Source organism: Petromyzon marinus, chromosome 38 (assembly GCF_048934315.1).
Source record: "Petromyzon marinus isolate PM22_M1 ecotype Great Lakes invasive population chromosome 38, UKy_Petmar_22M1.pri1.0, whole genome shotgun sequence".
NCBI classification, from domain to species: Eukaryota; Metazoa; Chordata; class Hyperoartia; order Petromyzontiformes; family Petromyzontidae; genus Petromyzon; species Petromyzon marinus.
In genome coordinates, this window is record NC_133704.1 from 9,900,403 (window position 1) to 10,127,577 (window position 227,175).

The following is a 227,175-nucleotide window of genomic DNA, read 5'->3' on the forward strand; positions in this document are numbered from 1 at the left end:
TGTTTTATATTTTTATTATTTTATTGTTTCCCTTCTACGTGACTTTACCGAAAGAACCAAGAATGTGTCCATGATGTTGATAGTTTAATTTTTATATTTTCAATTCACACGTGTTTTTTTTCCAGTTGACAATAACAACGGCAGGTAGCAATGTTTTAATTAGAAAACTCAAACTGTCAATAACAACAATTGCAAGCCATTGTCTCTTACATTTCTACAGCATATGTTACCATACAATGCGTGTACATTTTATTTAAGCAGTGTGTACATATTTTTGAGGCGTTCTGAAACAGGTATTAATATTCAATTCCAAATTACGTCCGCCTTTTAATCTCCATCCCTGTCACAGCTGAATTTGTAAGCAGGAAATATTTTTAATTATTTTCTGGCAGTTCTATTGCTGCATTAAACAAAATAAACAGGACACAAAAGCTATCACACTCCCATAAAAAATGCCGAATACAGACAAAAATAACGTCATGTATTTATTACCGAGCGTTCAAAAGGTAATTGCCAAATAATTTGTACCTTAAGGATGCAATGCTAAACTATCTCCCCATTTGGTGGCTCCAACACTCAAGAATCCTGTGACTCAGGCCCAGGATCAGCTTAGGGGACTGAAGTCCCCCAAGGAGAAACCAAATAGGCGTTCATTTCTATTCCACTGGGAACAAAGTCGCCTCGTACTCACAGACTCATTGGATGAACTCTAGGGATCGTCGTAGGTGTACACATCTGATGCAGTTATTTATTAATTATTAAATGATGTGCATGAATGTATCATATCAGTATTGTTACCGGTGTAAGTTTCTGTAAAGTCCAGTCTGTTGCTTGGTGTAGGTTATGGTCAAAATAAGTACTGCATGGCACTTTTTATAAAACCCTATTAATAAAGGATGTATTGCGTGACCCATTACACAGCTATTTTTTGTGTTATTCCAATACAGTTACTTAAATTATTTATAAAACTATGAAAATCAAAAACATAAACAATGTTAAGGTGTATTCTTAGTTTTTTCGGTAAAGTCACGTTGAAGAGAAACAACAAAATAACAAAATATATATAAAACAATAAAAAATTCTCACGACGTTTCGACCATAACTCAAACGGTCATCATCAGGTGTGTCGGTTTGCATAAATTTATTTTTGAAAACGGCATATTTATTTATATATATAAAAATAACGTTTGCGTCACGCGCAACGATGGCAGTTTGCCAGGACTAGTCCATCTATTTTTTGAAAAGAGGAGGGGGGAGACGAAATTTGTTTTTATGTATGCTGTCTGAAAGGCACTGTAAGCGTGAACAATCAATCAAGAACTGAAATGATTTATCAAATCTTTCCAATGATTGCTAAGATAGAATCCATCTTCTCGGTTGAAATTGATCCAGGTCCGTTTCAACACATTACATAAAATCCGTGATCTGGTTCCGTCTGTAAAAGATGTGATTCCGGACATACAATACCCTGGTGTCTACAAACTAAGTTGCCTCTGTGGTAGTAGTTACATTGGAGAAACCAAACGCCATATCTCGGACCGCATTCGTGAACATAAAGCAGACCTTAAACACGGTAGGACCAACACCTCGGCCGTAGCAGATCATTGTTCTAATTCAGTAGGCTCACATGCCATTGACTTTTCCAAGACGGAGGTTCTTTGTAAGCCATCTGGCTTCCATGAGAGATTCGTTCATGAGGCTATCCACATATACAAACACAGAGACAATTTCAACCGAGAAGATGGATTCTATCTTAGCAATCATTGGAAAGATTTGATAAATCATTTCAGTTCTTGATTGATTGTTCACGCTTACAGTGCCTTTCAGACAGCATACATAAAAACAAATTTCGTCTCCCCCCTCCTCTTTTCAAAAAATAGATGGACTAGTCCTGGCAAACTGCCATCGTTGCGCGTGACGCAAACGTTATTTTTATATATATAAATAAATATGCCGTTTTCAAAAATAAATTTATGCAAACCGACACACCTGATGATGACCGTTTGAGTTATGGTCAAAACGTCGTGAGAATTTTTTATTGTTTTATATATATTTTGTTATTTTGTTGTTTCTCTTCAACGTGACTTTACCGAAAAAACTAAGAATATGAATTACTGCAGTCACGAAAGCTTTAAATCAAAATTTAATGTTAAGGTGATTTAAAGCTTTCGTGACTGCAGTAATTCATATTCTTAGTTTTTTCGGTAAAGTCACGTTGAAGAGAAACAACAAAATAACAAACGTGACTTTACCGAAAAAACTAAGAATATAATGTTAAGGTGATTAATAATAATTAGCTAAATGGAATGCATATTGTAAATGGTGGTTGTGACAACTATTGCGCAGGATTTATTAAAAGCATGCGTAAACTTTAAAAATAAAGTTTGTAACAAAATACCACAGTTCATATAAATAACCACATTTATTTGTAAAGTTTACTGTTTGTGGTGGCTCAGAAGTCGTTAATTGTTACAGGCCTCTTCGTATTACAGTATATGGGATTACCGGTACCAAACATCGTTCAGTTCACCCTGTCATTTTGAGCTTACTAAACAAGTACTGAGCAAGGCCCTCTTTCTCAGCTGGCTCCATGTCCAGCAGGGCTGAGTGGCTGTTCAGTATCTTCCTATTCACCTCTTCCAGAACCTCCTTGCCCATGAAGGTCTCCACCCTCTGTCTCCACGCCAACAGCTTATGCCGGTCCTTGAGAACGTCGTGCCCTGCTCCCATGGGCTGCCGGAATAAAAATGGAATTAAATCGTTTTCGCTTGTGCAATAAACATTTCGTCAGCTTCATTTAAAACAACAAGCACCATAGCGCCAAAACTGTCGTCATTCCTTTCCATCCCACTTCCATGGCAAGGCCCAGAATTCCAAGGCTTTGGAATAGCAGATTTGTACAATGGCGATGACCTAAGTTACGCACGAAGATTTATGCAAAATGTAATTATGCATTTTTCCCCACGTTATTTTCGTGTGAACTTCAATTTGGCCGAGATGTCTTACGAGTGTTATTCAAGTGCACAATCATTCATATGAATGACACTGGCCAGGAGAGGGTGGCGGATGTTTTAACAACATAATTGGATAATGATTTAAACGCAGCTTTTTAAAGTGCCTTGCTTCAAATTATATGCTTTCCTAACAGAACATGGGAATGTGTAGTGAGCCTAAGCCAATAATCTGGATGTACCATTAATCTGAAACAATTAAATACATTTTCCTAAGTCTACGTACTCCATCAAATGTTGGTGCATTTAGTGGTAACACGCCGCTCCTTATTTACTTTAATCAGAGGCTGGGCCCTCAGGAGTAGTCCAATACACCAACAAAACATACAGCTCCAAGAATGAGCTTTGTCATGATGCACAATCATTGTTTATATACAAATTATATGCAAAATGCAAGTCATCAACAATGAAAATCAGGTGAAAGCGTACCTGTCTGTGAAATAATGCTTCAAATAAACAAGTAAAACAAAAAATAATCGTGTACATAAGATTATGACATTTTCTTTTAAACAATGTAGGGTTAAGTACTACAGCTCCAGAATCAAGTCTCTCCAGTTTCAAGGGTGCTCCTAAACTCACTTGTGTTTTATTGTGCGGATCACTCAATGGGATTATCATACTCGATTACAAAAATAGTTTTGCTGGCTGGCGGGGTGGAGGGAGGGACTGATGGAAAGTCACGTCCAAAGAACATGGAATTCCTTAACCGCTGGAAATTCGTTTATCCGATAATGTGGATACTTTTAAGTCTCGTCTAAAAACACATTTTCTAAGTTAGTTTATTCTATTTAGCTCCTTCTCTCTCGGCCTTCTTTAAACTTATTCCTACAAGGCGCCTTGAGACATTAGTGGAAGGCGCTTTACAAATAAAATGTGCATTATTATTAACATGCGGTTTGCTGTATAATCCGATAAAAGATAAATGGAGAAAATAATTATCATCTGTATGCAGGGTGCACAAGCAGCAAGAGGACCCACGAGGCTGTGTGTGCGAGCAGTACCTGCATGAGGTCACTGTAGGCGAAGAGGTCTGCGATAGAGATTTGATCTCCGCAAAGGAAGGCGTCATCTTGCAGGTAGTACGCCTCCAGGTGCTCCAGACACAGTTCCAGGCCCTTCATGATATCGGCAATTTTCTGCTCTTGGACCGGCTGCCCTGTCAGGCCAGGCAGCACGCCCTGGTACCCAGAACATAATAATGATTATTATTATTTCAACTTGCAATGTACCACACGGTGTTTTGTCACACTTGAAGCAAGAGAATGACTCAGAGGTCGCGAGGAACCACAGACAAGTGGGAAAGGCAGCCAGCTGATGAACCGGCGACAAATTCCCCTACCCCCCACAAACTTTACGATCCTACATATATTCAGGTGTTAACAGGCAATTAATGAGCTTTTACATGTGGGGGAAAAACCGAAGCACCCAGAGAAAACCCACGCGTGCTAGGGGGCAACCCGCACTGGATCAGAACGATGACGTACGGTCAAACAACCTCCATGACCGATGACGGGGTAGGGAGGCCTTCATCTCACAGTGGATTGACAAAAGGGCTTAACATTATTACTATTAAGCGCTAATGTGGTTCAGGAATCGGTGCATTCGCCAGTGAGTATCTTTGCACACACCAGTGGTCAGATTCCTATAAATGCCCGGTATTTGAATTGTCTGATATTACTAATTTAACAACAAAGCATGCTATCAGCCATTGCCTTTGTGACGTAATTAATTGCACGTCGATGTCTTACGATTTTGGACTTTGTTTTTTTTATTTCGCTACAGTTTATTGTCGATATTCCTAAAATGTTTACAGGTAGCCAAACTGGAATAAAAGCCGCTTAGCCAGGTCGGATTAATGTGGCTTCATGGGGATCACTTTCGTAAGTGTGCGTGGAGGGGTAGTGTCGTGGTCAGCCCACTGTGTTACGAAACCTGACAACCCGAGCGCCATTCCCGCTCACAGCTAACATTCATGACGAAGATGCGAACTGGTCCGGTGCCTCCCATACGCCGACTCGGCCTAAAATGAGTACCTGGTGCAGTATGCATACATCAGCCTTGGGGAGACAAAGGTGGCCTGGCGTGGTACTGGCATCACCATCACCCCCTTGTGCACCATGTCAGCCTTACGAGGTGTTCACCAACAGCGCTTGCCCCCAACAGTGTGTCAACTCGTAGGGGGATCTTTGTCGTACAAGTGCGTGTGCCCTGCACCTCAAGAACGAGCAGCATGGAGCAAGGCGGCCGGATGGAGGTGTGCTGCCAAGCCAGGTACTCGTCCACGCGGGCGCGGCGCTGCAGATCGGCCGGGTACCAGTGGTCGGCCAAGCCGTACCGGCAAGCCAGGTACTTGCTGATGGCCACGCTGTCAGAGCAAAACGTTCGAAGGCGGAAAGATGAGAGAGAGAGAGACTCCTAAAGAGTCATACCGCATTTTTGTAGAGGTTTGTGTTGTACTTATGGCAGGGGTGGGAAATCTACGGCCCGCCGAACGCTTATGACTCACGACCATACGGCCAGAGGCAACACGAGGCCTACCACGTCTAGACAGCACCCAAACAATAATTATCCATCACTGCAAGCATATTAGCTGCACCGATCGGGTACTAGAACGCATCGTTTTTTTTTTAGTTTAACACGTAGGCTTTCGCGACCCAACTATAGCACGCTCTCAGTCGCTCCTGTCACTGCAAGAGCCTTCCGAGTTGTGCGTCTTCATGTTGGGGCCTCGCCAAAAGGCATTTGAAAGTCACATTTGGCCCTCGGTAAAAAAAAAGGTTCCAAAACCCGAATATGTTCGGGGAGGATTATTGCCTTGAAAATCTGGCAACCTGGCAGTATTGTTTTAAGGGCCAGACTGCTGATCTGCTGATGTTGGTATCAGGCCAGACATGTTAAACTGCTCCAGGGGTTTCCCAGCTCAAGCAAATGTTGCTGAATAACATAGAACGAGAGGTGGACTCATTATTGTTTATTATCACATGACATTAGTTGTGCTCTACTGAAGATTGGACATCACAAGCTTTGATTTGAAGCTTTCGTGACTGCAGGAATCCATACTCTTTGGTTCTTTCGGTAAAGTCACGTAGATAGAAAATTAATAGATCACGACGTTGCGATCGCAACACAAGCAACCGTCATCAGGTGAGACAAACACTCCTGCTGTTCTCCTGCTGTGTTTGTTTCACCTGAGACCTTTCCTATTTAAAAAAAAAACGTAGAAACTCACTCACAGCCAAGCGCCTAATTCCAAGGCACTTTACAGCAATTATGTGGGCGTATATAAGATGATAGTGGTTGTGGGGTTAGTAAAAGTGGTGGTGTAGTTTTGGTGATAAGAGAAGAGGCAGGGAAACTTAGGGAGAGGTTAGAGCAAGGCCGTATTATGCAATTGGCACCGTAGGCACTGTGCCTTGGGCCTACGAAAAAAAAGTGACCATATTTATTTGTTTGTATGATAAATGTTTTTATATCTTCTTGAATACATCGATTTATATACAGCAAGAAAAGGCACAGTGTATATACAAAGAGGCAGAGGGTCATGTCAATGTCAATATTTTTTTCTTCTTTTACAAAAGGTGACATTAATTTCCACTGGAGATGAAGTTTTGCGAGATTTTTTTTTTATCTGCAGCGCACAACGCCCTCCCATAGAACGAGGGCACAAACTAAATAATGAGCGTATCAGCAGTTAACGGCATCAGTCCAGCGGCTGGACGAAGTACCGCGTGAGAAACAAGCGAGCGACAGCGGCGGAGGTAGTGACATGGGGGCAGCAGCAACAGCAGCAGCAGCACCAACTAACGAGAGTTATCACCGAAGGCCTACAAGACGCAAGTGCACTAGGGCCTACAAGAACCTTAATCCGGCCCTGGGTTCAAGTCAGGTTTGAAATAGAAGCCGTATGAGTTGGTAGGTGGAAACAACTCCACAAACCTCTCAGTGAGACGAAAGCCATTGTCCACAATCACAGGCACAAGCTTCAGAGGGGTCACCTTGCCGAACTCCTCCGTCTGGTTCTCCCCTGAAAAGCAACAGCATACGTTAAACGAGTCATAGGGAAGAGCAACATCAGTTTAACACGCAGTAGGCTTTCACGACCAAGATTATCGACGAGAGGTTTTTTGGGTTAGATCACGTGAATGTGTCGTTAAACCTGCCACCACCCGACCCAGCAAATTCGTAAAGTTTGTCACGAAAACAAAACATCCCAATTCCTTACGAGTTCAGCACACCGGTGCGTTGGAGAGTAAACTCACAACATCTACAATTCCAGTACAATTAACTCTGGCTGTCGCCTGATGATGCTGGTTGTAATTGCTTAGTTGTACGAGGTTTAAGAAGACTCAGAACATATAAATGCGTACGTATATTGTATGTACGTATGTTGAATTCTTTCCAAGCATACGTAGCCAACCGTGCTGATCAGAGGTGCTGGGGAAGGACAAGAAACTTAAGACAAAAAGCAGTTTGTACGGTCTGTATTTGAAATTGGCAATGTGTTTACTGCACAGCAGAGAGTAATTGTTGTGAGATGCTCCAATAGAATAAACCGTGGTTTATGAGCAAGGCAGGATGCAGTCCAAAATCAGATCTAGGCTAAACTCATCCATTTATTTTAAAATCTTTGCTTTTAGACGATCGTAAGATCACTACCCCTTTTGCAAATGCCTCTCAATTCCAGAATGTGTCCTAGATTGTATCCAAAGGATACTTTCAAGAACGTGTTGTTAAATTCCTTACAGTGAAACCAAAACTCATTTTACAAATACAAAATAATGAAAATGTAAACACTGTAGGTTTGACTATAATAAAACCATACATAATTTGGCAATAGAATAACCCATTTACTTGTCTTTGATATAACTGACGTAACATGTTTGTGGAATTGCCCCCAGTGTTACAAGGCCTTAACGTATGTTAACACCATAGTACAATTTGGTTTATTTAGCATCCGAATGCACTGACACCTCTTGACGCTCACAGGGACACAGCTGATGCCATCAGAGCCGACCCTCGGGCACGGTGAATCGGGGCGACCGCCCCGGGACCCACGCTTTTGGGGGGCCCCCATGCTTTAAAGGGGGGGGGGGGGCGGCCTCACGCTTCAACGTCACGGTGTCAGATGTAATATTTCCGGTTTAATTTAAAGACATTGGAAGGCCCACACAGTGCGATTTAACCCGGGGGGGCCACGCACCCCCGCCCCCCCCCCCCCCCACGGCACGTGCCACCCAGGATCACGACGCACCTTTCTCCAGGCGTTTGGCATGGGCTGTGAACTCGATTCCACACTTCTTGAGCAGGAGGAGCACAGGACGGCATGGGGCAGCAGACAGGTCGAAGTACACCTCCAGTCCCATGGCTGCACAAAGGCCACAAAACTCACGCACCTGCCAGCAATAAAAAAATGAGAAAGGCGTCGGTGGAATTTGTATTAATAATTAACATGTCACTTCAGGGGTGCCAAATGGCTTTATTGATTGATGTTAATGAAACGGTGTGTCCCAAACAGCTGAATACAACGCAATATTAATACACCGTGCAGTGCTAATTATCGATACGCGCGGTTCAAGGAATGGTCACGTGTCCGTCAGCGAGCGTGGCAGGTTTTAGAACTGCATTGATTGTTCCAAGTGAATTGAGTCTATCTAACCAATGTTATCTCATGGACGAGTCCATCTATGGTCGGAAAAGAGGAGGGGGGAGACGAAAATAATGGATGCGGTCTGAAAGCCACCGTAAGCGTGAACAATCAATTCAGACCCAAAATGGTTTATCAAATCTTTCCAATGGATTCTGGCTTAGAAATCATCTGAATAACTGCCAAATAGCTCTCCGTGGTGCTAACGTTTAAAAAAAACCGCCACTTTTTCAAATTTTCTTGCTGTGGTTTTCACACCTGATGATGATTGCTTGTGTTGCAGTCGAAACGTCGTGATAATTTTATTGTTTTATATTTTTATTATTTTATTGTCTCCCTTCTACGTGACTTTACCGAAAGAACCAAGAATATAAGGATCATGACGGTTTGTCGGGAAGGCGGAGGGCAACACCGAGCACAACCTCACGGGTAAAATTCCGTCACACAGAGGCACAAAGCAGTCTGGGTATTTCAAGGATGGTGGCGAAAAGGGTGGCACGAACTGTGAGACGGCCGCATTGTGTCACGCAGTTTCTGGCGAATGAAAATGTTACAACAGTTCATCTTTACAGGTGGTTAGCCGTCCAGCACAGTGGCGCGTGTCTCCCACCCAGATGTGAGCTTGAGTGGTGTTCATAAATACATCAGCGGCGGCTCGTGACATTTCCATTGGGTGGGGCTGTTGCGAGTGACCTCTGAACATACGGTATGCTAATTAAAAAAAATATCGTCATGTTATTGGCCTTCCCGTGAAAGTAATAGAACCGCCTATACCAACGGTAGGCATTCATAAACGATACGAAACAAAAAACAAAGCACTCAAATTCTATTCCCATGACCCCTTTGGCGCTGCTAAAAGCCTAAAGAACAATGAGAGATCAGCTGACACGACTCAACAAATTAGCCAAGGCAACCAAGACAGCATAACGTGCAGTAACAGCCACACAACGTCGTACACCCACATACAGAAAAAAATGTGGACATGTATTCACATAGCCAGGCCTTTCTAGCTAACCGGCTCTGGCTAAATGTCTTTACGGATGCTTTTCCACCGGTCGCCCGAAGGCTGGTTGATGTCGATTTTCGGTTGATCAGGACCCAGTCTGCTCGACATTCAACTCCTCCCGCGTAGTCGCCCTTTCAAATGGAACATTTGGGAGTGACTCCCGCGATGTTAAGTTGCTAATTCTTAGTTCGCTGCACCTTGCTGTTGTTTCCTCCTAGCTCGGGGGTGGGGAACGTCCGGCCCGCGGGCCGTATGAGGCCCGAGAAATCATTTGGGTCTCTGGCCCTGCCAAGGCAACCGCAGGCGGGACTCGAAATTCAATAAATCTCGGAGAGCAAAACCTGGAAAAGCAAGTTGCGAGTAGCAGCAACATCGTCAATACCAGCTAACATGATCACCACGCCTCGCCAAAGAGATGCAGTTACAGCCCATCACATTAGGGGCGAGTTAATTAAATGTTTGACCCAATATAACGGGCAAATTTTTAAGTTGACCATTTTGTATGGCCCGGGAATGATGATGTTATATAAATATCCAAATGGCCCTTGGCAGGAAAAAAAAAGTGTTCTCCACCCCTGTCCTAGAGCGTGTAGGCTGTGCGAGCTGCTGTATCTTCACAGTGCGAGGTGCTGTATCTTCACAGTGCGAGCTGCTGTATCTTCACAGTGCGAGCTGCTGTATCTTCACAGTGCGAGCTGCTGTATCTTCATAGTGCGAGCTGCTGTATCTTCACAGTGCGAGCTGCTGTATCTTCACAGTGCGAGCTGCTATATCTTCATAGTGAGAGCTGCTGTATCTTCATAGTGCGAGCTGCTGTATCTTCACAGTGCGAGCTGCTGTATCTTTATAGTGCGAGCTGCTGTATCTTCACAGTGAGAGCTGCTGTATCTTCACAGTGAGAGCTGCTGTATCTTCATAGTGAGAGGCGCTGTATCTTCACAGTGCGAGCTGCTGTATCTTCACAGTGCGAGCTGCTGTATCTTCACACCTTGTACGACAGTCAACAAGTTTCGTACAATGCATACATTGTGATTCATACATTTGTTTAACAAAAAAAATATCTAACTAATGTGCTAGTTAAACATCAATACCCGTTTCGCCTTGATTCAGTCGACCATCTCCAGAAAGGGTGACATGGACAATCTATTTCGATTCTCCGTCTTCCTTTAAGTGCAATTTGTGCCATTAAATGTGCTGTGCTGTGGCTTGTGTAACACGAATTTGTACGGGCATTTCATCCTGCTTTGAATTCAATGCTCATACACTGCAACGAGCAGCAGATTAGAAAAAAAAGCAAGCACGTTGGCATAGTGATGAACACAATGATCCGTTTTGTTCATGCTTGTTGTGGCCAGCCAGTGAATGATGGGGTGGTGGGGGCCTTTACCAACCAAAGCTTGGTTATCGTCAACCCCCTGAGGAATTATCATCATCGTCATGGCTGTACCAGATACTCATGTAAATGTTGAGTTACTTAACCTCCCGGGAGGCGTATTCCCATGGATGTGTACGTGGCACAGTGAATCACTCCGGCCACAATTGTCCACGAAATGTATTCACATTTGCGCACAGAGACAACTTCGTTTTAGCCAGACAATTTACCATTATAACTTGCCATGCAACAATGCATAGGGATTTAAAGCTTTCGTGACTACAGGGATTCATATTCTTGGTTCTTTCGGTAAAGTCACGTAGAAGGGAAACAATAAAATTATATAAAATATAAAACGTCGTGAGAATTTTATTGTTTTATATTTTTTTTATTTTATTGTTTCCCTTCTACGTGACTTTACCGAAAGAACCAAGAATAGAAAAATACATAGGGAGTTCACCAATTAAAATACATTCTTACACTCACGATACATTCGTCGAACAGTGCGTATAAGAACTGGTTATTCAAGATATAGGCAAATTATATCGAATGTACATTGAGGCTAACGTAACAAATGAGGCATTATAAACGATAGAGGCACAACATATGAGAAAGACAATACAGCATAGAACGAGAAACACAGTACTCTATACGAGACAAACCGTACAAACGTGGCGAATAATTGATACTCGCATGAAACCACAGCCATGGATAGCGACAATTCATCGAATCACTCGGAGATGAATCGTTACTTTCCTTGTAACAACCCAGCACGAGTTGGTAAAAGGAGACTTCTGTTGGTACAAGATGACTACCGAATCCCACATGCCAAATGCTCAGTGCAAGCTCAATTGCCCTCGGAATGGCTTTGACTAGGCAACAAGAGAATCCATTGAAATCCAATGGCGGGAGAGAGAGAGCCAAGGGCAAACCAATGGCTCATTCTCATTATCAACTGTGAAAGTGGGCCAGGCGCAGTGCTTCCCATGCCTTGCAAGTAAAATAGATTCTCCCAGGCCAGCGAAAGGCAGGGAGGGTTGGCTCTAAACCGACCGCGACTGCCACATGAACACTCTCACCCAGACCGACCCCCAGAAATGCGGAAAGGATTACCGAAGCAAGCCACGTTATATTTCTAAACAGCACGAATATCTAAAGGGTTTTATATACCGACAGGTGGGATATGCTGCTCAGGTGTCACCGTTCGATTCATTGCCAACCAGTGCGTGAAAAGACATGGGGACAATAAGCGCTTCCCAATAAATATATTTCAGCCCGCCAACGCCTGCATGCCCAGGAAACCCCCAAATAAGCTGTACTAGCCCCGAGATCGGCATACAATGTTGGCCCCTTAGCCTATGAACATTCTCAAATAGTGTTTTCCACTTGTTTAAGCAGCAAACTTTGGACCAGTTTAAACTTTTCGAGTCTCATCAGTGCGTGTGCCTTTGTGTGCATAGTGTACCTGCGTGAATACAGATGGGTTTTTTTTTCCCGAGTACCCCGGCACGCATTCATCATGTCGTGTGGATGCGCTAATGCCGCAACAGCGTGTTGGGTGATCGCAAAGCCATGGGCTGCACAGATATCTTATATTTTGTTTGCTTTTCAATATTCCAGTTTGCTGAAACAAACAATTTGAATATTTGCCCATGTGACAACTTGATTTGATTGGCTTTGCGGGGTGGTGGTGGAGAGTTATGGATGAAAAAAAATGACAAAATACCGACACAATCTCATCCAAAAACAACTAATTATTATTCGTAATATTGGTGGCGACAGCAGCCTCTACACAGAATTAAACGCTCCCATTGTTTTACCTGCCACGTCTGAAGATCAAACTGGCGACCTCTGGATTGCAAGTCCATTGCGCTAACAATTACACAGTGGCTGCATCCCATCAGATGAATACTCCATACAAATCGTGTGTATAAAACAGGTTAATAGCCCGACGTTTAAGTGAGTGGAAAACCTTTGTTTATAACTTCGCGTGATTTTGAATGGGAAAATGCATTTCCTATTATAATAATGACAACAATTTGCTAAATTTAAGTATCGGTTCGGCAACAGCTGTACAGAGGCCGAGTTAGAATTCTGCAGCATCATATAATTTACTCTTTGGTTCTTTCGGTAAAGTCACGTAGGTATAAAATAAAATCAATCACGACGTTTTGGGCGCAACACAGGTGGGAAAGCATGATCTGCAGATCATCTACCTACGTGACTTTACCGAAAGAACCAAAGAGTATGGATTCCTGCAGTCACGAAAGCTTCAAATCAAGCTCATATATTGTTTTAGTAACCACCGACTAAATCTAATAATTCCCAAAATGCATCATAACAACGTACCTTTCGTGCAATGTAGTGAGCAGTGGCCTATTTTAATCTCCAGAGGGGTGTAATTTGAGATTTAGTTATTTACCATATACCGTCACCACCCATCATTTTTGCTGTCAACACATTTTAATGGCAATGTAAATATAATTTCGTTTGCATCCGTAACCACTAATGGCAACAGACTAAATAAAAAAATGGCACAGCGTTATACTGAACATTACATTTTACTTTTTTATTTACACAAGGGACATGTTTAAAAACAACCAAACTAGCACATTATTAAGGAATGTGTTTCGTTTCTTTTAAGGGCTACGTTGTTGCACAAAGGGTGTGTTTTTTTCAATGGCTGAAATATGCCAAGCTTATTCGGGTTGTCTTGCCAAAAAACATTGACTATTAAAACAACAAAAAACTCAGCATCCCACATATTTTGAGCTTTTCTAGCATATTATATGATAGGTCCACACATTGAATACTATACTCTTTGGTTCTATTCGGTAAAGTCACGTAAAAGTATAAATCAACAAAAAAATTCACGACGTTTCGGCCACAACACAAGTGGCCTTCATCAGGTGAAGGGACCAGACTGTCTCACTCCAGCGCTGTCCTCGAGATAGTCTGGTCCCTTCACCTGATGAAAGCCACTTGTGTTGTGGCCGAAACGTCGTGAATTTTTTTGTTTTATACTTTTACGTGACTTTACCGAATAGAACCAAAGAGTATGGATCCTTGCAGTCACGAAAGCTTCAAATCTAGAACATTAAATACTGTATAGAGTATATGTACCACGCATACAAATTCACATTTGTAAACCCACACGAACAAACAAGCAAAACGGATTTCCAGGTACACGTGCACACACACAGAGAGGCACTCGTATTTTATACACAGACGCTCATTAAAGAATAATGCTCTCTTTCCATAATCAACTTAAGTAATGTGGACCACAGTGAAATGTTGTAGAAACGTACAAACAATAAAGCCCGTTTACTTGAACATTTATTACAATCCCACCAAATGGGGTCAGCTAAAATAACCCCCCACCCCGAACCACACTGCTTCCTGGGTGATCTTTGCAAATGACCCTTGAATTCGAGTTGTAGATTTTCACTTCTCGTCGTACACATTTTTTCCGAAGGTGTTTATCACAAATGTGCATCTTTCACGGACGCAAAGTGGCAACAGTACCGTGCTGCACATTTGCCTACGACCGAACCGCACACCGTCTTCGACAATCGCTATGTAACACGATCTTTGTCCCTGGGTGGTAAGTGTTTTTTTTCATTGCTTATGCCTGAAAAGTACAGAAAATGGCTATTATTTCCCACGAACTTTGCATTTTGTGACGAAGGACTGTATGTGAAGGAATGCCACAAATGCACACGTTTTCTCGTTGAAAATAGGTACATTTCAAATTAACAGTGTCCTGCTCACAAAACCAAAGTTTGTGGGGAATAATTGCCATTTGCTGTATCTTTTGAGGCATAAGCAATTATGAAATAGCACTACCCAGGAATACATTTGTCTTTTGTTACACAGTGATGTCACACCGTAGTAAACCCTATTCGTTTTAAATGGGTTTGCCGCAGTGGTTTGCTAATGCTTCGCACGATGCGCTTACAATCCAAAGAAGATGATTCGATCTCCAGGTGTGGCAGCCGATACGAGCCAACTTGTGTCTTGTCTTCATCCAACCCCCCCCTGTTACTCCGTCCACCCAAGCGGTACCGCACAGGAGTATAAATGGGTCACGGCACACCAGTTCTGGGTCGATCGGGCCCTTCCCAAGACGTCTGGTGGTCCAGCATGGAAGAGTAGGCCAAATCCCATTTTAGCCGGAGCGCTCGAGAGAGAGAGCTCCCTCTGGTGAGAAGACACTTCCCGCCAGCAGTGTCTTCAAGTAGGCACTTTGGAAGGGCTTGTTTCCTTTAAATACCTCTCACATTCTCTTGGTGCTGTTCGCCTTTTGGCGTTGTCCTCTGGTCTAACACTGAGACGAGGCTCTCAAGAAAGCTGTCCCCGGTGTGGACCAATCAGTTTCAAAGACAACGCATCATCATATACCACGAGAGCATGGCTTGCGTTTTGTTTGCATGTTAAACCACGAGTACGTGTGGTTAATGCAGTAAGGACATGATTCCTTGAAAAAGGTTTCAGTTTGGTGTTTGAACATTTTAACACCTCCTGTTGAATTGCCAGCGAGGTGTAAAAAAAACCCTATTCTTTAATCCCCTGTACGGATTTGCTGCCATCGTACGCCAGAGCGGAATGAAGTTAAGTACCCGTAAGCGGGTGGTGGAGGGATGGGCGACTTGAGTCGACAACTTTTCGAGTCAAACCACGCAGTCAGTCACAATCCGGATTAAGCTGAGATACGATTTTTTTGTGTGTATGGTGTGTGTGGTGTGTGTGTGGTGTATGGTGTGTGTGTGTGGTGTATGGTGTGTGTGTGGTGTATGGTGTGTGTGTGTGGTGTGTGTGTGATGTGTGTGGTGTATGGTGTGTTTGTGTGTGATGTATGGTGTGTGTGTGCGGTGTATGGTGTGTGGTGTATGGTGTGTGTATGGTGTGTGTGTGTACGTGTGTGTGTGTGTGGTGTGTGATGTGTGTGTGTGCGGTGTATGGTGTGTGTGGTGTATGATGTGTGTGGCGTGTATGGTGTGTGTGGTGTGTGTGGTGTGTATGGTGTGTGTGATGTGTATGGTGTGTGTTTGAGTGTGTGTACGTGTGTGTGTGTGGTGTGTGAGCAAATCAACGCCGAGCGGTTAAACCCAACCATACAGAGGCAATTCATCGTTCAAACTCACGACTCTCTTGTCTGGCAGGAAGGAAGGTGACACCGAAGACACCGCCAGCAGCAACAGCAAACACGTGGTGTTGTAGGAATGAGCGTGGTTTTGTTGCGCCTGTGCGTTAAATACACCACAGCCAACAACCCCGAACACGCGTGTGGCTGCGTGGGTGGCTGTGTGCGTGTGGGTGGCTGTTGCTGCCCGGCTGGAGCTTTAAAGTTCGCCGTGGCATCCCCAACCCCACAAGGTTTGGGCGGTTCCTCCGGGACAGCCAATATCATCATCATCGTCATCATCACCATCACCACCCTCTTGTCAAGAAGAATGTGCGCACAGCAGTAGCAAGCAGCAGCAGCAGCAACAATAATCCACACGGATCATGAAAAACGCCTCGCTCCGTCATCCTCAACCCAGCGTCACACGCAACAACTCACTCATAGTAGAGGGTTTTTTGGGGGGGGTTAGATTGCGTAAATATTTTTTTACAGATTTTTTTTATATTTACGGGATCTAACCCCCCCCCCCCCCAAAAAAAAACCCTCTATTATGGATGATATTGTTCGGGAAAGCCTTACGTGTTAAACTGACAAATCACTCGTTTGTTTGCCTTTGAACGGCGTCACCCAAATTGTTCAATGTTGTGCGCGCGTGTGCGGATGTAACTCTCCAGCACACCGATGTGTGTGTGTGTTGCTGAAGTAGTAATGACTGTGATTGGCACGTTTTGTTTACGTGACAAAACAACATTGCTCGTCTGGCCGTGTGGTTTTGTTGGGGTGGGTTAACGACACAATTTAGATTTACGCCATCTAAGCCGCCAAAACATCTTCATGAATCACTCAATCACTCATCCCTTCCCTTTCCCCCCCCCCCCCGACCTTCTGTCTGTTGTCCTTACACCCCCCTCCTCCTCCCGCCACGTCCTTCCGCGGTTGGCCACGTACGGTGCGAAAGAAGTTCAACATACATGTACACACACATGTGCAGCGTGAGCAACCTCCCCTCCTCCCACCGACTAAGTTAAATAAAATAACACGTGTACGTGTACACGTGTGGGTGAGATCGCGTAAATATAAATGTGTCGTTAAACCCACCACCACCCGACACAGCCAATTCATTCGTTACTAGTGCAGCACACCGGTGTGTTTGGAGAGCAAATCCACAACATTTACGACAAACATTGCTTTGCTTTCTTCTTCATCTTCTTCTGCACTGCCCTCTGTTGAAAACGTAGCACCGCCGCAGCCTATAGCAACTGTTTTTTGAATTACACGGTCACCCGATCGAGCGCTCGAATATTCCCCGAGGCTATAAATATCCCTTGGTCAGCTTCTGAGATGTGACGAGATCGGGGGGGGGTGGGGCAGTCCGGGTGATTTTGTCGGCTCACGCTGTCATCCACACCACCGTACAATAATAATTGGCAATCGTAAGTTGACTCACTGCATCAATGCCCACGCCGTGTTCAGTGGCATTTGGCCATACAAGCAGCGATGTTGGCAGCACGTGCCCCTGCCCCCCCGTGTCTCTCTCCAGCGCTGATGTTTTTACAAAGCGCACACACCGAGTCCGGCAGGTCCGGGAGGCACGTAACTTTTATTGTCTTGCAACAAAAGGAAGGAAGGCAGACAGATAGACACACACACCTGTGAAGTAGCGTCTCGGGTGCCACGTGAGCATTCATGCGAACACCATCGTCAGGGGTCAAAAGGTTTGCAGTTTCACACCGCCACGGATAACGATATAGGTAAAAAAAAATATCCACTACCGAGAATGACTCTACGGGGGGAGGAGGAGGAGGAGGAAGCGACTCCGCCACCTACCCCTCCTTCTCAAAAGGGAAATAGTGAGAAACGAAATGCGTGGTTTGTGAGCAATCACGAGAAACAGGTTTTAAGCTGACTGCTGTGAAGCGTTGCTCAATAGCAAAAGTACTCACCGAACACGGTCTGGATGACGCACGCCCATCTATGAGATGTTATCTGCCTCGCCAGGTATACAGGAGGTTCATGGGTTCAATCGCCACCCGGACGCCTGTCGTATACTTGGAGTTTGCGTGTCTCTCTCCCCCTGGTCGCGTGGCTTTGTGTCCGAGTCCTTCGGATTTCCCTCCAAATTGAGAATGAACATCACGCGTCTAGAGTATTTGGCTGCTGCTAAACATTACCACGTGATAAGCCACTTCGTTGAGCTACCATTAGTGGCCAGGTCGCTTCTGACAAAAGAGCGACTGTATATAGCTCAGTGGGTCCTTGCTTCGTAAAATAAAATAAAAATATAGTTTAGTTTATGGTTTAGTTCGATGTGATCGTTTACAATTTCAACTCCTGATTATGAATTATTATTCCGCTCTGTCCTGTCTCTACACATACTGCACTATACACTACACTACTATACACTACACTACTATACGCAACTATACACTACACTATACACTACACACACAACACTATACACTACGCTACTATACACTACACTACTATACACTACGCTACTATACACTACACACACAACACTACACACACAACACTATACACTACACTACTATACACTACACTACTATACACTACAATACACGACACATACTACACTATACATTACTATACGCTACACTACTATAAACTACACTACTATACACTACAATACACGACACATACTACACTATACATTACTATACGCTACACTACTATAAACTACACTACTATAAACTACACTACTATACACTACACTACTATACACTACACATACTACACTATACACTACAATACACGACACACAACACTATACACTACACTACTACACACTACACATACTACACTATACACTACACTACTATACACTATACTACTATACACTACTATAAACTACACAAACGACACTATACACTACACTACTATACGCTACACATACAATATACACTACTATACGCTACACTATTATACATTACACTACTATACACTACATATACTACATTATACACTACACATACTGCACTATACACTACACTTCTATACACTACACTACTATACACTACACTACTATACACTACATAACGATACACTACACTACTATACACTACACTACTATGCACTACACTATACACTACACTTCTCTACACTACACTACTATACACTACACTACTATACGCTATACTACACAGTACACTACTATACACTACACTACTATACACTGTACACTACACATACTACACTATACACTACACATACTACACTACACTACTATACACCACACATACTACACTACACTATACACTACACACACGACACACTACATTATACACTACACATACTACACTACACTATACACTACACATACTACACTACACTATACACTACACACACGACACATTACTATACACTGCATTATACACTACACATACTACACTACACTATACACTACACATACTACACTACACTCTACACTACACACACGACACATTACTATACACTGCATTATACACTACACATACTACACTACACTATACACTACACATACTACACTATACACTACACACACGACACATTACTATACACTACACTATACACTACACATACTACACTACACTATACACTACACATTGGGCTCTTTGGAGGCCGTCGTTAAGGGATTGGTCGTTAACAGGCATGCTCGGTGAGAGGGGGTCTACTGTACAATAACATGTAACAACTTGAATTATAATTACCAATTATAAAAATTAGCAAATGTCACAGTCTAATGATTCTACTTTCAGCTGTGTTTGTACTTGCTGTAATGTAAAACAAAATCTGATTGAAACGCTGCTCCCCAAAAATGCATGTTGGTTCCCCTTTAAACAAAACAAAAAAAAACCCTGTTATATAAGAGAACTTATTGAGTGTGAAGACGCTTTTGTTTTTATTAATTATATCATTTAATCGTGAGCTAACCTTTTGTGCTAACGCGAAATGTAACATTCAACGTAAGTGCTCGTTGTCACGTGTGCTTGAGGGCACGGGCGAATGTGAAATTGTAGGGTGTTGCTCTCTGCGCTTTCCGTGTGCTTATAATATTGGGCTACAGCCAACACAAATAGTACCCCCGTCGAATGTGAAAAGACTTGTTTGGGGAAAGTGCTGTTAGGGGCCGTCCATAAATGACGTCACGCGATTTTGGACGATTTTGACCCCCACCCCCCCCCTCGTCACAAAAAGTCAGACCCCCCCCTCAAATATGACGTCACAAAGCTCTGCTCTCCCCCCCCCAAAACCATATTTCCATTTTGAAAATAAAACATGCTTCAAATCGCTTTAAACTATTGTCATTGTAGTGCGTATTTAATGTGGCGCTGCACTCTGATGTTGTAGGAGAAAACATTTATTCAAAAAGTCTATTTAATTAAGTAGAACGTGTTGTCTATATTCATTTAAAGCGTGCTGCATTTTGATGTGACGTCACATTTCTCAAACAACCCCCCTCGTCACACATCGTCACAAAGGTCTGACCCACCCCCCACAGGTGCGTGACGTCATTTATGGACGGCCCCTATAGCCGTAAATACACACACGAGGGATTTGTGTGGTCGGCATCCATGCCTGACCACCTTTTTGTCTCTCCAGTGCTGATGGTCTTACACACCGCGCCAAGTTCTCACATGTCACTCGTCACTGATGTCAGCCGTGGCCAGGAATCCAACTCAGATGGCCTAGTTCACAGTTGCAGTGTACTAACCATAACCACTATATTACTATTCCCCAACACACAACAAACGCACGTAATTCGCCAAAAGCTTTCTCGGAAGGTCATGGGACACCCAAAGGTGTTATGGGATAACTGTCCGAGATGACTGGCAGATGCACCGCCACGTGCACTGAATTGTGTCTGTCAGTAAGCTAGTGCTTTGTGTTGCTTCTCACTGTCAGCATCCACCCGTTCACGTCTTGGTGTTGCGAGGGAGCAATTACCACCGACCTCTCAGAAGCTACTCTCCTTCTGCTTTGAGGCCGAACTTAACAGCACCAGTAGCAACTCAGATCCAAGTGCTTCTGAACCACAACAGCCCATCCCTTCGCTCCGCTCGCAATTTACCACTTATTTCTGGGGATGCTGGTCATGTGGCCAGGTCGTTCTCATAATGTGCAGCAATTACCACATCATCAGCTTGCAGTTTAACACGTCTGCTTTCGCCACCAATATTATCCATAATAAAAGTTGTTTTTTTTTGGGGGGGGGGGAGGGGGTGGGGTTTGATTGCGAAAATAAAAATGTGTCGTTAACCCCGCCAGTAAGGTGTATCACGTAAACAACACGTGCCAATCAGTGTGTTGTTGGAAAGAGTGAAGCCACAACATTTACAATTCGCCGGTTGCAGCTGCGGTTGTACCCAGCAGCTCCCGATTCAGTGTGGAAAGTCCCTCCACTGATGGCTCCACACCGTCTCGTCGTCTACAACGCTTGAGAATGAGTGAGGTTTTTTTTTGTTTTACATTGTTGCTCTGATGTTCAGAGGGCTCTTTGGGTTGAGAGCTCTGCGTATGGTGCTGAAATGATGATTGGCGTTTGCGATTCGCTGAATGAATAGCGCGACTTGCTACTTACAGTGCGAAAGACGTTCACTATAATGGACATAACATCATCAACAATTCACTTGCACCACCTTCCCATCAGAATCATTAAGAGGAAGAATGGCGATCAGATCACTCACCCTCAGGATCAGGGCTACAGAGTTGCTGAGCATATTTGTGTATGGCCTTAACAGACTGTCGGGGCAAGTGCTGTTAGCGAGTAGCACCTATGAAGGCCGGCACGGCACACGAGGGGGTGGGTGGCCAGCACCACGCCCGGCCGCCTTTGTTTCCCCAGTGACGATGTTTACTACATACCGCACCAGGTACTCATTTGAGTCTGAGTCTACCTAGGGGAGGCCTAGAACCGGTTCACATAATCGTCACTGATGTTGGTCGTGAGCCGGAATCGAACTCGGGTGTCCGGGTTCGTAGCGCAGCGCGCTAACCGCTACGCCACCGCTTCCCACGTCTATGACACACGTACACATACAGACATATACGCCCCACTAATCCTGAGTAATCCTCGTCACGGTCTGCAAATTTCATTGCGTAACTGGCAAGATCCCGTTCCAGTTTTTAACGACTTTAAATATTTGTACAATGGAAGGGGACCGTCACCCCACCTTATGTATGTGTAGAGGCGTTAACTACGCACTGTTCGGTAACCTGCATTGCCACTAGGTATCAAAGGGGCAGTGCAGCGTTACCTCTGTGCGAATAACGGTTGGGGTCAGACGACGTGAAGTGGATCGTAGCCACGGTTTGGTAAGAACCAATCAGACAGTTCCACGTGAGAATGTGGGATTGGTTAGACCTGGCCACAAACGGGTATAAGAAGGGTGAGCGCGCAGAGCGCGGGGAGTTCTCTCCCTACACGAAGACAGAAGCCCGGGCTGAAGACAGACAGGACCCTGGACCCAGCCTTCCAGCCCTTCTGAGGGCTAAGGCTCGGCATACACAGTGGTCAGGACCCACCAGGCCAGCGGTGGGTCAGATAGCCTCCCCTAGGTCCCAGCCGGAGGACTCTAGGATAGCGGTAGACGTGCGATTCCCGCCAAGCTAGGAGGCTGTACCTCCTTAGGTATCAAGGAGGCTAGCGGTAGACGTGCAAGTCTCGTCAAGCTAGGAGGCTAGCGGTAGACGTGCAAGTCCCGCCAAGCTAGGAGGCTAGCGGTAGACGTGCGAGTCCCGCCAAGCTAGGAGGCTGTACCTCCTTAGGTATCAAGGAGGTTAGCGGTAGACGTGCAAGTCTCGTCAAGCTAGGAGATCAGCGGTAGACGTGCAAGTCTTGTCAAGCTAGGAGGCTAGCGGTAGACGTGCAAGTCCCGCCAAGCTAGGAGGCTGTACCTCCCTAGGGTATCGGGTGAGGGGACCGTATACCGCTCTGTGTGTGTTAAGGATTGTATGAGGAAAGAATAACAATAAACAGAGTTCATATTCTTAGCTCTTTCGGTAAAGTCACGTTGAAGGGAAACAATAAAATATATAAACAATATTGTTTTAATAAAATATATTAAAAAACAATATTGTTTTATATATTCTATTATTTTGTTTCCCTTCAACGTGACTTTACCGAAAGAGCTAAGAATATGAATTACTGCAGTCACGAAAGCTTTAAATAAAAAAAATTAACAGTGTGCCTCCTAAAAAGTTTACTCATCTTTACAACACTACATATGTATAATTTACCACGCTGAGTCACAGCCACCCACAGAGATGAATGCCACATCCTTTTAGTTTGATTGTTGACTTTTCCCCCCACACTTGTTGATCTATCAGTGGTTTGGTACAAATGTGAAAGAGAAATGAAAGAAGACTCAATACTAAACCTGTTAACCCCTTATCAGTGCCCCTACCTTATTACAGACCAATTCAGATCTTATTGGTCACCCCGTGCCCCTTATAAATCTTAACGTTCATCCGACAAAGTCGCATCACAAGGAGAGAAGCACAAACAGATAAACAAAATAAATTGCCCGTATTGAAACGGCTGTACGCCTAATGGACCTGAAATCTCAATTTCCCTGCAGGAGAATACGGGGTGAAACCGTATGGGTTGACAGGTATGCTATATTAGCGTAGTGTACAGTAGTGTAGTGTTTAGTAGTGTAGTGTTTAGTAGTGTAGCGTTGAGCAAACCTGTCAACCCCCTTATCAGTGCCTACCTTGTTAGAGACCAATTCAGACTGTATTGGCCACCCCGTGTCCTTATAAATCTCAACGTTCATTCAACGAAGTTCCATCACAGAGGCGAAGCACAAACAAATAGACAATTATTTTTGTTGCCCGTATTGAAACGGCTGAACGCCGTATGGACCTGAAATCTCAAAATCCCTGCACGAGAATACGGGGTAAACCCGAATGGGTTGACAGGGACGCAATTCAACCACGTGCGTGGCGAACTGCTTCCGTTACGTCAAAAGGAAATTGTGTTCCCAACACAGCAGAATTCATGTCAGAATCAAAGCTAATCCTGAAAAGGTCTTCTTCGTACTGGGGCTTTGCCATCCTGGTCACTGAATGCCAAAAGATCAGACGGCGTGACAAGTTCATCTGAAATTATTGAGATGGGTACAAATCCAGCCGGCATGAAAGATTGCGTGAATATAAAAGCGTCGTTAAACCAGCCGCCACCCGACACAGCCAAATTAGTATTGGTGTGTCACATAGACAAAACATGCCAATGAGTTACGAGTTCAGCGCACCGGTGTGTTGGAGAGTAAACCCACGACATTTACTCGAATTGTCACTAATTGGCACATAGTGTGCTAATTAGTGACTAATTTGCATGTTTTGTTGACGTGACAAAGCTCACTCATTGGCTGTGTCGGATGGTGGCGGGTTTAACGACACATTTATATTTACGCGATCTAACCCCAATAAAAAACCCTATATTATGGATAATATTGGTCGCGAATGCTTACTACGTGTTAAACTGATATAAGAGCGTTGTTTTTACACCTCTTGAGACAGTTTAATTTTGCCTGCTTGGTCCCATCGTTCAAAATATTCACAGATACCGAATAACTCTTGCCTATTTTTACGATGACGGCTAACTAGGTGATCCTGCACAACTGGAAAATTCATGAGCCCCCTTCACAGCAATTCTAGTCCAACAAGTTACTCAACACGTCATCTATGTGACACTCAAGTTACTCATATCATTGATACAATATTGTGTGTATGCATGTTGAACTTCTTTCGCAACGTACGTATAGCCAACCGTAAGGTAATCAGAGGTGTGGAATCTTGCTAATTGGCAACTGATAAGGCCCTGGGTCCCTCTTCACACAATGCATTTCCTTTGGAGTATTTGATCAAGTGTGTTTCTGACATAACGTACAAAGGCAACGCTCATTGTATATTCATCACAGCTCTTAAACCTCATACTGTACTGCTCACACCTTCACGTGCTTTGCAATCCACATTGAGGATTTGTATTTTGTGAACAACACAAAATACAAATGTTGTGTTGTTCACAAAATACGCCAGTATTACGCCAGTAAATGCAACGCCACGCCACATTTTTCTGTCGATTGATGAACTTTCATCTGGATAAGGACCATGCCAGTTTAACTACGATGGTAACAAATGTTCCTTTATATATAGTCTTCAGGAAATGTGGTTATTTCATACAACTGATTCTGTAATGCAAGATTGTTTTTTTTTAATCCTTAAAATAAGTGTAAGCCATTTGAGAAGCACAATGTCTGTGTTTAAGAGATTTACATTATTTATCTGAAACAATATCCTGGGTTCCTCTGGTCTAAATAAATATTCAGATTATGCCTGGGAATGGCCATGCAGTAATGAGCTTCGCACTTTTCCCAACATTACAAGTAAGCAATTGTTAATTACTTACAATCGTTATCAATCTGCAACATGATAACAAATGTGATGTTAACAGCTTTAAAAAGTCATCGAGTCTCCCACTTGTTCGCCGTCGTTGTCAACGCGTCCCCTGGAATCTTCTCCAGGTGATCTCCAGAGCTCGGAGGGCAGCAGCACATGTCACGTGGTATTGTTGCAAATTCTCGGAAGCGTTAACATTGTTTTTGAAGCACCCTGTATATGCATGCATGATTGAACTTCTTTCGTCCCGTACGTAGCCAACCTCGCCAAGAGGAGGTGCAGGAGTGCTGCTCGCAATCACATAGGTTGTTGTCATATATATATTTTTTAAGGGAGGTGGTTCTTCCACTGCGCTTTCGATTCCTGCGGTGGTGAAGGACAGATTTCAACATCGGGGGGGAGGGATGCACGTGTTAGAATCACATTGCACACAGGAAGCCATCACACCACCACCACCACCACCACGAGTCGTGAGCCCTAGTGGAAGCCACAAGATTTCAGCACCAACGGGAGGAACGCTCGAGCAAAACGTGGACCCGTTTAGTTTTCTCGTGGTTAGTTCACCGCAAAGATGTGGAGAGGTGACACGTTGTTTCACGTTCGCTTCGTGTAGCTTGGCGCTGTGCACGGCAGGTGCTCTCCAAAATTGTAAAACTTGATGGAAATGTAGGCAAGTCCGTTCGGGGGGAGGGGGGGAGGGGGGGTTAAATCAATAAATCAACGAGCTATGTGATTGTTGAGCATTTGGTGTGAAAAGCGTTTGTGACAATAAATAAGTAATATTTTTTTTTTAAACTTTTTTTTTTAAAACACGCTTTAATGAAATGTACCCCACTAGTAATGTAAGAACTCCACGACTCCAGGAAGTGGCCCCGAAGCTTGCCACAAGGTTTAAACAATAAGTGAATATGCAAAAGAACAAAAATGTTAGGGGTTAATTGGGAGCCACAAGACACCTGGGCCACCGTGTCTGTACATGATGGGGTTTTATTATTTTTTTACCATTGAGAAAGAGTGGAAATGAATGAGGCTTTTGTCCCTACGGCCCCAGTTGATCCAAGGTCAAAAGTTAGTGGCTTAATGTTGCCTTAAAAGACAACTTCCCGGTACCACGCAAGGCCCTACGAGCAGAAAAAAACGGAGTTGGTCTCATGTCTGCTGTAGCCGTGACTCTTAAAACTTATTGTGGGCGTGACCATTCAACATATTAGCAGAGTTGTGTTACTGGGATTTAAAATAAGTAAAAAAAATAAGCCAACGGTCTCAATACTCACTTGGCAAGGTAAGGTAATTTACCCATATTACCGGGTAAAAGGGTAAAGGTAAAGGTGTCGATATGCCAAGGGGTAAGGTAAAGGGTAGGGTAAAGGTAGCTCGGAAGAATTACCCGGTAGGGTAAAGGTAGCGCGAAGTATTAACCCGGTAAATACAGTGCCTTGTTTACCGCTAAAAGCTCCGTGGCGCAGTCCGTGGCCTCTATTTAATAAGTAATATTTTTTTTAACTTTTTTTTAAACACGCTTTTATCAAATGTACCGTACAAGTAATATCAAAACTCCAGGAAGTGACACCGAAGCTTGCCACAACGTAATGGACCGTGGCCAATTATAGCCAACGTCAGTTGAGCGTGGACAATTAGGCCCAAGCCGAAACATAACCTATAAAAAAATAATGTTTAAACTATTTTATTTTTCATGATAGAATATAGTATTGTCATCAGTATGACTTCAGTATACCAAGTTCGCAGTCGAAACCACATTGGGAAGTGGGTTAAAATTGAGTTACAAGATTTGAGGATACAACGACGATGACAACAGAGAGTGAGTTAAATAAAAGCGTGTAATAATAACATAATGACGACGCTGCTGCTGCCTCCCTGCAAGTATTTATTACTGATTCGACAATATTATTCGAGACCGACGCTTTTGTGTGCAAAAAATATTTAATTTGTAGCTTAGTTTATCCTCACCAATCAACACAGCAGCGGTAGCAGATTCGAGACCGACGCTTTTGTGTGCAAAAAATATTTAATTTGTAGCTTAGTTTATCCTCACCAATCAACACAGCAGCGGTAGCAGCAGTAACAACACAAGAACCTGATGAAGGTGAAATAAAAGAGCAACTAAATGATTGCATCGTGCATGATTTTAAAGTATCACGGTTGGATAAAATAGGAACAAAGTGCGTACACACAAAAACGGAAGTTTAAAAGGCACTTTTCTTTCTGTGTTTCACAGATTACATTCCTTTCACAATAACCCAAAGTGTGTACCAAATGCTTTTCCCAAGAATTTGAATGTTATCTATTCAATATTTTTTTTAACAGGAACAGATAATTCCACGTGACTTGATAGCACAACGGATAGGGTACTGTACAGGGTGGTCCAGATGTCTTGTGACCCCTCCATTTAACTCTCTACAACTTAATATATTTTTTTTATTAAGCTTTAAACTATGAGTGAATATGCAAAAGCACAAACATGTTAGGGATTAATTGGGCGCCACAAGACACCTGGGCCACCGTGTCTGTACATGATGGGGTTTTATATTTTTTTACCATTGAGAAAGAGTGGGAATGAATTAGGCTTTTGTCCCTACGGCCCCAGTTGATCCAAGGTCAAAAGTTGGTGGTTTAATGTTGCCTTAAAAGACAACTTCCCGGTACCACGCAAGGCCCTACGAGCAGAAAAAAACAGAGTTGGTCTCATGTCTGCTGTAGCCGTGACTCTTAAACTTCTTGTGGGCGTGACCATTCAACATCTTAGCAGAGTTGTGTTACTGGGATTTAAAATAAGTTTAAAAAAATAAGCCAAAGTGTCTCAATACTCACTCGAGTATTTGTCGGTGCCCAACTCCACCGATGAACTTAAATCGGTGGTGGAAATTTCATATTTATATGGCAGAAGCTAAATCTGATGGACAACCAGTGTTGACTTGCCATAAAGGGATACTTCCACACTGGGATAGAGGAAAAAGCTTCTCTCACTTTCTGAATGCTGTCTGTGCACTTTGGCTGCCACCCCCCACCCCGACACAGCGAAGATGTTAAATGTCACCGGGCGTCGTTTCATATCTACTGACGCAGAGCACGCCGCGGGCACTGGGGTTTCTCGCATTATTTTGGGTTAAATCGCGTAAATATATAAATGTCGTAATTACAACTGATGAAGCTACTGGCGAAACGTCGTACTCGGATTGTAAATGTTGTGGCTTGGCTCTCCAACGCACCGGTGTGCTGTACTAGCGACGAATTGGCCACGTTCTGTTTACGTGACAACCCCTTACTAGTTGGCTGTGTCGGGTGGTGGTGGGTTTTAACGACACGTTTATATATTTACGCGATCTAACCTAAAAAAAAAACTCTCTTATGGATGATATTGGTCGCGAAAGCCTCCTGCGTGTTAAACTGGTATACGCTGCATAACCTCCTGGGCCCTCTTACCTCGGTCTCGAAATGAGCCGGTCGGTCCAAAGTCTCCTGGGCCTCAGGGCATGGGACAGCTTCCAAACGGGGATCAAGGGCCTTGTCCGGACAGGGACGGCGTGATGAGTCTACGCAGAGCCACGCCAGTCTAGGGATATACGTCTCTCCCGGTTTTGTCCGCTCTCAGGGAAATAACGCTTCAAAAATGCCGCAGATGTCCCCAGTTTATTCGCTCCGTCCAATTTACTCGAGGATAAAACTACATTCCCATATCAATGGGACCCTTTTTGCCGGCATCGGAAAGGATGAAAGAGGGATAGGACCGGAAGCAAGGGAGGGATTGCTTCACAATTCTGGCAAATCGCCCGATGATGCTGGATGTAATTACCAACGAAACGTTGTAATACTCAAATTGTAAATGTTGTGGATTTACTCTGCAACACGCCGGTAGGCTGAAGTAGTAACTAATTGGCGTTTTGTTTACGTGACAAATCCTTCACTAACTGGCTGTGTCGGGTGGTGGAGGGTTACGACACATTAATACTTTTGCGATCTAACCCAAAAACCCTTATTATGAAGGATAGGGGTTTTCCCTTCCCGGCAATAATACCAGTGTGAAGATACTCTTTGGTCATTTCGATAAAGTCACGTAGGTAGAAATAAAATCAAATAAATCACGACGTTTCGAACGCAACACAAGCCTCCGCCCGCCTCAAGACGGATGCTTGTGCTGCGTTCGAAACGTCGTGATTTATTTTATATTTACCTACCACGTGACTTTACCAAAAAACCAAAGAGTATGGATTCCTGCAGTCACGAAAGCTTCAAATCAAGATTGAGTGTGAAGACGTTCAAGCACCCAGTAGGCAGACTTTATGCCTCGCTGTATATGCCTATCTTTGGTGTTTTAACATCTAAACAAACCAATACTCAAAGACTCTTCTTTCTTATACGCTTTCATTTAACTCACTCCGTCTGTTGTCGTATTCTCAAAAAAAATCAATTTTAACCCACTTCCCAATGTGGTATCGACTGCAAACTTGGTATACTTATGTCATACTGATGACAATACTAAAAATAAAAAAACATTTCTAAACATTATTTTTTTATACGTTTGGGTCTAATTGTCCACGGTCCCCTTACGTCGTGGCAAGCTTCGGGGCAACTTCCTGGAGTCGTGGAGTTCTTCCATTACTAGTACATTCCATTCAAGCGTGTTTTTAAAAAAAAAGTTTAAAAAAAAAAATATTACTTATCTGTCATCGTTTCACCCTCAACCGATGGCACCAGTTTTGCCGGGCGGCGACTTGGCAACTGGCTTCCGTCGTCGGCCTGGTAGGTTTATGAATTTGAGGACAAGGAGAAACGCAGCGACCCAAATTGTGGGTTTCATTTCACCGCATCAACTTTTCCACGAAAACGCTCAGGGATCCTGACCCAGGGCCTTGCAAAGTTTGGCTCTCGACACTTGTCAAGGGGGCATCATTTGACACCTCGAGGTGCCCCTTCGAACACAGACAATGTTTTACATCGCCAGGGCAACGGGGTTCACGGGATGGGACGAACGAGTTCGCTACAGTTAATATTTACAGCGAGATAAAAGTCAAGCAAAGGAAGAACACGCGCGGTGCTTACTTCTTTGGGTGTTTTTCAACATGAGAAGGGGGGGGAGCGGTGTTTTTTGTTTGCGTGTTCACCACGAGTATCTGCGGTTAATTCAGATATGATTCCTTGCAACAACAAAAAAGGTTTCAATTTGGTGCTTTACGATCTTAACACCTGTTTTATTGCCAGAAAGGGTAAATAAAACTTATTCTTATATATATGGGAGGGGTGTATTTACCTAAAACGAGAATTATTAACCAGGGCTGCACAACAAAACATTCGTTCGTTTTCTGCACTGGCGGAGCCAGTGGGGGGTGGGGTGGCACGTGCCCCACCCCCCAATGATCCGATCGAAATTCCTAATTTCGATCGGATCATTGGGGTGTATTAGTAATAAATCGGCATTTTACGACTCCCACTGTCACCGTGTAGCATATTATTACGTGCCAGGGACTCTATGAGATGATAGCACAATAGTCTGAGTCCATTATTGGCAATAAGTAACGGCAAAGCGGTTTTAAGTGACTCAGAATTGTGCGCAGTTGCGTATACAGAGTCCACGACTTCCCTGAAGGCATCAACACCTTCAGCGAGCGCGATGCCGATCACACAACGCGGTTCCAATTCGACCCTCGATCGATGGCTGGAAGAGACAACTCCTTACTCACTAACAACTCCTTACTTACTAACAACTCCTTACTCACTAACAACTAACAACTCCTTGCTTACTAACAACTCCTTACTCACTAACAACTCCTTACTCACTAACAACTCCTTACTCACTAACAACTCCTTACTCACTAACAACTCCTTACTTACAACTCCTTACTCACTAACAACTCCTTACTTACTAACAACTCCTTACTCGCTAACAACTCCTTACTCACTAACAACTCCTTACTCACTAACAACTCCTTACTAACAATCCCTTACTCACTAACAACTCCTTACTTACTAACAACTCCTTACTAACTCCTCTCTTCCTAACAACTCCTTACTAACTAACAACTCATTACTTACTAACAACTCTCTTACTAACTCCTTATTTACTAACAACTCCTTACTTACTAGCAACTCCTTACTAACAAGTCCTTACTTACCACCTCCTTACTTACTCACAACTCCTTACTCACTAACAACTCCTTACTAACAACTCCTTGCCTACTAACCCCTTACTAACAACTCCTTACTTACTAACAACTCCTTACTAACAACTCCTTACTTTCTAACAACTCCTTGCTTACTATCTCCTTACTAACAACTCCTTACTTACTAACAACTCCTTACTTACTAACAACTCCTTACTAACAACTCCTTACTAACCACTCCTTACTTACTAACAACTCCTTACTTACTAACAACTCCTTACTAACAACTTCTTACTAACAACTCCTTACTTACTAACAACTCTCTTACTAACAACTCCTTACTAACAACTCCTTACTAACAACTCCTTACTTACTAATAACTCCTTACTAACAACTCCTTACTTACTAACAACTCGTCTATCATTTTTCATTGCTGGAGGGGTTGCCCCCCCCCCACCCCTACCTGAAATCCTGGCTCTGCCATTGGTTGTTTGGCTATCCACAACCTCATGCTACGGTCTAGTGATGAAAGGTCACGTGCTGTTCATTGTTGGCTGTCATTATACAGACCGCTGTACTCAAATGTGTAAGTATAAATTCATATATTATCATATAAACTAAAAAAACGCATTATTTGGGGGGAAATAATGTCATCGCGTTTGCAGATGAAGCAGTGAACGTAACTGTGGAATCCACAGTGTTAAGCAGTGGGGCGTCAATATTTCAGAACAATTTGGATCCAATTGGAGTCAAACAACAAAAAAACCATCAGTGGTCTTCTGTGCGCGGAACACGTGCAGAAAATCTCACCTCGTTACAGTTCAGCAAGTGATTTAAACCATTCAAAACGTTTCGGCTGAAGTGAGCCTCATCATTTTGTTACCGGCTGTCGCCTGATGAAGCTAGTTGTAATTAAGAGCGAAGCGTCGTACTCGGATTGTAAATGTTGTGGCTTGGCTGTCCAGCACACCGGTGTGATGTACTCGTCACGAATTGGCATGTTCTGTTTACGTGACAACCCTTACTAATTGGCTGTGTCATGTGGTGGCGGGTTTAATGACACATTTATATATTAAGCGAGCTAACCCCCCCCCCCCAAAAAAAAAACCCACCTGTGTTATGGGTATATGTGTGTTTACAAAAGGCCAAACAGAATTCACCAGCCCATTTGACAGCTGCCTGTTCCCACCGCATGCTTGAGGATTATACTCTTTGGTTCTATTCGGTAAAGTCACGTAAGTCAAAAATAAAATAACAAAAATCACGACGTTTCGGCCACAACACAAGTGGCCTTCATCAGGCGAAGGGACCGTGCTGTCATGAGGACAGCGTTGGAGTGAAAACAGCCAAGCCCAGGTCGCGTCCTTTAAGCTGTGTGGGAGGAAGCAAAACGCTTGACAAAGGAATTAGCATAAAAATTAGCACGATGTACGTAGGAGGTGCATGGGCCAAGATGGACCAGGAGCGGGTGGGGACCTTGACGGACCAGCAGCGGGGGGGAGTAGAGTGAGTGAGTGATTTTTGTTATTTTATTTTTTACCTACGTGACTTTACCGAATAGAACCAAAGAGTATGGATCCTTGCAGTCACGGAAGCTTCAAATCTAGAATTGCTTTGAGGATTGTCACGTGTGCTCTTACTTATTTAATAAAAGACTAAAAGTGTCTGTGACGTATGTTTGATTACCGAGTCTTCGAGCGAGCTTGCCCGGCATTACAATCATCTGGATTCATACAGCGACAGTGAACAATGGATCTCGAGAGTGCCACGGGCAATCGTTTGGGCAATGAGTGAGACAACTTTTCTCCCAGGCAACCGTGGAGAGTACAGCCTTAGATGTTTCTCGATGTGTCGCTCTAACAGCAACAACAACAACCAATTACACATATTAAAGGACGCACAGTACACTAATAATACATCGCAAATGTACAATTGAGAAATATATGCAATGACCACAATTTAGATCATAAAGAGTTGGGTTGTTGTTGTTTAAAGTGCTGGTGTTTGTTGTGGTGTAGTTATGGCGACAGTTCGGAGAACAGTGGGGAGTGGTTAAGGAGGGGTAGGGGTGATGATGAGGGGTGATGATGAGGGGTGATGATGAGGTTTAGGGTGATGATGAGGTTTAGGGTGATGATGAGGGGTAGGGTGATGATGAGGGGTAGGGGTGATGATGAGGGGTAGGGTGATGATGAGGGGTAGGGTGATGATGAGGGGTAGGGTGATGAGGGGTAGGGTGATGATGAGGCGTAGGGATGATGAGGGGTAGGGTGATGATGAGGGGTAGGGTGATGATGAGGGGTAGGGTGATGACGAGGTTTAGGGTGATGATGAGGGGTAGGGTGATGATGAGGGGTAGGGTGATGATGAGGGGTAGGGTGATGATGAGAGGTAGGGGTGATGATGAGAGGTAGGGTGATGATGAGAGGTAGGGGTGATGATGAGGGGTAGGGTGATGATGAGAGGTAGGGGTGATGATGAGGGGTGGGTGATGATGAGAGGTAGGGGTGATGATGAGGGGTGGGTGATGATGAGAGGTAGGGTGATATGAGTCTTTCTTTTACATGCACTAACACACCATAGCCACCAATACCAAAACACCACTCCCTTTCCCCCCAACCATATTTACTTTTATAATAGAAAGGGGAAAACATTAATTTGGAACGGTGGCAGCAGTCAATCATTAATGTGCGGTATTGCTTGTTCACCTCCCTTGTAGGTTAGTTCACTACGATCCAATATCACAAAGAGCCATGTGTGTGTATGTGGCGTGTGTGTGTGTGTGCAAAGAGCGCATGTTAAAAAAAAATCGCCCTTTCAAGTGCATTATTCGGAGCGGGCGATTCAATGGGGTTTGACATATCAAAGTCAAAATATCAAAGCTGGTAACGCCGTGGGGCCATCCTGAAGGAGCTGTTGGCAGGGCCAGGATTACAGGGTGTCGCGTGACGTCACAATGGAGCAGCGGCTGCCGATATATTTCACGAGGGACCCACGTGGTTATCGACTCAGCTTCGGCCGTCTGAGAAAGTTTGCATTTAACATGTTTCGGTACAAGCAAAAAAAATTATTCAAACAGGCACACATCATAATACACGGTTCTGTGCGAATCAGCTGCTGGCTATTGGGGCCGACTCAAGCTGTGTTGTCATGGGAGTTTTTTTATTCTTTAAATGCTTCGCAAACGCACACAAACTGGTTCTGGAAAAAGCCCACATCTCTGCATCACGTTTTTTTTAAGCCGTGACCGGGAATCAATTTACAGGTCATCAGATTCAAAGCGCAGCAGTCCGCTAACCACAGTGCCATCGTTCCACCCCATTATACTCACGCAGATCCATGACATAAAATACTCGGATATTTCATTACAAAGAGTTGCATGGGCCGTGACTAAAACACAAGGATCTCATCTGATATACTTACAGCCCTTTTAACACACTGTATCATCAATAATAAATATATTTTTGGGGGTTATATCGCGTAAATCTAAATGTATCGTTAAACCCGCCACCACCCGACACAACAAATCAGTAAGGTCTGTCACTTAAACAGACCGTGCCACTTCGTTACTAGTTCAGCACACTGACGTGTTGGAGAGCAAATCCACAACATTTACAATCTGAGTACGACGTTTCGCCAGTATTTATAACCAGCTTCATCAGGTGACAGCCAGGTTTGTGGAAAATTCCTCCTGTTTCGTTACTTAAATAGAGGGGTAGATGTGATCACGTCACTTGTGAGCCCTTCACGTGCGAAGGGGGGGATGAATGAATGTAAATTACAATGGGTATGCATTGCCGGTCGGGTTATTCATATGGTAATCAACCTACATTATAATGCATAAATATTGTTCTTGTAACTCCTGTACGTTTGCGTGCAATAAAATAGCAGTACCCTGTTATTGTCTGCGTACAGGCAATCCCTATTGAAGTATGTTGACCTGTATAAGCATGCGTTTAAACAATGTATTATTTGACGATTCATTCACTCACGTCGTAAGTGACTATGAACCCGGCTCACTGGAAGTTAGACATATTAACAGGACATTGCAAAAATGTTTGCAGCACTTCAAAATAACTGCAGCGATATGGAGGGAGTATGCTGCAGGCCACGTTATCCGCAGCACACAACAATAATCCTGAGTTATATTCTTTACAACGCTCGTTATTATTTTGTTTTATTTATTGTACGGTGTTGCGTCAAACTGGGCCCATATCTCGAGAGGGTCCTTGCCTTGATACATCTCGCAGTTCACCAGCATTGGTTCGAGTGAGCTTAAGTGCTGATGAGACACTGAATGTCCAAGCCGGCATCCAGTTCGCTTGTGTATGAACCAGTGCTGCTGAAATTGTGCACTTCCAGAAGGTATTTTTGATCGATGGGATGTGTAAAACATACTTTTTTTCTATATTTGAATGTGGATGTACAGATATGTGAAGGTGTATTGTCTGCTTATTTATATTGTTACTTCAATTTTCCACAACCAACATTTTTTTTATCTCAATATAATGGCAAGCGTGCATCTCTCCATGCTTCTTTGCACTTTTAACATTTTTGTCACTATATTTCTGATTCATAGCATGTAACAAATAATTATATCCAAAAACTCCTGTCGGTACATTGTCTTCCTTTTCATTAACAAGTTTATGTCTTGTTAAGAACTATATTCACATGTGTGTGTGTTTCTTTTTGAATACATATCTTGAAAAATGATTTATACCTGGCTAAAAAAAAATATTATCGCGACATTAAACGCAGCCAATGACCAAATACCTCTAAAAGTGTGCCCGATCTCAGAAGCTGAATAAGTTTGAGCCTTGGTCGCGCTTGGATGGACAACCATCGCACAAGTGTACTCATGAGGCATCGGGGCTACACGGGATTAGGAGAGGGCAGTTGCACTGTTGTACTGTACTTCTGCGCTTCCGCATCTTTGCTCCCCTCCATCAACCCGCACCGACACGTGTTGAGGAGCGCTGAACATTCAAAACAATCCCCATGATCCACGTGCACTCGGTGCATGAACATGTAAACATTGAGCAGCTTTGCATGTGCACACATACAGTACCGTACAACCCTTGCGTGCAGCGAGGGCGGTGTCTCCTCTGCCCTTAATCCCGTGTCAGAACATTTCGACAAAAAACATTCTAACTCCTATTTAAAAAAAAAGGCTGCAGCGTAATCCCATAATTGCACGGTGTGAGTGCCGAGGCAAATACATCATAGAGGTCGCGCGTCTGTGCGTGTCAAGGTGGAGAACAACTCATGTTTGGGATGAACAAGTGTCAAAACTGCTCCACCTGTGGAACAAGAATGGTGGGTGTCTGAGCCCTGGGCTCACGCCATGCTTGGCAAACTCACGTTGTCAAGTCGCTCACTCGTGAATGACAACTTCGTTATTGTGATAACCGTTAAAGATTACGGTAATTGGCGATGCAAGTTTTACTGGTGTGCAGATCAAGACTCACAATAATGGCACTCCATTGCAAGCTCTGAGAAAATGGTGAACATTCAACATTTCTATTTCAGAGGCCAGTCGAATACAATACATGTAGAGGAATTCGCGCATTTCACAAGCACTGTACAAGCATATTAATGGAAATTGCACAAATGGACAACCAAATCAAGTATATTATGCGAAAAGACCGGTCTCTGAAATGTAAAACATGCCGAATGTTTACCATTGCTTAAGGGCCAATGGAAATGTGTCTACCTTTCAGAAACTTTACACTACTGTCATGTTCTTTGGTTCTATTCGGTAAAGTCACGTAGGTAAAAAATACAATAACAAAAATCACGACGTTTCGGGCACAACACAAGTGGCCTTCATCATGTTCTCGTATTTTTGTTTTTGCAGCTTTCTAGCCCGCCCCTCCAGGACATCTGTGCAAAAAGAGCTATATAGCTCATCGGATTCCTCCAGTATAATAAAGATTCTGATTCTGAGTGGGATTATTGTCAGCCTTGATCTATACAGCCCCTGGGGGAGCGAGATGCCCTTTCCGGGGGTGCGAGACATGGCCACATTTTTTTTCGAAGGTGTAAAATCATAAAAAATAAAAATCAAGCACGGCCACGTAAGTTACAACTTCCTTTGTTTCACCAAACTCTGTGCGTTTAATTAGCACTCGAAGAAAATATGTGTTAACGACTGAGAGAACCAAATGGGTGGCAAGGCTGCGGTAAAAGGTTATAAGAACCAAGGCCGTAGCCATGGAGTCAACATTGGGGGGGGGGCAAATCTTCCAGGGGGTCTGGGGGTCCCCCCCCAGAAAAAAATTTTGAAAACCAATTTCCTGCCTAAAGTATTTAAAAAAATCACTAACACATGGGATGGACGTTTTTGTTTGTTACAATAATGTCTAATGGTGTATTGTATTTACATTGCTCTGTTTTTACTGTTTTTTACCTTTTCTTGTTTCATTGTATGCAATGGCAGAGATTAGGGATTAATAAAGTACTACCATAACCACAATCATATAAACATAGATCTATTTTATATATTTGATAGTGATATATTGGGGGGGGGGGGGGGGACATTTTGAGTATATTTGAATATTGGGGGGGGGGATGTGTCCCCGACTTACGATGGTCCGACTTACGATATTTAGAGCTGACAAAATTGTAAAATATTTTTAATTTCGCGCGGCAGGCAAACGCAGCAGCGTACGAGGTACGATACTGTAACTTTATCATCGCCATCCTCCTCTTCCAACAACTAAGTTAATGTAGCCATCAGCAACCTAACATCGTTCAAGTATGCAGACGACGGACAGAATCTTGGTGAGTACAGTAGAATATGATACGTTACGATACGTTAAATGCGTGTATGATACATAGCTTTAGCGATTTCATTTTAGGGTTACCACGATACGATACATACGTTCAATGCATGTTAAAATATTTTTATAGCAGATAGGATTGTTTCCTGAAACAACTTTACATGAAATTGCAGTTCATATAGGTAGGCTAAGAATTTACCTTGTTTTTTTACTTTACATTTTATTGCGCAATACAGTATTGTAATTAATAAATACATACAGTATATAGTTTATGCAGTACGGTACTGTAAATTGCTCTGTTTTGCTAAATTATCACCATTCTTTAAGACTCGACTTACGATGGGGTCGTCGTAACGTATTAGTTCCATAGTTCATTTATTTGGTATAGCCCTGTGAGCCATTCGGCTCTTGAATCGGGTGCAACCGCAACAAACAAAAAACATGAACAAGAAAACATCTTAAAGTGACTATGTGTGACTGTGCAAACAAAAAATCCAGGGGAAAAAAAACATAAAAATATTCCTGAAATAGCACCGTACACCAACGCTGTGTGCAAAAATCCCAGTGGGATGCAAGTCAAACAACAACAACCACCAGACAACTAAGATTAAGGCCATCAGTCTACCGGTATCAAAAACCAGCGGCCCAACGGGGACCCGACGGGGAAATCTCTCGCAACAAGCTGAGCGGTTAAATTTCGATTTAACGTCGTGAGAATTTCATTGTGTTATCTTATTATTTTATTCTCATTCTACGTGACTTTACCGAAAGAACCAAAGAGTAAGCAGATTGGTGTCAATCGCCCGTACACTGCCCCCTGGTGCGGCGAGCCGGGCACCGCACGTGGTTGCCACGTGCGAGCAACTCGCCACGTGCGGCGGCGATGACGTCGCTCGCGCATTGCTCGCCGGTGACGCCACTTCCGGATCAAGATGTCTGCGCCCAGCTGTGCACGTGCCGCTTGACTCGGTCCGCGAATCATTTTTTTTCCCCTCTCTCACAACGAGCCCGAGTAATAATTGCGCACAATTAAGTCCACGTACACAACACACATATACTGCACAATACGCACGCAGATACAAAGAGCGCCGGTGTATCCATAAGTAATTATACGCCCACACACGAGGCACAAGTCGCATCACAGCACTGTACACGCGCACGCGAAGTTGCGCGTGAACAGACCGCGAGCGATGAACAGAGAGCGGCGCCAGCGTGGAGGGCGGCGTGGCGGACGGGGTGGCGGTCCCCGGCGGCCGCTGAGGCGCGACGCGGACAGCGAGGACGAGGCCGCGGAGTCGAACTCCTACGACACGCAGCTGGTACCGGCCGAGAGCGTACCCGGCAAGGTAAGGGCCACCCCCCCCTCAGGCCTCCCCTGGGCCTCGCCTCGCCGCGCTCCCCCTGGGCCTAGGGCCTCGCCGCACTTCCTCCGTGGGCCTCGTCGCGCTCCCCCTGGGCCTTGTCGCGCTCTGTGCTCCCCCCTGGGCCTCGCCTGGTCCTCGCCGCGCTCGTAAACTGGCGGCCGGGTGTAGGCGAGCTGGGAGTAGCAAAACGTGGCCCCACGAGTAACGGACGATTTCTTTGGTCACTTGTTGGTGTCGGGGTGATATTTCAGAGGGTCGCCCAACTTGCGAGTCTTCGTGCTTGAAACGGTCTCAGACGGTATATACTCTACCGGTATCAAGAGCCCTTGTGTTTGTGTCCATCTCATGAGATCAGGGACCATCACGCTTGATTCCATCAGGCTGTGCTGATCTTCGCGCTCGCCGTGCCTCTCCGTGTTGTGCTGCTTTCAGCTTGTAGCGTTCGAAAGTTCGTGCATTGCTTGTGTTCATTTCAGGCGCCTCGTGAGCTCTGTTATACGGTCGCAGAGGACCCATCAGCTTGGGTTCTGCCGTCAGACTCCACGCACGTGCTGCACGCCCCAGAGTGGCCATCGGCTTCATGCAGCTCTTTCAGCGCACCATATGTAGCAGCCAATTTGCACTTGCGCTCGTTCTGCGATGAAACGGTAGAATACACTCTTTAAATATAAATATTGTTTTTGGTAAACCAGGCGAATACTCAAGTACCAAGATCGTCTTGCTCGGCTCCTATGTTCTAATTAATAATTACGAATCAACTCCCCCCCCACTCACCGCTCGCGTTCTGTACGGGGCTGTTGTTGTTCCATGAAAAACAGATCAAAAACAGATCAACTGACAGGTTCCCTCTGATGCATTACGCTTCTGAATGCTCACTCTAAATCACAATTTGTCAATGAGCAATGTTGTCTGATACAAAAAAAAACCCAAAACGCACAGGCTTAACTTGCTGCTTAATGCGTTTTGCATTTCTGTTCTTTAGGGGAGCGTAAAGCATTTGAGTTTCCCCAGCGAAGATGCCTCTGATACGGAGCTCAACACGCGCGAGCTTGTCAAGCAGCAGAACTGCAAGAAGAAGAAGTCTGGAGGCTTCCAGTCCATGGGTGAGTGAATAACAAATAGCCACCGTTTAGGAGGTTTCCGAGACCAATTTCATCCACAATACAGGTTTTTTTTGGGTTAGATCGCGTAAATATATTCATGTTGTCGTTAAACCCGCCACCACCCCGACACAGCCAATTAGCAAGGTTTGTCACATAAACAGAACGTGGCCAATTCGTTACTAGTACAGCAACACCGCTGTGTTGCAGATCCAAGCCACAACATTTACAATCCGAGTACGACATTTCGCCAGTAATTGCAACTCGCTTCATCAGGCGACAGACAGATTTGTGGAGAAGTATATATTTATGGTTATTTTAATGTATTTTAAATGCCATAACTACCGTGACATTTTGAGAACGGTTTACTTTTGCTGTATGTCAGAGTTGGTTCGTTGAGTTTCTTGCAATTCTATTAAACAGTGATATAAGTGTGATAGCGGTGTGCACCTCCAATTAGCACGGTTGGCTACGTACGGTTCGAGAGGAGCAGGAGATTGCAGATCCTCAGTGTATTTTCAAATCTTAACTGTGCAAAGCTATGCATGCATTCTATACAACTGTACCAGTTTCCCCCAATGTAATAAACACTCGTTGATGGAATTTGGGATGAATGGTGTTGATGAATGGTTCGTCATTATTTTGTTTGTGTTCTAAACCAATTGGAGAATTTTACTAAATTATTTTCCCCTTTTGCAGGACTCAGCTACCCAGTGTTCAAAGGGGTCATGGGAAAAGGCTACAAAGTCCCTACACCGATCCAAAGAAAAGTGAGTCGCACCTCCAGGTTGAAGTTGGAATGTCTGTGCAGTTAATTCCATATCAGAATATTTATGCTGGAGGAATCTAATGAGCTATAAAGCACTCTTTCACAGACGTTCAGTCTAATGATTGTTTACAGTCAGGTCCCCTTTATGATTATGTAAATATTTTAACAGCCTTTCATATAGGACTTAATAATTGATTTATATTTTATTGCACTGAGGTGTCCCATACAAAACACCACTTGTTGACCATTAATTGGCTTTTGTATTCTGTAGCAAATACACAATGCGTGTTCTGTATTACATCTGAAGCACCACAAATAACACGATTCCTGTATCTCATCGGGGTTTCATCCCGCTTAAGAATGTTATCGTAACCCAAAAAAAAATAACTCATCTTCTACATCAGTAACACTGTCTTGTGACAGGGATATAATTATGCAGAATTGCAGCACGAGAGGGAAAGGTCCTTTGTAGCTATAGAAAGAGAGAAACATTGTCTGACGTACCATTGGATGGTCACATTGGTGATATTTTACAACCTTATTCTGCTCTGAAAAGGTCTATTGAAATGTTAGCCTATTATATATTTTTCAGTTACAAGTGCAATTTTAACAAAGAACAGTGTTCCTTAGATTGTTTTTATCGAGTACACCACTGACTAATCCCATATTTTATGATTTGGCCTGACAGGAAAATTGGTGCTTAAAAAGCTCGAGGTGTCCCCCCGGTCTCTCAATCATGTGTGTGCATGCGGCCTTAAAGTGCATAGCGCCTGGCACAAGCGCCATGGTGACGTCGTCGCCACTTCGTGGAGAATGGCGATTATTGTTTCATAAGCATAAACAGCGGTGGTGCTATTTCTCCCCGCGCAGTGTATCCCCGTGATCTTGGAGGGCCGCGATGTGGTGGCTGTGGCGGTTGTTGTTGTTGTTGCGGGAAGCGTAAACAGCTGTGGGTGCCGTTCCTCCCCGCGCAGTGTATCCCCGTGATCTTGGAGGGCCGCGATGTGGTGGCCATGGCGCGCACGGGCAGCGGAAAGACGGCCGCGTTCCTCGTGCCCATGTTCGAGCGCCTGCACGCGCGCAGCGCCCAGGCGGGCGCTCGCGCCCTCGTGCTCTCGCCCACGCGCGAGCTCGCCCTGCAGACGAGCAAGTTCACCAAGGAGGTGCGCGTCACACCGGGGGCCGCGCGGCGGTCGCTTTGTTTCCTTTGCGCTAATGCACGCTCTGGCAACTCTGCGAATGCGCCACGAGAGCGCCGTTGCCTCACGTGCTCAGTCTTTACGATAATTTTAAAAAACAGTTGTGGCAGGATCACATGAAATGGTACCCGTAAGCATGCAGCGCTTTTTATCTTTAAGGCGGTACGTAGTTACAGTCAATCCGCAGTCACATGCCTGGAACGTCTGGCTTATTTAGGACGGGGTAATTGAGCACTTGACCAGCATGGTAACATCAACGCCAGCGACCCACGAGGTGCAAGGAGGCCCTCGTGCTGCAGTGGATTATTATTATTACGTAAAAAATGTCGTATATGACCTACATTACACTCTGCTTTTTTGTAGTCACTTGTATACAGTGGACTCTTGATTATTCGCGTGCGGTTTTTTCCGATTTGCGAATTAACCGCACACCTGATATTTTGACATAAATTAATAACTCATGGATTTTTCCCTTGAGCCCAAATTCATAATCTAAAAAAATTTACGCGTTGTTATTATTGGAAATTTTATTACAAGTCATGTGCTTAAACCGAACAAATATGTGTGCTCGGGATATTCAACTACAGTCCAGTAGTTGCATATCTTTATAACAGTGGCCAGAGTTTGATTGATGGTGATTGGCGTGGCTCTGCTGCTGTCCACTTAGTGGGCTGAGTCTTCTGCAGGGGAGCAGGAAAGTGTTGTCACTGAGCATGCGCATCGACTGGTCGATTCTTTCCTAAAAATTCTGGTTTTGTTCATTAGCCAAACTCACTTTTCATAACTTCAACATAATTTATCCCTATATTCGTGGTTTTTGGCATAGGGGTCCACGAAACATGGATATTTTTGAATTATCCACGATAATGGAGAGTCTACTGTGGTTTAGTTCAACGTTCCCATAAATAATATTTCTGTTTGTGGAGCCGACGATCGCCGTGAATGCCGTCCGCGTGTCCCACGCCCTCGCGCTCCTCGCCACCTCGAAAAGCCTAAGTTGAACCGGGGAAGGGTGTGGTGGCATTTCTGCTTCGCTTTTGCGTTTCCACAGCTGGGGAAGCACACCGGGCTGAAGACCGCCCTCATCCTCGGAGGAGACAGGTCAGCGTATGGCACGGGCACGCATGCCCAACACTCGTAGCACCCACCGGCAAAAATGCCTCCTGTAGCGGGATTTACTGCCATGGTCCTCACCCGTCCTGTTAGTCCATGGGCCAGAGCAGAAATTGGTACCAACTCGGGTATCCTTAGTTTTACCGATGTATTTTTTTATTTCAAGTGGTTATCACTTAATTCACTGTTATTAGCTACGTAAGGATTGTGCAACAACTAAAGTTAAGCCACCTCAGGTGGTGCTGACAAGTGAAATATCTGGTGTTGGTTCATGGACTATGTGGAAAAAAACAGGCTCTTGTCTCATGAATGTGGAATTTCCTCCACTGCCATGAAAGGAGATGATTCCATGCTTATTGGAAAAGGGGAGTCACTTTCACATTTTCATTAAGTTTTACTTTGCCTTGATGTCATTGATTACAAATTTACGTCAGTTATTTCCCGTAATAAATAGCCAACCTGCCTTGCTGTGACGGATGTGTTTTCAACTCGGCGTGTTTGGCCCGAGATTATATCACTTTTATTGTTGTTTAATGACAATGCTCCAAATTAAATGATGGCAGTGCCACGCAGTGACCTCCTGCGAGTGTTTTTTGTTGCTCTGACTTTTTTTTTATTTCAGCGGTCTTGATTACTTAAGTTGCAAATTTATATCAGCACACGTTTTATTTATTTCAATGACGTACGTGTGTCCTTTCAGGATGGAAGACCAGTTTGCTGCCCTGCATGAGAACCCCGACATGTGAGCCAAGCTTTACGTGACGCGTTGTTGGCAATTTGTCGGTCCCGTACGCATTTTTGTTCAAAATAATTTAATCCGAGCTGCTCCAAAGCCTTCGGAGTCACCTGGTTGCCTGTTGTCGAGAGTTTATCAAAGCAGTAAATAGGTAAAGCCGTGATTTATTTTCTAAGTTGTAGAATGGTACTGGCAGTCACAGGGGGACTAATTGCACACAATGCCAATCTGACGTAACTCATTTACACGATTTAACGCATGTATCGTTTACAGTACTTACCCGCTCTCCTGATGACATTAATGGAATACTTAGATTAATACGGGGGGCTACGTACGGTGCAAAAGAAGTTCACCATACATACCAATCAGTAAATCATTGGTGACAAATTGCTCTGTAACAATGCTGAACCCAAGACGATACATCTTGCCATAATGTATGGCTGTGGATGAACAAATGTGAAAGTTTAGATTGGGCTATGAATACATTTTGTGGAGGACTGGAGAGAGAGCTACTAAGGTACTAACATAAGTAAAATCCAGTTATCGTTTGAAATTGAAGAAAGTTCCCTTCCTCCCTTGTCTCCTCGCCGCACCTGGGCAGCATCATCGGGACGCCCGGCCGTCTCATGCACGTGGTGGTGGAGATGAACCTGAAGCTGCAGGCGATGGAGTACGTCGTGTTCGACGAGGCCGACAGGTGAGAGACGCGCAGCTTTGATTGCCACGGAGGGGCGGGGCGGGGCTGCCAGGGGCGCGTTACCGGACGCCCGCCGGGATCCAAGTGACCTCGCCAGGCCAGGCGGACGGCGATTTCAAACCCGGTCCCGCTCGGCAATTAACCCTTTCCCATTCCGATGGCGTGCGTACGTGTAAAATTCACGGGACCACGGGGGGGGGAGAGAGAGAGATGCAAACTCCAAACACACAGCAGGCGTCGGGGTCTGGATTGGAAATCGCGACCTCCCGCAAAACCAGGCGAGGTCGTCAACATCTCCCGGCCACCGTGGCGGGATAACGTGCGAGACGCCCGCGGGCGTGCCCCTGACCACCCTCGCGTGCGTGCCACGCCCGCCCGCCCGCAGGCTGTTCGAGATGGGCTTCGCCGAGCAGCTGACGGAGATCATCCGCCGGCTCCCCGACTCGCGCCAGACCCTGCTCTTCTCCGCCACGCTGCCCAAGCAGCTCGTGGAGTTCGCCCGTGCAGGTGAGCGCGCGCGGTTGCAAGGTTAAGGGGGGCGGGGGGGGGGTCGCCACGTAACTCCCGTTTCAACCAAATTCGTAGTCGTCCACCATCGTTATTTTTTACGCTCCGCTTTCGTCTCCGTTGGATGCCAGTCGTGCTTTCCCCTTTTAGTTCCACGATTTGTTCGCTTGAGATATTTTACGACGAGCTGTCGCTGCGACGACTGGTCTAACCGCTGCTGTTGTCCCCCCGGCTCCAGGCTTGAGTGACCCAGTGCTGATTCGTCTGGACGTCGACTCCAAGCTGAGTGACCAGCTCAAGGTGGGTCAGTGCCACGAGAGGGCGGCCGTGTCTCACAACTCGATCGCTCCTGAGCTTGCGGATGTGTATCACGAGGTGTCTCTTGGGCAGCCGCAGGCATTGGGTGAATGTTTGTGTGTGTGTGTGTGTGCACCTGTGCATGATAAGTTGGGGAGCAGTCGGCGACCCGAGTTCCGATTCCTGCTCACGGCCAACACCGATGACAATTATCTAAACCGGTCCTGGGCCTCCCCTAGGTCGACTCGGCCTCAAATGAGTACATGGTGCTATGTGTAAATATCGATATTATGGAGACAAAGGCAGCCGGGCGTGGTGCTGGCCACCCACCCCCTCGTGTGCTGTTCCGGGCTTCATAGGTGCTCGCTTAACAGCACTTGCCCGAAAAGTCTGTTAAGGCTACACGGGGCATCTTTGTCTGTGTGATACGTGTGGGAACGGCGGCTTTTGTCTCACGGCAAACGCCGCAGCAGCAGCGTAGCTCTGTGGCCATGGGGGTCTCTCGGTCGTCGACTCGCCCTTTAATGAGCACGCGGCGCGATGCGTGGCCAAGCCTGGCGCTGGGCACACACCGCTCCTTCATGCGTCACGTCAACTTTAATAGGTCGGCGGGTTGGTGCAGTGGGTACACTTGCGCCTCGGTAAGAAAGCCCTGGGTTGGATTCCTAACTCTGGTGCCTTTCTGTGTGGAGTTTGTACATTACCCACCGCCCCCCCGCTAGTTTTGCATGAGTTTGCTTCCGGTTGCGTGGTTTCCTCCCATAGCCAAAAACAACCTCGTAAAGTGAAGCTGGTATTGGCCAAACATCACAATACCGAAAGGCACCCTGAAAATGACTTTATTGGGATTGCACGCATCGCAACATCGACCCCACTGCTGTGAAAACTTGGGCAGGACCCGCCTGAAAAAGAGTTGAGTCTTTCGGTGAAGCTTTCCTGGGTAAACAAATAAACTCGGGATAGCAACAGGCGCTCAACTCACGGCACCTTCCCCAATAGTCGTGCGAGGCCGTGCGGGGGATCGTCGTATGAACATAGCGCGTGCGTGCGTGCGTGCGTGTACCAGCTGGCGTTCATGTGCTCGCGCGCGGACGACAAGCCATGCGTGCTGCTGCACCTCCTGCGCACCGTGGTCAAGCCGCACGAGCAGACGGTCGTGTTCGTCGCCACCAAGCACCACGTGGAGTACCTGCGAGAGGTATCGCTATCGTCGACGCGCACACAAAGACGCGCGCGCGCGCACGAGTAACAATCATCAACATAGACGCGTATTCGCAGATGCTAAGATAAAGATCGCCCGTGTAGCCTGAACGGATTTGTTTTGACTGCCGTGCTGTTAACGGGCACCTATGAAGGCCGGCAGGGCACACGAGCGAGTGGGAGGCCAGCACCACACCCCGGCCGCCTTTGTCTACTGAGTGGCGATGTTTGCTCATCGCACCGGGTACTCGTTTGGGGGCCGAGTCGACCCCGGGGAGGCTCTAGGGGAGGTCTGCTGCGGTGTGGAAACATCACCACTTGGCAAAACAAAGGTGACCAATCACCTTGCCCCAACAGTCTGTTGAAGGCTATACGTGGGATCTTTGTCTTGTGCCTCCGGTTTTTTCCCTCCACATTTAGAAACGTGCGTTAAAGAGTATTTGGCTGCTATGAATGTCCACGTGCTGATAAGCCACTTCGTTAAGCTGTCATTTGTGGCCAGGTCGCTTCTGAAAAAGAACTATGGCTCATAATAAGTGCGGCCTGGAAGCGTATTATTAAATAATACACATTACATTTTGATTTAAAGAATTACTAATCTACAACTCATTACTAATCATAACCAATGACTGATTACTAATTGATTATATAATTACATTACCCCCCCTCCGCCTCTAATCACTGCACCTGATGAGTTAAGTGATGACGTCACCCTGCTGCTCTATATAAAACCGGGAGCAAGCGAGGGCTTTACCATTCTGGCGAATTGCCCGATGATGCTGGAAGTATTTACCAGCGAAACGTCGTACTCAAACTGTAAATGTGGATTAACTCTTCAACACACCGGTGGGCTGAAGTAGTGAATTATTTGTCTTTTGTCAACGTGACACTTTTTTTGCTGATTGGCCGTGTCGGGTGGTGGAGGGTTACGACACATTTATAAATAAACGCGATCTAACCCCAAAAAAACCTTTATTATGAATAATATTGGTCGCGAAAGCCTACGTGTTAAACTAACTATGGCTCAGTGCGCCTTACCTGGTCAAGTTAAAATAATTTTGGTGACATGGTGTGGCTCTCGTGCGTTTGTGCCCGTATCCACTTGTGTGCGCGCTCGCCGTGCGCGTGCCCAGCTGGTGAGCCAGGCGGGCATGAGCTGCGCGTACATCTACAGCGCCCTCGACCAAACGGAGCGCAAGATCAACGTGGGCAAGTTCGTGCACAAGAAGACCATGCTGCTGATCGTGACGGACGTCGCCGCCCGTGGCATCGACATCCCCATGCTGGACAACGTCATCAACTACAACTTCCCGGGGAAGCCCAAACTCTTCATTCATCGCGTCGGTGAGTGGTGGGGCGGGGATTCGTGTTGCAAATTTTGATGAGGCGGCTAGTTGTAATTACCGGCGAAATGTCGTACTTGGATTGTAAATGTGGATTTGCACTCCCAACGCACCGGTGTTTGCTGTACTAGTAACGAATTGGCCACGTTCTGTTTACGTGACAAACCCCACTGATTGGCTGTGTCGGGTGGTGGCGGCGGCTTTTAACGACAAACTCATTTACGCGACCTAGCCCAAAGAAACCCATATCATGGATGATATTGGTCGCGGAAGCCTTACGTGGTGTTAAACCGAGGATCTTTGTGCCCTGCGATTCAGGCCGCGTGGCGCGCGCCGGTCGCTCTGGCACGGCGTACTCCCTGGTGGCACCGGACGAGATGCCCTTCGTTATCGACCTCCACCTCTTCCTCGGGCGACCCCTGCGCTTCCCCGCCACTGCGGCCGCCGCCGCCGCCGCCGCCGCCAACGAAGCGGGTAAGAGGCCCTCCCGTGCGTCGGCTGCGTTCACGAGGACGCGGAACCTCAAACCCCCCCCGCCGCTCGTCATCATCGTCGGCAGCCTTCGCTGGGCTTGCCAATGAAAGCCATGATGCCGCCGCCTGCCATAAACGGGGGACGTGGTGTTAACAGCGCGCTTGAGTTGCGTGGATTCTTCTCCGTTTTTGTTCCCCCTCCGCATTCAGAATCAACAGTCACGCGTTTCAAGAGTATTCGGCTGCTGTAAGTTTCCCCGTGATAATGATGATGTTGATGACAAGCCACTTCGTTGAGCTGTCATTTGTGATAGCCAGGTCGCTACTGAAAAATAACTATATATATCAGTGGGCCTTACCTGGTAAATTATGAATAGTTTATAGTTATAGTGCGTGTGTGTGTGTGTGTGTTTTTATATGTACTGCGTATACACGTTGGGGTGGAGCGGGTGACGCACTATGTTACGAACCCACCACACCCGAGTTCGAGTCCCTACAATGGTGGGCGTCGGTGGCGAGTGATATCTCAACTGGTCCTGGCTCTACCATGAGTGGACTCGGCCCTGAATGAGCATTTGTTGTTCTATGTAAACATCAGCAATGGAGATGCAAAGGTGGCTGGGCACAGTGCTTGCCCCCCTTGGGCACTGTGCCGGTCTCCCAAGTTGTTTGCTCAGAGCCCTTGCTCCGAAAGCTCCACGGGGATTGCCTGTGTATTCTGTGCGCGTGTCTCTGAATGGTGTCTTTCTGTGTGCGTCGTCAGGGTAATGATTTGCATGTGTAGTGCTCTTGCTGACATGCCTCGGCAACTCCCAAGTGCCTTGCTGCATCGCATCTCATCCCAACCATTTCCCGCACCTCCGATTAGCACGGTTGGCTAAAAAGAAGTTCAAGATGCATGCATACATACAACCATTGCAGCGCCCTGCTGCAGTCTAGCCAAGGGGGACACCCCCCCCCAGCGGCAGCTAGCCCGATGCGGCGCATGGTGTACGCAGAACCGGCCTGCAAACGGGCACAAGTCTGCCAGTGGGGGGGTGATATTGCTTTGCTGTTTTCCCATTTATATTTGCGAGTAACTTACAAAAATTGTTAAATTTGAAGCGTAAGGCCGACGCGCATGGCCTACTCTCTCTCGAATATTTTCTCGAGATCTTTAGACATCCGCTTCGAATCATTCGCCCACGCGTCCGCGGTCATTTACGCGGGCAGCATTAACCGGGCCGGCCCGCCGGGGTTCACGAACCGCCCCCCCTCCGTAGCTCTCGCCCGCGGGCCGCCGCTCGGCCGCGTCGCCAACCGCTGGTCCCAGCGCGCGTCATGACCCCCCCTCCCACCCTCCCCCCCTCCCACCCTCCCACCCTCCCACCCTCCCACCCTCCCACCCTCCCGCCGTGCACGCCAACGCAGGAGGAGCGGCGGCGGCCGACACGGACGGGCTGCTCGGCCGCGTGCCGCAGTGCGTGCTGGACGACGAGGAGACGCTGCTGCGGGCCCAGCACGACTCCTCGCTGGAGCTGAGCTCGCTGCAGCACGTCGCCGAGAACGCGTTCCAGCACTACGCCCGAACGCGGCCGGCGCCCTCCTCCGAGTCCATCAAACGAGCCCGGGCCCTCAAGATGGCGTCCTTGCCCGTCCACCCGCTCTACTGTGAGCCCCCGACGCCTTTCATTCGCTCCCGTGTCATCCTTTTACTGCTACTACCACCCACGGCCTTTGGGCTCGCTTAACGTCCTTGATGTTTCCGTGGTTGTCATTAATTGTTTATGTATACATAGATTAATTCCAGGTTTCGTCCATTTTGGACGAATCTACGCGAGTCACATGACCCATTGCTAAATGGAACTTAGATTGCAGGACCTCTCTCACTATCTTTGAAGTATTCTTCCAGACGAGCATTATTTTCTTTGTTTTTGAGAGGTACAGTAACACACAATTTTATCCGCCAAATCTGTCTCGGTGGTGCAGCTGTAGAGGGCACGACGGCTTTGAATCGGAAGGTTGCAAGCTACAATCCCAGTGAGGAATCAACTCGATTCTTCATCTGTCCGTGATCAATAAAAACGAGTGGCACTTTGTAGAGAAGTCGCCACTGCTGGCTCTGCGATGTTAACAAGGAATGGCAGACACCCACGCTCAACCGAGTGGGAAATCGCTTGTTGAGTACCCATAGCTGGGGCTTGTTCAACTCAAAACAAAGTCCCCGGCAGTGTTGTTTGTCAGAATTGGGCAGTAACAGCGAGTGTGTGGACTCCACTTGTTCAGTCTCTATGGGATAGAGTGTTTCCCCCTTGCACGTGTGGGTTTTTTCCATGCGGTTTCCTCCCACAGGTGAGCACTCATTAATGTAGCTACACCACCTTAATATATAGAGGAACGCAGAGCTTGGGCTCGGCGCGCGACTGCCTTCCCGCTTGTCAGGATCAGAATATTTATACTGGAGGAATCCGACAAAGCTACGAAGCTCTTTTTCACATTTTTCCAGTATTCAATCGGAATGTTCAAAGGCAATCAAGAGCGCCATATCCACTCGCACCATCTCCTCGTGTGTCATTTGCCAGAGGCTTCTTCGTAGTCTATGGCTCTAGGCAGTGCAATTCGCTAGAAGGCCACCCCCCCCCCCATCCTATCGGGGCTGAACGGAGGTCGTGTGCCTTTGCGTTTATGGTTCGTGTTGTTGCGTGTCCTGGCGAGTTGCCGCTTGCACAATGAGACATTCCTAACGATCGGGAACGCCGCCGCCGCCGCTCTGTTTTCCCAGCCGAGATCCTGGAGCAGAATGAGCACGAGAGGCTGAAAATCGTCGATGAAATCAAGAACTACAAGTCCAAGGCCGTGAGTCTCACTTGACGATTGGCGTGCGTTGTTGATTCCGTGTGATTCGCACGGAGACGCTCAACGCGCTTGTTACGCGACGCATGACGTAGGGGGTGCTTGTAGGGTGATTGCCTTTTCAAACGTCGATTAATAAGTCTTTTTGTTATTGTTAAGTGTAATGCGTTGCATTGCTTAATCCATTGAAATTTATTATAAAAAAATATTCTTTGGGTCTTTCGGTATAGTCACGTAGATAGGTTGAAAGAAAATAACAAAAAAACTACGACGTTTCGATGGCAACACAAGAGTTCGTCTTCCTGATGACGGCCGCTTGTGTTGCGATCGAAACGTCGTAGTTTTTTTTGTCATTTTCTTTGAACCCATCTATGCGACTTTACCGAAAGACCCAAAGAATAAGAATTCGTGCAGTCACGAAAGCTTTAAGTCATGATTGATTATTAAGCTCAAGATATGAGCATTGCCTTGTGTAAACGTTCATTTTTTTATTTGAATACTTTGTCATTTATATATTATGTTTGTGATTCCTACCACCACGAGAGGCCGCTGTACCACAACAGACGTGTTCACAAGTCTAAATCACAACACCAAATTGTGACGATAATTCGATTCGTGCTTCGAGCGAATATTTACAGGGAATGCCAACGGAGGCCTATCACGGTTAAAAGCCTGTCGCAGCTTAAGAGTCACCAAATCTGGTTAACGAATCGCACATCCACCGTCGATTCCTTGAGATCATTCGCCCCGCTGTGCTTTCGGCGTCCCGCAGACCATATTCGAGATCAACGCCACGAAGAAGACGGTGGCGAGCGAAATCATGAGGGCCAAGCGGGCCAAGCACGGCCGAGCCATCGGCTACCACCGCCAGGCCCTGCAGGAGAAGGTGGCGGCGGCGGCGTCCGCGCACGAGGGCGGCCCGGAACCGCAGCGCCGCGTCGCTGCCGCCAACGAGGAGGAGACGGAAGAGGCGCTTGACGTACGGAATGAATAACAGCGTGTTGTGTTTTAACCGCGTATCAGCGGGGATCCGTACTTGCTTGTGACTATTCTCTTCCGCCTTGCCCATCCTTGCTGCTGATACTTCCCTTACCCAGACCCCCCCCCCCTCCCCACCCAGCTACGGACAGGCCTACCACAACCACTATCACTACCCCTCTCACTGTCACTACCCCTATCACTACCCCTATCACTACCCCTGCTAATCCTTGCCTCCGCCCCCCCCCCCCGGCTAAGAAGAGAACTACTCCAACCCCTCCTTAAACTCTCCCGCCTGTTCTCCCATCCCCGTAGCTACACCAGCACTGTGAATAACCCCCCACTCTTTATCTCAACCGCGATCGTCCTACGTACCATTTTACAATTCATAGTTCATAGTTCCATTTATTTGGTATGGCCCTGTGAGCCATTCGGCTCTTGAATCTGGTGCAACCGCAACAAACAAAAAACAAAAACGTGAACAAGAAAAGATCTTAATGTGACTGTGCAAACAGAAAATCCAGGGAAAAAATATTCCTGAAATAGCACCGTACACCAACGCTGTGTGCAAAAATCCCCGTGGGATGCAAGTCAAACAACAACAACAACAACCACAAGAAAACTTAGATTAAGGACATCAGTCTAACTCCGTACTACAATAAACAAAAACATGGCCAAACCAAAAAAACTTTTTGAAAATCACCAAAATAAAAGCCATAAATGCAATGTAACAGTGATCATAGGGACTGTGACCGAATTTTTAACAACTACATGAATAACAAGTAACACCAAACCCTAGAGCCATATTTTAGGCCACTGAATAGCAGTGGAAATTGCTGCAAAGCACCTTGGAATCGGTCGCTAACATCAAAGATGAGGTGTCACTTGGCATGGTGCGGCCACGTATGGTGCTTGCACAGGAAGTTCAACATACGTAGATGAATCTATCCACGACTTGACCACTCCCCGGATTTCTTCCCTGTCTGCTCTGTAAGGGCAATACCTCAATCATTTCTAAAGTTTAAACAAATCAAGGGGGCGGGGGGGTGGTGGGGGCGCGGTCTCCCTGCTCAAACGAATAACTTGGCAGCATTTCGATTTGAAGCTTTCGTGACTGCAGGGATTCATATTCTTGGTTCTTTCGCTAAAGTCACCACATAGAGAGGGGAAATAATAAAATAAATAAAACAATAAAATTATCTCGACGTTTCGATTGCAACACAAGCAATCATCGTCAGGTGTGAAAACCAAAGCAAAGAATTTTATTGTTTTATTTTATTACTATTATTTCCCTTCTACGTGACTTTACCCAAAAGAACCAAGAATATGAACTGGGCAGCACTCGCCTATTTCCGACAGCCACGAGGCGGCCGTGACATTGGCGCATGTCCGTGGTTAGAAGGGGGGGGGGGGGGGGGCGGGTCACTTTGTAGCACGGCCGTTGTTGACTTCCCACGACCGTGTGGTTAAGTTGTTTTATTGTCGCCGGAAACGACTGCGGGGCCGCATTGACCCCTGGGCGGCGGTTTTAACTTGTCGATTTTCCCACCGCGTGTTTTTTTAACCCGATGCCCCCCCCGCCCGCCGTGACCGCCGCGCAGGCGGTGTTCTCCGAGGTCGTGGGACGGAAGCGGAAACGTCCCCAATCGGACGGCGATCCCGACAAGGGGAAGCGCAAAAAAGTGGACACTGCCAAGGACGAAGAATTCTACATCCCGTACCAGTCGAAAGACGCCAACTCTGAGAGGGGGTGCGGCGTGCAGAACACGCACACACACACACACGGAGTGATGCGTCGCAGCATGCAGGAGAGGGTTGTGGATTTATGCCGACCGTCGCCCGTTGAAACCTGCTGTAATCGCCAGCGAAACGTCGTGCTCGATTTGAGAATGTTGTGCGTTTACTCTCCGACGCGCCCTCCAATTAGCACGGTTGGGGGTGGGGGGGGGGTGAATCTTTGTCTTTGTTTTTTATACTGTGCACGCTGTCCTGTTTGTACACAAGTGTGTTGCGTTTTGTGCCGTTGTGCGCGGTGCACGTGTAGTTGTGCGCGGTGCACGTGTAGTTGTGTGCGGTGCACGCTGTGTACCCTCCACCGAGTGTAACCATTGTGGTACGGGTATGGCAAGAGTGTGATGGCGGTGCACTCGTAGGTAGGTGATTGTACGCGGTGCGTGCTGTGCCGCGTGCACGTGTTGTGGTAGGCATGCGTAACCAGTGCTGTGCGCGCGTGTGACGGGAGTGTGCAGGTTGAGCATGAATGGGAACACGGCGTTTGAACAGCAGGCGTCCGGGGCTGTGCTGGATCTCATGGGCGACGACACGCGGGACCTGGACAAGAACAAGCAGCTCATGCGATGGTCCGTGTGCACGTGTGACACAGCTTGTGCATTTGAGCACAAGCTGGTAGTATCGCGGTTAGCGCTACGCTGCGCTACGAACCCGGCGGTCCGAGTTCAATTCCCGCTCGCCGTCAACGCCCGTGTGACGATTATTTGAACTGGTCCTGGGGACTACCCTAGGTCGACTCGGCCTCAAATGTGTACCTGGTGCAATCTGTAAGCATCACCACTGGGGAGACAAAGGCGGCTGGGCGTGGTGCTGGCCACCCACCCCCTCGTGTGCCGTGCCGGCCTTCATAGGTGCTTGCTAACAGATCTTGCCCCAAGAGTCTGTTAAGGCTATACGGGGGATCTTTGTCTTGTCTGTGTATCTGAGCAGACTGTGTCCCCTGTTCACCTGATTGAGTGACTTCTGTACTTGGCTGCCTCCTGCAGCGCTCAAATTTGGGATTCTGTTGGGGCTGCGTGATGGCCACTAGGGGGCATTGCAGCAAAATCAATTGTCGTGCCATGCCCCTGTCTTTGCTCTCCACCGACACAAACCGGCACTGTCCAGCGCGGTGAACTATGCCTCAGATAACCCACACAGTGTGGCGAGGCCCTCATTCAGCAGTAGATTGACAAAGGCTGAACGTTTTGAAAATTATTATCATCAATTATGGTTTGCGCACGTGGTCATGTCCGTTAGGACCGCCAAGGCTGCTGTCGTTAACGTAATGTGCTCCAGCGATGCATCTGTACACATGTCTTTCCCGGAAAGGCGATTCCGTCCGATGTTTCATTGTGAGCAATTCTCTTTTTAAACTCTCTCTCTGTCTCGCGTGTGTGTGCGTGTCGCGCAGGGACAGAAAGAGGAAGCGCTTTGTGCGCGACTCCGGCAACAAGGAAGGCAAAAAGAAAATTAAAACGGAGAGCGGGCAGTACATCTCCGCCTCGTACAAGACCAACTTGTATCCTGTTATCTGTGCTGGAAATTGAAGAGATGTGGCTCAGGGCTCGGAGCGCTCAGATCCGGAAACCGCTGACACCTATCCTGGGTTAGAACCCGGGTTCCAGCCACCTTGTGGTTAGAGAGTTGATGGTTTTGGCTCAGTCACCAAAGGCTGCACAAATAAAGCATCAGGTTATGGTTTTTAACTTAATTTGGCTACATTCCAGGTCAGATTTTACTTACTCCTTTGACCGCCTTACACCAAAGTTTTTGAGAAATTCGCCTCCCCTTAGTCTTGTTTAAATAAAAAAAAGGTCGCTTGCAGGAATCTCAGAAGTAGTTCTCAGATATCAGTTTCTGTGGGTTCTCTACACGTGGAGCACGGTCGGAATAGAATTTGGAAAAATACAAAAAAGCGAAAAAACATCGGGGACTTTTTTTTGGTTCACTCTGTACACGTCGTCAAGTCGCGACAGAACTTGACGTGTCACGCAGATTTGTCTTGTCGAGACATCTTGCACTCCGAAATTAAGGAAGTGCAATCTAATGTTGGGTAAGAGGCCTAGCTTAAGTGCCTCCCTCTTTGTAGTTCTGTGGCATCAACTTTCTGGCGATATTTATGTAAAGATTTAATTGTGAAGGACCCCTTGAGGGGAGTGGGACATTTTAGTATGCAAGGGAGTCCCAAGTTCACCTACGTGAGCTCACTCTCCGCTTACCGAAAGCGTGTCGGGAAAGTGTGACTTCACCCCACGACGCGAGTCTGAGGCAAAAAATTTAAATCAAAATGTAAACGTTCGTTTCTGACGGTACTCCGCCCTCGTAGCCACAGGAGAACGCCTGCCCCTAGGAATAGCGACGTCCATGCCCGTGTTGTGAGAGCCTTGACCCCGCAAGCAGCTACGCGGAGTGGCGCAAGAAGAACCGGATCGACGATCGCGTCTCGGAGGACGAGGACGAGGAGGAGGGCGGCGGCGGTGGGAGGAGGGGACGCGGCGGCGCGTGGAGAGGTGTGGCACTGGCGTGTAGGATCCGGCTTTCCTCATTCTCTTGACCCTCTTCCTTATGCCCACCTCCCCCCACGCCCTTTGAACTTTGTCATCGCACGTCTGCTGAAAGTGTTTCGCGCGCAGCCCTTCTGTGTCCGTCCAGCCGAGAAGGTGACCGCTGAGGAGAGATGTGTGCAGGAGCCACGTGGATTTGTGGCATCGCAGGACTGATGGGTAGACATGGCATGGGGATAGACATGGCATGGGGAGGATCATGATGGTGACGGAATTTTTTATATTTAAAGCTTAGTTGCCTCGACCTTACAGCGTACGGAATGTACCACTGGACGGTGGCATTTATGTTTACGCAGTGTTTTGTTTGAACGACTCTCACTGACCCCCGATTTGGAACTTCACCAGTGATTGTTCTGAAAATGCTCTTGGCCCCCCTGTCAATGGAATCCGAAATTTCCACCAAGAGCTCGGAAACGTATCAGGGAAATGAGTATTTCCCAACGCTCTCTCAGCGCGTGGGGAGAGAAACCTGGGTTTCGGCTTGTCCGTACAAACGCGCGTTGCCACACGTGTGCCCTCCCCCCCCGCCCCCGCCCCATTCTCTCTCCACGCAGGCGTAAGGGGTAAGAGGAGGGACGGCCGAGGCGGGCCCCCCGGCAGAGGGGGCCACCCGGGGGCCTCTCGCCGCGGCGGCGGCGGCGGAGCCGGCAAGCAGCAGCGCGTGCGCTCGGAGCTGCGGAACCCCGACCAGATCCTGAAGGCGCGGCGCAAGAAGGAGAAGATGGACTTCCTGCAGAGCGGTGGCCTGAAGAAGTTGAAGGCCAGCCGAAGAGGCCAAGGGGGTGGATTCGGAGGCCATGGTGGGGGGAGAGGGGGCGGCCGTGGGGGCGGCCGTGGGGGCGGCCGTGGGGGCGGCCGTGGGGGAGGCCGTGGGGGCGGCCGTGGGGGAGGCCGTGGGGGCGGCCGTGGGGGAGGCCGTGGGGGGGGCCGGAGGGGAGGGCCGGGGGGAAAGCGATGAATCCCGACGAATGAAAGGGTGGCACGTGAATTGATGCGGAGTTATAAAAAAATCTTAACTCCGAATGACTGAGTGGACCACGTCTTGTTATTCACAGTACCAACTTCAGCCACAGCTAAAAGCATTGATGAGGAAACTTGCTCCGACCCCTGACCTCCGGAGAGCACCGTCAGAGCACTCGCCGGTTCGGAGGCATGCTGCAGCCCTTAAGCCACACTTCTGTTACCCGTGTCGTGCAGACGGCTTGCAGGACAGGTGGGAAAATTGTGCGACAGCGTTTACATGCAATGCCAGGTGAGGATGGTAACATATCGGCCACAGTGGCGCATCTTGGCCTCGGTAGCTGCGTATTTTGGTTTTGGGAGGCACGCTACCAGTCTACGATGGCTGCCGAGCTAATACTAACAAAGCCAGCATTTGGAACTTGCACAAAGAGGGATTTTTTTGCAGGCTTTGGCAGAGCACCATCTTTTTCCCCACCCACCACCACTGCCCCAACACTGCAAAAGTCTCTGCACGTACACAAGAATAATAATAATTACAGCTTGCACAGCTTAACGCAGGGGTCGGCAACTTGCGACTTCGCAGCCGCGTGCGGCTCTTTCAGGACTGTTGCTTCGTGCCGTTGTTTCTACATCGAGGACCACCGTCTCGTATTCACCACGTGCATTGCGGATCCTGAAATATAGATTTTTTTTTTCTTTTACCGAATTCGGGAAAACAATGTCTTGAGTTATTTTGTTTTCCGACCTCTGGTGTTAGCGCCTTAAATAGGCGTTACGGGAGAAAGAGGTTCAATTGGGGTAGACTGCCCAGGAAATTGACGCAGGTCAGAGGATTTCAGAAGGGCAAAGACTTCGAGCAGGGGAATCTTCCTACTGAGCAACAGTGGGGAAAATAACCCTGTTGGATTTTTTTTTGTTTTGGAGTAAGAGAAGACGTGTTCGTGTTTCTGTGCTAATGACGCGAGGCTTGGGAGAGCTCTGAAGGGGGTGGAGTGGGCCAGAGAAAGAGCGTCTGTGCACAGCCTGGACCCCCACCCCCAAGGGAGGGGCTGTACCCATCTGTAATGGGGTTGTGGGTCTGCCAAGGCCTACATCGTCTTTTTGTGGGGTTGCATTGACTGGAAGTGCAAAATGGCACAAGAGGGGAGACCCTTTTGATGCAAGTCAGCTGCATGTGTGAAACTTCGTTCGAATCCGTATATATGCGCATACATTTCACCTTGATTCCTCAAGGTGTGATTTTTCCAATAGTTGGAGCGTTTAAAGAATATTGTAAAATATTGTGCAGCTTTCCCACCCCTTTTATGTATTTCTAAATAAGAACAATGCGTTTGAATTCTTAAGAATGTAATAAATTTACACTCGCATCACGACGCTGTGGTTGTTACATTTGTGTTACGCGTTGAACATTTCTATGGCAGGATTTATCAAACTCTTAACCCTGATATATTTTGTAAAGCATTGCCCGGTAGACCTCCCCACCACCGTTTCCCCCCCCCCCCCCCCCCCATTCAGTGTTAATCTCCATCTTACTCGAGGCCAGTTCTCGCCCTCTGCGACACAATGTGTGAACATGAAAAATAAGTTTACGTTTTACCATTTCTGGCAATTCAAAAGGTGTTAAGATATTCTAACACCAAATGGATACCTTTTGCAAGGAATCAAGTACTGCATTAACCGCACACAGTACTTGCGGTGAACATGAAAACAAACATTGCTCTTATTCTTGGTTCTTTCGGTAAAGTCACGTATCAGGGAAACAATAAAATAATACAAATATAAAATTACAATTCTCACGTTTCGACTGCAACACAAGCAATCCTCACCTGATGATAATTGCTTGTGTTGCAGTCGAAACGTCGTGAGAATTTTATTGTTTTATATTTGTATTATTTTATTGTTTCCCTTCTATGTGACTTTACCGAAAGAACCAAGAATATGAATCCCTGCAGTCACGAATGCCTTAAATCAAAATTTTTACATTGCTCTAATAATATATTTATCCATTGTCTTTGAAACTGATTGGCCTACACCAGAGCATGTTTGTCTGCATGTTCACCACAAGGACTGTGTTTAATGCAGACTTTATTCTTTGAAAAAATGTATCTATTTGGTGTTTACACATCTCAAGGGTAAAATCTATTCTTATTTTTCATACTTTGAAACTGGCAAAAAGGTCCCCATGAATGTGTGAAGACAGCCTCGGGCCATCCGAGGTTATTTTCTGTTTCATTTAAAAATGTTTCTCGTCAAACTTTTTTATTTTACCAAGTAAGGCCCACTGAACTACAACACTGTAATTGTGTTGAGTTGTCTCCATGCCGTTTGTTGCATGGGTCTCATTTTTGGAGTCGCGTCGGCCAGTTTTGACGTTGCGCTGCAACACTAAAAATTTTATGTATTCCAACGAAGCAATACAATTTTACCGGGTCAGGCCTACTGAGCTATATAGCTCTTTTTTTTCAGAAGCGACCTGGCCACAAATGATAGCTCAACCTCGTAGTGGCTTGTGTGGACATTTCTTGCCGCCGAATACGCTAAACGACAGTGCTACGCTCCGTCCTTTGTTTGCTGGTAGCAGAAGTGACGGAGCACGTACAGTAAGAGGTGAAATCTTGCAAATTCTTGCTCATGCCAACTGCTGGTGAAAGGGCTTCCATGAGAGGGAGCTGCAGAGGGCATTTTTTTTTTGGAGCGGCGGTTCTTATCCCGGCGTGCGAGACGTCACATTTTTTAGAAGGTAAATCATCGAAAACACAAACGCGGCCAAGTTAAGTGCAACTACTTTGTTTAATCAAACCAATGTATTTATTAACGTACATTTTTTATGATTTAGAACCAAAGGGTTGCAAGGGTCCAGTAAAGGTTAAGATTCAATTTATTTTATAGATATTATTCATAAAGGTGTTTGGGTTAGATCGCGTTATTTATAAATGTGTCGTAACCCTCCACCACCCGACACGGCCAATCGGCAAAAAAGTGTCACGTTTACAAAAGACAAATAGTTCACTACTTTAGCCCACCGGTGTGAGAGAATCCACAACATTTACAGTTTTTGAGTACGACGTTTCGCTGATAATTACATCCAGCATCATCGGGCAATTCACCAGAATGGTGAAGCCCTCTCCACTTGCTCCCGGTCTTAAATAGAGCAGCAGCAGGGTGACGTCATCATTTAACTCATTCAGGTGCAGTGATTTGAGGCGGGGAGGGTATTGTAATTATATAATATATTGGTAATCAGTCAATGGTTATGATTAGTAATGAGTTGTAGATTAGTAATTAGTTGTAATGTGTGTTATTGTGATTATATGCTACTTTAGTAATCCGTTAATTAGTATGTGTTTCCCCTATAAGGAATTGTAATATGTATTATTTAATAATACGCTTCCAAGCCGCACAGCTTGTAGCTGTCAGAGCGATTAAAGTTATTTCTATTTCTCTCAATTTCAATGGATTCTCTTAATTAGTCTTTTGCCAGTAATCATTAGTTTTGCGCAACACTTCAACGTTACACCCACGTGACTTCACCGAAAGAACCAAAGAGTAAGAACCGCTTGCTTTAGATGGTCTTTGGTCCACCCTTATAACATGCTGGCCATGCGTCGTGGGAGTCGTGGGGGGTACCCACACTTTACCCAACCCACAAGTGATCTGTGGTGTACCCACTTATACTGCTGCCAAGTGTAGAGGCAGGGGAATGCACGACCTTGTTTCAACTGTCGTTCCGAGAGGTTCTATTGGACCGGTGACCTCTCGACTTGCAAAACCACTGTGTGCTGACCATGACTATACATGGCAGTGCCCTCTGTATAATTGATTTAGAAGCTTTATAGGAAATGTGTTGAAACACTAAACCAAATTCAAACGTAATGTTCACATCCAGAGGTCAAAGTGTTGCCCATTACTGTGCCTCACAAGTGTGTGTGCAGCAGACATCGGCTTGATGGACCTGTTTGTTTCGTTTTGCGCTTGATTTTTTTTACTCTGCTGCCGTGAAATGACTCTTGGTGTATCAGTTGACGACACCACTGCGAGCGTGGGAGGACACAGACACTTTGGGAAGCGGGAGCGCGACTCGAATAACCGAGCACAATCGACCACTGTCCACTGTCACAACGGGTGCTGGGCAGAGCGCAGAGGACCGTGGGAGCAGTCCACATTTGGATTCAATCTCCACTTTATTTCCAACACCATGGCATCACAACTGGCCACGCAAACAGCTCAATGGCTAGTCACGTCTCCACGGTTTGCGAGTGCAAGTTTATTATTCCAAAGAGGAACATTTGGCCGCCTTGTATCGGCCAAGACGATACGATTCGCGGAAAAAGCGTACCATCTGAAACTTTATTAAGTTGCATCGTTTTAGTGCTGCCATGTGAAATGATAAAAATAAAAACTCATGGGCGCTTAACTAAAGTGTGTTTCTCTCGCTCCGGGCATAGACAAGTTCAAAAAAAAAAAGTTGGTGAGATTGAACCCTGCACCTACATTCATATTTTATTGTTAATCTTAAGAGTTCTTATTCACCGTAAGTTGATAATTTCTTCTTATTATAACCATCTGAAGAGGATATTGCACGTAGAAATATATCGTATTTGTTATCAATGGTGGTGCATTTGTTGCTACAGAATTGTGAGAAGGGAATTTACCAGTGATTTAAGTGCACACACGTTGCCGTCATTTGTGAACTTTAACATTTGGTGCATCGCCGACATTACTTCACTTCACGTTACAAGCCGTGCAAATGAACGAACACCGCTAAATGTAAACAATTCGAGACTAATCATTAATTATTAACCATCAAAATGTTACCTCGGGATGAATTGTACAAAGCGAAACCGTATATTGTACCCCGACACTGACTTATCCAATGTCGTCAACTGCTCAAACAACGTGAATCCCACAAGAGTTCAGATTGTAAAAAGAGATACACGAAAATTATTTACAGCCTTCATGCTTGAAGGATGTGCACTTGGTCATAAAAAAAATGTTGGGAAAAGTATTGTGTTGTGACACCAAGGACTGTACCGATATTATCTTTCAGGTACACAAAGTCAACTTTATTCCTGTTTGTAAAGTGAGTGAGCAATGGTGGAGATCTGGAATTTATTACATTTACATGGACGTGGCATGGAAATACAGTACTGTAATTGTGCCAACATTTGGTGGACTTTTACCCTGCAAGTGATACTGATTGGCAGATCGAGTTGTGTGTAGGTTATCATTCATCAAGATATACAATTGAGCAAATCTTCACGTCGAGCAATAAAACAAGTAACAGGGCTACTAACATGAACATTTACTAACCTCCTTGACTTTAAATCAAACATTTGTCGAAGCTGACACGCGGTAGCACAGTATGAATCATCTACATTTTAAATTAACATTGTTTTATTCATTTAAACAAAAATCAGGATACTTTATTTCAGAAATGTACGTATATATATATTTTTTTAATTTGTACACAAAATATAGGATTGAAATACAGGTCACCTAAAGCATTAGAATAATGGTAACTATGGGTTCACACTTGACATGCAATGAGAAAGCACTGGGCCAGCATAGCGTCCTTCCAGTTACGGGAGGTCTTTCAATCATTATTTGCCGAGTCCAATATACTGGCCTGAAACCTCAGAACATTATCTGAATCTGGCTTGGGTTCAAGCCAGGTCGGGGGTGAGGTTAATAATTTTCATAAGCTGGCCTTTACCAAAAAATCAAACCCCCCCCCCTCCCGTCTTGCCTTAACCAAAATTTATTCTTCTCACAATATGAATTGCGATAAACTGCTCCCCCCCCCCCCATCAATTCCTTAAACTCACCCGAATCGATTCTACTCCAGGCTGTAGGACACGCTCCCATCGCACAATTCATCATCTGCCAATGTGTAAGTCTTCATTCAAATTCAAACTCCCGTTACCAACTCTGTTTAATCTTAATTGGCGCCTTACTCGTATCAACTGCACAGTGATGCTATGATTGTAAATGGTGTTAATTGCCTACACTGCATCATCTACATGAACCTCGACTCGTTTATTGTACCGACGTCAGTGGCTTGACCCCGGCACACAGCAGCTCAGTTCCACAGAGGAAGACAGGGTATCAAAGTCTTTGGATCGAACAAAATTATTGAAGGCCCCCAAGGCAAATTGTCCCTTTAAGACCCCAACGCTTGTTGCATTGTCTGGGCATGAGACATATGCCCTCTAAAACATCCCTTTACGTTTAAGGAGTCGCGTAGAAGCCAAGAAGAAAACTGGTCACCGTGTGGGTCACGTGCAACAGCAGTGTGTGCGAGATGGGAACATTTGGCATTGGAGAGTAACATTTTATAAGTGCGGGGTACTCAAATAGGGGCGCACGGCTGCATCGGTGCATACCAATTCGTCTAGCGTTTAAGACGCGGGCACTGAACTGCGTGCTTAAGCATCGACGTGTTTTTTTTCTATTTGTATACGCTGTAAGTAAATGTCATTCTCACGTGACCCTCTCCAGGCACTAGAGGCCGATGCATCATATTCCCAAAAAATAATTATCAAATAAAATTGCGAGACGTCAATATATCGCAGGGGGGGGGGGGGATCATTACACCCATATTTACAGTAGCTCATTAACTATCCATGTCTATTAAACCGAATAAAGACACCATTCGCAGCTCCATGACTACAGAATGGCACAATCTTGCAAAGAGTTGGGGTTGCTCACCATAAGCAGTAGAGCAGTGTTTTTTTTATTTTTATAAGTTTTTAAATATTTCACCTGTGTATTTTGCCTGAAGATATGGAACATTTTGAGGGAATGAGCCCAACCTTGCAAAAAATACACAGAGCTGTTCTGGCCTTCAGTGTGGTGGTTATCAATGACGCGCCTCTCCTCAACCACACACAACAACCCGGAATATAAAAAGATCAGTAACAACCTTCATGGGAAAATTGAGAAGGGTTTCTTGGAAGTGATTTACAATTTTTTTTGTGATTTACAATTTTTGGAGGCGATATTAACTGAAGAGTTTTTGTTTTTCGTGTGCATCTATCTTGTAGTTGACTTGCCATTGGCAGCTTGTGCTTTTGGGCCGGTGTGTTTTGTCCCGAAATCCTTGTGATGATACATACGTTAAGTATTCAAGAAAGTAGCACATTAGATTTCAAAATACATTCTATCTGTCATCATTATGGCACAAAAAAAACGATTCTAAAATATAATTAGATTCATATTACTGGACAGGAAATTATACCTGCAGAGACCTTCCAAGATGGATAGTTTAATATTGAACACGTATATACCCACAAGTAGAAAATAAGCTGGTGGTGGCTCATTAGGCCCAACATTTGACAAGTTCCATTAATCAGTGGAGCTTGAACATTCTAGTGTGTTAATAAGCCTCCCCATTGCATACACCAGCCCTCCGTACCAGAATAAAACATATAACCCTTGGTAATCCTTTGCAAAAAAGTGCTTAGAGTCCAGGTTACACGTGGTCGACGTTTGACACAAGACAAATGCCTACATGCTATGTGCGCTCGCTCTCCCTGCAAGGGTAAGAATGCAGCCACATTTAAAAGCGGTGATACCTGCTTTACTACGCAGACTGCCCAGGAACATTTTGTGTGTGTGTGCACGATTGTTTCCAGAGAGCAAAAATCCAAAACAAAACCTATCACAGAGGGCAAGAGCTGTACTCGTGTGTGAGGCACACGTCCGGAGCATACCATGTAGCGCATGGGCTGTGTGGGACAGGGGGAACCGGCTGACATACAAGTCAATGGTCGCTCACTGCAAGGGTGAGAATGGTTGCGGGATCATGATCCGAGACTCCATCTGCTGGATGAGGGGCACTGTAAACAAAGGCAAGACAATCTTTTAATATACAGAGTCAGAATATTTATACTAGAGGAATACCAATGAGCTACAATTTTTCACATATCCAGTAGGAGCGTGGGTTAAGAACGTTACAGCAACAAACAATACAACATATATATAAAATACAAGTCTGTGTTTAGTTGTGATAAAAATTTCTGTTGGTGGTTAACTCAGCCCTTTTGCCTCAACAACGGTTGTTGTAAGGATCAACTCAATCTTGGCGTAAAATTCGCACGAATGTCTCAAGAGCGTCGTCCCCCCCATCTCGTGAGCAGGGAGACACCGATCCTGGGACAGGAATTAAAAGCATAATCTGAATATTTCTACTGGAGGAACTCGATGAGCTATAAAGCTCTTTTGCACAGAGAGGTAATAATCCAAGTCCAGCTCCAGTCATGTCCACATAGTCAATTGTCAGAAATGTCTAAAAAAAAAAAGAAATATATATAGCGTTATCCACATAGGTAATTGTTAGAAATGTATAAAGTATTATCGTGTTAAGAGAGATATATATATGAAGTGTTATAGTATAAAATATATTAACATACATCATGGTTAAAATGTCTGTGCAGACATATAACACATGTAACGGATGCAGTATCATCGTGGTCCACAATTCTTCGGAACGATTACTTATCAAAAACACCATTTTAATCTTCCGCCGTTAGCAATGGGAATTTCTCACAAATTCAGATGTGACGTTAGTAGATCTAGCATATGCATATTGTGAATGGGAAAAAAAACAATCTCAGGAAGCCATCAGGAAGCCTCACCCGTGTAGTAAACGTTCTCGTCCCAGCCCCGCTTTCGCCACGCCGAGTTGCGAGTGTCGTCGCGGTTCTGAAGATCCTTGTAGGCTGCCGAAAACACACGGCATCCACGTCGCTCGACCGCCGTCCGTGACGCAAGTTTGTAAATTGGAGGAAGTTTAACACGTAGGCTTTTTTTCATAACCATCGACTGATTACCAATCGATTATATAATTACAATACTCCCCCCCCCCCTCCGCCTCAAATCACTGCACCTGAAATGAGTTAAATGATGACGTCACCCTGCTGCTGCTCTATTTAAGACCGGGAGCAAGTGGAGAGGGCGTTACCATTCTGGCGAATTTGCCCGATGATGCTGGATGTAATTACCAGCGAAACGTCGTATTCAAAAACTGTAAATGTTGTGGATTCACTCTTCAACACACCGGTGGGCTAAAGTAGTGAACTAATTGTCTTTTGTCAACGTGACACTTTTTTTTGCTGATTGGCCGTGTTCGGGTGGTGGAGGGTTACGACACATTTATAAATAACGCGATCTAACCCAAAAAACCTTTATTATGAAATTGTAGGAAAACGCAACGGAAAAATGACCGCAATTGATTTACTGCACACAAAGGTGTGCAGTGTCTGTACAAAAGCTCGCAGCTTCATCCAGACCACCAGCTCAAAGGAACTGAATGCGTGGACGTGCTGTCATTTCGACGAGCAACTCAATGAGTTGAAAAATTTTGCTGCCCAATAGGCAGCAGTGAAACTAACTGTAGACCAGTTGCATCCTCAATAGGACTCATCAGTACAGTCATTCATATTTGCTGCTACCATATGCCCCTGGAAGTTATGTCTTTGTTCGTTGTCATTTAGAGATTTCAATTATTGTTGCCTTGAGGCAAGGGCGAATGAGGTCCCTGTGGTGTAGAGATAAGTCTCCTCCGTATCATATATATGGTACTCTCAGAGGCCCTAATGGCTTTGATTACTGTACTTTACTGATGAGTCCCAGTGAGGAGGAATGGTGTAACAGTTCTGTTTTGCTGAGCATGGCTGTTGGAGCCTTTGGAATTTAACTAAAATAACAAGAATCCTAAACATGGTCTGGAGTGACTTTGGAAACTTTAAGCAACAAACAGTTCCTAAATGCACTGATTGTGAAGGTATTTTTACATCAACATGTTTTCCTAACAATACTTAACGTGAGTGGTTAGTGGATTACTCGAGAGAACAACAATCTACAAATGAGAACAAACCGGACACGATACAAGCGAGACAGAGAAAACGAAACAGAATCAATTCTAGATTTGAAGCTTTCGTGACTGCAAGGATTCATACTCTTTGGTTTTATTCGGTAAAGTCACGTAGCTAAAAAAATAAACAAAATAAATGAAAACTAAATGAAATCACGACGTTTCGGGCGCAACATAAGCGTCCTTCTTCAGGTGAGGACAACGTAGCGAAAGCACAAACACACTTAAGCGTCTTCAGGTGGGGGATAACGTAGCGAAAGCACAACACACACTTAAGCGTCTTCAGGTGAGGACAACGTAGCGAAAGCACAACACACACTTAAGCTAATGTGCTAATGTATTTTTGATTCTATTTGCGAGCTTGCACAGCTTTACATTTAATGCTAATTCCTTTGTCAAGGCTTCTTTTCTGTTTACCCACTCACAGCTTAAAGGAGGCGACCTGCGCTTGACTTTTTTCACTCCAACGCTGGTCCTCCGGACAGGTTGGTCCCTTCACCTGATGAAGGCCACTTGTGTTGTGGTCGAAACGTGATTTTTGTTATTTTATTTTTTACCTACGTGACTTTACCCAATAGAACCAAAGAGTATGGATCCTTGCAGTCACGAAAGCTTTAAATCTAGAACACACTTAAGCGTTTGTGCTTTCGCTACGTTGTCCCCACCTGAAGAAGGATGCTTGTGTTGCACCCGAAACGTCGTGATATAATGTAGTTTTCATTTATTGTTTATTTTTTTTACCTACGTGACTTTACCGAATAAAACCAAAGAGTATGAAACGGAATCATATTCTTCAATGGAACCGCCGCCTTGACTTGTGGCAATTCATCAAATTACTGGCAGGCTGAATAGTTTTACCAAGGGAGTGATGACAAGCTCGCGTGACATGACACTGCAACACGGCAAAAGTGAGGTGGACGCTATTTACCGTGGACAAAATAAAACGGATAACAGAAGAAAAATAGGTAAGGAAGATGTATAGTCTATACAACTAGAAATGTATTTAAATACCTAAAGAATCACAATGTTCAAACTGATGCAACCACTTTGAGTAATTAAATAAATGGTATACGTTAAACGCATTGCATTGAAAGTGGGGGGGGGGGGGGGGGGCAAGGTAAAAAAAATCAAGCAAGTAGAAGGCAAGTTACGTGAAACCACAAAATACATAAAGGGCAGAGATATGAAAAGAGGGAGGGCAAGGAAGTCGAACAAAAGAAATCCACAGAACTCTCGAGACAACTCCCAGGCCCCCTCCCCCCACACGAGCCCCCACCCCCACGGCCCGCCCCCCCCCGCGGGCAGATCATCTACTCGCGCTTTCCATCAGCGCAACGTGCAAAATACTGACGTCTAAAACACGCCCGTGGACAAAGTTAAACGTCAAGGTACCTCCGCCACCCGCATTTCAAATGTATCGATGCAATAATTTAGTACGTAGATATCGATCGCTGTACGGTTGGTTGATCGTCGATTATCCGGCAGCTTCCAACATTTATCCGGCGGTCCTGGGCCGATCTGACGAAACCGGCAAAACCGCTCCAAATGCTGTAACCAGGTCCGGCGATCGACACCATGTGCGTGACAAATAAAGGGTATCTACGCTTTATTTCAGTGTGAAATATTATGGACAGTACATTACACAATGAACCAACTGCACGTATATATATCATCCTACGCCGAGTCTTCGAGATTAGAGTGGTAAGCACGGCACATTAAATACCGTCACTATTTAAAGTAGGATATTTATTTTTGTCTATTTCTATGTTTATTTATGCAAATTTCATATAGTCAACTAATTCAAAATATTCTTGGTTCTTTCGGTAAAGTCACGTAGAAGGGAAATAATAAAATAATACAAATAAAACAATCAAATTCTCACTTTGTGAATAATACAAATAAATAATACAAATATAGTTTTAGTTTTATTATTTTATTTCCCTTCTACGTGACTTTACCGAAAGGACCAAGACTATGAATCCCTGCAGTCACGAAAGCATTAAATCGAAATTTAATTCAAAATACATGAACATATATAACAGCACCGAAAAACAAAGTCATACAAGAACGTGCAAAAATATGCCGTTTTAAATAACCATGTAGTGATTACCCCGGCGTTTTTGAAAATCCAGCACGCTCCCCCCACCACGCTTTCCGGATATTCGATGACCTACTGAACTTTTCCCCCCCCCGTAGATCACAATCGACAATGTGCTACCCCCGGTGACCGCGTTGTGAGAGTGCACGTTTACCCCAGAGGTGGTGCACCATGTAGAGGTCACCGATCTGGGAGAAGAACCCCCCCACAGCCTCATTGTTCTCCTGCCGGAAGCGGATGGCTCGTGCCCTGCACGCCAGCAGACCACAGAGCCAACCAAGAGTTTTGGTTTGAAAGATTGGGCCCACCCCCCCCGGGCCCACCCCAGGTGCTCGCGAGATTATAAATAACGATTATTAACAAGTTTGTCACGCGCACAGTATTAACTCACTCTCGAAGGGGGGGGAGAGCGAGCGACTCGGAGGGGTAAGGCGCCACAGGCACATACTGGACATCTGTGAAAAAAGAGCTTCCTAACTCATCAGATTCCACCGGTCTAAATAAAGATGATGCTGAGAAGTGAGAAGGCAGCCGCGCGCTGGGCCCAAGCTCTGCGGTCCTCTATATATTAAGGTGTCATAGGTATTGCTTACATGTGGGAGGAAACCGGAGCACCCGGAGAAACCCCACACGTGCAAGGGGGAAACACTGTATCCCATACAGGCTGAACGGGTGGAGTCCACATTTTTTATGTACTGCCTTCTGACATCTCGACCTCTACATGGGAAGGGAGGTTCACGACATTTGTGCGATCCACCAACCCTCGCTGCCTTCCACAGTGCTGGATTACAGGCGTGCGTCGCCACCACTACCCGCAGATGCCTGCAGTGCCCGCAGATGCCCGCAGATACTCTGACGAGCGCGACGAGGCTAAGACTGTTAAGGCAGTTGCACTGGGAAAGACAGTGCCCAATTCTGGGGGAGGCAGTAGCTACAAACACTTAAGATTGTCGAAGAACATGCAGTTTTAAAGGCAATGGTGTCTCTGCAAGGCGACTCACCAGTTGTTTCCCCATTCGATCATCGTGCCTGGCTGTCAGAATAAAAAAAAAACAATGAAATGATTATACGGAGAAATGTAATTCATTTATTTATTATCACAATTGTTAGGGCATGGGACATAGATCGAAACAGAAATGTGTTTAAGAAATCATTTGAACATTAATCAAACTAAAAGCTTAAATTATCATACAGTAGTAACACGTTTATATTCTGTTAAGACTACACTGCAAGATATTTCAGAATTAACATCCTAAGAGAGCTACAACAACACAATTTTATATTTCATGATGATACGTGGCTGATTTAAATTTGCCATTTGTCACTTTCTGGGCAAAGTATTTTTTGTTGTCCGTCCCCGCACATCCAATGAGCACGGTTGGCTACACACAGTGAGAAATAAGTTCAACATACGTACATATATACGTATTTATTTTTACGAACTCAGCTAAACTCCCATGGAAGGTGTTTCTAAATGTGAATAACGACACGACAATTCCCGTGGGTGCACTGTTAAAGGTGATTAATGTGGTCACGCTTACGCAAGGGGGCTTCTCATCTTAAAAAGGATGAATCTATTCTACTTTCCCATGCTCATGAGACGTGCAAGGAGTGGTGGAAATCCATAATACGGGTTTTTTTGGGTTAGAGCGCGTAAAGATAAATGTGTCGTTAAACCCGCCACAGCCAATTAGTAAGGTTCGTCACGTAAACATAACATACCAATTCGTTACTAGTGTAGAGGTGCTAACTACTCACTGTTCAGTAACCTGCATTGCCACTAGGTATCAAAGGGGCAGTGCAGCGTTACCTCTGTGTGAATAACGATTGGGGTCAGACGAGGTGAAGTGGATCGTAGCCACAGTTTGGCAAGAACCAATCAGACAGTTCCACGTGAGAATGTGGGATTGGTTAGACCTGGCCACAAACGGGTATAAGAAGGGTGAGCGCGCAGAGGGCGGGGAGTTCTCTCCCTGCACGAAGACCAAAGCCCGGGCTGAAGATAGACAGGACCCTGGACCAGCCTTCCAGCCCTTCTGAGGGCTAAGGCTCGGCGTATCCAGTGGTCAAGACCCACCGGGCCAGCGGTGGGTCAGATAGCCTCCCCTAGGTCCAAGCCGGAGGACTCTAAGATAGCGGTAGACTCGAGAGTAAGTCCCGCCAAGATAGGAGGCTGTACCTCCTTAGGTTAGCAAGAGACCTGTGTGTAGGTCACGCTAAGTCCGGAGGCTGTACCTTCTTAGGGTATCGGGTGAGGGGACCGTATACCCCTCTGTGTGTTAAGGACTGTGTAAGAGAAGAATTACAATAAACAGTGTGCCTCATAAGGAGTTTATTCGTCATTATAAACACTACACTAGTACAGCACACCAGTCTGTTGGAGAGCAAAGCGGTGGAAATAATAACTACACTTTATCAGTCCTATGCGGCAGATCAGTCTGCGTCACGTATCGTCTCCATTGTGGTAGTTTCATAATTGCCACCTTCATCATGAACACTGTCTTATAACGAAAACAAGACAATATATGGCAAATTTTGATTTAAATCTTTCGTGACTGCAGGGATTCATATTCTTGGTTCTTTCGGTAAAGTCACGTAGAAGGGAAACAATAAAATAATAAAAATATAAAACAATAAAATTCTCACTTTGTGAATACTGCAACACAAGCAATCATCATCAGATGTGAAAACCACATTTTCTTGTGGTTTTCAAATTTTCTTGCTGCGGTTTTCACACCTGATGATGATTGCTTGTGTTGCAGTCGAAACGTCGTGAGAATTTTATTGTTTTATATTTGTATTATGTTATTGTTTCCCTTCTACGTGACTTTACCGAAAGAACCAAGAATATAATATATGGCAAGGTAACCTTTTGGGAAACGGCCTTCCTCCAGACATTGCCCAACATCCAAGCCTATTATTAAATTAATAATAATTAATTCAGCCCGTTGTCAATCCACTGCTGAATTAAGGCCTCCCTGTGCCGTATCAGTCACGGGGGTCATTTGACCACACTTTGTAAGAGTAATTGGCTGATATAGATTTCCACGCGATAAGCCACTGTGTTGAGCTATCACTTGTGGCCAGGTCGCTTCTGCGAATGAGCTACACAGCTCAGTGGGCCTTACCAGGCAAAATAAAGAAATTGTTTAGTTTTATACTTCACTGCATTTCTCAGCGCAGGCTAATGAAGTCTGAAGCCTATAATGATGCTGTCATATACATATATATGTTGCTACAAATGGATGCGTTTGTTGGGTGTGGGTGGGTGGGTGGGGAAGAGGCAGACAAGGGGGCAGCAAAATGGAGGAGGCACCTTGAGTCTGTAGCTCCGCAGCTCGTAAATATTGGGCCCGGGCCTGGGGAGGGGCTCATTCCAGAAGCTAAACTCCATCAAGAGTTGGTTTTTACGTGCGTGGAGCATTTTACTCCGTTCCCTCCTGAACTCCAGGTACTCCTGTGAGTGTCAAAGCACAACAGTGAAATATGAAACCATCAACTACACTAAACCACGTTCGAATACCAAAATAACGTGCAGTGCGTGCAAATTACATTATAAAGCATGTGCACATTGCTGAATTTAATGTCACAAATTGATTAGGCGGATGTGCATTTAGATGCGATTGGTTATTTCGCAAAATAAGTAGAATTCTCAGCCCAAACGTCCATCATCTCGGGGTGTGTTAAAAGTAAACAACATGCATGCCTTGTTCTGCCTCAGTTTATTCATAACATCCATCAGAGTTGGATAGCCACCGATGTATCGCCATAGGTGCACTACACACAACACAAAAGCAGCGTGAGGACAACACATCACTTGGTCATGCTGCGTTGGCAGTCGTGCACAGGCACAAATTGCAAAAAAAAACACACGATGCACACACGTCATTGACACTGCTTCACAAGAAAAAAAAAGATATAATAGGCGACGTTTCAGACAATGGCCCTTCTTCATAGCACATAGATGTTGTATGAAAACAGACCATTACACAAAACCTCACCTATTTTTTTCCTGAGCCTTAGCTAATTTTGGAATATACTTAAAACGGTGTTTGTTGGTTCAAAGAGCGTATTCCATGTGATGAATGGGCATTTGTGACCGGAATGGACTCGAAAGACGGCACGATAGGAAATGTTCAGACTTACTTTACTACAGGAAATCTACCGCTCAAAGATTTTGGATAGTTAGGTCCTCTGAAACATTTGTGATGACAATGCATGCTGTATATCTCACAGGATGTTAGCTAGCAGCTTTTGAGACTTTGTATGTAGGTTCCCCAGTGACACGGACAATCGGGCAAAACAACGTACCAACATGTTGCAAAAACGACTACTGCTGCATCGAGCACTTTCAGATGCACTTCTGCAGCCGTCTGGAACGCTCTTTCTTCCGATATTAGGAAGCCACTGGAGCTACGCACTTTTAAATCTAGATTAGTTTCGTTTTGTTGTCCTTCCCCACGCACCTCCGATTAGCGCGAATGACTACATACAGTGCGAAATAAAAACACACACATACAAGCTTTTGTACCTTTATGAGTCCATACATGCATGGTGCTGTGCTATTCTTGCTCTGCCAGTGCTGCATATTCCCTATATCAATAAGTGGCCTGCACTTGTTCCGCATGCTCAAGTGGCCAAGCACACCCTATATATAGGGTCACTGTTTTGATTTCTCAAGAGTGGCCATGTTGGGACCACACCCACCCACCCCCCCCCCCCAATGAATAGTTGTGACCCTTCATGGAGTTCTGGTGCGTCCATCAAGGGGGTGCTTGTCTGAATGATGTCAGGAAAGTACGCGTCACCATGCACATGCACCCAACAAAAACAGTGACATCCAGTTCATAACGCTGATGCCCATGTAAACACACACGTCCGCATACAGACTCTCCAACCCTTCTCAAAGCTCGTCAAAGGAATTCCCCTCTGACTCCCCATATCTACCACTGGAGTTAAACAATAGCTCATTCCTTTGGTTATTTATCGACAAGTGTATTGAAGACAGGGTACAAACCTTGTGCACTGAACTGTACACATGACCAGTTTAGCACGTACGCTTTCGCGACCAAAATTATTTATAAAAGGTTTTTGGGTTACATCGTGTTATTTATAAATGTGTCGTAACCCTCCACCACCCGACACGGCCAAACAGTAAAAAAAAGTGTCACGTTTACAAAGGACAAATAGTTCACTACTTTAGCCCACCGGTGTGTTGAAGAGTGAATCAACATCATTAAAATTTTGAGTACTCGTTTCGCTGGTAATTACATCCAGCATCATCGGGCAATTTGCCAGAATGGTGAGGCGCTCTCCTCTTGCTCCCGGTCTTAAATAGAGCAGGATCAGCTACAGGCGTAGTGCGGCCTGGAAGTGTATTATTAAATAAAATATATAATATAATTACATTTCCTTATAAGGGAAACAAATACCAATGAATAACAATTGAATGATTACCAATCTATTATATAATTACAATACCCTCCCCGCCTCAAATCACTGCACCTGAATGGGTTAAATGATGACGTCACCCTGCTGCTGCTGCTGCTCTATTTAAGACCGGGAGCAAGTGGAGAGGGCTTCACCATTCTGGCGAATTGCCCGATGATGCTGGATGTAATTACCAGCGAAACGTCGTACTCAAAAACTGTAAATGTCGTGGATTCACTCTTCAACACACCGGTGGGCTAAAGTAGTGAAATCTTTTGTCAACGTGACATTTTTTTGCTGATTGGTCGTGTCGGGTGGTGGAGGGTTACAACACATTTATAAATAACGCGATCTAACCCAAAGACGTTTATTATGAACCATACTGGTATATTTGCACGTTTCATTCATGATACATGCTATGGTGCGTGTGGCATATCCATGCTGTGCACATGCACATCATGCGTACATACCGGCCTGATCCTGCTCTCCGTACCACGTGTTCCAAGAGCCCACCAGCTCGCATGGGTAGCTCTCATCGTTGTGCAATTTCATCAGTGCCTCCGCTCTGCAGTGCGAAAACGCTATCCATGAGATCCACAATGCACGCTGGCAAAATACCAAAACAAACAGCTTGACTTTAAAAAAAGAATGTGGCTTTAATTGAAACCAAATGAAAACGCATCCAACACAGGCCATATTTCAGCGTCACGTTACCAGAAGGCTTGTCAGCATTTGTAGATTAACACAACATGGAGGAAAGATGCACTATGAAAAACGGAAGATAGGAAAGCGATTTTACAAACTTTTGCTCGTCATTTTAATTTCACTGTGAAACGTTGCAGGTACAATTATATGGGTAACGATGATGAAGATAACACATTTGCTTATGACAAATATCCCTTGTGAACAGGTTTGAGTGCTTTGGGAAAACTTAGCTTGATAATGAGAGCAACATGCTGATGTGCCTCAAGAGAAACAAGGGCAATCATTGTGGCCAGCCGATGACATTCAACCTAGAGATATATCTAACAGATAAGAGCTCTTTGGGATTGTTTTTTTTGCTTTGTATTATGCGAAGTAAAGCAATGATGCTCTCTGAAGATGAGTGATGCTCCATTTTATTTTTTGTTAGGAGACGTGGGCAGGCAATAATCAACAAGTGGTTGTCATTAACTGTGAAAACAATTGCAGGCTTAAGGAAAATTAAAACAAATATAAAAGAATGTTATGGATGATCTAAGTTTCACCTTTCAAAAATGTTGAGGCCAAACTCATTTTGGAGTTGTCAATGCTACATTATATATAATTTAAAAAACGTTATACATTTCAACAAAATCTAAATCTTCATTGTACGATACACAACTTACGAGATTTTGTTGTAGTCCTCTAGATTTTCTGGCTTCACGTTGTGAACTGTCAAATGATAAAGATTGATAAAAGTTAACTGTACCGATTTGGTCAGCGCTTACAGTTATAACTTTCCCACATTTTCAAGGCATGGTTTTGTTATCCGACCGGTCTCTTTTCATAACACACGGCCAAGGCAACAAAGGAGTGGTTGCAGAAGAAGCACATTAAGGTCCTGGAGTGGCCTAGCCAGTCTCCAGACCTTAATCCCATAGAAAATCTGTGGAGGGAGCTGAAGGCTCGAGTTGCCAAACATCATCCTCGAAACCTTAAACACTTGGAGAAGATCTGCAAAGAGGAGTGGGACAAAATCCCTCCTGAGATGTGTGCAAACCTGGTGGCCAACTACAAGAAACGTCTGACTTCTGTGATTGCCAACAAGGGTTTTGCCACCAAGTACTAAGTCATGTTTTGCAGAGGGGTCAAATACTTATTTCCCTCATTAAAATGCAAATCAATTTATAACATTTTTGACATGTCTTCTTTGGTTCTTTCGGTAAAGTCACGTAGAATGAGAATAAAATAATAAATTGATAAAATAAAATAACACAATAATATTCTCACGACGTTTCGGCCACAACACAAGCGGCCTTCATCAGGTGAAGGGAGCGAGACTGTCTGGTAGGACAGCGCTGGAGTGCTGTCCTACGCTGTCCTACCAGACAGTCTCGCTCCCTTCACCTGATGAAGGCCGCTTGTGTTGTGGCCGAAACGTCGTGAGAATATTATTGTGTTATTTTATTTTATCAATTTATTATTTTATTCTCATTCTACGTGACTTTACCGAAAGAACCAAAGAAGATGAATCATTGCAGTCACGAAAGCTTTAAATCGAAATTTTTGACATGTGTTTTTTCTGGATTTTTTTGTTGTTATTCTGTCTCTCACTGTTCAAATAAACCTACCATTAAAATTATAGACTGATCATTTCTTTGTCAGTGGGCAAACGTACAAAATCAGCCGGGGATCAAATACTTTTTTCCCTCACTGTAAAAGGCAAAGTTGTGAATATGTGTGTCTGTTCAAAATGTTTAGCGTACTTCCCAACATGCAACAAAGTGGAAATTTGCCATGTGGATACTTTCCAGACTATACACCATGCAAAAATTATGAAAATACACTTTTGTGTTTTTTGGGGGGGAGGGGAGCTCAATAATGCATTTTTTTTGCACGGCAAGTGAGCTGTGACGTCAAATCTGTCTCGTGACCCACGCATGTGGAAGCGTAACGCATTGTAGTGTAGTGGCTAGCGCGCTGCGTGGTGGATCCAAGTACCGGGCGAAGCCGGGTAGTACAGCTAGTATTTTCATATGCATGACAATACCTAACAATTTGAATAGAGTGTGTAAATACAACCACATCTCAAGACACTGTAAGCAACAGAATGGCAAGGACATCATGTAATATGTGCAGTACATATGTATGATAGAGAAGAGATATTATAAGAGTATTTTCATTAAGTTTTATGTAGTGCGTAATGTACTGACTATATTATTTAACACTGAAATTAAGCGTAGCTACCTTTTTTTGTCATGCACATGGTGCCGATCACCATAATAATCAACAGCCTTTTGAGCGGTTTCGCCGGTTCGGCCCAGGACCGTTGGAAATTGTTGGAAGCAGCCGGATAATCGATGAGCAACTATATACATGACCATAACAGTGCGTCTGCCCTCGCAAGCATATAACATATGCACCGTACTGCGGTATTCCGAATGCGCTTTGGAAGCGGGGTCCAATGTTTATTTGCATACACATCAATATGTGCAGAGAGGCTCTTATTTATACAAAGCCTGAACACAACACTTACTTTTACAAAGGTACGAAAATACCTCGACAAAATATATAATCGTTATTTACATATGGAAGTAAAAATTACTAAAGCAGGTTAAGTCTTGTTGATATTGGCGCGAAAGTCGATGTCAAAAATACCATGAAGCATTTTTAAATCGTGTTGCGGTTGTGTAAGATTACACTATCAAGCCCATTTATCTCGAGCTATAACAACAGCATGGAAGCCACCTATGCCCTAGCCAGTAAATTGGCAACTACCATGCTTGAAACTTGACAAGAATGGCATGCTCAAACGCATTACCGTCACAACGAAAATATTGGACCAATTTCCCTTAGAATCAGCTTGGCTCGGCGCATATTAAGCAGATCGCCATCCACTTGCATACAGTTGATCATGGATTATCCGGCACCGCGCAATTATCCATCCGGCTGCTTCCAATATTATCCGCCAGTCCCGAGCCGATCCGGCAAAACCGGCAATCGGCACCGTGTGTGTGACAAAAAAAGTAGTTACCCTTGAATTCAGTGTCAAATATTATCGACAATACATTACACACTGCATACAACTTAAACAATGAAAATACTGCATGTATATACATCACCCCATGCAGAGTCTTCGAGATTGGAGTGGTAAGTACGGCACAGTAAATACCGTGACTTTTAAAGTAGGATATTTATTTTTGTCTATTTCTACGTTTATTTATGCCAATATCATATATAGTAAACACATTTAAAAACACAAAAAGAACATACAACACCTAAAAAGAATGTGCAAAAATAAGCTATTTAAAAAAATTATGTAGTGATTGTCTGGCACTTATAAAAAAAATACCCGGCGCCCCCTCCACCTGAAGCCGCAGGATTATTATCGATGATCGACAAATACCCGGCGCCCCCTCCCCCTGAAGCCGCAGGATTATTATCGATGATCGACTCTATGTCAACATGGCAGCTTGCGTTGTGCACAAACGTAGTCCTTAAGGCCAATTTAAAGCAATGCGAGTAGGGAAAACCGTGGATCTCCAGGCTCTCACAAAGAACAGGATTTGCGGTAATGAGGATTACAGATCGAAGGTATTTTTACTGTAATTGGAACAAAATAACTATCTTACAATCTATGTTTAACACAATGCTCATAAATTATGAAAAGGAGAGATGCAGTGTACGAATTGTAACCATACATTGTTTTACACTGACATTAAAGTGTCAAATTATTCCATTATATGTAATACAAATGCTAACGTTCACTATACATAGAACATACTTGGAATAATCTGTTATCGTGGCATACACCAATATCCTCGGAATGATGTTGTGTTTATGAATTCTGGGTGATGATGACCAATGAAAGGCTGATATGATATCACTTCATGGCAATGCAGTGGATGGGAGACTGCTGAAGCCTGCAACTGGGATCCACCACAAACACAGAACCTAACACTGAAACGAGCAATGATCGATGCTAACAAGAACGGCCTATTAGACCTACCCCCATCAATGCCTGCTGCTACCTCTACAAAAATGATGAACAGCATCCATGAGCACCAAACTGCCTCAATGCAATGCTCACCTTACACGGATGACCATGATGATAATAATGATGATGGAGTAGAGGAGCAAGATGCAATGTCAGTACGTGGGAACGTGGTGAGTGAACAAGTTGACTCACGCTGCAGCTTGTAGAGGCTGCTCGTCTCCTTTTTGGAGAGCAGGTTAGAGTGTGCATCTGTGCGTGGGTCCACCTTCTGCACGAACATCTTCTTGAGCCACCCTCGCTCCTTCTCCCGGCATGCAGCCGACACGGACACGCATCTGTAAGCGGAGATCGACACACACCTTCTGTCAATGTGACCCCGGAGCACGCCGCAGAATAAGATATCCAGATCAATATGCAGACAACACGATTAAGCAAAGTATAGACACATTTAAGGGAGCTGGAGTGACAAATTTATGAAGGTGCAACAGACTTAGGTTGCATATAGAGACACTAGGGGTTGTTTGGGGGCGCCTATGGCACCCCCTCACAACCATTTACGGCCTTCGGCCAGCAAAGTCACACAAAAATTACACACGAACGATGCATTCACGCACCCACCCGATGCTCCGTTTTGAAGTTTTAAATTGAAACATCTTTGAATTGTATTATGTTTTGAATTAGATCATTTAATTTCCCCATTAATAGCTTATATAATTTAACATCTGGAAGACTTCATTGAAAAGGACATTTCGTGTGAATTTTCTCTCGTCGTCAAGTAGATGGCCTTGCTGGGGGTTCGGTTCGATGCGGACTTTCACCTGGTTGGGATTGCGGGATTGAGATAAGGCGACACGGAGCTGCTGGCCGTGCGAGAAGACCGCCGTCTGCAGACCGATTCCAACGTAACCGAACGTCTGTCCCTGAGCCTCCGTCGTTCATGCAGGGGGCGCGTAGCTTTGCAACGCCCCCTGCATGAAAACGACGGAAAGTGCAGCGTTCATCACATATATAGATGTGCGCTTGTATAAGAGTATTTAACAGGCCCTCCAATTGTGATTTGTAATGCTCAGATGTGTAGTTTGTCAGCTATTCTAGAATTTGTAATAAACAGAAGCCGTGAAGCTAAATTCACCAGTGTAGCTGTCTTATGGGTTCAACATTTCAAAGTTTCAATTAAGAAATGAACTTTAGAAATATGGTCACCGTTTCCACAACATTGTAAGATAAGGATGGCACACGGACGTGGTTAATTTTAAAATAACCAGTTGGCTATTAAAAGGTTTTTAAAGCCTATTTTGGGGTTAATTCAGGCTATCATTCCTGCAGAGGAGATAAAATCAGGAACCCCTATTTGTAAAAGCAATACCGGTGCAAACTACCTGAGGCTGTCCCCTGCCAAAAATATATGGAGTTTTCACAACTCACTCAGGGACAACCATTGCTCACTTGACCAGGTGTACACTTTGCTTTTGCGTGTACTGTAACACTAAGTGTGCTATCTATAATCGTTTTTGATTCATGTTAACAGATGCTAGAAAATCCACCGCGGCAAATGCCATGTCAATCGTTGACCATTTATCAATCCAGTAATAGCGTGGGACCGGGCGGTCATCAAAGGTGAGGCAGAATGTCATGCGGCTCGTACGAGAACGCGTGATGATTGGATGAAAGGGGTTACACACCCCCGGCGTAACCTTCTACCCTATCCGGGTTCAAACACACGTGTTTACACGGCAAAAGAGGCTTTACGACGTGCTGAGTAAGGACTGTCCTTGTTTTCCAGAACCTTTGCCCCGGTCACACTGGACTTTGTTCCAAAAAACAACATGCTTTTGAAACAGTGGACCACGACGCACTTTTGGCTCAATGAACATTACGTATGCAAGTTTAAATAACTTTCCCCACTTTGTCGGCCCACTGCTGGATGAGGGCAAAACAACTTGTTGTGCATGGTGGCCATCAAACCCCAAGCGCTTTCTGAAACCTCAATCCTGCCTGGATTCCAAAATCTGACCAAATCGAGGTGCGTCCCATACAATTTGGTGATTGACAAATTTATTGTACAGAATTTACACTCACCTAAGCATTAGCCCGGTGTTAACTCGTCACTACAAGCACTGTGTTTCTGGCCACACTATAAATTAAATAGCATCATCGCCTCTGTAAGCCTATAATTTGACAGCCCTATGTGCAAAAAATAACATTTCAGCTTATTGCATACGAATGATTACCGCTTGTTATTTTTGTGTAGTCTGTAGGGTTTCCTCACGCGCACATCACTCATCAATAGCATTGGCCAAACCAAATAAATTGAGGACCAACTTTAAGTTAATTTCATTTAAGCAAAAGTAATAACTCAAGAGACTAGAATACTGTTGTCCCATTTGCAATAGTGACATGGGTGACCAAAATAATAAAAGAAAAACAAATCAAATGGAGTGCAACAATTAAGGAAATATATTTTAAAACATATGACACTGTTTAAACAAGTCTCAAAGAATAAAAAAAATAAAAACTTCGCTGTGTTTGTCCCCATCTGATGACGGACGCTTGTGTTGTGCCCGAAACGTGATTTAATTTAGTTGTTTTCATTTTTATTTTATTACCTACGTGACTTTACCGAATAAAGCCAAAGAGTATGGATTCTTGCAGTCACGAAAACTTCAAATCTAGAAGTCTTAAAGACTCAGTGAGGCTTTGCTGGGGCACGCACGTTACATCGTATGTGACGTAAATGCGGGTTGTTTACGGTATGCATCTGTGTGTTTAAAGTAGATCATTAAGCAATGAAATGCCGTGGTGTTAAGTACCGCCATCACGATTGCAATGAATGTGTTACCAATCACTGTCAATACACATTTGCACGAGATCTCGAGTAAACAATCACACGCGTGCAATATCAAGTGAGTCCCTACAGGGGGGGGGGGAGGTTACTGTTGAGGGATCGTCGCGGGAGGCCTAGCCACAGGCTCCCGCAACAAAACTAGGCAAACGCCTGGCAGAGCCCAGAGCTCCGAAGGCAAGACGCTTAACGGTGCTAAAAGCGCAAACGTTATAAAGATACGTCTCGTGCAGGGGACAAGGCGGATGAGAGGATTTACCTCGCAGTCGCAAGCGAACACGAGCGCCTCCCGAGACAACCGCGAGCGAGTTCCCTGGCGAGTAGCGTGCACGGCATGGTGAAGCTCCCTCACTCACTCACGCACTCGCAAGTCAGAGCGGCAGGCGGTGCTGCCAGCGACCGCACGGCGAAACCTCGCGGGGTGGGGGCGGGGTTTAGACGGGCGGACCCTAATTAACATAAATAATTTTTCAATGTTTGGACGTGTCTAATTAACATAATGTGATTTCAATGTTTGGACGCGTTTAGTTAACACAATGCGTGAAAAAAAAATTTGGACGTGTTAAATTGACGTTGTTTATTATTCGATGTTTCTCTTTGGTTCTTTCGGTAAAGTCACGTAGAAAGAAAGTAAATAAAATAATTTAAGTTAAAATCTGACTTTACCGAAAGAACCAAAGAGTATATTCTTAGTTTTTTCGGTAAAGTCACGTTGAAGAGAAACAACAAAATAACAAAATATATATAAAACAATAAAAAATTATCACGACGTTTCGACCATAACTCAAACGGTCATCATCAGGTGTGTCGGTTTGCATCGGTTTGCATAACACACCTGATGATGACCGTTTGAGTTATGGTCGAAACGTCGTGAGAATTTTTTATTGTTTTATATATATTTTGTTATTTTGTTGTTTCTCTTCAACGTGACTTTACCGAAAAAACTAAGAATATGAATTACTGCAGTCACGAAAGCTTTAAATCAAAACCAAAGAGTAATTTCTGCAGTCACGAAAGCTTCAAATCACATTCGATGTTTGGCCGTGCTTGATTAACATAATTCATTATTCGATGTTCGGCCGTGGTTGATTAACATAATTTATTATTTGAAGTTTGGCCGTGGTCGATTAACATAATTTATTATTTGAAGGTTCCCCGTTATTGATTAACATAATTTATTATTTGTTGTTTGCCCGTGTTCGATTAACATAATTTATTCGATGTTTCGTGAAAACGTTTAAAGCAGGCGCGGTTCATCCTCGTCCACCAGGGGAGTTAGGGCACCGCTCCACAAAGCAGCTGGAGATGAGAAATGTCATAATGCTGGGTTGCAGTCTGCAAATATAGCAGGGTCACGGTCTACACGCTCTAGACTTTTGGCAGTGTCAAAGGGACTCGTGCTGTTCAAGGTGCATGATCAGCCGTGCGTTGATAAGTCAAATCGGGTTTGCGTGAACATTTTTTTGAGAAAAGGACTAATAGTCACGTTGGCAGATAATTCGGTATTGCGGGTTCAAGGGCAAGTTCCTCTCTTTAAAGTGTGGGGGGACAAAGATGTGATGTGACTTTTTGGTTGTTTTAGGTTTATCATTGGAAATGGTTTTTGGCGTCGATTTATTGTTCCGCACTACGTGCTGGTTTCGCCATTGGGCGTTACTTTTCCATTGCTGAAATATGGAAAAAAAAAAACATTGCTGGTTGCTCCTATAAATCTTGACCAGGTTCGGCTTGAGATAGCGGGTGGAGAAAGCAAAGATTCCTTGTTGGAATTGCTCGGGCGTTTCCCTGATGTATTTTCTGAGCGGACAGGGAAGACAGTAACCCTGTGTCACACCATTTAATTGATGAACGAGACCCCTATAAGGTCCTGCCCATATTCTATGAAAGAGATCATTCATAAGGGGAAATATCAAAGATGATAATGGAAGGGTTCATTGAGCCCAGTCGTTCCCCATGGGCTTCTGTCGTTCTGGCACCGAAAAAAAGATGGGTCTTGGCGCTTTTGTGTGGATAATAGGAAAGTAAATGCAGTCACTGCCAGATTCCTCTCCGTTGCCCCAAATTCCAGATTTGTTGACGTCTGTGGGAGGGGCTATATGGTTCTCGACACTGGATTTGCGTCAAGGTTTTTGGCAAATCCCTTTGGATTCAAAGAGCCAGACTCGCTCTGCTTTTATTACTCGAAGGCTTGTATCAATTTAAGGGCATGCCTTTTGGATTACAAAATGCCCCTACGACGTTTCAAAGACTGAATGAGGTACTTCGGAGTCTGATTGGAACATATTGCTATGTGTACATAGACGATATCATAATATTTTCAAAGTCTTTTGGCCAACATTTGGAACACCTGCATTTAGTTTTTGCCAGGTTGCAGCAATATGAGTTAACTTGTAAGTTAGAAAAACGCTCCTTTGGGACGAAAGAAGCGGAATACCTGGGCTATATCTTGACCCCGCAAGGAATCCATACGGATCCTGCGAAGGTTCAGGGGGTGCAAGATTTTCCCAGACCTACGAATAAAAAAAAGTGCAGAGATTCGAAGGGCTGTGCCAGTGGTATTCACGTTTTGTGCCGCACTTGACTCATACAGTGAGGGAAAAAAAAAATTTGATCCCCTGCTGATTTTGTACGTTTGCCCACTGACAAAAAAAATGATCATCATTAGACCTCCTTTGCCAGTACCAAAATGTTATAATAGGGTTTTTCCCCTTTTTCTGGCAACAAAACTGAAACCTTTTTACAAGGATTCATGTCTGCATTAACCACAATACCTGTAGTCAAAATGCAAGACAAATACTATGATAATATATGCATTGTCCTTGAAACTGATTGGTCCACACCAAGGGACGGCTTTCTTTTGAACCTCGACCCAATTGGTGATCGACCAGATGACGCCAAAAGGCGTACGGCTCAAAGACAATGCACTATCAAAGTAATGAGAGCTCGGGGTGAGCATCTACATCATTAGACCTCCTTTGCCAGTACCAAAATGTAATAATAGGGTTTTTCCCCTTTATTCTGGCAACAAAACTGAAACCTTCTTACAAGGATTCATGTCTGCATTAACCACAATACCTGCAGTCAATATGCAAACAAAAAACATACTATGATGATAGATGCATTATTGGAAACCTCATTTGCCAGTAACAAAATATGATAATTGTTTTTTTATCCTTTTATCTGGCAACAAAACTGACACCTTTTTTACAAGGAGTCATGTTTGCATTGACCACAATACCTGCGGTCGGAACGCAAACAAAAAAAACACAACTCTGATAATGTATGCACTGTCCTTGAAATTGATTGGTCCACACCTGAGACAGCTTTCCTTAGAGCCTCGTCTCACATGGTGTTGGACCAGATGACGCCAAAAGGCGCATTTTGGTGTTGGACCAGATGACGCCAAAAATAATCTGGTCCAACACCAAAATGCGCCTTTTGGCGTCATCTGGTCCAACACCATGTGAGACGAGGCTCTAAGGAAAGCTGTCTCAGGTGTGGACCAATCAATTTCAAGGACAGTAAATACATTATCAGAGTTGTGTTTTTTTTGTTTGCGTTCCGACCGCAGGTATTGTGGTCAATGCAAACATGACTCCTTGTAAAAAAGGTGTCAGTTTTGTTGCCAGATAAAAGGGTAAAAAAACACAAGTATAATATATGCATTGTCCTTGAAACTGATTGGTCCACACCAAGGGACGGCATTCTTTTGAGCCTCGACCCAATTGGTGCTCGACCAGAAACCAGAAACCCTGACATTTTTCCGATGTGCCAAATAACCTCTCGAGTTGTTCAAACAGTTTTGGAAAAGGAAATCCTTTGGCGGTGGGGAACTCCTACCTTCCTCCATACAGATAATGGGCCACAATTCACCAGGGCTCGTCGGTTCAAATGGTGTGGGGACCATGGCGTTCCACATGTTAGGACGCAACCGTACCGTCCGCAAGCAACTTGTACGGAAAGAATAAATTGCGATATAAGTGGCTTTGTGAAGATTTATTGCAATGAGCATCGAAAGAGCTGGGGGAAATGTATCCCTAAAACTTGCATGGTCCCTGCGGACAGCCATTCAGGAAACCACTAGTTATTCGGTGTACCAAATTGTTCTAGGCCAGAACCCAAGCTCCCCCTCCTGGAGGTAGCTTCCCGGGGAAAGTGTCTTAAAGACATCCCTGGGGAACTTGGGAAGCATCAGGCCATTTGGGAAAAGGTTAAATGACGAGGAAACATGCGACTGAACAACAAAAAGCTAGATACGATGACAAACACAGTTTCCTATAAAGTGGGACGGCTCCGGGGACAGGAAAAGTGGGTAGACATCTCTTTTCTTCGCATGATAATGGTTGTTTGTGTTGCACTCGAAACGTCGTATTCTATTATTATTTGGTTTAATTTTCTACGTGACTACCGAAAATAACCAAAGATTAATTCCTGCAGTCACGAAAGCTTCAAATCTAGTTTACTACTTCATTCTCAAAATAGTTATTGATATAGGTTCACAAATACTAATTACCACAATACTGTAGCTAAAACACCAGAATTTGACAATCGGCGATTAAAAGTACGAGCAGCAACGAAAGCAACAGCGCGTGCTTGTCGCACGTGCAGACGAAACCACGTGATTCGAAGCGTCATTGTAATTGTGTTACAATTACAGCTCTGACCGGAGCGCATTAGAAAGTTAAAGTAAATTTAGCGCAGAGTTTTAGCCTTGTAGGTATATTGATACAGTACATGTAAGCTGGGCTTACGAAAAATGTTTTTGTTGTTATAACTAACCTCAGGGATATTTTTAATATATATTTTTTATCAATTTCTGCTGAAACGCTGCACAAAAATTGTATAGACAGTCATTTTGGTGTCACCAGGTGCGGTCCGCATAATTTAAATAACAGTGATGCTAGCTAGGGTTGCGGGTATAAACCCGAAATGATTCTCCACGATCCGCCACCGCGTTAAAGGTATATATATAAAAAACATCCACAACATCGTGGACCTTCCTATCATTAATTTGCGCGAACGTCAACTTTTTGAATGCCGTCAAACTTTTTGAACACCGTCAAACTTTTTGAATGACTGAATGCCGATTTAAAGCTTTCGTGACTGCAGGGATTCATATTCTTGGTTCTTTCGGTAAAGTCACCACGTAGAAGGGAAACAATAAAATAATAAAAAAATATAAAACAATAAAATTCTCACGACGTTTCGACCGCAACACAAGAAGCAATCATCATCAGGTGTGAAAACCACAGCAAGAAAATTAGAAAATAAAAAAAACGCCACTCTTTTTCAAATGTTCTTGCTGTGGTTTTCACACCTGATGATGATTGCTTGTGTTGCGGTCGAAACGTCGTGATAATTTTATTGTTTTATATTTTTATTATTTTATTGTTTCCCTTCTACGTGGTGACTTTACCGAAAGAACCAAGAATGACTGAATGCCGTCAACTGACTGACTGGGGCGTGGTCACGTGACGCCCGGGGGGGGGGGGTGAGGGGGGGGTGGCCGCCGCGTTGGACTTTGAAGCTTTCTCCTTCACCGCCCCTCGGAGAGGCAAAGACATCTACAATCAACGTTTGTTGGTCGATGTCTTTCATTTATCGCACTCGCTACGTCTCCACACACACACTCCCCCTCCTCTCTCTCTCCCAAGTCGTCGTCGGTGTTGTTGTTGAAAGTTGCGGCTACAGCGGCGGCAGCGGCCTCGGCCTCTCCCCTTCTCTGAAGGAACAACAACAACAACAACCCCGGGCCCGGTGAGTTCGGTCGTCTTGACCGCGGCAAGCGGTCGTCTTGACCGCGGCAAGCGCCTCTCCTCCTCCCTCCCCTCCCCACGTCGTCGTCGTCGTCTGCCGAATCGACAAATCGTCGCGAAGTCCCCCGAAACGGCGCCCACGGAAATGTAACGCGGCGCGTGCCCCAGCGACGTTTTTAATGCACGGAGTGGAACGTTAAGGCGATACGTATTGTAACGTGACCCTGTCCACACGGTAACGTATTGTAACGTGACCCTGTCCACACGGTAACGTATTGTAACGTGACCCTGTCCACACGGTACCTATTGTAACGTAACCCTGTCCACACGGTAACGTATTGTAACGTGACCCTGTCCACACGGTAACGTATTGTAACGTAACCCTGTCCACACGGTACATATTGTAACGTAACCCTGTCCACACGGTAACGTATTGTAACGTGACCCTGTCCACACGGTACGTATTGTAACGTAACCCTGTCCACACGGTAACGTATTGTAACGTGACCCTGTCCACACGGTAACGTATTGTAACGCAACCCTGTCCACACGGTAACGTATTGTAACGTAACCCTGTCCACACGGTACGTATTGTAACGTGACCCTGTCCACACGGTACGTATTGTAACGTGACCCTGTCCACACGGTAACGTATTGTAACGTAACCCTGTCCACATGGTAACGTATTGTAACGTAACCCTGTCCACACGGTACATATTGTAACGTAACCCTGTCCACACGGTACATATTGTGCAGGGAATGTAACGTAACCCTGTCCACATGGTACGTATTGTAACGTAACCCTGTCCACACGGTACATATTGTAACGTAACCCTGGCTACACGGTACATATTGCACGGAATGTAACGTAACCCTGTCCACACAGTACATATTGCACGGAATGTAACGTAACCCTGTCCACACGGTAACGTATTGCACGGAATGTAACGTGACCCTGGCTACACTATACTGCACTGAATGTAACGTAACAAGGTCTACGCGATACTGCAGGAAATGAGTGTAACACATTTTACACAGTACTGTATGTTCACTCGTTTGCTTACGCTTATTTCATGTTGCTAAGAGTTGTGCTTTTTGCTTTGAATGGTTTTGTTTAATCCAGTTAATGTTAACACAGACTTCAGGGCCGTCCATAAATGACGTCACGCGATTTTGGAGGATTTTTTACCCCCCCCCTCGTCACACGGCGTCACAAAAAGTCAGACCCCCCCCCCCCCTCAAATATAAAAAATAAAACACGCTTCAAATCGCTTTAAACTATTGTCATTGTAGTGCGTATTTTATGTGGCGCTGCACTCTGATGTTGTAGGATAAAATATTTAATTAGAACGTACTCTTTGTTTTTTTTTCGGTAAAGTCACGTAGGTAAAATTAAATGAATGAAAACAACTAAATTAAATCACGACGTTTCGGAGGCAACACAAGCTTCCGTCTTCAGGTGGAACGGTCACAGGTATTTATTTTGCTGTGACCGTTCCACCTGAAGACGGAAGATGGTGTTGCCTCCGAAACGTCGTGATTTAATTTAGTTGTTTTCATTTATTTTGTTTTACCTAGGTGACTTTACCGAAAAAACCAAAGAGTATGAATCCTTGCAGTCACGAAAGCTTCAAATCTAGAATTAAGTAGAACGTGTTTATATTTATTTAAAGTTGCGCATTTTGATGTGACGTCACATTTCTCAAACACCCCCCCGTCACACATCGTCACAAATGTCTGACCTCCCCCGCCCCCCAAGTGCGTGACGTCATTTATGGACGGCCCCTTAGACGTGTCCTGATTAAGTACTGTACCTAGCTGAGAGTTACTGTACATACAGAATGTCACAGTCACATACTTAACACAGATACACACTTGACACATACCTGAAACAAATACACGTTTGACACACACCTAACACAGACGACAAATATATCACATTTACATTCCAGATGCATACCTGATAACACACCTGGCAGCGACACACCAGATACATTTACATGCCTGACAGGAGACACACTTTGTACACATATAAACCTCCATCATGGGACCTCCTTTGCCAGTACCAAAATATGATAATAGGTTTTCCCCTTTTTTCTGGCAACAAAACAGCTGTGTCAAGATGTTAAAACACCAAACTGGAACCTTTTACAAGGAATCATGTCTGCATCGTAACCACAAATACTTGTGGTCAGAATGCAAACAAAAATCGTACTCTGATAATATATGCATTTGCCTTTGAAACTGATTGGTCCACACCAGAGACAGCTTACTTTTGAGCCTCGTCCTCTGGTGTTAGACCTCTGGTGTTTGTTTTGTGCCTCGTTTTCTGGTCTAACACCAGAGGACGAGGCTCAAAAGAAAGCTGTCTCTGGTGTGGAGCAATCAATTTCAAAGACAATGCATATATTATCAAAGTACGATTTTCGTTTGCATTCTGACCACAAGTATTGTGGTTAATGCAGACATGATGCCTTGTAAAAGGTTTCAGTTTGGTGTTTTAACATCTTAACACAGCTGTTTTGTTGCCAGAAAAAAGGAGAAAACCTATTCTCACATAAACCTGTTAAACACATATCTAACACGGATACAAACTTTACACATGTATGTACACATGGTTTGGGCACACAACTAAAACAGTTGCATACGTGCCACTCTTAACAACCTTAAAGTTGACAGCCTGGCATAAGCACTTCAGCGATGTTCACCACCACCTAGTGGTGATTTGGTGGCTATTGCTGTTGCTGGGGATAAGCAAATGTTGTGAAATTCTTCGGGCTATGATTGCAATGATTCGCACTGGTCTCCTGAACATACACACCAGACCAGTTTCAGCCCTTCTCTTATGCGTTGGTATGTCTCCCAATCAGCTTGCAAAGGATGGAATCGGTGCCACCCGTCAGCCGCGTGGCCATCTTTGGCGGCACACATGGAGACGAGATGTCCGGGGTGTGCTTGGTGCGCCACTGGCTGTCAGACGCTGGCGAGGTAGCTGCGGAGATATCGCGTCCGTCATTCAGCAGCACGCCTGTCATGGGCAACCCCCGTGCCGTGCAGCACTGCACGCGCTACATTGACACCGACCTCAACCGTTGTTTCACGCATGAACAGCTCGCGTAAGTGAGAGTGCCCGTCATCCTATCGTGTGCCTTGTTTTAGCCTGGTTATGTCTTTCCCGGGGGAATCCTTGTAAGTGTCAGAACACCTAGATACAAAGGATCTGCAATTGCAGCAGGAAGTATGTTTCCCACTTCATGTTTGGAATCCAGACATTTTTTTTAATCTATGAAGTATTGACTAGAATAAAGTGGTGGGCTTGCAGAAATTCCTCAATTAAAATGTATTGTTATGCTCATACATGCATGGAATTGTTTGTAAAAAAACCTGATGATGTATGTCTTATGAAAATTGACACAAGGTGAGTTCATATTTTCTGTGTGGAAAAGTCAGTGGGATTGGGCAAGACGGTTCACCAGCAGGGGTTGATGGCCAATGGTCGAGAGTGGTAATGGTGGAGTGCCAGTCACCACCATGGAGATGGAAAAATAAGATCAGCTCATAGGATTGTGGTATCACTGGGCTATGAGGATGGAACCTGGCTTATGTCTAATAATGAAACCGCCACAATTATTGGCTAATGATCACTTGATAAAATGTATTATCAAAGTGAATATCAACTTTTAATCTGGTCAAATTAATTTCAGCTAGTTGAAACTATTAACATGACGCCTTTTTTGTATTTTGTGTTTTGATTCACAAAGGATGGAAGTAAAGGAGGACACCCCATATGAGACTCTACGTGCACAAGAAATAAATCGCCTGTTTGGGCCCAAGGGCTCGGATAAAGCCTTTGACTTTATAATAGACATGCACAACACCACGTCGAACATGGGCAACTGCCTGATTGTGTCTAACTCCGCCGACATCGTGGTCTTGCACATGGCTCGATACATGCAGGTGATGCATCAAATATGAGCTGTGTTGTTTGATCCAAAAGATCATGCAAGATTCAATATTTGTATATATGAGAAATCTACCATTTACAATAAACAAATGTAATATACCTCCTTGGTCATGGAAAAATGTCAATCAACTTTGAATTATTCTTGTCCACCGTAACTTTTAAACAATCAAGAAACCAGTTGTAAAGTAACTTGCCTATGCGTTCTCACTTATGATAAGGTCCTGCCGATAAGTCAAGGCATTTTTCGAATCGTGATAATTTGAAAGAGGCTCTGATCACATGCAAACTCAACATTAAAAATTGTGGCTTGTGAAAAGCGTAATTAATTTTAGGTTCCCACACCACTTTGCACTGCAATTGAGATGCAGACGGACAGTGGTTGGTCCAACTCTGGCCAGTTACCTGAGGATATTGGTGAAATATCTTTGGTTCTAATTTAAATGATATCCTAAAGATTAACAATCACAGTATGGCTTAATCGTCGCTGGAAGATCACCAATTTTCTTCAAGGCACTGATCCGAAATGTGTTTAATTTCTACCTTTATATTTACCTCTGACCTCCCACAGGACATCTGTAAGAGTGCAATCAGCCCAGTGTTCTTGAATGAGATGGCAGGTGTGGAGAGGTGTTATGCATCTAGTGTATCCAAACATGGCATAGGTAAGGATGTCTATTTAAAGACTACACAAGGCTTGTTTAGGCTACCCAACTGGTTTCACGTAAACAGGTTTTGTGTGCACAGTTTTAATGTTAAATTTACTGCATTTGACAAATACATTTGGAATTATACACTCAAAGATGTTAGGTTAGACCTCGTTGGTGAAACTGGTTGTGGACGTATAAACAAGCTTAAGTATTTGAGTTATCAAGTGCTGTACTGAGATTTGTGGCTTAAATCATTTGTTTGATTTTTTCTAAATCCCACCTGCCATTGCCCAATATCTGTTTAAAAAAAAAATACTGGTTTATCGTATTACTGTTGACTGGCTTATATTTTGATTATTTTTCACCTATCCACAATAAGTTGCCTTTTTTCAACTCTTTTATGTCTGCCTTTTTCATGTAATCGATTTGCTGGTAAGCACGCTCACTACTTTGTGGCTTTTTTACAACACCAATCTTCTGTTATTTATTGTAAACTACAGTCTACAGGCTTATGATCACAAATCCAACCGACACACCAGTACGTAAAGGAACATGCAACCCGAAACACAATTACTGTTGTAGTTACGCATCTGTGCTGTGTGTCCCAGGATATCTTGAGACAACTTTGAAGCTTTGTTCAATGAGATTTAAATTAAACTTTGCACACACCTGCAATAGTGGTATGCCTAATGTAAGCTGCAAACACATGTTGGGCAACCAATGACATATGCATAGGTATATGTTTACTATATTAAACCTATAGAATGTTAGGTTGCTTATTTAACTCACAACATATAGTTGGTTAAGCAATTGAAGGCAGTGTTGCCAGACGTATCAATTGTAAGGCTCATTTACAAGTAAAGATGTTCGGATGTCCATCTTTGAGAGGGTGCTGACCGTACATTGCGAGGCACTGCATTCCGTTGCTTTTTAATGCTTTTTATTTTACTTTTTTGTTTCTCCATTTGATCTTCAGAGCAAGTGCCAACCCATGCCATGCCCTGTGCTTCTCACAGAGCACCCTGTGCTGCAGTATGCCACAGGGAGATCTGTAGCCAAGCATAGCCTTGGTAAGCAAACCTGACGATCTTCTTCCACAATGGGCCTTTTTTATTTTTAGGTCACGTACAATGCACCAAAGTCTGCTTTCTAAAGGATGGTACTATGGGCACAATTGAGAAACTATTGAGTGTCATTTTTTTATTTACTTATTCACCCAAAATCATGACGTGCATGGTAGTGAAGAAGTTGAAGTCTGCTCACATTTGAAAAAAAAAATGCCAATCCACCTCTGAAACTTCGTCTTAATCGTTTCTTGCACTGAAGCGCTGCTATCAGGGGTTCGATGTTTTCTGGAGCACGCTGACCATGGCTTAAAATGTGATTGAGATGGACAGCTCGTTTGAATTTGCAAATTTTAAAAACAAGACGCAAATGCAATGAAAAACAAAACATTTTGAAATAGGACATGCGCATATTGCAAAGTAAATGCATATATTTGTAGTGTGTACGAAAAAACAGATGCTAATTTTAACTATTAGTGTACACTATTAAGTATGTGTAATGTATTGTAACTTGCAACGATCATCTCAAGGCTCTTCGTCACCTACGTCCACCCATTACCATCGATATTGCCAACACCCTCGCCTGGAGTATAGTCGGGTCTCGCATCGACTACTGTAATGCCATTCTCTCCAAGTCATCATCCAGCAGCATCCTCAAATTGCAACGATTAGAGAACAACCTTGCTCCTGTCGTCCTTGGTGTTCATCATCTATGGCTCGACTCAGCCACCGCTGTCCATACTCTTCATTGGCTCCCTTTCGCCAGCAGGACAAATGACAAAATCGCCTGCCTTTGTCATCGTGCCTTCACCACCAGTTCCCCACCATACCTCGCCTCGCTACTCTCACCTTGCACTGAAGCTCAGTTTTAGAACCCTAGGCAGCGTCACTCAATCAGCTTCGAACACCAAGGTCTCGAACTGTTACAGGCTCACGTCGGTTCTCTGCTATCACCCCCTCGGTGTGGAACTCTATCCCTTTGCAAATATGCAACATTAAATGCACTCTGACTTTCAAGAAACATCTAAAGGCCTGTCTGTTTGGTCAGGCTTTGGAGCAGCCCTGAGTTTGGCTTCACGCCTCTGAGCTGTTGACTTGTGTGCAAAATCTGGACCGTTACAAATGTTATTATTATTACACTCTTATTGTACATTGTTCGGCAGATTTTACCAAATGTTACGAGTTGTGCTGAGTGTTTGGCTTGGTTTTCCATAGCTACCAGTTCATATCTAAGGAGATGTGAAGTATTAAAGCCCCAAAGCGGTATAAGAGAAATCAAAAAGTTACAGTAGCCCAACATTGGGTGTGCAGGGGACATGCGCAGCAATCTCATTTATCCCCCAAGCCTTTAAAAACCGGTAATGCAACATGTGAAAAATGGCAACTCTAATCCACCATTAATTATTGAGGAACTATTACACAACCCTCTACAGGGTGTTCCAAATAATGTTGAAGCTCCTGAATAAGCCGAACTAAATTTCAGAAAGGGATGATGCTCAGTGTGACATGTACCTAACAGATGACGTTTTACTGTGTCATGGAATGATCACGTGTAGCCAGGCAAACCTGAACCATGAGGCAGCGCCTAACGAAAGATGGCGCAAGCTCGCTTGACCTGAGAACAACGCTTACAGCCTTGCCTCGACACGTGTGAGGAGAGAATTAGAGTTTTTTTAATATATACCATCACGACTTCCAAACACAATTTTCCATTAATTATCTTCTGTTTTATACTTTTATGATGCTTGTTTTTAGGACTAGAGCTTGGGCCTCAACCACAAGGTGTTGCACGGGCAGACGTTCTCATCCGCATGAGGAAGCTGGTCACAACGGCCCTTGACTTCCTGCATCTTTTCAACACAGGTTGGAAAATTCTGCATTTTTTTTCTTCTTCCCACACACGGGACACAAATAAAATAACTTAATCCATTTTATGTAGGAAAGCTCTCATGGACTCACGTAGAGTGTCAATAACATCATGCACTCGTATATCAGTTGTGATGACGTGACGCACGGCAGACAAAGCGTATACGTACTGCTCGTATTGCAAGACCTCGCTCGTTTATCAAATGAATATTTATTTGAAACTTTTGCTCGTCTTGCAAAAACACTCGCAGACCAAGTTGCTCGCAATCCAAGGTTTTACTGTATGTACATTACGTATTAACAGCCTACATTGCTTCAACGTTGTGAGGTGGCTTCTTGTTGGCAATGCGTGACACGTAGGACATGAGTTTCCGGCTGGCAGCTTGGAGGTGTGCCGTGTCACTGAGCGCATTGATTACCCTCGGGACTCGCATGGGAATTTGACCGCTGTCATCCACCCTGATCTACAGGTCTCCACTGCCTGCACCCTGCATTGTCCATCATCAAAAAGGGTTTTTGCACTGTTCGTTAATTCGCCTCTAACTTAAAAAAATAATTGCAAACATTTTACACCTTTATATCTATGCTTTTTTTTACCCTTGCAACCTGTATTTTTGTACGTCTATTTGCAGTAGTTCCATCTTTATTTGGCCATCAATCCCATATCTCTTTTTTTAAATGTCTCAAAATAGAAATCCAGGAGTGTCTTATCAACACTTTATCGATTAGTATCTTAATTCATAACCGAGTTATGTTTTTACATGTTGGTATTTATTAAATACAAATTTTAATAAAAAATTATCATTTGCCTCAGCACTGCCGTTATCTTTAACCTCAATACACATACTACCGCCCCAATTAGAGACGAGTGGAGATGTAATTGCATTGGTGCATTTTCTCCTTCATCACCCTCGCAGGATCGTGACTGGGAGCCACTGCATCCAGGAAAGCCTGTATTCCTCACTCTGGATGGAGCAACCGTTCCGTACAAGGGCCCTAGCGTCACTATCCCTGCCTTTATCAATGAGGCAGCCTACTATGAGAAAGGCCTGGCCTTCTGGGCAACCCAGCGTGAAATGCTACACTTCCCAGCTCTTCGCGTGCATGGGCAAGCCAGCCAGGCTCACATTTAATTGTTGTGCCTTAAGTTTCTCTGCACTGCTAACAATCAAATTGCATAACACGTACTTATAGATCTATTTTAAAAAGTAAAAATAATTTTGTACTAGCATTCGAATATGTCGACAATATAAATTGCCTAAGGTGTATCAATAACTTAGAAAATCTTGCACCGTATTTACAAAATGTTTTCTACTGTGAAGTTGAAGATGAAAGCTCTGGTACTTGGCCTAGATTAGGCATTACATGCTGATGTTGCCTTTATTTTTCGAAATGTGTAAATGCCCCACAATACCAATTGGAAAATAAGGATTCTTGAGCTTTTTGGGGCTTGAAATGGAACGGTTTCTTGGATTTATGCAGTAAAAATTATTTACCAAATATGAATGAAAGCTAATCGGTGGACTTGGACTGACCAAGATGATAGTACTAACCAAGTGCCTCACATCTTTGGTTTTATCTTCAGGTAATAACTAGTCGGGGTAAAAAAATATATATATATTTGCACTGCATTGGATGTGCTTAGGGATTGTTCATTATGTATGTATGTTGAACTTCTTATGTAGCCAACTGTGCTAATCAGAGGTCCGGGGAAGGACAACAAACTAAACAAAAATCAGTGCTAAAGAAATGAGTTTTCAATAAAGACTTAAAATTGCTTACTCCAGCGGCTTAATAATAGGAAGAGCGTTCCAGACGGCTGCAGAAGCGCATCTGAAAGTGCTCGATGCAGTAGTCGTCTTTGCTTGATGGCTCGCCAAAATCAGCTGCGAGGTTGATCGGAGTTCGTGTGCTTTATGCTCCTTGGTGAGACCAGCAAGATATTGTGGTTCATTTGTGGCAAGCACTTTGTGTGTATGAGTGAGACCTTATAAATGTATTCGTTTGGCAACCGGAAGGCAATACAACTCGGCGAGCACTGGACAGACATGGTCGGAGCTTGCAGTACCCGTCAGAGAATTTTGTACATGCAGTGAGTAGCAATATTTGAGTCTTGTCGATACTATGGTAAACACCACCGTATTACCTATGTCATGACTCAATAGAGGTTGAATTTGTCGTAGAGCCCTGATATGAAAATTGCAGGACTTGACGACATTCTGCACGCCGTGAGCAAAGGACATATTCTGTTCGAGTATGGTGCCCGAGGCTCTTTAGATGAGTATAAAACTGTATCCTGAAGTCCATAACCGCCACACCTGATCCACAAATTTTTTTTGGCCCGAGTCCCAACCAGCAGAACCTCCGATTTTTCTGGATTAAGCAGCATTTTGTCTCATGCAAACTACAGGTGTACTGCTCACATGCAATCTACGAGGTTACCGAGGCTCTCCAAATCTAACTTTAACTGCACTACGGTGTACAATTGTGTATCATCAGCATATTGACGGAATTTGATGTTACGTGACGTATGTTGAAAAAAGGAAGGACCCGAGGATGGACCCCTGTGGTTCGCAGACTAAGCACGGCATAGGCGATGACTGTTCGTCGCCCAGCTTGAACTGCGATCGACCTTTTAGGTATGACTCATTCCATCCCAGTGCCGTACCCGATACACCGAAACTTGACCTTAGCCACCGGAAGAGTATCTCGTGGTCAATGGTGTCGAAGGTAGCTGAGAGATCGAAGCCAATCAACGCTGATCTTGTAGAGGTCATCGGTGATCTTTAGTAGAGTTGTCTCAGTGCTGTGGAACTTCCAGTACACCGACTGCAATAGTTTGAATCTGCCCGTTGCAGCGACATGGGGAAGTAACCACTTCGGACACAGGCACTCTATGACCTGTTGAAATCGTACTCAGGTTTGAGATTGGGCAATAGTTTGCAGGATTACTGGCACAAGCCAGTTTTTTTCAGGAGTGGTTTTACCTGCGCCATTTTGAACCGGTCTGGGAAACAGCCCTTACTGAACGAAAGATTTGCCAAGTGGACAATCGGCGGTACAAGCACTTCCAAGCATGATTTGAGAAGCGACGTGTGGATGTTGCCGAGCGACGATGTCTTATTTGGCAGCCGTGCGATAAACATCGATGACCTCTACCACCGAAGTTGGAGCCAGGGTCTCGAGTCTTGTGTTGCCTTCAAGTTATAAATTGCCGTCTTTGATCACTTTTATTGGCGAAGAACATTGCAAGTACTGTGCAGAGACATGGTTGCCTCGTTAATGGGTGATTGGAGTGCAGCAGACCCTTGACCTTGACGCTCCAGAGCACGGGAGTCAGAAGCCAACTCATTGATGCAAGATAATTAGTCGGTTGGCAGATCTGCAGGCCGCCCTGTAAGCGGTTTGGGTAGTCTTGAAACTAGTTTTCGCCCAAAGACGCTTCAGCCTCCACGTCTGCTTAGCTAGTTTTACTGCACGCTTTCCCCATTCTCTTTGTGCTTGTTCGAATGGGCACGAGTTCATCAAGAAGAGTAGTTCTGCAAATGAATTGACCGTCGATGCAGCATGTAGACACGTCGATAATGACCGGATCTTGTGACGGAATGCATTGTGTTCTAGTCGTTTCTAGTCTCTATTATATCATTGTGAATAGCGGGTGAATAATCGCTAATGCCACTTTGCACGTCACAAGACTGGTCTGCGATACGCACATCTTCTATAACAGCATCAGTCACAGTTATGGCATCGGCAGATGTGATTTAGTATATTTCCTGTGCGCTGCTGACGTCTTGGGTTAAACTGTGACTGTCAATAATCTCGGCGAACGCACTATTGATTTTTTTTTACCACAAGAACTGACCACATCTACAGCAAAACCCTTTGCGAGGTATGTCAACAATTGACGAATTTTGGTCAGGTATGGGTCGGCATTTCCACAGCAGATCATAGCACAGTGGGTGCGGAACTCGAGTTGTTTCAACCGGAAAGTCCACCGATCAGCACTCCCTTCTGCACGTTGGATGCTGGGCCAAGTCTACTGATGAGTCCCACCACAATATTGGTGACGTTTGGATGAGATAGAGTTGATATGTCGATCCAGGCCAAGGGAAGTTCCAGGTATGACCCCTCATTCGCCAGGGAAGAGTGGAGGCATTGCTTGACCACACCACGAGGGCAGGGCCCGGCCACAAACAGCTGTGCAGCAGATGCTGCAACATCTGCTATCGCAAGGTGTTGTTGCCGCTGTCGCTATTGTCCTTTCTGCTAGTGTTGCAGTTGCTGCTGCAGTTCTTGATGCTATTCTCGTTGCTGCTCTTGTTGCTTCTGTTATAATAAAGATGCAATTGATAACGCGCGCAAATCTGCGGACGTAACGGCCGCAAATCAGCGGCGCCGAGCCAAGCTCAGTCGCTCGCAAGCGTGGTTGTAGATGTGAGCTTTTAAGTGTCTCTTGAAGGAGACGATTAAGGTGATGCTTCGAAATGTGCAGATCACTTGCCTTCCAGACTGGGGCAGCCACCGAGAAGCGGCGCATAGACGTCACCATCCTGGATCTTGATATCAAGAGGAGGTCTTGAGTCGCACTGCAAAGGCATCTGCCGTGTGCTGCGCTGCAAGTCAATAATGAAGAGAGGTACGGGGGGGGGCAGGCAGATGTGAAGGCGCGGTGGCAGAGGCAGGCGATCCTGTATGTGACCCTGCTGACAATAGGTAGCCAGTGGAGGGCACGGAGAGAGAGGCAAGTGAGTCGCGACGGAGATGTGTGTCTTGGAAGTTTTTTTTTAGAATAGTGTCGTCCACATGAGGTGGTGCTTGACACCGAAGCTTGCGATGAGGTGGCCAAATGGGGAAGTGTAGGCCGTGAACAGCATTGGACCGACTACGGAGCCCTGGGGGTCGCCGCACGACGCTTTTGTATCAGCAGACGTGGACGAGCCCACCCTGGCTGAGGATTGCCGATCAGAAAGGTACGACAGTGTTCACTTGAGTGCTGAGCCACATACACTGAAGTCGGATTTCAGGAGGGAAGTAAGGAGCGAGTGGTTGACGGTGTCCAAGGCTGATGAAATGTCCAGACTTACAATAGCAACGATGGAGCCTGAGTCAATAATCATTCAAATGTCATCGAGCACTCTTTTGAGTGCTGTTTCTGCGGAGTAGTTTTGACGGTAAGCTGACTGGAAGGAGCAGTAGTTTGAGACGTGCTAGAAATGTGGCAAGATAGGGAAATTAGGTCCAGAAGAGAAAGTGGCATGCAAAGTGTTTGTAGATATTCGGCAAAAGGGATTCCGCCGGGGTAGGACGTGTGCAGGATGGAAGGAGGGCCGGATACCGAGACATGCATTGGAGTGGTCTCCACAATCCTAGCGACCAAGAGGAAGACTTAACACCAGACGGGTACTGTTTGGGCAGATCTTGGAGGTCGGTTGTCTACTGTGCAGCGGCTACGAGATCTGACGAGGTGTGGTGCCATCGGTGGCTTCGGGCATGGTAAAACATTGATCATGTTTTACATTGACATGTTTGAATATCCTTATGAAAGTGCTGAAGGCTGTGCAACAGTTGTTCACTTTGTAATACTGGAACCATAAATCATGTATACCCTATGCACAATGCAAAATCAAATGCCTTAAGACAATGTTTATACAATTTTCTAAACTGCAGGATGTTTAATAGGGATGTTTCACTTTATATTACAGTTAAACATGTTGTTTGCATGTTACTATGTTTGAGAAATATTTGAGATTTTAGAATATACAGTATACTGTAATGATCTACCGTACATGCTTGTAACAATTCACTCCATCCCCCTCTCCCACCTCTATTCTGCAATCTCACGATTATGATTCGGTGTAATGATTTTTTATTTTGCAAATGGGAATAAATGCAATGATTTTAGTCAACATTGAACTGTAGTGTCACGGTTTGCACAACAACTTTGAATTTGAATACCATCATCACTGTGAAGTAGAAAAGTCTTTTCCACAATGTAATTCCTTCACAAGCCATGCGAGCGAGGCGTAACTAAAATATGCGGTGCTCAGGCGGGCAAAGTCCCACAATATGGGACTGGCCTGGCACCTGTGAAGTGCTGTGCTAAAGTTGTGTGCTTCTACGTAAGGCAGAAATGCTCCCGTGTTTAGTTAGCAATAATCTCAGATCAGTCAACATTCACTTCACAAATCCGAATTTTCATTTATTTCTGCCAGTTGCTTGTGTTTGCATATACTGTACTGTACTTATAAAGTCCCCCAGTCAAATAAGATAATCTAAGTTTGTATAAAACTTCGAACAATAACATTTACTCATGCACTCTATTCTTTGAGTTCAATATTTTGCCAAGATAGAAATTTGTTAATCGAAATGTGTTCGTACAAAATCACATTTTCTACAAAAATTCGGAGTATATTGTTCATAGACTTTATTTCCAAAGGATTGGGAGAGGCATTACGGTAAGCCTGCACGAAATGGAATATCAAATGATCGTTTCAGATAAGCAGGTTCACCGGTTCAAGCACCCATTGCTGCTTGCCACTAAAATTGGCCTGTGTACCCTAATTAAAAACTTGCTCTGGTCATGGAAAAAAGGACGTCTGCAAAATCTATACACTAACCTTTTTGGTACATGTTTTAATCTGTGGCATATTTGTACCAATGTGAATATAACCCTGAATTAAAAACTCTGACAACGTTTATGAAAATGGGAAACTTCTCAACTCCACATCGTGTTTTTATTGCAATATTTTACCTGGATAATTCCTTGGGATGGAACATCGCATTTGCAAGGGTGTACAGGGGTTGGTAAAGGAGAGACATAACTGGTTCTAATGTCAGTATAACACGTAAATACAGAAACGAATATCTCGTACTAAAGATGTATTACCGAAGCTATCAACAGAAGGTGTGTACCGGTTTCATTGTACTTGTCGAAAATACTATGTTGGGCAGACAGGACGAATGATCAGCACGAGACTAAAAGAACACCAAATAAATATTAAATTCTCCAAAATACAAATGTCGACAGTGGCAGAACATGCGTGCCAACAAGGACACTCAATTGGATTTGATAATTTTGAAGTTCTGTGCAAAACTAGTTACTACTGGCCAAGACTAATTTCGAGAATCTATCGAAATTGAGAGAAATAAAAAATAATGTAACCGTTCAAATAGCTACAAGCTTAGTGCTGCTTGGAAGCGAATCATCAGATGATCCTTAGGGCGGTACCCCGGGGTACCAAATAATACAAATTGAGCGAGGCATCTGGGACACTTTTTTCCAGGGGTGTTACTTAACTCCGCGACTGGGGTACCAATCAATCCGAAATCAGTGCCACACTCCGCGATGTCGAAACGCAGTGAGGACGATTGCGCCGAAACCCCCGAACGCTCGTACGCACCGTAGCGGTGCATCGTGTACAGCTCGTCGAGATGAGTCGATTGCCGCATCGCCGACCATCAACAGACTAAAAATTACTCCATCACGGACATTATGCGAGAGCCGGGGTACCGCAATGAGGTTCAAATAATACATTATTTAAATGCATGCCTATACAGGTCACCATACATAACGTGTACGCAGACAATAACAGGTAGTCCTATTTTATTGCATGCAAACGACAGGATGTACAAAAGCAGTGTGCATACATAATGTACCCTTCCCGGCATTGTCATTTATATTCATTCATTAATCACCCCCCCCCCCCCCTTCGCACAAGAAGGGCTCACAAGTGACGTCATCACATCTACCACTATTTAAGGAACGAAACAGGAGGATTTCTCCACAAATCTGGCTGTCGCCTGATGAAGCTAATTGTCATTACTGGCGAAACGTCGTACTCTGTAAATGTTGTGGATTTGCTCTCCAACACGTCGGTGTGCTGTACTAGTAACGAACTGGCACGTTCTGTTTACGTGACAACCCTAATTGGCTGTCGGGTGGTGGTGGGTTTAATGACACATATTTACACGTTCTAACCCAAAAAAACCCATTTAATGTGGCTGTTTGGAATGCTACATGTCACTGTAGTTAGCTTTAGCCAATAATTTAACTCGGGTTGCTGGATACCTCGTGCAGTGTGCTAACCACTATGTCACTGTTCATTTGCTGTAATTGGCTGTTTGAAATGTCAGTTCTCTTTTACAAAAGGTGCAGATTTTTCAGATTTGCAGTTTTCTGCTTTTGATATGCAAGTGGGATAAAGTGCATTTCTCATTCCAATTCTTAGACGTAAATCTGAACAATGTTTGAGTATTGCCAATAAGTAGAGTTTACTGGGCTAATTGGAACCAATTATCAACTGAAGTCATCTTGTACCGCAGAACGAAACCTTTATGGTGGTCAAAAAAGCTCGAAATAACAAATATATTTAACCTGCATACTAATAATATAATTTGACACGGATTGGTAAATCATTGTATTTGGAGAAGATTGGTAGACATTGTTCTGCTGACTTAGATTATTACTAATATTGCATGACTGATAGATGGAGGCAAGGATATATAAAATATCAACATTTAAATCTTGACAAACCTGGTTAGAAAACTAAATAGATAAGGTGGTTGATGCAACCAATATTTTCCGGTTATTATTTTGACTAAAAAAAACCACACAACCTGAACAAAACGTGATGTTCCCTGTGCCTTATACAAAGATGCCGTTAACTGTGGTCACAAGGGTTTATTTTCACCCCCATTCAAGTGGAGACAACCAGCTTTTGGTACGGCTCCAACCTGGTGACGTGGGACCAGATCAGTTGGACTGGCTTGAATCAGATCCAGCTGAAACCCGTATTGCGAGGAACGACCCTGGGCTCCAGCTCGGTTCAATAAAGAAAACTATTTCAACAGTGTAAACATTCCTTAAAGTAAAGTAAGAGTGCTGAAAAATCCCATGATGATGACTCAACTTATGGTTTATTGTAAGAGGTGATAAAAACACGTAAACTTTACAGCACCCAATTGCAAGGCAGAAGCATGGAATTAACTTCCACCTCTTATACGTTTTACCACTGTCAGATTGACTAACTTGACACCAGGGACAGGGCCTTACTTTTCACAGCTGTTACCGCTGGTCGCTTTACTGTGTATATGCAATCTTTGATTTAAAGCTTTCGTGACTGCAGGGATTCATATTCTTGGTTCTTTCGGTAAATTCACGTAGAAGGGAAACAATAAAATAACAATATATTATTTTTATTATTTTTGAAATATTTAATATAAATAATAAAAGTATATTATTTTATTGTTTCCCTTCTACGTGACTTTACCGAAAGAACCAAGAATATATATGCAATCTTGTTGAATACGATCAGTGCAATTATAGTGTTTTATGTTTCAACACTTGCGTATGACAATACGCTCAGGAGGTAAGTGCCAATGTCGAGGCCTGCTAGCCACGAGATGGCTGCAGGAGACTGTCCTTTAACCCCCAATTCCTACACTGCCCCCCACCTTAAACTTTTGGATAGCCATATGCCGTGTCCCCTCAAACACCTTCCAGGGACCCTTTGGCTCCGCAACATGGCCCCTCCCCCCATGTCCACGTGTTCCCCAGCTACAAAGGTCAACGTACTTGGAGGACATTTCGTACAATCATGAAAGCTTTCAAACTGCTGCACGATACCTGCACAATACCTACGATAACAATCGTGGTAGCGCAGATGCTGGAGGCCAGAATGCCAGAGTTGCTTCTTCAGTATGCAAGGGACACTTGAAATCTCAACACGTTGAATACATTATCTGATCTAAAACCACAAATTTGAACAATGCCAAACTGTTCTCGCTGGAAAGTCATCAGCTATTGCTCAGCCCGCTTCAAAGAGTTAGGGTGTGTTTGTTAATTAAGTTATGCTGGGTCTGAGTTGAATATTTAATATAAAAACGTGCGGTTTGCCGTGGTGTGTTTCATTATTCCTCTCAGCGGTGAGCAATTTCAGGCCTCAGGACATGGGCGGGTTGAGGGAAGAGCCAATGAGGTCATTGGTAAAGGGACTTTGTTGAGAAGAAATCTTCACTTCTTGTCATAATTGCACATTTTCTGTCACCATCACAACAATACCATGTTCGTGTTATGATGTTACGTTACATCCTGGGTAGAGTGCTGTACATATATAAGTATAGATATAATTTGGCAAAATTGCATTAACAAATTGTCACCGACGAAAGGCACGTGTTTTTGATGATATGAACACACCCGTATGTAAATTAAGTCTTCTTGTTGTGTTGATATTTAATACATTTCAAGAGTAGGAAGTTCCTGTGTTACATTGTGTTGTGTAGGGCATTAGCACGCTCAAGTGCATATGCACTGCAAGAGTATGCCAACAGACTTTCAATTTTAGACACATCGAGAGATGTGATGGTGAAAACCTGAAGAAACTTTTAAAAGGCACAGCGGTAGACTGCAGCGATTAAGATGGACAAATAGTATAATATTAACCGAGAGTACAATATACAAATGTATAATACCAATGTTGTGTAGCGTCATTATCGACGTCACACATTCAGCGATGGGTAAGAACGGCATCGATCGGCTCTAATGTGCTTAAGCTAACTCGGGTTTTCACTCGGCACGCAATGCGTTTCAATTTGATTCTCGGTGAGCATCGAGTCGCCAATAAAGAAGACGTACAGTCGCGTTGAAAGGTGCACAGGAAATGTATTTCAGCAGTGCACATTTTTTGTTTTTTTGTAGGGATCGCCGCATCTAATTCGTCTGCTCCAGCAATTCTGAACTCCCTTCCCGTGTTCCGCCTCCATCCCAGGCAGCCAGACTTGTTTGTTTCCATGTCTATGAAGTCTCCGCCTAATCTGCGACCTTTGACACGCTTGTTTTAAAACAACATGGCATTTGAACGCAATACTGTCTGTCCTCCTAAGATCCGTTTGTCTGATACAGAAAACAAGAGGCGGTTGTCATGTGCATACTATTCTCACAATCCCATTACTCGGGACCACCAAAAGTAATCAGTTACACCTCTCCCCAACCTATTCCGAAGTCTGGGTGGCTACGGGCGGCAGCCACGAACAACAGAGTTGTGTTGTAAAGGAGCCCAGCCAGCCAGAAAACTGGAGGCATAGATTTAGAAAAAAAAATATATACCGTAGTTAAGTAAGGGGCCGTCCATAAATGACGTCACGCGATTTTGGACGATTTTGACCCCCCCCCCCCTTCGTCACACGGCGTCACAAAAAGTCAGACCCCCTCAAATATGACGTCACAAAGCTCTGCCCCCCCCACAAAATAAAACATGCTTCAAATCGCTTTAAACTATTGCCATTGTAGTGCGTATTTAATGTGCCGCTGCACTCTTATGTTGTAGGAGAAAACATTTATTAAACAGTCTATTTGATTAAATTTTCTTGCTGTGGTTTTCACACCTGATGATGATTGCTTGTGTTGCAGTCGAAACGTCGTGAGAATTTTTTTATTGTTTTATATTTTTATTATTTTATTGTTTCCCTTCTACGTGGTGACTTTTACCGAAAGAACCAATAATATGAATGCCTGCAGTCACGAAAGCTTTAAATCAACATTTAGAACGTGTTGTCTGTATTTATTTAAAGTTGCGCATTTTGATGTGACGTCACATTTCTCAACCCCCCCCCCCCCATCGTCACAAATTTCTGACCCCCCCCCTAGGTGCGTGACGTCATTTATGGACGGCCCTTAATGTATACACAGCTGTCAACCCATACGGTTTAGCAGTATTCTTGTACAGTGAAATTGAGTTTTCAGGTCCATACGGCTTACAGCAAGTTTCAATTTGGGCAAACATTTTTTTGTCTATTTGTTTGTGTTTCTCCCTTGTGATGGGACTTTGTAAGATGAGATTTATAAGGGGCACGGGGTCACCAATAAGGTCTGCATTGGTCTGTCTAATAAGGCAGGGCACTGATAAGGGGTTAACAGCTATGTGTATGCAGTAAAAACAAACTCCAAAAACATAGCGAGAAAGCTATATATTTTTTTCACCTGATGACGATTGCTTGTGTTGCGATCGAAACGGCGCGGCTTATTTATTTATTTATTATTTTTCTATCTACGTGGCTTTACCGAAAGACCCAAAGAATATGAATTCCTGCAGTGACGAAAGCTTTAAGCCATATATTATTATTATTAGGCCTCAATGGGGTGTTTTAAGGAAGACAATGATCTTCTATGGCTTGACATCTTAAGGGTGAGCATTAAAATCCCAAGAAAAACCTAACTAAACCCATCCCTCCAAAAAAATCCATTCGCAATGCATCCCAATACAGCGCGGCTACGCTGCATTTGGAATGCCTCCACTAATCCTACGAGTATGACTCTTGTGAAACCCAAGAGTCGCGAAGGGGGCGTGGAGAGTTAGCGAGGGGCGGGGCGTGAAGAGGGAGTGGGGCGTGAAGAGGGGGGCGGGGTGTGGAGAGGGGGGGGGGACGTGGAGGGGTGGGGCGTGGAGAGGAGGGCGGGTCGTAGGGAGGGCGGCGTGAAGAAGGGGGGTGACGGATGTGATAGAGGTGGGCGGGGCGTGGAGGGGGGACGTCCCCCCGATGGGCGTGCCCCGGTGGCCCCCCCAACTCCTTATAAGGGAGTGGGCATGAGCCTCGCGGGTGACGTCACGGCCTCCATGCTTGTGTCCGAGAGCTCTCGAACACGTGTGTTCAAGGGTATATCGCTGTGCGTGTGTCACCCGCCCGACCGCCCGCCCGCCTTGCTGCCTGCCTGCCTGCCTTGCTGCCTGCCTGCCTGTACCGCTCACCACGTTACTCGTCGTCGGCCGTCTGTCACTCGCGTTCACCGCCTACACACACGCACACACTAAAAAAGCACCATGGTGAGCAAAACGGAGGACAAGAAGCCGCTCTCGAAGCGCACGAAAAGTGCGGAGAAGGACGCGAAAAAAGACGAGTTGCAGGCGAATGGCTGCTGCGGTAAGAACCCCCGGTCCCGGGTGCACGGCGGGTCACTCGCGTCCTTACGAAACGTCGGGCGGCGTTCGCGTTACGTTACACGTGGAGTGATTTCCGCACACTGCGGCAGGTGGGAGAGTCTCGTGTGCTCGTCTGCTGCTGCTGCGGCGGCGGCGCTGTGTGTGTGTCTACTGTAGTTTGTTGTTGGTGCTCTCGTATCGAACTCAGGTGTCCTGCACCCGGTGTGTTGGTGGTGGGTTATCGGCCACACTGTGTTGTTGGGCGATGGGTTCACCACGGTGCGACCGTTTTAACCACCCTGGGGGTGTGTGATGGATGGTCATGACATATTCCGGCATCACACCGTTACACCTGGGCGTTTGTGGCACGAGAGGTGAGAGAGGACGGCAAAGGCAGTGTGTGGTGTTGTCTCAAATGTGGAGCAATCCCTAGCCCCCCCCCCCACGGGTCGACGATGGAAGATAGATGATGGTGAAGATGTTTAATGAAGATCGTGGATGCTGCTGGTGGGTGTTGTAACCGCGGTTTCATAAGCAGGGATTGTGGGTGTGTGTGGTGTGCCTTTTAATAACCTTCCGCAGCTGGGCACAATTATACGAATGTGGTGAACTTCTCCGATGCAAACAAAACACTCGCTGCTCGCGTTTCTGAACAGAATAACGTTGCGTGTGAATGCTTTGCACAATCACCCTCCAACTTGTCCATCAGCAAATGTGACTCGCAGCTCGCTCGTCTTTAGGCCCTGCAAAGTGTCGAGATGAGACGAAACGAGCTTCTTGGCTTGGGTTGGTTCTCGCTGTCGGGCCCACATCACCACATTGTGTGTAAAGTATGTTGAACTTCTTTTCGCACCGTACGTAGCCAACCGTGCAAATTAGGAGGTGCCAATTGGGTGGGGGGACGGACAACAAATCTAAAGACAAAAATCAGTTCTAAAGAAATTAGTTTTCAATCTAGACTTGAAAGTGAGAAACTCCAGTGGCGTCCGACTATCGTAAGGGATATCGCATGCACGTAACCGTACAGGTATTTTAACAATCCTCTTGAGACCTTCAGCTGAGAGCGAAACTCTCAGTCCGCTGAGACGAGAAGGTTTGATTTTTTTAATGGGACCTTGATTTAAACAAGCCTCTCCTAATAATGTCTAGGTCATTTCCCAATGCTGGAACTAGCTCTTGCCACGCCACGTCGCTTGTGTGACCACTTGTTTGGCCATACTTCCCCACCACATCACGGGATCTGTTTTGTTTTGCTTCTGTGCCAGTATCAAGATACGTGTTACCCCTTTCTGGCAATGCAACAGGTGTTAATATGTTCAGGTGCGCATTAACCGCACGTGCTCGTGGCAAACGTGCAAACAAACATGCTCCGATAATAATATATGCATTGACTTTCAAACCGATTGGCCTGCGTCTGTTAAGATATCTCTCGCCACTGACGTTAGCCGTGAGTGGGCCCAAAGTGCAATGTGCCCAACCCTCTCACAACATGGTACTGTACAGAGTGGTCCAGATGTCTTGTGACCCCCCCTCCCCCATTTACCACATGAATATGCAAAGAGGGGGGGGGGAGTGTTAGGGGTCAATCAGATTTGGGGGTCACAAGGCATCTGGACCGCGCTGTACCATACTGTACTGCACGTGGCCACAGCCACACTGCTAATGTCACCCACGCGGACTGCCTACAGTGGTGCTGTTGGGGGTGCTGTGTGTGTGCGTGTTTGTGAGCTCCTTCGCGCATGGCCCTGACCTCAAGGTCACCAACACACCTCAAGGTCGCCAACATACCTGTGGTTTGAAAGGCAAGCCGCTGGGTGGGCACTGCGCGCGTCACCATTCGCGATTCACGTGGTGGTACATCAGGTGTGTGCGTGCACACGTGGCATGCGTGTGTTTGACCTGCGATGTGCAAGATATGTCGCCACTGCCGTTGCCCCTCTGCATCGCAGGTCTTTTGAGCACACGCTTAGATCTTAAAGTGTATTTATCAAAACACATGTCTGCTAGTACTCTACGCGTTATGCTTACCTGTTTTTTGTTTTGTTTTATGTAACATTCATTCCACGCAAGCGAAATCAACGTAAACTTTTTTTATAAGGTGAGCGAGAATGTTGATGCACGGGAGGCTAGTCGTTATAATTGATGGCGGAGCGATTTTGATAACCACTCCACGGCAGATGAAAACATTAAATGCACAGAACGTTTTGTCAATCCAACACCGCCGTAGGTCCAAGGGGGTTGTGTGACCACACTTCACATGATGCTCAGTGCTCTGCATGCGAACCCAGCGAGCCGAGTTCGATTCGCGCTCACGACCAACACCGGTGACAATTATCGGAACCGGTCCTGGGCCTCCCCAAGTTCGACTCGGCCTCCTCAAACGAGTGCCTGGTGCGGCGTGTAAACGTCGCCACTGGGGAGACAAAGGCGGCCGGGCGTGGTGCAGGCCACTCCACTCCCTCGTGTGCCGTGCCGGCATTCATAGGGTGCTCGCTAACAGCACTTGCCCCAACAGTCTGTTCAGGCTGTAGGGGGGGGGGGATGCTCGTCTTTTACGATGCCGAGTTAAGTGGAAGTGGCTCGGGACCGGTTCGGATATCATTCACCACTGATGTTCGCCATGGCCCGGGAATCTAACTCGGGTTGCCGGGGTTCACAGTGCAGTGCGCGAACCTCTGCACCGATTCTTCACCCCGATAGCAGGTCTGGTTTTTCCGAATTATTTTCGTGCACTAACAGCGCCACTGTATTGAGCCATGCTTTCACACGAGCAGCAAAATGCCTCCAGCATGTGGGTTCAAAGTGTCTGGTTGTACATACAGGTTGGTCCAGATGTCTTGGGACCCCCCCCCCCCCATATGAATTGACCCCTACCTTTTTCCCCCCTTACATATGCATTTGTTTTAAATAAACGTTACTTAAAAAAAGTAGAATTTTGATTTAACGCTTTCGTGACTGCAGGGATTCAGTCTTGGTTCTTTCGGTAAAGTCACCACGTAGAAGGCAAACAATAAAATAATAAAAATATAAAACAATACAATTATCACGACGTTTCGACTGCAACACAAGCAATCATCACCAATGCTGGAACTAGCTGATGATTGCTTGTGTTGCAGTCGAAACGTCGTGATGATTTAATTGTTTATATTTTTATTATTTTATTGTTTCCCTTCTACGTGACGTTACCGAAAGAACCAAGAATATATTAAAAAAAAGTTAGTTTTAGATAATTAAATGGGTGGTCACAAGACATCTGGACCACGCTGTATAAAAGTGTTCACTTATAGGATCCACAAGGACCATCTTTTACCATGGCCCTGGAGTTGAAGATTGTGTGTGCGCGCGTGTTCTATGGCAGTTAGCTGATTTTCCATTCCAGGCGAAGGGATTCAACTCAAGTGGTTGATGGGGGGAAAAAACAACCGGACCGAGCTGGTGTTAGAAATAGATGTGGATTCCTGCATTAAAAATTTCGCAACATAGAACACGTCCGGAATTCTGTAAATGTGTTTTTAATACGGACCAGATGCGATTCATGTCTGTTACCATACTGGCAATGAGTTTTAAATGATCACAATCGGGGCCTATATGGCGAACTCCACTAATCGTACAACACAATTTGGTTTCTTTTCACAGTAAAACATATTCTGTCCACACTTGCTTACATGCCACACGTTTTGTGCAGTTGCAAGTCTAAAACAATGTTGACCGCATTGTGTTTTTTTTGTTGTGATGTGGAAAATGTATAAAATCTTATTTTGGGTATTAGGTTGTACTGTATCAAATTGCACTACATATGGTGAAGTACTATAAGCCGGGCAAATATGCATCGTTGAATAGTGTGTTAAAATACTTAGCATTGTGACCAGTAGTTTTTGTATCTCCTTGAAGACTTTTATCCATTATAAAAGCGCCGGCGTTCCGTTTGTCCGTTTTGTCCGTCAACTAAATAATTAGAGCCTTTCAGAATGCCTCAATCAAAAAGTTACTGAAAGTGGGGGACCTCCCCCTCTCCCCTCGGATGTGGGGGTGAAAAGTTGATCCAACAGGTTTACAACAATTGTCGCCCCCCCCCCAATTTAAATGTTGTTGTCGTATATGCCTACACCCCCTACATCCAAGAGTCCGTAAGTATCTTGGGGGAGAGGACATCAGTGGTGGCGACGGGCGAGGCGTTAAGTGCCGCTAGACTGAGCCCCTCTGCAGGAGCTAGAGTAAGGCCACAGGCTGCCGAAATTGTAGTATAATAATGGCAAAAAATACAGGACACTATTATTGGCAAGAGGCATAGAGGTTTAAAAATAAGCAAAGTCGAAATGGCACAAACGAAATGAGTGTCATGTCATTCCTAAAAGTGAGGCCCGCCGGGGCTCTGAATTATGCGAGCATGTTGATGTACAGTTGAAGAATGACCGATTTTTGCTTTAGAAAGGACAAAAACCCGGTACTGTAATGTAAACTACGTTGGTTAAATTTTGTGAACAGGATATACTGTAAAAATAATGTTGAGTATTTTTTTGTAATAATTTAAACTATTTTATTTTTACCAGGTAGGGCCCACTGAGCTATAGAGCTATTTTTCAGAAGCGACCTGGCCACAAATGAAAGCTCAACAAAGTGAAATTTATAGCAGCCAAATACTCTAAACACATGTCACTTCTAAATGTGCGGGGGGGAAAAAACTGGAGGACCCGGATAAAAATCCACGCGACCACGGAGAGAACATGCAAACTCCAAATATACAGGCGTCAGGGTCGGGGATGGGGAATCCATTACCTCCTGTATACCAGGCAAGGGAGTTAACATCTCACCACTGTGGCATCCATAATAATGCGACCAACTTGTACAGCAAATGCCAAATATAGACAGAATTTATGGTACGGTTGTGCGCTGTATTTCTAGAATGTTGAAGGGGAAAGTTGTGAATCTTTTACTTGCACTGTCTACTGTGACTAATCATTCAGAAACAAGGGCATTGACCAACATATGAAGCAAACTGAAAATTGTGCAAAGAAGCGTAGAGATATGCACGCTTGGAATTACATTGAGAGACAGAAAGAGGAAGCGGTAATTATAGAACGTAGCTTGATTACACAATTCAAAATGTTAACAAAAGTATATACTATATATGTTGAACTTATTTTGCACTGTGCGTAGCAAACCGTGCTAATCAGAGGTGTGGGGGTGGGACGACAAACTAAACACAAAAAAAGCGTTTAAAAAAAACTAGCTTTCAATCTGGATTTAATTCCATGCGGAGGAACTCTGTAAGAATGGTCGTCCTGCTTGGGCAGGGACGCTTCGTTGGGAGGGATCATGGGCGATGTCCAAGAATAATGACGGAGTGGTAGCCAAGGAATCAAATTGCACAGAAGACGTCCACAGGGACACGTGGAGCCGATTTAAAAGTGAGCTGAGGTGCAGCTGCACGGTGGATTTTTTTTCTACATCACGTGATCGTCTCAAAGATGTCGACGGCTTGGGTTAGGCGTTCTTCCAACAGTGGTTTTTTAAAATCAATTTTATGAGACTGGAGCTGTTGACACAGAGGTGTTTGATAAGCATAGTAAAAGCCACTACATTCGTGGCCTGGAGGTCACAAGTTGGACATTTAAGTCAACCTTATATATGTACATTCCCACGTGGCTTTCTCATGGTCCACACGGATTGGTATTAGGGTGCGCTAACTATGCTGGGAATATTGGGGGAACAGCAGAGTTGGTAGCTCTCGACTCCATATCTCTGTCTTGGTATCCGACAACCAGTCTCTACAAGCCTCTGTGGCTTTGGTGCTTAGCAAGAATGTAATGATTCACTCCTCACCGTGCACTCGGTAGGGACAATTCAGGGTTACGATTTGATTCGAGGAATTTGTTTTTCGTCCTGATTTGTTATCCTCTCTTTGTATTTGTATTGCCTGTCTTATATGTTAAGTGGTCTCGTCTTCGCGTCTTGTTGAGTCTATTATCCGAAAAGTAGTTTAGTGTGTAATTTGAGTAGATTATCTTTAGACACGCTGTTGAACTTCTTTCGCACCGTACGTGGCCAACCGTGTTATTCGGAGTTGCGGGGTGAGGACAACAAACTAAGCACAAAGAGCAGTTTGAAAGAAACGAGTTTTCATACTATCTTTAAAAGTGCATAGCTCCAGTGGCTTCCAAATATCGGAAGGAAGAGCGTTCCAGACGGCTGCAGAAGCACATCTGAAAGCGCACGATGCAGTATCCCGAGCTTATGAATTGATTTTAATGGATTAATAGTTACATTCCGAGTACTTACTGCAAATAAGTATTTGAAGTCCCGTGTGTGGTATTAAGCAATAAGCGTTTGTGTGTCTTGTTACTGCATGCCTGCATTTGTTCTATAATAGCTGCAGTATTGTGAACTCCACATACGTAGTGATGCTTGCCAGAGTGCTGTTTTCCACAAACCTAAACTGACCGGGTTGGTGAAGTATGGTCAAAAACAACCAGAAAGGCTCTAGCCGTGCGGGGGGGAGGTCTTCATCCAGCAGTGGATTGACAAAGGTCCATACATTATTGTTTTATTTATCGGTGCATCGATTCGTCGGTTGTAATCGATACACCCGCAACGCATGCACCGAACCGTGATTATAAAGACTTTTTTTATTTTAACTTTGATAAAATCATCGTCCGGGCACGTTGCCCTTTGTCCCAGTGCCTTCAGTGCCGTGCGTGTGTGCTGCTCTGAAATCCACTCGCTTAAGTGGGTAGCTTGCAAAGTGCTGCCAAGTGACGATGCATTGTTTTCGTGCAGGTGACCAGTTTAACCACATACCAAGTAAGTGTAAAACAAACCATATAAACTCGCTTGGTGTAGGGCAAAGCAGCCTCAACATTTTATATTACACTGGATTATGTCACGCCATTGGGTTATCTAAACTTAGTTTGTGATGTTCTGTTCATGTTATTTCATGCATTTAAAGTGACATTTTGGGACCGTGCTGTATGCTTAAATCTGCACCCGCCCATTGCACACGTGACCAAATTGCCTGGAATGTGTTCCCCAATCTCAACATCTCCTGAAGCCAAGCTGGATTTTGGTGCCTGGATTAGTCATTGGATGGGTGACCAAGGCTGCGCGAAATACTCGTGTAATAGACATTGCAGGCAGTAGAGGGCAGCTACAGCAGGCCATTTTTGCCAGTATTAAAAGTATGAAAAATAAGAGTCTTTGTCGTCGCTTTTTTGGCGTTCTCTGGTCTGGCACTGGTGAGACTAGGCCGTAAAGAAGTGTGTCTCTGGTGTAGGCCAATCAATTTTAAAGACAATGCCCATAGATTATAATTATCAGAGCACGTTTGTTTGTTTGCATGTTCACCACAAGTACTGTGTGTGGATAATGCCGACTTTATTCCTTGCAAAGAGGTTTCTGTTTGGTGTTTGAACATCGAGCAAAATACGTTCTGCTGCAGTTTGACCAACTCTACACCTTGACCAGCACGGTCAGGAATTATTCAAATATCCCCCCAAGGCTTGGAGAGGCCCCTTATCCAGAGGTGGATTGACAAAAAAACTTGCAGCTCTCATTGTACCCCACCCCCAAACAACAAAAACAAAAGGTTGGATTTGTATAGCATCAGGATGCTGCTGCCTCTCGAGAAGATGTTACAGAAAGTCGGATATCCGCAGCCACGTGTGACTTTTATACTGGCTCCTAAAATTCCATCGATTGGCTTCTCACTTCCTGGTACTGGTTTCAGACTTGTGGCACTGGGAGTACAGTACCGTGTTTAGGGAAAGAACGTTAAACATTTACTCCGTTGCTAGCAGCCAACTGAAGATAATTCATCCCTGGCAGGTAACATTTTGCCACGGGTAACACGCCCCGATTGAGTAATGGCTCAACAGTAAACTGGATAAACTGGAGAAAATCCACAGCTTAATGGCCTCTAGACCACTGCGCTCACCACAGCACCAACAGGAGTAAGTTTCATGTGTGGTGTGCGCGTTCTGTTTTGTCACGGGTTGCATGCTGTACCACCTGCGGTTGTGCTCTTTGCATCGCAATTTTTCCAGTTGGGGAATGCGATTGTATAGGTAAAAACGGAAAAAAAACTCCAAACGAAAAGAAATTCCGGGGAGATGTTTCTGTGTTCACCCCACACGAACTGCCGGCAACTCCTCCGTTGGCCGCGGATGAAAATGCCAACGGGGGTTTGTTTGAGCGGTACAAATCGAGGGTTTGTTTGAGCGGTACAAATCGAACGTGTTTTGAGAACCCTCGGTTTGTCAAAACAACTTGTGCTGATCGTTCGATGTAGCACCACAATCTGAAGCAACCCAATGGCTTGTCGGTTTGGCGTGACAATGCACCTTAATTCCGCTGTTGTGCCATTCGGTGGCATTACCCCTGAGCGCATTGTGACCTCTCGGCGTTTAGCAATCCAATGGAAGTGACGCAAGGGAAGGAGCAAGTGAAGGTCCCTTTTTCACGGCCGTAACGCACATCATTGCATCTACTTTCTGCAAAGAGGGCGGTACGAAGGGTAAGGCCAATGTAGCCATGGTCGTAAGGCCAATGTAGCCATGGTCGTAAGGCCAATGTAGCCATGGTCGTGTGCCAGTGACAGACCAGTCTCCTCCATAGGAACAATCGCTTTTGACCCACCTTAGCTTGGTATATTTTTTTTAAAGGTATGAGAAGAATAATTGATTTCATGTGGGACCCAACTGGAGATTTGAAATTGGGGTTCTACAATATGTGAGTCAAATGGTCCAACCACAGCTACCTGGTCTGAAACTGCACGATCTTCATTCCCTTGTTTAATCCACCGCTGGTCTTGAATAGCTTTTGCTTTAAATACTTCACACACTGCGTGGAGCAATTCACAATACAGTAGACATTCTTATTATCATTCTGTTATTCTTTACTCGCACGAAAAAAATGACAAGCAGAGCAAATAAAAAAACTAAGTAAAAAAGGTGGTGTGTTTTGAGGTTGGAATACCAAGAGGGCCTTTTGTGAAAACCAGACCAAAAACAAAGGAACAAGGTATGTACAACACAGATTTTGCAATCAATTAAACAAAGCATCTTAATTACAATTAAACATGTTAATATCGGTGTTCCAAAAACCGTGTCTGTTTTTTTTGTGTGCGTGTGTGTGACAGTTGTGCAACAATAACGAATCGATCCCAGCGTTTCTGGACATTGTCTCGATTTCATTTTACTCCGTTCAAGAATCATTAACAAAAAATAAGGACAATAGTGTACATTGGAAATTACGGTACTGTGGTTGCACTTGTGAATAGGATGCCACTGTTGTCAGAACACAGTAGATGATACGTATATATTTTAGCAAGAAGCCCACGAGCCACAAATGTATTGCGTCATGCTAACAACACAACTGACATTTCAAACGATCCTATCTTGGCCTCATTTTAATAACTCGCAGGCCTGAGAGAGGGGTTGTCTCGAATTAATTTTAACGCTCAGCCTTGGCCGTGACGTGCACATACTTTGTGTCACATTGCGCTTTGCCTCCTGAAATCGAGGGGATAACGCCTGGTAAGGCGGAGCGGATGGAGACGAGATTGAGACGGGGGGGCGGCCCCATGTGACCGCTAATATCACTTAACCCCCGAGCCGCCGTGTCGTACGTCGGCTTATTTGCGCGACCTCGTCTCCTTGCCCCGTCGATCGGCCCCCTTTTCTGGGTCGCATCGAGAGTTTGGCTTTTGGCACGCACTGCGGCAAATCTCTCGCCTCGCCCGTGTCGCGATCCCCAGTCGGAAACCGAATAGATGATGAACGTGCGTTTAAAACTCGCGACCCTCCCGTTTTATCAGTGCGCGCACTGGGATATTTGCCTGTTGTATTTAACTTTTAAATTAGTGTCATGCCATTGTATGTCGTGAGTGTACAGCTTGCGTTATTATTAACGTTATTATATGACTTACTGCAGTCACGAAAGCTTTAAATCAAAACGTTGTTACTGTACTTAAAAAAATAAAAATGAAGTCGTCGGCTTTGGCGTATTCACTGCTGGGTGGCGGTGGCCACTCCGAGTCCCTCGTGTTATGCTCCTGCTCTTGCCACAATCCGTCTGCCTCTCACACGTGAGCTGATCCTATCACTCCAACTGCACGGTGGTCAGCCTCGGGGATGTCCCCTTCCTCCTCTCTCTGTCATTTTATCACCAATCTTGTCCATCAGCCACCATCAACTTTCCTATTCTGGCACACTAATACTGGTAGGAAACGTAGTGGACTGGAAGCCCAACCGGGATGAATTCACAGGAGGCAGGGGATTAATTGTGTATGTCTGTGGATGTCTGTCCACGTGTATCCGGACACCCGGATAAAATGGGAGGGGTGGGGCTGGGTGGAGTGGGGAGGGGCTGGGTGGAGTGGGGAGGGGCTGAGTGGAGAGGGGAGGGTAGGAAGGGGCTGGGTGGGGAGGGGCTGGGTGGGGAGAGTGGGGAGGGGCTGGTCACCCCGTGGTGCCCTTATAAAACTCAACGTTTAACCTACTCACGCCGGCTTGTGCCCGTCCTCAGTCGGGCATATTTGCGGAATACACCACGTGGTGCCGCCGTTGACCCTGGCCATTGACCGAGCAACCCAACGTTCCTACCAGCTCCCTCCGCAGGAATGTGTTAGTCCAGCATGTTGCCTTTCACGCACAAGTGAAAAATAAATAAAAAAACTCTCCGGTGTGCGACTGCGTTCATTCAGAATTGACCGTACAGCGTATAACGACGCAATGCCCGATCCACAAGTATGAAGGAGACATCGTCACAGTGATACACTCCGCTACTCCTGGCGTGGTTATCTGGCTTGTTGCTCGGCATATACATCAGCAGCCATACGAAAGAAGAATAGGTTCCGTTTTTTAGACACGCTACGTCTTGCTTTCACTGAGAATGAAAGTGCATATAACTCTACTGTACTTACTATTTTTAACTTATGGGTTGGAACAATTCACCCCCTGGATGTTCAATCAACGACGGCGATTCGGGGTCACAATTCGAATCGTGAATGAATGTGTTGGTACATTTTAACATTGCAGCGAATTCAATTGAAAGCAACGCGACCCTCGTGTGCTAGCAAGATAAACTCGGAACACCGATTAGAGGCCTCGCCCATATCATGGTGGTTTGACCATACTTCACCATTGTGGTTGGTGAACGCTTGTTGCCAGTTTTATCACGTAGTTCGCTAATCACCACATCTAACTATTTAAACGTATTGGGTTGGTAAACCACAACCGATTAATCCAGTAAACCATTTTAATAATAATCGATAACCGGTCCACAGTCGGGAAACGGTGATCGTTTTCGGTGGAATTTGAATAATGAATGCGCCGATTGCCACGCACGAACCACAAATGGCACGGCAGCCCAAGTCCACCGCATGGTACACATCTTCCCTCCATTCTCAGTTTAAAGCTACAAATGCAACTTCCGCACCACGAGATGGAATCAAACCGGCGACCTCTGGATTGGAAGTCCAGCGCGCTCGAGCCATTTCACACCATGGCATCTCCCTTAGTTTTTATCATTTAGAAAGGTTAAAAAAAAATGTGTTTTTGTTGGTAGGGCCATTTCTATGTATGTGCAGATAACCAGTAACCGTTTTTCTCTTTTAAAATTAATAAGACGGAGCTTGAGAGTGCAGGAAGACCTGAGAAATGTATGAGCTTGTCCAGCAGAGGGCGCACTCTTTGAGACCCAAATGTTTGGGCATGAGAGATGCAATGAAGAGAACCCCTTCCGTCTTGGTGCCCGTGCTTCCAGCGGATTTTAATTTACGGGTAGTCCTTAAAGAATGAGTGGTGTTTTGAGGCTGTCCGTTTACTTGACCGTCATGAAATGTTAGTAAACATTTTTTTCTGGATTTCACCGGTGGTGGTTTTTTGCGACTCGCTTGGGCTTTGCTTTTTGTGCATAAATACGCCACTGCACGTGGTACAGTGTTTACTGCATAGCCAACCGCTGAGGAGTGACTATCGCAGATGATTAAACTGTCAATCCTGGGCCACACAATGCATCGCGTGCAAATCCAATTTTATGCTTTTGGTCATGGAAATTTGGAAGTGTTTTTTTTTTTTACCGAGCGGCTTCAAATTTATGCACGTGCCGAGAGATGCAGTAATGCGAATTTTTGTGTGTTTAGGATTAAATTAGCGCATTGCGAAAGACATGGACGATTAAATACCTGGCGGAGGGTCCAGCACGTCCGGTGTGCGTGGCTCGGATGCACGGCGAGCAGAAAAAAACCCGTGGTTGTTTGGACAGAGCTAATCCCGCACGATTGGCGCAGGCGCTGTGACGTTTTCTTTGGTTCGTCACGGACTCGCGTGGTTGACCTTCAAGCGGTAATTTCATACCGAGAGGTCGGGGTGGGTACTGTTTTTTTTTTTAAAGAGGCAAATATGTATTTGACTATCGCTGCTGGAATGACAAGGTCCATTTCACCATGAATTGATGTATTGATGTGATACGCTAACACGTTGTAATGTACGATACAATGTTCTGCTTGTTACAGTTTGAAGGACGCCTAAGTACAGTTCTATGCTATTGCATGGATAGTACAGTCCAGTCATGCCATGTACCTTGCATAACATATTTAGGGGGTGTGGTGTGACATGAGTGGTTTATAACGATACTTTAGTAATGAGCTTAATAGATAGTCGTTTTGGCATATCGATGGGTTAAGTCTCTTATACGTTTATCATTTAGTGGTGGTAACACTTTTACATCACAGGAAGAAGGGCCTTGTTGGTCATGATTCCAGTTGTTGCGGCGGTTCATGGTTCACATCCAGCAGCCGCAATGAGTGTTACCGGGGGGGTGGTCTTAATCGTTAAAATAATCGCCGTCTGCTTTTTTTTTTACAGTGGACGTTAAAGGTCCCGTGGAATCGTTCGCAAGAGCTGTGTACCGGCGTCGTGGTCCAAATGTATTACGACGATCGTTTTGCTGCCATCGCCAACTCTAAGTCCCGACTGCCCTTACTGGCAGACTGATACCCCAGGTCACTCTTGCAAATGATGCTCGTATCCTAGTCTCATGAGTATCTCGCCTGGTTAAACAAATCAACTTAAAACACTGAACTTGCAGCAATTTGCTTGGCTGGTGAGGTTGTACGCGAACCGGGTCCCTCAGCTCCACCATCCCTCCCCTCTCCCTTCAAAGCGCAATTCGCCACAGTGGCGAAGTCTGCTTCGGCAGTCGTCTCCCGTGCGTGACGGGGCGTCGCGAGAAGACGCGCCAATGCTGCCGACGTGTGTGCCCTTTATGCAATACGGCAAAACTTCTCCAATGACTGACGTCGGTGTGGGTGGAGTGGGGGGGGGGGAGTAAAACCTTCATCCAGCAACAATAAAAGCGCTGTGCTGCCTGCAGTATGAATAATGCATGGGATGTATCGCTGCGGTGTTGCCTTTGGGTGCCAAAGTGTAATTGGCTCATTGGCCATGCAGAGCCATGAGTGTTTGTTTACTCTCCTAGCACGGGTTGGTGGAGGTGTCGGTGCCCGACCCCCCCCCTCTCCCACCTGCTTCCATCATCATCGACACCATCGACACAATCGCAGGCAACCCCGGTGGGTGCAGGGCTCGGGAATAATGTCCTGAGCTGATTCAAACGGAGCTGCAACTCTGCAACGTCGCCGCTGGATTCAAGGCCTCACTCCCTCCCTCCCACCACCACACACCGATGTTTGCTCTCTCATGGTCCCTGCAATGCCACTGTCCACGTCACTCCCCTGCGCGTGAAGTGATCCGATTTTGCTTGTGACGATTTACCCCTTCCCTCGATCCTGGCCGTTTGACGAATTGGAGCGATTCGATAACAAAAACAACCCACGCATGTTTTTTTTTTGCCTTGGTTTTCGTCCTGCCTCTTCGACTCGCTAAACTTAAGAACCCACTTTAATCACGGGGTGGCTTTCTTAATGTTAGCCCCCGCTTTCGATCGTCTGACACCGCTATTAGCCCTCTTGGCCATGTAGCCGCGTTGTGTATGCCATTTTAATCGTGTTACTTCGCACTAAGGTACACGATGTCTTGGTTAAGGAAGACCTCCAAACTCTGATTACTACAGGGCAATAATTAATATTGTACTGTGATTACGGTTTCTTTTGGTGTAAGCGACCTTGAGCAGGTGGCTGAAATTCCACATTCCCATGACGGGACCTTCTCCACATGGGATGATCACTGTTGACTTGGTGCTCGTCATGTTACTTGGCTCTGTCAAAACAGGAGGAGTCGATGGGGCGATTCCATCCTCCTTAACCAAGATTTGAACTCTCAACCATTGCAATTGCGAATCACAAATTGGCACCATACCGATGAGTCACAAATTGGTCACATTTTATATTGATGAAATCGAATCGTGGCGAAGTCTCTACATGCCTCCCCCGGGTGTTCTTGTCGTGAAGCCTCCATATTTCAGCTGCGTAGAGCATTCGCGAACAGTGTGCTGACACGGCACGCTTGGCACAACAGCACTGCGGCGTGGTATGCCCCTCTCTCTCTCTGCGTTTTGGTATGCACGGTGCATTCGTACAGCGAGAGCTTTACGAGTTCCCGAACCAGCTCATTAAGTGAACGGGGTGGCAACCAACGATCAAAGGCGCCATCACACCCTTGCCCTACAGACAAAGACCCCCCACCCCCCACTCACCGTTTAGCCTATCAACAGACTGTAGGGGCAAGTGCTGTTAGCGAGCACCTATGAAGGCCGGCACGGCACACGAGGGGGTGGGTGGCCAGCGCCGCGCCCCCCACCCCCCCGGCCGCCTTTGCCTCCCGAGTGGTGAGATTTTCCACATCGCACCAGGTTCTCGTTCGAGGCCGAGTCGACCTAGGGGACGCCCGTGATCCGTTTGAGATAATCGTTACCGGTGTTGGCCGCGAGCGGGAATCGAACTCTGGTCGTCGGGTTCGTAGCGCGACACGCTCACCGCCGCTCCGTCCCATAGATGCACCACCGGTGCAGCACATTGTGTAAGCATGCTGCGTTTTATCCGCCCGCCGTTCCACACGTTGTTGTGAACTTTGCACCTCTGCCCTCTGTTGTTGTTGGAGGGCGACAGCCCCCAGCTGCCCAGGAGCAGCGTCCTTCACGAGCCTACTCGGCGGAGGCTAATATTGACACATCGGCAAGTCTAGCCAGCTCTGCATCCTCCCGTACCACAACAGCTCATCTTTTCTCCACCGCGGTCATTTAGCCATAACTATCCAGCCAAACGGGGGAACAGCTCGGGCATGTGGTGGCTGGCCATGCGGGCTACATGACACAGCCAATGCAGCCTCGCCACGCCAGAGGAGCTCAACAATGGAACGGCGTCCAGATCTTTGAAGAATCTGCGAGCTCTTGACACGCAATCCAGCCTATGTTAAACCCCGGGATGGATCGTGGGCAGACCGTCCTGAATGTTTCAAACCGGTACAGACGTTCCTTCGGAAGGAGTCGAGGTGTTATTCCGCAATATGTAGAGAAGGGAGGGCAAAAAACACACACACGCACGAGCGCATACGTGACGGTATAGCGCTTGTGCGGGTTCACAAACTCGCTTTTGCTGCACTTGCCATCTCTCGGCCACCTCTGTAGCAGGATCACGGGCGTGCGCCACCATGCCCGACTTTAATGAATGCTGTTGTGGTGGGTTTTTAATTTATTTGCGTGTCGTGACTTTCCGCCAATTTAAATCCCGACCGTGCCGTCGGCTTCACGGTACGAAGATGGAGTATCATTCTTGGACCTCTTGCAGAGCAGAGCAAACCTCCGCGTTGGAGAACGGCCCACGGGGAAGAGGGTATCACAGAGCCGCATCCCGAGCACGCTTGAAGTGACCTCTGATCCACACACGGTAGAGGGACAACGCTTCTCCGCATTTGAGATTCATCGCATGACGGTCAAGGCGCAGTTTGTAATTCCCAGTTGCAATTTGGCCTCGCTAGTCGGTCTGCGAAACATTGTGAGCATTACAAATTTAATCCTTATTCTGAACGGAACCGAATATAACGTGTGTTTTTTTTGGGGGGGTAGTCATTATTGACATTGCCATAACATGTTTGTCTTATTGGTTTTTTTTTTGGATTAGATTGTGTAACCCACCGGCACCCAACACAGCCAATTAGTAAGGTTTGTCATGTAAACAAAACGTACCAATTCATCCCTAGTTGAACACACAGGTTCTGCGTTGGAGAATAAATCCACAACATTTACAATTCGAGTACAATTTACGCGATCCAACCCCCCCCAAAAAAAACAATCTCTACGGTTAATATTGGTCGCGAAGGCCTACGTGTTAAGACTGGCTAATTGTCCATCGTTCGAACATGGTACATCCGGATTGTGAGTTGAAGAGTCTGCCTCCTGAGGCGTACATGTCGTCAAGCTGACACATGGGCATGTGCAGTGTAGAGACAAACAAAAAAAACCCCTAATGCGGTAGGTGAAGAGTTTAACTAAACATAGCCGCTGCCCGACCCTCGTGCCAACCCGTCAACTCTGCCACCGTTCCACCTGTTGGTCCGAGCAGTTGTTGTGGTCACCTCTGATCTTGGCGGGGTCACAGCGAGTGGAATTCTTTTGGGTGGAGGCTTGCGGGAAAGAAAAAAAAACGCGCGCGCGCGCACACACGCTCGAAACCATGAGCAATAACTTATGGCCTGACACAAGTTTGGGCGAATGTTCCTGTCGGTCAAACTTTTGTTTTAAGCACCGAGCGTGTGCCTGTCGCCACCATTGGGTGCAAAAATTGGCACGCCGACTGCTCGCGCGTGCGTATTGTCCGTTGTGTAAAAGTGCGGAAAGACGCTACACGTGCCAAACGCAGACGAGGCAAGCGGCACGCGCTTCGAGGCGCGTTTATCAGCACGTGTGTATGTGCGTCGGTTCTTAATCGCTCCTCTAGCGCACCACTGAACGTCTTTGCACAGGAGCGTACGTCTACGGACACACTCGAGGTGGGGTTCCCCCTCACTCAAGCCCCCCCCCCCGCCCCCCCCTGTGCTTTTAATGACCGTGAAACCACCAGCCCGTCTGGATTGTCACGTGGTGACCGCAAAACAATGGAGTATACACAAGACGTGGGGGATATTGCTTCACTCTTCGTCGGAGCACACAGTGGCTTGCGCCACGTATCGGAGCCAGCCGCGTGGAACGCGTCCCCCGCGCCGCAGTCGGTGTGTGTGGGGGAAAAAACAATTATGCTAAATTCCACCAACGTTGCGTTGTGCTTTTCTGTATCGTGGAGGGAGGTGGGATAAAAAAAAAACAACACATTTTTGCTTTTAATGTTTTTTGTTTTTAAATGACCGGGGCAAATGAGGTGTTGTACTTATGGTGTTCCAAAAATGTCACGCGCATCTTGCCTTCTCCATACTCTTTGGTTCTTTCGGTAAAGTGAATGAGCCACTCGACTGGGTTGCACTGTGTGAAGGCAGGCGGGGGCTGCTCACATCATCGGCCCTGCGAGGAGAAGATCCCCAAGCCGGCGGCCACAAGAGACGGTGGGGCGTCTATAAAACCATTTTGTAGCGGCCGCATCGCTGACTGCGGTGCCCTCCGCGCTCTGTTTTAAAATTGCGGTTGAGTTTCCGTCATCATCGTTCTGCCGAATCGGAAGAACGTTTTTGTTGCGCGTGGTGTGATAATGTCATTGGTGAGAGCGGTAAGCCCGCTGCGCTACGAACCCGGCGACCCGTGTTGGATACCCGCTCATGGCCAGCCCCAGTGACGATTATCGGAATCGGTTCTGGGCCTCCCCCTAGGTCGACTCGGCCTCAAGCGAGTACCTGGTGTGGCGTGTAAACATCGCCACTGGGGAGACAAAGGCGGCCGGGCGTGGTGCTGGCCACCCCCACCCCCTCGTGTGCCGCGGCGGCCTTCGTAGGTGCTGCTCGCTAACAGCACTTGCCCCAACCAGTGTCACGCCTATACGAAGGATCTTTGTGTACGCATCACGTGTTTGTTTTTCACGCCACATTCCATGCGTTTAGCATTTTGTGCGTGCGTGCGTGTGCGTGCGCGCGCCGTCACACCTCATCCCACGAGGCGCAGCAAAACTGTCGTCTCATTTGGTGGCAGGGAGCCAAATAAGGGCGTCATTCCGTAATCTGTTGGTGCGGTCGTGACTTTTACACCTTGCCAGCCAATCGCTGGGGCTTTGAGACGATAAAGGTTGGGGGCGGGGGGGGGGAGGGACTTCATAATTTGTCAACGTGCACGTTAAAATTTTAATCTCCGGGCAATAATGATAGTTATTTGTCTTTTTACCCCTCCCATCTGTATGTCCACGTGTGCTGTTGGCATCGTGGCGAAATATACAATAATTTACGTTTGTTTCTGTGTTGGGATGCGGCTACGACGTTAATGTCACCTAACCGCTTCTGAAGCCAGTTTTTCCTATGGACCTCTTTCAGCACATTAGGGCACGTCTTTCATATGCCCTGCAAATAAGTATTTGTTTTTCTGACAATGACACGGAAGTGTTTTCAATTATCGGAGCTATCGTACGCCAAATTCACTTGTAAACCAAATATAGCACGGTTGGCTACGTACGGTGCTGCGAAAGAATAACATTTTATTCGATGTTTTTTTTTTTACGGTTAGCTACGGCGCACGTCATGGCTGCACGTGTGGCCCCGTCTAATGCACGTCGCATCTGACGGTCGCCTGCCAATTGCATGTCCCTTGAACCTCGGTCCCGTGTCCCAGCCGCAGCAGGCCCCCCGCGAGACTGCCACCAACACTTCACCGTCACTGCCTTCTGTCAAGATCCCACAGCTGTTGCACGGTCGACACTTGGCACCTCCGGTGGCTGCGCTTGGTCTCGCCACCGCCACCACCATCTGTCTGGCTTTGGTGGCTGGCCTCTGGGTGTCCACTGCAGTGCGCCCTCCTCCGCCCGGCAAACGTGCACCACTCGCCGAAACCTCCCCTTACTGGTGTAACAAGAGGAACAAGAGAGGAGGGTTTCCAATGTGAAATTGAGATATCGTGTCGCTCTTACGTGTGCCTTGAGCTGTAGCTGCGATTTTCTTTTTTAAGTCCCGGAATACGCCGGATCTTTTTTCGTTACGTGTGGATAAGTGTGTGCGTGCGTGTGTGCGTGTGTGTGTGCGCGTGTGTGTGTGTGCACATTGTGGGGAGTGGAAGTGCAACGGTTAGCACGCTGTGCTATTAACTCGGCAGCCTGAGTTTAGTTCCCGCTCACAGCCGACACCAGGTAACGATTATCTGAATCGGTCTTGGTCCTCCCCGAATTAGACTCTGCCTCAATTGAGTAGCTGGTGTGATGTGTAAACATTGCCAATGGGGATACAAAGGTGGTCGGGCGTGGTGCTCGCCACCCACCCCCTGGTGTGCCATGCCGGCCTTCGTTGGTGCTCGCTTAACAGCACTTTCCCCAACAATCTTTTCAGGCTATAGGGAGGGATCTTCATGTGCCCATTGCCGTGTTTCATAACTATTTCACCTGTCTGGAAACGCAGAGTTGAAAACATGATTGTGTGTTATGTAACCTTAAGTGGCAATTTTCCATTTGCCATTATTTTGTCGGTCTGACGTAGCAGGATTTACGCGCATGTCTAGGAGTGATGTGGGTCAGCGCCACAACTTGCCTCTATTTTTTTCATTTAGAGCTGTTGCTTTTCCTCCACAATAAGCACACTCCTTTAATGCCGAGTTGACCCTAGGAGAAGCCAAGAATAGGTTCGGATAACTGAATGAACCCCGGTCACTGGCATCTTAGCAACATTCCAGTACCACTGCACCAACATTCTCCGACCCACAAAGACAATGCCCTCCCCCCCCATATATAGCCTTTAATAGACCATTAGGGGCAAGTGCTGTTAGCGAGCACCGAATGAAGGCCGGCATGGCACCACGAGCGGGAGAATGGCCAGCACACAGCCCGGCCGCCTTTGTCTCGCTAACGGCGATGTTCACGCACCGCCGCAGCAGGCTTCCCGTGTGAAGGCCGAGGTCGACCTCGGGAAGGCGCAGGACCGGTTCGGATAATTCGTCACCGGTGTTGGCCGTGAGCGGGAATCGAACTCGGGCACGCCGGGTTCGTAGCGCGGCGTCGCCGGACAGCTTTGATACCGCTTCTTGCAACAACGCAGCCACTACTTGCAGCTCGATGTCAAGCAGGGGTGTAAGAAGCACAAAATGTGATGAGTGAGGATTTCAGTCGCCTTTAACACGGGGGGGGGGGGGGGAAATGCACTTCGAAGAGCATTTCCAAAGACATGGAGGCCCATGACCGGTTTAGATATTCGTTGCCCATGAGTGGGAATAGAAGGCAAACCCCACCGGGTTTTATTTTGTAGCACAATGCGCCGACCAAACCACATTGCCGCTCGGTAGGGCGATTATGGCCAGAACCATTATGCCTGGCCACCTTTTTGTATCTCCTGAACCTGACGTTTACACGTCCAGTGCAAACGTGCGATGTCATCTGCTGGCCATCTAACAACTGAAACTCGCAACGCATGGCATTCTCCCGAATCCTACGTTCAAATCCTGCTTGTTGCGTTCCAAGATCCGACCCAAGATTGGACCAATTTAAGGCGATTTTGGTAGGTAAAACGTCCAGTACGTGAAAAGGTATGAATGTACAATTCGTTTATACATAAATGGGCTTTGAAGCCGGGGGGCATTTTACTAAATGTCGCCTACAGTTTTTTAAATATATTTTTTGCCTTTTTCTAAAGCAGCGTCAATGGTGTTTCATTGTACTGTTACATTGCAGAATATAACAATGCAGATAATCCACATCGGCCGTTAAGGAAACCTTTTCCGTCGTACGTGAGCTGCATGACTATCGGCACGTGTGGGAGGAGTGTGACTTTTGAGCCCTGCGAGTGTTCCTTTGCATCTTTTGATCGTTGCGTACATGTGCAATTTGACGTCTTGAAGATGGTGAAACGTACTCGTTACTGTAGGTGTGCGCACATTTTGTGGGCAGTAGTGGCACCGTGGTCTGTGCGCTGCACTCTCAACCTGCAGACGCGAGTTCAATACCCAGCCACGGGTAAAATTGGTGGGAGTGTTTTTTTTTAAATCTGGTTCTAGGCTTTTCAATTTGTTTGCTCGGTCTACCTGGCGCGCAGTGTTTTATCAGCACTGGGGAGACAAAGGTGGTCGGGAGTGGTGCACCTTAATAGGTGCTCGCAATAGGCACTTTCCCAAACAGTCTGTAAAAAATATATTGGGCTGAGGGGGAGGGGGGGGTCAGAAGTGGTTTGTTTTTGTATATTTCAGGGCATACAAACCGCATAAGTCTGTGTGGGTGTTCGCACCATTGAGTGTGAAAGCGCACTTGTGTGTCTGGGGAAGCTTGCTTGCGTAAAGCACTGGATGAACGTCGATGCCCATCCAGAATATTTTTTATTGTGTCCCTGTGGTGAGAGGTGGCTGCATGGAGTGATTTGGAGCATTTGGTAATCTCGACTTGGTGTATTGAATCCTTCCCAAGCGTTGAATACCCAATACGATAACGTCCGTGGCGTGGATATAGCGCGATGACTGTATTAGGGAACACTTGTTTTATGCGGACGCAAATTGGATATGTAACGTGATTTTCGTGTGAACGGAACTACGTCGTGCGAATAGGAATGAGCGTTTGTACGACTGCCTCGGCTTAGCGTCGCGCAAGGCGGGATGCTGCTGGATGCTGCTGGATGCTGCTGGATGCTTGCGGATGCTTGCGGATGCTTGCGGATGCTACCCACGCGCCTCAGTCTTTGCTCAGCCTGCGTACGCATCCCGCGCGTCATCGCGGACTGTGGTGCTTTACCCCTGTGTTATTTATTCACAACGCGATTTTTCCTTCCTCTTCCATAACGCGGTGTTCTTCAGGAACGGCAACTACCGCGTTACGGGATAACGGACTGCAAACCCCAGTTGTAACCTCGGGGGACAGCATCACGCCGCCGTTGCATTGTTTTAGCGCCCCGATTAGCGGGGGGGCGCCTGCCGTACGGAGCCCGCCCGCGGGTCGTGTGAATCTACCCGTGGGGGGCCGTTGGACTCCCAACAGCGAGTCGTTTGCCGCTTTAGATTTGAGGGGCGCTCATCTTTCTGGCCTCGCTTTTTTACGGCTCTTGCGATGGCCCTCTGCGGGTATGTACGTTTGTAAAAAAAAAAGAAAAATATTTTTCTCGCTGCTCCTTACCACTTGCCCTACGTTAGCGATCGCTAAATCGGAGAATCCAGTGATATTTGCCCCACCCCCCCCACCCCCCCAAACTGCATTAAATGCTTGACGTGTGCGTAAGGAGCGGGCGACTTTCGCGGGACGTTCTGCTCGGCGGTGATGCCGCTCAAAATCAGAGTTGCCGCGACGCGATTTGGCCGAAGGGAAAGAGGACAAACAAAGGAAAACGTGACCCTCCTCCTCCCCCCCCCCAGGCACGGTCCTTTGGCGAGGGGAAAATATCTAAACCAATTCCTGCGTTCGGTACCAAATGCAGGGCACACGGCGATAAAAAAAAATGTTTGCGGCATTGGTTACGGCTCGGCATAGCCAATGAAGACGAGAGAATGATTTGGGGGGGGGTCGCTCCCCCCCCCCTCTACCCTCAGCCTACATTTTGTACTGAGGCCACGCATTTTTTTCTCAACTGTCTTGCCTCCCCCTGAATAAATCCAGATCCGTGTGAGGCTATACAGGACCCAGCGATGTCCGCAACATCAAACGATGGACATTCAAAATCGGGGTCTCGAGGGGAACGCACTCGCACCCACTAATGACCATTCAAGTTGCATGCTTTGCCCTAGTATGTGCTTTCGGCCACTGGGGGAAGGGGTGGCAGAATAGAATATATATTTATATTTTAAAGGGCCTGGTGGTCAACACGTTAAACAGGTGGAACCACGAGATCTCACAACGTTGCTTTCCCCTTCGTGCATTTGATGTCTCCAAAACTCCATTTGATAAATTAAATGTGTTTTTCTCACAACCCCACCAAGGGAATGTCCTTCGGTCGACCCATCGTGCGTTATTGCGAATCTTTGCCGCGGCTGGCACGGCGTTAATGAAAACTCTCATTCACTGTTGTTTTGAGCGCGATGAGTTTTAAGGTCCTCGGCTTTGAAGCTCCCGATTCCATCGTCCAGGACATTGCCTGAGAGTGACGTCATTCGTCCTCCTTGTCAAACTCCCGTATTTCAGCTCTCGAGCAAGCCAGGCGGCCACCGAGCTTGGTTAGGAGCGCTTGACTCGCACGTGGAAAGTCACGAGTTTGAATCTCGGTTAGGGGTAGACTCGACTTATTTATCCGTCCACGGTGGAGACGGTGATTGACGCTTTGCGAGTTCTCACACATACAGGCAACCCTCCGTTTACTCGCTTTTGCGGTACGCCATTTTGGAATAACGCGCGCTTTGTACCTAGAACTTTTATTGACGCGCGCGAGGCAATTTTCGTGAATGACGTCGACCGCGACGCGACGCCACCCTGGCCTGGCACGACTCGGTGTGGTTGCCAGCAGCATGTGCGGTACGATAGCGAGCGCGTGTTACTCTGTACAGCATCTTGCCGTGGTTGCACCGACGCTCTTCGTATTATATTGAGTGCACGTGTATTGTAGCGATGTACGCTAGGATAATATAGGCCATTTATGTCTGCGAGTGTGCGAGCGAAATCCCCGAACCCTTTTATATCTTCTGGGAAAATTTGTTTTTGCCGTACGCAACTTTGAGATGCGCACTTTTCCAGGAACGCATCTATCGTGTACGCCAAGGAGTGCCTGTGGAGCAATCCGATTGAGCTGTAATGCTCTTTCACAGATGTCCATTCGGGGCGTGTCTGAAAGCTGCCACAACAAACAGTACAAAAACACGATAGGAGTGTAAAGTATAGGGAAGGGAAGCAAAATTGCTACATACTTAAAGATTTTTATTTCCTATTTATTTACCGTGTAAAGCCCACTTAGCTATATTGCATGCCACGTCAATAGAGGCAACTGCAGCCATCTGGAACGCTTCTTCCTTCTGATGTTAGGATGCCACTGGAGCCATGCACTTTTGAAAAGCTCGTTTCTTTAGAACGGCTTCTTGTGTTTAGTTTATTGTCCCCCCCCTCCCCCTCCCCGCACCTCGGATTAGCATGTTTCGCTACGTACGGTGCGAAGGAAATTCAACATACGTGCTGGTCGTCCTGTACAGAGAAAGATCCTCGCCATGGGAATGTGGAATTTCCACCAACGGCTCATGGCCACCGGCAGAGAAGAGCACCCTTTGCCGTTTCTCGTACGAGCTGCGAGCCAACTCCCTACTCGGGCTCTGACCCGGCGGCAGCTAGAGGCTGGCGGTCGTGGTTTCACAACAGACAGTGCATGCACATCCTTTGTAGTAGCGCGCGTTTATCGTTGTGTGCGTCGTCATCGCGTGGCCGAGCGTCGGCGGCACGGCTTCAAGTTCGCAGCCTTGAAGGCGGCAAAAACCTTTGGGCACACGTGCCCTGCAGCGCGCCCGCACTTGCGAGCGCGCGTGCCGTCCGCTGCGACACGGGGCTTGCGTTTTCGTTCACACTTTATTGCAGCACGCCAGCCGGCCTCATGTGTATGCGAAGCATGTTCCTCTAGCTCGCTATATTTAGGCGGTCTGTGTGTGTGCGTGTGTGAGCGCGTGTGTGTGTGTGAGCGCGTGTGTGAGCGCACGCGTTTTTGTCCCCTCGCACTCGCGTGCAGGCGTCCGTACGCGAGCGAGTGTTGCGACCGCTAAACATACGCCACTCGCTCTCCGCGTACCAGGGGATGGATGCTCTCTGGCCTGTTTAGTCGACGGGGCTTGGTTAGCCTCCAGTAACCAATTAGCGTTGTATTAGATAATTGCATGTATCATTCACGTGTGGATTTTTGTTTTCCGCTTTGGGGTTTGTGGGTTCGTTTTGGGAGGCGGATGTGAATGATGTAATCGCTGGAGAAGCACGCAAGCTCAATCAAATTGTGCGCATCCGCGATGTTCACCCTGTGCAGTGCCTTAGCGGGGATTCGCTACAAAAATTCTACCGCAGGTCCTTTTTTTTTTTTCCCCTCTCTCTCCCCTCCGTTCGGCTTTGTCCCTTAAGTTAACACGTGCATACGAATGCACGAAGTAAAATAAGCGGAACGAAATAACCGAGAGGAGGAGGACTTACACGCACACGTCTCTGTGGATTATTTCGGTGCAAGCGGGCAACTCGGTGCTGGACGCGGTTGCGTCCTCAAGGCCCCCCGTGGAGGTCACGGATTGGGGAGGAGACGCGCGGGTGCCCGGTGAAGGTTGTGTGAAGGACGGCTCCTCTGCGTGGCCGCCGCCGCCGCCATCGCCGCCGCCGTCGTCGCCGCTGTGGATAATCGGCAAGCGCGGAGCCAGGAATACAAAATTGCGCGCGACCGCCATGAAGTTTGACCGTCTGCCGGTGGCGCTGGTGTCCCAGCGGGCTCGCGGCGGCCTGCGGGACGTGCGAGGTTAAGGCTCGTGCCAACAAACACCCCCCCCCACCACCACCATCCACTCCGCGTGGTTCTCCACGCCGTTCCCTGTGACGGGCCGGACACTGCAGGAGCAGGAGCGGCAGCAGCGGCAGCGGCGGCAGCGGCGGCGGCGTCGGACCTCCTGTCTGCGTTCTCGGGAGAGGATGAAACGCAGCGGCTGCGGGAGCGTGACCAAAGCCTGAATTTAGCATTGTTTCGCTCGACTGCTTTTAAACGCAGCCAGCGGCCTCGTTCTCGTCCCCCCCCCCGTGCCCACTATCGCTCGGTGCTGCAGCAGTTTGGCGGACAACGGCAAGCGCAGATAAGTGGCTGCATCGGTGCCCTGTTAAGGCACAGTCTCGATCATTATTGTTCTTTTGATTTTTTTCTTAATGCAAGTGCTTTCACGTGGGTTTTTTTGTAATCCGTCACATGACGATTGTGAAATCCGAGCATATATATGTGTGTAGTCGCTCAAATTGTCCGATTAACCGTTTTAATCTAATTCCTAAAATTAGCACGTAAAATGTAATAATATGTCAAGTTAGACAATCTGCAAATGAAGCGCAGTCGGTAGCAGGAGAACCGCTGACTGTGCTGCTATGCAGATTGGTCGTTATGAAAGGAATCGACGCTTTCTGTAAATCTGGCTCAGCCTTGCTTTGTTTGCAAGCGATCAGCCTTTGATTCTGTGAGTTTTTCAGTTGTAAACCATTTGCTGGTTATGGCTATATCTTCTATGATTTACCACGTGCGGTATTTTATTAAAACTCTACTAAATACTTAGCTGTACTAAATCATATTGGTTTGTATAGTTTGTAAAAAAAAAAAAAGTCTAATGAACACACAGGAAAGTCGGTACCTCTGATAGGAGCGTTTTTTTTATTTTGCAAAAAAATGCAACGTCCAATTTACTTGTGTTTTACAAGTGCAGCTTCTGGATATTGATTTAATGGTTTTGTGAAAGGTGATCACGATCCGACCTTTCCTAATTGAGAGTGATCAAGTCCAGAGCGATGGCGGTTCATCGGTGTCTGTGAAATAGGAATAGTGTTTCTGGTCTCGCGGTCGCGACCCCCTTGGGTGGAGCCTCCGAGCGTGTTGCTTTCAAACTCAAAGTCCTCAAACGCCGCGGTCGAGCCACCTGACTGGGGGGGCTGGGTCGAAGTTGCAAACGCGCGCCGGGCCACAATGGGCAACGTGCTCTCCTGCTGCGTGCGCTGGTCGTCCTCGCGACGGCCGGACCAAGAGACCGTGTCCCTCTTGTCCAACGGGTCCCCGGCGCCAGCGTCCCCTCGCTACGGCTCGCCGGAGCACGCCACCGTTTTCCGCGAGTCCCCCGGGGGGATCCTCAACTCCGGCTACGGCGGCGACGTCACGAACGGCGGGTGCGTCGTCGAGGGCCCCGCGTTTCACGGCGGGCGTCGGCTGAAGCGCGGCGTGCTGGGCGACTTCCCTCCGGAGTACGCGCTGCACGGCTCCTCGGACCTGCGAGGCTTTGTGGTTGGGGGCGGCTGCTGCCGGGAGGACTCCGCGTGCGCCGCCGCTGGGCCGTGGGAGTGCGGCGTCTGCGGCGGCGACGGGGCGGGAGCCGGCGTCCTTGCGCGCGGCGGCGGCGGCGGCGGCGGCTACGCGTGCGGCCCGGCCGCCCGCGTGTCCTTCACGGTGGGGACGGCCGACTGCGTTCGGCCCGCGAGTGGGGAGCAGGCTGCGGGAGGGCCGCTGGGGCGCATGCCGGACGTGGTGCGGAGCGCCGCGTCGAGGAGGAGCGGCGGCGGCGTTTTTCTGAGGGACACGAATCCGTTCGTGGGCGACTCGTCACTCCGCCACCAGGAACCCGACCGGATCTTGGCGCACGAAGAAAGTTGCTTTGACGACTACGAAGAGACGTTCTTCCACTCGCGCAGGCCTCCCGCGGAGCGCCAGATGTCTCTGGGCCGAACGTCCCACGTGTACGGCGCCGCAAACCCCTTCTGCGGCGGCGCGGAGCTGCTGCCGCCCCCCCCGCACTGCTCCGGGGACGGCACGCAGCCGTGCTCGTACGGCATGGCGGCCTCGGCACCGGAGTTTTCGCAGCCGCACGGCATGGACCACTCGCAGGCGCTGCACTGCAGGATGGAGTTTCGGAACGCGTCGCATCGCGCGGTGGAGCACAATCCCTTCGCGCAGAACAGCTACCAGGCGATGCAGGAGTGGAGGCGAGCATTTGAGAATCCCCCCGTGAAAAAGTACGAGGCATTCCTAAGTCCCACGGGTTACTGCGCCACGGGAGACCCGGGTTTTCTCGGAGATCGGAACATGAGCCGTCCTCAAAAATCCGCCGTGAACGCCGCCGACATGCAGTCCTGTGGCTTCTTTGACCCAGCATGCTGTCAGATGAATCAGCATTGCCACGGCGGCTTCGGCTGCATCAACAAAGATCAGGACGGGGGAGGAAGCTGCTACGAGGGGCGGCCGCCCGACTCGTGCGGCACCGGCGGCGGCCAGAGCCACTGTTGCGAGGGCGCCGCGTTCGCGCGGGCGTCGAGCGCCGCGCCTCGGTCGGACCCGGCGACGGCGTACTCGCGCGACGGCTCCGCCGTCTTTTGTGACGCCGCGCAGGGGGGCTTCGAACCGTGCTCTGCCGACGACGATTGCCGGCGCAGATCCTACAAGGGCGGCGGCGACTCGTTGGAGGGGAGGGCGCCGTTCGAGGGGGGCGACGACGACGACGACGTCCTGGGCGACGACGACGACGCCGCCGCCGCCGAGGACTTGGACCCGGCTCGCTGCGGCCACTGGCAGGTCTGCCCCAGCGTGCAGCAGCAGTGTCCCACGGCAAGGTGCCAGCGCGACGACGCGCGCGTGCCTCGCCTCGCCACGCCGCTGGCGAAGAAGACGGGTGGCTTCGCGGGAGGCCCGGTCCTTGGGGGCCACGCGGCGACCGCGGCGGCGTCGGTGGCGGGCGGGGACGCTTTGCCGGGCCTGGTCGGGTCGCAGCGCGACGGGTGGCGGCGCGTTTCTTCGGCGCCCTCGTTGGCGGACGCCTCGGTGGGGGCGGCGGCGGCGGCGGCGGCGGCGGCGGCGGCTCGGGACGGCCGCCGCCGCTCTCCCGCCCGCTCGGACGCGGCGCAGCCATCTCTGCTGCCACCTGCAGGGGGCAAGGCCAAGAGGAAGCGGAAGAGAAGGCGGGCAGCCTCTTACAGGAAAGGTACGGGAGGGGGTGGTGGGTGTGTTTTGCGCAAAGCTCCATCCAGAGTGATGCCCGCTAAGCGTGTAGTCACGGAGATGTGTCGTGAGTGGGCCATTCTTGATGCTTGAGTCAAGGAAGTTGCGTGTCCATGCTTGGGTGCGATGGTGAAGGTACTTTAAAAATGTACGTTTGTTTTTTCAAGGGATGCATGTAGGGATGGATCTATGTATGCCTGTTTTTGAGTACTGTTAGAATTAAACTTGTAATCTCATTTGCATACACACTAATATGTTGTTGTCTTTCCAGTATTTCTCCCTCCCGTGTTATTGAACACTCTTAGAACTGTCTCAGCTGCCTGCGGCTCTGTGTAACAAGCCAACGTACTTAGTTTATCTCTTATCGACGCTCGTGGTGGTGGTGGGGGGTGTGGGTCTACGGTTTGGTTCGTTTCGTATCCCACACAAGTTCCTTTGCGTCACTTTTTTTCGAAGGGCTCTTCCCAGCTTCCATCTCTCCACGCTCCTTTTCAGAATGACCGCCATCCCCGATCCGCTCATCATGTCCGTTGGGTATGGCGTATTGTCGCGAAATTGAACATTCGCTCGCAATGAATGAAGTCGTCGGTATTGGTCGGTGCGGTCGACGTCCATCGCGACCTTAAAAAAACACAAAATACAAAAATGTGACCGCGGTTATATTTTGCAAAGCGCTGGGCAATTGTGCGGCCGAAATAGACGGGGACAAGAACGGTCGTTACGGCCTCCTTCGCTCGTGGACGTCATCGGCCTTCGGGCCGATATCCCCGACCGTTTATTATTTCACACCCGCCGGACTGCCTGGTGCATTGAAACATCGCCGAGAAAGCAGCGCCACCTCAGTGACTCTTTTCTGGATGCGCGGCTTGATGCTCTTCGAAGCGTGTTTTCGACTATTGTTAAAGGCGACTCCGAAATCCTTACTCATCCCCTTGTATTTTTTAGCTTCTTACACTCCTGCTTGACATGGAGCTGCGCGCGTAGTGGCTGCGTTGTTGCTGTAGTTGGGGGGGAAGCGGCGGTAGCAAAGTTGCCCGGCGGCGCTGCGCCACGAACCCGGCGAGCCCGAGGTTCGGGTCCCGCTCACGGCCAACACCGGTGACGAATGATCTGAACCGGTCCCTGGGCCTTCCCGAGGTCGACCTCGGCCTTCACACGGAGTACCTGGTGCGGCGTCGTGTGAACATCGCCACTTGGGGAGACGAAGGCGGTCGGGCGTGATGCTCGCCACCCACCCCTCCATGTGCCCGTGTGTGGGCCTTAATCGGTGCTGGCGAGAACCGCACTTGCCCCGACAGTCTGTTAAGGCTGTAGGGAGGATCTTTATCTTTGTTTCGCTGCCGTTGGAGTCGTAATTGAGGCGGCGAGTGCGCACATTTTTTGGCTCGGAGTTGCCTTAAACCCGATTTCGCTAAAATGAGTTCCACTTCGCGAAAAAGACTGCGATTTAATTTATCCGTTCATGTTGGTCGCCATATCGTCAAAGTCCATTCGGTCCGACGCTGGTTTTGTTCAAAATATGGCACCTTTGATGCCGTTGGCTCTCGGGGGTCTGATGGTAAGCACGCTTGTACGTGATCATTCCGATTTTGGAGTCTCTACCCTATATTTCCGCCGTGTTTTTGAGGTACCGCACTCCATTTTTCCGTATTAAATATTATTACAGCCGTGATTCGATATCACAGTCTGCGTTACGACCGTGGTTGCACACGCCTCTCGCCGTACGCGACCACTACGAATGGCAACGGAGTGCAGATGAGCCGGTGCGCTGCTGCAGCATGTTGCCTCCGCCGCTGATGATGAAGGTCGCAGGGCTGATGAAAGCCGGCAAAATTGATCTCGTTGGGGGGGGGGGGGGAGTCTGGAGCACCCCGACGTCATTCTTATCGTGCGTTCAAGACCGCACCTGTGCTTGTTTTTTTCTTAAAGCGGCGACTCCGTATAATAGAGGACGTGTAATGATTACACATACAGGGATGTTTTTTTTCTCCATTGTCTGGCCTGTAAGAGACACTGTCAGTGTCTCAGGTCTGCAAGGGACCGTGTCTCAGTTTCTCAGTGTCTCAGGTCTGCAAGGGACCGTGTCTCAGTTTCTCAGTGTCTGCAAGGGACCGTGTCTCGCACTTGGCATCGTTTTTTTAATGACGCTTCATTTGGTTACTCGGGATTGTTCGGGGGCGCCACATCTACGGCCTTCGGCCAGGAAAATCACGAAAAAAATTGCGCACGAACGACGCATTCACACAAGCACCCGATGCTGCGTTTTGAAGTTTTAAAATGAAACATCTTTGAATTGTATTATGTTTTTAATTAGATCATTTTATTTCTTTATTAAAAGCTTATATCATTTTACATCTTCATTGAAAAGGACATTTCGTGTGAATATTCTCTCGTCGTTAAGTAGATGGCCTTGCTGGGGGTTCGGTTCGATGCGGACTTTCACCTGGTTGGGATTGCGGGATCGAGATAAGGCGACACGGAGCTGCTGGCCGTGCGAGAAGACCGCCGTCTGCAGATCGATTCCAACGTGATCGAACGTCTGTCCCTGCGCCTCCGTCGTTCATGCAGGGGGCGCGTGTAGGTTTGCAGCGCCCCCTGCATGAATACGACGGAAAGTGCAGCGTTCATCTCAGATAGATAAAGTTGTGCGCTTTTATATAAGAGCATTCTCTTGCCAGTTGTGCAGATTGTATTACCAAAAGCAATCCCTGTGCTGTTTCTTTGGGCAGTAACTTTGTGCTGTTACCGTTGCAATAATCACAGCCTTTTGTTCAGCTGCGTAGATTAATCGCTCACTTTAGCTCGGCATACTTTATTACGCAAGGTATTTGCAGCTGGGCTATTTCGCATGTGAGTGTAATCTGCTCAACTAGTGACTGGATTGGTGACCATGGTGGAACTCGTTTTAAATGTGAAACCGTTCGACATTTTGATACCCACCCCAGGCTCGATGCTAGGCCCTGCTTTTTGCCATCTCGGTGTTCAAATGTCCGTGACGCTCCCCACGGGAATCCCCAAGGCCCCTTTATCACAGCCCGGTGGGAATCGGGGGTTGGCTTGGTGGGTTAGGCCCAAGAGAAGCCCCCCCACGTTCCCCATTGCCAACCATAGCAGGTTAAACCCCCACGGTGGTTGGCACCAAGGCCCTCCCCCCTAGCCAGGCTCATTGACCTGCGCTAATAACTATTTTCCACTGCACAACTGTGCTGTGCCGGGGCCGTGCTGAGCCAGCCTCGTGTGACTCGGGGACGCGCCAAATACAAGCCGCCGATTTGACGTCGCGCGCAATGGAAGGTGCGACGCCGGAGTCGCACGTGCCAATGGATGGTGATGATTATGATTATTAACCATGTGCCCCTCGCTCTGTTTGGCTCTGAATCATGGTTTGGTTTTTAGTTCGGTTTGGCGCTCTTAACGCGCGAGGGGCCGCCAACAAGATGGCACGGCTCTAGTGTTGCCAATGGAAAATGGGGTGTTTTTTTTTTAAATACAGCTTGCGGATTGAAATTGTGGGGGGTGGGTGCGGTGGCGGTGGGCCAGCCCACAGAGCTTCGTGGCTTATGGAGTGGTGGGCCCTGTTGCTGGGCCAGAGAGAGCCCAGGAACGAGGAGGCAACGGCTACCTCCATCGGTAATCAAGTTTCACACTCGACGTATTGTGCTGCTGATGAATGCTGAAGGGGGGGGGGGGGGGTTTGTGCTGTGTCCGCGAGCTGCAAGTCGTGGAGGAGAGCCATTGTCGTGTGCGGACTTGCCGCTTCTGCAAGGCGACGCGGGAGCACGAGGAGAATGTTCAGAAAGCCGCTTTGCGTAAAGGGGGAATGCCTGCGGCCTTCATCGCGCGCACGCTGCTTTCGGCTTGAGCAACGCGTTTAACGAAACGAGAAAGGAGAATTCCAACTGCACATTTTTTTTTTTTACAAACTTTAAAAAAAAATTGTTCCCCGGGGCGAAACGGTGCAACTGCCGCTGCGCACGTGCGTATCCCGACTCGCCCGGCAGCGCATCCACGCCCTCCCCTCGCAGTCCCTCCCCCGCACCGCGACCCCCCTCTCGGTGACCGCCAAGCGGCGGGACGATAACGCATCACCTTCAGCCGCGCCTGACTTGCATTTCGGCGGTGACGAGTGTGTGCGGGCGTCAATCCTTAGTTGGGAGTGGGGAGGGGGGGGGAGCGGTGGTGTAGCGGTTAGCGCGCTTGCGCTGAGAACCCGAGGTTCGATTTTCGCTCGCAGCCATAATCGGTGACGATTATCTGAACCAGTCCACTAGGGAGACTAAGGCGGCCGGGAGTGGTCCTTGCCATCCACTTCCACGTGTGCCGTATCGGCCGTTATAGGTGCACGCTAACAGCACTTGCCCCAACAGTCCGTTAAGGCTATAAAGGAAGGGGATATTTTTGTTTTTGTACGATACGTTTGGTGGCTGCACGGTGGGTGAAGGTGCCACGATTTGATGCCAAGCCACAACCAACGGGTCGATTTTTCAAGTCCGTTGGTCACCTAAATGAAACTCGCCAATGATAAACTGTTTACGCTTATTATTATTATTATTAAGCGTCTCCACGTAACTGCTCATCAAGGCTATTTGACAAGGTGGAGGGAAATCTAATGTAATGAAGGTAAAAATACAAATGTTGCAATTAGGCAATGTGTAATCCGAGTCTGTTCACATTTTAATTCGAGACGCAATGGTTTGGGGGCTCCCACACCATGACCTCATGTGCCATGGCAAGCCTTGACAGCTGCTCTCCTAAACGCACATCACATATGACATGACATGCAGTGGTAAGAAGCGCATCGAGCTCTTTTAGAAGCTGCTCGACTTCTTATTTCTTTTCCGCGTCGTCTGGCCAGCTCCTCGCCACGAATGACATTGAACTTCTCGGTCCCGTCGTTGTGTCGTTGCCGTCGTTTTACGAGAAGTTCAATTTTTAAGATGATTTCAACTTGTAAACCTGGCACGGGGGTGCCACTGCAGTGGCGATAACAGTCCCCCACTGAGCTGGGTCACACCGCAAAATGTTGCGTGTAATAGCAGCTGTCGTGCGGCGATTTATCCCGTTGATGCGCAAATGCTCTTTTAAGTATAGGCTGCCGAGGTTGTGCGTTTTTTAGGTCGCAAATAACGCAGGCCAAAATGAGTTGCCGCTGCCCGACGCGGCGATGACAGAAAATAAGTTTAAGCCTCGTGTTGTTGATCATCGACGGGGCTGCTTGAGGAGGTTTGCGTGCAAAACACAATCGACCATCGTTTATAAATACCCAAGCTCAAAGAGAATCGTTTAATTTCAGTTAAAACGTGAAGGAGAGGGGTCGGGGAGAGGCTGATCTGATCTCGCGCAAGCTGCATCGGTGGGGTGGTTTTTTTTTTGTGGTGGCAGGAGAAAGTTGGGGATTGTGGGTGGAATAAGGAGGCGGGGAGAGGGACGCATATACGTGTAGCTAAATAAATAAATAAAATCCGCTGTGTGTGTGTGTGCAGCACAGGTTGGAGTGCATTTCAGACGGTGAAAGTCGCTCGACCGGAGGTTCCACTCGCGCAATAGGCGTCGTCTTCATTTGCATCTGCCGCCTCGTTTGCAATGGCTTTCAGTTAGAACGGCGCGCGCTGGTCCAAACTTACGGACGCCGGCCGGTCTCGCGTCGTTTTTTTTTATTCGTCCATCGCATTTTCATACTCTCAGTCGGCCTGAAGGGATCGGCAGCTGTTGGGCCGGAGCAGCGTTTAAGTTTGACCGTTGCAGCTCCGCCAGAAGATTAGCGGTAAAACATTTTTTTTTAATAAACGCATTTTGGGGAGAGGCTGCGGGCACGCACGAGGGGAACGCAGTCTGCCCTCATTTTGCAGATTAAATGGACACCGCAGGTAAGGCGTGATGAGCGCTGCAGGGAGTCACCCCAACGCGTTTTATAATCGACTCGCCCCGTGCCCATTTCGCTCTACTCTGTGGCCGATTTCCCTCCGACATTCTGAGCGGCTTGTTGCAAACCACCTTCCAATTATTTTAATAACTCTTGTTCATTTACGTTTGAGCCAGACCTGAAAAACTGTCGCCAAAGCGACCTCGGCTTGGCACGGTTCTCCGTTCTCTTTTTTTTTTTCCCTCCTCATCTTCTCCGCCTTTTACCCGCCCCGCTCGCAGGATAGGGCTCGGATTCACCGAGACGTCGGCGCAGAATTTATCTCGCTAGCCTGGGAAGCGTTCCACGAAGGGGGCTACACTTTTGTGTGGCGACTTGCAACAACCGAGTGTCCGAGAGAGAGGGAGGGGAGTGGGGGGAAAAAAGCGAGGGCTTTCGCAACTTGGGATCGGCTCGGAAAGTCCCACCTTCAAAGGGGCTGGGATAAGGCATCGCTTTGCGGCAGCTCGTGCGTCGCGTGCCGAGTGTTAGGCGGGCGGGCGATAAGAAGATCGGCAGGGAACGGCGCAGAAGGGAACATCTCGAGTCGCAGTCGCGCGAAACCGTTTGGATGTTGAACACCAAACTCGAGAGAAGAGTCTTAAGATTGTTCTTTTGAAACGGTACGAAGCGAGGCCGAGCCATGCTGTCGTTGCTCCACTCTTGTGCAGCTCACGGGGAGGACGAGGCGCTCGCGAATGGGGGGGCGCCGGCTCCCGGCGGCGTGGGGGGTGGTGCCCTGGACGCGGGCGCCAGCGCGGCCCAGCCTGACGACCCGGCTCCGGAGTGCGTCTTCACCCTCAAGATCCACGTGCCCGGATCGGAGCCCTTCGAGCTGCAGGTAAGATGTCCTCCACGGCGACGAGCACCGGCGGCGGCGTCGTCATCTTCGCACTCGGCAGCTGAATAAAAATGCAGTCGTCGTCGGTCGCCGCCGTTCTTGCCACCACCATCGGCGTCGTTTTTTGTTGTTGTTGTTGCACGTTTTTCTGGCGTCTTTGTGAACGCACCTCACGCTTGTCAACGGATGCACCACAATTTTTGCCGGGTTTTCCCACTGCGCCGCTGTGTTCCCCATAGGTGACGAAATTTTTAGTAAAAATAATTGCTAAGATAATAGGACTGAAACTAATGTTTGCATCCTTCAGAAAAATGTACCCTACACTCGCAGGCGAATCTTTTATTCATATAATTTGCTTTATATATATCTCTCCTACTTGTTAACGGAAACCCAGCAATAGTTCCGTTATGAAAAGTGTTTTTATTTCAAAGGTTGTCCTGGATAATCCGGCACAACATTTAACGGGTTAATTTTCTCACTCTTGCGTGCGTGTGTGGGTGGTTTCCTGTGTACTCGGGTATTTTAGGAGGCCCTCACCTGCCAATGTGACACCTGGCTAAATTACATTTGCACGCCTCTTACATGCAACGCCGTGCTGTAAATACATTAACACAATATCCATGTGCAGGTACTTTTGGGGCATCCACTGCTGGATATAGGGCCTCCCAATTATATCTGGGTCCTGGGGGTTGTCTTGCCTCACTTCACCACTCTGTTCAGTGTGGGCTGGTGAAGGCTTGGAGGGGTTACACGGGAGTATAGAAGTACAGTACAACAATGGATGTCGCTTCCCTCTGTTTCCTCCTGCGACGTAGGCCCCTGCAGTCCTACGACTACCTGTTTGGCATTGGTGGTCACCCGTCAAAGCACTTAACCAGACTCGACCCTGCTTGGCTTCTGAGATCTGACAAGATCGGGTATATCCCGGGTGAATTGGTCATAGGCAAGTGTGTCTGTGAGATATGAAATGCTTTCTTTATGCGCGTTAACCTGTGTGTACGTTCAACGATTGCTCAGAGTTTCACTACCCCTTTGTGTGGATGCCTTGTAGCCTATTGGAGTCTCCTCTTCAATTGTCCTTGTTTGGAATGCTCGCAATCAAAAACGATCTGTTCTCAACTAGAATTTTAGATGACCCAAAGCAGGCTTACCAAAAATGTAACGATCGTCCAATTTACCGACAGTCGACATTTTGCAACAGCTGTTATGAAAAGCGGTAACGAAAAAACAAAGGGGACGAACATTTCACGAGTTGGCATATATTTCGAATTTAAATTAATGTTTGACGGTGAATACATGCGAGTTGTGGTCATCGTCGGATGTCCCCTGCGTCCTAATGAAGAGGTTCCGTTTGAATGCTCCAGCAAAGCGCAATGGGAATGAGTGAGAGCATCTTCATTTGGCGACCTGGAGGATGAATCCGACGAGCGGATGAAGCTCTGTTTCACAGAAATCCGGTATGGGGCGGGGTCGGCAAGCAATTGCCGGGTGCTCCATTGAAGCCGCTTTGGGCGTCGTTCACAAGCTTAGGCCGTTGCGTGTCGGTTTCGTGGTCACCACGTTTCGTAGGCAATTTAATAAAGTACGCGCACTGATTGCTATAATTCTGAAATAAAAACGCTTTCTCGCTATGGGCAGGGTATCACTGAAAATAAGCCTTAATTGCTTTCTAATACCAAATTTACATTTGCTTACGGGGTTATACCGTGTTGGCGTGGACACCCAGGGGTGAAGGATCAAATGGCAGTCGTTACATCCAGATCGTGAGATGCGACGAGCAGATGTATGAAGTTGCATATCAATATCGCAAAACCTCGTGGAATTTGGAGGAAGGAAGGAAGGACATTTTGATGATTTGGTGTGGAGGCAGTAGTGATATTGGCTTTGACTTGTTAACGTGACCTCTTTTTTTTTCTATTAAATTCATCAAAGTGTTCCAACATCAACCAGGGACGTTCCAGAACATCACTGCACATACGCCTTGCCCCAGTTTGATTGTCAGCCACCAAATATCTCGGCCAACAATGCGGAAAGTCCCGAATTAACACCTCATTAGAGACCCAAACATCGCACCCTCTCTCCTGACTTTAACATTCCTCGAAGACACCGGTGGTGTTAACCATCAACTGCATCACATCATAAACAGGCCCGTGCGCACATCTCCTAAATGAATGTAAAATTAAAGACGATCCACGGTGGCATTGCGTCCATGCAACCAACACGATGGACCATGTGGTAAACCACCGTGGTCTGCGCTCCTTCAGTGCAGGAAGAGCAGCAAAACTACACGCCTTCTCTCTCCCGAGGGGAAGCCCCTCTCGTCGTGGCTAACGGGCCCTTGACATTTGGCGGCTCGTGAACATATTGCCGGCGTCATGCGCACGAATAGTATAAGAAACTACGCAGTGACCGCCGACCTCCGACCTTTGAAAGAAATACGTCGCCGCGCATTGCTGCCCAAGTCCCTTTTCAAAGTCTTCCCCCCCCCCCATTTGAGCAAAGACTCCGTTGTCGAGCCGCTTCCCTTCTGCCGCCAGTGTTAGCAGCAGCAGCATCATCATCATCATCATTCTCACTACGCCGTACGGACAACGTCCGCGCACCGTCCGTCGCCGACCCGCGCTAATGGGACGCGCCCGCCGACGTGCGCACGTGGGTCCACGCCAGGTGTCGTCGCAGGAGCTGGTGCAGGACATCCAGCAGGTTCTGATGGACCGCGAGGAGAGTTGCCACCGCACGTGCTTCTCGCTGCAGCTGGATGGCGCCGCGCTCGACGCCTACTCGGAGCTGCGCGCCGTCGAGGGGCTGGGCGAGGGCTGCCTGCTGCGCGTCGTCGAGGGTGAGCTCCCTCCCCCCTCTGCCCCCCCCACCCCACCCCACCACCACCCCGCAGCGTGGGGGTCAGCTGTTCTGGTTTTCTCGCTCTAGTCATGTATCCCCTTTGTTTGATGTAAAGGTGAGAATTGTTTTTGCTCTGGGGTGGTTTTGTGTTTTGATTTTGCTGATGCAGGGTCAGGTGAGCTTAGGGGATGCCATCCGCGCGTGCGTGTCTTTGCGCGTCATCTCGGTCGGTGAGGGGGAGCGGTGGTGCAGCGGTTAGCGCCACGAACTCGGCGACGCGAGTTTCGGCTTCTGTTCACGGGCCAACACCGGTGACGATCATCTGAACCGGTCCTGGGCCTCTCCTAGGTCGACGCGGCCTCAAATGAGTACCTGGTGCAGGTGTAAACATCGCCACTAGGGAGACGAAAGCGGCCCGGCGTGGTGTTGGTCCCCCACCCCTTCACGTGCCATGCCGGCCTTCATAGGTGCTTGCTAACAGCACTTGTCCCAACGGTCTGTTAAAAGGCTATACAGGAGATCTTTGTCTTTGTCTCGGTCAGTAAAGCCATGACACCTGAGCCTGTCCCGTGACCTCCTCCCAGCGGGCGTTTGCCACTTCACGCGTGGCCTTAAAAGTGCACACTGCCTGGCACAAGCGCTGTGGTGACGTCACCGCCACTTAGTGGCGAATGGCGATTGTTGTTGTGTGCCACGCGTGGTGCTGGCTGCCCACTTCCTCGTGTGCCGTGTTGGCCTTTATGGGTGCTCCCGAACGGTACTTGCCCCAAAGGTCCGTTAGGGGTATACGGGGGATATTTTGCACGTATGGTGCGAAAGAAGTTCGGCATACATACATTATCTTCTATTTTGTGTCACTTCTTGAGTCACGTCCACCGTGCTTGCATAGATGGCTATAGACTTTGAATATAGACACACACACACACACAGGCTCGTGCACACTGATATGACCCATAGACTTGCATCGAGAAGCCGAGGCATGAATAGAGACCCATACACTTGCCATATTGCCCCCACGGACCATTCTGCCTTCAAATGTAATGGGAATTTTTTATTCAGGAGGCTCCTACAATTTGACGTGGGCTTCCATATTCCATTTTTGCCAAGTACCTGGAGAAAATCCAAGTGTACAAACGGAATAATTACAAAATTCTTACATATTGCTTGGGAACCCGTTTGCTGTACCACCAATCTCTAGACCACTTCGCAGTCCGGCTCATGTCGTTAGCCCCTGGCAGACTAACCCATTGCCATCACCCTTGACCCATTTGCGTGAAGTATTCTGGAGGCAGTCTATTTATTATTATTTTTTTGTTCTGCATTAAATGTTGGCACCTACGTAATCCACAGGCGGGCAAATCTACTGCCCCCTCCCCCAACCGGCGCTTGCCATAACCACGCTACAGCTACAGTCTTTCAGGCACTCTTAAAGGGGTCCTCGGGCAGCTATCCAAGCCGTAGTGTGGTAGGACCCCTGCGCCAAAAAAAAAGAAATTCGACGCAGCTCTTTTTTTTTGGTAAGCCTTTTTTTTTCTGTTTCCCCAATTTTATTTCAATCACGTTAGCCGGCACGATGTGACGAGACGAAAGAATGTTCGTACGGGAAACTCTTGCAGCCAAGCATTGCCGTCTCACCCCCTGTGTGGTTTTTATTTTATTTTCGAGAGAGCAGCCCAAGGAAGACTTGTCCACGGGACGTGCTTTCGAGAGCCCTTGGAATGACTTTTTTTGGTGTGCTGCGTGCACAATCGTGCTCTCGTGCGACAGGGGAGAGGGAGCTCGATTTCTTTCGGCGGGTATTTAATGAGCTTCACGATGCCCTCTGGCCTAGAAGAGGGGAGCGTTCGCGGGCCGGCCCATGGAACAATTGCTTCCAGCCTGATGACGAGGTTGTGCCTGTGTCGGGGATATTTTGTTCCGTCTCCGCTCCTTGTTTTGAAGCCCTCTCTCCCAGTTTTGCCGCGGGTCACCTCGTTGGCAACGCCGCCGCCCATTAAAGATCCCAATGCCCACTTCACAATAGTTGGCCATTGTGTGCCTCTCCCCTCCCGCTGTGGGCCAGATGGATCAGCGGCGGTAAAGCACCATTATTCCAACTACAAAAGTGGGGCCACCTTGCTTGTAAAACCGCTGTCAAAGGATCATTTGAAACGCACGCCCACACGCGCGCGCGCGCGCACACACACTCGTCCCCCGTGTCGCCGCAGAGGTGCACTTGACACACTACTGTACACGCGCGCCCAAAGGCTCATTCATATTTCTTTATCTCGTACTCGATTTTAAGCGGCTTAATCTGAAGATCCTCCGTAATTGCTTCTTAAAGTGCCGTCCGTCGCCCACGCTGACGCCACACCCACTGGCGGCGGGCCACCACTTGGCTCGCTCGTAGAAATGTTTTTGGACGGAGCTCTTTGCGAGAATTTTTGTTTGCGCGAGCGCTTGCACGCGCCCACGCAGCCCTTTGTGCCACTGGCAATCAAAGGGGCCAGGGGAACTCAACAGAGATGACTTGTGAAAGCCGGTGACGCGGATGCTGACGGCGTGACTGGCGGTGCGGTGAGGGTTGGGGGGGGGGGGGGCACGCTGGCAGTCCCCCTCGACGCGGCCGTCGAGCTCGTCATCTCTGAGCGTTCCTCCCCCGTCATGCGGCCGCAGACGCTGGCGGCAGGCAGGCCCGGGCAGGCCCCCGGCGCGAGGGCTTGTGTGTGGGAACGCCAGGGCGCCCCCTCGCCCCCTCGCCCCCCCCCCCCCCCGCGTCGAGGTCGGTCGGCGGCGTGAGACGCGGCGGTTTCAGGGGTGACCGTTTTTGGGGCCGCACTTTCGGAGCGTCTTGAATCGGTACGCGAGTGGCATAATCAGGATTTTTGGCCGGGCGCGAACCAATGGAAGTCCAGTATTGAATCACAGGACCAATCTTCTGGCAAGGAGAAAAAAAAAAACCCCCATTAACATCTTCACTCCAGTGCGGTGTAGTGAAGCGGAAGTTTAAAAAAAAATTATCTTTACAAATTATTTCAAGTTGCTGCTAGGTGTCTTAAGGAATGTTTTTGCTTTCTAATGAAGCCGAGCTATTTAACGTAATTTGTTGTAAATTCAGAAGCTTTTGGGCCACGGGGAATTGGCGGTGTTAAAACCCCATGCTTCAAGGTCTTCAGCTAAAGGAGCACGGGAACCATGCGGTGGTATGGTGCACCCCAGTACACCAGCGGTAGATTTTCCACGGCAGCACGGGCACAGCTGTCTGGCTCCCAACACACCGGCCCTTCTGAGGTCTCGTAAAGTAGCGGGCGCTAGGCACAAACTTTGGGCCCCAAGTATATCAAGGGGGTGGCCCTAGAGTCGTTAAAAAAATGGGGGATTCACAAATGAAACTCGGATCCTTTTAACGGTAAAAAAGATATGTAAAGTAAAACCTTGGATTGCGAGTAACTTGGTCTGCGAGTGTTTTGCAAGACGAGCAAAAATTTTAAATAAATATAAATATTATAAAAGAGCAAGGTCTTACAATACGAGCAGTACGTATACGCTTTGTCTGCCGAGCGTCACGTGATCACAACTGATATACGAGTGCTTTGGATTACAAACACGTCTCAGGAACGAATTATGCTCGCAATCCAAGGTTTTACTGTATATCTTAGTTCTTGTAACACTATTCAAATGATTTTAGAGCCGGGTCTAATGAACTTTGGGAGGCTGTGGTCGTAAAGGATTTTGAGGATGTGCCAAACCGAGAGGTAATCCCTTGGCGGTGGGGTGGTAGCCCCCCATGCGAGCTCGCGAAATTCGAGTCGTGAAGAATCGCATTTTGCGGGCAATTTTAGACAAGCCCGGACCATTTAATGCTTGAGACTGAAATCGATCGAGGGTTTTTTTTTTTGCGCAACTGTAATTTACAGTGAGGAAGTATGTAATTAAAATGAGCCTTAACAAAAATAAATGAATGAGCTGTATTCAATGAGGATGACTCAATTGACTCGCACAGAGCAAATTTACGATGTATTTAATGCTGTAGCGAGGGGGCAAAATTCGGGGGGGCAAAATTCGGGGGGGAGGGTGGGCAGAGGGGTTGGGGGAGTATACGGATTTGTAAAGGGGGGCAGCGGCCTTGCGAAGTCGCCAGCGCGTTTGTGCGCGAGGATCGGATTCCCCGAGGGCTGCCCTTGGTCCCTCGACGGGTTCGCCAACCGCAGCGTTGGCCGCGGTGGCTCGCCGTTGGGTGGGTAAGTCGCGTGACGATCTAGGGCCCAGGCTGTGGGATCCGTCGCCTCGGCACTACGCGTGAAGGTGGGCCCACGCTCGTCTCAACGCGGTGACGCGTTCTGAGGTCAAGACGTGAAGCCATGATTGCGAATGTGTGTGTGAACGCAGGTGTGATGCGAACTGGGACAAAATGGAGCAGTCGTTTGTCCCCATCCACACTGTGACAATGCTCCGAGCTCACTGCGGCTGATGTTCATTAGCTTACCCCACAGACGCAAAGTGCGCGGTATTCTGCGAGGCTACATGAAGAGAGACCCCGCTTTTCCCCTCTGCATTCCTGCCTATGATAAAAATGTCTTCGGCACTCCTCCCCATAGCCATCTTCTCATTTTTCTGCCGGGTTGTCTGTTGGTATCCCCCAAATCGGTGGCACCGGTGCAGAATTAAAACAACGTCATTCTCCACTGCTCCCTCTGATGTGCATGACCAGCTCTTTCCCAGCATCTAGAGATTGCAGTGGCATTTAAAAAGTTATTTTTTTAATATAAATTATTCACGTAATTTTGCATCGTCTGACACTGGCCTTTTTAAAAGGATAAAAGCATATTAAGCGACGTTTCGGACATTCGCCCTTCTCCGTAGCACGCAAAGGACAATTTGCGCGCACCCACTGCCCTAACGCATCACCAAATGAATAATTCAGACCATTGTTTTGCTGGCGGTTGCCATGCCGAATCGTATGCATGTACCGTACCTTTTAACTTCGTTCGCACCGTACCGTAGCCAACCGGCGCCCGGAGCCGCTGGCTAACGTGCTCGGCGATGGTCGTTGTCCCGTTCGCCCCCCCCCCCCCCCCCCCCCCCAACCACCTCCCTCCCCCGTCCCGCTGCCCCGTGCTCCGCGCAGAGCCGTACACGATCCGGGAGGTGCGCATCCACCTGCGTCACGTGCGCGACCTCCTCAAGAGCACCGACCTCTCGGACGCCTACAACGGGCAGGACGGCGTCTCGCTCTCCTTCCTCAACGCCGTCACCGACGGGGACGTGGCCGGTAAGGGGGGGCCCGCTGGGCGGGGTGGGGGGGTCGCTACCTCCGGTTGGCCGAGGGCTTTGCCGCCGGTGCTGCACGCGGGGAGATGAAAACCCCTGGGGGGTGTCAAAACGCACCATTATATCCAACTGGAAAGGCCGATTGAATTTGTCAAAAATTGCCGCTCTAGAGCATCCGAGTGCAAAAACCAAGGGCAAACATGGAATCCCTTGACCACCTCTCCTGCAGTGGGCATTGATTCTTAAGAGCATTCATGAGGGCATTTATGCACTCCCACTTCCCCCCCCCCCCTCCTTTTTCCCCTTCTCCTACAGGGGTTTCAGAGTTTAGGAAGATACCAGAGTCTTGTAGAGTTTATTGAAACCTGCAGTTTAGACAGGTCTCCATTTACACTGGTGTGGTTTGTGCTGGTGTCACAACCCCCTTGCATATCCTCTGTGTTGTGTACCTGAATCGTCTTGTTAATAACAAAATACTTTTGGGGAAAAAAAAAAAACCTGGGCGAATCGAGCGATGTGGACTACGGACACTTTAAACGGTAACGAACCTTGGTCTGTGTGTTGTTGTTGTACTGAATCGGGTTGACGTGGATGGTTTGCACTTAATGTAGCCATAGCGAGCACTGCGCAGGTATTTAAAAAAAAAGGACTCCAGAAATTGGTTTAAATACGATTTGTCATATATACGAGGCCCCCGTGATGCTTATTTTGGAATAAATTGTAATAATTGAACATAACAAAGCAACTTAAGAATACACAAAATATCCTGTTTCACCAAGTAGTAATGACTTTAATCAATTTTATTCGGACTCCCTAGTCTGGACAATTTTGTAAAATTTTCAAGACACTTGAGCACAGCGTTTACACTTTTTTGTAAATTTACAAATGTTAAAATCTTGCCTTGCCATTCTATAGCTTGAAGTGTTTCCGCTGCACTCCAAACTATGGTGGCAACTTATTAAGGACGAACACACAATGTTTTACTTGAAGTGTTTCCGCTGCACTCCAAACTATGGTGGCAACTTATTGAGGACGAACACACAATGTTTTACTTGAGCATGAACACAACAAAATAAAACGACGCCACGGTGCGTGATGTGCTCCCTCGGCAACGGGTTGCTGACGGCGTTGCGGTTACCGCGCACCGCACCACGATCCCCGCAGCTCCCTGTCGTTACCGACGTAGAATGGAGACCAGTCGGGACCTCGGCGTGCGCTAGGCCCCCCCCTCCCCTAGCAGTTTGACTCTGCTGAAGGAGAGGGTACGACGTGCCGCTGGAGCGGCGGGGGGGGGGGGTGGGGGGTTGAGACTCGAGGCGGCCCCACCTTGCGTCGGTAATAATTTACAGCGGGTCACGTGCAACGGGAGTGCTCAGCCGGCCGCCCGCGTAGTTTATGGCGGGGTGGGGGACTTAAACGGTTTGTGGTTTTCGTTCCAGCGGAAGGCGTGCGTCGCAAGCGCCGCCCAGGCTTGGAGCAGGCGGGCTCCGAGTCCGTGGACTGCACCCCTCCCGAGTACATCCTTCCGGGCTCGCGGGAACGCCTGCTGTGCCCCCTGCAGCCGCTGCCCCGAGACTACAAGGTGCCGCCACCCGTGAAAGCCGTCGGACGCTGTTCCCCTTCGCGACCCGCTGGCTGCGCTTGGCAACTCTCTCGCTGCGCGTCGCCGCACGATAAAACCCGCTGTGCTTGACCGGTGCGCTCACTGTGGGCGGCCGGGGGAGCTGGGCGGTTCAGTGCGCCGGCCACCGAACCGGTTTGTTCCACCGTCGAAGGTTCGGCGAGCAGAGCCGCTCGGTGGGGTTTGGATGGCAATTGAAAATGCAGGCGCCTACAATTTTCTTTCAGGGTGGACTGCTCTATTCAAAAGTGAGGTCGTGAGTTCAAATTTTCATTGTGGGGGGGGGAGGGGGGTGGAGAGTTAACTTATCCCATCATCCTTCTTCCTTGGTTTATAAATTAAGTACCGTCTTGTGGGACGTCAACTGTGGTCATCCTACCGTAAGAATATGGCCCCTTGCCGTAGGCGTATGGAATTTCCGTCACTTGCTCGGTTCCACGAGTAGAGATGGGGGTGCCATGCCATTTGCACATTTTGGGCAGGGAGTCGCTTTGGCTCCAACCAGACTGTGCACCGCCTGTGCTTTAGCTTGATGCTGACCACAGCCCCACTGCTGCTGCACAGGTCCAATGTTATCAAAATTAAGGTGGGTGCGAGTTGACTTGCTTTCACGAGTAATCTCATTCCTGGCTGAGCCCTACCCTATATTCGCACACTTGCTGGGCTTTGTCCATTGTTGTTGTTGTTGCGTTTTACAAGCCCTGCTCGCTGGCAGCAGGGGTGGTCGCCTGGCGCGTCGTATCGCCGTAACTTGGTGACGAAGCTCGTGGCGACTCGTCGCTTGGCAAATTCGAGCACTCTTTGCGGCTAATGAGGAAAATTTGCCAAAGTTGCCTTTCTATGATCCTTTCACTGTTTAAAATAAAAAAAGGCTACACCTTCAGCTCCTGAACTGCTGGCTATGGCAGGCTGTGCGTGGAATATCTGCAAGAATGGTTATGCAGTCATCTTGACACGCAAAGCTTGCTGGATCTTCCTGTCATGCGTTTGCATTGTGAAATAAGGTGTGTGTGTGTTCTCAATCCACCACATCACGAACTCCGGTGAACCGAGATCCATTTCCGCTTGCGGCTAACATCCGTGGCAAATATCTGAACGGCTCTTCGGGCCTTCCCCTAGGTCGACTCGGCCTCAAACGAATATCTGGTGCTGTGTGTGAACATCTGTCCTCGCCCTCGCTCACACCACCCCTTCGTGCTCTGTGCCGGCCTTCATAGGTGCTGCTGCTGCTGCTGCTGCTCGCTAACTGCACTTGCCCCCTGCAGTCTGTTGAGCCTACCTTTCTCTCTCTCTCTCTTTGTCTTTTGTGTTGTCACTGCGGCCCGGCTTGGCGGCGCGCAGCCCCTGCAGTGCCTGAAGGTGCTGACGACGAGCGGCTGGAACCCCCCGCCGGGGAACCGCCGCATGCACGGAGACCTCATGTACCTGTACGTGGTGACGGCTGAGGACCGCCACGTGAGCATCACCGCCTCCACTCGCGGATTCTACCTCAACCAGTACGTGGGGGGGGGTGGGTGGGGGGTGGGGGGTGGTGGGTGGGGGGGGGAGTGGGGGTTGGTGGGTGGGTAGGGACAGCTGAGTAGAAAGGGGAAGGGAGATGAAGGTGTGTCGTGGTGCAGTGGTCGGGAAGGAGGGGATGGTGGGATGCGCGGTGGGGGGCTGGCGGTTTCGTCCGCATTGCTCGGCTTGACACGTTTGTGTCGCGTGGCCCTTTCGGATGCCCCTCCTCGGCCGTCTGGAATGCTCTTCCTTCCGATGTTAGGAAGCCGTTGGAGCTGTGCACTGTTAAATGTAATTTCTTCAGGATTGCATTTTTTGCGTTTCGTTGTCCTTCCCCCCCCCCCCGCACCTCCGATTAGCACGGTTGGCTACGTGGGGTGCGAAAGAAGTTCAACATACGCTATATCGCTCCACCACCACCGCTACTCACCGCGACCCCCATGACCCCCCCAGGTCCACGGCGGAGGTGTTCAACCCGAAGGCAGCGTCCCCCAGCCACCTGTCCCACTCGCTGGTGGAGCTGCTGGCGCTCATCAGCCCCACGTTCAAGAAGAACTTCGCCATCCTGCAGAAGAAACGGTGAGGGGCCTCGTGCGGTGTGTGTGAGAGCGTGGTCGTGCGTGCGTAGGGGCCCCCTCCACCCACCTTGCGTTGGCTCGGCCTGAAATGAGCAGCTGGAGAGATGTGTTCAACGTCAGCACTGGGGAGACGACCCGTCGTGGTGTTGGCCACCCATCCCCTCGTGTGCCTTGTTGGCCCTCATAGGTGCTCGCTCACAGCACTTATCCCTACAGTCTGTTAAAGGCTATAAGGGGTAGGGGGGGGGTCTGGCATAGCGGTAAGCGCTACGAACCCAGCCACCAGAGTTCGATTCCTGCTAACGACCAACACCAGTGACGATTTTCTGAACCGGTTCTAGGCCTCAAATGAGTATATGGGTGTCTATGTGGACATGTTTGTATGTAGGCAATTGTTTCTTATACACTGCATCAAATCGTGCGTGTGTGAATTTCTTTATAAGCAAGATGCAAATTACGCATTCTGTCTATTGGAGCAAATCAATCTGTCAAATATGCTCCCCCCTCCCCCACCGCAATAACTATTTTATCGTCACCATTACCTCCTTGTTCGCGTCGTTTCTTGTTTTTGCCTTATTTTCTCATCGTCTTTAAACATTACTTCCATGAAACACTTGCCGCATCGATTGCAAACTAACCTTTCTCACGCGGACTTTTTCGATGCACGCATCGCGAGAGCAAGAGTCGACTTTACGCTCGCTCGATCGACAAATTTTTTTTTTTAAAAATGTAATTAAAATAAACGCGTTGCCCAGCTCCGACCTTGACACGACAGCCGACGTCGCTGAGCGCTTGAACCCCCTTCTGCCGTGGCAACCTTTGACCCCTCCCCCCGCACCCCCCCCCCCCCCCCCACAGGGTGCAGAGGCACCCGCTGGAGCGCATGGCCACGCCGTTCCAGGTGTACAGCTGGACGGCCCCGCAGCTGGAGCACACGGTGGACTGCGTGCGAGCGGAGGAGGCCTACACCTCCCGCCTGGGCTACGAGGAGCACATCCCGGGTCAGGTGTGTGTCCTCCTCCTCCCCCCCCCCCACCCCCACCACTCCTCACCACCGTGGCAGCGCCTACGCTTGACGAGGCGCCATCGCTTGCTGCGTTCGCCCCGACTCGCGCTCACAACGCGGAACCGCCACTTGTCATGTGCGGTTATCGGCCTAGCCAGGGCTCTCTCCTCCACCATTGCATGTCCAACCGGTGGAGAAGCGGGAGTTTTAACGGTCGGCGCTACGCCGCGCTGCCAAGCCGGGGGGACCCCAAGTTCGGTTCCCGTTCACGGCCACCAGCACCGGTGGCAATTATCTTGAACCGGTCCTGGGCCTCCTCCTCCCCTAGGTCGACTCGGGCCTCAAATGAGTAACCTGCTGCGGTGTGCGTAATCATCGCCGCTGGGGAGACAAAGGCGGCCGGGCGTGGTGCTGGCCACCCGCACCACCCCTCTCGTGTGCCGTGCCGGCCTTCACGGATGCTCGCTAACAGCACTTGCCCCAAAAGTCTGTTCGGGCTATATGGAGGGTCTTTGTCTTTGCGGGGGTGGTGGGGGCATGTGTGTGGGGTTCTTCGCTGCAAGGTCCCCTCGTCCTCTGCTTGCTGTTGAGCGATAGCTCGCGCTAGGGGGGCGGCGGGGGGGGGGGGGGGCGGCATCCTCCCCATGAGGTTCTTCTTCTGATGAACGTCGACGTTGCCTCGGGAGCTTCTTCGCTTGGGTGACCTCCACATGGGTCCTGTTGCTGCCGAGTCATCCCTCGCCAGGGGTCAGCCGCCTCGTAGCGTGTCCTGCCTCAGAAGATTTTGTTCTTCATTGGGGGGGCGGCACCGAGATCCCCTCGGAAGTATGCACTGTGTGTTGAAACTTCTTTCGCACCGTACGTAGCCAGCCGTGCTATTCGGGAGGTGCGGGAGAAAGGACCACAAGATGGACGCAAAAAGCAGTTCTCAAGAAATGAGTTTTCAGTCCGAGTGCTTGAAGGCGGCACTCCTCCTCAACCACCTCCCAAAGCCCTTGCCGTTGTCGGCACCTCGTGTGTCGCGGTGTTGTGCGACGCTGTGTGGTGCATCGTGGTAGTCGCGTTACGTTGCCCGGTGTATTGTGGCTGCGTCTGCTTGATGTTGTGCGGCGATGTTGATTGGTGAATTGCGTTTTTGCCCGGCGTGTGTCCTTCATGTCGCGCGTGCTGCCGAGCGGTGTTGTGTGCGTACTATCGCGGTGTTGGGCGGTGTGTCGTGACGTTGCGCGGGCTGTGTCACGGTACGCTGTGCTGGGACTGTGTCACGTGGAGCTGAGGCGTCGCTGTTCCGCAGACACGCGACTGGAACGAGGAAATCCAAGCGACGCGAGAGCTTCCTCACAAGAACCTGACCGAACGATTGCTGAGAGACCGCGCCATCTTCAAGGCACGAGCGTCCCCGCACACGCTGACCTGTATACCCTCACCTGTACACACTCGCCTTTACACACCTGTACACACTTGCAAACCTGTATACATTTACCTATGCTGACGTGTACCTATCGTATATCACACTGGCAGTCCCTGGTCACGACCCTGGTGCTGTGCCACAGTGGCCCTGACACTGGGGTCATACCAGCGTTGACCCATGACCTCGTGCGAGCCGTTTGCCAGCGATGAGCCCAAATAATATTTCGGGCATGCGGCTGGATTCTGTGCGTTACTGCTAAAGTGTTGTGAGCCGCGTGCCGGGTTCGCCTGCCGGCTTTGCTTGCCGGCTTGGCGTGCCGGCTTGGCTTAGCCTGCCGGTTTCGCGTTGACGCACTCGGGAGTTTCCCGGTGAAGCGTCGTTTGGGGCGACGGTCTCCTCGGTCACATTGCGGGACTCTCTTGTTGGCCTTCCACTTGCGGAGGCGGGGAGACCCTTTCACGTGGTCCTCCTGTTAAAACGGTGCGAGTGTTTCTGCTGTCGACGGCGGCGGTTCCCCTCGCGGTTGGAGGATGACGTCCGTCAGGTTTTGGGTGATGGCTCTTCAGGTGGCCGAGGAGTCCCAATTGTGGATCCGCGGATCTTTGGGCATTGGGGGTGGGGTGGGTGTGGGGCACGTGGTCCCAGGTGGAAGTGGGATCCGCAGTGGGCGGGGTTGGCTTCCTTTTAATAAATATTTTTTTTTACACCGCCGCCGGTGGCACCATCGTGGACCTCCCCCGCGCGCGCTCCAGGTTCAGAGCGACTTCACGGCGGCGGCGGCGCGCGGCGCCATGGCGGTGGCGGACGGCAACGTGATGGCCATCAACCCCGGGGAGGACGCGCGCACGCAGATGTTCCTGTGGAACAACATCTTCTTCAGCCTGGGCTTCGACGTGCGCGACCACTACAAGGCAAGAGTGGGGGGGGCCGCAGGGAGCGTGGCGGGGGGGGGGGGGGCTGTCACGTGTTTAAATCCCAAACCTATTTAAACAAACTTCACTGCGTTGGTCGGCGCGGGCTGGTGAAGGTTGCGGGATCGCCCGGAGCCGTTTCGATATCGCTTCCGTTAACGGTTTGGCGTATCGGTCCCGCGGGTTCACGAGCTCGAGACGCCGCGAACCACTCCCTACGCCGCCGCCGCTCCCGCGGCGTTAACCTGGCAACGGCCGCCAGCGACCATTTCTTCCGCCCGTGACGCTCCTCCTCCTCCACGACGCGCGGGGCACCCGATCGACGATGCCAACTGCGCATTTTTATCGTTAAGCCGTCGCCGCGCGACTAACCCGGCTCCTCGCCCCTTCCGCAGGCGGTGGGCGGCGACGCGGCGGCGCACGTGGCCCCGGCCCTGGACCTGGCTGGCGTGCGCGCCGTGTCGGCCCTGGACCCCGAGGGGCTGCACGTGCTGGCGACGGCGCTGGTGGACTACCGCGGCTACCGCGTGACGGCGCAGTCGGTGATCCCCGGCATCCTGGAGCGCGAGCAGGAGCAGGCCATCGCCTACGGCTCCCTCGACTTCGGCGCCACCGTCGCCTGCTCCTCGTCGTCCGGCAAGCTCACGACGGCCGCCACCACGCGCAAGTTCACCACGCTGCTTGAGCGCGTCGCCAAGCCGCTGCACATCCTGCGCCACAAGGTTTCTATTGTTTGTTATTGTTTGTTGTTGTTACTACTAATTGTATTTTGTTTGTTTGTTGTTGTTAATACTAATTGTATTGTTCATTACCGTTACTGTTACGCTTGTTCACCGAGGGAAGACCTCGCAGAGAGTCTCCGTGTTCGCTTGCCAAGTTACATTTACGTGGCGGTTTTGTTTTTTTTGCTTTGGAGAGGAAACCGGAGAACCTGGATGGAACCCATGCAGAATACGGGGGAAGGGGGGTGGCAGAAGGCATACGGACTTCACGCGCAGGAACGCACACCCGAGTTGTTGAGGATCTCATCCAGGGCCCATTCTTCTGGCCGATCATGCCACCGAGTGTCACCACCGTGCCACCTTGACCCGACATCGCCAATTGGCTCGGCTGCTCGTGCACGCGCACGTTGCTTGTGCGGATCCGTGCATCCGACCGATCTCGCCGTGCGTGGGGATTGTACGTGCGCACTTTGCAGTGTGCACGTTGGCGTGTGAACCTACGCGTGCACGGTTGTCGGTGCAGCCAGGACGTTCGTTGTGCGCGCTGGTACGCACGTGCGGCGGGTGTGCACCCACGGGGTACGGGCCCGTAAGCGCGTGCACGGGCACGTCACGACGGCTGTTACCCGGCGCGGGCAAGGGCGGACGTTTGGACCGCGGCATCAACAACTTTTTGGTGTTTGCCAAGCGAGAGGGAGCCGAAAAGTGCCTGGAGAAAATTCACAACCACGATGTGCACAGACGGATCGGGCCGCTAGGATCGGCTGCCCCCCTCCCGCCCTGCTGTGACACATCGTGGTCACGCTGACCTCCCTCTTCTAGCACGCTGTGTTTCTGAAGCCACAGTATTATTATTATTGTTGCAAGCTTGTGTCCCTCCCCATACACAGAGGGTGTTAAACCGAAATACAGGGTGCTTAAAAAAAAAGTGTTGACATTTCTGAGAATTTGCAACAACACCACGTGACATGTGCTGCTGCCTCTGGGCTCTGGAGTCCACCTGGAGAAGATTCCAGGTACACGTTGACAACGATGGCGAACAAGTGGAAACTCTTTGAAAGCGATAGTCCCATGTGAGTGTTAACATTTTTTTGAGGCCCCCTGTATTTATGATATTGACGCAATAAAAAAACCTCTTCCTTTGCAGGTTCTCAACGAGAAAGACGAGGCCGTGGAGCTGTGCTCCTCCGTGGAGTGCAAGGGCATCGTGGGTAACGACGGCCGCCACTACATCCTGGACCTGATCCGCACCTTCCCCCCCGACGCCAACTTCCTGCCGATGGCCACGGCCGAGGCCACGGACGACGTCCGAGCCGCGGAGGGCGACGGCGGGGAGACGGGGGCGGCGCAGGAGGAGCAGGGGAAGAAGAAGGAGGAGGAGGATCAGGAGGAGGAGCAGGGGAAGAAGAAGGAGGAGGAGGTTCCATTCCCGGAGGTGTGCACGAGCCTCGGCTTCCCAAGGACGCATCGACACCGCCTGCCCTGCCTGCGTCACGAGCTCGTGGATGCCTTCGTACAGAGCAAGTGAGTAGCACGGGGTCGGGGGGTCTGCGGGGATGGAGCAGAGTGGTTGTTACGTAAACTACGACTGCCAACGGTCGTCGCGTCCCGCAGTCATTACCAGCGGGAGTAGTCGCTCGTGTTGTACGGCGGTGGCCTGTCGTTCGCACGACCATTGACGTGTTGGTCAGGAGGTAGCGGCGGCGGCGGCGATCGCGGTGATGACGGTAGCGTAACGGTGATTTGTTCACCTCTTCCTGTGCCGAGAAGACTGCAAGTTGCAGGGTGGGTGGTGCCGCTCACTGCCGAATCTCAGAAATGCGAAAGCGGTTCGGCGTGAATTTTACTTAGAGGCATAGCGCCGTTGTTTTTAAAGACATAGCATTCACGGCAGAGAACTTCAGCAACACGACCGCACACTCTGATAACTGGCACCAAACCGTGCCACGCGCCCTCCCGCGCATGGTCTTGTGCGAGCCTCGGTACCGATAAAGCTTTGTTTTTTTCTTCGGGAAAGTCGCACAACTGTGTGTATATTTTTAACTTCTTTTGCACTGTACGTAGCCAACCGCGGTAATCCGAGGCACGGGGGGAAAGACGACAAACTGTGCTACATTGGGTCACGTGACAATGATGCGTTGGTCATATGACGGCGGCACGTGTGTCCGGTGACGACTGTACGACGGTCTCGCTGACTCCGGTGTGCTTGTGCTTGCGTGCGCGCATGTCAGGCACCAGCAGTTCATGCACCTCGCCATCTCGCAGCACAAGGCGCTCAAGAAGGAAGGCGCAGACGAGGCCCAGGGCACCGACGATGCGGGTGAGAGGGGCCGCCCGTACACCACGGTCAACTCCTCCGTGGTCTTGTATTTCACTGTTGCTGCGTGGATTTTCCTCTGGGTTTTCCCTCCACATTTAGAATCGGCATCACGCGTTTGGAGCATTTGGCTGCTGTACATTTCTACGTGATCAGTCACTTCGTTGAGCTATCACTTGTGGTAGCGAAGTCGCTTTTGAAAAACATCTATAGCTCAGTGGGCCTTCCTCTTACCTGGTATAATCTGCTGCTCCTGCTGTCTGGAACGCCCTCTGCGTTTGAGACCCGGGTTTCTTGATTAAAGTCTCTGCCCTAAACTCCGTCCCTCATCTTCTCTGCTTATGACTCTGTGTTATTGATCGCGTCATTAATGGATGGCGTCGCTTGCTATGTATTCTGCAAAGAATTGTGAAAAATTACTCGTTGCGTAAAGAATAGATTGCGTTTATAATTTTGTAGCGCTTTGATTGTGTAATTAATCAGTTGTGTAATGGATCGATTGTGTAAGTAAATAAGTAAATAAATGTACCGTTAAGTTATTGCGGAATTGTTCTTTTTGCCAATTGGTTCAACGCGCGATGGTTGTTTTGCGAATTCATTTTGTGGCTAATGGTGCAATGTTATGTTTTTGTGTGATCGTGCAACGGGACCGACCGTGTTAGAGGTGAACGGCCATGACGTGATGCGCAACGCGTGCCGAGCTGTGGGCTCTGTCAACGACGCGTTCTTCGACATCCGCTTCAACCCCGACGTCTTCACCCCCAGTGAGAGCGGAGACCACCGTGACCCCCCCCCACCGCTGTCATCCCCCCCCTCCACCACTACCCCCTACCGCGACCCCCACCCCTGGGTCCGTGCTCACTGAGAGCACTTGCCCCTACACGTCTGTCAAGGCTCTGTGGGACATCTTTGTCTTTGTGCGTGCAGCCGTGCGCTTCCCGGAGTCGGAGCGCGAGTCCGTTCAGCACCAGAAGCGGCTGCTGTTCGAGGCGGCTGCCTTCCTCGTCTCTGTGCAGATGCCGGCGTTTGTGAGTCCCCTCCTCCCTCCCCTCGCTCCCTCCCCTCCGTCCCCTCCTCCCTCCCCTCGCTCCCTCCCCTCGCTCCCTCCCCTCCCTCCCTTCCCTCGTGACAATCTTGTCGGGTGGTGGAGGGCCGTCGACAACAATGTCGCTATAAAACGATCACGTGGGCCTCGCCCAAAAACTAAAATGGATCCTTGCATTGGCTACGAACACCTTCGAGTTTATATTCTTGGTTCTTTCGGTAAAGTCGCGTAGATAGAAATTATTTTATATTTTATTTGTGTTTTCTATCTACGTGACTTTACCGAAAGAACCAAGAATATGAATTCCTGTAACCTTCGAGTTTAGAGAGTAATAATGCCATTGCTGCTGGTGGTGGTGGTTGTTGTTGCAGCTGAAGGACTGCATGGAGCAGCTGGTGGTGCCCATGGACGGCTCCACGCTGGTGGAGGCTCTGCACCGGCGTGGGATCGGGCTGCGCTACCTGGGCACGCTCGCCCGGATGATCACCGGCCTACCCGACGCTCACAAGATCTCCTACCTCCACGTGAGTCGCTCTCGACGCTCGCACAAAAGTCCCTGGCGCTCTTGAGGATGCCAGAGTTCGTGACGATGCGAGTTCGTGCCATCTGTGGCCAGCGGGCCTTCAGGTGTTCTCTCTTTGCACATCCGTCTCCGTTGTGCAGAGCCTGGTCATCGTGGAGATAATCACGAGGTCGGCCAAGCATCTTCTCAGGACCTACCTGCAGGTAAACCGTCGGTCATGACGAGCGAGCGATGTCGCATTTGTCGTTAATTGTAACGGGGAAAAGCATCCGCACGCTCTCCCGATCGGCTGCTTTGGGGTGTGCTCATCGCTGTCTGCAGCCCCTGAGCCTGCGGTGGAATTTACACATTCCCATGACGGTGGTCCGGTCTCTGCATAAGACGGTCGCCGTTTTTTAATCTGTCGGGAAGGATGACGAGCCGAGGTCGGCACATGATGAGATTTTTGCCAAGCAGTCTGAACCGTAATTCCATCTGGCTGCATGACGCACGACGAAAGAGACTGGCTCCATGTTTTGAGAGCAGGACGTTAAACGGTGCGCTTAACGCGCGTGTGCGCGTGTGCGTGATCCTGTGCGTGATCCTGTGCGTGATCCTGTGCGTGATCCTGTGCGCGCGTGTCTGTGCATGTTGCGATGAGCGTCGCCCCCTGGACGGTCCTGGGCCTGGCCTCCCCTTAGAATTACTCGGCCTTAAACGGGCACCTGGTAGCGATGCGTCGACATCGTCACTTGCTGGAGCTGTGGAAACAAACGCGGCGGTCGTGCCCCCGGTGCGGAGTCGCCGCCAGAGGTGCCCCCCCCCGTGGCTTTTTGCCGCTGCCGTGGCTGCGTGCCCCGGTATCTGGGGGGGGGGGCGGTAGTCCAGCGGTTAGCGCGCCGCGCTACCAAGCCGTGGACTTGGCCTCAAATGAGTATCTGGTGCGGTGTGTAGTAAACACCGCCACTGGGGAGACGAAGGCGGCCGGGCGTGGTGCTGGCCACCCACCCCCTCGCGTGCCGTTCCGATCTTCATAGGTGCTGCTCGCTAACAGCACTTGCCCCGATTGTCTGTTAAGGCCATACGGGGGGATCTTTGTCTTGGCGGGGGGGGGGTGGGGGGTGAGCACGGTGAGTGATATCTACACGATGCCATCTCCACGTGCGAGCGTGCGCTGCCTGTTTGCGTGTTCCATGTTGCACGCGCCCCTCCCCCCCCACCTCCCCCTACAGAACACTGACCTGTCGGGTCTCTCCATCGCCGTTGCTCACTTCCTCAACTGCTTCCTGAGCGCCTGCTCCAACCCCGGAGCCCTCTCCTCCTCCTCCTCTTTGTCTTCCTCGTCGGGCACCGCAGCCCTGGGCGCCGGGGGTGCGGGAACCGCGAACAACAACAACTCCTCCGCGTCGAACGCGCAGGTGATGGCGACCGACAACTCGCGACGCCCGCGGGGGGGAGGGGAGGTCGCAGTGTTGGGGCGAGACCGGTTGCTCGCTGCTTCATCGCCAGCGCATCGCTGGTCCGTGTCGCACCCCCCCAGATGTTGCTTGGAGCGTCGCATGCGCCGGCCGCTGTGGGACCGGCTTGTCCGCGTGCGGCACTGCCGCAGTCGCCGAACCGAATTTTACGAGCGAGTCGCCGAATTGAAACTTTTAATTAATCCGTGAACGCATCACTGGACGGGTCACCGAATTGGTGTAAGTGAACGAACGAATCGCTGAATGAATGAATCGCTGAACGCGCCACCGAATCGAATTTTATCGGCGAATCGCCGGACGAACGAACGCGCAGGCCTCCGAGGACGCGGCGTCGTCGGCGCCCAAGGGCAAGCGGCGTGGTCGGCGGCGCAACCAGCGCGGGGGTCACGGCGCGGGCACGGACAGCGGCAGCTGGGCCGCGCTGTCCCCCCAGCAGCTGTGGAAGAGCATCCGCACGGAGGCGCGCGAGTACTACGCCATCGACCTCGAGTGGTGAGCGGGCGCAGCGGTGGACCGGATCTTTGGCGGGGCGCCACGAACCCGGCGGAGACCAGAGTTCGATTCCCGCTCATGGCCAACGCCGGTGGCGATTATCCGAAGCGGTCCTGGGCCGCCCTCCCCCTAGGTCGACTCTTAAGGAGAAAAAAAAAATTTAGTAACCTGATGCGACGTGTAAACATCGCCACTCTGGAGACAAAGGCGGCCGAGGGTGGTGCTGGCCACACCCGCCCCCTCGTGTGCCGTGCCGGCCTTCTTAGGTGCTCGCTCGCTTAACAGGACCTGCCCCAACAGTCTGTTAAGGTTAGACGGGGGATCTTTGTCTTTGGTGGTGGTGGCGGCTACGAACGTGGCTGTAATTGAGTACCGTAGAGGCGGCAGCGAGGGTTGGAGGGTAAATGTTCAAGTTTTTGTGAAGCTCCCTGGCCGTGGGTGCGCGTCAAGGAGCAGCCATACCCCGGACTTGCCAGGAGGAGAAGGTACGGCAATACCGTACCTCCCGCTCCATCTGTATGGGATAGAGTGTTTCCCCCTCGCACGCTTGGGTTTTTCCCTGGGTGCTCCGTTTTCCTCGCGCACACAAACATTAAGGAATTAATGAATTGGCCGATAACACATTACTATATAGCGGACTGCAGAACTTGGCCAATTGTTGGCTCCGGCTTACCCCGCATATCTGCGGCTTCTCGTTCCTTCGAATCGTTCTCTATTTATGAGAGTAAGCGATTTACTGTGCGCTTTACAAGTTGATATTACTATTAATCGACTTTGGATTATAAATGCCTCTTTTATTTCACCAACATGACTGTGCAAACCCAGTGGATGTGCACTGCTAAGGGTGGTAGGAGGGGAGGAGGGATTCTGCAAATTGCCGTCCACTCCAGGTGCGAGCTGGGAAATAACGCGGGTTTGGGTTCATCGTTGATTGAGTCTGGCCTAAGTCGCAGCCTGGTCTCGTTGTGGCAGTGATGGCGTGGACCAGGCCCTGGAGAAGTACGGAATCCAGAAGCTCGCGCTCCTGCGGGAGATCTGTCTCAAGGGGGGCATCCAGGTGAGTCGTCGCGGTCGTCAGTGGCCGTGGCCGCGAGCGACCAACATTGGCACCTCCGATCAGCACGGTTGGCTACGTACGGCGTGCGAAAAGAAGTTCCGACACGCACACATTACATACATGATGGTGACACGTTCAGGAGGCAATGGGGGTGGGGGGTTACTCGGTGGTGGTGAGAACTTGACCATTGATGCTGTGTAAAATGGACAAGTGAATTGGCCTTTATGCTGTTAAAGACGGTGGGTAGGGGTGATGATGGTGACGGGACTGAACTCTGGGCAGGACTCGACTTTCTAAGTGGGAGCTCGACTTTTCAGCAAAATGTGACGCGTCATGGCTAAAGCAGAGACATTGTAGGTAAAGCCAGTGTCCCCCATGCTCAAACCATCCCGGTGCTGTTCTTGAGCCTCAAAGTCCACATTTTTATGCAACCGGTCAGGCACAAGATTACTTAGGCGATTGTGTTTTTTATCTTACTTTAGCTATCCCCGAGAGATGGTGGTGACGAAGATGATGGGCCGAGGTGATTCGCTGACCAGGATCTGAACTTAACAACCTTTCTATTTTGAGTCTTCGGGATTAGTCCCTGTGCTTATTCTCTAGGCATGTTGTGATGTATCGGTTAATCGGTTGGAACTCGCTGTACGTGCAGCGAAGGGTGAGCTTCGATTATTTACCATTCGTGCAGATTATATCTATATAATTTGCTGTCGTTACATTCCGGGAATTGGAGTTTAAAATAAAAACCGTAAGGAAAAAACGATTCGGCAACATATGCGAAACAGGTGTGTACGAGATGATGGTAAGCATTTGGCGAAAAGTAAATCTGATCCAGATTTGAATTGCGGCAAAATTAGAACCGCTTGTGGCGGGTTGGACGCGGGGGTGAACCCCAAAACGCCGATCGCGTTCTCATTCCGTCCGGCGTAAGACGAACGAGAGCGCGGAGGCTCCGTGCGTTTTACGTCCCACTCGGCCGCTCGACCGTCCGCTCGTCCGTCCGTCCGTTCGCTCGCTCGCTCGCTCGCGGGGAGGGCCGGACAACGCGGGGGGCTCAGCGCGCGTCCCCTTGCCCCCCGCGCATTCCAGGTGCTGCTCCGGGAGTACAACTTCGAGGGGCGGCACAAGGCGACCTTCACGGAGGAGGACATCCTCAACATGTTCCCGGTGGTGAAGCACCTGGACGCGCGCGCCACGGACGCGCAGCGAATCTTCCAGACCGCCCAGGCGCACATACAGCAGGGTGAGGCAGGGGCGCAGGCAGGGGCAGTGTCGACAAGGGAGGAACTTCCCCGGATTGCTGCGGATCACGGCGATCCCCCGAGTAGTTGCCCCCACGTTGTCACCGCGGCAACGAAAGGGAGCCTGCCCCCCCCCTCCCTCTCCCTCGCACGCACCGTGCAAGCGAAACCATTGGCTGACGACGACATTGACACGCTCTGTCTGTCTGTCTGTGTGTGTCTGTGTGTGTGTCTGTGTGTGTGTGGGGCCGGACTGTGCCGCCGCGCAGGCTTCTTCAAGGAGGGCTGCACGCAGCTAGGGGAGGCGCTGAACCTCTACAACGGCGTGTACGGCGCGCTGCACGCCGAGATCATCGCCTGCCTGCGTCTCCTCGCACGCCTACACTACATCCTGGGCGACCACGGAGAGGTGCGTGGGGACGCGACGCCACGCACACGCCAGCGTGCGTGTGTCTGTGTGTGTGTGTGTGCTTAGACCGGAACAAGCGCCGTGGTGACGTCACCGCCACTTAGTGGCGAATGGCGGTTGTTGTCGCTGCGGATGTGTTTTTGTGTACGTGCAAACGTCTTAATTTCTCTACGCATGTCGATTCTGCCTCCAATGGTTAACCTGGTGCGTCGTGTGAACATCGCCACTTAAGGAGACAAAGGCTATAATGGGGGCTCTTGGTATTTGGCGTAGGTGTTAACGCGCGCTTCGCTACGAACCTGGCAGCTCAAGTTCAATTCCCGCTCACGACCAACACCAGTGACGATTATCTGAACCGGTTCTGGGCCTTTCCTAGATTGACTCAGCCTTAAATGAGTACCTGGTACAGAGTGTAACAAAAATATAAGCATTGGGGAGACAAAGGCGGCTGGGTGTGGTGCTGGCCCACCCACCCTTTTCGTGCGCCGTGCCGGCCTTCATAGATGCTCGCTGACAGCGCTTGCCCCAACAGGGTCTGTTCAAGGCTATTCGGGTGACCTTTGTCTCTGTCTCGTACAATGTTGCAGGCTCTGAGCTGCCAAGAGAAAGCCACCATGATGAGCGAGCGAGTCCTCGGCATCGACAGCCCGTACACCATCCAGGAATACGTGAGTACCTCCCTGCATTTGCACTCTCTCAACCAGGGCGCTTTACCCTGTTGTGTGTCTGTAGTTTCTATCCATTCACTGCCCCCCAAGCGATTTCATAAATTGTCGGATCGAGACGATTTTGTGGGCTACGATTCGATTGAAGAATCAATTATGTAACCGTCTCGGTTGGACTCTCATCGCAAGTGTCCCTTCTTGTTCGTTTCCGCTAACCCAACGGTACGTTCGCCGCGTACAAATTGCTCTTATTGTAAAACAATCGGCTCTTGGCCGTGGGACACGATAGGCGCGTCCCTTTTGAGTTTAGGAACGTTCTTTTGAGCGGGCTAACGGTGGCTGGCGCACGCACGCCGTGCCCCGCGTGACGCGCGTTTCCTCGCCATCCTGCCAGATGAACTTTGCCCTCTACTGCTTCACGAACGCGCACATCTCGGCCGCGCTGAAGCTCCTCTACCGCGGGCGCTACCTCGCGCTGCTGCTCGTGGGAGAGGATCACCCGCAGATGGCCGTCTTCGACGTAAGTGCCGCCTCGTGCAAAACACTAATAATAATAATAAACACGAATATGAATAAACTAATAATAATAATGTCTCGGTCGTCGGGGCTTGTTGGACCATACTTCACCATGCTCAACGAGTTGGGTAAAAGAGGGGTTAGTGGGGGGGTCGGGAGGAGACCCAGGGCCAATTTCGCATTTTGCTTGACACCACTGATGTTAAGCCTCGGCCAGCGAATCGGACTCAGGTGGCCGGGTTCGTAATTCGGCGTGCAAAGCATGCACAGTGCCACAGCCTTCAACCTTGCTGGGCGTTTCATCGCCTAGGTGCTGTGAGCAGCGGGATTTGGCAGCCTCGCAGCCACGAGGCTGCTTGCGAGGCCTTGGGAAGTGAAGTTGGGTTGACGATCCTGAACGTACACCCACAGACACTTTCCCCGTATAGCCTAACCAGTTTAACTGTGGCCGGATCGGTGCCATGAAACCTATGCTTCCCGCTGCATTTATTTGATTCTATGGGTTTATTCCCTTAAATCATCAGAGAATTTAAGCCTCTGTAGGCTCCACCCCTTCCTGAATAGCCCCCTCCCCCATTTCTTCCTCTTACAGCTCCAACCTTTCCTTTTTAGGCCCCGCCCCTTCTTCTTCAGGCCCCCGCCCCTTTATGTTCAAGCCCCACCCCTTCCCTCAGACACAGCGTTTGGGGCTGGTTTGGGACGTTGGAGGGGTGTTGTGGATGGGGAGGGGGTGGTGAGTGTCCATGCACGGCAGTGGTGGGTGGGGACGGCACGTACGTGTGTGTGTACACGTACGTGTGTGTGTACACGTACGTGTGTGTGTACACGTGTCGAACTTCTTCCGCGCCGCACGTAGCCAACCGTGGCAATCCGGGAGGGTGCGGGGAAAAGGACGACAAACGAGACGCAAAAGGAAAGTTCAGCCCGGGGATGGACGTTGGGGGGCGGCTTCGACGACAACGAGCGGCAATATAACCTGAGGTTGACCTGCGTCTCTCCCGTCGCGCGCAGAGTAACATCGGGCTGATGCTGCACGGGGTGAGCGAGTACGAGCTGGCGCTGCGCTTTCTCGAGAAGGCGCACGGCACCAACGTCAAGTACGCCGGCGGCAAGTGCCTCCGCGCCGCACTCAGGTGACAGCCGCCGCCGCTTCGAACGTCGTCGTCGCGACCGCGCGCAAGTAACGGCGTCGTCAGAAGCGTCGTCGTGGTCGTCATGTCCAATGGAAGCTATCGCAACGTCGTCGGTATTCGTCGTCGTCACCACGACCACCACCACGCGCACTAACGGCGTCGTCGGAAGCGTCGTCGTCGTCGTCATGCAGAATGGAAGCTATCGCAACGTCGCCGTCATCATTGTTCTCATCAATCGTTGTCCTCGTCAAAATTTGTAACCTACAGGCGTCGTTATTTTAGCCGGCAGTGTTATCATCAACGTCATTCTCGGCGTCCGTGTCATGATCATGACGATCGTCTGTAGTCAATGTCATTCATTATCGTCATTTTGGTTGTACCGTTATCAAGATCGTTTTCATCAACATCGCACCCCCCTCCCCCTTGTCTCATTCCCAGCAATGTCGAAAAACGGGTCCCGAATTTTCTTTTACTGAATCGTTGCCGTTGACGAAGCAGACGCGTTGTTTGATTACATTTTCATTTATATTCACAATGACGAGAATTATTCCGTGTTATACGTCAATAAGTCCATTTAATAGGAGTCCCTCTAACACCAGATGGCGCTCATGGACACTTAAGAGTTACTGTGTCAGTGATTGTGTTGCTCCTTGTGTGTGTGCGTAGGTTATATAGGTCTACGTGCATGTGTGTGTATGTGCAGCAGAGCGACAGTGTAGCGAATAGAGCGGTGTGCTCCGAACCCGCATGCCCGAGTTCGATTCTCGCTCATGGCTAACACCAGTGACTAATATCTGAACTCGTCTTGGGTCTCTCCTAGGTCGACTCAGCCTCAAATGAGTACCTGGTGCGGTGTGTAAAATCATCGCCACTGGGTCAGACAAATGCGGCCGGGCGTGGTGCTGGCCACCCACCCCCTCGTGTGCCGTGCCGGCCTTCATAGGTGCTCGCTAACAGCACTTGCCCCAACAGTCTGTTACAGGCTATACGGGGGGCGGGGGGGTCTTTGTGTTTTCTGTGTGCGTGTGTCTGTGTGCGTGGTGTCTGTGTGCATGTTTTCTGTGTGCGTGTGTCTGTGTGCGTGTTGTCTGTGTGCGTGTTGTCTGTGTGCGTGGTGTCTGTGTGCGTGGTGTCTGTGTGCGCTCATGTTCCGTGCGTGCGTGTGCCCTGCAGCCACCACCTCCTGGCACGCGTCTTCTCAAGCAAGGGAGACTTCCGCTCGGCGCTGCAGCACGAGAAGGAGACGTACACCATCTACAAGGCGCAGGTGCGCGAGCGGGCGGGGAAGCGGGTTTTGCGCGCGTCGCGAGTTTTAAGCGCGGGTGGTTAACCGTTTTGAAATCTGTGCGTCGCACTCGATCGGTACGCGCGTAAGTCCCCCCGGTGTGTGCCTGCCCGCGCGCAGTTCGGGGACGTGCACGAGAAGACCGTGGGCAGCTCCGAGTACCTGAAGCACCTGACCCAGCAGGCGGTGGCTCTGCAGAGAACCATGAACGAGATTTACAAGAACGGGGCCAAGCCCAGCATCGCGCCCCCGCAGGTGAAACCGCTCGGCCTGATCCCGGTGGTCGCCGTTAGGCGACGCCGATGTCGCCACCGTCGCTCGTGCCGCTTAGAGGGCACGTGAAGTGACCAAGGCTCGCTGGCAGCTACGGGGGTGGGGGGGGGTGGTGGTCACAGGATGGAAGCACACGTCCGTGGATTAACCGATTTGAGACTGCTGACGGCGCTTCTACTGACGTACGTGCTCGCGCAGACGGCGCAATAGACCCAAAAATCAAATAACCCGCGAATCTAATCGCAGCCAAAAATCGTGACCCCTGGTTATTAAATTCCACATGGGGGAATCGGGGGTGGGGGGGGGGGTTTGTGAATCATTGCTGGCCGAGTAAGCGTCAATCGCGGGCACCTCGTGCGACGAGTCGGTGACTCTGCTGCGCCCGTTGCTGTTGCAGATCTCGGCGCCGAGCATGCAGAACATCCTGGAGCTGCTCAATGCCGTCAATGGGATCGTACTGCCCACGCTCGGGTGAGCGACTGTACTGCTGCTCCTGCTGACCCCCCTGCCCCCGAGCGGCCGCGTGCAGAACCACTGAAAGCACCGATTGTGGATATTTTGTCAACGCAGCGTTTCGCGAAACGATGACGGTAGCCGGAAGAAAAATCCTGAAAAGCGCGATGCGCGTTGAACTCGCACTTGTTTCGCACCGTACGTCGCCATCCGCGCTAATCGGAGGTGCCGGGGGAAGGACAACAAACAAAACGCACACAAGCAGTTCTAAAGCAATGAGTTTTCAGTCTAGAAAGTTAGTTTTGAATCTCCGACTATGCACCAGAGACCTAATCGTGACTGTCTGTGACGGGGCGAAATTGACGAGTCTCAGTGAAGGCGCAGGCGGGAGGTAATTTAAGTAACTTTATTAGGCGAGCAGTGAGAAAGACCACGCATGGGCACTGGTAACTCACTGATTGGTTGAACCGATAATATTAGCGAGGGGACATTTTGCGCACCTAGTACACCGACATTTAACAACTGAGAGTGGATCAGAGCGTAGTTTGGCCATTTCCACTTGGTTAATGTGTTTGGCTTTGCCAGGGGAAACCGGAGAATGCGAAGACAGCCTGTGCGAAGGGACGTAACAATCAATCGATCGGTCTTTATTTTACGTGCCAATAAAGGTAGGCATCGGCAGTGCTGGATTATCCTAGTAGCAAAGGTAGCTACATATGCTATGGGCCCCGCACTTTCAAGGGCCCCGCGCTAAACGCTTTCAAGCTATCAATTCCGGTTCAGTGATTTTGCACTTGCTCTATTACTATAGTACTTTACTGCCTTCAACTTTTATGAACGACTGGGTGTTTCAGGTTGGCGATTTGTCGTATTATCTGTCTGTATAGCAAATGAAAAAATACAATTTGCTATGCAAGTTAAACATTTGGTGGGTTTTTAAATTTAGGGCCCCCTTTATAACATATCCTACAGGCCCCGCACTAGCTTAATCCGCCACGGGACATCGGTGCATGGGAACGGCACAGGGGGCACACAACAACAGGTGTAATGAAAGATTCCCACCACGCCCTCGGCGGCTAACACAGACTGAGCAAAATAAAATTGCAACCCGCGCGCTAAATGAAGTGCAACACTCAAAGCTCTCCACAGATAGACTCAACAATCCAGTCCTGCACTCCTCTCCTCTCTGATCGCCTCGCAGCGCAAGGCGGCGATACTTGTTGCTCTGCCATCCAAGTACAAAGCAGGCCCAAGCCTGCTTAGCTTCACAGGTCCAACAAAATCGGGCACTCTCAGGATTGTATTTGTACATAAGCAAACCTCTAAAAAAATGTTTTATCTCATACATGAAACTATTTTATTCTAGAGGTGAATTCTGTGGAGTAATGCTGCCGTGATGTATGTTTGTTGAACTTCTTTCGCACCGTACGTAGCCATCCGTGCTAATTGGAGGTGCGGGGGAAGGACAACAAAATAAACACACAAAGCAATTTTAAAGAAATTCGTTTTCAGTGGCTTCCTAATTTCGGAAGGAAGAGCGCGTTCCAGACGGCCACAGAAGCGCAACTGAAAGCGCCCCGCGATGCGGTGACCACCGTCTTTGTTTGATGGCCGGCGGCCAAAAAGCCGCGTCTGTGATGATGACCGGAGTTCACGTGACCGTTCATGCTCCTTGACGAAATGAGCAAGGCATCGCGCGCAGAGAGGGGCCTTGTGCCTCGACACCGTGACGCGCGTGACGTTAACACACCTGCGTTTGTCCTGTGGCTGCGCGCTGTGGGGGGGGGTGGGGTTCCAGGCGGGACGACATCATTAAGCTGAAGGCCGAGGTGCAGCAGCTGGAGGCGATGGTGACCTCGCACAAGCAGGCCTTCTCGGAGAAGGGCTTCGTGATGCCGGAAGGCGAAGTGGCCGAGGGCGGCGACGACGCCGCGGCCGCCGCCACCTCCTCGGCGGAGGCCGCAGCCAACGGAGTGGCGGCCGCCAACGGAGACTCCCATGAGCCCGAGCGGTCGGAGCAAGACGAGGACGTCCAGACGGCAGAGGCATCCGCCGCGAACAGCTAAAAACGCACGTTTTATAATTATTTAAAATAATCCCCCCCCGAAAAAAAATACAAATACCAACGATGTGTATAGCAGAATTTGCGGAGGGCCCAAGTGGTGTGTGTGAGAGAGAGAGATAGTGAAGTGTGCGTGCCCGAGGGCTTTTTCTTTGTTTATTTTTGTTTGTTAGATTAGCAAGCGGCACTTGTTGAAATGCTTTGGCCGAGGCGCCAGCCATTAAATACAATGAAATGATAACGATCGTGTTATATGAAAGAAAAAAAAAGCCTTTAATTTAAAAGATTAAGCAGCAACAAAAACCCGCTGTCATATCTTGCCGATGTTGCTAATTGCTACGAATAATTACTTGGTGATGGAATCCTTATACTTTTGTATGTGCTGGAGCGAATTTAAAAACCTTAATGGCTTTAATTAACATACCTTTATGTATGTATGTATGTTGAACTTCTTTTGCACCGCACATGGCCAACCGTGCTAATCGGAGGTCCGGTGGATGGACAACAAACTAAACCCAGAGCAGTTCTAAAGAAATTAGTTTTCAATGTATCAGCTGCTAGGCAGTGTTAAACATTTTAACTGAATTGCAGGCTTCTGTGAGTGGTGTGGGCTCTTTAAATGTGTCGTCGTTGCTTGAAAAATTCCGGTCTTCGCTAACGGACTTAAAGTCCGGATGCTTGCTTGCTTACTTGGAATAAAAAAGCTTTATCGCAAGTAGAATTTAAAAACTGATATAATAATGTTAAAATCAACTGTTGAGCCCATTGGGTATATACAATTGAATTTACGGCAACACGCAAGGACCGTATCAAGAGTAAAAAAAATCGAAGAGTTGTCGTTACATCACTTACATCGCGCAGAGTTGAACGTTTCGGGGTGGATGTTTGCGATTTAAAATGTTGAAGTCAAAACATTGTATTTTTTGATACAGATCAAATCACCATTTGCAAATATGAAACGATACCAAGAATTAAGCGTCGCGTGAATACTGATGTCAACAATCGAGCACAGTTCGGTTTAGATGCCGTCTCCCCAAGTACGTGATTGCTGAAGCGTTAGTTCTGTCACCGCTGCCACGGATGCCTCCAAGTGCTCGAATGATGGGGGGGGGGGGGGGTGGTGGTGCGCGACTGCTGTTGTGCTCCCTGCGTGGAGCGGGTGTGGGCCGGGTGCGGTTGCGGAGTTTTATTCTTTCGTTAACCCCCCCCCCGCCCCCCCCCCCATGGTGGAACGTGTGACCCCTTGAGCTCGATGTGACGCGTAAAAAAGTTTCCAAACACAACGGCCGTACGTACGTGTAAATGGGTCTTCCCCGCCCGCCTGAACTGCACGCGTTCAAGAAATGTACTCGAACGTAATTCGCTTCGGGGTCAAGGGGCGCGCGTGCGACCTTGAGGATGAAGACAAGCGGTTGAACGTGGACACCTTTTGCCGTAAAATTGCCCAACTCGTTAAGGGGTTATACACCCGCAAACGATTACCCAAATCCGTTGACTTCCAAATGATACTTCTCCACACCCACCAGTGATCACCTTTTCCGTTTGTGTACTGATAATCAGACCCGCGCACAAGTTACCATTCGTATAATCCTGCTGTGTATGTACATTGCACACGCAAAGTCATTCTCCTGTTCACAGGCAAGTACAAGTCAAAAACAGATGGGCCCCATGGGTCACATTTGTTTCCTGGGTCTAAAAAAGAAATCTTATTTATAAAGGAAAGTTCAGGAGCACCTGAATCTCGGGGGGGGTGCCTCCAGAGTGCCGGCGCATCACAATTGACATCTCCGGAAAGAGTGTTGCTTTATGAGGAAGCCCAGCAGGCCTTGTGGAGTGCGGCGAGTGTCGCGAGGAGCCGTTGGGTACAGCGGAGGTGTGTGGAGCGGGGGGTGGGGGTTATCCGTCCGTGCGTGTCAAGTTGTGGGCTGGCCACTAACCCCCCCCCCCGCCCAGGTGTGTAATGTTCTGTCTCACGTGGTGTGGCTGAGCCCGTGCTAATAATGAATAAAGTGGTGTGGGTCACGGCTACACGCGTACTCTGCTTGGGCTTGGCTTCACCGCGAAGGTGGCAGACGCTGCTTAGCATGAGGTCCCCTTTGCCTGCATTCACGTTGCCAGTTTGAAATGCACGTGTACATAATAGGGGGGGGATGCCCCTATTTTGCCCCCCAACCCCTAACGATCGCCACGATGGCTACAAGAGCAGTAATATCTCCCACCGCCTCTTCCCCCCCCCCGGAAATTTGTACGAGTTTTCACGATCAAATGCCCAAGCTGCCGTTTCACAATCGGTTATGTATTTTTTGTCCTGTTTTATTTTTACTGATGAGTTTGCAAATTGTTTCATCTTTACAGTGCTCATCGTCGCGCGAGCACAACTGCAAGCGTCACAGCGTATCGTTTTTTTACGTCATCCTTAAATCGGAACATTTGCTCTCTTTCGCACGCCCACGATTCGGCGCGTGAATCGTGAGCTTTTTGACCAGTGGTTTTCAAAGTGGTGGTCACCCCCACCAGCAGGGTGCCCTCCAGGTGGGTCCTCCAGGTGGGTCCTCCAGGTGGGACCTCCAGGTGGGCCCTCCAGGTGGGCCCTCCAGGTGGGCCCTCCAGGTGGGCCCTCCAGGTGGGCCCTCCAGGTGGGCCCTCCAGGTGGGCCCTCCAGGTGGGCCCTCCAGGTGGGCCCTCCAGGTGGGTCCGCGTTGGCTGTGATGCAAGGCGCAGCTCGAGCCGGTCAATAATGACGGAGTTCATTACCTTTTATTTTTATTTTGGACGTTAATATTTTACTTAATGAAAAAAATGGAACTTGGGATAAACTTACCCTGCTTTTGAACTACCCTAACCCTAAGATATAAATGGCCACCCCAAAAAAAAAACCGCTATAGCTTTGGTTTCTTTTTGTTCCGGTAATATAAATCGCTTTTGTATTACTAGCATTGTCACCAGGGGTGATGGTTGGGTGGGGGGGTCCGGGGGCTGGGATGGTCCGTGGGGAATGTGTGCATCGGCTGAGTGGACCACGGGCCAAAAATCACCGTTGAAGAATACATGTGAACGAGGCGGGGGGGGGGGGGTGCCACGTTGAACGAGGTCGAACGAAAACAGAACATGCCACACGCCTGGTGAGCGACAGCGCTGGTTCCGTTCACACTCGCGAGTTCGGCTCGCCTCGGCCTCCACGTCCCCCCAGGCTGCTTGGGGCGGCTGCTGTTGCTGATATTTCGTCCTCCCTTCTCCCCCCAGTTCGCTTCCAATGTGGGATTTGGCCACCAGGCCCTCCCCGGTACGGCCAGCGGTGAGGCCACGTGTTATATATATCCCCACGTCTATAATCTTCGGTGCGGTGTCAACGCTGCGATGCGACGCGATTTCGCAAATGTCTGTCCACGTATTTTGTTCAGGGTCTCTCTTTCTCCCCCCCCCCCCTCAAGTCTCTGCCGACGTTCACAAAACTGTTCGTTGGCTTCCTGGCACTTCGACTTGCACACTTGCACATCTGCACGCGTAAACGTGCCCACGGTGTGCACGTGCAGCACGCCGGAACCTCGAGGGCTAGTTTTGAACGAGGGCACACTTGGTAACGGGTTATCGGGCTTATTTCTTCAGACACCTGAATGTTATCGCGTCTGTGTTTATGGGGCTGATGGTTTGTGGGTGTTGGCTGTGGCTACTGATGTAATGGGGTGTTGCTTTTTTTCCCTCCACCGTGCGAAAAATTGGGTGAATATTTTTGTTTTTTTAAGGGGGCTGATATTTGGGTATAATGTTGGCGAAGCGGCGCAAGGAATCGGAACGGGGCGTGGGTGGCGGTGCAGAGGTCGATCACGGGGAGGGGGGGGGGGGGTCCCCCCTTCCAGTGAACATGTCCACACACAGGGTGGGTTCTGCTCGACACGGCTAATTGAGAGCACCAGTTTGTCGTCACTGCTGCAGCCAATAGAGAAACTTTTCTACCCATACGGGAAGAGGAGAGGGGAGGGGAGACTTTAATTTCGACTGTGGCGAGGGACACCTTTGTGTGCGTTCGACGGGCTTGGTAGAGGGAGAGAGAGACGCGGGGTTGTGCACGTCTCTCATAGCTTAAAAGCAAAGAAACGTGAGCATTTTTTTTCTGATTTTGCAATGAGATGAGGTTTTGGTGGTGGTGGTGGTAGTGTATTTTTTTGTGCGTGGAATTGGGGTCTTAACGGCAAAGCGGTGTGAGGCCCTGGAGCAGCATTGGAAGCGGTTGAACCACATCCCCAAGGGGAACCGGGGGCGTGGTGGGGCTGGGAGGTGACTGTGGCATCGTAGGTTTCTCGTGTCGCGTCGGGGAACACTTGCAGCTGCTGCGACGCAAGCTGCTCACTCCCGCAAAGCTGTAAATGCTCTCTGATGGGTGCATTGTCCTTGTACTGTTCGCCTTTTGGCGTTCTCTGGTCCGACGCTGGTAGTTGAGACACTAGGCCACAAATGAGGCTCTTTGCTGTCTCTGTTGTATGCCAATCGGTTTCACAGACTGCGAATATTATCAGAGCAATGTTTGTTTGCATGTGCGTGTGGTGGATGCAGACTTGGTTTATTTGTGCTGTTTGAACATCTTGACACCTGTTTTATTGCCAGAAAGGGTAAAACTTATAATTTTTTTCTTACTTTGATACTGGCAAAAAAAGGTCCCATGATACTTGCAGGTTGTGTACGCAACAAAAAAAACTAAATAATTGTGCGGCTTGACTACCCCACCCCTGTTCATTATCACGCCCAGAGGAGTCTGAAAAAATAGTGTGACTGATGTTTTTGCGTGTGATTTTTTTTGTTTGTTTTGTAAATGTCTTTTTATTTTCCCGATGTCTCATCTGATGCTGGGGCCATGCGGTCTGCCCCACGTGGATTTGAAACCCTATCGCCCACAGGGAGGCGCTAAGTAAGCATTTATTGGTCGTGTTTGTCCCTTCAATAAACGAACGGCATGCGTGTCCACGACCACGAGGCCCTATGAGCGCTCCATTATGACCGCAGTGGCACCAAACAGCGAATGCGTATTAGAGGTGTTTCTGGTCGTGCTTCCCCATAATATTCAAACAGTGAGCGCTGGTATCCTCCGAAGAAATCCCAACGAGAATCTGCTTGGACGAGCAATGGGATGTGCGCTCGTCGTGGTCGTGTGAATTCCATGTTCCCATGCCGGGATCGGCGGGTGGGGTGTGGTCAGCCTTGACACCAAGGACAACTCGCGTTCGACTCCGCACAGAGTGGTTCTCATTGTATGAGCCCTGAAGCTGCACCGACACCACGTTTTGCCACACTGAAGTCGGTCCTCGCAACCCCAACCACGTTACGCCTCTCCTGCATTGTGGTTGTTTCCATCTTTCTCAATCACAAGTTGCCATTTACACGCCTGCACGCCTCCTGATGATTGTCCAAACGCGTCCCACTCCACGGCATGTCTTAAGAGAGGGAGGGAGCCCTTGGTTTGAATCGGCGCTCGCTGCACGTTCTGACTGCATTGTTAACGATTTTGTAGTTTGAGCGCAGAGGAGAATTGTGACCATAGCGAAAGGTGATCCGTGGTGGCGGACTGTACTTTCGTGAACTTGGACCCTACACTCGAGCAAAGCCTAGTGGATTCATTTTCTTCACTTTGGCTCCTTTAGGAGAAAATACGATCGGTGGAAATCGCCATCATCATCATCATCCTCCCATGAGATAATCCCAGCTAGGGCCACTTACCTGGGACTGCAGAGCCCCCCCCCCCCTCCCCCCCATGAGCTGTGTCGACCTCCAGGCATCCTATCCCCACAAGCCGTCTCTTCGTCATCATCTTCATCATCTTTTTTAAGGCGTTCGAACGTGATGAAATGCAAAGCTTCCGAGCGCCACCGCACATTGGTAGTGGCTCTACTCTCGTCTGCGTTCTGGGCTGCGCTCTCAAACGTCGGTCAGTCCTCGCTCCCACGTGCGCGCAAGCGGTTCGCGTTTACCAATCATCAGGCGCGTGCGTGCGCGCGCGCTCGCGACGCGTCGGCGGCTTGCAACCCGGATCTAAATTGGGGAGCTGAGCAAGCCCCCCCCCTCCCCCCCCCCCGCATGAGGCGCCGCAGTGTTGACCAAACACGAGGACGGAATGCCCCGTGTCGACAATAAATTGTGCGCGCGCGTGCGCAAAGAAAACCCCGCTGCCAGAATGAGTTGCTGCCTAATCGCGTTGTCCTTGCGAATGAGGATGGGGGGGGGGGGCTAAGGGGGGGGGTGGTTGGGGGGGGGGGGTGAACTTTTGCGACTTTGTCAAGTCCGCGTGTTGTCGACCCGCGGTTCGATCCCCCCCCTCCCCGAGTCGAGTCGCTTTGTGTGCCAGCACCCGCGGCCCAATGAAGGAGTCGATCTTGTGGATTTCTCAAGGACGTCTACTCGGTGTATGTACGCCAGTGGGGTGGGGGAGGGAGCAACCTCTGTACAGATTACAAAAAAAGTAGGCTTATTAAATCGAAAATAAATGTAAAAAAAAAATGCTTAACCAAAAAAAACCACAGCTAAAGAAATGTTCTGAAACTTTACATGCGACTTAGCGGAACCCACGTAGTGAAGGAAATCGTGTGTGTGGTGCGGGCGGGGGAGGGTGTTTAACCCCCCCCACCCCCTGCTTCATAGTGCATGACGTGAATTCAATCTGACATTAAGACATTAATCCGGCGCGGTCACAATCCCCAATCTCCTCGCCGCGGCTGGTAGATTTGGCCAAATCTGGAAGAACGCCACTTTAGCGGGCGTCTATCCAATTGTACGTCAAGTCAAGGAATGGGTTACACAAAGTGGCATGGCCACGTGTCTTCTGATAAACAATGCGTGTGGCAATACATTGTAAATGACGTTTAAAAACAATTACACAGCGCGACGACGTGTGTGTTAGCCTCGGTTTTTGGTTGTCTATAGCATGGGTCAACCATCGCCGGCCTTGGCTTCACCACGCCGAGGCTGGGCAGCGGTGGTTCTCGTGGTGAGCGCGCTGCGCTACTGAACCCGGCGACCCGAGTTCGAATCCCGCTCACGGCCACCACGAGGTGGCGCGATTATCCGAACCGATCATGGGCCTCCCCTAGGTCGACTCGGCCTCAAATGAGTACCCGGCGCGGGGTGTGGAAATGTCGCCCACTGGGGGAGACAAAGGCGGTCGCCCCTCGTGTGCCGTGCCGGCCTTCATAGCTGCTCGCAAACAGCACTTGCCCCAACAGTCTGCTGCAGGCGAAAATACGGGGGGCATCTTTATGTTGGGGCTACAGTTTTGGTGTCTCGCATGGCTCGGCCATCGCCGGATTTTGCTTCGCCACGCCTAAAGGCTGCTGGGCAATGTCGTCAAGCCGGGAGGCATGAGAATGTTGGTCATTAAACAACCATGACCCGGGAGATATGGAACGAGCAAAACGAAGGCTCGCAGCTCGCAGTGCTCGGCAAATATTCATTTGGCATTGAGCCCCCCCAATCATCTGGCCGCTGGTCAGGGCCGGTTGCATGATGCTGCTTTGTAGAGCTCTCTTGCCATTGTAAACTCGATTCGTATAATGTCGATGTTGAATGTTAACATACCCGAGAAACTGTCTGGAGTTTTTGTTCGTTTTAAATGTTAATATTGGGGCGGATGCAGCAGAGGCCCTTGAACCGCCTGTATCCAGCTGAGAGGGGGAAGGGGCGGGGTGGGTCGGGGTGCGACTGTGAGGACACCGTGGAGCCCTGGGGGTTTGTTGTTGTTTGCGATCTGCCAGGGAGAACGTTACGGAGGTAGTTGCTGGCATCAATGGACGAAAATTGGCCACCTCCCGAGGGAAGAAAACGGGGAGTGGGGCTCGTAAAAATAAAAAAAACTCTGATCCTTTGCACGTCTCCCCATCGTTCCACACGAGTCTACTCGGTCGTGCCTCCAAACGGATGAATCTCGCGAGTGCTTTTTTTGGAGAATGACCAAAATATCTGTGACGGTATGGGGGAGGTTTTTTCGGGATGGGAGTTTCTTTTTGTTTGTTGTTGTGGAAGTGTAAATCTTGTCAAGGTGGTCGCTCGGTGGGAAGCGCTGGGAGGAGCCGTGTAACATGCAACACTTACGATTGTACACAGCAGTTTGTGAAATAAACACTGCCGCGATCGTGATGGGACGCACGGTGTGTTATGGTCTGATGTCCGGACTGCGGTACGTGTTGTGCATGTTGTCAACATAGATATTATGCATTTTTTTTCCTCCCACCCCTCCAATTATTTGAAAAGTGTGTGTTTTAGATGTTTTAAAAAAGAGGTTACATGGTCCAATCCCCAGTGGCTGTAACCAAATAATAGTAATTTCAACTTGTAATGCCCACAATATTCGCTCGCTCGTAGACGGAACGCCTCCGGGTCCAATTAACCTAAGACAAGCAGGGAAGCAGCCACGCGGTTAGCCAGTGCCAACAATTGCCCAAGCTCTGCGATCTGCGATATATTAAGGTCTTGACAGCCAATCGATGAGTGCTTACATGTGGAAGGAAACCTGAACATCCAGAGAAACCCCACGCGTGCGAAGGGCAAACACGATCCCATAAAAGACTGGAACAGGAGCTGTCCACATTTTTCTGTGCTGCCTTCTCGCGAGTCGGATTGTGGTGCCTCGTCACCCACGGGGATTCATCATCAATGTGTTTTGGGGGGTTGGGGGGGATTAGATCGCGTAACTATAAAAATGCTTCGTTAACCCGCCACTGCCAATTAGTAAGGTTTGTCACGTACACAAAACGTGCCAATTAGTGACTACTTCAGCCCACCGGTGTGTTGGAGCGTAAATCAACATTTACAATTTGAGTATCGTGATGTTTCGCTGGTAATTACATCCAGCATCTTCGGGCGATTTGCCAGAATAGTGAATTAGTAACTAATTGGCGTTTTGTTTACGTGACAAATCCCTTACTAATTGGCTGTGTCGGGTGGTGGAGGGTTACGACACATTTATACTCACGCGATCTAACCCAAAAAAACTTTATTATGAATATTTGTCGCGAAAGCCTGGCACGTGTTAAACTCACTTGCTACGTGCAAGCCAAAAAGGCCCCAATGAAGAAGCGAGGCAAAACGGCGTGCTCACGATAAATGGAGATGATAATGCCACCAAGAGCAAGCTACGATCAGATCTCCGCGGACGTACCCTTTCCGTCACGGAACTAGACCAGGTACAGTGCAATGTAATATCTGGCACAGCCGCGGGATATGAAACACGATTTCGTCGGTATTTCTAAAACACTGTGGACCTTGCGCTTGACAGTGGCGACGGCATCGTTCCTCTTCCTGGCTTCGACCACCTTAAGTGTTGATTATATTGAACTCGGCCCAATGAAAAGATAAGTCACGACCTGACCAGGATTTGAAATTGCCCCAATACATTTGTGAGCATTTTTACATCGGGCTGTATAGTTATTTAGCACTGCAGCCAATCAACATTTCAACCATCGACGAATGCACTGCAACAAAAAAAAACTTTAAAAATGCAACTAGGAAGAACAATGTATGGGTTTAAAGACATTTTTATTTTAAAAATTAAAATTTATACAGTCACAGATAAGGAACAAAACATTTGATTCAACCTTGTTAAGCGTCCTGCATACACTGTGGCCCAACCCTACTCGCTCAAGAGTCGCGTGCAGCCCCGCTTTGATGATTTCAATCTCTGCCTCGGGAGGCATTCCTCTTCTCAAACGCCACAGGCCCAATACAGGACGCACACAGCATGTCAAGCTGTACTGCAGACAACAGTAAAGAGCAAACTTTTGACGTCAAAACGTTTTTACTACTCGATGACTATACCGTTGCATTGTTTTAAATGTACTTATTTAAAGTTTACATTTTATTCACTGGGGGGGGGGGGGGTAAATCCAAGCATTTTATGTAAGGCATTTGCAGCCAATCACAGACAGCCACTATTAAATGCTTTGTTTAAACGGTCCTGAATGCTAAAGAGTTGCAGCATGAATAGTGGGTGTTACGAAGACGACGATATCAACCTGTTACAATACCGCTATGCGACTGCCTGCGTGGCCATTTAATTTCGATACAAGGGATGATCTGCAACGGAAAGCAATGTCGAACCTCAGGATATTCAAAAGCAACGAGAGGGATTGCATGAGCATTAGCGGAACCTCGAGAGGGCAGAGGGGAGACCCAACGGTGACAGGGTGACCTACAGTGAGGGAAAAAAGTATTTGATCCCCTGCTGATTTTGTACGTTTGCCCACTGACAAATAAATGATCAGTCTATAATTTTAATGGTAGGTTTATTTGAACAGTGAGAGACAGAATAACAAGAAAATCCAGCAGAACGCATGTCAAAAATGTTATAAATTGATTTGCATTTTAATGAGGGAAATAAGTATTTGACCTCAATCAGAAAGATTTCTGGCTCCCAGGTGTTTTTTATACAGGTAATGAGCTGAGATTAGGAGCACACTCTTAAAGGGAGTGCTCCTAATCTCAGCTTGTTACCTGTAGAAAAGACACCTGTCCACACAAGCAATCAATCAAATTCCAAACTCTCCACCATGGCCAAGACCAAAGAGCTCTCCAAGGATGTCAGGGTCAAGATTGTAGACCTACACAAGGCTGGAATGGGCTACAAGACCATTGCCAAGCAGCTTGGTGAGAAGGTGACAACAGTTGGTGCGATTATTCGCAAATGGAAGAAACATAAAAAGAACTGTCAATCTCCCTCGACCTGGGGCTCCATGCAAGATCTCATCTCGTGGAGTTGCAATGATCATGAGAACGGTGAGGAATCAGCCCAGAACTACACGGGAGGATCTTGTCAATGATCTCAAGGCAGCTGGGACCATAGTCACCAAGAAAACAATTGGTAACACGCTACACCGTGAACTGAAATCCTGCAGCGCCCGCAAGGTCCCCCTGCTCAAGAAAGCACATATACATGCCCGTCTGAAGTTTGCCAATTAACATCTGAATGATTCAGAGGACAACTGGGTGAAAGTGTTGTGGTCAGATGAGATCAAAATGGAGCTCTTTGGCATCAACTCAACGTGTTTGGAGGAGGAATGCTGCCTATGACCCCAAGAACACCATCCCCACCGTCAAACATGGAGGTGGAAACATTATGCTTTTGGGGTGTTTTTCTGCTAAGAGGACAGGACAACTTCACCACATCAAAGGGACGATGGACGGGGCCATGTACTGTCAAATCTTGAGTGAGAATCTCCTTCCCTCAGCCAGGGCATTGAAAATGGGTCGTGGATGGGTATTCCAGCATGACAATGACCCAAAACACACGGCCAAGGCAACAAAGGAGTGGCTCAAGAAGAAGCACATTAAGGTCCTGGAGTGGCCTAGCCAGTCTCCAGACCTTAATCCCATAGAAAATCTGTGGAGGGAGCTGAAGGTTCGAGTTGCCAAACGTCAGCCTCGAAACCTTAATGACTTGGAGAAGATCTGCAAAGAGGAGTGGGACAAAATCCCTCCTGCGATGTGTGCAAACCTGGTGGCCAGCTACAAGAAACGTCTGACCTCTGTAATTGTCAACAAGGGTTTTGCCACCAAGTACTAAGTCATGTTTTGCAGAGGGGTCAAATACTCATTTCCCTCGTTAAAATGCAAATTAATTCATAACATTTTTGACATGCGTTTTTCTGGATTTTGTTGTTATTCTGTCTCTCACTGTTCAAATAAACCTACCATTAAAATTATAGACTGATCATTTCTTTGTCAGTGGGCAAACTTACAAAATCAGCAGGGGATCAAATACTTTTTTCCCTCACTGTACGTACTTGCTTGAAACCCACCCACACAACGTTGGGGTGGTCAATTTGTTTACTTTATACCAGTGCCTAGCCTACCCTTTACTGTAGCCTTGCACCCCTTTGGTTCTCAAACGTAAACAAATGTATACAGTAATGTTAATATAGAGTTTGACGAAACAAAGTAGTAACGTATGTGCCCGTGCTTAATGTGTTTTCGATGATTTGCCTTTAACAAAAATCTGGCCGCGTCTCGCACGCACAGAAAGGGCATCTCGCACCCCGCCATGGGTTGCGTGCACCCCAGGTGGAGAACCACTCGCTGCCTTTATACCGTTTTGACAGCTGGGGCTTACAGATTATAACTGCATGGTATGGGACAGCGATACAGATGACAAATTGTCACGTTTTCAAATGGAATTTGTTTTAGTTAAAAAGGTGTGAAAATGCAGCTACCAAATTTACCGCACATGCACATCAACCAAGCAACCTCAGCTCCCATCATTAATCAGTTACTGAAAACTTCATAGAATGCTCTTTACTGCAAGGATGCAAAACCTGTACAAGGGACCCAATAAAAACACACAAAACTGTCTATTGTGTAGTGTAATTGTTTCTTTTAAGAAGTACTAAAGGCTTGTTATGCCTCCACAGGGTGGCATGAGGTTAAACAAATTTTAAGATGGAGGGAATAACCGAGATGAGAATAAAAAGAAACATGAGCAATGATGAACGTTTCATTTAAGTTTCCCAGCTGAGTCATTTCAAGTAATTTTAACCAAGAAAGACCCAGTGACGGTACTCGCGAAATGCCGATGCATTTGTGAGTCTAAATGCTTTGTCGTTAGATATCCGCGTGTTGGATTGGAGTAAATAATTTAGCGTTACTATCAGTCGTGTTGAGACGTTTCAAGTCGCCTTCAAAACATTCCTGTCCAGATAAGACGGATATCCCAGAGGCAAGCGCATTAAATGTACTTTAGTTAATTGAAAACTGGCCCATACAGGTGTTGTACGTATAATGACATCATACTAACACAATCTATCCCAAAATAAACTAATTCTGAATCATATTGGTTGCAAATGCCTACATATTATACAAAACAATGTTCGCTTCTCATTCTTTCTGGTTATATATAGAACAATACACCAACCACACTATGCCATGTTTTGATTGGCTACATAGATGTTACCCCCACCAAAAGCTGTCCACAATAGCCATTTTCATGAACTAGTCTCTAACTTTTGAATAAGTTGAAGGCAAAGTGTGAACAAGATCATGGGACCTCCTTTGCCAGTACCAAAATGAGAATAGGTTTTCCCATTTTTTTCTGGCAACAAAACAGGTGAGGTGTTAGAATGTTAAAACACCAAACTGAAAACTCATACAAGAAATCATGTCTGCATTAACCACAATACTTGTGGTCAGAATGCAAACAAAAAAAACACTGATAATATATGCATGGACATTGACGCCAAAGGCGTCCTCTGGTCTAACACCGTTTTGAGACGAGGCTCAAAAGAAAGCTGTCTCTGGTGTGGACCAATCAGTTTCAAAGACAATGCATATACTATCAGTGTTTTTTTTGTTTGCATTCTGACCACAAGTATTGTGGTTAATGCAGACATGATTCCTTGTAAAAGGTTTCAGTTTGGTGTTTTAACATCTTAACACCTGTTTTGTTACCAGAAAAAAGGGGAGAACGTATGTGAACAAGATGTTCTCGTGTGTTGGGCAGTTCTAACCATACACGTCACCATTCCCGAAGCACAAAGTCAAATAGGTGCCGGTGACAATGAATTATCCTTAAGTGCAGGAATCCACGTACAAGTTAAAATGATAGCTGTGGCGGCAGTGGCTTACAGAGCTATCCACAACAGATCAATCTCTCTGCTCATAGTAGCAATGCAGCAAAACTAATCCTAACAGCAGATCTGAACCAGTCGTTGAATTCCACATTCCTATGGCATAGTCTCTCCATAGGAATGTCGATTTCACACAAAGTGGTACTCGCCTCTTATGGTGGCTCACTTTCGAACTAATTAAGTGGTACTCCCAGAGAATACTTAGTTGTGGCGGACACACATTTAGGCCACAATTAGTGGGAGCCAATGCTATATCAAATGATAGCATGCATGGAGATTTAATGATCAGCTGCTACAATTAAAGATGTGGCTGGGAAAAAGTAACAAGTGCACTTTTCTTTGTCCAGATGCACAAGTTGACAGATGGCTTCATCTGTGCTCCACCCAGGCCTTATGATTCCTGCTGTGACTTCACCTTCTCACAGTAGCCACTCACCGTCATTCATATGCAAGATCTGTCATTAAATACATCTGCCGAGTGGTACACAAAGTAGAAGTGTAAAAAAAACAAGTTTGGGTTTAGTTAAAGTTCTACAAACTCAACTTAAGGGTTAATCTTTAAAAAGTATTTGAAATCCTGGTACAGGTGGGGGAGACGAACCTGTGATTATTTTTTTGTACCCAAAACTTAAGACGCTACAAATTTGGTTGAGGGTTTTTCAGCAGCTTAACATTTTAACAGCAAAGTACTACAGTGGGTCCCGCTATAAAGGTAAAAAAATAAATGTGGCTGTGGCGCATGTGCTAGCGCGACCCTGTGGAGGCATGGGTGATGGCACGCTAGTGTACAACTTGTGAATGGTTTACAACGCAACTACGTACAGGCCCTACCAGGCACTTTCAGGGCTAGAAAGCAACCCTGCCTCGAGGCCGTTGCACTCAACAAACCCGCACCGTGTTGCAGCGTACCGAGCAAATGTGTACTTTTTCTGGACCAATTTGGGGTACTGAAATAGCCCTAACTATGCAAAGGCAGAACACGACGACCAATAGAATAATTTGACTTGGCGCAGTTGTTCCTAACGTGTCGGCCACGATGGACCGCTGGTGCTGTGATACCGAGCGAAGCAGTCCACGGGAAAAGAAGCCACGTTGTGTTTTTTTTTATTCCAATGGTCCACAAACAAAAAGTGGAGCATTGACAGTGGGTCCACAGGCCTAGACGGCTTGGGAACCACTGACACCTGTGAGATAGGTTTTTTTTTCATAATTTCGTATTTAAACCTTGGACTGAATTTTTATTTGTCATGTCATTCCTAATTCAATTCTGATTTTTAAATCAAAATCATAACATGTGCTGTAATAAAGATAAATAACAGCTATCAATGTTTGTATTAAAGTACTTTTCAAATACATGTGCTCAATTGGCAAACACGTTGCATTTGTACCAACAGAGCCAGCTGCTCGAGTAAAACGTATAACAGGCCAGATTTGGAAGTGACAGCTTTTGTGCTACAAATGAGGTGGCTTGACAAAGGTTAGATTAGGATATGGAGCATTTCAAATACCACCTTCCTCCCAAGCAGTACATCACACGTAGGCAATCAGAAAATAAAGTCACCTACCAATAACATAAAAGGATGTTTAAGACGGTACACTCAAAAAATGTACACATCACATCAGTACTACTGGAGATGAATTGCTGGGTTGTGATCAGATGTGTATCGAATATAAATGTTCTCATCATATTCTTGGTTCTTTCGGTAAAGTCACGTTGAAGGGAAACAAAATATATATTTTATTGTTTCCCTTCAACGTGACTTTTTATTGTTTCCCTTCAACGTGACTTTACCGAAAGAACCAAGAATATGAATCACTGCAGTCACGAAAGCTTTAAATCAAAATTTAATTGTTCTCATCATGCCAAACCCTTTGTGATCTCCATCCTCTTCCCCCATCTGTCTCCACGTTGCATGTACAACAGGGCACTTGGTTTCCCGCTTTGAGCGAGTTAAGGAGGCATGGTTGCTCAGTTGAGAGCCAGCGTTGCTCAGTTGAGCAACCTGCATCTTGGCCGCCAGTCGGTTTCACGTCCCCGCGATAATGGATAACGATCGTAAAGAGAGAGAAATGTATCGCACAAACATCTCTGAAGATCGTGACACGACAATGCTAACCATTACAACTTCAGAATCACACATTGGGTCCAGTGTTCCACATCATCAATGTCGGCCAGAACCACAGGACGTTGCCAAATGTATTGACGGCAACCAAATTGGCTCGAAACTGCACCAATGTCCGACAGGGGAAATGGCGATCACGATAACGTCTCGGGCGGACTGTTAGTGGCCACGGAAGGATGTCAGATGATGTTAAACTTGAACCGTTCAAGAACTAGGGTAAATCTCCCGTGCCTATCTCACGATTTACCAGATCGGCATGTTCTATGTAAATCACACTGAGGCATAGACACGACTGACCCATTGTAACTGTTGACCTCTCCATGTGCAAGAATGTATTAAATTACGAACCAAACCAGACCATTTCCTCCATGCTATCTATATAGCTCATCATACGTCAGGTGATGCAGCCTCGGCTGCGGCTCTGAAATGACTCGACCGAGGACGGTGTGTGCATTAGCATTGAGGTACCTCGAGTAATGTTCACAGGTCGATGAGGATATTCACACTGCAGTTTAAGCCACCTGGGTATTTATTTCTGGGTTGCCTACATTACATTTAGGACGCTGAAATTTTTGAAATGGGAAGAATTATTTGAGTCACCCCTTTTTTTCATGTACACACAAAAGCATATATATGGAGGCAACTTGACTTGTATAAATTTTGGTTTGTTACATTTAGTTTTAAACATTCAAATATTTCAAACCTAGAGCAAAATGTTAATTTAGGAGTTGGCAAGGGTAAGCATATTCGCCGTTGCAGATTTTTTTAAGCATGCAGCCACCTATAGTTAGAAAGCCAACCAGTGCATAAAATGGTTTGGAATTGACAATGAGCCAGCGAGCAACTGTGACCGACAAACAAGCTAAATGTTTTAAAACACTTCTACACTAAACCATATACCAAGGTAAGTTAGTTGGGCCGACTTCAGCTGGCAAATAAAGTTATGGAATATAAATTGTGACAAAACTGTGAAAGTAATGCACAACAGCGGTTCAGCATACACCACCACAGTAATTCGATTCTTTTTTAATGTAGAATATTCTTTTCACTTCTCTACCTTGAGGAATAAGCCATGATGGACATTAGATGCCACACTGTCATATAATTATGTTGCAGGTGCACTATGGGTACACGAGAAGCGATATTGGACTTGTTTCCACTCCCCCAGGCCACAGCCCCCCCCCCCCCCCCAAAAAAGTAAGCCAGTGCTTGACTCACAGCCCCAGTTTCAGTCTCCCAAATTGTCACAATGTGAAGAAACACAGAAAATGTTTTAGCAACCCGTAGGCATCACCAAGCAGAAGGGCCTACCAAAGACAGCACCACGCGCCAGTTTCCTCGTAGCCACAGACACGACTTTTACTCACGAGCACTAACCTTTCCAACACCTCAAGGCCACTGCCAGCTATGCCCGCATGGGCAACACTTTACGCGGTACACCGGCCAAAGGGGAGCGGGGGGGGGGGAGCAGCAACAGCGCTGCAAAAGCGAGTAAAAGCATCGGCGTAGGGGAATTCTGGAGTCCTTTATTATTTAACGATACATTGGTTTTGAGAAAGATGGGAATTGGCGTACGATTAAACAGCATCCCTCGCTTTCCAACAAGCGTCGTCTTGAACCAGGGATGCATTTCGGTTCTCATTAGCGCATCAGATTTTTTTTACTTTACAACGCACATTAATTTTTGTTAAATTTGTACACACGAAAAAACAATGTAAGGCATATTAACCTCCACCCCCCCCCGCACACCTTCTCTCCCCCTCCTTCGTTAATGCACTGCACGATAACATTAATAACGTGCGCACATGGCCGACTTTGACAAAACCAGGCCAATAAATTATAACCAAAGTTATCAAGTTGGATTTATCGAGACTCACTCGGACCGTTGTGCACAGCAGAGCAGAAGCTTGCTCAACGTTATTAATCACAACAATAGTTGAAACTTCCCCGTAGCTTTTAATTTGCAATTCGATGTAGTACAGACGCAAAGAAAACACAACGGAGAGAGAAAAAAAAAACTTCATTTGCTACCCTTATCGTGGAGGTTTCATGTGCCATTTTAATACCAGCTCACCTATATTCACCTACAGTAAAGCCCTAAAAAGCAAGACAAAAACACATACAGGTACATAATATTCTTTTTTTTTTTACACGTGTCAACAACTTTAAAGGCTTACAATTCAATGCGTGTGGGTATATACAAAGCACTGTATGGACTGCTCTGCGAACGACGATACGGACTCGTGTGCGCATGTGCGTGTGCCCGCAAACACACGTCCACTAACCGCGCACCGGGGCCCGGCGCGCGCACCTCACGCTCGCGCGAACGACACTGACACTGGGGTGGTGGTGGCGGCACCTGCGTGCAGGACGCGAGCGCAGGCAGGCCGGTGTGCGTCACGAGTCAATCAAAACGCACGGTCGCGCTCTCTCGTGAAACCCCGCCGCGGCCAGCCAGTGGCAGGCACGGCTTCCAGCAACGCGCCGCGTATTAGCCTTTTGAAAATTCGAACGGGAGGGGGGGGGAAAACAAACATAAGATATAGTGCAATGCCTCAGCAGCGCCGCCCATTGCAGCGAAGGGACCGTTTGCCAATGGTTTAATATTCGCTATCCTGTGGTGAAACATCAAAACCCTCTACACGTAGAGTTATTAAAGGTTTTTTTTTTAATCTTTAAACATGCAATGTCATTTTTAACCAAACCCTTTTAAGCACTTGATCGTTACACAACCGCAAGCTGCACTTAGAGAGGTTTGTACTACCGTCCAAAACTCCTGCACAAGTAACGGCTTTTCAAAAGGCTAATATGCACGTTAATTGTTAAAACGTTGAACCGGGGAAGCAATGGAAATGTTTCTGCAACGTATGGGATCAGAGGCATCAAATGCAAACTTTGGTCAGTAGACCCCTTGTTACAACACACCTGGGAGGTGGCTCAACTTTACCTGGCCGAGAATAATTTGCCGAAGAAAGAAAAAAAAACCACTCGAGACGCTTCTATGCTCGCACAATGCAGCAATACGTGTGAACGGCGAGAGTGCAAACTTAAAACGAGCTTACACACTGAGGTAAGGTGCGAGCTATCCACACGTACGTGCAAATGGGAGGGAGGGGGGAGAAAACCTGAGAACATGTCTCGTCACGTGCAGCAACTTGTTTTTCCAGGTGACAGTGAGTTGCCCCCCACACCCCCCCCCCCCCCCCCCTACACAGAGCCGTTGGTATCCATGCACAAAAGCCCATAATGCCCGTCGACGACACAAGCCTGCGACGTGCGTGAGAAAACAATGTTTCGCCGCTTCCCAGATGGAACGGTTCAAAGCGGATGTCGCGCACGAACCGCGGGCCGAAGAAGCGCACCGCCGCTGTACCGCGACACGCACGCCAACGGGGAAGTCGGCTCGGCCAGGCAACTTCACAATACAGCACGCGCGCATTACGCTACGTCACGTTACATCATTTAAACGCAAGGCAAAAACCTGGCCAAGTGTTTTAGATTCTAATATAAATATACACTCAAGTTTAGCAGCCAATTATAGTTGTTTTGAGTCCAGGTTCAAATTGATGCTACACCGGAATTTAACGTTTGTAAAACTTCTATCTTCTGTGACTTTTTTCGTGACCCCTCCCCGCCCCCCCCACATCCAGAACTATACAACTTGTAAATGAAACCGCACGTAAGTTCGTTCAAATAGTTTGGAGAGAAAAAAATGTACAGTAACAAAGTTAAATGCACAGGTTTCACCTTTCTGCAAGTATCCAGACACAAAGGATGCTAGTGTATATGTTGTCCTGTACGGCTCTTAAACGAGTCACAAAAAAGCACGTGGATTTAACGATCGCACAAGCCCTGCTCCGAAAGCTGCAACTGTGCACTTCATGCACGTATATGCGCGCACAACTGCCCCAAAGCCTAGCCGCTTCACACATCCTGCCGCTGTATCCCCCAGTCCGAAATGTCCGTGGTGGTCAGTGCAAGCCCTGTGCTAGAAGGCAAAGGGATTATTTTGCACATACTTGCCATGACCTTGAAAACACCGCACACAATTTGCAGAGCTTTTTTTGGTTTGTTACCGTAGGAAGTCCGTGAAGACATCATAAAACTCGACTCTACTTCAAGGCTACATATTTCGCCCCAAATGAGATGTAGGCAATAGCTTTAGTTGTGAGATGATTCCAAACAAAGCCTATTATGTTTAACGGAGAGATGGGTCCGGCAAAAAACATAGCATGTCCAAAAAGTGACCGGTGGATATGCGCCATACATTTTTGTGGTATTTTCACACAGCTTGGCACAAGTTTGGCAAAAAAACCACACCAAGCCAGATGTGGCATAGGAGATTTCATAAAACCTAGCTCTCCACTCACGGGCATGTGATTGCCCCGTGAGCGGATCTCAAAATCACTGCAGGGGCATTGCTGGGGCCACAAACGGGCAACCACGCTTGGGAAGAAACTTATGCTCATCATTAGAACCAACATCTTTTATTAAAAATTTGCGTGTGTTTTGCTGTTGAGAAGTACAAACCAAATAACGCTCCCACCTTTACCAGACTAAAAGCGGCAAACCCACATTTCAGAAAACAGCCCCTCATTCACAGCCACTTCCCAAAACATTTGCCTTTACCATATCTTTGTCGGTGACCACCGTACGAACAATCCAGTACTGCGTGTCGCTAAAGCTGGTGAATTGTGTTGGTTTGTACTATTACACCACTGCCAAGAAACACAGTCTCACTTTCTACCATTCAAAAGACCTGCAATGAAGCAAATTACATATACCTTTCACCATAATTTGTCTCAGTCAAATACGTTTTACATAAAGGTGACAGATGTCACGCTGTTATGATAGAATAATTTCCCAAAAAGGGGTGAACAGACTGGGGGGGGCCCTCTGGAGGCTGGGAAGCTGCGGTCAGCTCTTGCGGACAGACCGTACGACAGGTGGCAACTACGTAACGCATGCGTGAAGAGTCCAGGGTTGGGTCCAAACGATAGGGGCACGGTGCCACGGAGATCTCTCAAAACACCATGCAAGGCAAGTGGCAGCCGCGATAATCTGTCAACCATGTACAAGCCGCTCATAGCCAGCCGTGTTCCACCCGGCGCTGTTCACTGCTTTAAACCAAATGGATTATTGAACCAAAATGGAAATAAACAAATAAATAACAAATTACAATTTATGCCATGCACAAAATATGTCTGTACATAAAAAAATGACAACAAAAATTCCTTGATGTAAATAAAAATGTCTAGTTATAGGCCAGGGTTGGTTACTATTTGCAATAGTGGGGATAATAATGCACTCTACATAACGATGATGCATATTGACTACATATTCACACAACACAGCGATGGCAGCTTCAGTTTAATTATCACCCAACGGTAGTTGGATGGACAGCGGAGGTGACAGACAGCAGACAAAGGCCACGCCATCTGCAGGCGTCAAAACACCTTCCCGTGCAGGCGGGAGGGTGGGACGACGCGTAAATGCAAGGACCTCAAAACAGCTGACCGACGCCCCCCCCCCCCTCCGTCTAAGCGCTAGCTTCAGAATTCACAAGAATGACAAACCGCGTCATATATATACGTCATATACACGTACATATCGATATACATGTCTGCTAAAAGTTAAGCTACCATGCAAAAAAAAATAAAACAAAAGAGAAATGAAAATACACAGCACGTATTCCCGGGAAACGCATTTTTAATTTGGATTATTTTTTTATACTTTATTTTTCACTGTTATTTTATTTTATCTTGAACTTACGACTGAATAATTTACGTAAAAACATAATTTTTTTCCTCTTTATTAAATGTGTACGAGGGGACTGTAGAAGCGAATGCAGCGGCGGGAAAGGGTGGGAGTGGGGCAGGGATTTCGGGGACCTTGAGGGGTCACGGAGGGTCGCTGAGGACTCAGCGACACTCCCACACCTTGACCGATTGGTCCACACTCCCCGTGATGACATACGGAGCCGTCTTGTGGAAATCTGGACAAAGGCAAAACAATAGAAATATGTGAAGAGGTCATCACGGTTGAAGTTGCTGTCACCACACATCCCCATTCTCTCGTCCTCGCCTTCTGCTAATCAACTATTCCACCACGAATGTACAAAATTATTCTGTGCCGTCATGGTGAAGTATCGGTAAAAGACAACGATAAGCAACCCTGCAGCACATTTAACAGACCATACGCCGCTGATTAATCTCAGAAAATCTACATCAATTCAGTGTTTGCCTGCTTGAACTGCTGCTGGAAAACAATGGTTCAGAAGGCTTCTTTGGTAAAAAGACAAACACTACGTGGTTTTAAATTGGTGAAATTGGTGTTTATCCACGTATTGTTTTGCTTCACGGTAAACACTTAACCAAGGTCTGCTTTCATCTCATCCCAACTATTTGGCTTTCAAGTTTCCCAAGTCGGGAAAATCTGGTGTCACTCCATAACCCATCCTGTCACCTGCCCTCCATCCTCTACACACATCCCATCCAACACACCTCATATTCCTACGAATGCAAAATTCATTTTAAAAGAAAAAATAATACACAACATATCTTTATCAGCTATAGTGCGCTAAAACAGACACGAGTGTGTATTAAAGATTTTGTTCATCATGCCGGCGCACAATTTCATAAATAATTTGGCCTTGTTTATCCGTTTGCAAAAACGTTAGTTGCCCTCCCTCACCCCATTGTCTAACGCACTCGCTTTACTTGTACTATTACTACAGTGAGGGAAAAAAGTATTTGATCCCCTGCTGATTTTGTACGTTTGCCCACTGACAAAGAAATGATCAGTCTATAATTTTAATGGTAGGTTTATTTGAACAGTGAGAGACAGAATAACAAAAATCCAGAAAAACGCTGGTCAAAAATGTTATAAATTGATTTGCATTTTAATGAGGAAAATAAGTATTTGACCCCCTCTCAATCAGAAAGATTTCTGGCTCCCAGGTGTCTTTTATATAAGCAACGAGCTGAGATTAGGAGCACACTCTTAAAGGGAGTGCTCCTAATCTCAGCTTGTTACCTGTATAAAAGACACCTGTTCACAGAAGCAGTCAATCAGATTCCAAACTCTCCAAGGATGTCAGGGACAAGATTGTAGACCTACATAAGGCTGGAATGGGCTACAAGACCATTGCCAAGCAGCTTGGTGAGAAGGTGACAACAGTTGGTGCGATTATTCGCAAATGGAAGAAACACAAAAGAACTGTCAATCTCCCTCAGCCTGGGGTTCCATGCAAGATCTCACCTCGTGGAGTTGCAATGATCATGAGAACGGTGAGGAATCAGCTCAGAACTACACGGGAGGATCTTGTCAATGATCTCAAGGCAGCTGGGACCATATTCACCAAGAAAACAATTGGTAACACACTACGCCGTAAAGGACTGAAATCCTGCAGCGCCCGCAAGGTCCCCCTGCTCAAGAAAGCACATATACATGTCCGTCTGAAGTTTGCCAATGAACATCTGAATGATTCAGAGGACAACTGGGTGAAAGTGTTGTGGTCAGATGAGACCAAAATGGAGCTCTTTGGCATCAACTCAACTCGTCGTGTTTGGAGGAGGAGGAATGCTGCCTATGACCCCAAGAACACCATCCCCACCGTCAAACATGGAAGTGGCAACATTATGCTTTGGGGGTGTTTTTCTGCTAAGGGGACAGGACAACTTCACCGCATCAAAGGGACGATGGACGGGGCCATGTACCGTCAAATCTTGGGTGAGAACCTCCTTCCCTCAGCCAGGGCATTGAAAATGGGTCGTGGATGGGTATTCCAGCATGACAATAACCCAAAACACATGGCCAAGGCAATAAAGGAGTGGCTCAAGAAGAAGCACATTAAGGTCCTGGAGTGGCCTAGCCAGTCTCCAGACCTTAATCCCATAGAAAATCTGTGGAGGGAGCTGAAGGTTCGAGTTGCCAAACGTCAGCCTCGAAACATTAAGGACTTGGAGAAGATCTGCAAAGAGGAGTGGGACAAAATCCCTCCTGAGATGTGTGCAAACCTGGTGGCCAACTACAAGAAACGTCTGACCTCTGTGATTGCCAACAAGGGTTATGCCACCAAGTACTAAGTCATGTTTTGCAGAGGGGTCAAATACTTATTTCCCTCATTAAAATGCAAATCAATTTATAACATTTTTGACATGCGTTTTTCTGGATTTTGTTGTTGTTATTCTGTCTCTCACTGTTCAAATAAACCTACCATTAAAATTATAGACTGATCATTTCTTTGTCAGTGGGCAAACGTACAAAATCAGCAGGGGATCAAATACTTTTTTCCCTCACTGTATATCTATTACTATATCTTGCTACTGGTAAAGGAGGTCTCATAATGTAAGTGCTTACCCCGAGCTCTCAATACTCTGATAGTGCGCTGTTTTTGAGTTGTACGCCTTTTGGCGTCATCTGGTCCAACACCAGTGGAGACTAGGAAAAGCCGTCTCCGGGTGTGGACCAATCAATTTCAAGGACAGTGCATATCATTATCAGAGTATTCTTTTTGTTTGCATTTTGACTGCTTGTGTTGTGGTTATTGCAAACATGATCCCTTGTATAAAGGTGGCAGTTTTGATGCCAGATAAAAGTGGTAAAAACCTATTACTATTACTTGTACTACTTGCACTGTGGTGCTTTGCTCTTACATTGGCGCTGGCTACACCGCCCGTGCTGTTTAAGACGCACAGCTTTGCTCACTTTGAAAGCCCTTAGAAGCAGTTGCATTTGGAGGCTTGCCCCCTCTCTTCTCTCCTGATGACGACCGCTTGTGTTGGCGATCAAAACGTCGTGGGTTTTTTGCTTTTATTATTTTCAATGCATTATTTTTATATTATTTTAAAAAATGTATTTTCTATCTACGTGACTTTACCGAAAGAACCAAGAATATGAATTCCTGCAGTCACGAAAGTTAAGCCAAAATGTTGGCACTTTTCTTTCAGATTGGCCAAAGCATAATTTTCCTCAGTAAAAAAAAATATTCCATCGTGTAAGAAATAACTCGCGTGTCTTGGCAAAAATCACCAGGGAAAGGAACCCTTGAAATACCAAGCGTGTCAGCTGTAGTCAATAGTCAATCAGTTCATTGCACTCGACCTCTCCCAGTAGCCACAATCGGTCAGTTCTAGAGCAGGTGGACAGGAGGGGTGGGCAGGAGGGTGGCATAGAGGGGGGAGGGGTCGAGGCAGGGGAGGGGTCGAGGTGGGGGAAGGGTCAATGCGGGGGAGGGGTCGAGGTGGGGACGCACCCAAGGAGGTCACAAAGTGCTCGTGTGCGGCCAGGCTCTTCTGGCAGCGCTTGTTCTTGTAGTCCCACACGCGCAGAGTCTTGTCATCGGCGCAGCTCAAAATGAACTTTCCACCCGGGTGGAACAGCACGCCACGTACCCAGTTGTCATGCCCAACCTGCGAGCAACAACACGGCAAGCGGTGGAGCTTGCACAATACGATCGATGCAGAAGTGCCAAAATAGTGGTTGGAATTATCTAAATCGCGGCCCTTATTATGAAGAATCATTGTGACAAGCTTGTGATCTAAGCTCCATTACACAATCTCAGATTTCCCACATTAACACTGTACATGACGTCCATTCCTATGCTGATGCGATCAGAAATTCTAAACCCGACCAGAGTTTGCCTGCTGAAGCAAACTCTGTTAAAGCATTTGTCCGGAACACTCACAGAGCGTATGAACCAATGTCATATTATTTTAGCGTGGTGAAACAGAAACTTGTCTTTTACTTCATTAAATACACCAACACTGTCAATTCAGAATAAATTTTGTACAAACTAGTTGGAAAAAATCAACAGAAAATATAGGTAATGTGCCAAACATTTAAAAATGGAAGTCCCACCATAATGTAGATTCAACAGTAACTACATCAAATGGCATCATAACACTAGGGTTATTTTACACTCGCCTAATTATATCAGCTACGCATACAGCATGAGGTTCGCACAGTCCTCTCGCTTAGCCGCGAAGTTCCATGCCTTCAGAATGGGTCTGTTGAGAGAGAACCCACCAGTGTGATGACACAGATGCCTGTGCTGATGTCCCACATCTTGATAGTTTTATCCCGAGATCCTGACAGCAGGTACGGCCCAGGCTTGCCACCCTTCTTAGCCTGGAAAATAAACGCACAGTTTTAAAGAGCTACAGGAAATAAAAAAAAATATACCATTGTAAGTTGCTGTTGAAATTATGTTCAAATACCTTAATGAAGAAAACAGCAAATAATAAGTCCCCTTGGTGGCCTTTCACAAATCAAATCGGAAATTCACATTATCACCTCAACGTCTTTTTCACTGTCATATTTTAATGTTAGTTGTGTTTGCATATTTTGTAAGTTTTATTGACATGGAACTGAGATGTGAATCTCCAAGGTTTGTCGTGGTTAAATAAAGTATATTATCATTGTATTATCCAAGCGAAATCACACCATGGGCGACAGCCTTGTCGCTAAACCTTTTGAAAAAGACAAGCAGTGTTGATGCTGCCGGTCACTGGGCTGACGAACCACAAGTGTTTGGCGGTGTAGTGGCATCCAAGCGAGCCCATCGTTGAGACAATTGTGATCCCTCTCACCAACCTCTTTTGTTTTACAAAAGTATTTTGGAAACAAAACGATTCAGGTACACAGAGAATAAGAAAGGAGGTTGATATGAGCACAACACACATTGAGGGTTACAGTGCAATGGAAACCTGTCTAAACAGCATGTTTCAATAAACTGTTTCAATAAACTGTTTCAATAAACTCTACAACTCCCTGGTGTCTTCCTAAGCTCTGATACCCATGTAGGAGAAAAAAGAGGGGGGGGGGGTTGCATGTGGTTGACAGTAGCAAAGCGATTGTTTGAAGAAAAAAAGAAAAAATTACTTTATTGCTCCTCTCCCAAGCTACGAACCTCGGCACCGGTGGCCTCCAAGATGACGGGCGAGGCGGCGTCGGGCGCCCAGCTCACACACTCCACCACGTGCTCGTGCTCGCGCAGTTCTGCCTTGCACTCCTTGGTGGCCGTCACCCACACGCGCACAGTCTGGTCGTTGGAGCAGCTGGCGATGAGCGACCCGTCCTGATTGGGCCGGACCATGCGCACCCACTCGCGGTGGCCCGTGAACGTCTTCACGCAGTATCTGTCACCGCAAGCCAGGGGGGAACACAAGCACGTATCAAGACGGTGGAGTGGGGGGGGTCCCCTCTTGACTCATCATGAACACCGCCTACAGGGAACAAGAGCTAGACATGTCAACAGAGATTTAATTAAAGGCTTCAATTCGGGATCGCAACGTAATTCTTCAAGAGGCTTTATACAATTGTATGTTGTGTGGTCTTGCATGCCCAGTGTTGTCTGTCTCATTGGTTCTGGCCATTCCCCTAAAGCGAATAAAATATAATAAAAAGAGAAACAAGAATACACTGTTCAAAAAAATGTGTAAGAATGTTCTTATAGGATTTCTTACATTATTACACGTTTCTTTTGCGCATAAGAACAAACTAATCCGAGTCATTACATGCTATTGTGAAACTCTGGAATGCATGTCAGATGGATATCCAGTATCAGAAATCCATTTCAAACAAGGAAAAGGCCTTTGGATTAAAAGGCTGCATTCTCTTTTTCTGCCTTCCCCCCCCCCCAACTCTGTGTTCGGGCTTCTGCTCACGGAATTTCCATGCCTCCTTTCATTGTTATTGCTCACATTCTGCCCAGGATCTTGTAGAATAAAAAAAACAATTAAGTAGAAAAACATGCTGAATTCTCTAAAGCTGTGGTTCTTAACATGGGGTGCACGCACCCCTTGTGGGTACAAGATGCCCTTTCTGGGGGTGCGAGACATGGCCAGATTTTTTTTTAAGGTAAATAATTTAAACAAATTAAGCATGGCCACGTAAGTGCAAATACTTTGTTTCATCAAACCTATGTATTTATTAACATTATACATTTTTTACGATTGAGAAACAAAGGTTTTCAAGGCTGCAGTAAAGGTTAAGAACCACTGAACTAAAGGAACCTATGTGGGAGCAAGTGTGTGCATGACACGCACCCAGTCTGCACCTCCCACATCTTCATGGTCTTGTCGCGCGAGGCCGACACCAGGTGGTCTCCATTTGGCATGAAGGCCACCGAGGACACGTTGTGGTCGTGGCCTGCGGAACGCACGGCGACAGCGAGTTGTGAGGAGAGACAAGCAGCCATGGTTCCTGGGCTCACTGTGGTGTTTTTATTTATTTCAATATTCGGAATGAAACTTTTGGCTAAGAAGTCCCCAAAGAAAGAAAAATCTGAGAAGAAAGCAGGAGGACGTGATGCAAGAGGCTGTGTTGTGTGCATGCATTATCAGAATATTTATTTATACTGGAAGAATCCGATTATCCATAAAGCTATTTTTCACAGATGTCCAGGTAATGCCCACCCCCCTGACCTCACCCCCAGGAGAGCGTTTTTGATTCTAAAAAAATCTTGTGCAGACAACCGCCCGATGGAATTCCAAGTTAGAGAAAATTTTGAAAATCCTGCAGAAAGGTAATGGTGTCTCTTCCCACTTTCAAGAAGTGCAAGATTAGCATGCTGCATTTTATATTTATTTACATGTATTTTGTTGAGATTTATTGTTTTTCCCTAACCTTTGTTTTCTAAACTTGTATAATCTGTCTTTCTATAGTCATTGCACCCCAAGTCTCCTTCTCAACTGGATCTTGCCTGGCTATAAAGTTTGCGTATATATGTCATACCAGGTGATGGTATGGCGTGATCCGATCAGTGAGGTGTTAGGCGGTAGGGCTGAAAATGAGATTGACCGATCTGAAGGTTTATGGCGAGGGTGCGGTTTTTGCTCTCTGCTCATTCTAAGGCGAGCTTGCAGGTTAATTTCCCGTGGTGTGTAGAATACGACGGTGTGTTGAAGCGTCCATGCAACGTACAAAATTCCGTGGAGGCTAACCAGATTGAGGAGCAACACGAGCAGTCTAAACGTCTGCAAAGGAAAGGTGGTAGTGGCGCACCGTGCATCGTGCGCAGGCACTCAAAGCTCTGGAAGTCCCAGAGTTTGACGGTCATGTCGGCTGAGCAGGAGGCCAGCATCTTGCCCGAGAGGTCGAAGGAGATGTCTTGCACAGAGTCCGTGTGTCCCTTCAAGGTGCGCTCAAAGTCGCCCGTTTCGTAATCCCACACCTGCACGCATCAATCCACACAACGAGGTCACCATAGGCAAATCAATCCAATCGCTCCCGTGCAATTGTATTGCAATTATAACACGGAAGCAGTATCAAAACAGATACAAGACTGGACAAACAGTATTACAATTTGAGCTCAAGATGACGTGAAGTAAAATTTGTACATGAACTACACTTCCTAAAAATGGCATTTTAGATGTATAAAACTGCAAATAAAAATTAACAATGTTACTTTGGAAACTTTGCATACTGCAATGGATCTTGTGTGATGCAATTGCCTTAGCAATGGCAATGCATTTTATTAGGACTCTTCGGTGAACGGATCACTGCACTCAACCGAACCAATCACCATGGAAACACACACATTGTACCCTCAACAAAACACATCTGTTGGTCACACCCTCACAAACGCCAGTGCGTGCCAAAAACGTGACGAAACCACGGAAGGAGTTCCTACTCTCTCGCAGCACCAGGACACAGACCTCGGCAAAAATAAAAAAAGGAATCACAGAATCGTTCTAGCACCTGTTCAAGATTACTCAACTCCCCAGAAACCACATCTCAGCAGCACAATCTGCCATTAACGCTTTAAGCACTCCCACTTCATGCGACTAATTTGTTTAGCTAAAACACAGGTGAACAGTTGTTTAGGGGACGATGCTGTCAATCACTTTTTTTTATTGGCAAGTGTTACTTTCAAATGGTGTTTTTTATACGTAAGAATGTGTTCTTTTGATTAATTCAAAATCAGGTCGACCTTCAAAAATAAACATTAGGTCTCAACACATGAGCATAAAGGCCAAAGATCTAATTTAAATGACCTCACCTCCAATTGTCAGTAAATGAGGCTACAGTAAAGCAGACCATGCCTTACGTTCATACGTACGTTGAACGTCATTCTTAGCCGTATGTAGATGACCGTGCTAATCGGTACAAGGCAACAACAAAAGGCACGGCAAATCATTTGGGACGAGAGGTGGAACCAAAAAACACGCGGTTTGCGCCGGCGCAACGCACCTTGATGGTGGCGTCCTCCGAGGCGGACACGATGACGCTGAACACGGGGTGGAAGATGACGCGTGTCACGGGGCTGCGGTGCCCGCTCAGCGCGTACTTTTCTGGCGGGCGCGGGATCCACTCGCTGGGGTCGCGTCGCTGGCCCCCGAGGGGCCCCCCGCCCGACACAAACTCCTCCTTCGCCTCGTTCAACTTCGACTCCAGCTCCATCACCTGCCAGACAGAGGAGCATGAACCACCGTCGCCGCACCAACTCCGGTCATCCTCGCAGGAGCGGCGGCATCACGCCGCTCTCAGATGCGCTTCTGCGGCAGTCTAGAACACTCATCCCATTCCAATATTCGGAAGCCACTGGAGCTGTGCACTTTTAAATCTCGATTGAAAACTCATTTCTTTAGAATAAATTTTTGTGTTTAGTTTGTTGTCCTTCCCTCCCCCACACCTCCGGTTAGCACGTTTGGCTACGTACGGTGCGATAGAAGTTCAATATACATACACGCTCGATTCAACGTAGAATGGACCCTGCCTTGCCCAAGTATGCCTCATGTACGTCTCAGTTCGGACACAAAATAATGAATGCCGTCGATAGTGGAGAACATAAACTATATCTATGCCCCAAATATAAAGCAAATTAGGATTGTCTTTTGGGTTAAAATGCCATATAATACATGCTTTGTGATTTTATATTAGTTTAAGAATACTAACATGTTCTCCGGTGGGTAGGTATCCCCATTAACTGAAAAAAAAATGTTTTGCTCCGGATGACCGCTGCAAAGTATTATCTGTATTTTGATTTATCGTGCTGATCTTAAAGGTGCATTGAAAAATGTGATACTCCAACTGATGCGCCTGTTGTTGTGGAGTGACTCATGCAGCCAGCTATGGCTCTAGGGTTTGGTGTTACATGTTATTTATGTAGTTTATTGTTAAAAATTTGGTCACAGTCCCTATGATCACTGTTACATTGCATTTATGGCTTTATTTTGGTGATTTCGAAAAGTTTTTTGGTTTGGCCTTGTTTTTGTTTATTGTAGTACAAAGTTAGACTGATGGCCTTAATCTTAGTTGTCTTGTGATTGTTGTTGTTGTTTGACTTGCATCCCACTGGGATTTTTGCACACAGCGTTGGTGTACGGTGCTATTTCAGGAATATTTTGATGTTTTTTCCTGGGTTTTCTGTTTGCACAGTCACATAGTCACTTTAAGATGTTTTCTTGTTCATGTTTTTGTTTTTTGTTTGTTGCGGTTGCACCCGATTCAAGAGCTGAATGGCTCACAGGGCTATACCAAATAAATGGAACTATGGAAATGGAACTAACTGGGAAAGAAGCCTGAATGCCTATTTTACTAATAAAATAGAAACGATGATGTATAAACACAGAAGTACCATGTAACATCCTCTCTTAGGGTAACTTAAAAGCCTAATTCTTAGCCAACAGCCTTATAAACTGTACAAAGCTGGTATGAACATGCATGCGAGGGCACGGAGTCATGCATCATGTAGAAAATGTCACCTTAAAATGTAAAGAATTTACAGCAGATGCCTTTGAAGGAAATGTCCACGCATTGTCTCTGCACTTTGAGAAGTTTCCGTGTGTGAATGTCATGGTAAACCTGCTCATGCACGATGTTCCTAAGCAACCATGCAGTCCAGTGGCTTTGCTCTTCTAAATATGGTTCGCAGGTTCCATATGCGCCATCACATCTAATCACCTTTTTCTGTAGCCTAATGACAGAAGTCCACTTCTTCTCCAACAGTCCAGCAAACTTTTTATCCAGCTCTTCATTCTACAAAACAAGGCAAACGTGAGCATCAGATACACACCAACAATATATTATTTGAGAAACAACCCAAAAAATCCATTCGGACACATCAAACAATTAGTGTCAGGTGCGTGCACACGCAATCGGGTGCTTACGTGGTGCTTTTAATGAAAGTCAATATCAGGGTAGAGTAGCTTTGTGTTTTTAAAACATCAAACACCATATATTACATTCTTATTACAGACAGTACCACAATCTCTTACAACAGGTGCCCCACAGCCTGCTTAATATTCACCAGCAAAGTACAGGGTAAATGTCTTGGTGGCACTCAATAAACAGATCCAAGATTTCTAACACACCCCAGCAAAAATATGTGTGAAGGAAGCGTGGTTGTCACTGAGACAATTAAACTAATCAGAAATATTGGCAAGGCGCAGTTTTGATTGAAATTAGCCGGGCTGTAGGAAGAGCAATTTGTACAAACCATGCAAGGTATTTTTTTTACATAACTATGATAGCTGGTTCCTGAATTAAGACACTTAGTGCCATTAAACCTGAACATGTTCTTATTAAAATAGATTGATATATGACATTGGAATGATTCCACTATTATGCAAACTGCTATATGATTATGGTAATTCACCGACTGCAAATATGGCATGCCTTGTATGACAAACTTATATCCATTTAGGAAGAATTGAACAGTAGATCTGTAAAAGTAACACCCAAATTAGTGACTTTAGTCTTCTTAAATAAATTACCCAAAATCAATGACATTGTTTTTGCAATCTAACAATCCTTTTAAGCACCTGCACAAACTATTTTGATAGCTCCATCTCCACACGGTGGGTGTTACTCAAGGGCGCTTCAACTACTAGCCATCATTGCTTGCAGTGCATGTCCTGCCATAGTCCACGTACATATCGTCAGTCAATATTATGTTTAGAACTTGCTTGCATCTTCTCGTCCACATGTTCCTCTGTCTTTCCGTGCAATTCCAAGCATGGACCTTCTTCATACTGCTTTGTGCACTGATAAACGGTCCCTCTGTATCGATGGTTACCCTGGTTTCCTTTGTAGGAAGGTGTCAGTCTAATTTCCAATTGAACACAAGACAATAATTTAATGAAAAGAAACAATCAGTGGCGTATATGTGGTTATAAAAGGGTGTTTCATTCTGTGAATGGCAGATGCAGCCTCATCTCTCCTCGGAGGAACCAAAATAGCATTTACTGAGATTCCTTTGTGCACGGCACACTCAAGCTGTGCAGAAGGGTGTGCAATGTCAACCAAGTCAAGCTGTGAGAATAGGTTTTCCCCTTTTTTTTGGCAACAAAACAGGTGTTAAGATGTTAAAACAAGGAATCATGTCTGCATTAACCACAATACTTGTGGTCTGAATGCAAACAAAACACTGATAATATATGCATTGTCTTTGAAACCGATTGGTCCACACCAGAGACAGCTTTCTTTTGAGCCTCATCTCAAATGGTGTTCGACCAGAGGACGCCAAAAGGCGTACAAGCGCTGTGTACGCCTTTTGGCGTCCTCTACAGCGCTTGAAAGCTGTCTCTGGTGTGGACCAATCAGTTTCAAAGTCCATGCATATATTATCAGAGAATGTTTTTTGTTTGCATTCTGACCACAAGTATTGTGGTTAATGCAGACATGATGGCTTATAAAAGATTTCAGTTTGGTGTTTTACCATCTTAACACCTGTTTTGTTGCCAGAAAAAAGGGGAAAACCTATTCTCATATTTTTGTACTGGCAAAGGAGGTCCCATGATGTAGCTAAGTCAAAATGTGTTTACGGATAATGCAATACGGTAACAAGTACCCAAAGGGAAAACATTAAAGCATATTTCATTCCACATTTAAGAACGTACTTCAGAAATTAATTAATGACTGTGAAATGATCAGTTTATCTCTGCACACTTGTATGTCACGTGACAGAAAATGAGATGTGAATGGAAATAAGTGTGGTGCCACTGTGCAAGACAGCACATTGGAAATTTTTGAAGCCATTTTGGAGGCAAAGAAGCCACAATTTCCAACATGGGTTAATAACACTACCAGACAATTACCTACTCGAGCAGCTTACATTCACTTGTTCGCAAAAGTTAATTTCGCAAGGTTGCAAAGCATCACATTCCATCGAATGCCCCTGCCGTGAAAGTGTTCAAAAATATAAAGGACACGTGCCACTGGAGCGCAATCGCCGTGTTCAACGTTGTACAACGCACGCGTGTTACCGGTATGTGGTCGCATAACTGTGACGCGGCTGCGTTCTTACGCACATTGTCCAATTCAGCCTCCTTCCTGAAGGTGGTGTACGCCTCCTCGTAACCATTCGAGCGGAGATAGTCTGCAATGGCTCGATTTCTGCAACACAACCACAAACACACGCTGCTCACCTATGGCACAAGCATGCAAAAGGACAACCATCTCCTGTTCAGCCTTGTACATTGTTGGGGCATTTGCCGTCAGAAAACACTTTCAAAGTTGGCACGGCACGCAAGTGGTTGTAGCCAACGTACGCGTTTTACCGTCGGCCACTTTTCTTTCTTCTGTCCTTTTTGTCACAGGTTAAGTCGATTAAACATCATACAAATACATTATAAAAATATATATATCTAAAAGCTATCCTGGTATAAATTTTAAACAGATAACTATTGTTGCCATTCATATAACCGTACTCTAGTTTCAGATCAATATTTGATTTGGGAACTAGCTAAATACCCTTGTAATGCAGTTTTCATGTCCACATTACAGCACGATACAGACTGCAGTATTTTCCATTCATAATTACTAGTCGGCTGCGGACGTTAAACCGTTGCGTCGGTGTAGTCTGGCAGTGGTTTGCACCTACTAGCTTAATCTGGTAACTTGGAAAATAACCAGGAGTGTTTCAACTGATTCATGCCAACAGGAACAATCCGAAAAGCAGACAATTACCAGCAGAATTGTGCACTGAGCTACAGAGAAAAAGGGGTGTAGTCACTAATTAACACGGGTCTATACGTGAATGGCAATACACCCCAGGCAGAACCATGGCAACAGATGTGAGGCTCTATTTAATAACTATGCATGTATGAGCTTGCCTAATTAACACCGATGTCGTCGGCCACTTACAGGAAAAAAAATATCTTCAAGGGATTTAAATCAAGAAAATCCTTATCAACGGTTTGATTGTAATACAATTACAAGTTCTGAAATAAATGTGTGATTAAACACATGAATTGCGAATCATATTCAAGTACCATTTCGATACAGGTGGAAAAGCTGTAAATCATCAGAAGATTTCTGCTTAGAGTTACATCTCTTAAATTGCCAAATTGTACTTTCGGGGTAATCAAGAAACTCGCCTATGTATAGTTTTAGGCGAAATCCAAAACGATGCTTTTTAAAACCTCTTCATTCTTTCATGGCGTCAACATCGAAATATATATTCAGTAGATCTCAAATACGGCAGGTGGAGTAATGATGTTCTGACACAAGCATACGCCATCTGTGTTTTTCAGCAACGACTGTATATCTACTGTGGGAAACACGTGCCAGTTCTGTAGTCCTCACAATAGAACAATGTGGAGGCGACATCAGACGACTTCCCAGTTTCTCCCTACAATGGTCTAGCTTAACGCAAAACATTCGGCTGAAATGTCCAATGATGAAGTAGAGTTGTTTATTCAGGAATGTCTGAAAAATTGAGGCCTCGGAGCTGGGCATCAGTCAGTTGGAATACAAATCAAAATATTATCGCCCAAAACGTCGAGTGTAAATAATTAATTAACGCGAGCACAATTCCTGAGCATTTATTTGCATTGATGGTTTTGACAGAACAATCCATGTTGGCAGAGGTGAATGTGACACTTCCTGACAACATATTCTTGGATCTTTTGGTAAAGTCATGTAGAAGAGAAACAATAAAATAATAATATAAAAATGTATTGTTTACCTTCTACGTGACTTTACCGAAAGAACCAAGAATATGAATCCCTGAAGTCACGAAAGCTTTAAATCAAAATTTCCTGACAACAGTTCAAGTGAACCAATCTATGTTGGTCCTTAATGTTCTTAAACACATTCCTGCGGAGGGGGCTGGTAGGAATATTTTCCTACCAGTAATGCCCATTAGGAGCGCATTTGTTATATATCCGGGTGTCCGGATACACGTGGACAGACATCCACAGACATACACAATCCCCTGCCTCCTGTGAATTAATCCCGGTTGGGCTTCCATTCCATATAAGGGCACCATGGGGTGACCAGCCCCATCACACCCCTCCCCACCCAGCCCCTCCCCACCCTCCCCCAGCCCTCCCACGTGGACAGACTTCCACAGACATACACAATTAATCCCCTGCCTCCTGTGAATTAATCCCGGTTGGGCTTCCAGTACACTACGTTTCCTACCAGTAATATTAACTAGTATAGGAGTCCTCAACCATGAGTCTGCTGACAGTCCACTTGCAAGCTCCAGGCGTCGTTAGGGGGTTAATAAAGGACTAAGGTAATCTGCAGGGATTCAAGGTGGCAAGAGGTCCATGCTGGATGCCTAATTCAAAATGTATCTTCTGGTCTGGATTTTATTGTGTGACATTGAGGTGATGGCACAGGCAAAATATTTCAAACAGTTTGACGGTGACAATTTCCACGCATCTCCAAGCATATGTTAACCTTCTTGATTACGTTTCAGATTTAATTAATTTCTACTTTGGATTAACCTCATCTGACAGTGAAAACAAATGATAGTCACATATGGTGCACACACAAAACGTATTTTCAGTGGTTCTTCAAGTTGTATGTTGAAATTCTTTCGCACCGTACGTAGCCAACCGTGACCACAATTGGCCACTTTATAGAATAGCTGTGTATCTTTTTTGTCAATTAGGCGTAAACCCAATGCAATGCTAGCGGCGGAGGGGGGGGGGAGATTTGGTTGAACGTTGCATCTCCACTGCTCTGACAGTTCTCTGGAGTATTCACGTTTTGACCTTTTCGCCATTCAGGACAAAAAAGCAATTCCAATCGAGATATTGTGGTCCTGCGAGGTAGCCATGTGGCTCAGTGCTAATGCCCCTGCAAATGTCACCGCAGTGAAGCCAGCTGCGCCGACATCATCACCGCGAATCCCAGTCTTTAACAGTCATCGAAACCGAGGGTTTTCAACATGTTGAGTAGTTTCTTCTCCAATGTGCAATTTTTTTTATCCTCGAAGTGAAAACTTGTAAAGGAATAACAACAGAGGTCTTCAAGGGCCAATAGTAAATGCCTCTTCCATACCATCATTAAATGATGTGTTCTGAAAAGCAAGCAGAGCCCTGGGATTGGAATTGCAATGCATATTGAAATGCAATTATTAGTGTTCCCTTTGCTTTAACCTTCCCATAAATGTTTAATCAAGAGAGAAACAATCGTACAAAAGTAGAAACGTAACATGAATCAAGATTCTTACGATGAAGGAACAAAAACACATTTCGGAAAATGTTTTTTTTTAAACTGATATTCGTAACATCAAATTACATGCCACGTGTCACTATCTACATACACGTGGTTGTCACCAAAGAACATTAGCTGAAATATTGCCCATGGAATAACAGATTGTGAAAAAGGCAATGTACAGTGAGGGAAAAAAATATTTGATCCCCTGCTGATTTTGTACGTTTGCCCACTGACAAAGAAATGATCAGTCTATAATTTTAATGGTAGGTTTATTTGAACAGTGAGAGACAGAATAACAAGAAAATCCAGAAAAACGCATGTCAAAATGTAATAAATTGATTTGCATTTTAATGAGGGAAATAAGTATTTGACCCCCTCTCAATCAGAAATAGTTCTGGCTCCCAGGTGTCTTTTATACAGGTAACGAGCTGAGATTAAGAGCACACTCTTAAAGGGAGTGCTCCTAATCTCAACTTGTTACCTGTATAAAAGACACCTGTCCACAGAAGAAATCAATCAAATTCCAAACTCTCCACCATGGCCAAGACCAAAGAGCTCTCCAAGGATGTCAGGGACAAGAGTGTAGACCTACACAAGGCTGAATGAGCTACAAGACCATTGCCAAGCAGCTTGGTAAGAAGGTGACAATAGTTGGTGCGATTATTCGCAAATGGAAGAAAAACAAAATAACTGTCAATCTCCCTCGGCCTGGGGCTCCATGCAAGATCTCACCTCGTGGAGTTGCAATGATCATGAGAACGGTGAGGAATCAGCCCAGAACTACACGGGAGGATCTTGTCAATGATCTCAAGGCAGCTGGGACCATAGTCACCAAGAAAACAATTGGTAACACACTACGCCGTGAAGAACTGAAATCCTGCAGCGCCCGCAAGGTCCCCCTGCTCAAGAAAGCACATATACATGCCCGTCTGAAGTTTGCCAATTAACATCTGAATGATTCAGAGGACAACTGGGTGAAAGTGTTGTGGTCAGATGAGATCAAAATGGAGCTCTTTGGCATCAACTCAACGTGTTTGGAGGAGGAATGCTGCCTATGACCCCAAGAACACCATCCCCACCGTCAAACATGGAGGTGGAAACATTATGCTTTTGGGGTGTTTTTCTGCTAAGAGGACAGGACAACTTCACCACATCAAAGGGACGATGGACGGGGCCATGTACTGTCAAATCTTGAGTGAGAATCTCCTTCCCTCAGCCAGGGCATTGAAAATGGGTCGTGGATGGGTATTCCAGCATGACAATAACCCAAAACACACGGCCAAGGCAACAAAGGAGTGGCTCAAGAAGAAGCACATTAAGGTCCTGGAGTGGCCTAGCCAGTCTCCAGACCTTAATCCCATAGAAAATCTGTGGAGGGAGCTGAAGGTTCGAGTTGCCAAACGTCAGCCTCGAAACCTTAATGACTTGGAGAAGATCTGCAAAGAGGAGTGGGACAAAATCCCTCCTGCGATGTGTGCAAACCTGGTGGCCAACTACAAGAAACGTCTGACCTCTGTAATTGTCAACAAGGGTTTTGCCACCAAGTACTAAGTCATGTTTTGCAGAGGGGTCAAATACTCATTTCCCTCGTTAAAATGCAAATTAATTCATAACATTTTTGACATGCGTTTTTCTGGATTTTGTTGTTATTCTGTCTCTCACTGTTCAAATAAACCTACCATCAAAATTATAGACTGATCATTTCTTTGTCAGTGGGCAAACGTACAAAATCAGCAGGGGATCAAATACTTTTTTCCCTCACTGTACTTGTAAATGCATTATTCTTTGTACCATCTAAAAAATGAAACACTATTGCAAAGTTTGATATATTGCCAAGCATTAAAGTAATTTTCTTTAATACCAAGTCTGAGCCAATTGCTAACTAAAAGTTAAAAGATCGAATAGAACACACACAAAATAATATACACGCTTTAATTCATGACATTAAAGCTTAAACACGAGATATTTTGAGGTACATTATTTACAGGAACATTTAAACATTCCACATGGCTGAAAAGGCCTTTTCCAACACTTCTCTTGTATTGTAGGTCAGTTCGTGTCCAAAGTGTCTACAGACTTGAGGAATTTGAACGGCAGGCAGGGTCATTTAACGAGCGTTTACATAGAATATCAAATATAAACACCCTTAAATTTCAATCTAATTTAAACATACAAATGAGCCACGTATGGACAATACTTTGATCAGCAGCTGTTGCAAATCATTTCGGCTCAATTAAATATTGTGACCTGGACGAACAATCGTGCTGCCAAAATGGGCTATCGCTCTAACCATTCATTGCATCTTCCAAGCCATCAACCTTTTCATTAGAAGCGTGACCGCTTGGTTAACAAAACCCATTACCGCACGTGGCACTGTTTGCCCAGTAGTGGCAGGAATTTTGTCACTGCTCTCAGATCATGACAATGCTCATTTTCAGACAGAAGGGGCGCCACTAACAAACGCTGATGGTAATTAACCTTGATAGCCCCGTTAAAGGATCTGCATAATTCAGGCCAACGCATAATTAGGCCAATCAAGCTGCGATATAAGCTAACCATCTGTGCCAAAAGTCATTACATTGGCCTTTCTTAATTGGACTTTAATGGAAACAGATTAAGATTCCATTCCCATAAGAAAGCAACATTGTCAATTATTTCGCAGAATACTGCAAATTGCTTTAAATAATCAGTTCCAACAAGTATATGATGCATAATTAGCATTTATTTGCATTGATGGCTTTGACAGAACAATGCATTTTAGCAGAGATGAATGTAACACCTCCTGAAACAGTTCAACTGAACCAATCTATGTTGGTCCTTAATGGTCTGTAATATGAACTAGTATAGGAGTCCTCAACCATGAGTCTGCAGGCGAGACCACTTGCAAGTTCCAGGCGTCGTTTGGGGTTAATGAAGGATTATTTTAATCTGTAGGCATTCAAGGTGGCAGGAGGTACATGCTGGACGTCTATTTCAAGCATTTATCTTCTGGTCCGAGGTGGTTTGGGGCACCAGTTGAGGTGGTTTGGGCACATGCTAAGGATGCCCCCCGGGTGAACTCCACTTGGAACTCTACCGGGCAGTACGTCCCACTGGGCGAAGACCCCGGGGGCCGGCCCAGGACACGCTGGTGGGACGATGTCGCTCGGCTGGCCTGGTCAACGCCTGAGAATTCCCCAGGAAAAGCTAAGTCTGTCGCCAGGGAAAGGGAGGTCTGGACCACCTGACTGAACATGCTGCCACCACGACCATCACCAGGACAAGCAGACTGAGAACCGAACGAACTTCTGGTCTGGATTTGATCATTTTACCTATATGACTATACAACACTACTCACTCATGTTGGTGGGGGCAGGGGTTATCATGGCTACAAAAGGAAGCCAAAAGTATCAAAAACTTAGCGACTAAGATTCCATGTTAATTCACAACATGACATTAAAACTGGTTCATCACACTCCAAGGTTCCAGTAACTTTGTTAACATTAACGTCTGAACGAGCAATGGGCGGTGTATTTCACACACCACATTTTATCCCGGGCGCACCTTACTCCAACTTCAGCGGGCCTAATTTGCAAATGCTTGCAACATGGCAAGAACCGCCTCATTAATCTAGTCCTGAATTAGAATTAATCTGTACAGTTGCATACACCTGCGACGGCAGTTACACGAACATGACCTCACATCACTGTGGAGTGCAATAATACAGTGGTTCGAGAATTCCGTGGTCTCTGGGTAGGCGGAACCAGGTTTGTCATCGTCTGACAAGTCAATGACAAGTCTATAGCTCTAGGGCATGAGACAAGTTCACACTCGTTTAAAATTACCCCAAAATATGCAGCAGGCATAGCAACAATATTAACAAATAAACCATTACTTACATTTTTCATAGACAACATCCATTTAGAAGTGAATTCCAAAATAATATTTTGTACAAAACAGGATAAGTGTATATTTGAGTAATTCAGTTTATACCTTAAATTCTGTATCCTTCTGGGCACCTTAACTTTTGGAATAATTTATTTTATAAAATGTGTGCTGCTGAATAAGGGTTGCTACTACTCGCCTTGTATTTGTCGAGTGTAAATAACCAAATTCCACGTGTTGATCAATTAGCACATCTGAGAGCTTGACATAATGATAAAGATCAAAACCAAGACTGAAAGGTCTTACTCCTCTCACAGGATCTACTGAAGAATGTGTTTCGTTTTTGCTTCTCTAACTTGTGAATTATCAAACCACTAATACACAGGCTTGACAACTTCTGCTCAACAAAGGCCACAGCTCACATGTTCTATGTTAACATAGACTCAGTTCGAGTTGATATGCTCACTTGCTCATGCGCTGACATTTTTATGGTAATTCTATGTTTGGCCAGTGCACCAAGTGTAATTTCTCGGAGCACTTCACATTTCTAAATCCTCAGCATCCGCACAGCACAATGTGTGGCTGCAACAGACACGTACCGAACACTCGATATCCAAATAGGCTTCTTCCTTCATCCACCAGAGGGTGCACTTCCAGCTGTGCAGTTCAGTACCCAGAGCCAAGTGGGGACTCAACAAATGTATCAGCAGCATTTGTATTGATTGGGATTAGATGAAAATCATTACATTTGGGAACCTTTCCACCTAAAGCAGCTCAAAAAAATTATTACATGGTCCACCCAAAACTCAAAACACAAGCTATCAGCATGGATACTGCACCAACATGGATGCAAAACCTCAACAACCAAATCACATTTTACTCATGCAGGAATGAATAATGAATTTCAGTTAGGCATTATTGAGATATATCAACATCTAAATCAGATATACAATTCATAGAGAAATAAAAATAACAAATGTATGTTTTTAAATATACATAGCTCAATCAACTAGTGTCTAAATGCTAAGTTTCAGTGGCTTTAGTGCACCACTTTATATACATGCTTAGTGTGGATGACACTGAAAATTACACATCTTTTTATGCCAGTGTTCTCACGCATCCGTACAATTCACTGAATGCAAGAAAAATGAAGCAAGGTTGCCACAGCAAGATTCTTTGGCTACAACGAAAAGCTAAGCATTGGTAAACATGCTTTGAAATGGATTCTGAAAAATAGACATTTGAAAGGAACTGAAACAGCACTAAACAACTCGATTTTAACGATGAATGGTGGTGACTACTCAGTCGAGCGCATTTAGGTAACAATTGTTTGACTTCATCTCTCAATGTGAATTTATGGGTACTGGATGTACACTATCCATTATTTCAGATTAACTTGTGTTTGTGCGCCTCTTTTACATGCATCATTAGGTCTCACACCAAACGACATTAAAGAGGAAATATAGTGCAACAAATAATGGTGCTGTGTTATTAAACTTTTTATGACAGTGGTGATTAAAGATGCCATCACCCTTAATTCATTCTATGGTGTTGGATCATCTCATTTTGACCACCAGTTATGATTTCCCACATTTAAATGGACTGTACTCTTGAGTTGTTCAATTTTAAAATTAGACTGTCTTTCTAAAAACATTTCTCAAAAGAGGGAATTGAAAATAAATATGTTGCTTTAAAATAAAAACCAGTTGCACTATTGTATCTCAGCATGTCTGATGTGTAAGAAGGTCAATGAAAAGAGACACAAATATTGACATAAAACCGTTCCATGATTTGCGATATCTACGTCAGTATAAACACTCATCAGGTAACCTATCAACAAGTGATACAGAAAAATATCAGATGCAACTCTAAGCAGTGACTTCACGTGACTACCTGTCCATACCTGCTATGGTTACCAGGTAGAATCACACTGAAATGTAAGCAGTGGTTTACCATTCCTTAGCAAAAATCCTGTTTACTTATCTTCAGCTTTTCACGAGTACATTTTTTTTCAGTGCTTCATTTTTGCAAAGCATATTTCAGTACCGGAATTTTCTGCTATCATGATCAAACATTCCTTTGTGTTGCGGCATGAATTGAATTTCATTCAAACGCAATGAGCTTGACGTGGCATTTAAGGTTCCAAATTTAATTCCACATAACCCTTGGTAAATTGAAACAATAGGTATACAACATTTGGGGGTGTGTTCCCCGCCCCCCACCGTTTCTCCAACTGACCCAAGTCGTAAAATGTAGTCCATGTTGTATAAGATGAGCTATAAATTCTTCATACTGAGTAACTGCAAGCAGACCTTGTCTTTGAGTCACTTTACACAGCGCAAATACAGATTCATTTAGACTCATAATTATTTAAGGAGATACCTTCTTGTAATCCCTATGGTTACAAAGTCTAAAAAACGGCCGTAATCACCCTGGAAGCCACAATTGTAAACATGAGAACAGCGAGACCTTTGAGATGTTGCAAGATTTCAATGCCTCCTTATTAAAATGGTCATAAGTCATTATCCTTGAGTACTGCAAGTGCAAATAAAGTAACAGCAGCGCATTTATCTACACATCCATGACAAACCATGTCTCGAATGACTTCACTGTCTTCTGTATCCACGCAGCTGCCAAGCTACAAGGTGAAAGCACAACTCTGTTTAACATTGATCATGGGGCAACCCTTTGCCACATTAGCAGCTGATCCACAAAGCAGTTTCATTTGTATGCTCCGTGCCAAACAATGTGCTGCATTCCACTCCAGTACATTAAGCCTTGCACATTTTTTTTTACTAAAACCCAGTTGTAGAAAAATTACCAAAGGCAGCTGTCCAATACTGCATGTTCTTTACAGCTGTCACTTGCTGATTTATCATGGCATTTTGGGTCACTACAATGCCTAAATAAAAGGGATGTTACCAAACCAGGCAATCAGAAGTAAGCAATACAATACTGTTTTGTTTTAATATACAAGGCATAAGTTGAATGCGGCAGTAAATAGGCTGTGTGGCGCGTTATGATTGGAGATTAGTCTGTTCAGATCAGACACCAAAATAGATTCATAAAGGCAATCCAGCAAGAAAAAGCAAGTACTAAATACTACTATGCATGCTAGTTTTGTTCTTTTGCCACACCAGATTGTGGTAATTTTCTATTTTTCAATCAGAATTGTCGCCACAAGACAACGGCAACCAACTTGAGATGAAATTATACATTTAATTTGGAGAACGGAATGCTTTTTGTACAATACAAATTATCAACAATTCAGCAGCTTCCAGAAACAAAATGAGGAAAACCACAAGACGTTGGTATTGCAAGGGAAATATCTGCGGTATCAAAAATTGGTTTACAGGGAAATCTAGCTTTGTGGTGCCAGGCAAGTGCAGCAGCTGGTTCAAAGGTGGTGTGGTTTGCCGACAGGTCCAAGGTTCACGCACACAAATTCCTATTCTAATCACACTTCGGCCACGATTAAAACAGGCAGTCTTGCACTATGAGCCATCTTGGAGAATTGGCATCATGTACCTTTCCCCCCCATCTGTTAGCTTGCCAAGGTAAATCTGTTCACAGCGTTTTCTGCAGGGTGGGCCTCTACATACCATGCGATGGCCCAATCAGAAGTGTGACATGGGCTAAAACTCAGCCTTAAGCGTAGAGCTTGACAGCACGCTCCTTCATAAAGATTAAATATATTAAACTGGTACTTGGCTTGGGTGACAACCATGTTTAATGATGCAAATTAAACTTTAAATATGGCCTCAGTATCTTAACACCAGTTCTAGGAGCTGCCATGGTGGCGAGATGCTAACAACCTCGCCTGGTATGCAGGAGTCCATGGGTTTGATCCCGACCCTGATGCCTGTATATTTGGAGTTTGCATGTTCTCCCGAGTCCTCCGGTTTTTCCCTCCGCATTTAGAGACGTGTGTTTAGAATATTTGGCCGCTATACATTTCCACATAAGCCACTTCATTGGACTATTATTTGTAGCCAGGTCGCTTCTGAAAAAGAGCTATATAGCTCAGTAGGCCTTACCTGGTAAACATTTTTGTTGTTTTAGTTTATCTCTAAAGATGAGAAATGTGATAGGAAAACATGGAATGGAAATGTACACAAAAAATTTGACTCATTGGAAAAGCTACATGTATTTAATGCACGTGTGCTTTGAAATATTAAAAAAGCGTTACATTAAATCCAGCTGACACGTGAAGAATGTTGGCACGGTCAATAACATTGTAGTGTACATGGATGTATTATATCAAAGCCACGTGTTAAATGAATCACCACAAACGGTATAAAAAGGGTCTATATTTCATTCTGTAGATTTAAGTGTAGCTACAAGCTTACCCAATACAAAGAGAGAAAAATATTTGCCGAGGTAAAGTCGAATGCTAATAACAGACCACCTTCAGGTGCTTATTTGAAAATGTGTGACCTAATGAAGAATGATCACAGCCTTGCAACAACATTCCTGAAACAGCATTTACCTTGGCATGCACACATCTGTTCCACTAATCTGTGCCACGCTTAAAATGGACTTGAGTGGAAACATTTTAAGAAATTAAGCCCAATAAAATAGGGAAAAATACCATGTCATGCATACAGCAGTAAGAAGCTGTATTAAATGGTGAAAAAAAACATTGGATTGTTGCTATGTGAGTATATTGTATACAGAGACAAGCATCAATATTTGGGCTCTGACATGTCAGGACCTGTGCCTATTTCCGTCACTGACATTTCGTATTTGTGTATTCTTCTGACAACAGTTACATACACAATGTTAAATATAAAGACACTTTTCGTAATGTGAAGCCATCCATAAGATTGTCTTAAGATTTGAGAATTGTCACTACAGTACCAATACAATATCTAAAGCTTGAAATGAAACATAATTTACCATATTCTTTAAATGTAAAATTCAGAATATTTACTTTCATTTATGAAATCTGGTAGCACACATATTAAGACTATGAACAAACGTTCCATCCACGAGACACGACCTAATAGCAGGAGTGCACAACGTTTTATTTACTTAACCTTTGCATGTCCCAATCTCAACAGAGGACTTGCCAAGTCTTCCCTTAGTTGCAAACATGCACATTTTATAGGTAGCTAGGTAGCAGGGCTTGCCAAATTCCTTAAATCTATTTGAGATCAGTTTTAACAGTGCACTTAGCTGAAGGAACAATAGACGGGTGGAAAAGGAGGCTACGTCATTGGAGCACTTATAACGATACCAATTAGCCAGGGCAGTGCATGCGCTGCACAGCGGGCCTGGACAGAGCACGGTAATGTGTCATCGGCTGACATCAGTAACAGCAGCATTGCAATTCTTTACCCACTTCATCTGCAACCACCGGATGCTGGGGTTATGGTTATAGAGCTGGGAACTTCACATTCCCCAAAAACAATGCTATACACTGCAGCTGCCTGTGCACATTTCCGACGGACCATAATAAACCCATCAATGACTCTCGATTATTTTCCTACAAATGTTAATGTCTTGTTCTAAGGCAAGATCATCGAAAATGAACAGTATTTGAAAATGTTCACTTGCTATAAAATATAATATTCACCAAAACAAAAAAAAAAGTCTTGCCAGTACAGTATATGTAATTGCATAGTTGTTAATAAATTGGAAATAATTGCATCCAAGCAATGTCATTTCACCATACCAATAAGAGTATGCTCATTAAGTTGCATTCGAGGTCGCGTTCACAAAGATAATACATCGATTGTTCGTGTCGATAACCAGCTTAAATAAACCGTTCTGGCCTAGGTACTGAAAAATGCAGGGTGCATCAGTGCATAATCACACACCTACATTACAACCAGCAATACCGAAACCTTTGGCAGGAGTCAATGACAACCATTTTGGCCAGTAAAAAAACTACAGACATGCAACGAAATGTAAAAAAGATTATACACATTTCAAACAGAACTTCACACAAAACTGCAAGACAGCTTTTGCTAAACGTACAATTTTCCTTTCATAAGGTGCAAAAGCTAATGATTTATCACACTACAAAATGGCCAACAGCAGCAATGGGGTTAAGCAACAGCGACATGCCAAGCAAACAATCTTAACGTTGCCCCAGATACACGACACACCGAGCTGTTATGCCCACCACACACGGACAGCTTAAGTCAAAATTGGATTTGGTTTTCCAAATTGAAAACAGCATCATCAGCCGAGTGCACTGGCAACCCGAGTCTAAAACTGGGACCCAAAAGGTGTCATGGGACTCCCTCGCACTAAAAATAAAACGGGTGCATTGTGTTGCAAACGGAGAGCTTGCATTTCTTATTGCCAGACCGCACCGGACGCGTCCTGGGTTAGTTGCTGACAGCGCAGAATTAGGCACTCTCCACCAATCAATATCTGTAGGCGTGGGGTACTCACAGCTCATCCCGTTGTCTCTGAGACAGGACCATCGTGCTTGCTGCGATGGCGTCAGATTATCCAAAACGAAGATCGGCCTCAGCAAAGCAACACCCGAGTTCCTCCGATTGGCACGGCCTCCGACTCGAAATTCTGAACACGCGACGGCTTTATTCCGTGGAAGCGCACGTGTCCAGAGATTCTCATCCGACGCCGCAAATGACACCTGCCAAGTGAAACACAAACGATGAGAAATCACACAACTGTGTAAACACTTCTACGCCCCACATGACAATAATTATTCAAAACGTAAACGTGTCTCCTTGCTTCAAATGATCAATGCGGCCGCGCTGATCTCCATTGATGGACCTGAGTCACTAGTTTGAAATTATATCTACCTGAGGTGAGCGTTCGGTCTACGACCAAGGTTGACTGCTGCTGTGCCAGGCTAGGTGCAGCGGTGACCTTGGTTAACTTCCCAGAAAGTGCTACCGATTTTATCGACCCAAACCCAGGGAGGACGATAGGCCCGGTTCGACTGTTGACCGGAATATGATCCCAGCGGCCTTCTGTGTGCGAGTCGTGTGCTATGACCAAAGCTTACCCATAATGCTTAAAATTCTACGATTAAATGAATGTACTCTCCACACGAGAAATAATAATTGCGCGTCCAGTGAATTAATCATTCCTTTCAGCAGAGGAATGATGCAGCGCTCCATTCCATCAGTGTGGGTGGAGGAGTGTGAATGTCGGCACACATCATGACTGCCGTCAATGCCTCGTTGCAGCATTTGGATTTTTTTGTTTGTTTTACAATTCACGAGCGACATTGAATGACAATTAAGATAACGAAACATTTCACGTGAAACCAAACCCCCCCCCCCACACCCCATCGGGCAGTAACGACAAACGGCAATTACGTCACGAACTTGTACCGCGGCCAAGGATTCCAGCTCGGGGAAAGAGGGACACGACCGAACGAAAGAAGGTCTTTCTTACAAACACGGGGGCCAAAACCCCCGTTGTCTTTCTTGTTTGTCGCATACGCGCGGAACGAATTCGCCGACAAACTTGACGCGCACACACACACTAAAAAAAACCCCGAAACCGCGCTTGCATCGCTGGCTTTCTTTCTTTCCCATGTCCGCACGTCGCCACGTCTGGCCAACGCCAAACTCTGCCCCCTCCACCACCACCACCCCCCCCATCTCCTCTCTCCCATCATCTTCGCACGCAAACGCAGCACCGTGCGCGCCAAGGAAGCCGCGTTGACAACACAAACACGCGGAGCGCGCCCCTTGCCGCGATGGGCAGTTGGTGAAGATGCTCCCAAGTTTGCCCACTGTGGGGCACCGATGATGCCCCTAAAGGAGTCCCTAAAGGAAGGGATTGTGGTGGGGCACGTATTTAATAAAGCCCGTACGGCACGTCGTGCCGTTCATTCGGGGCGAACTGGCAAGAACATCAGGTTAAATGAAAATAATGTGGCGATGCACGCCTGTACATTTGGGTACGTACGTACGCTATTAATTATGAGTATGTATATATAATCGTCGATGTTGTACATTTGCGAGGGCAAACATTGTCAGGTGTGTTTTAAATATATATGTCGCGGTATGTTAGTATACACGCCGATGTTATTAAATGAAATGACCGCACAGCGAGAGTGGAGTGAGCGAGAGAGAGGGAGGGAGGAGGCCGCTTCTCCTCGGGCGTCACCTGCATCCCTCGCTCCCGTACCTCGGCACGCACGGCGACGCGAACCAAAAACACCGCCTCAATGCCACCACTGCCATCCCCACGACAACCCTCGCGCTGTAACACACGCGCTCACACACACACACGCAGACACACACCGCTCGCTCGCTCGCTCCCTCACGCTCGACTCTGCGCGCTGTTGTTTTTTCTCGCCCGCGCCAGCGGCCGCCATCTTCCTGCGGCAAAGCGGTTCGGGTCCCGCCCCGCCGCCGCCGCCGCTCACCTCGCCGCGGGCAGGGAGGTGAGCGCGACGGGTGAGCGGCTGGTATAATAACGCGTGCGGCGGTAGCGAGCAAGAGAGAGAGAGACAGCGGTGGCGGTGAGGGTGAGGGCCCCCCTCCTCCTCTCTCTCACCTCGAGACTTTCTCTGCCGCCTGCGCTGACTCCGCCGCGCGGAACTGGGAGTCGCCGCCTCCACCGCCGCCTCGCGAGTCTCCTCCCAGCGTGCACCGCGCGCCAGCAGCAGCAGCCAGCAGCGCGCGTGCGCAGGGCGAGCGAACCGCCCGCCACCCCGCCCCTCGAATTCCACCCCCCGCCCCTCGTTACCCCCTCCCCTTGCCCTCCCCGCCCCTCGATTCCAGCGCTCCACCCCCCCCGATCAGCCCCGCCCCTCACTCACCACCAGCCCCGCCCCTCCTCACTCACCACCAGCCCCGCCCCTCCTCACCAGCAATCCCGCCCCTCACCACCAGCCCCGCCCCTCACTCACAACCAGCCCCGCCCCTCCACACTCACCACCAGCCCCGCCCCTCCACACTCACCACCAGCCCCGCTCTACTCACCAGCAATCCCGCCCCTCACCACCAGCCCCGCCCCTCACTCATCACCAGCCCCACCCCTCCTCACACACCAGCAACCCCGCCCCTCACTCACCACCAGCCCCGCCCCTCACTCACCATCAACCCCGCCCCTCCTCACTCACCACCAGCCCCGCCCCTCACTCACCTTCAACCCTGCCCCTCCTCACTCACCCCCAGCCCCACCCCTCACACACCAGCAACCCCGCCCCTCACTCACCATCAGCCCCGCCCCTCGTACTCACTCACCCGGGGACCCCTTTGACGCACAATACTGACCACGCCCCTCGACAACTCACCAGGCCCTGACCCCGCCCATCAATTCCTCACCCACCCTAGCCCAGCCCCTAACCTGCCCCTCCCTCACCCCCGCCCCGTGTGGTTACGTCATAGCTCATTTGCATAATGTGCCAGGATCAGTCACCTCGTGGGACGTCTCTCACAGACGTCCAGTTTGGGGGCAACCCGCGAGCGTCGCGCCCAGCCTGCTCCCACCCTCAACCCCTCACCCCTCGATCCACCAAGTCCCAGAGTTCTTCATTGCAAGGCCCGCGGGCCACTGGCGTCCCCTGGTGGTCTTTAGTGCGGCCCCCCCAACAATACACAACACGTGAAAACACCCCTCCATCATCGTGCTGCTGTCAACCCCGAATGGTTTTAAATGTGTGGCGGACCTCACACTGATGATTTCTCGCCCCCCCCCCCCCCCCCCGTGAGAATTAGTGAAGAAAACTGCCCTATCCCCGACCATCGCTCCCGTCCATCTCCTTGCATCCTCTCGATCCTCCATCCCATCCTCCCACTTCTTGTTCCACCATTCCTTGATCTCCCACCCCTCTCCTTGACACCCCCCCTCACCCTTCGATCCCCGACTCATTGATCCCCCACCAATGTCCTCGCCTCACTCTTCCACATCCTAAACCATTGCTCCATCCTCCACCCTCCTACCACGTTTGAAATCCCACGCCTCCCACATTCCTGAACCATTTCTGCACACAACACCCACCTTCCTCCAAACCCCTCCCCTTGCTCCCCACTTTCCACTTCAAGCCAAACATCCCTCCACCCTCCTCATTTCACCCCTCGATTCCCAACCACTCCCCTCCTCCCCTTGATTCCCCACATACCTCCCCCCACCACTATGCCATGATCCCACACACTCCTACCACCACCTATGATCCCCCAACCACATCCCCCTCCTCCTCTTGATCCCCACACACTTCCCCTATCTCAAGATTCCTCGCCCTCCTTTCCTAAATCTCCCATTTGATTCCCCTATTCAATCAATGTAATCTCACCCCTCAATTCCCCCACCCCTCCCCCTCTGCTCCCCCACTCTCTCCTCTTTCCCTTAACCCCGCCCCACACGTCACCTTCCTCCTTGATCCCCCCTCCCCTCGATCCCCCACACATTCCTGCCCCCGCCCCTCGGTGCGCTGACGTCACGGTAACGCGTGACCCAGGCTGCCACATGGGCGTGGATGACGTCAGCCCGCGGAGTTGCTCACTGCTGTCCCCAGCGGATGGTGGACCGGCAATGCATCCACTGCTTGACTTAAGCTTTCGTGACTGCAGGAATTCATATTCTTGGGT

General features: G+C 47.3%; 6 protein-coding genes and 1 long non-coding RNA gene across 10 annotated transcripts; 4 read left to right on the top strand and 3 right to left on the bottom strand.

Moving 5' to 3' along the window:
* The first annotated feature begins 861 nt into the window (after positions 1-861).
* On the top strand, positions 862-2,556 carry LOC142930381 (uncharacterized). Its single transcript, XR_012946343.1, has 2 exons — positions 862-1,000; positions 2,280-2,556. It is a non-coding gene; the product is annotated as an uncharacterized LOC142930381 (long non-coding RNA).
* On the bottom strand, positions 2,399-16,374 carry LOC116950142 (glutathione S-transferase theta-1-like). Of its 2 annotated transcripts, none has more exons than XM_032967649.2 (6): positions 16,178-16,374; positions 8,263-8,404; positions 6,948-7,035; positions 5,226-5,376; positions 4,013-4,189; positions 2,399-2,733 (listed from the first exon to the last, which is right to left on the bottom strand). In XM_032967649.2, exons 2-6 carry the CDS (start codon positions 8,372-8,374, stop codon positions 2,527-2,529), a joined length of 735 nt encoding a protein of 244 aa, XP_032823540.2. In that variant the 5' UTR covers positions 8,375-8,404; positions 16,178-16,374; the 3' UTR covers positions 2,399-2,526. The 2 variants fall into 2 exon arrangements, with proteins under 2 accessions (XP_032823540.2, XP_032823541.2); XM_032967650.2 differs by lacking the exon at positions 16,178-16,374 and adding an exon at positions 10,753-10,858.
* Positions 16,375-39,262: 22,888 nt separating this feature from the next.
* On the top strand, positions 39,263-58,511 carry DDX54 (DEAD-box helicase 54). The gene is made up of 21 exons (XM_076072470.1): positions 39,263-39,801; positions 40,802-40,922; positions 41,619-41,689; positions 42,663-42,851; positions 43,939-43,988; positions 44,701-44,742; positions 45,338-45,433; positions 45,819-45,940; positions 46,179-46,240; positions 47,304-47,435; positions 48,571-48,781; positions 49,099-49,254; positions 50,664-50,903; positions 52,015-52,088; positions 52,858-53,064; positions 54,665-54,813; positions 55,313-55,423; positions 56,248-56,355; positions 57,237-57,346; positions 57,955-58,245; positions 58,456-58,511. The coding sequence occupies exons 1-21, from the start codon at positions 39,646-39,648 to the stop codon at positions 58,509-58,511; spliced, it is 2,754 nt and encodes a 917-aa protein (XP_075928585.1). The 5' UTR covers positions 39,263-39,645.
* Positions 58,512-62,525: 4,014 nt separating this feature from the next.
* On the bottom strand, positions 62,526-83,710 carry LOC116950141 (protein NipSnap homolog 1-like). The gene is made up of 10 exons (XM_032967648.2): positions 83,545-83,710; positions 80,636-80,778; positions 77,133-77,178; positions 76,236-76,330; positions 74,042-74,112; positions 73,652-73,792; positions 71,337-71,368; positions 70,490-70,584; positions 67,000-67,083; positions 62,526-66,201 (listed from the first exon to the last, which is right to left on the bottom strand). Exons 1-10 carry the CDS (start codon positions 83,619-83,621, stop codon positions 66,137-66,139), a joined length of 849 nt encoding a protein of 282 aa, XP_032823539.1. The 5' UTR covers positions 83,622-83,710; the 3' UTR covers positions 62,526-66,136.
* Positions 83,711-88,761: 5,051 nt separating this feature from the next.
* Positions 88,762-102,769, top strand: LOC116950140 (aspartoacylase-like). Of its 2 annotated transcripts, none has more exons than XM_032967645.2 (7): positions 88,762-89,042; positions 91,912-92,157; positions 92,803-92,998; positions 94,629-94,722; positions 96,472-96,579; positions 96,943-97,052; positions 97,500-102,769. In XM_032967645.2, exons 1-7 carry the CDS (start codon positions 88,873-88,875, stop codon positions 97,713-97,715), a joined length of 1,140 nt encoding a protein of 379 aa, XP_032823536.2. In that variant the 5' UTR covers positions 88,762-88,872; the 3' UTR covers positions 97,716-102,769. The 2 variants fall into 2 exon arrangements, with proteins under 2 accessions (XP_032823536.2, XP_032823535.2); XM_032967644.2 differs by lacking the exon at positions 94,629-94,722 and adding an exon at positions 93,574-93,667 and having other exon boundaries at positions 88,763-89,042.
* Positions 102,770-109,166: 6,397 nt separating this feature from the next.
* On the top strand, positions 109,167-183,782 carry CLUH (CLUH binding protein of NUMT mRNA). 2 transcript variants are annotated; one of them, XM_032967643.2, is made up of 29 exons: positions 109,167-109,497; positions 144,722-144,891; positions 147,559-147,730; positions 152,840-152,983; positions 154,422-154,564; positions 155,945-156,099; positions 156,557-156,682; positions 157,540-157,687; positions 158,982-159,074; positions 159,851-160,009; positions 160,405-160,731; positions 161,879-162,255; positions 162,963-163,051; positions 163,711-163,812; positions 163,976-164,076; positions 164,465-164,617; positions 164,757-164,819; positions 165,828-166,013; positions 166,387-166,565; positions 167,538-167,622; positions 168,712-168,865; positions 169,133-169,272; positions 169,860-169,940; positions 170,332-170,457; positions 171,465-171,586; positions 172,760-172,853; positions 172,992-173,126; positions 173,542-173,615; positions 175,396-183,782. In XM_032967643.2, exons 1-29 carry the CDS (start codon positions 109,398-109,400, stop codon positions 175,661-175,663), a joined length of 4,266 nt encoding a protein of 1,421 aa, XP_032823534.2. In that variant the 5' UTR covers positions 109,167-109,397; the 3' UTR covers positions 175,664-183,782. The 2 variants fall into 2 exon arrangements, with proteins under 2 accessions (XP_032823534.2, XP_075928766.1); XM_076072651.1 differs by lacking the exon at positions 109,167-109,497 and adding an exon at positions 133,245-138,131.
* A 1,374-nt stretch (positions 183,783-185,156) lies between these two features.
* On the bottom strand, positions 185,157-225,285 carry PAFAH1B1 (platelet activating factor acetylhydrolase 1b regulatory subunit 1). Its single transcript, XM_032967640.2, has 11 exons — positions 225,140-225,285; positions 223,049-223,253; positions 209,635-209,719; positions 207,287-207,361; positions 205,574-205,786; positions 204,386-204,554; positions 203,428-203,530; positions 202,290-202,518; positions 201,407-201,508; positions 200,634-200,790; positions 185,157-197,372 (listed from the first exon to the last, which is right to left on the bottom strand). Exons 2-11 carry the CDS (start codon positions 223,078-223,080, stop codon positions 197,299-197,301), a joined length of 1,239 nt encoding a protein of 412 aa, XP_032823531.1. The 5' UTR covers positions 223,081-223,253; positions 225,140-225,285; the 3' UTR covers positions 185,157-197,298.
* Between the last annotated feature and the right edge of the window lie 1,890 nt (positions 225,286-227,175).

What these genes read in the sequence shown, in the direction of transcription:
- LOC116950142 (XM_032967649.2), bottom strand. Translation starts at nt 8,374, where the DNA reads ATGGGACTGGAGGTGTACTTCGACCTGTCTGCTGCCCCATGCCGTCCT. An exon ending in CCATGCTGCTCGTTCTTGAG is followed by an intron (nt 4,190 to 5,225) that starts GTGCAGGGCACA and finishes TCTGGGTACCAG; the next exon opens with GGCGTGCTGCCTGGCCTGAC. An exon ending in CCTACAGTGACCTCATGCAG is followed by an intron (nt 2,734 to 4,012) that starts GTACTGCTCGCA and finishes TTATTCCGGCAG; the next exon opens with CCCATGGGAGCAGGGCACGA.
- DDX54 (XM_076072470.1), top strand. Translation starts at nt 39,646, where the DNA reads ATGAACAGAGAGCGGCGCCAGCGTGGAGGGCGGCGTGGCGGACGGGGT. An exon ending in CGTGGAGTTCGCCCGTGCAG is followed by an intron (nt 45,941 to 46,178) that starts GTGAGCGCGCGC and finishes CCCCGGCTCCAG; the next exon opens with GCTTGAGTGACCCAGTGCTG. An exon ending in AGAACTACAAGTCCAAGGCC is followed by an intron (nt 52,089 to 52,857) that starts GTGAGTCTCACT and finishes GGCGTCCCGCAG; the next exon opens with ACCATATTCGAGATCAACGC.
- LOC116950141 (XM_032967648.2), bottom strand. Translation starts at nt 83,621, where the DNA reads ATGCCGTGCACGCTACTCGCCAGGGAACTCGCTCGCGGTTGTCTCGGG. An exon ending in GAGGACTACAACAAAATCTC is followed by an intron (nt 76,331 to 77,132) that starts GTAAGTTGTGTA and finishes TTCGCACTGCAG; the next exon opens with AGCGGAGGCACTGATGAAAT. An exon ending in CGAGAACGTTTACTACACGG is followed by an intron (nt 66,202 to 66,999) that starts GTGAGGCTTCCT and finishes CTTTGTTTACAG; the next exon opens with TGCCCCTCATCCAGCAGATG.
- LOC116950140 (XM_032967645.2), top strand. Translation starts at nt 88,873, where the DNA reads ATGTCTTTCATTTATCGCACTCGCTACGTCTCCACACACACACTCCCC. An exon ending in CAACAACAACCCCGGGCCCG is followed by an intron (nt 89,043 to 91,911) that starts GTGAGTTCGGTC and finishes TCTCCCAATCAG; the next exon opens with CTTGCAAAGGATGGAATCGG. An exon ending in ACATGGCTCGATACATGCAG is followed by an intron (nt 92,999 to 94,628) that starts GTGATGCATCAA and finishes TTTGATCTTCAG; the next exon opens with AGCAAGTGCCAACCCATGCC.
- CLUH (XM_076072651.1), top strand. Translation starts at nt 136,133, where the DNA reads ATGGGCAACGTGCTCTCCTGCTGCGTGCGCTGGTCGTCCTCGCGACGG. An exon ending in CCTGCTGCGCGTCGTCGAGG is followed by an intron (nt 147,731 to 152,839) that starts GTGAGCTCCCTC and finishes TGCTCCGCGCAG; the next exon opens with AGCCGTACACGATCCGGGAG. An exon ending in CGCAGATGGCCGTCTTCGAC is followed by an intron (nt 170,458 to 171,464) that starts GTAAGTGCCGCC and finishes CGTCGCGCGCAG; the next exon opens with AGTAACATCGGGCTGATGCT.
- PAFAH1B1 (XM_032967640.2), bottom strand. Translation starts at nt 223,080, where the DNA reads ATGGTCCTGTCTCAGAGACAACGGGATGAGCT. An exon ending in CGGAGGACGCCACCATCAAG is followed by an intron (nt 204,555 to 205,573) that starts GTGCGTTGCGCC and finishes TGATGCGTGCAG; the next exon opens with GTGTGGGATTACGAAACGGG. An exon ending in ATGTGGGAGGTGCAGACTGG is followed by an intron (nt 202,519 to 203,427) that starts GTGCGTGTCATG and finishes TTGCGGTGACAG; the next exon opens with ATACTGCGTGAAGACGTTCA.